The 288,358-nt window shown below is 41.0% G+C and overlaps 4 protein-coding genes and 4 long non-coding RNA genes across 28 annotated transcripts in view; 3 read left to right on the top strand and 5 right to left on the bottom strand.

Moving 5' to 3' along the window:
• Positions 1–2,794, bottom strand: part of LOC135281409 (uncharacterized) — a 9,671-nt gene extending 6,877 nt beyond the window's left edge. Inside the window, exons 1-2 of the long non-coding RNA XR_010348071.1 lie at positions 2,732–2,794; positions 1–1,798 (exon numbers count right to left, since the gene is read on the bottom strand). The exon at positions 1–1,798 is cut by the window's left edge and continues 3,507 nt beyond it. This is a non-coding gene — a long non-coding RNA (uncharacterized LOC135281409). The remainder of the gene's footprint in view (positions 1,799–2,731) is intronic.
• A 30,262-nt stretch (positions 2,795–33,056) lies between these two features.
• On the bottom strand, positions 33,057–39,216 carry LOC135289607 (uncharacterized). 2 transcript variants are annotated; one of them, XR_010352374.1, is made up of 3 exons: positions 39,061–39,216; positions 37,007–37,147; positions 33,057–36,377 (listed from the first exon to the last, which is right to left on the bottom strand). It is a non-coding gene; the product is annotated as an uncharacterized LOC135289607 (long non-coding RNA). The 2 variants fall into 2 exon arrangements; XR_010352375.1 differs by lacking the exon at positions 39,061–39,216 and adding an exon at positions 37,309–37,761.
• Positions 39,217–63,618: 24,402 nt separating this feature from the next.
• On the top strand, positions 63,619–106,367 carry PAG1 (phosphoprotein membrane anchor with glycosphingolipid microdomains 1). Of its 2 annotated transcripts, none has more exons than XM_064390199.1 (8): positions 63,619–64,028; positions 66,113–66,177; positions 90,947–91,158; positions 93,825–93,876; positions 94,403–94,499; positions 97,122–97,711; positions 102,216–102,275; positions 104,339–106,367. In XM_064390199.1, the coding sequence occupies exons 3-8, from the start codon at positions 91,034–91,036 to the stop codon at positions 104,687–104,689; spliced, it is 1,275 nt and encodes a 424-aa protein (XP_064246269.1). In that variant the 5' UTR covers positions 63,619–64,028; positions 66,113–66,177; positions 90,947–91,033; the 3' UTR covers positions 104,690–106,367. The 2 variants fall into 2 exon arrangements, with proteins under 2 accessions (XP_064246269.1, XP_064246264.1); XM_064390194.1 differs by lacking the exon at positions 63,619–64,028 and adding an exon at positions 64,132–64,288.
• Positions 105,270–127,390, bottom strand: LOC135281401 (uncharacterized). 6 transcript variants are annotated; one of them, XR_010348067.1, is made up of 3 exons: positions 127,257–127,390; positions 125,851–126,428; positions 105,270–119,246 (listed from the first exon to the last, which is right to left on the bottom strand). It is a non-coding gene; the product is annotated as an uncharacterized LOC135281401 (long non-coding RNA). The 6 variants fall into 6 exon arrangements; XR_010348064.1 differs by having other exon boundaries at positions 126,894–127,358; XR_010348069.1 differs by having other exon boundaries at positions 125,851–125,909; positions 126,894–127,358.
• A 7,483-nt stretch (positions 127,391–134,873) lies between these two features.
• Positions 134,874–237,046, top strand: ZNF704 (zinc finger protein 704). Its single transcript, XM_064390122.1, has 9 exons — positions 134,874–135,302; positions 154,091–154,338; positions 197,899–198,002; positions 202,133–202,365; positions 205,848–205,948; positions 208,288–208,549; positions 213,172–213,276; positions 218,908–219,002; positions 220,614–237,046. Exons 1-9 carry the CDS (start codon positions 135,027–135,029, stop codon positions 220,723–220,725), a joined length of 1,536 nt encoding a protein of 511 aa, XP_064246192.1. The 5' UTR covers positions 134,874–135,026; the 3' UTR covers positions 220,726–237,046.
• LOC135281355 (uncharacterized) lies at positions 231,668–255,552 on the bottom strand. 13 transcript variants are annotated; one of them, XR_010348017.1, is made up of 7 exons: positions 255,428–255,552; positions 251,885–253,202; positions 242,249–242,453; positions 242,108–242,162; positions 241,016–241,308; positions 240,734–240,880; positions 231,668–238,051 (listed from the first exon to the last, which is right to left on the bottom strand). XR_010348017.1 is itself a non-coding variant. In XM_064390133.1 (4 exons), the coding sequence occupies exons 1-4, from the start codon at positions 244,438–244,440 to the stop codon at positions 237,731–237,733; spliced, it is 537 nt and encodes a 178-aa protein (XP_064246203.1). In that variant the 5' UTR covers positions 244,441–251,862; the 3' UTR covers positions 231,668–237,730. The 13 variants fall into 13 exon arrangements, 1 of the variants encoding a protein (XP_064246203.1); XR_010348015.1 differs by having other exon boundaries at positions 240,734–240,828; XR_010348020.1 differs by having other exon boundaries at positions 240,734–240,828; positions 253,110–253,202.
• On the top strand, positions 253,095–263,945 carry LOC135281374 (uncharacterized). 2 transcript variants are annotated; one of them, XR_010348037.1, is made up of 4 exons: positions 253,095–253,218; positions 253,370–253,404; positions 256,458–256,520; positions 258,541–263,945. It is a non-coding gene; the product is annotated as an uncharacterized LOC135281374 (long non-coding RNA). The 2 variants fall into 2 exon arrangements; XR_010348035.1 differs by having other exon boundaries at positions 258,362–263,945.
• A 23,441-nt stretch (positions 263,946–287,386) lies between these two features.
• Positions 287,387–288,358, bottom strand: part of ZBTB10 (zinc finger and BTB domain containing 10) — a 23,678-nt gene continuing 22,706 nt past the window's right edge. Inside the window, exon 5 of the mRNA XM_064390110.1 lies at positions 287,387–288,320. Within this exon, the coding sequence (XP_064246180.1) occupies positions 288,015–288,320 (306 nt within the window). The 3' untranslated portion in view covers positions 287,387–288,014. The remainder of the gene's footprint in view (positions 288,321–288,358) is intronic.

Below are 288,358 nucleotides of genomic sequence, written 5' to 3'. Positions count from 1 at the left end.
CACTTGCAAAGAGCTGTGACAGTACGGTGCAGGGCAGAATGAGGGACAGAGATGGGCTGTTCCAGGCTGAGTCAGGGCAAAGCTACTACGTGTCCAGCTGCTCCCTACTGCTGCTCTCACAGAATGCTACAAGTCAAAGCTGTGATCTCTAGCAGCACGTGCTGTGCTTCAGCTGTGCCTGTGCTAGCCTTCTGCCCTTGGACAAGAGGTTAAATCGGGTGGCTTGGGATTTCCTCATTCTTGAATGGGAGAAAAAGACAGTGGAAATGGCTGAGATGGAGGGAGGGTTGCTGCTGTGTGTGTACGTGACTTGTCCATTATTTACTTTGACTGTAACCGTGACATTACAAAATGTAAAATGCAGTGGAGGCTTCCAAGGCTCCAGTTGTTCTTCCTCTACTGGTCTCATACAATATTTTGTCACACTCTTTGCTGCATTTTGGGTCATGCTAAACTGTAAGGTCCTTGTGGCAGTGAGCACGTCACTGGTGTGAGGCACAATGCCTCAGATAATGGAGCTCTAGCAGCAGTGGGGGTCTTGGGGCAGTGTCACAGAAATGACAGGAGGGAATAGTTTCACTCTTGTGGAGTGCAGAATTGGTCATATCCGAGATTGCTTGATTTTTGCCAGCCTTTTTCAAGGACTTCATCCTTGCCTGTTGCCTATGTAGCTCCTATCCCTCCATCTCCACCAGCTACCCATCACCTTTAGACCCTCCTCCTACTCCTGTTTTGATTCCATGCCTGATTCTTCCCTTTTGTCAAGAGATCACAAGCTTCTGTCCCTCATTCTCTCCATCTCTCCTTTCTGACCTCCCTGACCTTCCTGACCAGCCTGTCTGCTGACGAGGGCTCCAAATAAAGGTTAGGTAATGAGCAAACTCCACTTCCCCAGATTTAAAAGGGAAACATCCAATATTGTCTTCTTCTAAATGCAGAGGCAGATAAATTAAACCAAAAGGTATTTGGAACTGGAGGGCAAAGGGGAGATGAGAGGTGGGAGAAAAGAAAGGAAGAGGCCAGCAAAAGCCACCCCTCTCTTTTGGCACTGTCTTTGGCTTTGTTTCCATTTTAGCAGGAGGACAGGTTAAGGTGAGAGTCCAGATTGCTGTGGCAATACCCTTTTATACCACATGTAGTGACTCTTGCTCAAAAGCAAGTATATGGACTTGATTAAGCTTATGATTTTTCAAAGGTTTTTTTCAATTAATTAAATCCAAATAAACTATCTGAAGGAACCAGGAATGTCTACAGTAGGGTTAAAGAGATGGAAAGTTCCTCCGGGTTTCAATGTACTGGCATGCTTTGTGCATCCCTCGACTCAATGAAAACTGTATTTTGCTGATGACATCGAACTGTGCCAAAAGATACAGCTGAAGGGGAGTAGCTGCTAGAACATTTGTTTCCAGTCTTTTTGGACCTACAGCCTACTGTTAGCCTCCAAAATTTCCTACAAATCACCATCTCACAACTCATACTTTAAACTGAAAACACTACAGAGGCACCAAATGGCTATGACAGCCTACCATTCTTTATAGAACTTCTGCAAGGCTTGAGTAGAGGCACAAGAACCACTGGTCAAGAATGAAGGAATGCAGAGGTGGAACAAAAGTGCTGATTCAAGACTCCAGATGTGCAAATCTTCACTGACTACAGAAACCAGCTGGAGGTGAAAGAGTCTCTGGGGTAGTAGGGTTCATTGCAGAGTCACCGTGTGGGATGTGGATACAGATGTTAGGGGTTTCACAAAGTCTTCTTGATTCTAACAGAATCCTTTGATGGGCACTTTCTGCAAGAACTGTGGGTAAAAGAAACAAGAGAACACAAAGTCTGAGAAAAACATCATTAGGTCAGCTACAGTGCCAGTATAGTGGCATGTCAGGAGCAGAGAAGAAAAGCAACACTAGACTGGTAAAATGGCAACCATCAGCTGGATATTACAAAAACTGGCAGGTTACATGTTAGAATAACATGCATTTTGTTGCAGGGGCCACGTGGACAAACTGGGATGGGCTGGACTCTGCTAATCATGCACTATGTCACCCAGTGCAGACAGAAGTTGTTGGATAAGGAGCTCAAAGATGGTTAAAATTTTTTTTTTTTAAAAAAGGTTAACAAATCAACAGAGGAACCCAACAGCTGGCAATCATGAAAGGTGGGATGAGGAAAGGATCAGCTCTGAGGATTCATTGGATGGATACACATGGAGATAATACACTGAGCTGTAATCTTGCCAAAGATTAGGTGAAAATGAAAATGCTGGTGGTACTGCTGTATTTGGATTTCCAAAAAAAAACGCAAGCAACCAACCAAGCAACAAACCAGCGCTTTCCTGCACAGGCAAATCCTTGCTTGGAAAACACCAAGTGCAGATCCAGGCTCAAACCTTGAGTCAGCCACGCATCTGACAGCACTGCTACTGCAGAATGGCATATGGGGCTTAAACTTATTCTCAGGAAGAAAGAGCTCACTGGGTGTTAAGTCAGTCCTTACATATGGGTGGATACTTATAGTAATTGTGCAATTTCCCTAAAAAAATCCCCAGAGATCTCAGTTCGGTATTTTGCTTTTGCAGCCTTTCCTGCCTTTGCTGTCACAGAGCTTTTCACTTGCACTCCTTGTGCTTCCCTACATCATGTAAAAATACGATTATTTCTTTTGCTATAAGACCTTTGGTACAACATAAAAAAAGCCACCAGTTACTATGCCGAGGTTCCTTTTGCCAAAATACCTGTCTTCTTTAGTCACGCTCACTTAACGAGGGAAAAAAAAAAAAAAAAAAAAAACAAACCAAGATCAGGATGCTTCAATTCCTCCTTTTTTTCCTCCTTTTCAGGCCGGCCGCCGGAGCATCCTCCAGCCGCGCAGCGCCCTGCGCAGCAATCGGGGCGGCGGCCCCAGCATCCGCCGCCGCAGCGCCGCAGCTGCTCTCCGCTGCCGGGGGCGGCCAAGACCCGCCGGGGCCGCGGCAGTGCCGCAAGGTGGGCAGCGGAGCCAGGCGCTGCGGCGGCGGCCGAGCCCCCGCAGCCTCCGCAGGGGCGCGCCGGGCCGCGCTGCTCTGCGCTGCTGTGCTGTGCTCAGCTCTGCTCTGCTCTGCGCTGCTGTGCTGTGCTCAGCTCTGCTCTGCGCTGCTGTGCTCAGCTCTGCGCTGCGCTCGCTGCCGGCCCGCGGCGCCGCCGCCGCACGCATCGCCCCGCTGCCGGCTGCCGGCGCGCGGGGACATGCGCAGTGCCCGCGCCGCGCTCCGCGGCCGCGCTCCGGCCCCTCCGCCGCCTCCCCCGACCCTCCCGCCGGGCGGAGGAGGGGGAGGGAGAGAGGGGGAGGAGGAGGCGGGTGGGGAGAGAAAAGGAGAGGAGAGAAGAAGAGGTGAGAGACGCGCCGCAACTTGCTGCCTCTCGTCCCTCCTCTCCCTGGCCGCGCCGCTGCCCGGCCCCTGCGGGCTGCGCTCCGCGGCGGGCGGCATCCAGGGACGCTCCGCTCCGCGGGGCCGGCGCCTCCCGGTGAGTTGGGGGCGGTGCGCGAAGTTGCCGTGTCTGCGTTCCGGGGGGTGCTGGCGCAGTCGCTGCGGGGGCCGCCGCAGGGCTGCGGGGCTGCCCCTGCGTGGCCGCGCTGCGGGCGCTGCGCTGCGCTCGGGCGGAGCTGCGGGCGCCGGCAGCGGCAGCGGGAGCGCTCCCAGGTGCGGGGCACGGCCCGGCGGGGTTACCGCGCCTGCCGCTGCTGCCAGCCAGCCCCGTAACCCTATTTCCATCGAAATCCTCTTAGGCACTGACAGGCTCCGGTTTGTTTCGCTGTGGCATCTGCTCTTGGGCTTGGAAAGTCTTTAGGAGGACGGGGTCGCTGGGGCGAGCGGGGTCTGCTCCTGGAGCAGCGCAGATTGTCCCTGACGCCGCGTGTGCTGCGCGGAGCTTTCGGCTCGCGGAGCTCCGGAGAGGGAAGGGAGAAACTGGCCCACGGTCACAGCAGAAAGTTGTGCAGCTTGAGATGCGACGGACGCTAATGGGGCAGTTAGCTAAATAAACAAGCATAGTGATTTATAGGTGTCTGAACTACAGTGCTTTGAACGATAGAGCTCTTCAACCTTTCTTTCTAATCTGTCCTTCAGAGATTTGGTTATAAGGAGAGTAGCATATCATCTGTGGTGCTGAACACGCGAATTGATTACATTTGTGAAAGGAACAGCCTTTGAAATAATACTAAGCCATTAAGCAATAAATGCAGAAAAAACAGACAGAGAAAGAGCAAAGAAAAAAATACTGGCAGAAAATACTTTCCCCCTTTCTAGCAGTCTAGGAAGCCTTGCAGCTGTGCTTGATTAACTTTTATACAGAGTTCTTATTTTATGAAATTAAACTTCAAAAAAACAAACGCGCTGTGTGAAACCAGAGGCAAATCCTCCTTAGTCCTCTCAAAGTCTGTCTGTGTTGCAGATAAATGATGATTGGAGCAGCATCTGTTAAGAGAATTTGTAGGAGCAAACACTGCTAAAGATACCCAGTAGGTAAATGGAAGTACATTGTTATTGTGTTTGTTTCCCTTAGGTGATACAGAACAAGACATTTCAAGTTCCAGGGGGTTTTATTTTACATCTTTAAAAATTTTTCAGGTGCACAGCTTCATTATTGCAAAAGTGCCTCCCCTAACTGGAAAAGTGATTAATTCAGGTCTTATTTTTTTAATAAAGGCCAAATTCTGCAGCCTGTGGGGCATCTCCTGAAGGGGGTGTCTTTTGCACTCATCGCAAAAGAAAATAGTACAGCATGTGTATGTAATACCATGCAGGCCTGAAGTACTAGAGCAAATTTTATATTTAACCAACATTTCAACACAGATTTTTATTAACATAAAATCACTATTCAGGTCAGCAATTGGGATCTGCAACTTCCAAATGAGAACCTGATCTGGAGGCAATGCATTGCTTATATGAGTAAAAGTTGTGGGACATGACAGTCATCAAACTCTCCCATCTTTTGTTTGGTTCCTTTTATGAGATGTCATTTAATGAGGAAAAGAAACAGGTAATCCATTGTGTTTCAAGACAGAGTGCTGCTCATAGGCCTCATTGTCAGGCATTTGAAAGTGAATGTGGCTTTAGATCATGTATTGTGTACAAATGACTACTACTAGATAACTTAAGTTCTGAATTTATTCTACTATTAAAGTTCTATTGATCAGAAAGTGGCAACTGGATTCCAGGTCCTAAATGAGGATGATCTAAAAGTTAATTTATATTTTAGGGAGCACTGAGGAGTCCACAAGAAAAGCCATCAAGTTTTTCTTGCTGGATGTGCAGTGGCATTTAGTTTAAGGAACTCTCTCTCTTGAGGCACTGGGAACTTCCTTGACACACAAAAGAGTTAAATGAGTTTATGAGCTCATTGATGCCCATGGCGAAGTGCTGCAGAGTTCAGTGGCTGGAACAGGACAGTAATTTTACCTCCAGTAAGGATGGGGATAGAGAACTGAGGGGCTTTTTCAAAGTAGTTCCAAACCCATATAGTTTGTAACTGTAAAATATAATGCAAGAATAAGATTAAGAGACCAAGAGGACTCAAAACCATGTGACAATTAAAACAATTGATCATTCAGATAACATTACCTATGCCCCTACAGCAATGCCTCTGATTCCAGGTCTGGAGAACGGGGCAGGTTTCAGGTAGAGGATGCATGGGTAGCTCAGCCCTGGAGCAGCAGTGGGGAGGAGCAGGGGTCCTGCAGTGTGGTGGTTCTGCTGGCACTGGGAGGGAGCCCAGGCAGGGTGCAGGGGTGCAGAGGGCTGCCACTCACCCTTACTGCTAAGCTGAGATGGGGAGTGGCCCCCTCCCATGCTCGAGGGTTTGCTGAATGTGTGGTGACTGCTGGCCCAGCCCTGCATGGAGCCAGCAGGAGGGAGATGCTGGGTGAGCCACAGGTTGCACAGCCTGTAGCTTGCAGGCAGGCTGCCCTGGCTGCTTGCTGCCCATCCCAGCATCTCAAGGATGCCATCAGTAGCAAGCCTTATACTGTGTATAGTAATGCCAAAAAAGTTCTGGGGAGGGAAGAAGCTCAGTTTCTTCTATGGGAAAATGGTCCATTTGTAAATGTTCATATGATAAGGTGCTGCTTGCATGGAGTGAAAGGCAAGCAGTGTACATTCATTTGTGCAATAATACGAGAAGTAAACTCTAAATTTTGAAATCACTGTGCAGTCATGTGAGCTCATGGAGGACCTGTGAAAGCTGCAACACAGATGAGGAAGCTGAATCCTGACTTGGCTGCCAGTTTGCTGCTGGTAGTTGAGATGTCCTTGGCTGCTGTTCCCCCATCTCCAGCCTGGTACTCCTCATGTTCTGAATTGCTGTGCTGTGCCAGAGGTTCTCCATCAGTCACTCCTTCCCCCTGGTCCTTCACCTCCCAAACTCCCCATGTTCCATGCCAGCAGCGGTGCCCTGCTTGTGCACTGGGGTGAATGGCAGCCTGTAGGTGTTCAGCGACTCCTTCAAGGCTCCAAACTACAAACCCCTCTGCAGTTTCATTCTGCTTCTCTTCTGTGGTGAAGCAGTTGTTTTTTGGCAACACTGTGCCCTCAGTTACCTGGGCAGGGGTGGGCAAGGTGCAGGTGGTGGGATCTCCAAAGCTTGATCCTGAGAAGGTGCACCAAGCGCAGCTGTGAGGTGGGTGACGAGGGACAGGAGGTGTGCCTTTGCTTCATGGATGTGATATAACCCAGTTTTAATTAAAGCAGCCACAGCAGATTATTAGGGTAGATAAATACTGCCTTGTTACAGCCCTCTTGGGTCGTATGTAAGCAGTATTCGTTTTAGAAAGGATGAATGAATAGTCAGTGTGAAGGATAAAGATCAGCATTGTTAATCACTCTGGAAGTCTTCCGTGGGAAAGTGTAAACTCATGAGGAAAGATAGTGCCCATAAATGTCATTTAAATATTTAAATAACTTGAGGAAAAAAAATTATAATAAAGGCATGCAAGCACCAAGTTATGTTTGGGTTCCTGTCAAAGATTACTGGGACTTGTGCAGTTGGCTTCGATCATTGAATAGCTCTGCTTCTACTTCATACTTTGCTAGCAGTAATGAAGAGCTCATCTTCAATACCACCTGTGGGGAAAAAAAAAACCCTCATTTTTCTTGTGATAGTGCAGAGAAAAACTTTAGAAACTTGGGAGGATATGTTTGCTTAAGATCTTGAGCTTCAGGGGGAGTTAACACTTCCCTTGTGTTTGTGGGTAAGCAGTGTGCCAGGTGCCTTTACTGGGGCTTGAGTCAGGGGCACTGAGCATCCCGCTGCAGTTTGCTGCTGTTGATACAACTGCAGGGTGAGAAGAATGACGCCAGGTGGGAAAGAGTGGATTTCCACCCCCATTAATAAGCAGAAATTGTGCATCTACTGTTCCTTGATTTTGTAATTCTCACTAAAGTTTCTTTTGCCCTTTCATACCTTTCAGAATGCCTTACAACTGTTGGAAAAAAAAAATCTGTGTACTTTCATGTAAATGCGGTGAGGATGAGCCTTTGAAAGTATATCTAGCTGATGTTGATGAATAAACAAACTTGGCCAGGGTAAATCTTTTCATCTAACTTCAAGAGCCACGCTGTAATGAAGTAAATATAGATGTACTTAATGGGTTTCTTTCATCCAAATATATAGCAAACCCTTTAAAGTAATGCAAACAAGTCTAAAATGGATTTCTAAGTGGCTTTTTATTTTTTGTTTTCTTAATATTGGAACAGTTTAGTCTACCCAGGCTAGGCCAGGAGCGGAGGTTGCTCCTGGAGCTGTGCAGATGCTGAGGTGAATGCTGGCCTAAAGGGGAGAGGGCAGTGGGAATGTGAGAGACCCAGCTCTTCTCCTGGGGTACTGTGCAGTAGGGGCAGAAGTGCTCATTCCATCTGTATTATAAAATGTCCTCTTTGTGAGTGTTTGCCCAGACATTTCCCTTTGGAAGGCAGCTTGCAGACCTGGCTCCAAGAGGCAGGCGACCTGCAGGGCCTGCTGTGTGTTCCCCCTTGGCCGTGCTCAGCCCAGGCAGCACCAAGAGCTCCCCAAGCTCAGGGTGACTGTCTGCCCTCCTCTGGGGCCACCTGGGCATGGTGTGCCACTGCTTGGCCAGGTGCAAGCCTGACTGGGCCACCCACTGCAGGGTGGCTCTGCAGGACACATCCTGGAGTGCCCCAGGTGGGGTCCTGGCTCAGAGTTCCTGGGCTGGGGGTTGAAGGTGGCCTCGGGCCATCAGGACACCTGCCACAGACACAGTCACTGAAGTGTGACTGCAGTGGTGGTGGTGACTTTGGCAGCATCCTGTTGGTTGGAAGCTGTGGGAAACTGGAGCTCAAAGCATGGTTCTGCAGATCTGGGCATTCACTGTGAGCCAGTGGATTGGGTTTCATTTCAAGTCTTGCAGGATGACTGTTTTCAATGATAGCATTTGTAAACAAATTACTGACTTTTTGTGCAAAGCATGTCTTGCACATACAACTGTTTGGTTTCACTGCCCTTGCTTGTAAAGAGTGTGTAATGTTTGCCTTTCCCATATCATGGGAAGAGTTTTCAGATCTTGTCTTTAAAAAGCACAGTTGTAAAACAATTTTACTTTAAAAGGAAGTCTTTGTTTTAGAAAAGATAAACCCTGCTCTGGAGAAAAAGACCTTTACTTGGTCTTACCTTTTCTTAATAACAAAACTTCAGATCCATTTAATCCTGTTGTGGAGTAAAATCCCACTCACAGCTGGGAAATATTAGAATTTGAGTATTGGAGTATTTAGACCACTGCATCAGCATAATTACAGAAAGTCTTTAGGACGAGATTTTTCTTTGCTGAGATCTTGATGGATGGGATATACTGTAAAGAATGATTTATATGAGTCTTGGAGGACTTTTGTGAAAGATATTTAAATCTAGGAGACCATTGTACTTTGAAAAACATAATGGTGATTTACTAATGTCCAGACTGAACTCGCTGTTTGAATAATCAGACCAGTCCAGTTTAGCTCGCGTCTTGTTGTGTTGTGCCGTGTGTACAGAAGTGAAATATATTAAAAACTGCTCAGCTTTGGATGTGTTCATCTGGGGATTTACTCATAAATAATTGATAACCCTCTGAAACAAAATCTCTTCATTACTCCGTGGATTGCTCACCTCTTCCCTCCTGCGCTCATTGTTCTCGCGGGCGAGGGAAGAAGGAGGTGCTGCTTTAATGAAGGTGCACGTCAGCCTCGCTGCTCCTTCCAAAGGTCATCCAGCTTAAAACTGGCAGTGAAATCCTTGACAAAGATAAACATTTTATGGAGATATGTGGCATTACAGTGTTTTAGAGGAACCACTAAGCTGCTGTATTTAAGACTTTGCATCCTAGCATAGTAGCAGCGCGTATGTTGAATTACTAAGTCACTTAAATGTTTGCATCTCGTGTGCTGCAGGACAGGACGACAAAGTAAGGGTTGTTTTCTGTGCAGTACCAATTATAGCTGTGATATTTGATCTTTCATGATTTCTTGCTTGATCTTTCATGATTTTACTGCTAAGGATACCATTAAATATCCTTGCTCAGACTGTTTGCTGCAAATGGGACAAGTCTTGGTGAGCAGTGCTTTCTTATTGGAGCCAGAGCGAGTTCCTATTTACCAGACATTGATGCATAGTGATGAATTTCCTTTTCTGCAAAATGAGAACCATTCTGTGTCCACTGACCTAAAGTCTGAGTTGATCTAACAAAATCTTGTTTTAATAGAAAAAGTGTCTTAATGTAAGTTCAGTTCATCTTTTTGATGACTTGATTGCTTCAGAGTTATTAGCCAGATTCTCTAAGTCTTTAAAGGTGCTAATACTTGCTGGCATTTAATAGCCCTAACTATTGCTAATGTACAGGAGATGATCAAATCACATCATCGAGAGAGAGCCCTAACAAATCTTAAAGCCATTTTAATGGGAGGCTTCAGATGTTACTCTTTTTAATTGAAAGGTGAATGGTATAAAGGCTTTGTCAGACTGCTGTTTCTAGATGGCAGCACTTTCTATGGACTAACTGAAAGTCCTAGGGTGCTGATCCCAGCTTTCAGCTTCAGGATTCATAGCTCAAACTCTTCCTTTTTTACTTGGCAGAAGCATGTATCTGTGGTGGTGTCTGGATTTATGTCTTCCAAAGAAATATTGGATCAATCAGAGAAAATGAAAATGATTTTCTGAAATGGTAATCACATTCTGGCTGGTACTGGAAAGAACAGAGCCTTTGCTCCTTTTCTAAACCACAAGATTAAGCTTGCTTATAAAGGATTAACAGAGCTCTCTTCTGTTAATTCGTAGTGGTGTAGGCGAAGTGCTCGATTCTACATCAGTGGAAAATCCATTATCAATCAATGGGAGTTTTGCAGCTGAAGCCAAAGGGATTAGAGGCTCATCGTTCACAAGTGACTGAAGGAGAGAAAGCCCTGGATGTGCTTGTTGCCACACAGCTGTGAGCCACTGCTGGGGTGTGCCCACGAAAGATGACACAGGAAAGTGTTTGGTTGCCTCGGCTGGGCTGTTTCCAGACTGTGAAGGGGATCGTGCCACGGGGCAGGGCTGCAGAGGGAGCTTACCTGAGGTGCTGTTCCTCACATCCAAGCAAGGTGGTTTCCATTGGAAAAGGCAGAGAAGGGTAACCTGAAGCCGCCTTCTAGGGCTCGTGCTGTGGTTGGGGGAGAGTTAATGAGGATTCAGTGAGAGCAGGAGTTAAGAGCCATGGAAGAGGGGTTCAGGTTTGGGCGTAAGGGGTGCAGAGGAGCACTGGTGCCATGCTCTGACACCTGCCACTGCTCGGGCTCCACCCTGGCATGCTGGTTTAGGAGACTGGAGTGTGAGGGAGAGACAGGAAGACACAGCTGATGGGGTTGCTAAAGAATTTGCTACTGCTGGTGTTGTGGGTGATTTCCTAACAAACTGCTCTGTCTCCACAAGTTTGTTCCTTCAGTGAATAACAGCTACTTTTCCTTCAAGGAGTGCACAGACCAGCAGTCTGTGCCTGCAAACTAGAACTCCTGTGGTTGCAGACTTACTTTAGTTTGGAATATTAACCAAGCACATTCCAAAATATGGTTTTACTTTCTTTTGAAATGCTTTCAGAGAGCTTAGCTTAAAAATAGTTGTGATCCCAAGCCTAGCTGTGTGGAATAGCACAATCTCTGTGGCCTCTACTGCAACATTTGATAGTTGCTTTTCCGCAAATGGAAGCTAATGCTTCCAAAAAAAAGCTATTCAGAGTAAAAATTACAGAGTAAAAAATTAGTTTTTACAACAACTTGGTAAATGTACATGTATTGTTTTGATCTGTTATAATGGGCAAGGTTGTGTCATTTAGTTTGGTAATTACAGAGATTAAATTAGTTTTCCTTTACTCTTGTTAAATGCAAAATAATTGAACATGTGCCATGGAAGGTTGGGGCTCTCATGTTTGTAGCTTCATCATTTATTAATCTAACACATTAAATGAGAGGCTTTATAGATTTGCTTGCCTAAGGAAAAAAAAGAAGAAAATACAGAAAGGCCAAAGTGGACGTGTATGTATTCTGTCTCACACTTTGATGTGCTGTCAAATATTGCCTGATTTTTAGTACACTTTGTAAGAAAGAACACTGCTTCGCCCCCAGAAGGGTAAATTGTGACCTCATGTTCAAATAGTCTGAGTAAGCTCATATTTGTGTAGGCAAAGTCACTTGTGCAGTTCCCTTCACATGCTACATATAGGACTGTAATGCTGCAATCAGACTAGCAAAATAGACTACAAATGAGAACCCTGGCCATCTTAATTGACTCCCCTAGTTATAGGAGGGGCTGTCCCTTCCCCTAGCTCAGCCTTTTCAGGAGGTGGTGTCGGCAGCAGTGCAATAACAGCTCTGTGGGGGCAGATGTGCTCTTCTTTCTTACCTTCGTGTAGCTGGAGGGGATTTGAAAATTGGTTATTTCTCTCTGTCTCTGCAGCTCCAAGTAGCCCTGACACTGCCAGCCATGGATTAGTGAAATAAATCCCTCATGTTTGTACTGAAGTGGAAAGCATAAAGAGCATTTCCTGCCTTTTCCCCCCTTTTAATGTGTCATTTGCTGGCTGGCACAGTGACCTCCATTTCGTGACTTGTCAAGGGACTTGTCACAGAGCTTTTCTCTGTGGGTTAATTAGTCACTCAAGGGAGCAGCAGCATGTGACATTATGCATGTGGACCTGAGATAAACAGTTACCTATGGACCACCTATACTGAATATGTACTTCAAATATTATCTGCTAATGCACTTTGACTTTTCTAATATGATTTTCTTTCCCTTCTGTGTGATATATTTTCTTAACTATGTCCTTGGTAATAAAAAGGGATGCAAATATCTAGTCACCTTTTGGTATTTATACTTATAACTGAATTTGGAAGAAAATATTCCTGGCAATTTAGTACATGAAATTTGCCAGTTCATTGGGAAATGGTTTTATGCTAGTAATGTAGAGATACAACAGTTTGGTTTTCCAGTTTGTCAAGTCTTTTAAATTCTTCCAGTCAATTATATTGACTGAAGTGCAAGAAAGAATTATTTTTTTTCAATTCTTGAAGATTCAATTTCATACTCTTGATTTACATTTTGGTATCAATTGTATATTTTAATTTGTGTGAGTGAACCCTGAAGCTCTTACTCACTTGTGACTCCATCTTTAATTTTGCTTGACAAGTCCATCTTATTCCTAGAAGTCTAATAGACCAGGAATTGATTAGCATTAACAGTCAGGTGAACTGTAGGGGAGGAGGTGATATCTGGGTCTGGTGTGGGGCCTGACCAGCTATGCTGATTTAATGGATGCTGGTTTCCAGGTGATCCTGTTATCATTCTCCTCAGCTGGTTTGGCTAAAACCACCCCTGAAGAAGAGCTGGGGAAAGCAAACTAGAGCAGAGGATTGGAAGGAGGAAGCCATTATTATGAGGCATAATTAGGTATATTATTTACTTGGCAAAGCAGGCAGGCAGCACATAACTCAGCATTTCTGTGTTTCATGTTTACTCAGCACTCGGGCATAGCATGTACAGTCACATGCTGCTGCTGGTTCTCAACAGGCACATCAACATCTGTAGCTGGTCTGGGAAGAGCAGCCCAGGCTGTCAAATGGGTGATGGAACTTCCAAACTGCTGTAAGGATGGCCCCAGGAGCTGTTTGTAGCTACCCTGAGACATCAAAGTCCTGGAGGTTTGGACCTCAGGTTGGCAGTTTGGGAACCTGGGAACCCTTGGTTGATTTTTGTCACTTTCTGCTTCTCCCAGCTGTGGGAATTACTGAAATATTAGTTATTGGACCGTGGTGAAATGAGCACAAGTTGTTAGTTTTAATCAGCAGTAAATATTTTGTTCAAGAAACACAGTAAACAAGGAAACTTGTTTTCATTTGGTTTTCTGAGCTAGGCAGAAATTATACATTGCAGTGGTGTGAGTCCCTGAGAAGCAGTCTTTCCAAATCTTGGCAGTTTCCGTGTTCCAGCCAGCATGATGTGTGCCTTGCTCCACAGAGCAGTTATATTTCCTATATTAAGTGTTGGCTTGTATAATTAATTACACTGGTGCTTAAAAACAAGCAAGCACTTTAAACAGCAAAGGCTTTCTTTCATTTGATTCTAGAAGTGAGGAAAAAACCCAGCGAACCCCCCTCACCCAAAAAAAATTCCAAACCTCTGAAACCAACTAAAAAAGTGCACACAGAAAACCCTTGGGAATTTCTGGGCTTTAGATATCTGTCCACAGGCAATAGGAAATTGATTTTATGAGGTGTAACTCTAATGTTTTAGTGTTCATCATTTAATCAAAATTATGCTCCCTGCAGTTCATCAGCAGCTGGCACTTAAAAAGACTGAATTCAGAAAAAATAAGTGTGAAGATTGCTGTGAGTAAATGCTCAGGACAAGAGCTGTGAGATTGATACCTTCTGAACACCTGGCTACCTGGTTTTATTAACACTCCAGTACCTGTGGTGTGTGTCTGTACCAGCCTGATTGCGTGCAGAGAGGAGCAAGCTCTTGCAAAAAAATTACTGCTGTTAAGTCAGTTGTATGGTAAAGAGGGAGGTTTTGGTGTCAGGGAGGAGGGCAGTGCTGCTTTCTCTTCCTTCCTGTATCTGATGTTTCAGTTTAGCAGAAGCGGAGTGCTGGGGCTGAAACTTAAATTTGCGTTTTCTCACCCTCCTACTTGGTCTTCTCCAAAGGATTATTGTCCCTCAGCTCTGGGAGTGATGGTGTTTGGTACAGGAAGGGGTTAACTTCCAAAAGCACAGCCTGGCAATTCAGTGCCCCTGGAGCTTTAAATGAGGAGATGCTGATACAGTGCAGAGTGGGCCCTGCTGGGGCATAGAGCCAGCATGGGACCAAGGATCACAGGTCACCCCGTGCTGACCAGTCTGGCTTCCTGCTGTGGCTGGCCCCAGCTGGGCAGTGCTGCCTCCAGGGCATGGCACCCTCTGCTCTGCTGCACAGAGAGAGCAGCCAGGACTCATCCCACATCCAGAGCTGAGCTTCTGAGGGCTAGGTGCTGGGAGCAGAGGAAGGGCTGAGTCCTTCCCATGGGGTGGAACACCTTGGGCACCAATATGGGCAGGGGGATGACCATTCGGAAGGCAGAAAAGGTAGAGGGGGTTCTGGTGGACATCAAGTTGAACATGAGCCAGCAAATGAACCCTTGTGGCAAAGAAGATAAAGTGTGTCCTGGGCTGCATTAGACAAAATCTTGACAGCTAGTGGAGGGAGGTGATCCTGAACCTCTTCTAGGCACTTGTGAGGCCACACCAGTTCTGAGATCCTCAGTACGGAAGAGAAATGCACGTATTGGAGGGTGTTCCACAAAGGGCTTTGAAGATCATTAAGTGACTGGAGCATCTTTCATATGAGGAGAGGCTGAGAGAACTGGGACTGTTCAGCCTGGAGAGGAGACGGATCAGGGGAGAATGCTGTCAGTTTGTAGAAATACCTGAAGGGTGGGCACTAACAGGACAGAGCCAGGCTGTTTTCAGTGGTGAAATGGTTTTTTTCAGTTTTTGGTGCCCAGTGCCAACACAGGGGCAGTGGGCAAAACCAGAAATACAGAAGGTTCTTTCTGAACACCCAGAACACTTTTTCTGACTGTGAGGGTGGTTGAGTACTAGCACAAGTTTTCCTGGGAGTCTGTGGAACCTCCTTCCTTGGAGGTACTCAAAACCCACTTGGACATGGTCCTGGGTAATCAGCTCTGGGGGGCCCTTGTTGAGCAGGGATGTTGGATCAAGTGATCTCCAAAGGTCCCTACCCACCTCATTCTGATTCTGTGACAGCACCAACTGCACTCTTTAGAAGCTGTGCTGGATGGGTGCTAGGGACTACCTCCATACCTCCTTCTTTGCAGTCACAGTTTTTTTTAAGAGGGCCTGTTCTAAAATAACAGTTCTCTTGTTTATTTTTTAAAAATTTGCAAAAGGTTCTCCATTCTCACTTCTGATACACTTCTCAGTTTGGCCCCACTACTTCATCTTTAGTTTTAAAAATATAAAATCTTTTACATGTTCCCTGGATTGTAAAGCAGAGGTGCAGTGTCTGCTGTCTCCTGTTCCTGCAGGATGTGTGCAAAAGAGCAGTTACTTATCATTTGAATATGCAGGTGAAAAATAAGGGAAAATCTCATTCTTTGCAGAGACTTGAGCCTGTAAATGTTGGACAAATAATGCTTATTGTGCAAACTCGTTGACTTGCTTTTTTGAAGTATATCATTTTCTTTAAAGCCTGTTGATTACCAACTGTTTTCAAGCAGTTTGTAGCTGGCATCATGTCCCTTGTGCCTCCACAGCACAGCAGAGGAGGTGCTGAGCTTGGCTGTCATATTGATAGGCCTTCAGCAGTATCATACCCAAGGCTCAAGGCAGGAGACTTTTATCAACACAAGCCTACAGGCAGGGCTTTTGTAAGCCGCAATGGTTAGGAGTGCCACTGCTTGTTCCTCCTCCTGGTGAGTTAACACCCTGGAAGCAAACCCCACCAGAGGTGCTGCTTTTGATGTACAGGGGAGGAGTGGAGCTCTTATCAGGGACCTCAGCCTTCTCTCCTTGCCTTGCAAGCTGATTTTTTATTAATTACAGGCATAGCTTTAATCTTTGTCAACAGGATGGCAACTGTAGTGTAACCCTGGGACTGTTGATGTTCAAATTGTCTTTATCTCCTGATTCTCTGAAAAACTAGGACTGAAGTATTTTGCATATAAATTTACTTTGTATTCATGGTTTTTTTAAATTCGCTGAGAGCCTGATCTTAGCCATACCGGTGCTGCCTTCTCAGTGTAAATATTATTGCTCTAGTGCAATCCTTGGGGACTGTGGTAGGCTTTCCAGCTCGGGGATAGTCTTTTAAGGCAAAAGAGGAGCAGTCTTGTGATAAGTTGTGTGATTCTCCCAAAGGAGAAGGAGCCTTACTACCTTACTATTTTAGGTTAGTATGAAATCCAAGCCTTTGCATAGGTCTTCCTCAATTAAAGGCATTCACAAGAGCTCATGTGCTATTTAAGATTTTAATATGCTTGCAATAGCAAAGACTTCAAAAGAGAAACAGCTGCGTGTGTGACAGAGTGGCTGAGATCTCAGTGAGCTGCAAAATGGGGGTGACTATCAGAGCCCAGGACATCCCTCTGGGTGCCCTGGCTGGCCCGAGCCCCGGATGGGGACTGGGGAGTTCTGGCAAAAAGCCAAAGACACTTGGTGTTTCAATCATAACCCATGGAATGAATCACCAACCTTGGATGAAGAATCGCAAGTCACAGAAGTTTAAGTAGAGTGATAATTAATCGCAGAGTGAAAAGTGGAATTTTGGGGATTTTACTATAGGGGTCTAGGAGGCAAGATGGAGGGATTTGGGCGTTGTCCTGTCCTTCTTCCTTTTTCTTCCTAAGCCTTCATCTTCTGGGTGATGTTGGCAAATTTGGATTGGTTTAGAATAGAAGTAGACAGTCTAACATAGGTGATAGGTATTGGAAAATAATGATAAATAAAGTACATGTAGTTCATAGTATAAAATGTGGACACCATCCTGGGGGTGGGCAGAGGGAGTGTGCCCTTGACAGACCTGCTAGACAGAACTCTGCAGGTCCAAAAAAGAATGTTTTAGATAAGAGACAATAAACAACCTTGTGAACCAGAGCCGAAGAATTCTGACTCTTTCTTCAACCATCGGGTTGGGAAAAAAGGACTCTCGGGGTCATCCTGACCACAGGAAACCCAAGAGGTGACAACTTATTTCTACATCTGCCTAGGAAGTGGATGTAGACATAGGCAGGAACAAGTTTAGCCAAGAGAAATATCCCTTCCTCCAGAAAAGAGATTTTGTTCTTTGGCTTTGGTACCTACAGTGTGTCATATAGGAAGAAAAATGCTTGGGAGGATTGGTGTTCATATAGTATTTTAGTTGATTTAAAAATACTTAGGAATGTTCAGAAACAGACTTTTTTGTTAGCCACAAGGTTGCAAATGTTGACAGAGCAATAGCTACTGAGTAGATTTCCATGATAACTGAAAATGTAGATTTGATGTTACTTTCTAATTTGCATTTTATGCCCTGTGGTGGTTTTGGGGGGATGAACCCCTGGTGCAGAGAGGTAACTGCATGGATGAAGTGACACTTGGTGCTACATTTGCTCTTTATTGTACAATATTTAGTTTTAGTATTTATTTATACTATATTTGGTTTTGGTCATGTAAAAATGTTGCAGTCCTAAAGCTGAGAAGAAATATTTTGGTATTCGTGTCTTTTTATTGCCACCAACTGATACAAGTAACACATGCTAATATCTGTAGCTAGTAATAAAATAAATTGGGGTTTTTTTCTGTTGTATATTTTATTTACCTTATGTGGCTGCACATGTGACTCAAGCAGTGAACTCAAGAATAACACTGCTGTTGCATTTAAGGAAACCTGTAATACAAAGAAAATGCACTCCAAGTCTTTGAAGAGTTGCAGAAAAATTCTGAATTAGTGTGTAAAAATGTACCTTTTAACCTCAAGGGCTTTTTATACACTGAAGTACTTGTCCCACACACAAGTAACAGCACAGCAGATCAGTTGAAAACAGGAGAAAGTCAGAAGAGAGAAAATTAGTATCCTCAGGCTCAGCATGGGAAGCTGCTTAAACACATTGTGAAAGTCACTTAAGGCATGTGTATATAAGCAAGCAGAAACAGTGGTCTGCTGAAAGCACAAATGTTAGGAGTTACTCAGGCTACAGAAATATCCTCGAGCAGATGGGTATCTGCCCCTAATGATTCCAACAAAAAAGCAAAAAAAAACCACCAGCCAGACTGTGTCGAATTGGATGCAAGCTGAGCATGAAGATCTGAAAAAGACTTTGAAGAGTAAAGAGTTTGCAACATAAAAGAAAATTATGAACTGTGTATATATATCTGTGAAAAGGTTGGTACCTGTAAGAGCACTGGAAGGCATGCAGGGTCACCAGGCAGGACATTAGAAAAAATAACTCAGTTGAATTGGTCATTGCAGGTGGAATTTGGGCAGCTGTTGTGTTGGGTTACAAAGATGAGAAGGTGTCAAACTGCTGATGTCTCAAAGCAGAAGTGCTGAAGAAAGCTGGAGAATTGAAAATTGAATACAGAGGTGTGGCCATGTGTTGTACAGAGCAAGGCCAATGCCCTGAAGAGGCATCACTGCTGGCAGAAAACATGCCACACATGTGGATGGTGTAGCTGTGATTTGTAAGTATGAGGAATGGATTTCATTTTTAAAACCCTGAAATATTTGATGGAAATTAGGTGGTGACTTTCAACAGGCTGGCAGTGACAGTCCTGGGAGGCTGTGGCTAAGCAGGTGGACAATTCCTTTCCTCAGCCCTCTCCATCTCCCTCCTTTTGACTTCTGATGCTTCCCTTCCAGGTAGGTGAGCAGCCCTGCTGTCTTCTGTTCTTGTTGTCCTGCCTGCAAGCACTTAACTCACTCCACACTCTTAAGTCCATCCTCCCCCAAACCTAGCTCATTCTTGATAAGATATTAATCTTCAGTTTTGCTGTGATTTGTGGAAGTGGAGGAAAATAATGTGAAAAATAGGTGCTTGGCTTCTGGATATTTCATGAGAAGGCTGTATTATTTGTAAATAATTTATGACTTTGAAGCCACACATTTTCTCTCTAGGTTATATGTCTTGTATAACTGAACTGTGTGATTTACCTTAAATTGCCTATCTGCCATGCATCCTGAATCTCCTGTACAGCCTTCACCCGTGGATGAGAGATTTGCATAAAGTGATTTCTTCATGTAAATGTGATCGGGCTGCAGCTCCAGCACCTTCTTAAAATGGATGTACCAATCCCCTTGAATTGGGCTAGTGTCTATCTTGGTACTTGAATCTATTTGTTTGTTGCTATAGTTTTGGGAGTTGCATGTACTGACACACTTCTGCTGCAGCCTTCGTAGCCTTTCCTGATGCTGAGGCTTCTTGGTGAAAAAACAAGAAGCAAGCATTGGGATGGGGGTTGGTCATGCTGCAGCTCAGGCAGGGGCTGGGACAAAAGCTGGGGGCTCCCTGGGGACCCCCTGGTTATCTGTCCTGGTGCTGAGCCAGGAAGCTGCCCCCCCAACCCTGCCTGTGGGCACAACCTGCCCAGGGCCGGACAAGCAGTGTAACTGGAATGGTGCATAAGCCAGAGAGATAAGGAGCTCTGCTGCTTTGGTCATGTCATTCAGGCTATGACACGGGCTTGATGCAGCCTCTGAGGTGCCAGACTGTGTGAAGCCTCTGCCTGAGAATAAAGCAACCAAAGCAGCTCACAGATTCTTCCTGCAGTCCTCTGCTCTCCATGCAGACTGTCCCCCATTTGTTTGGTGTTTTTTACCCCTAATCACTGGTTTTGGCTGACTCCATTCATGGTCTCATGATCTTGTTTCCCTTGCCTCACTTTCCTCGCTTTGATTCCTTTCTGTTTTTCCAGCTCTTTTTGTACCAATCTTGTCCCAGCTTCTGTATTCTTCCTGGCACCCCCTCTTTCCCCTCTACCTGAAGCATGAATAACTGAGATAATGAGACACAGGCCAACTTCCCCAATTACTTTGTGTATGTATGCATATGTATGGCCTCACCCACTGCCTTGTCTCTCATCCTTCTGTCCTTTTCTGCAGCAGTCTCTTGAGGATGGGATTATCTTTGCGTGTGTATTTAGCATATTTTCACTGCCACAGTGTGAATAGCATTGAGTAATGGTATACATGTTTTGAAAACCTAGAGCTGTGTTGTAGTGTTCATTTGGGCTAGTAATGCCTGACAAGTGAGCAGGAAGCCTAGCTTGTCATCACTTCAGTGAGATGTTTTCCTGCATTCAGGTTGTCATTGCATAGTTTTATATTTTTGAAGTTGGAAGGGAGAATAAATTAATAGTCTGTATGGCCTCTAATAATTTTTTTCATACTAATGTTAATGTGTTCTGAATAATGGTTTATGGGAAGGATCTGTTAATTTAGGTAATGGGGATAGTATTTTGATCAGGTGTGTGGTAAATGCAGAAGTTGGAGGGTATTTTTTGAAGGCTTCTCCATCTTTCTATAATTACCAGTTAGATAATAGGAACTTGCCAGATTCAACGTGCTAATGATTGCCTTCCAGCTTTGAGAGAGACAGAAATTATATGCTAGCAGTATCTGAACGAGATTCTGCTTTGGTAGTGTAATAAAACATACAATACTGCACTCTCTTGCCATTGCATAAACATCCATGGATATGTCCTCGGTCTTTCAATACAGAAAGTAATGAAGATGAAGCTAAATTTACTTTGGGAGTACTCAAATGGCTATTGATGGCTTAGGAATGCTGGGTTATCAATAGTAGATGAACTGCTTTGTTGTTGTCTGTCACTTTGCAGGGCTGCCTCATGAATCATGTTTAGATAAAAGGTAAATGCTCTTACTGTCCCATTTTGCTGTTTTAAATTGCTATCTTTCCAGCCTTGTCTGCAGATTCCCTGAAGCCAGCAAGAGCTTGCTGCATCCCTGTGCCTGAGATGCAGGATTTTTTTAGTGATGCCTTTTTTCCGCTGGCTCTGGACTGTGCTGCCTGATTAAAGGCAAGTCTCCTAAGATCCCAGCATGTGACAGTGATCTGCTGTGCTGTCTGTTGCACAGGCAGCTTAGCACTGCTCTGTGCTGGGCCTTTAGCAGGACAGTAAAGAAAACTGTGTGGACACTATTCTTAAATATATCACATTCCCTTGGTTGAGTCTAGACTAATGGGGAAGAAAGCACTTTGAGTGTTTTGCCACAAGCTGTTCTATTAGTTGCCTCTTTCTGTATCTCACTTTCAAAGGAATAATTTCCAGCACACTGATCCCTTTGGGATGAAGAGAGTTCTGTCCAGTGTTTTCTTCTAAAATTCAGTCAGTATGGTGGATTATTACAGAAGACCATGGAGACCTTGTCTTTCATATTTATTACCATTGCACTGGGAGTGTGTAAGCAAAGGAGCAGTCTGAGGTAGCAGATAACCTTTTGGCAAAGGAAAAAATAACAGTAAATGGTATAAGGTGCAGCAATAGTATTACTAAATCTGCAGGAAATCATCTAATCCCCAGTTAATACAAAACATGTCTAAAATCACTGTCTCTTTTGAAGTTGGTGTCTTTGTTTCAGAAGTAAGCTGTGCAGCAGGTGGTGTGAATTTACTGGGATGTTGCTACAGAAAGGTTTCTGGAGATACGGGACAGGAACCTTGCCTGTTTGCTCAGGTCACATGATGGTGTGTGGAGCTGTGTGTACTCTGCAGGAAAGGGGGGAAATTCTGGGAGAAAGCTTTTGTAAACTTATTCTGAAAAAGCCATCAGTTAGATACTGCCGTTAATAGTGTGTTATACTGGTCAGTGTGAGGAGTAAGAGGCAAGGCTCTTTCAATAAAGAAATACATGTCACCATATTTTTTCTCCAGGGCTCTGCACATCAGTTCTATGTATTAAAATGGACAAAGACTACAGCATAAGGGGGTGGTTGTGTGCCTACCAGTTACTGTGGTAATAATTAAGGGCACACTTAAGCCAGTGGGCCAGTGAATACCAGATCTGGGTGTACAGTGTGTGTAACCCATCAGAGCGAAACTGAGGTGGGTGTGCCAGCACTTCTTGTCTCTCCATCCATTGCATCGTGGTTTCTGCAGAAACTGTGTCTGGATGAGGGGTTCCAAGGGAGCCCCCTCCACCCCTGATCTGTAGTGACAAGAACACCTCAGTATTTCTGGCAAGTTATGGGCATTTGTTTACTTAGGTGGGTGTTTTTTCTCCTTCTATCACAAGCACTAAAAAGATCTGGCCACCCATCTCATGCAGTTTGCCAGCTGTGTCCCTGTCTTGTGTAGCAGAGGCTAAGGGTCATTTTTTTCCCAGCCCTGTGGTACTTGGAAAGCATTAGCTATGCTGGAGGCACTTCAAGGATGGGAGGTATCAGTGCCCTGCTGAGCTGTAGCTGGCTCCTCACAGCCTCCTGCTGATGCTGGGTATGAGAGATCACAAGGCAGGCTAGTCTGGTTTTCAAAGGACAGTCAGACTGTCCAAAGGCCCTATGGCAGACCCTTGAGACACTGGCATATTTAAAGAAGTCAGTTTGAACAAAATCCATAGCTCATGTAGATTGGTGTCACATCCTTAAAAGGGACAGAGTGTTACCATTTCACATTTTAAAGTATCCTGTAATGTCTGTTCATTTTATTGCCCTATTGCTTTGTGCCACTGGTGCCAGCAGAGATGAGAAATTAGGTAAAGAAAAAAATATGTTCTAGCCCAGTTGTCCCTAAAGTGAATGTGTTACTGTATCTGAATTGCTGCACTCAGTCATGAACTGGCTCTGGACAGGAATATGCTTTTGTGATACAGACTCCTTTGTCTACTTCTGCCAAAAGGTGGTCTCTTCTGACCTTCTGCTTTTGACTTAGACCTGTTTCCTTTCTACTTCTGCATTGCTTGTCTTTTCCTAAGCCTTATTCTTGAATGTTTTCCTCACCCTTACATCTCTCCAAGTGTATTTCTCTCTGCAGCCGCTGTTTTCATCTCAACAATCTGTTGTATATTTTTCTTTTTGTCCCAAAGGACTTCTGTTACGTTCCTGCCATTCTCTTGATGCCCTGTTACTGCCAGTCTCCCATCCAGCCTCCCAGGTCTGTGCTGCTGCCTCCTGAGCTCTGTGTCCTGTCTCTGCTGAGCCAGTGCCAGTCTCCCCTTGTACCAGCTGCATGTTGGATGGGTCTCAGCTCACCCTGTTCTCATCCAAGTAACTCCTGATTTCACTCTCCTTTTTCACCCATTTTTTTCTCCTTGGATTTTGCCTATATTGACTGACTCTTAGCATCTTTCCTCCTTACTCCTGTACCTTCTTTCTTCCTGCTTTTCTCCCAGACTCCCCAGCCAAACTTCCTTGCCCATTCTTATCCATCATCTTGCCAACACCTCTCTCAATCCCAGTTTTCCCTCTTTGTCCTTACTTTTCTCCAATTTCCTTACTCTTGTTCCTGTTCTCAGAGGCGTACATCTATCTCATTTCAGAAGGCAGTAAAAAGCATCTCTCTGACATATGGCTTTTTCCTGGATCTTGTCAAGTCCTTTCTTCAAAGAGTAGAGATACTTGAGCTTCTCAAAGAAAAAAACCTTTCAACTTGTGCAGTGAAATGTGCTTTTCTTTGTTTTTTTTTTCAGAAACTTATACATTGTTTTAGTGGAGATACCAAAAACTTCATTTAGCATGAAGGCACATTTTTTAGCAATTGAAATTTATCATGAAAGGGGAAGATGGCCAACAGCTGTAACAGGCAGCACCAGTGCTACCCTCACCTCCTATAGTTACCATCACAAAATGCCGGTTTGAGTTTGAATGTCTTGAAAGTCCTTTTCACAATATATCGGCAAATACATAGTCTTGGAAAGAGTTAATATGATGCTGCAAATTTTCCAAGGCTCCCAGTAGAGTGAGTTGCCCAAGGAGGAGACAGCACATGAGCAGTAACTGCTGCCTGCCTTGGAAGTGTTGGCTGAGGAGTGAGAGCCCCTCTTAGGAGTTGGGCATGGTCTATGAGTCCCTTGATGCTAGAATTGCATGTGTGTGTGTATTTCCTATTCACCCTTCCTCTAAGACCAGTTCTAGAAATGTAAATTTTAAAAATAAGACACCTCACAAATTACAGCAGCCTGTATCAGCATAGTCTTACTGTTTTATAGAAGGGCTAGACTGGGATGCTGATATCTGGAAGAGGATTAGTGATATGACAGAACATACACGGCTGTTGAAATAGATATTTGAATTTTTAATAGATAAACTTGTAGAGCAGCTCTACCAGCCTTACATTGTTCAAGGTCTGTCTCTGCCTATCATGTGCTTTTTCACAGTAGAGTGAAGACATGATCCCCAGGGAGTTAATAATAATTCTTTCATCCCAGGGAAAAAAGTGAAAGGAAAAATGAGCTACATAAGATTTGCCTGTGACATTTAAAGTCCAAATTGGAGTTTGTCTGAGTAATTTATCTTTGGGTATTTGTAGGAGGGAATGTAGGAGAATATGAATGAGGGCATCTTAGTTATGTCTGAGCTTTCTGATGGTTGAAGATAATTTTTGGGGGCTCTGTGTGGCTGGAAGGTCTATCTATGTGATCTCTTCTCCAGCAGATGGAAGATAACATTAGGAGGATTACTTTAATTATCAAAGCATGGGAATTATTCCAGTTCAGTATCACCCTGAGACACCATTTTCTTTCAGAGTGACAGGTGATGTGTTTCTGGGATGTTAGAGAGAGCTCATTTCCCACTGCTGCACTGAACATGTGTACAACACATTTTCTCTGGCAGTATTAAACCTGTCCACAATCTGTATGTGTTTCTGGTGAGAAAAGAAATGAAAATACAGCATATCCTTGTAGAGAACATAACGAGTACAAAGGCACTGAAAGAAGAGGGTGTGTTTTTCATTTTGACTTCTTTCACAATCTGCTTAGATTCCTTGAGTTCCTGTGAATTACTTTTTGAAACATGTAAAAGACGATCAGACTGACACAAATTGCAAACTTCCTGCATGGAGAGATTCCTTCTCAAAGCATGTAGCAATTTCTCTTTCCAACTGCTGTTGGATTTCTGCTTGCACAGGTGTTTGTGCAACTTCACGCTTCCGTCAAAACTTCTCTTTGCAATGTGTTGTGCTGTATGTGAACCTGCCAGCAGTCCTGCATCCAGACCTTCCTTTAACTTCTAGGAATTGCATTCAGCATATTGTTGTGGGCATCAGCAGTTAACTAACAGAGGCACAGAGCCTTCTGTGAATTGCCTGCAACTTGGGCGTGTTACTTCTGAGTGTCTCTCCGCAGGCAGCTCTGAGTGTCAGCCCTTGCTTGGAGGAGGATGAGAAAGGATTGTGCAGCCACAGGAGGTGTGGTTCAGCAGGGTGTCCTGTGGTACCTGGGGAAATGTGGGCTGGGGAAGGCAGTACCTGGCCTCTTCTGGAGTGAGGCATGTCCTGGTCCATAAGAGGAGCATCCACCTGCTCCGTGGTTCTTGTGGGAGATTGCTGCGTTTCCAGAATGCAGGTCTGGAGCAGTGTCTGTTCTTCAGCCTCTGCTTGTTCCTCAGGTGCTTTTCCCTACAGTTGCATATCACAGAGTCACTTGAAATATGGCTTTGAATGCCCAGTGAGGACTTTGGGTTTGTGAGAAAAGGAGGCTTCAGGGCAACCTCACAACTCCCTACAGCTTCCTGAGCAGGGGAAGTGGAAAGGGAGTTTCTTCTACCTGGTATTCAGTTATAGGGTACATGGGAAATGGTTCAAAGTTGTGTCAAGGGGGGATCAGACTGGACAATAGGAAGCATTTCTTTACCAAGAGGGTGGTCAAAGACTGGAACAGGCTTCCTAGAGAGATGGTTGAGATTCTGAATGTCAAACCTCAAGATCCTGTTACAAAGAAGTTAAGACAGCAGATGGGTTATTCTGCAAGATATGATTAAGATGAACATGCTTATTACTTCCAAAGTAATTTATCTGTTTTATTTTAATATTTATGAAGCTTTTCCTGAATTAACTTCTGTAAACTTACTTTTCTATTAATACCTGAAGATGGCTGTGTGTAGTTGGCATGTGATTAATACATCTAATAGAGTTTCAGTCTTGAATGTGACTCCTTTTGACGTGCTTTCAGACTTTTTTGTGTGTGCTATTCATGTTGCCCACCTGAGACACTTGTTGGGTTTGGGTGGTTTTTTTTGGCATAGCATTAGTTTTTGTTTCATAGTTGATAGCATTATTATTTTATCAAATACCCTGATAAATTGGTACAGCAAGACTGCAGCACCAGCAGTCAAAGCACTGATGCTTTCTAATGGTGCACTTTACCTCTGCTCTATTATTGCTGCCCATTTCATTATTTGTGAGTTGATTACAGCTGCATTTCTCAGGGGCTATGAAATATTCAGCAGCCCAGACTAGCCATGGGAGAATTACAGTCTTTGCAGCTGAACACCTGCCCTCAAAGGCAAAGAAAACCCAAAAAGTTATTGTGTTTACAAGTGATGGGGAAAATCCTTCTTTTCTTTAGCTTTCCCACAGCACCAACTCTAGGTACACGCTAATTAAAAACTGCCACTTTAGTTATCCTTGTTATTGAATGGGGGGAAGAATGAGAATAAATATACAACTACTGCAATTCTGCCATATTTGCCTGGACACAGCAGAGAAGGAAAACAAATGTTGGTATAATTGGTTGCCTCTGTGTCAGTGTGAGGTAGTTGGTGTTCAGGGTGGGGTTGAGGGAGGAAAAAAACCCCTCTCTATTAAGGGCAAAAATGTACACTTCCAGTTTTGTTCTCACACTGTGTCTCTCTGGGGGATTTGCCAGCAATGATTGACTGAAATGTGCAATATTTTACCAAGTAGGAAACAGATAAGATTTTTATAAACAGGATACTTCATCATTAAAGTAAAGAAACAATTGCTTTGACCTTGTCACTGAATGGGTAAGGCCAGCATTGTGATAATTGAGAATGTAGCTAAGCAACAGTTCTCCAGGAGCATGCACTGCTTTATTTTTAGTTGAGTACACTAGTACAGTGGGGGGATGTGGGACACATGCACATGGGTATGAATGAGGAAAACAACTGGGTAATTATTACTAAAAAGGAAAAAAAAATCTTTTTGCACAAGGTTTTAGTTGCAATATGTTCTTATACTGATTTTAATTTGGATTTACATCAAAAGAAAGTAATTGAATCAATATATCCTTCTGTGGTCTGAACAAGCAGATAGTGTCAGGCTATCTCTGCTTTCTTAAGCTGCTTTAGTAACTTGAGTCTCCTCTGAAAATTAACGGTGTAGAAGAAATGGCATATTCCTTCAGAAATAGTCTATTTTGTATCTGTTTCCCCTTACTTTGGTGTTAATGATATTTCCTAATCTTACATGTTAGTGTTTCAGAGCCTAATTTATTTATTGCCCTAATTTTGGTTCAAACCAGTCTTAAATACCCTAGTGAGCTAGTCCCCTACAAAGTTAACAGTGTAAGACCCTTTAAATCTGAAATAAATGTTCTGGGAGGACATTTAATGTTCTAGCTAAGTCAATTTACAAACCAAGTTAGTTAATTTTTCATGTAAGCAATGGGGAAAAAACAAAGTCCAAAGTTAGTAATTTTTGTTGTGTAGGCATTGCAGGACAAATTGCCACCATATGGCCCCTCTGTTATCCTGTAAACAAAAGTATGTGTTCCAAGGCTGGTGCCAAGGGAAAATTTGCAGCCTCTTTATGTCTCTCTGCTTCTGGTAAATCTCTCATCACTGACCTGGATGCTTTTTGCTTAGATACTAAACCAGTACAATTGCTAAGTAACAGTGAGTTTCTACATATCAAACCCAAGGAGTTACACAAATCTCTCTGAAGATACTGTCGCTGCATGAGTATAAACCACCTAACTTCATATATGGGAGCCTTTAATTCTGATTTCTTCTATGAAATTTGTATTTTTGGCAACATTGCATAGGTGAGAGAATAAAAATGTCCTAATTCTCAGCCTAATTTTATCAGATCTTAAAAAGCTAAAAGATAGTTTACAGACAAAAATAATAAAAAGGAATTAAAACTTAGTATTAGTTACTCTTGGGTATTTTCAATATAGTAAGAAAATCTTTTCATAAAGTGCTTTTCTCTGGATGTGATTTTAAATTTGATAAATCAGAGAATGTAATGTATATTTTCATACTCTTAAAGTGTGTCATAATTGAATTTGGACTTGTGAAACTTTTTGATTTTATTTTTTTTTTCCTGCCTAGGAGGAATCATTTGTCAATGCTGTGTCTCACTTGAACATCGAGCCCTACAGAGACTACAAGGTAATTGTTTATATAGCTGCTTTCTCTTTCCTGTGGTGGTCAGCTTGGCTTTAACTCATCTTTTAAGACTTGTAATTTATGAAGGGGCCAGTGCTAAGCAACTAAAATGGTAGCAGCAATGGTACAGGCAGCTTTTACAGAAACTGTTGCTTACAGTTTCACCACCCTTGGTGAGCTGTGTGAGATTGCCAGTGTGTGTGTATAAAACAAAGATGTAAACACATTTTGAAAATGCATTTCTTGTATTTGTGTCTTAAGAAGGAGCAGTGTCAGTCCCAGCTGAAAGGTAAAACATGCTGAATATGGGTTTGTTTGTGTGTGGTCATTCAGAAGGTTGTTCCTTACCCCTTGGCATCCCAGTCTTTCAGCTGGTTTTCTTCCTGGAGCTGTGTGAGAGCCATCACGTGTCCTGCAGTGCTGGCACAGGCTTTCCTGCCCCAGGAAGGTGGCTTTGGTCAGTGCAAATGCTTTGGTCAAGCAAAGCCATGACCACCTCCTTGGAAATCAATCCTAGTTCACTTTGCCAAGTTGATAAAAGCTGTTTCTGCTGTTGCAGTTGTGGTAGATGCTGCAGCTCTATACATCAACTTGCTTGTCTCAAAGCCTGTTTGGAAGAGTGGCTAATGAGGTCACCATGGGTGTGGACAGCAAGTGGACGAAATAGATGCTGGGGGCTCATGTTTCATGTTCAATTTACAAAGCTCTCCCCCTGTGCTGGGTGCAGAAAAGGATATTGTGGTTAGGAAGTTGGTGTGCAGTCCACAGAGCAGAGCTGGTACCTCTGCATGGGGACCAACAACATCCAGCCTTCAGCTGGTGCTGCTTACCCTCATTTACTGGAGGAATCATGAGATTTGGGCGATACCAAATTTATGTTGGGTTGCTTCTTAAGTAATGTCTCCCAACACCTGGCAAAAGGTCAATTTCAAGGACTGAAGTTAATTTTAATTCCAAGTGTCCCAGCCTTTATTGGGTGGCTGTTACTAGTAAGTGATATGGCACCAGACTGGACTTGACTTGATTGTATGTAATGCACACAATTTGTGCCTGACTTGAGAAATACTGGGAAGATTGCAAGTCCCTTTCTTAATGAAGTAAGAGCCTTGAAACTTTATGAGAAATCAGTGCTTTGCTGCTGCACACCAAGCAGGTGGTCTTCACTTAATGCATATTGACAATATTGCAAACAAAATATTCCAGGGTAACCCCACAGTGCTAACTGACCTGCTGCACATTCCTAGCTTTTCCTAAAAGAAAGGTGGATTGTTCAGACAAACTTAACTTTTTTAACCCTAGACAGGTTTACCTTTTCCTTTGCAAAATGGAGTGCACATCCCTGGTAACATACTTGTTACCACAACTTGTCTGACCAGGTGCATCCTAAGCTACAGTGACTGGTTCTATGAGTTTGTGTGAATACTCTGAGTCCCCCTCTGTCTCTTTTTGTTACCTTCACATAGGACAAAGTTGCTTCAGTTCTAGATTCTGAGCTCATGAGAAAGGCATAAATAAATACAACATAAATATGGTTCATAGAATCATTACTTCTTGGGAATAGTTGTCTTTAAAATGAACATATAAATCCATGAGCTTGTACAGACACTTTAGAGATAAAATTAATGTAAAATCAATTTATTACCACTCATGCTTCTCATGTCTTACCTTGTGGAAGCTAGAGGTCTGTGACAGTTGCCTTTACATTTGTCAAAGATGAAGCATCTGAACTCCCATTTTCTGTGAAAGATAGTCAGATCAGGAAATGAAACACATCTGAAAGCTGAGGGTTTTCTCCCTCTCCTCTGTTTGTTACTGCAAATTCTGTTTGCAATAAAAATGTGTTGATGACTGAAGCATGTCTGACGGACCTGCATAATCTGAACTCTTGCAGAGGAAATCAGAGCTTGTGAACAGATATTATCACGCCGTGTTATCCTCCATCAGCAATAGACAGCAGCACAGTGCCATCTGAGGGCAAATGTAGGTCCAGAGCATTATCATTATTGTTGAAAGCTGGGAACCTTAGAGCTGAAAAAACCGAAAGTTTTATTTGGGTTCTAGTGTCTTTCAGAAATCTGGGTGCACTTCTCTGAGGTATAGCACGGCCCAGAAACAGCTGTTTGGCTGGAGGTTGGATGGTTGGAGGGCAGGATCTTCTCTCAACCAGCTGTGCTGGTGGTAAAACAGTGTCAGTGTTTAAGCTGGCAGATTTTGGGCTGTGTAAAAAAAAAACCAAATGATGCCTCCGTGGGTCACTTGATGGGTGTGGTTTGGAGCACCTTCAGATGGAGGTGGAGGAGGCAATTGTGAGAGGTGATTAAGGAGGTCGCTCAACCGAGGACTTCGTTCAGCCAGTCAGGAACCACATCCCAATGCACTGCACGCACAGACAGCAGGTCTGGTGTTTCACTGACAGGTTTCTCTTCCTCCCTGGGGTTCCTGAGGCTTTCAAAGGCACCATCGAGAGGTTACAGCCAATGTCAGTTTAGGAGGTTTAGTTATTCATTTAAATAGCATTGAAACGATAAGGATGTGTGACTTGAGTGGTCATGAGTCACGTGTCCAAGGTCAAGTCTGGGGGCTAGCAGAAATACATGTTGTACAGTCATTTTTTTAGGAGCACAGGAGTGGCTTCTAACACAGATACACTGTGGTGAGGGTTAAGGGACGTGTGAGGGATGAAGAGCAGGCTGGGGTCTCTTGGGTAGGTCTCCACAGCAGAGGAGTTGGCAGTCATCCCCTGTAACTTAGGTCTTGCAAAGAACATGCAGGACTGGTTTGTTCCATGTTTGTGGTGGCCGTGGCTGGGCATCACACTGGTCTGCCCATGTGCAATGTCTCTGCCCTGGGCTGTCTGGCCTGGTGTTGGCATGGCAGAGGTGCAAGGCCAGTGGCTGAAGGAAAATGTGTGAGCCAGGTGCCAGCTGGAGAGGGTTTGCTGGCATGGCAGCACTGCCAGGGACCTGGCCGTGGCCCTCACCAGAAAGGCAGTGGTGAAGGGGTGCTTCCATCAGAGTAACTTTGCACAGGATACATGGTTTGGTGCTTACAGCTGACAGCTTGCCTGTGGTGGAAATTACTGTTCTGCTTTCAGTTTTCTTTCTGGCTGTTTTGCACCAAGCACCCGGGGATGGGGGTTTGTAGGTATTTGGAATCAACAGAAATCCATACAAACGTCAGCCTCAGGCTTCTCCTTTTTGTCTGTGTAGGTTTTGAGGAGTGGGTGTGGGGCTTTTTTGTTTGTTAATGGGCTTTTTTTAGGTTGAGTTTGTTGGGAGGCTTTTGTTTGCTCCTTTTTGGTTTGTTTGTTCTTAGAAGTCCCCTCTTGTCTTTATCATTTCACTTTCTTTGAGTTGGCAAAAGCATTTTCTATCAGTGTTGATGTTAATGGGCTCCACCACGTTGGCTGGTGTGAGCCTCAGGATACCTTGTACCCCTGCCACTACCAGTGGTGGCCTCTGCACATCTGCAGGTTTCTTTGCCTGAGATGTCAGGTGTTCCCTCTGCTTTCTCCAGGTTACCCTTCCAGATGGCTGGCTCTCCTGCAGGAGTAAGCACCCCCAGGCAAGGGCACTCAGCTGCAGCTCCTCAGTCTGAAAGGGCCATAAATACACGAAGTTTGTGCTTTTCATTATCCTGAACGGAGCAGGAGGAGCCAGCCGCCTTGTCAGCAAGCTCCCATGGGGAGGATCTGCACTAAAAGGGTTGCATAACAGCAGGGGGATGAAAAAACCCCCTTGGAGAGCAGTGTCCATGAGCTGAATGTTGGTGGTTTGGAGTCAGGGATCTCAGAGGTCGTCCGTGGGTCTGACTGTAGCTTGCTAGTTTGTCTTTACCTCTCTGGTTTTGCTGTTTGTCTGGCCATGCTGCTGAACCTGGGGTGCCTGTGGCTTTCATGAGGGCTCCTAGGAGCACTTGCAGCTTGCCCCATGTCCCAGAATAACCTATCCATCTCCTCCTCGTTTTACAGCATGAGATCTATGTTTTCAAGGAGCACAGTGGGAAGGGAACATTTTTGAGGAGGTGAAGATGGGTGAGACTTCAGCCCTGCTGGCCATCAGTGAACTGGGAGGGGGAGAGATGTGCTGTCAGCAGGGGCTGTGCACTGCTGCCTGGCACAGCCCAAGCTTTCCTGGTGAGGAAGGGCTCATGGAAGCAAGGAAGGAGTGTAGGAGTCAAGCTTGGCCGCCTTCAGTAAGGGTTCTCTCTCTGTGGGAGAGCAATGGGCAGCAGTTCCTACAGTGCTGCTTCCTGTATGGTACAGTTAACATAACCAGCCCTTCTCGGGCATAATGCAAAGGAATTTAAGAACTGCCCCATGACAGGAGTTAAGCCGGTTTATTTAGACAAGCCCTGTAAAAGTGGAGGGATTCAAATATTCCTGTGACAGGTTAGCATCTGGGCATGGTGGGGGACTGAACAGCGCTGACTGCAAAAATAGGCTTATGTTGCAGGAATGACTAAGACCATTACAGAACTGCATTAATGATTAATTTACCCTGCTTTTGTTTCACTTTTGATCCTGGGTCCTCTGGAAAGAAAAAAAAAAGGTGGTTTTGGAATATGTTTTTAAAATAACAAACAAGTCAGTTGTAATAACAGCTTTACCACACAGATGTCCACCAGCACTGCTCCAAGAGGAACAGAATAAAAAATCACTTGCTAACATTTTTCTGTAGGGTGAATATTTGAAATTTATAGACAAATAATCACCAAATAATTGGATAATTCTGTTGCAATCAGAACATTTATTCACATTTTAGGAGAACAGTATTATTAATCTTCAAATAGGATACAGAGTGATATAGTAGTAGTGCTTTCTTAATAGCCTTATTTTAAGCTCGGTGTAGAAAGAATTTGTTTTGTTATTAAAATTACTCCGCATATTTGAGACAGACTTCAGCTGAACAACTGCCTAATACGTGCTAGACACATATTGATTTTTTTGTCTTAGCCCAACATTTCCCCTGGGCATCATATTATTTATTCATAAAGCAGAAATGATGTCTGACAGGCAGTTAGAGGGGTGTAAAGCTGTAGGCCAGGAACAATGTGAAAAGCTTTGCAAGGACCCCAAGAAATCAATGTGCTGATGCTAAAGAGCAGCCTTTTAATTCTGAGCACACATTCTTGCAATCATTTAGTGTGGAACAGGAAATTTAAATAACAAATAGTTACTATTAAAACTGCAGGCCTAAATTTTCATTCATCTTTATTCCAATTATCCGAGCCAAGGTGGAAGTAGGCACTGAAGGCAGCTAGCCAAGCCCAGCCACCTCTTAGCCATAACACAGGCTTGCTGCTCCAGCCCTGATTTGCACATTTGTATGTAAATTTCTGTTGGAAGTAAGATATTTCTATCAATAAAGATTTAGAACCCAAACGCTGTTCAGAGAGCCAAGACATTCCTAAAATGTGCATGATTCATCACCACTTACTCTGATTGAGTGTTAGACTGATGTCTGTACAGCAGAGTAAAATAATAAATAGCTGGTATTTTTAGAATGCAATTTGAAATATTTTGATGAGTTAGTCATTGTGATAGACCTGTTTGAAAAAAAAAAATCAGGCAAATTAGATTTGTTCTGGTTTTGTTCATTCAAAACTAGATCACAGCATACTATCAAGCAGGATTTGCTGGTGGAAGATATATTTCCAATAATGTTTTTTCTACAGAAAGAAAATCAAAGTATCAGATAATCTTAGGAAACTTTTAATCTGACCTTATACCTCTCTCAATAAGATAAATAACTACTGAATTATTATATTTGAAATGCAAGGAACATCTAAACATCTGGTCCAATCAGGCCACTATGGAATTTGTTTCTTGTTCTTTAAAGCACAGATAATGCAGTCAAAAAATAGGATGTCATCATGTAATTAAATATTTCATCTTGATGTATAAGCACAAGGGAGTTGAACTAAATTTGTTCTGGCATTTTTTGACTTTCTAGGATTTGGCTTTGAACCTTTTTCTTCTTTGATATATATTGAATTGGGAATTTCAACATTTGCTTTGCATATTTTGAGGAGAGAGGGAAAATGTAGGAAAATAATTCATTTCTACTCTATAGACGTGAAAATTACTGTGTTTCTTGTGGTTAATAAGAAGGTTGAGTTACTTTCAGTGAAACCAAGACACACATTAACCTTGTGAAGCTAAGAAGTTCACATGTACTCCTTAAACTGCTCTGCAGAACGTCTTACAGTTGTTTTCCCTTGGGAAGGTTTTGACCTCTTCAATCATGAAGAATCACAATAAATCCAATTTTAAATCACTCAACTGGGACAGCATAATCTGAGTCCATCCATAACAAGTAAGGCTGTCTGAAACATGCACACATTTGTATTTTTTCCCCGGGAAATGGTAAGGTTTTGACAAGAAGGGAAAAGTGGTATCTTCTAGGAAATCAAATGTATGAACTTTCACATGTAGTATTCTGACATATGATGGCATTGGGAAAGCATCATGTTTGACTGTTTGACTCTGCTTGTCTTTCATGGATTTGAAAACCTAATTTCAGTTGACTCAATCTGAAGAAAGTGTAGCAAACCCAGCATTTTTGTTGGCTATTGTACACATTGCAATGGGCATATTTTTAATGCCTGCTACCTGATGAGAACATGAAGTCATAAGAATACCTAATTTCCCCCAAATGGATGCATTTTTATTTGCTCTTACCAGTACTTTTGAATGCTGCCAATAAGTTTCAAGAGTTGCTGTGTATTTACAAGTAGATTTTCAACAACAAATTTACAGCATAGCATTACAGGTAACAGTGTTGTGTAGTGACTTTTAAATGTCACTTTTCCAGAATGGTAAACTACAGCTATAATGATAATTATTTTAATCTATTTGGATAGCTGATAGCCAGTCAGTTAATGAGGTTTGTTCATCAAAAACTCATCTGAATTTCTCTGCCTTTCTGAACTCTTTTCTTGATTTAGTCCTGTCCTCTCTGTTGTCAGGAACATAACTCTTGGCTTTTGACAGCAGAGGAGTACCCACCCCAGATAAGGCACTAAAACATGAATACACACACTTTCTGCTTGGCCAACCTGGAGTGCTCTTCAGGACACTCAGGCAGAGGATGTGTGCACCAGAGCTGTTTGCCCAAGGTCCAGCTCTAGTCAGTGCAGGAAGGTGGCTGCTCTTAGGACATGGTTCTTTAGCACACTTTGCAGGCTTATTTTATTGTGTAGTGAGTTATCTTATAAAAACCTTACAGGATGCTGTAGTCCGAGTGTAAGAGCCCAGTTGTGGGTTGGAGTTCAGTTTCAGGCTGACACACACACACAGAGTTCCTCTCTGAGCAGCTGTGTGTCCATGTGAGCACAGCATCTCCCTTGGAGGCAGCAGGAATGTCCTCCCTGTGCCTGTCAAGAGCCTGGAAAGCATCGCTGGCCTCCCTGAGCCAGGCTCTGCTTGGTGGAATCCCTCACAATGGGTGAAAGACTGGGCTGGACCTGACACAGTGTTGGTGTTAGCAGGATGCTGGGACCCCAGTTGGTGTGCTTTTCAAATCCCTGGTGATTTGTGACAGTGATGCATAGCTAGCTGGTATGTTACCTCCTGGCTTTTCTTCCAGTGCTGATTACTAGTTTTTAAGGGACACAGTGAAGATCACTAAGCAAAACAATCAAAGATAGTCCACATTTTAAACAGATCTTTTGTTGTTAAGGTTTGCATGAATACAGTGCAGCACAGCAGAAAGGATTTTCTGAACTTTGTGATATTGTTGTGTTCCTAAAATTGTTTTCTTCTGATGCTCTGCTGGAACCTTTGATGAAAGGTGGTTCATCTGTAAATCACTGTTAAAAAGGCCTTGTATGGGAAGATGATGTCTGCTGCTGTTTTCTATTTTTTACCTTAGTGTTTCAGTAATTTACCTAATGTGGCAATAATTTACCTAATGAGATCATATCTTTGGTAAAACGCAGCCTTACCAAACAAACAGGTGTTTTCAGAGGTGTGCTAAGAGGATGGCAAACACCAGTCCATCTCATGGTCAGCTGGATAAAAGGCTGCACTGCTGTTGAGACCATCATCTGCTGAGAGGCAAATGTGTTTTAAGACCAAGGTTTGCTACTGAGCTCAAATGGGCCCCTTCGCCACTGCTCTTTTATCTTGGTACGTGGCTGAGCTAAGGGGGTGACAGAAAAAATACTACCTTAAATATTTTCTAACAGAATTAAATAGCAAGCACATTTGTAAATCAGTTTATAAAAGACCAAATTAGTTATGGAACGCAGAAGTTTCCAGCTATTACGTACAGATATTTTAGGAGTCATTAGAAGACAGTAATGCCTTATAGCAACCAACATAGTTAATGATGTCCTGATCTTAAGAAATGAACCATGAAAGTTGTTGAATAAGGTGTTCTTTTTCCTCCAGAGATGTCTGTGACTGACACATGGTTTGGGAGCCAGCCCTAGGGATGCCTGTGGCCTTGAAGCAATGCCACAAGCAAGGTCCACATACAGCTTATGTAACTTTTACCTTGTTCAAACCTCCTGTTAAAAAAATTTTGTTTTCTTGTGAGTCTTTCTGTAATGTTAATGTATTTCTCTCATCATAATGGTAGAAAGCAGCAGTCTGATTTCCTATCCAAAGCCCTTCTGGCCAATCCATCCACACAGTCCTCCAGTCCATTTGCCATGCCAGCTTTGTCACTGACCTGCTGGGTACTCAAAACAGCATCTGCAAGCTTTATTCACTGCTACACTGAAGTTAAGGATGAGCTGTGGACAGACATCAACACACTTAACCTTATTTTCTCCTTTTAAATCCCTTCTTAGAGTCTCCTCTGCCATAATCCCTGAAAAAAAAAAAAGTGGGTTAGTGATGTGTTATAGCCACTGCCTCTTGTGTTGACTGATGTGGTCTCTTTGTTTTGTCCTACTTCCTTGTCAACAATCCATATCCACTTACTGGACCTTTTTTTAAATGTTTAAATGTGGCTCTTCAGGGGAGAATTACCTTTTTTTATTCTCACTGAGCACAGCCCGCAGTGTGCTTTTACCCTGCCTGGGACTGCTAGATGAAGTCCCCAGCACAAGGGCCACCAAGTTAATTAGGGAGATAGAGCACCTTTCCTGGGAGGAGAAGCTGAGAGAGTTGGGATTGTTCAGCCTGTAAAAGAGAAGGCTTCAGCGTGACTTAATTGAGGCCTTCCAGTACCTTAAGGGAGCCTGCAAAAAAGATGCAGAGGGATTTTTTACAAGAGCGTGTAGTGGCAGACAAGGGAGAATGGCTTCGACCTGAAAAAGAGTAGGTTTAGATGAGATATCAAGAAAAAATTCTATACTGTGGGGGTGAAACACTGAAACAGGTTGCCCAGAGAAATTGTGAATGCCCCATCCTTGAGAATGTCCAAGGCCATTTTGGATGGGGCTCTGAGCAGCCTGGTGGAGTGAAGGGTGTCTCTGCCCATGGCAGGGGGCTGGAACTAGGTAATCTTTAAGGTCCCTTCCAACCCAAGCCATTCCATCATTCCATGATTCCATATTACCAGAACACAGTGAAAAGAATGTAACTGTGATTGCTCTGTGCTTTACAACTGTCACAAACTTTTTTACAGCGCCATGTGAGGAAAACAAATATATGGTAAAGGTGAAAAATTACGGCTTATGTCCTTAATAAGGAAGCTTCTTAAAGATTTCTAATAATTATGAAATATCTGAGCTGAAATACAAATCTCTTTTTTAGGAAAAGAAGGGCTTGTGGCATTCCTTACTATTTCAGATCTCTTGGAGCTTCCATTTGCAGATGCATGTTCAGCACTGCTGTACATCAGGGGCTTGGGAAATGGAGATTTGAGTATGAATGGGACATTTACTCAGTGTTTTCCCAGTCATCCACGGGAGCTCTTTGCCAGAACCTATGTTACAAGTTTAATCCTCGCACTTTCCCAGGTCTCCTGTGGTGATGACTTTTTGCCTTGCTGATTATGGAAGAAAGGGAGCACAATCCTATGGGCTGGCAATTTAGTTAAATTTCAGTATCTTCTTTGATTTCATAAGGGTTATGTTAATTGAAATAGTATATTTAGTCAGCAAATATTTATTGAGGTTATAATAGCCTTTCTGTGTACTCGGTAGTGTGCTGTTAAAAGCATTTTCTTCCTTTTATTGAAATGTAAGGCCTACACACAATACATGCCAGTGTAGGGTCGGATAAAGTTTTGGCTACCATTTGGGATAGGAATATTGTCAGTTCATTTGCAATTGAATCAATTTTTTTAATGTCTCTCTTAGCAAATCTGGGACTTGTGCTTCTATTATACAGGGCCCCGTTCCTGAAATCATGCTAAATCTCAATATATGGCTTTTTTATGATACAAGTATACCCAGGAGAAACTAAAGTTCCTTTCCAGTGGTGTAAATCCTCTTTGTGGTATCTCTGGATGAGCTGTTTCTCTCAGTGAAGCAGGTACTGTTGGAAGCTTTTGTCTTTGGCATGGAGAGTATCTCCATTTGCATGACAGACAAGAGGAATGCATCCATGGCAACTGTCTTGGTTTGAAAAGACAGGTGTCTGCTAAGGAAGGCAGGAACCTTCCTTGAAATGGAAAATGTAAACCCCCTCCCTCTGAATTAGTATTATTTTTTAATTAAAGAGCTCTCAGGGAAAGACATGGGAATAGGAATAACAGTTCTTTACTAGGAAAATTAAAAATACAAGTGCAATAGTACAAAACAAGAAAAAACACTGACAAAATCAGAATACAACCTGACACCCTGTGGATCAGGGTGTTGGCAGCAATCTGATTAAATGGTGGCTGCAGTCCTCCTGCAGTAACAGATGTGGTTCTCTTGAAGCAGTGATCCTGTAGAAGGGTGTAGTTCTTCTCTGAAGGTCTAGTGGTGGTGTAGTTCCTCTAGGAACCCAGTGGAAAAGGCTGCCTGTGGTGCTGCAAATCTCAGATTATATCCAGGTAGGAATGCTTGGCTCCTCCCTCTGGGTGGAGCATCTCACAATGGGATGATGGAATTTTATCACCCATGCAGTGACTCAATGGCCCATTAACAGCAGATGTCTCTGCAGAGGGAGGATTCGTTGTGGAAGAGATAAAGAAAATTGCCCAACTAACAGAAGATAACTGCCCCACCTCTGACAGATGGGAAATACAATACACATCCCCAGCTACATCTTTCAACCTAAGACAGCGAGTTGACTCATTTGATGATGGTGGATTGAGGTTGCTGGCTTATGCTGCCAGGAAGACAAGTGAATGGGAGCAGTGCATAAACATTATTTTCGTGTCTTCTGTATTTATGGGGTGTTTGTCAATATGTGCACCCATACTGCATTTCTAACTGGTGCTTGAACAAACATGGAACGGGCTACACTATGATACTTTGTGCTGGTGTGAAAGGGGATGTAGAATGAAAAGTTAAAATACACAGAGCTCAGTCTTTAAAAATAGATTAAATAATACATTTCTTGCTTATTGAGGAAGTAATATAATTGGTCTGGAAATGGAAATAATGGAAATAATTTCAACCCACAAAATGAGAAGAGATCAAGCTTTCCCAAACTGAATTAAAACATATTTGAAAGGAAGACCTCTAAGATGCAACAAATGTCATTTATTTTTGTTTCTCTGGAGAGTCGGAATTGGGCATCCACGTTCAGGGTTGAAGAAGAGTTCAGTACCTGTGGGGCTCCAGCTGCAGGGACTCTCTTCCCTGCAGACTCTGTCAGCAGGGCTGCCCATCGCTATGGCACTTTCTGTAGTGCTCACACTGGGTACTCTCCGCCCTGCTCGGAGCCTCCGTTCAGTTTAAGCAAACATCAACTCACAGCAGCTTGGGTCAGCAGTGATTTGACCCCTCAGCTATGCTCAGTGCTGTGACTAAAGCCTACTGTATTCTGTTTGAGCTATTTTATACATGCCATAACTGCCACTTGGGAATCTAGACTGACTGTTACCAGTTTAATCAGTGAAATATCCACATGATAGTTACCTAGTGCTTCTAAATAAAGTATTGAGCACTTTGTCTCTGCCTTGACACCACCAGGAAGGGGTGTGGGCTTCAGCTTCCAGCCTTACCCTCTGCATGGTCTTATGTCTGCATATTAAGAGACTGTCTTGTCTGAAGCCATCCAAACCTTTTAACTTTTTAACTGTATGACCATCCGTTGAACAGAGAAAGTTGAAAACATCCATTGAATGTAAACTTTCTTCAGAGCTAACAATGGACTTTTTTCAGAGGTACTGAAGCTGTAGTCTGCAACTTGCTTTGAGGTAACAGAAAAAGAGAATAGTAAAAAGCAGACCTATCAATATGCCATTGCTGTGTTTCTATTGAGAGGCCTTGTGAGTATGCCTTAGCAAAAAATTGCCTTAAAGCTTTTAATGTTCTTGCACTGCAAGAAACTAAGCAACATTTTCAGTGTTTATTCACAGTATATACTCCTGGCAGGTATTCCTGCAGTCCACAACAGGCAGAAATCCCCCTCAAATTAAATGGGCTTTTTGCCCAATACAGTCTGTCTTTTTAACTGAATTAGCAGTAACAGACTTAACTATAAATTATTTTTTATTCTGGGCACATTCTCTAATAATTACCACTAGTAAACACTTCACTGTATGAGGGAGATACAAAAGCTTTTAATTTTTTTAATTCAGCAACTGTCTTTAACTTCAGGACTGGTTCTGTTGGAAGAGGAGTTAGGTTTGTTTTTATGGTGAGAAAGATCACTTTAAAAACAAACCTGAGGATATATTTACGACAATGCTTTATAAAATTGCTACCTTATAATATGTGAAATTTGAAGCTCTTCCCCACTGAACACCTTCTACTTTAGAGACTGGGGTGGCCAGGTCTAGGAAGGCTAGGTTTGTGGTGTTTTTTTCATGCCTTTTTTTCCCCCAGGTATACATTAGTATTGAGAAGAGGCTGATTCATGCTAGACTTCATTTTCAGTATGGATTTAATTCCTCCTGGAATCAGAGTAGTGAAATGTGCTGCATGGCAGCTGGCACATTTTTAATCAAATAATAGATTCCAGCTGGTGGGGAGTCACCTGAGTTCTAAAGCAGACATGACTTAATGCAGATCTTCCTTATTTCTGTAATAAAATGCATTACCTTTGCATATGAAATAAGTGGAAGAGGAGAAGTGAAGGAAAGCAGATTTGTAGGTTTGCTAGAAACAAAACTAGCTATAATAACCTCATAAGTTGACTTAAACAAGGGATAGCATGGGATTCTGAGGTCAGAGTGGCAAACTAACTTGGACTCTTCTCACGTACCATGAAATGATTTTTGGTTTGCAGGTGAGCTTGTGACTGCAAAGGTCGTTTTCTAGGCTCTGTCCTTGAATATTGCATTTTGTGCTCTTTAGCTACCTACTATTGTCACTGTCATGAGGAATCATCTTCACGTTAGTTGTCAGCCTCTTCCCCCTACTTACCTGGCTAGGTTACAGTGCAGTGGTGTGATCAACCCCAGCAGCTGAGTTGGGGTCTTTTTGGTGTCACTGAACTGAATATTGTTTCAGACAGACATTTTTCTCTGCTCTCTTGAGAAGGGTAAAGATTTTGATAGAATTCAGATAATGAGGATCTTATCGATACGTAGAGCTGAAACTGTAATTGTGCTGCAAAGCCGAGTGCAATGGTACTGGAAAGGTCAGTGCATGCTGGAAAATGTCAACAGATGCTGCATTTTCAATGACTTTTCTTGTTAGTTTCTATCCCACTATCTAAGCTCAGTGGTTAGCCAGGACAAGCAATTCATTCTTCACTTGATGCTTACTGGGTCTTAGTTCATGCTGTTGAAAGAAAAGTCAAATGCCACAAAATCCCCATACATTGGCCAAGGCTTTTTCTGCTGGTTTTCTCCCTGACTGAAAGCTGAGAGTGGTCAATGCTATTTGTTGGCTTTCTGTTATTTCACTGCTGGGTGTCCTTCAGAGACCCGAGGTGAAGTTGAGCAGCACCCCACCAGAGTCAGCAGGTCTCAGGGGGAGCAGGTGTCCTGCTGTCCTGCCCACAGCTGGAAGTGTGAACCTTTGAGGAGCTGGTAACTCCCATCCCAGCAGCTGCAGAGATTTGATATTTCATGCAGTCCAGCCTGGAAGTAAACAGAGTATGAAAAACATGTCTGATGTGAGGAGACTCTTTCTAAGATGGGTGATCCCCATTCCCTCAGAGTCTCCCCGAGGTCACTTGTTGCAGTCAGGAGCTCCTGTGCGATAACAAGATCAAAGCCTTTGGAAGCAATCAGACCTTTTTATGACATTTGCTGAAAATGTGCTACAAGGTAAGTTTTCCCTTTAAAAAAATAAAGTAAAAAATTTCTTTTTATTTCATTTGCTTGGTCAGAATTTTATCTTCAGTAAAAGTCCTGTGGAAGAGGAATTTTTATGTAGGTATTTTTATGTAGGTGTCTGCAATTAACATAAATCTAGTAATCCAGGCTAGCAAGAGAGAATATCGACTGCAGTGTTTTTACACTTCCTTCTGACAAGTCTGAAAAGTGATGAGAGAAAAACAAGGCCAAATTGGTCTCATAATTTCAGTTGTCTTGAAAAGAAAAATAAATATTGACATAGCTTCAGTTTATTGCCTGTATTATTTCCATGATGTTTCTGTAGTTACTGTCTGTTGATGACAACATTACAATATATTTTAGAGACCTTTTGTGTTACATTTTGGTTTTGTCTGTCTGATTCCTCATGTAGCTTATTGATGCCATAAAAAAAACCCTAAACCTATATAAAAATGTTTCTCAATGTTAAAAATGCATAGAAAAAATTAAAATAATCTATTTATGGCAGATACTAATCAGAGTTTTGATGAGATATTTAGGTAAGTTTTTTTATTAAATGTTATGAAAAGTTGATATTAAGTTTCTCTTGTGTGCTGATAGTTCAGGGGATGCACTGGAAGTCTGGTTGTCTGTACTGTGACTAGTCAAACCCCACAGTTTATTTTCGTGCAAAGTAAGTGAGCTGAAATTTGCAGGGTTTAGGTTTTTTCCATACTAAAGCAAAACTGGACCTTTTGGAAACATTAACAAAACAATATGGAGATAAACTCTTGCCAGAGCAGTCAAGTGTATTTTGGCCAGGCACTTTCCTGTAGCAACAGGACCCCAGCCTCGGGTCTCTTGTCTGACACTTCCTGAGCAAATGCTGTTTAATGCAGACTGTCAGTGGCTTTTGGTCAGGAGCCTGCATCTCCCGCTTTCTCCTGCTCTCTCTGTTCATCTGGAAATCTTAACCCACATCTGGGAAATATTTCTACATCAGCTTTCTTAGGAAGTGACATAGTAGTGCAAAACATTTCAGTCACCTTCAGTTTCAAATTGTATTTGATAAATTTGGAATCAGCTTTTAAACGAAGCAGTGTGAGCAGTGGATGTGTTCATGTTTTCAGAAGGGCCCTACGAGTTAACAGGCTTTACATTTCCTAAGGTGTCTGCTGGTGCATGTCACACAGTTGAGGTTGTGATGACCAAGATAGAGGTACTAATTTACTCTCAGCCTTTTTGTCAGCGGTAGACTGGTTTTCATTTGCATGTGTTGAGTTCCATGTGCAAAGATTTGTGCAACATTTGTTGGTTTTAGTGAAGTTGGGTCAGACTCATAGGATTCATTTCAATGAAAACTGGTAAATGGAGGTTAATAGATTACATATTGGCCATGTAGTTTAAGAAAGCAGCTATTTCAGAAGTAATCAGTCTATTTATGAAATAAACTAATAATATTGAATGATTTGTTTGATTCTTACAAATAGTTATTTGTGCTTGTAGGTGATAATTGCGTGAGTAGACCTCTGTACTTTGCATGGGCAGAGTTATGTTTTTGTTGAAGTGTTTGTTGTATTCATGCCAAAGAAACAACCAGAAAACCTCATTAAGTTCTGATCCTTCAAACGTGCCTGTGCTTAACACAACTGCTCCAGTAATGTTGCTTTGGCAGTGTTGATTTCAATACTTTGATCATGAAATACCTCGTGTAAGGTGGTGGTGGTGAGGAATTTATACAGCAGTAGTGTTGATCTGAATAAACAGTCACTAATGAGTACACGTTGCACCCTTCCCTGGAGGCAGAAAACCATGTTTCTGCTGAGATGATGAGTAAAATTAATTTGCTTACTAAAGATACTTACTGTCTTGAGATCCAGTTTGCTGCTGCTATCTCAGCCCAAACTCAGACATCAGTGCTTGTTTCTGTTCTTTGCTGGGCAGAGATTTCTCTGGCTGTTCAGGCATTTACTCCTGCCTGCTGTATGTCAGCTGCACCGCCCTCGGCTCAGTTCCCTGGGCCAGACTGGGGATAGCACAAAGACATTTATAAAGGTAAACAAGGGTATTGTTTGAGTGTCTTCACAAACAACAGAAGAAAATTTGTTTACCCACTGGAAGGGGAATGTTTACTATTTAGCAAGGAAGGAAAAGTACTATCCCTTCAGGCTTTACAGAGTAGAAAAAATTACTGCAGCTTAAAGCTGACTGGAGCCCCTGAACCTCTAATGTTAGATACCAGCAAGTCATCAGCTGAGATTTTGGGAATCCAAAGAAAAACCCGGGGATCTAGCAGGGAATGAGCTCAGGTAAGACTAAGAGAGAGACATGGGAATAAAACTATAAAGCCACATAAAATGCATAAATGAAGCCTGGGGAAAGGAGATCAACAAGGAGGTGATAAAGGTAGATTTCTGTGGTTGTTGCTCAGAAGAGTGGCTGGCAAGCATTCCACCTGACAGCATTTCATATGGATTTTGCATGGTCAAAATTTCATTTATAATTATAACTAGATATTTGAATTTCTTTACTGCTCCTGTGTGAAGTTGTTTTTGCATTGTTTTTCATATATTTTCTCAAAGGAGAATAAAATTTGCAGGCTCCCCAAATATTCTGAGAAGAAAAGCCAGCTGTTTATTTAAGCTGGCTCTCAATACACAGAAAGTTGCCTCCAGAAGAAAATGCTAATATTTGGCTTTGGACTTGCCTGGGAACACAAATAATCTGTTGTTTATTTTTTGTCTTTGGAGGTTTTGTAGGTGTTTTTATTTCTTCCTTGTTCTTTTAAGTCTTTCTACGTATCTAGCATCTTGCATAACTTTGATATTTATTTTTGCAATACAGTAATTTGCATGAAGATATGCAGAATTTTGAGAATTTTTTTTTTACCGGTAGACAGAATAGGAGGCTAAAAATCATCTGTTTTCCATTCAGTATCTATTTTGCAGTACATGTTGAAAGAGACATATGCTGCTGCATGTCTGATGAGGCTAATTCTGTCTTTGCCTTGGTGGAGTTGTTCACACTGCACTTGCATTCTGATCATTGAATGAGAAATTCAGTGTTTAGGTTCACAGTGGGCTCTCAGGAGGTTGCTTTGTTAGAGCACTGACTTTGCTCAAAGCTCTGCAAAACTCACCCAGTCTCAGGCCCCCCCAACCTTCTGCTGCCACTGTGTACTCTTTCCTGACAGGATCATCCGAGGGAAGCCAGGGGTGGTTGAAGGCTTCAGGAGGCTCCAGCATGGCTTTGGGTAAAAAATGCTGTGAAACTAAAATGGAGTCATGGTAAAGTGACAAGTTCTCTTGTAGGCAAGACTTGTAGCACTCTCTGTGCATCAGAGACTCATGAAACTAGAACACCTGCAAAGGTGAGAGTTTTTGAGTGGGAAGTTCCTCCTTGACTCCAGAGCATTTGCAGGTTATCAAAGTCAGGGATATTGCTGAGGGTGGGCTGTGGCCATGACCACATGGTCTTTCAACTCCCTGCATCTGAGCTTCAGTGAATGGCATTGAAGGATTTCCTTTTAATGGGCATGTTGAACATGGGACAAATTCAATTTTAACATTGTCATTTAAAGTAATTTCTGATACAGATGATTTGCTGGCAAATGAGACATTAGGTCTGCCATAATCTGGGGCTCGTCCAAGTTTCTGTTCCTCTAAATGCAAGTGATCTAAGTGATGGCTCAGCTGTGCACAGTGCTCTTCAGAACTTCAATGCAGATGAGCTGTTCTGACCATGATGATGAGTGCAATAGCGAAAACTCCTATGCAGTAATAACAGAATATGCCTGCCATCACCTCCTTAAAAAAAACCCTGAAATCCCAGCATGGTTGGCTGTTACTTTCATCCACTGCGAGTGGAAACTGCTTAAAACAGACACATATCTCAAAGTTTCCCATGGGCATTTTTAATTACAGAATATAGTATTGAATATCTGAAAACATCACCAAAAATTTATTTGAAAGAATAATGAAAAATTCACCCAAAAAATCAAAGATGTTATCAAAAAAAATACACTAAGTCTTGAATAAACCCTGCTATAATGAGGCATATAGTATTTTATACAGTAATCACAGTGTATAAAATATTCTGAAAAAATTTTCCAGTTCACTGTGGGCTGGTATGTTAACAAAGATACTCATCCCAGCTGTACTAAAGTAGGGATAGCAAAATTCTTGTAGAACCTAAATGTGCTGTGCATGTAGAGTAGAAATGTCTATCACGAGATTACATTGCACTTAGGTTCATGATGACCTGTCTTTTCTCTTTACTTTGATTTTCCCCTGAGTTGTAGCTACTGAAGTCCCCAAGGATTGCAGGGGCAGAATGCCTAAAAGTGCTCTTTAACGCTTGACAGCATGGCTCTGACAGTGTTAGACACACATTTTAAGCATGCTAACAGTTGAAGGATAATGCTGTACATAGTGTAGTGGGTTTACAGAACAGGCAAAGAGGGATTTTGCAGCTTATAATGGAGAGAGTCTTTGATATAACAGTTTCAAATATTAGATTAGGGTGTATATAATTTAAAACTCCTTTTCAGTTATGCTGTAAATTTAATGGCAGGATTTGGTTGAAATGAGCTCTTGTGGTCTGCAAGGAAGAAAATCAATCAGGATGCACCTTATCATTTTGCTATATCGTTGGTAGGGATGCAATTAAATTCAGTCTGAAAGGTCACAGTGTGGGGTATGCATTAACCTTACCCTAACCTGGTGCATGATGCTGCCACTGAGAATGAGTTAATAATGATATCAGCTGGAGCTGCACATTTGTTCTCTTTCTTTTTCAAATGTATCTGTGTTCACACACACTTCTAATTACGTCTTTGTGCATAATATTAGCAGATATCTGGAATATTTGCAGGGCTGTTAATTAGGTTGTAGACTAGTGTACAGTGGAATGTACAGCAGAGTTCCACAGCTGGTGGCCAAATCCACTTAAACTCACTTGTTGGAGTTCGTGTTAATGCAGGAATATGTCAGTGATAGTGCTTTGTTTCATTTCCAGACTCTGATGATATTTAAAGCAGCAGCTGCAAAAAGCGGGTTTAGTTTCAAAGTGCTGTAGAGTTTCTGAGTGCCATTTGCATTATACACATTTGCTCCAGATGACAGAAATTAAATTTCCTATTGAGAATTGGACAAGTACTTTGATGGTGTAGAGACCCTTGACCTTTTTAACCTATTAAATTAAGTTATGGGGAGCTATTTGGTTTTAGGTTTGATTTGGGAGGCCTCTGTAAAAGGAATCAGGTTTCCCATATTAGCTGTTGAAGAAAACCAGTGTAGTGCAACATTAAAACAGCACTGGAGTTTCAGGGACAAGGCAGAGAAACAATATCCATCACTTCTTTTCCAGAGGCCTGCACTGAGAGGTCATCAGATTTTACTTCTAAAAAGCATTTTTGCTCCTCTCTGGAAAGCCATTTTTTGTTACAGAAGATTGCGGACTTTCTTTTAATTAATATATTGAACACTGGGGCATGAGAATGAGAAGTATAAAATGTAAACTTCAGATTTTGAGATGGTTCCAGGGGAAGTGGATTTGGGAAAATAACAGGCTGTTAAGCCAACCGCTAAAATACATAATATTTTAGAACGAATGTTGAACAACATAATAAAGTCAGGGAAGCTAATGGAAAATGGGATAAAATAAAAAGTTTTTATAAATATTTTTGTTCCAAGGTTAGCTGTTTCTTCTTCAGTTCTGTTGCTAAATAAAATCAATAGATGTGATTCATCTCACTCTTGATAAAGAATTTGAATGTGGCACCCACATGGAGATCTATCAATACGGCAAGAGAAAAAGATTCATAGTGGAAATGTTAAATATGTAGAGAATTTAATAAAGAGGAGAGGTCAATATTCATCTTAAAATGGTGGGAGTGTTGGGCCAAAGGGAATCTGCTAATTAAATTCATCAAAGGAGATGAAACATGTTTAGTATTTTCTTATCCTTGTCACAAATAAGCAGTAGTATGCTTATGACTTGGGCAGGTGACAGAATTCTTATGAATTTATAGGTGACTCAAAGGTAAGAGTCACTGGCATTTCAGAAGAGGATTATAGCGTCATACAAGGATTATATTTTTTTTCTGAGTTTGTGTGATAGATACAGCATAAAATGTAATGGTGCAAGGCCATGCTTTTTACTCTGGGTAAAGTGAGGTCAGGCAATAAAAAACAGTCCCTGATTATCTCTGAGGTTCATTAACAGACTTTTCCAGGTGTAGCAGAGGTAAAAATAAAGAGCAGCTTTAGGATGGCGCATCATGGAGTTCACAGAAGGGACTTGTGAGTTTCCTTGCAGTCCTGTGCTCCTGTATTCGTTTGAGGTGTTTCTCTTGCGGAATGGCATGTGCATGTGCCTCTCTGTGTGTGGATGTTTTAATTAAATTGCTAGCTGCTTCCATGTGTTTGAAGCATTCCCCAGTGGTGTGTGTGTCTGTGCACTGCGAGCAGTGGGAAGGATGATGTGTTCTTGTGCACGCAGCTGCAGCACAGCAGGAAAGGGGAGGCTTAAGAGAGAGCAAACTCTGCAGCTCCTGGAGGGATGGCTGGCAGTCACATCTGCTATTCCCAGGCCCTTTGCTGCTGTAGCAGTGTGCTGAGTTTCTGCTTCTCTTTGGATGATCAGCCATCACTGCTAATAAGCACAACCTAAATACTGGCCTGCCTGCAAGAGAAATAGAAAAAAATCCCTTTTTACAGCACATAAGTTTTGCTCTTGGAAGACAAGAAGACAAGAGACAGCCGTGTCCTTATGGTGAGCTAAGTGCCACGTCCCACATTTTTGCAGTTCCCAGAGGCAGGCTGGAGCTCTTAAGTTGATTGTTTGGTGGAATTTACTTTCCATGCCAGGCACACTGTGGGCAAGTGTGATCCCTGCTTTGCCACCTTCCAGCAGCACAGGATGCCAAGGGCAGGCATATACAGGTACCCTTAAGTGCCATCACTGTGCTTTGGCCAAAGCCTTGTTTCTCTGCTGCTTGGATACTGCCATGGGGAGGGGACCTTGGTGCCCTGAGGAGGGACCTTGAGTGTCAGAGGAGGACGTGGTGGGGGTTTGCTGGGCCCCAGGATCAGCCTGTGGCTGAGCTTGTGGTTCTTGTGTTGGGTGGGAGCAGGTGCTTCTTCTTCCCCACTCTGGTGGCTGCTCATCATCCCTCCTTGCACGTGTTCCTTTGAGGTTTGTTGGGCTCTGTGATTTCAAGAGAAAGCATGTGTCACTACTTCTGTTATCACTAATCTTGAAAAAGCAGAATTTAGGATTTCACACAAAATCCAGCCATTAGCTTCATTTATTTGTATGCTAATGCTCATTTTGCCTTAACTGTCACAGAGTGGAGATGATCATTTACTCCACTTAGGGCATACTGATTTTTGGATTTAGCCATGACAATCGTTATCGGTAGTGGGATTGTATCCTGCAGCATCTACTTCTTTTTTTTTTTTTTTCTCTTTTCATATTATTCTCACCCATTTTCCATGCTTGCATTGTTTACCCTTGACATGAATGATTATTTCTTCCAAATATATTAAACACATTAATCAAGTTTCCATGGCTGAAGCAGATTTAATATGCATTTTTAGGAAAGTATTGGACAGATTTCAGTGTTGTTATTCCAAGAATTTTACTTGCTGATTTACTGTGCTTTGAGAGTAAGATTGTCTTTTGTGTCAGACGTGCAGCATGGCAAGCCAACAAACATGAGAATCAAGAGTGACTTGATGCTACAGACGAGAATGTGTGATTTTCTTTCTGTCATCTAGTTCTGTTTAATACCAACAGAAATGGCACATCTCCCACTTCCCTGTGAGTACAGCTTCTGCATTTCTGCAGTGCATCCGGAAAAGTTTGATCAGGGTTTTCCCCAAGGGGACAGAGGAAGCTGTGGCACTGCCCACTGTCCACCGCTTCTCTGAGAAAAAGCTGCTTCACAGTCCAAATGAGTGAGAGGATTTTATTTGTCATGGCTTAAAGACCTATCAGTGTGCTCAGGGACCATACATTTCACTCTATAATTTTCTACTTGATTATGCCTTAAAATTGCAGAGCAGTTGTATTATTTTTATATAGCAGTATCATGAGGGTTCAAGAAGACTTCTTAACTGGCATTGAACTTTAACCTGAACACTGAGATTCATGGGTTTATTCACTTACTATCTCTTGATAATCACTGATAATCACTCCCTGCCTTATCACTGTCTCTTCTTGAGGAAGGCAGAAAAAAATACAAGCCAGTTTGTTCAAACTCATGAGATGAAGTGATGAAGGTCCTTATAACCTTCTTATACAAAAGGAAGAAAACTGGACCAGAAGTTCACATCCTAATTATTGCTGCAGTTACAATATAGTGTGGGAACTATTCTGTTCTAGGCAATAAGGGAACACTTGCTCTTTCAGTCAGAGACCTTATTATTTTTGCATTATTACTATCAGCATCACAATTCTGCCAAATGAAAATACGTATCCAGACATTACATGGTCTTCTTGCTTTTCACAGTTCATTTTTTCTGTCTGTTGATGTGTGCAAGTTCTTTCACCATGATTTGAAACTTCTTAATGGTGTCAGCAAACAATTGTGTATTCCCACACTGTCAAACAAGAAATTTGTGGTTCTTCTTACCCTTGGGGGAGGCAAGGACCTAAGAAGATTACATTACAGAAGATTGATTTCTGTTCTTCAAGTAAAAAGCAAATCTATTTCTAATCTGGTTTGGGATGAGAATTCATAGTGACCATCTGTGTGAATATTTTATCCATAGTAATTTAATTTTTTTTAAAAAATCTGGCTCAAAATATCAATGCTTTTTTTTGTCTTTTTTTTTTCTCTCCCTGAGTAAGCTTTCCTTGTCTGGCATCTCAGGGAAGAGCACCTGCTTCAAAGATGTCTTTGGAGTTTTTGAGTTCAAAGATGTCTTTGGAGATTCTCCTTAACTTTTCAACAAATATTTCCATCATGCTGCCTCATCACAGAGACAGTAAGAAGTCTCCAGCTGTTATGGGCAAGGTCTATAGTATAAACATTCATCTCACTTCATCAGAGATACAACCAAGCTTCACTGCTTAATATGAATGTCTTGTTCATCTTATTCCTTAAAAAAAATTAATTTGACATTGTGATTTGCATTAATAATTCACAATTTTGACAGAATCTTTTTACTAAAAATGATCATGCCTCACATTTCAGCCTATTAAAAACAAAATTACAATGGATTTAGACAGAAGGTTAATAGTACTTGGGAAGTCCAGTCTGCACATGCATTTTTCCATTATGATTGACAACTTGTTTAGAAATTCTATGTTTGTAAGTTCCAGCCCAGATTTTCACTAGGTCTCAGTGAATATTTATTGGAATTCACAAATACTTCATAGTTTGGCTGCATTCTGTTCCCACAGGAACATTTTTCCACTGGACATCCAGATAGTTATCCTTTATTCACATAAATACTTCAAAAAATATTCAACATTCACATTCCATGAAATAGTGTACTTACATTCATGTAATATATTGACATTAATCTCAATACAAATGCAAAATGTTGATTGCTTGTGCTTGGATATTCTCACTGCAGCACTCTGTTGGGCTAAGGATGCTACTGGATATCGGAGAGGAACACTGTTCCCAAAACTCTTCGACCTGGTTCACTGCAAGAAAGCAATTAAAAGCCAACATGGAGATAAAAAATATCTTTCACAACTGTGACAGCACAACATGTGTTACTACTTTGTGTGAAAATGAGCAGAGACAATTTAAACTCTGCATTTGGCCGATTAGTCTTATGGTGTCTTTTCTTTGACAACAAAGATGCCGTTGGCAAAACCCATCCAGAAAGGACAGAGTGGGTATTCCTGCAGAGACTGCCTAGTAGATGGGGATGCTTCTGGCATACAGATAGTTGTAGCAGATGTTTCCAATTAACTGTAATAATTCTGAAAAATAAATGAATTTTCTTCAGGATCTCCTTGATGAATATTGATGTGGTGGCAGTTTCCTCAGCCTGGAAGTGCTCACAGTAGCAGTGCTTGGGGTGGAAAGGATAAAAAAATGGAAAGGTGATTTGCCACAAAAGCTGAATATTCAGATTCTTGTACAGGGTAGAATTAGGAAAGGACTTTTGTCTTAGTTTCTCTCTATGTTCTGGCATTTCCCCTCCAGCAAGCCCTCCCAGGCACTCAGCCCCCCGAGGCACGCCTGTCCATGGGGTCACACCCAAGGGGACATCCATTGCTACAGGACAGAGTGGATGGTTTTGTTAAGGCCCTAGGTGAGCTCAGTGCCAAAAGGATTTGTTCCTTGAGTGCTGGGATTTGTGAGGAGCACCATGCTGGTGGAGACATGTGAGCTCTTCAGGGACCCCGAGGCGCTCCAGTGGAGCTGCTTGGTTTGCTTGGAAACACTTTCCGTGATGTACAGAGAGCTGAACTTGGTGTGGCTGTGCTGTGGGATACCAGAGTGAGCATGGAGGTTTCTGGTACAGATTTTTTTCAGCACTTCAGGACTCTTGTTGTGTGCTGTCCACAAACAGATGGTGAGCTCTACTGTTTAATACAAAAAAAAAAAAAAAAAAAAGGTAAAGAATATTTCACAACTTGCACAGAATTTAATATGGCTTTATTTCAGCTCATTTCTTCTTAAGTCCATTTTGCTTTGTTTTTTTTCCTCGTAGGTGTATTTGTTTTCATACCTGTAGTTAAGTCTAGTTTTAATTTGAACTTGATGATTTATATAGTTGTGGGTTTTTTTTAATGTACCAGTATTTCTGCCAGTTCTTTTTGCTATTCTCTTCATAGCTTTGTTGCAAGACGTGCTTTTGCGGTGATTTCACATAATTCTTTCTACACTCCTAAACTCTTGTATTTATAATTTATCAGATTACATAGTAGATTCCACTTCTTGAGAGTGATGGCAAGCATTGCAAGTGTAATTTCTTTGCTTTTATTTTTGTTCCTTTCAAAAGCTAAAGCCACAAATGAGGTTATTTGAACGAGGCATGCTGTGTTATGTGTTAGCTCTCCGAAGCCTCCTCATGTGTAGCACTCACAGAGTGTCCTGTTTGTGATGCCACGGAGTCAGGGTCTGGTTTGGAGTGGTGACCAAGCTAGCCATCAGGATCAAAACTTTCTGGCTGGTGTTGCTGCCCCAAATATATGCCTCTTAGCTGTAAAACTCACTGGGAATTAACCTTCTCTTTAATTCCTGTTTATTGCTCCTGCCCTTTTATGCAGCGAGGGTATTGGTGCGGTAGTAATGCAGACCCTTTGTGTGGGGTCCTGCCTGCCTGCTGTCCTTTGACACCAGCCTTCAGTTACTCCATGCTGCTCCTTTTGGCTTCCAGAAGCTCAGCTTCACAGGCTGTAAAGGGTCTGGGTAGTGCTGCTTTAGGAAAAGCCCAACTGACTGTGTATAATCCTAAGCCACTTCATTTTCCAGTACTTTACTTAACATTATCTGCTTTCAGTAGAGAATTGCATGTTTAAGAGACTAAAACTTTAACACTATCAAGTAGTTCCTTGCAAGACCTTTTTTAAAGGGAATTGTTTGCAAAGCAAATTTCCTTGCCCATTGTCACCATTTGGGAGTGTCTCTAGTTTACTGCCAAGTCAAGAAAATGCAGAAGATGGGCTCTTAGCAGTGATAAGAATCCTTCCCTTCTCACATGTGTTGTTTTGTTTTCACACATTTATCCGCCCTTCAGACACTATTAGTGAGAAAATGAAATTATACGGAGGGCTAGGGCTGTTTCTTTTGTCTTTTTTATGTTAAGGCAAATTGAGGATAGGAGAATGATGCTGAGTCAAAATGATCATCTCTGTAAGTCTTTTAGGGCTAGGGCTAAAATAGGAATGAGATGTGACAAGAGGTCTTGAGCAAATGGAAATTGTAAAGCTGAAAACACAAATGTGAAAGACAAATGGTTCCTGTGAACTTCCATCTGTATTGAAAAAGACTATGTCAAGAGCAGGGTTTAAACTTTTTTGTCTGCATGCTTGCATGGGACAGAATGTATTTAAAAGAATTCCTGTAAAGTTTCTTCCTCAGCAGGCGTGTCTGGAGAAATAAAGCACTGATGCAGCACTGCAGGCTCACAGTGGGTGAAGAGGAGTTGTTCCTGCACACAGGATCAGGTTCTGGCCTTTTCCACCTGCAGAAAGCCAGAGCCTTCCTAATGATTTCAACAGAGCAATTGCACAAAGACTTGTATAGGAAGAAATAGGATTGGAAGTGGCAAACATGATGGGAATACAGTCTTTCAGATTATTTGCTGTGATTTTTCACCTTTGTTTTAACCACTTCCTGGCTAGAGTGCTGCAAGAACAAAACCATGGTCTTCTAAACCAATTTTGTAGGCATTTTAAAAGATGCTCTTGCGGCATAGATGAAGCATTAATGTAGCAGTGCTTTGGTGTGCCTGGGGGATTTATGTGGTGTGGATTCAGTGATGGATCAAGTAGGCAATATGAGTGCTGTGAGATGTACTGCTAATGCTGTTAGAGGAGAGAGGCTGGAGCAGTAGGCAGGGGCAGGACAGGGATGCAGCTGCAGCAAAGGGGTGGCTGAAGAACACAGAGCAGGATTCAGAGGAGATAGGTCACAGGTAACAGCAGACCTTGACTGGCCTTGTCTTTGTACCCATAAGCAGTGGCTTTGCACATAGTTTATAGTGGGTGGTAAATATGTACTTTGCCTGGAGGTGTGACTTCAGGCCCTTACCCTTTTATGCTCTCCCCTCTGTTAAATATTGTTATAAAACCCACAAACAGCATAGTGAGTGTTGTGTTTTTCTTTTTTTGCAAAGGATCTATTGGCCATTATTATTATATCAGTAAGGAGCGACATAAAAGCCAAAGCATTTTATGCCTCCCGTGCTTGCTTGACAACATTAAATTTCTGCAAAGAGTGCCCCCTGTTTAACTGATCAAATATGTAAATGACTGCTTAACTTATTCACATTTTTGCATTAAGCTCTTCTTGTGTTTTATGAGCTTATGATCAAGCAAAATAAGTTTTATTTTATCAGGATTTGGAATTAATTGAAAGACTGAACTTAAAAAAAAAAACAACTAACCAAGCAGTAAAAGCTGCTTGATGGAGAGAGGCAAGGAGATTTTTCTGTGTACAAGACCTGTAATTTTTGAAAGTGTGTCTGCTAGCCCAGTTATATCTCTGTCCTAATAGGATTGCTTGGAGAATATCTGTATATATCTGGTATTTCACATTCTTAATGTCTGCGTTTTAGTTTTGAAGTGGTTGCTCATGTGAAATGCCAGACATGTACACGTCAAATACCCTTATTTGAGTGTACTTTATTTGTGTAAAGTAAAACAATGGAGAGATCCACATTAGTTAGGATTATTGGCTGAGATGCTTCTCATGTCAGGAAGTACTGATTTGTTTCCCAGGGCATGTTCTCCAGGCTGATGTTCTTAGGAGATTTGTCCAAGCAAAGATATTCAGGCTTCGACTCATGGTGAATTCTGGTATCTAATGCAGAAAGGATGCTAATAGCCACCCAAAAATTGGATTTTAAAAATGATGGAAAAATAGAATTAATGTTTTGTCTTTCTCTTCCTCAATTATTAAAAGCAAGGGTGGGGAGGGTACAATTACCATTTGTTGAACATTATTCCTGAAACACTTCAGAGGGGGTGAGGCTTTCCTAAACATTCTGCATGATGAATTTGTTTCTTCTGCCCCACTGAATTCAAATGAAGTGCTTCTCCTTCTTGCAGTGTGTGAGGCACCCTCATCTTGTCCCTGCCTGGAATGCGAGCAGTGCTTTGCTGCCCGGATTCCCACGGCAGCAGCAAGCAATCCTGTCTGCAGTTAAGATGCTCTCCATCACCACGGGACTGTCACTGTGTCTCAGAGGCAGCACTCAGGGTCCCAGTGGGGCAGCTCACAGCTGGCTGCAGCTGCTCCCATGCTTTCTTCATGGAGCAAGGAATGTACATGAAAAAGGAGAAAATCTGTAATGAAATCCATTAACAACTGTTAGGAAGGAAGGAAGCTCGTGCAGATGAATTTTAGCAGAACAAAAGCTTTTTATACAAAGCCACCTATGTGTTGCAATAACTGATGGCTATGCCACAGGGTGACCCCTCTTCCCAAGGCCTTGCTGGATGGCAGGGTGGAGGTGGGGACCCCCAGACTTCCTCCTGCTCTGACCCAGCACAGAGCACCCCAGGAGCACTTGCTGGCTGTGGCTGAGGTGCTGGCAGGAGCACTGCCCTGGCTGCCAGGCCACTGCTTTCTCCACAGTCAAAGAAAGAGATCTCTGTGAAAAGAAGGCTCACAGTATGGGGGGGTGGGATGTATGCACTGGACTTGGGGAGAAGCACATGGGGGCTTCTTTTCTTATTCATCTCCCCTCAGGCTTAGCAGAAAATATTTTTCTCACATCCCTAGCTGTCCATCTGGCTGCTTTGGTGTGGGAGAAAACACATGCTGAAGCCCATACAATTTGCATGGATTTCATGCAAATATCAAAGCAGAATTTCAGGAGTTGGTTAAGTGTGTGGTTTTTTTTTTCTAAAAGGCTAATGTAATCTTCTGTGGTGTGTGATTACATCTTCTGGCAAAGCTTGCTTGATTAAGCAAATCCCATTTCTGAGATTAGAGTTTTATGCTAGCATCTCTCCCAGTTCAATGAGTTGGCATAGGAAATTCTGTTTACTGTCTTCTCCAGTGCATTTGGTCCAGTGTGGAGTCTGGAGGTGGTGAATATGCACACTAACACTCTGGCTGTCTCAGCCACTCATGTAAATGAAGAAGTCACATTCAAGGAGTTTAAAAAAAAATCTTATAATCCACAAGTTACTTCAGGTTTCCTTTAAACATCATATTCAGTTCTTGCTGGCAGAGTGATTTTAAAGGTCATTTTCAAAAGAGAGAGAGACATACAAATGTTCTGGGGAGTCCTCCTTGTTGGGACACTGGTCAGAGCAGTGATGCTCTGCACTTTCCGTCCACCATTCCACTGCACATGTCACCTCCCGTGCCCAGGAGGAGGGTGGTAGCTGGTGGCACCCAAAAGACAGCAATCTGCAAAACTCACCTGCTGAAATGGAAGGGAAGGCTGGCCAGTGGTGCTCTGCCTCAGCTCCTTCCTTTTGGCAGCTCCTGCTTTATTGAGCCTTGCTGTGTGACCAGGGCAAAGCCTTTATTAGCAGATACTTGAGAGCTTTTGTGGAACTCCCCTGGTGGACAGACATCTCTGACTTACTGGGCCACTTCACTCCCAGCAGTGATTGTTTAAAGTGTATTTTAAAGTCAGGGCAGGGCTCAGTTTCTCAGCACCCTTGCGTAAGGCTCACTTTATCAGACACTTGAAAGATTTGCTCTTTAAAATTCCTTTTTAATTAGTCTTTAAATTCTTTCAGTTCAATCTTGTGAACCAAGCTTGGGTGAGGCTTTGAGGTATGTGTCAATCCATCCATGACAGGTACCTCCAAGGGAGAACAAAGTATTGAAGGACAATATTAGGTACAAAATCAGGTCTGATCTCTCATAGATAGAATCCAGTCAAAAAGCATAAAATCCCCACAACAACAATAGCAGAAAGAAGGTGGAAACACCATCTCTTACTGATCTGTTGTTCACCTGGTTCAAAAGCTGTTTGAGTCTGAGGGGTCAGCAGATCCTTTAGGATTTTTTTTCCTTTTATACCAAAAACATAGATCAATTTTTGGGCAACATTGACAGATTTCAGTCTAATGTCACATGAAGCAGGTGCAGGGGCAGCCAGCTCTCTGTTCTGTCCTGCAGGTCCTTAGGAGGACAGCACAAAGAGCTTTAGTTGCATTAAGAAATGTTTGATGTAATTAACCAGCTTTTTGTTTGGATTGGGTCTAAGGTTGTCCATCTTGTTTTTCCTGATTTTTAAACCAGTTTTCACTCTGAAAGATGTAGTGATAATCAAAGAGAGCAAGAATAGTTAGCTGACAGTCTCCATCCCATCCTGTTTTTCCTGAAATTAAACTTTGAATATTAACAGTATCTCAATTCACTGTAGTTAAACAAAGGTTTCTAAGAGTGGGGGGATTTGTTTGTTTGTTTGTTTTTGTGGTTTTGCGGTGGGGTTTTTTTTGTTTTTGTATGTTCCTTCTTTTATGAATAAATAATTGCCATGGACACTTTTGTCCCTGATGCAATACTTAAATGTGCTTCCAGAGTTTCTATGTGGCAATGGCTGTGGCAAGAGGACTTGTATAGTTTGTGAAAATGCTTGCACAGAGAAAATCACATCTTAATAATTACTTTTCATGTAATGCAATTACCTGAGCACAAACAGTTTTATCTGGTATGCTTTTGCTGAGTAGGATGCCAGCACTCATGGCAGAAAAACAGGGATAATTCAAACAGGTCTGAAGGGATCAGGACTCAGGAATGCAAGGCAGCCATTGGAGGTGAGATGCAGAGCAGTCATGGGTGGTGATGAAGTAGTGGCAAAGCTTCTCGGTATCACAGCCTGTCAGCAAATGACAGGAGGGTGACATTTTTGTCTCTTGCACTTGTAATCTCAAAGTGAAACCCTTGTCAATAGATAAATTTCTTCTTGTGGCTGTTTTCCTGATTAGAGTGGTGTCACTTCCATTTCCAGAACCTCTGCTCACTAGTATCTTATAATCTGAACAATTATTTTGAGTGTACTCTTATCATATTTTATATTAAAACATAGATATACATTCCCTTGTGCATTTGAGTTAGCAATTTGATTTAGATAATCAGATCTTGTCCATGTATTTAAATAATTAATGAGATTTTCTCCTAGTTTCCTGGTTAGGTATGACAATATAGGATAATGGATTTGCACAATTTTTTAGCCAAATCTGAAAACATTTGGATGTCTTGAGTCAGAAAGATCTTTGATCTGAAATTTAATTAAGGAGTGGAAAATAGGAAGAGTGGGTGGATGCAGGAGAGGATTAAACAAACAAAAAAGTCTCTGTTTCTTCAAGATTTTGGTCCTGTTAAATGGTGTAAAAAACTCTTGTCATAGAATAGTTGGGTCTTACAAATGGCATAAATTTGAAAATTAGGAAGAGTGGAAAATGAAAACTTAGTAATTTGATTCCTTTCTTCATTTTTAACAAAAATGAGCAAGCTGCAGGGGAGAATAAAAGACAGCTGAAGTTGAAGGAAGCACATTTGTAGCCATCTATGTCCTAATGAGTAACATTAGGAAGCCATCTGTAAGAATTTAGTCTTGACTATAATACTTTTGGTCTTGTCTGAGGGAAGCAAGCCCAAATCTATCGAGTACATGGGTGAAAAAACAGTTGGAAATTCTGGTTACTACAAATGGAAACCAAAGAGCCATGCTTAAATGCTTTCACCTCAGATGAGATGAAAGTTTCAGTTCCAATATCAGTGCTTATCAGATAGATGAGAAATAAATTTGTAAATTACATCAGTTATTCTTAAACACGTTACTGGATGTGCAGTAGCTCATAACTACTGTAATGTTGCAAACCAGCTTTCATAAGATAAATTATTTAAGAAAATTATTTGCATTCTTTTAGTACAAAATGTTAGACATTATTATGTTGGTTGATTTCAGATCTCTGTAAGGCTTTGACTTGACATCTCTGAGAAGGGGCTTTGGCCACATGCAAGTTATGCCAAGCTAAGAATCCACGTGGCCAGAGTTAGTCAAGAGTTAAAGAGCTTTTAACAGAGAACAGACTGTAGACCCAAATGATCTGTGCCCAAGTAAAATAATTCAGTTTGATCAATAGCTCAAAATGAAATACAGACCTTTTAGCAGTGGGGGCAGTGTGCTGTGTATTTGTCTTCAGCATGTGTAGGAGATTTGCACTTCCCAGCTCTGCTAGGCTCCCAGCCAGAGGCAGAGGTGATGCTGGATTTGTAATTTTGTGTAATTTTGTGTTTGGTCTCCCATAGATGGAGAGAACCTGGTATGATCCAACTTTTGTTCCAGACAAGTAGAAGGACCTGATGAAGTGCAGGTACCAATGCCATGTAACACTGCAAATAAAACTGTCACAAAAGTTATGCTCTTGGAAAGAAGTGACAAGTTTGACTGGGAAAACTAATTGAGGCAAGTCTAGAATAAGCAGTGTTATCAAGTTGGTTTTCATCAACAGCTAATCCAAATTTAACTAAGATCTCTCGGGTTCAGATTTCATTATCACCTAATGCAGGCTGAACACATCTATCTCTCTTTGGAGATTTGATATAACACCTATTTAGAGAAGTAATTTACAAGTGTTAGTCTTATCTGTATGGCCAGAGATGTTCATAATTTGTTTAAAGGTGTTTGCTTTGTATTTGTAAAGATTAAATTTGCTGTCAGGGTATTAGAGTGGCAGTGACTGAGTCTTGGCATAAGTCTTTGGAGAAAGAATCTCTTGGCCTTGTGTTTTCAGAAAACTGAATGTGGAGTCCCTCGTTCTCTTAGTTGTAGATGCAAAGTGGCAGTCTGAACATGTGTGTGTTTTAAAATCCTGTAAGCAAACAAGATTTTTCAGAATAGCATCATACTAAGAAATCTCATAGTTTTTCTACATCTCCAAAGACACATATGGCACCTTCCTGTCCCTGCCAGAGGATGTGTGCAGTGTTCCTTCCTCTTGCATGATTCTCAGAAAACTTTTATTCTGTGCTTCCTAATCTGTCCCTCCATTGAATGACAGAAATCTTCTGCCACCTAGGCTGCCCTGAGTAAATCCTTGTGTTTTATAAACCTTGAGAGCTAAACAGGTGTGAGATAAAGGTGAGGGCTATCTAAGATTGATGGTGTACATCCAAAGATACTGCAAGTTAATGGAATTGTGGGGAAATTACACCAGTGAAAGTGAGGTCTTCTTCTGTACTTCTACAATACTTGTGAGAATAGTCTGAAAGTTATTCATTTTTTCACGGGGCCCTGACAAATAATATCTGGATCTTTACTTGCCATAGATGTGGGGGAAAAAGACAGCAAGGTCTTTAAAAAATGAAAATGAATTAGGATCACAAAGATTCAGAAAGAGAAGTATCTCCAAAGGATAAAAAATCAATAAACTATGTCATATAAACAACTTACATGTAAGTGATAAATCTCTCAGCATCTGTTGACCAGTGTAAAGAGTGAGTTTTGACTTTCATATTGAAGTTTATGTACACTAAGTACATGAACTCTAAAGGTACAACTTGTTAGAGATTAAGTGAGATGGCACAGGCAGGCTCCTCCACTCCAGACTGAAGATTTCCAAGAGAAATAACCATCTTTAGTGTTCTTAACTACCTCTGAGCCAAAATACACCATTTTTAGGCACCTATTTATGTTATGTTGTGGTTTCTAAGTGTTGTGCAGTAAAAGACAAAAGTGATATGAGAAGAGTAACATTGAAGATCACTGATTTATGTGGACTGGAAACTTAGGAGAAGCAGAAAAAGGAGAAGCAGAAAAAGGAGAAGAAATAAAGCTGGCCTGTTGCTCTTGGTTATACTCAACCTGTTTTAGTTGAAGTAGTTCTGCTTGCCTCTGGCCACAAGCATTTCCTACTGTATTTTACCACTAGATCTTGAGTGGTTTTTGTAGGCTGACCCTGCACAGTTCTCTTTTCAGACATCTTTTTGACTCTGAATTACCACCTTGGCACTGGTTTTTAAAGTTTTGAGATTTCTTACACAATTCTACAAAAAGAGATTCATACTGTGAAAATGCCCCTGGAACCTACTCTGAAATGTGTTCTAGATGTTTACAGTGTTCAAAGAACATCTGATTTCATTTATTGCCATGGAGCTGTGGGGCTCTGCTGAAGTAAAGCACTCTTGAACCTTCTTAAGTCCATTTGACAAGATGGTTAAGACAAATTTTATCTTATTAATAGATAAAAGGAAATCCTTAAGAATTATTATTAAATAATTAAATTATAAAATTAGAAGAGATGATTGGTCATTCACAGCTGTCCTGTATCAGCTTAATTTTGAGTGCAAGATGCAGAGTTTGACAGGTCTGTTTCTATCCAGACACTGAACTGTGCACTGCTGTTCTGTTCTCCTGAAAATTATTTTGGAGTTCAGCTTCAGTAAAATGCTTTGAAATAACATATTTTTTTAAAGTGCTTATAAATTCCCTCTAGAAGTCACCCTCTTACTTTGCTGTCTCATGTTACAAACTTGAATGTATTAATTTGGAAGAGGCTTATCTTTGATTGTTCATTACTCAAGATAACCCTTGCCAGAGTCCCCAAAAACACCAGAGCAAGAAAGAGGCCTGAGAGGTGGGGCAGCAGGATGGCTGCCTAGCCCTGATGATCATCTCAAGGCTGATCTTGTAGGACTGGCTAAAAGGGTGAGATAGAGCCCCTGGGAGATTGCCAGCAAGTCACCAATTAATACTAATTGCATGGGAAAATACTGTAAGGGTGGTTCATCAGGGACTGAATGAGTTCATAGCTGTGCTGCACCCAAGGGCTGTGTGTCTCCTGGTATTTACTTCAAGAAGAAAACACAGTGTTGCTTGCTGCTTTATTCACTTGCAATGTTTTTAGATCTAAACTACAATTAGTGTGGAGGAGCGTGAAACATCTCACATCTATCATAGAGCTTGGCTTGTGAATATTTGAGTTAAACTGTAATATTCTAATTGGTTTCAGGAGGAATCATCACTGTCTTAGCTTGAGCCAGACATTGCTTCTCATTTTCTCATAGGAAGGAAAACAAAGCTGAAGTTGCATGAACTATATGCACATGATAGTCCTTTCAAAACAAGAAAACTACGGACATCTGATTTTAAAAGGGTTTTTGGCTTTGCCTCTCTGATTTCCAAGGAAAGCTTTGTAGAAAACTGAGATTTAAGCTGCCGCTGTCTCCTCCTCTGCGTAGTGACAGCTGTAAACATCTGCTGAGGATGTCATTTATTGTCTCATCCTCTGGCTGCTCATGAGGATCGTGAAGCGTTGTGGCTCCTTGGAAATTAAACTGGTGATGCAGTGGGGCAGGAGCGAACAGCCGGCGTGCTCAGAGGCTCTGCAGTGTGTGTGTGTCCGTGCTGTCCCGGGATCGCTCCCGGCGGGAGCGGCGCTTTCCCGGCCGCTGTGGGCAGGCGGGCGGCAGCAGCCGGGCTGGGAAGGGCGCCTTGCTCCGCCAGGGCGCTGCGATTTCTCCTCCTTGTCCTCCTCTCGAAAAGGCAGACAAGGCTTCCAAGTCCTAAATTGCATTTTGTCTAACTCCTCCCCTGTTCTGGCTGCTTGCTCATGCAACCACCCACGGATCCGAAACAAAAATGTGTGAAGCGAGGCAGGGAGTGCTCTTGGCAGCGCGGATTCCATCTCCTCTCTGGGTGCCCGTCGTGCCCTGACGCTGTCTCGCTCCTGGACACAGCGGAGCTTTGGCTAACCAGAAACACACCGGCGTTTCTCTCCGTTCCTTCTCATCGCCCTGTGCTCCCAGCAGAAGCAGCAGCAGGGAGAGGTCGGTGGGTGAGCGTGCCTTTGTGGCAGCGCTGGCCGGGCGGGCTGGCGGAGGCGGCGTTGCTGGCAGGCCGTGCCCCTTGGCAGCCGGGGAAGCGGGATCCGCGCCCTGCATGCGGAATCGGGGAGCGGGGACGGGCCGAGCGCTCCGAGAGCTCCATTGATGCCCGCAGGGAGTTTCAGAGCGCTGCTCAAACAGCTTCTGGTGTCTTCTGCACAAAGCAAAGAGGGTCTAGGATGAGGACTCCTTGTTAATCAAAGGTAATATTTTTATCTTTAGAGTAGCATAAGTTAGTGGCCATTGCTGCTGTTCGGTTGTTTATTAAAATAAGAGCGATAGTGAGGAAAGTTATGAAGTCCGCAGGAGAATAAAGCTCCATGGGGGCATCGTGCTGAGGGTTATTGAAGTTCGGCTGTTCCCCTTTATGTGGGCTTAGTTTGTGTTACCAGTAATAAGAAAATCTGTATGGGTTCCCATCAGAGGAAGAAACTACTATTTTGTTTCCTTCTCCATCTTACATTTTAAGCCAAAAGTTACTATTTATATGCAATATTAAATTAATTCTGCTAATGGAAATACACTGATGTATAGGCAAGGTAAATACTTCTTATTACCAGAGACAGTTCCTCACCCCTCAGGGTACTCCCTGGAGTACAATGCGTCCTGTACAGTGGTAAAAATATTAACATTTGTTGTACATGCCTCAGCAGAAAGAAAAATCATTGTTGCATTTATTTTTCCAGCCACCTTGCAATAACTGTGATTACACAGACAGTGCCAAACAGATTTTTCATTGTTGTGCCAGTGTTTCTCATGTGCTCTTAGTACTTCAATCCTATTTTAGTGGTTTACACTGCTATTTGGGGATGATAACAAGTATGGTCTTAAAAGCACAAACCTTGTGGCTGTTGCTTATTTTTTGTGCCCAGGCTGACATGCTTTTTGGGGTGAATGGGCTCAGCTGCATTGAAGACCCCCCCCCCCCCAACTCTAAATCTGGAGCTCTTAATAACACAAGTGGTGTTTGAAATGTTTTTTTTTTCTAAGAAGAGGTTAAAATGAGGAGAGTGTGGTCTGTGTACTGAAGAACCTGACTCGGTTCTGCCAGTGCAGCACCGTTTGTTCTGTGTCATTTGGGAGAACACAGCTTGTACCTCCTGTTTGCCTGATGGCACATAGCAGCCCCAGAGGACACACGCTGCTTTTGTGCTTCTGCACAGTTTTAATCTTTAGGGAGCAACTGTTTCAAAGAATAAACACATTGCCTTGTAGGAGAAACTCCAGAAAACTTCCTGCTAGTGACAGCGGCAGCCGCTGCCCATCATCCCAGACGTTCCTCTGCCAAAAACGGCAGGGCTTTGTGAGCTGGCCTGCCAAAGGCTGGGAGCTGCAAACTCTGTATTCCCGAGGATGCCCAAAGGAAATCAGGTTTCAAAGAGCTGAATTAAAACTGAGGCTGCTAGCTGCTGGTTCAAAATGCAGAATCTATGTTTATCCTGGCCCCCTCAGCCCAGGGATTTCTGGCATCCCCTTTCTGCAGGAAAGTGTCCTGCTCACTAATCCCTACACACCCCTCAGGCTGCTTGGTGGTGGGGCTGGTTGGGCAGCAGGCAGGCAGGTAATGAGCCTGCTCACTCCCTCCATGTAGGCTTTTAGGTTAAATCAAAATTGGTTGTTTATTATTTTGAATACACTGCCTTATACTGTTGTAAAGCCTGTTACTTTTCTTCTACTGATTGGTTTTAACTAGCAAACAAAGTTTTATTTGCTGTTAGTTTAAAACAGTGGAGTAAATACACATTCCCCACAAAATAATTCCACAAAATAATATTTGTTTGCTAGATATTGCATCCCTCATTTATACAGAGGCTTTCATAACCCATTTCCTTCAGAGTATATGACACTAAGTGGGCAGGGTCAATTTAAAATAAGTAAAAGCTTTGTAAGCATTTGCTTAGGAAGTCAACTTCAGTCTATTGTATATGTTTCTGTAAACAAAAAGATGCAGCAGAGTTTGGGATGGCTATAAGCACAGGCAGGGGTTTTGAGATAATGTCTTAACCAGTGTTCCATCGGTTTTTCAGCCCAGAAGCTTTTGCTTCCTCACTGGGAGAGCCTGTATGAAGACCTGTGTGGATGATGTTATAAGGTAAGGGATGGATACACCTTAGATGCGTTCTTCAGGTTCTTAATTTTGCATTGCTACAGAGTTTCTGTGTGAGAAGTTGCTGCACTCTGTCTAATTTCTTCTCAGAGGGACTCCGTTGTTTGGTAGTAACAAATAATGGTTTACAGTGTAGATGATGTCTTAAATGATGTTGAATTTCAGTTTCTCTGCTACGAGCCTCAAACTGTCCCTTTGGGGAGAGGCTTATGCTGTGTGTCTGTCTGGAGGAACTCTTGGTGCAGAATGATAAAACATGCACAGTGTTTTATCCAGCTTGGTAATGTGACATTAAAACAGGAGTGTGTAGTGTGTTTTCTGATTCCCAGAAACATTGTCAGTTCGTGGTGTTCCCCTGCCAGTTTTAGTGTCACCTTTCCTTCTACACTCATCTCTGTCTGGGCAGCAGTCCCCATCATCTCTATTCCCCTGCAGACACGGTGCACTCGAGGCTTTTATCCACAGGCAGGCTGATGATCAATGAACAGCACCATTCTCACTTCCTCTCCCAGGGCCTCATGCACTGAGTCACCAAATAATTTGTCAATAAATGGAGAATCTATTTGAAATAAATTGATGAGGAAATGTGGAACTCCTCTGATCTGGGGTCCTAAAAAACAGGCTTTCATGCTAAGCAGTTCACAAGGCTGCATGCATATTACAAAGTCTAGCAGTGTTAGTATAGTACAGCTGTGCTGCATATTTCCTTAATCTGCTTGTTTAGAGACACCCAGAATGTTCATCTTAATCATTTCCGCTGCATAGTAGGTACAGGAGGAAATGCCAGGGAGAGCCCTGTCACTGGGAAAACGCATAATTTGAATGTGTAATGTAAATATTTTAGCTAACCAAATGTAAACACTGTTTTGCCTTTAGGATGGGGAAAGACTGTCACAGTCAGAAATGAGCTGACATAAGAGTGACCCTGTATAGATGAGATACAAAATTGTGTTCACACATTTTGGTAATCAAAACAGAGCCCTTAATGAATTGCCTAGTGTGAAAGGAATTACAAACACAAATGTGCCTGACACAAGGCATTAGGAAGTTGCTGCTGTATTAATGCTAGAATGAAGGACTTTTCAGGATTCATGGGGATCCAAGCTCTATGGGGAGGATGATGGGAGATGAGAGAGATAAGATGATGAGAGATGTGCTATGGTGAGGGCTAAACAAAGGCTGGAGACTCTCTGGAGGGAAACCTAAACTTGTTAGTATGCTCTGAATGTCCATGCTCCTCCATGCCACTGACTGTGACTTGTGTTCACTGTGCCAGGACAGTAAATTCAGACGTTTTCAAAGGTTAGAAGATGGCAGAAGCAACAAATATACTCAATTCAGTAAGAAGCACCTTATTGCAATCACAGCCATGCTGTAGCTTTTCAGCCAGTGGATTCAAAGGAAAGCAGAGTTCTTAGGGAGCTCAGAGTGGCTGCTCATCGGTTCTGCCTGAACTGGCTTCATAAGTGAGTGAAGACTTATGTTCAAGTGGTGCTTGATAGAAACCAAACACCTGGTTTAACTTTTGATACTAAAATCAGTCCTGAAAAACAGCATGATCTGGGGTCCTAAAAGACAGGCTTTCATGCTAGGCAGTTCACAAGCCTGCATGCATATTAGAAAGTCTGGAATCCTCCCAGATTCCACTTGACTTCATTGTGCAGTAAATGGTCTTTGGGCATTCATCAGATCGCTAAGCAGAAGAAACATCTGGAGATGATTTCGTTGGCTGTATGTTCTAGCCCTTGAATTCTTAATGTCAGAAGAGGAAGAAACAGCACAGAGGATTTGTCTAGACTCCGTGGATTGCAAGAAACTAGTTGGATCTTATTTCTGAAGGCACAGGTTCATGTAAATGCCCAAATGAGTAAGCTTTCATTACTGGAATAGCTGGGGATTTTTCAAGGTTGCTTTTTGCTTGTATTATCAACAGTGGGTAATATATTAATGTCTGCCTCACATTTGCTATTTCTTTGTTATAACAGCTGGAAATTTACATTTACATGTAGGCCTCAGAGCTAAAAATGTCATTCCCCAGGTTAAAAACCCATAATGATTTTTGTTGTTCTCCTTGATAGGGAAGGAGAACTGAAAACACAAGGAAAAGACAAACAGGAAGGGTAGCCCCAAACAATAAATGCTCTCAGCTGGAGCAGAGATTAATCATGTATAATGTAGCCTTAAAAATGTCATTGTCTGCCACTACTACAGCAATTTAGCTATAGCCAAATGAGCGAATCTATCTATTTAATTATCTAAAGAAAATAGAAGAAATCAAATATTAAATGTATCAGTGAAAATACAGTGGCTTTTTTTTCAAGTACAGGGGAAATTTAGAGCCCCTCTTGTGTGGATGAAAAGTGTTCAGCACAGATGAGAATAACTTTATCACAGAATTAAACTTGTGTTGCTAGAAAATCTAATCACTTTATGCAATAACTTATTTTAATTATTCTCTTGAATACAGATAATCCAAATCTCCTTTATCTCCCAGACAGATGTATCAGTTTCCAAGGGAAAGCATTAATACAGTCAAAAGTAAGAACTTAGTTTTTTTTCCTTTATGGGCAGGAAGTTCATACACTTTTGCTGAAGGGCTGCATTGTGCCTTTAAAAAAAAGGATTTAAAATTAGATGCTGTGTTTTAGCACAGGAAAAAAGGTAGGAAGAGTTTGCTCTGTAGGGCTGAATTCACAGCATCATTTTTCTAAAATAAAGTCATATTATTTGAAAGCTGAGAGAGAGGGAATTTAAGAGAAGGGAAGTGCAGTTGAAAAATTTTTGGAAGGAGATTGTAAACTTCAGGGCAGAAGGGAGTTAGATAAAAGAATCTGTGAGAGTGGGAATAATAATGTGAAGAGGAACAGACTGTGCTGGTGATATCTTTTGGCCAAGGTTTTGAAAAGAATTCAGAATATGATCTGCAATCTCTGTCTTTGAGGGGGGGAATGGGAATTTTTCCATTTACAGTAAAGTCAAGTAAGAATGTCATTGCTCCAGCTGTTAAAATATTTTGAAGTCTACTTCAAACTGATAATTTATTGCAGTGTTAAAGTATAGACTATTGTGGACAGAAGAAAAAGAGAAATTGGAATCAATCCCAAAAAGTGGGTTGGAAGTATAATTTATGCTTCCCTGAGAGGGAATGGGACTGCTTGTCCAGTTCAGCTCATTCCAACCCAGTTGTCTGAGAGACTGTTTTTTAGGAAGCTTCTTTGGATAGATACAGCTGGAGGTGAACAAATCTCAAGGTTCAAATCTGCAAGGGAAACTTGGAAGCCTCTGTCAAAGCCAGGGGTAAACAGGATGCATATTTTGAGGCTGGAAGTGCCATCTGAGGGTGACTTTACAGAGCACGTGAGGACCACGGCATCCCAGGCATCTCTGGCATACACTTGAGAACAGACTTGTGTAAGGCAGAGTTTTGCAGAAGGTGGATGGGCTACATGGGCTGCTCCTGTGCCTGCAGCTTTTTCAGAAGCCCCTCTTTCATCATGGGACAGAGCAGTCCACCATCCTTGCCTGTTCACTTATTTCTATGTAACACAGTCTTCATGTTCATATCTACATTTAACCAGCTCCAGATGAGTAGCAGTAACTTTCAGCATTAGGTAAATATGTCTGTGAAATGAATTTATCCTTCTGCTGTTTGGACTGTCAGTAGCCTTGGACAATCTGCTGTCATCAGACTGACTTGGGTTCTTAGTTTTGCTTTTGTGGCACAGCCAATTCCATTTCAGTGTATGTGAATTAAAGAGAGTATGCTCTAATAATATTTTATATTTACACGGCACATCTCATCCCAGAGGACTTTATAAATCATGTATATTCAACACCTCTGACCTTTCACAGTCCCTTCAGAGCTGGAGAACAAGCATTTTACAAAAGCAATAAAACCATAGGATTTTTTTTCCTCTGTAATACTGGGGGGAACTCATTAATTACAGAATGAATTTTATGTTCCCTAAGCTACAGCTTCAGTTTGTAAAGACCTTTATTGAAAATTCCTTCAAGATACGATGCATGATCCTACTTTTTGTGTACACCACGAACAAAGGGCTAATCCATCCTTTTAAAACTGGACCCCTGGAAATATTTCACTCTTGCATCTAAATGAACATAAAAGTGTCACTGCCTCTATACCTCTGCTTCATTTTACCAGTCAATTGTCACCTCTTCCTGAAAGATCTGCCCAAAATGCTATAGTCTGCCTTCCCCCTCAGCTGCTACGCATCCTCCCATCACAGTGTGAGAAATGCAGAAAATAGATGCATGAGAAAACCTATTTACTTGCTTTTGAGAAAGTCAAATGTGACTGATCCTCTGAGGTATCAAGCTGAAGAAATGCAGCATCTCTGTGCATTTGGTCAGCATATGCAGAGGAGGAGGGATGAACAAGGCAGAGGAGGAGGACGGCAATGAATTCATCTTCCTGGCATTCAGTGCCTCTTCCTGTGAACATTAGGAGGGTGACCCAAAGCCTGTGGGTATCAGTGTCTGTCCCTGCAGCACTGGGTCAGTGAGGGACAGGGTGGGGCCCTTTGTCTTCCCAGGGCATCCTTCTTGTGGTGCACAAAGGCTCAGCTTATGTGCAGGACTACCTCTACCTCAGTGGGATCAGATTCCCTCTACTTGGAGACAAAAACTCCAGAGGAGCTGCTTTCCTGAGTTTTAAAGAAGAGAATGGACATGCAGCCTGTCTACGTACAGTCTTTGCTAGGCCATTTTGTGGGTCGATTTGGGCCTTATTTAGTCTGTTGTTTTAAACAGAAGGACAACAACGTTTCTATTCTAGCTGTACAATTCAGCAAATGGATTACAAAACCGCAGTTAACTGTGACTGTCATGGATGGTAACTCAGTTAATAATAGATTAAAGAATCTTTACATTTTCTATGTATTGTTTTGCCATTTGTCTCTCTTTGTAGCTCATCTGGATTTAATATAGTTTATTCCATTTAGGAGCATTACTGAGACAAACCCCATTAAAGCAGGCATTTTAGTCCTTGTTTTGATTAGCACTCAAGGCCACTAGATAATGATGCTTAAAAAAAATCTCATATTTCTCTCATGGTCATTAGCACTGTGATCATTGCCAACCTTCATACAACAGTGTAAGTTGTTTTTTTTCCTAAATCTCAGAGCCAGTTGTGAATGTCTGTAATATAGTCCGTGACATTTGAACTGTAACATTTATCTCAAAAATAACAGTTCTTGCTCTTTCAGTGCTCATACTTGCAAGAAATTGGATCTTTATATATGTCAGACTGTCAAAAAATATCATTAACTAGCTAATATTTTTCAAAGCTATTTTATTGGGGTGATTTTCTGCTTTTTTTAGTTTCATGTTGTGGTGAGGGTTTCTAGACATTCAGGTATGTCTTTGTTCTTCTCAAGCAGCACCCTGACCAGAGAAAGACATTTGCACCACTCCTAACAATACCAGGCCATTTCAGCCCTGGACTAATACGGGCAATTAAAATAATTTCCACACATCATGTTTAAACCAGTGACATGTAATTCTAAGGACAAAGCCTCTCAGCACCTCTTTCCAATATTCGTCTGCACTCAGAGGATAAGCAGCTGCTATTACATGCTAATGCCTTTTGAGGGTGAATGGCCATTTTAGGGCATGTTATTAACTCTGAGCAAATCAGTGCATTTTCCATCTTAGTGTACAGAGCTGACTTCACACACTGTTCCCTTTGCAGGCTTTAGTTCTGTTAACCAAAAAGAAAAATGAGAAAAATTAGGCATTTGATGCGTTTGGGTTGGAATCTTGAAGGATGGGGCAGGTCCATCTGCAATTCCACATTCAGGGCGTGGGGACCAGACCTCTCACCTCACAGGTTTGTGAAGTTGCAGGTCTTAGGGCAAAAGGCCAGGCAGAACAATGATCATTTCTCATAACACAGCTGACTTATTTTGCTTTATTGCTGTGTTTTACCTACTGTAGGTGAACACTGGGTATGTGGAAAGAGGCACTACTCTAGTGTTTGTCCTTTATTCTTACAGACCCAAGTCAGCCTGTGCTCCTACTAACTTGCCAGATCCAGGTGCAGGAGCCCAGCAGACTCCTGAGGTGCTTTGAGCTGCTCATTGAGTCCTCAGAGCAAGCTGAATGCTTCTTTGCATGAACATACCTCTTTATTGAGATAAAAATTCCTGCTTTCCCCCCCCCTTTCTCTTTCTCCTGAAACGTAAAAAAAAAAAGAGAGTGCACACACACACACAAAAGTGGTACAGCATACAGAGCTATAGCACAGACTCGCTTTGGCTTAGGACTGGCTTGTTACTACTGAGAATGTGTTTCTTGCTGTGGCCCTGACCCCCAGCCTCTGCTCCAGCATTTAAGGGACTCATGTGGGATGAGTGGCTAGGAGTGCCAAATGTAGAAGATATTAATTTTTGTTGAACTGTTCCACGATTCTCCAAACCTTCTGAGCACAGAAACCTTTTTTATTGTATTGCAGCCCAAGCCACCTAATCTGTACTCTTCTGATTTGGGCATTTTTAAATGAATTTTGCTCACTAAGACATCCAGTTCTGTTCTATTCCTACTATTTGTTTTGTCTAGCCTTGCTCAGAGTAGATCATTAATGCAGTAGTTAAAATACCATCATCTTAATGCCCTTTACCATGGATGAAAACCTGCTTGTCTCAGAAGCTGTTATACATGAACCATGTAGAAGAATTAGCTTCAGAGTGGAATAACCCTGGATTTATTATTCAACCAGTCACCACAGTAACATGTTTTATTTTCCTGTTACTATCCTTACTTAAATAGTTGCTACAGTTGAAAGGCATCTCCCAAATTCTAAAACAGAGGAGAGAACCAGATCTCTGTAAGATCTTTTAAAAAAATCCATTAAAAAATGTAAATCCTTACTTGTGAATCCCTGATAAATGCTGAATAAATTCCCACAGTTCATAATTTCTAGTTATTTATTTAATTTATACACCATTATAACTGTGAATGAGGCTTTACAAAACCACAGGGACTCAATCTTTGCCCTAAAGAGATTGTAGCTCAAATTAGACACAACATATGACCAATTATTTCAATAGACAAAGCAGGATTACACCAAATAAAAATGGTTCTTGTTGCATATCTTGTGTACATTGTAAGCTTGTAATGATACAGTTATTTGGAAAAGACCTCTTTGTGCCCCTGAATATGGTGATTCCTAACAAAGCTCTAGAATAAAGCCATCATTAGTGTTTGCTGGTTTGAACCAGAAAACCTGAGCACTAATGACTAATTGTTGCTTTCCTACAGGCAATTTAATTAAAGAGCTGGATTTAATAGAGGATGTATTCAGTATTCATTTCTAGCTGCTGTGGCCTCCAAGGATCTTCAGTCCATTTGTAGACCAATCTTGAAGATATTGTTTGCTTGGTGCATTTTATTGCATGGTGAAGGCAGAGCCTCTTGGAGGTTCTAACAGGACACCACACTTTCTTCAGCCTGATCTTGGGCATGCAGTGAATAATAAGATTTTTCTGAATTTTAAGTAAAGAAGTGTCTTACCCCATATATATAGAGCTCTTTTCCTACTATTTAGTTACAAGTTCCAGTGTAATATTTTATTTCCAGGAATAAGCCATAATTGTGCAGTACATCATTGTTTAAGTGTTTCTCAGCAGAAGAGGCTACCATCCTCACATAAATACTGCATGTACTTCTATCAAATCCTCAGGCTTTATTTTGACATTTGAATATCTAGACCTTTTGCTTGACAGGACTTTAGCTAATGAACTGAGGTTTGTCCACTATTTCCAGAGCTCTGCCAGTATAGAGCTCATCTCATCCCTTCTCTTGGTGAGGAAAAATGCCCATGGTGGGAGCAGTGTAGGCTGGGTGAAGGGAATGGGGCTGGAAACCTCCCCAGCTTCTCATCCCCTGCAGCAGGTGAGGGTTGGGGTTTTATTCCTCAGCAATTCACTCAGATAAAAAGAGGATTAGGGTACCTGCTTGCCTACCCCACAGGATTCTGGTGTGGCTAATTAGTCAATATTTGCACAGCTCTGAGAAAATGCTTTAAAGTGCCAATTATGAATAATAATTATCTTCTGAAGATGATTGGGAGTCCACGTTTGCATGTTGATTCAGGCCACAGGAGTCAGTCTTTCAAATAACAGCTCTTATTTAAATGCCTTGCTGATTCCCTATCTCATGTTGTGTGTTGTTTTTTTAAGGGTGATGAGAAACATTAGTTTACCCTCAGGAAAGACCAGGTCTGACTGTTTTTAATAATGAGTTATGTACTTAGTCACAGTAGGTAAATTTACAAACCAAGCAGGACACACTCGGAGATCGATTCTGTCTGTTGGGCAGATGGTTTTACACAAAACGTTCAGCAGGACAAGCCTGCTGAGACTTTAAAACAAATACTGCTAAGTAACATTGCCATAAGCCTCTTAATATGGTGGCAATGCCTGATTTGCACTCTGCAGAGCTCCTGCTTTATTTATATCTCATCTATTTACTGGCATGTAATAGATTTACTCTGGGAAGAGACTCGATCTGGGCAGATTTACTTTGAAGGCTGACATTTTCAGTTGGAACTTGTTTCCAGAAAATAGTAACTAGTCCTCAGCACTAACTGCAGGACACTTAGCTATTTTATTAGTAACAGCACGCCAGTATTAAAGACAAAGCAAAACAGCCTACAAAAGAAGTCCATGACTGGACTTCACATTTTTGAGATTCCTGGAAACCTTCTGTTGCAGCAGAAATTTTTTTTTTTTTATTTTTCTTAACATCTCTGTATTTTCTTGTAGTTTCAGAAATGTTGCTGGTCTCTTTAACTGGATCGTAAGAGGCTTAATTATTTATTCTACTTTTATGTGAGTTAATTGGAGAAGTGTTGCCTGTAATTTAGTTTTAATATTTGAGTCTGTATATCTGTATGTTAATGTTGCATTAAATAAAAGGAAATCTACAGTTGTGCTTAACTCTACGGAGAGAACAAAATTCTGCCTCCAGTTACTATAGAAGAGCAATTGGGAACAAAATTGGTCCAGAAGTTCCCTGGCTTCTATCTCTTTGCAGTAACATAAAATTTTAATGGGGAAAAATTACATCAAAAAAAAGAACACTTGTTTAAAAATGTTCATAAAGAGGAAAGGAGGGTGGTTTTTTTTGCCTGAATAGAGGTCTTTTGATAGTTGTTTGCTAATTTTATGCTTATACATGTGTTCAGTAGCTGCATAGGGACATTAAACACAGTGTTGCTATGAGCCCACACATTGATGCTCCAGCAGAGGGGTCTTAAATATTCATATCATGACTGGATTTGTGTTGTTTTATTTGATTCTTTTCTATCCAAAGTCCTAAGCACCATCAGATAATTAAACATTACAGGGTCTGTGATTGTGGACATTTCTGAAAGTCTGGACATTAATTTTGTGTCCTGCCAGCTGGAAGGAGTGTGATGCTCTGGCATTGTTTTACTTGGAGAGAAGTGTTTTTCTGATATTAGACTAAAATGTTTCATCTCTGAATAAATCCTTATTGCTTTCTGAGAAAGATTTAAGTGCTAAAAGCATTCAGCTTTGTGTAGGAAATTATTTTAGAGGAAGATGTTTGTTCATGTTCAGTAGTAAAGCATAGTATTACTGGTGTGAGATTCAAGCGCAACTGAAAATTCTTAAATTTTTAGGCAAGTATCTGCAGGGCACCTTCATGCCCCATTATAGTCAGTGGCAATCAGAGTCCCCTTCAGCTGCTCATGCAGAAGCAGCTGGTGCCATTTGAGGTGCCCTGGTACATTTTTTGTAGTTTCTTAATAGCTGTTTGAGAAGTGTGAGAGTTGGCCCTGTGCCATGTCTGCTGACCTCATCCAGGTGCAGGTTCCATCTGCCTAAAGTGAGGGCAGTGAATGATGTTTGATATGCCATAAACTGTGCCCTTTGGCCTCCATCTGCCACTCCAGAAGGACACACATCTCCTGCAGTTCACATACCAAGTTGTTCTGATGCCTTGTGCAGGCTGGCCTAGAATAGAGGCTAGATAGAGTTAAAGAATAAAATAGGGATTTATTAGAAGGCCTCAATGGATCCACCTTGGGCAGCACAAGAACCCAGCCAGGGCTACACCCAAGATGAACCCAAAATGGTCACAAAATGGAGGACTGGTCAGGGGGTCTCACACTTTTATAAGTTCTAGTCCATTAGCATACTGGAGTTAATTGTTCAGTTATAGCTTTAGCTTATGAAGTCTCGTCCTTCTTGTTTTTCTCTATTCATTCTGCCATTGTTTATGCTCTTGGGCCTGAAACTTGGATCACTTGTCCTTGGTCCCCAGCGAGAGAAGGAATTGTTTTGTCTACTTACTCTGTGAAGAGAGCTTACTATTCCCTAATATGACGCTCAGAATACACTAATGCAGTACAGAATCTGAAAAATATAAAAGCTAAAACCTGAGGCATCTCTGTGGACACATCTGCATGAACATCCCAACATCGTGGATGCCTTTAGGCACCTCAGGCATTCTAGATGCCAGTGTTTGGGCAACTAAATGGCCCCCTGGGCTGTATTCTGCTTCTTTTGTGAGGCTCCATTGCCTGGTACCTCTGGAAACCCAGGAGGCTCAGACACATCAGTCACACACGGACACACTTGGGCATCTCATGCAGCTCACGATGGGCAACTGACTCCACACATCCTGTCACAAGCGTGACACCTCACTGAGCCTGCAGAGGTGCCTGGGACTTCGTGGGGAAAAAATAAACTATGGAAGGGCTGAGGAAGGAAGGAGAGAAAAATAGTTCTGCACATGTTACTGCCGTGCTGTGCTCTGTAACTCAGCTGGTGAGACGCACTGTGGGTTTGATCTGTGGTCTCCCAGTCGTCCTGCCCTCTCTGCATAGCCACAAAACGGCCACTGGGCAATCAGGCCAGGTCAGAAAGCTGCACCAGAGGGACGTCAGTGGCCCTGAGGCTTGATCACTGGGCAGCACCAGCCCAGTGGAATAAATTGTGCATCCTGAAATGGCTGAAATGCCTGTCCTGAGACAGCAGTAGGTACCCTATGGTGACTGGCTTGTTTTCTCCATCTCTTTGGGCCGACATCATTTCCCAACATCATTTTGCCTTTTCCTTTCCTTCGCTTCACCTGCATTTGCCAGCAGTGCTGTCTTTGCCTATTAGCAGTTGTGTACCAGCTGCTGTGCTTTTTCTTTTTTTGGCAGTTTCCGTGCAGATTGTGCTTGCTTTTTTTTGCCCCAAACCTTTTTGGTGCATGTCAGCATTTTATCTGTTCACATGCACTAGGGAATGATAGGAGCCATGATCTATTTGGGTCAGTGCATGCCTGTAACAATTCCAAAAGGAGAGATTTTCTAAGAATAAATTCTCCAGTGCCAATCTAGTTCTCATTCTTACCCACATAATATCTGTTAGCACCTTCTGCTATTTTTGTACTTGTGAAACTGGGGTAACATGATGAGTCTTTCTGTTGTTTTTGCTTTCTTCCAGATGAACTAAGTCTTGCAGTTCTTCTCTTGGTTGAATAACTCATGGAAACACATAGCAAAGCATGTAGTTTAGCAGCTGCCCCAAACTAACATCTGCAATCACATGTTTCAAGTCAGCTGAAAATTCAAAAAGGACTCTCTAAAAGGATGGCATGGTTGTTTTTATCTGAAAGTAGCACATAAATTTGATATTGAACCTAAGTAAATGCAGAGCTAGATGACCTTTGTTTGCCAGGCAGTTTGCCAGGTGTTCATTGCAGTCAAGAAAAATTTTCAACAAAAGGAAAAATTAATTTACTGTCACTGCCATCAAATCAACCTGTAAATGTTTCAGCTTTCAATAACTAATGGTCACTCTCTTGACTTACAAATGGTTTCTTTGAAAACTGTTTCCTTCTGCAGAATTGGATTGCTTTGCAATAAAACTATGTCCCGAAGTGATGAAAAGGGATGAAAAAGCTTTTTTTCACCATATAGCATCAGGTTATCCTTTAAATGAACCGTGTTCAGGATGTATTACAAGAGGCCTGAGCGTGGCACATTTCTCAAAGAATAAAGCAGATGAAATCCCAATTCCTTGGTTCAGGAAAATGGAACCTGAACAGGATGTTATAACAGTGGTGTAATGATAAATTGTAAAAAATAAGTAGTTGTTGAAATTACTGGGTGGGATGTGGTGTGTTGTAGCTGTACGTGTTCTTCAGCTGACTACTCATTATTGTCTGTGCTTGTTTCTGGTATAGTGCTTAAGGCTACTTAACACATTCTAGGTGAACTCTTCTACTGCCTAATTCCTGTCATTCCATTCTCTCTCTGAGAGAATGTTTTAATATATTTCCCACCATCTGCTCTTTGTATTTCTGGCATGTCCTTTCTTCACTGCTTGGGCATCCTGATACTAACAGGCCATAACCAAAGTAGTCAGTATATGTTGTTATCAGTACTGGTGGTTTTAAAAAAATTTGTGTGGGTGTTTGATCGGTACATTATTACAAAAAAATAGTCCAAAGGAGAAGTGATAAACCAAAAAGGCTGCCCAGGGTGGGAAATACTCAGTGAATTGTCAGGGGGGCTGCACTCTCTGCTAGAAGCACCGAGCCTCAAGGTGGGTGCAGAGCTGATGGCAGCTCATGGAGCTGTGGCAGCACTGGTGTGGCCTTTGGAAAGGAGGAGGGGGCAGTTGTGGAAGGAAGAACAAGGTCAGTGTGATGCAGAGGGTGGGTGAAGGTGCCAAGAGGAGGCAGGATAGCAGAGGTGGAGATTCCTGGCCATGCAGGAGCAGAGGCAGGACCTGATTTTGTGGTCCTGAGAGTGTGTGGATGTGGACCCAGGCCTCCAGTGCCTGCTGTGGTCACACCTACACAGCTGGAAGACTTCTCAGCTGCTGTGGGAATGACACGTGCTTACTGCTGATCAGTCGTACACAGGTTTTGAGCTTGTTATCTGCTCTTCCCTCGTACATCACTGGTGAAAGACTGTTCTTACCTGGTCTGTCTTGACTGTCTCTCCTGTCTCTGGAGAGCAGTCATCCTGTATCCGGACAGGCTTTCATCAAATCTCAGACTTAGTCTTCTCTTTCAAAACCTTAACAAGACTACATTCTTTGAGGAAAAAGTAATGATTTGGGTCAGCACGGCAGAGAAACCTGGCAGAAGCAAAGCCCAGCTGGTTATTGACTGCATGAAGTGATGCAACGCTCTGCTTATCCTGCCTACCAGCCATTGCTTCTCTGTCATCATGCTTTGGCAGCTCGTAACTCAAGGTAGCAGCAAAACTTTTTGCGGGAGGCATGATGTATTTATCTTTCTCTCTGCAGCGCTGCCCATATTGTAGAGCCCCTGTGAAAGTAATGCTAATGGTGACACAGGAAAGCACAGAGGCAGGGGAAGTCTTGAAGCAATAGTGATGTTTAAACTGCAGAAAAACCAATGCCAACAGGCAACAAGAAGAACAGGAGGAAGAGGGGGAAAGGGATTTTCTTTAGTCATTTGTTATTCAACAAATTTGAGTTTACAAGCTATAGGCCAAATTCTGTCTTCTGATTCTTGCTTTAATGCAAGAGGAGGGTATTTTTACTAGAGATCATGATTTATTCATGTTAAGGAAATGTTTTTTTATGCCAAGTTCAGGCTACAAAGTGCTAGTTAGTAGATGACATTCAGCTGGAGATTTCCCTTGAAACAACGTGAGAAAGTATTTGTTTTCTGAAGTCCATTTCCCGTGACAGATAGTTTCCTACCATGTAATATCCAACAGTCAGGAAAAAGAGCCCAATACTGTGACAGGCTGGATATGTAAATGCAATATTCATATAAAGCTTTGTGGAGGGTTTCTTTGCCACGGTGTGTGAACCAAACATCTCAATTAAATTGAGAAGGGAAAGACCTGGTTTTCGTTAGCTGTGAAGACTTTCAGAATTACATTAGTTGCAGTTGATTAGATCTCATAATTGCATTTGCTGTGTGTCAGGATGAAGCAGTAAGGGCTTTGGGTGTGTTGAGGGGGGTGGTACCCAGCTCGTAGATCACTCCTGCAGGACTCATGATTATTTTCTGCTGCCTGGGTCTGTTGGGGTCAAGCCTAGGGTTTTATATTTCCCTCTCCAGAGCAGGAGAGAAGGTGGATAAAATGCACCATGTGTCACAACATTGGTAGGGGGGTGCAGGACAGGATTTTGCCTCCCTGCTCCATGCTGCTGCAGGTACCAAGCAGGACCTTTCCTGTGGCTCAGTGGGGAGGTGAATCCACAGGATATTCTGGACTGTCAAAAGCAAGTGATGTTTTAGTTTACCCCACCTCTGCTTCCAATTGAAAGGGCAGAACGATGTCATTATGCTGGTCTCGGGGAGAAATTGCACTGAAATTGCGCCAGAGAGGGAGGCTGTGAAAAGGTGTGGTCTGTCAGGGCTGCTCCTGCTGCCCAGAGTCTCAGTTATCCTCATTGTCTGGTCTGATGGGTCAGCCAAGGGGGTCAGCTCAGAGGAGTGCATCTGAGGCTCTTCCCAGTGGGTCAGCACACATTAACCTCCCCTGGTTTTGTCCATGATTTATAGATATCTGCTCTCCTAGTTCTAGGTGTCTGAAAGGTCACTGGGCTGTCAGAGATGAGGAATGACCTTCAGAGCTAACTTTGAAGGTAGCCCTCTCTGCACAGGAAGAAGTGAGTCTTTACTGATCATGCAGAGCACAGAGGCAGCCACTTTAGATTATTTTTACAAGATTGAATTAAGGTGGCACCTTCCCTCAGGGAACACATAGCTGTGTTTCCAACTCAGGGAAAACAAAGATCGCGGAGAGGCGGCACTGACTGGGGACACCAGGTATCTGGATAAGTTGCAAGAACTCCTCAAAACCCACCAAATCCTTCTTTGTCTTGGACATTTTTTCATGACAATGAAGCTATTTAAACAGGGATTCTCTCATGTGCTGTCTTGGTCTTGACAAAAAGTAAACTCTTCAAAAGAGGGACCATTTCCAGCAATGAAGGCTCTGCATATATGCACCAAATGGCTAAGAAAAGCTGACATTCCTAATGAGATACAAATGCTAAAAAGGTAAAAATTATTTTATTGAATCAATTAAAGTGAAATGGAATTTGGCCTTGAAATAACTCTACACCTGTACAAAGTACATTGTAAGGTGAACTCTGTTTTCTTGAAATTGGTTTGTCACCAAGTTAAATCACAGCTGCCTCCCTTGCTTGTGGGATATCACACAGCTCAATTCCCACTAATTCCTTTTGTTTCAAGATTACTTAATCTTAAATATAACAGGCCCTTCTGATTTAATTTGTATTCTACCTCCAAGGACCATCATTTAGCTTCGCTGGAACACTCCTGTCTTCCAGACATTTATATCCATAGATTTTATGATAGCATTGGCACTCAATAATCTGAACTGTTTAGATTTAAAATTATTTTGATTAATTTTTAAAAGAATTGGGATGATCTTCATGTGCTTCACTTTGGGGGTGCATCTCACTCAAGGCACATTAAAAGGCTGTAACATGCTGACAGTTGGATACAGGGCATCTTTTTAATTTCTCAGTTTAGTTAGAGTTATTCTCACTATAAATAATAACATTTGAGCAATCTGAAAGTTTAGTATTAGTAGAAGTCATTTAATCTTCTCCTGTGATAGGAAAAGAGATGAGATCTCACAGGTGGGACCCTGCAGATAGCATCTGAGTAAACCAAAGCCTGGTTTTAGAAATGTAAACATACAGAAGTGGAATCTCATTCTAAGTAGAAGTCTCTCTCTTTTTTTCTTTTTTTTTTTTTCATTTTCTTTTTTATTTTTTAGGGGAAAAAAAGAGCAGTATTTCATTGGGGACAATCAAAGCATTGTGTTTTTCTGCTACATATTTTGCTATCTTTTGTAATTTTATACAGTTGGGGTCCTTTGGAAATTGGAAGTAGCGTCTGGAAAAGTACCATTTATTTGTTGCATTGTTTCATAGGCCTGATTCAAACAGCAGTTTGAGAACAAGTACAATTGCCATGGATTTTAGAGGTCTTTTAGGTCAGGTGACTGAGACAAACTCTGTGTGTGCCTGCTTCCCAAGCTAGGGGGAATTTCTCAGTTTCCATTATTATTACCTGAGATGGCAAAAGGGCTGTTTGAAATGTGGTTGCCCTGCAAAAACTGAAGGGGGATTTGGCATGGTAGAATTACATAAACAGCAAAGTGAAATTATAAACTGGCCTTGTTTAATATGAAAGAGCATCTAGTTCCAGGAAAAGCAAAGCTATCAGGAGTGGTTGTGTCAGAGCTGGAAAACACAAAGACAGCTTTCATTTCTATATGCTCTAAAGTATGCAGTAATTGTGGTCTAATTACCTCACTGCTGCCAGAAAGCAATATGGGATATTGTGGGGGTGTGGGAAAGAACACAATAATGCTACAATTAAGCTGTAATCTTTGGCATGGTCACTCAGCAGATAAAGCTTTTCTGCTGTCCCATTCGAGGCAGTCATTATTTGGCTGCTAAAGCCTGGGGAAAATATGTGGTGCTGTTCCTAGGAGCTGTTGCACAGAGGCTTCATTATGGGTTTCTTCCTCAGCAGCTGGCCAAGCCCAGCCAGCGCTCTGCATTTGAGAGCTGTGGCCTCAGCACTCCCCTTCTCCCTGTTTGTGCTTGGGGAGGTTTGTACTGCTGGTAGTGGAATGGGGGAGCCTTATTAGCCACTGTGGAATGAATTTGTGAGCTTCCAGTTTTTGGTTACAAACCTCTTTGCTCAGAGCCTGATTTATAATGGAAGCTGCATTTGGCAGAGATTTGTTAGTGTATGGTTTATACACAGAAAGACCTTGTGAATGTGGGAAATAAATGTGATAGCTCTGTGACAGGTTAGGTGCATAATTATGCATGCATATTAACCCCAGGATGCAGACTGTGTTTCACGGGGACATAATCACATTCACATGCAGTTATGCTCACCTTCCTTTGAAAATTTAGTTTTACAGCCTGCTATGAAACCTTGGTAGTGATATCTCTTATTTTCTGAAATCCTCCAAAATTTTAAGAAAACTGTTCCACTGTCTTGAAGCGAGCCCTTGAATTCACATGCTTAATTGTTCATACAACTTTCCTGAATCTTTCCACTTTCCCAAATTTCTTTCTTTCTGAGGAGAGGCTGCCTGCACGGCAGGCTTGTGTGCACTTACTAGAATTCTAGTAGGAATGGAAAGGAAAGAGTGGCAGGAGAAGTCAGGTCAACTTTGAATACATTGACCTTGAGGTGATGTGGTCTGACAAGGCATGAATGAGTTGCTGGGAATATGAATGCAGATTGTGGCATGGATCAGCCTTTGCTGCTGCAAGAGGCTTTTTAATTTTTCTGCAGTGCCACAGATAGATGGGTTCAGGGAGACCTGGTTTCTCTCTAGAAGATACTAAGGCTTAGAAGGGGTTAAAAGTGACCAGTGGTTTGGGACTGTTCAGTTTTTCTTAGATCTGGTTTTGCATTATAGAGCACACACATGCTTTGATAGACCAGCCATGTTTTCTGAAGAAGTAGGTACAGGTACATTAGATCAGACCCTCATTATTCTGCTGCTTCACAAAGCAGAATCATGAACTATTTTGAAGGCTTGTGGCATGCACAGTCTCTGCAAGGCTCGTCTGACAGCCTGCAAGAGCAGCTCAGTCCATGTCAGTAATTCCTTCCAGCATCAGGCTTTCAGGACCAGGCCTTAATTATGTGCACATCTGGTCTTCACAGCTTGAATAAGATGTGTCTGTCTTGAACTGTTCTCGTAAAAGGGTACTGCCAAGCCAAGCAGCTCAAAACACAACTGCACCACCAAAGAGCTTTAACCTGTTGTAGGAAAATATTTGTCCTGATTTAGTGCATAGGAACCCTCAAAGCAAAATGCACTGGGTACTGCATGAGAAAGGTGATCTTGGTCTTAAGGTTTGTGTAGTTCAGTACTGGATCTATATTTAGACAGCTAGAAGCCAAAAGAAACCATTGCAGATGCAGAAACAGCAATTGGACCAATTACAAATATGTTTTACGATGTTTTTTAAGTGCCTTTGAAGAAACTTCACAATCTTGACTCCAGTAACACTGTGGTGTTAGGAAATGTTCTGCAGGCAGCACCTCAGTCCAAACAGCAATCCTGTCACCTGCTGTCTCCAGAAGCATTTAATTGTAATTGCTCTTATTCACTTAATACCAATGTAAAGCAAGGATCACATTTGTATATTCAGGCTGTTCCACAGTAGCATCTGTTTTAGTGTGGCATCTGTTTTAATGTGGCATCTGTTTTAATGTGGCATCTGTTTTAATGCCTGAGAATTATCTGAAATGTATCTTTTTGATAAAATTTTGACATCTTTGTATTTATTTTATTACGTTCTCATGCACACTTTTTCCTATTTTGACATCTCAATGTAGTGTGTCACCTGTAGCAGAGGGTGGTTGCCTCAGGCAGCAAACAGGACTGGGAGCTGAGAGAGAAAGAGGAGAGTGGATAGAAAGCTGGACATGTCCTGTGTGGAGAAGTACTGAGAGAAGAAAAGGATCTCTAGTATGAGGGGATTAAGGTCCAAAGGACCCACTGTTACCAGAGGCTCAGCCTGAAACACAAAAGATATGGTTTTACCAAGTTAGAACAGCCTGAAGCATTTTTTGGCTGCATTCAAAAGGCTCCTTCCCAAAACCAGTCCCATGCACCACTCAGGAGTTAGCTCTGGTCAGGGACCACTCCTGGAAGATAATAAAACCCCTATTCTGTGGAGGATAGGGGAGTATGAGATTGTGGGCTTGGGCTGTACAAGATAATTATCTCCAACATGCTTCATTTACTGCAGTGGACCCAACCTTAATGTTCATTAAAGCACAATTCCCACCAGCTTCTGTAGACAGGCTCCAAAGCAGGACTTGCAGTAGGAGATACCTGTGAAGAGTTTGACCCAAATGTTTTGCCCACACAAGAACAAATGCATGAATGATGTAATAAACTACATGTGTAATGCCTTATTGGGTTATGCTGTCAGGAATCCACCAACTGTGGCAACTTTGGGCCCTCGGAGATGTACTCTGCGTGCTGGGTCTGAAATTGCAGAGGGAGTTTTCTAGAGTGGGAGTAAGGTAAATCCTCTGGTCTCCTGTAGGTTGCTATCTTCATAGAGAAAGTGTATTTTCAGGATTTGGAGGAACAGAAGATAAAAGGCTCTGACATTGAGAGTTAGTCACACGTGCAGGACAATTTCTGCTGTTGCCTGTTTGTTGCAGCCCAGGTTTCTGGTCTGGTTTTGTGGTTGAATGACAGCATTTGCCGCTGGATGTCGACAAGACATTACTTCATACTTCTCAACCCCTGTCTCAGTTTGTGGGTCCACATATCTTGTACTTCCCCATTTTCTGGTTTAATACAGTTCTCTGGGGGATTGCTACCAGAGTAATAAAAATCTCAGATAAAAATTCCAACCTTCTTTCCCACTCTCTCCACTCTTTGCCAGGCCTTCTGTGGGGTGGAGGGGATCTTCCAAACCATCTCATCTCCCTGATCTGTTTTGCAGTTTACCAGTGGATAACTGAGAGCACTGGGAGCCAGAGGGATGGCAGGGCAAAGAGAGCAGTAGGAGCTGAGCAGGTCACAAGGGAGTCCAGTAACAGAGCTCGGGGGTGAGCACATGAAGCACCTGGGCAGTGCCCCTGTTAGCCACGCACAGCCTGACAGCCCGGACAGGGAGCCGCAATCCCGCAGCCTCCCTGGATCTCTCCTGTCCTGTCGCGTTTGGCTTCTCACATTCAAAGTCGCTCACTTGTCAGAACAATTTAGTCTCTCGCCTGTGCTCCATCTATAATTCATTAAGAAACCCAGAGAGGTGAAGCTGTTGGCATTTCCCACTCTTTTCTCTTTGGAAGGCGTGGGCTCAGCGTTCTTTGCAGCAGGATGTGAATGAAACTGCTCTAAATCAAGAAGCCAAGGGGAAGGTGGTGGGAGAGGGACACGCTGCCATCTCCTGCTGGGACACCAAAGCATGGCATCTGCCTGTCACAAATACATCCTTTGCATGTGCCACCATAAACTCAGGCAGGACTTTGCTCAGAAAATCCTGGCCAGATCCTGGACCTGAAGTGCACTGGGTCTTTTGGATGCAAGTCTTCAAAGGTGTTTGGGTCTCACGCCAAACTTTTGCAGCAGCTTCCTCACCAGTTAAAATTTATCCTTCATGTGCTCCCCAGCATTGCAGCCTGTCTGTCTGCTTCACTCCAGATACAGGTTTTGTGGAACCAAAATTGCATTCTCCTCATCATCATGTCAAGCTGAACTGCCTCAGCTCTGCTTTGTCCCTGCAATAGCCGCAAGCAAAAATAACACATTATTCACCATGAAAGCGTGGGTTATGCAACAAAATATCTGTCATTTTGAAACCACAAATATAATTGGGCACTTAAGTGCAATTTTGAGGAATGGCTACAGGCATCATTTATCATAGGGATTTCAATAATGGCAAATATTGATGTCTAAAAAGCAAGAAGTTCCAACAAGAAGAAGAAATTCTATCCTATATAGTGTAAAGATTAGGTTTCTGAACTGGTAGTGACTTTGAAATGTGAATGCAGACTATTGTTTAGATTTTGCCATAGATGAAATAGACAGGTTTCTTACCCTCATTTGCCAGGCTTTTCTCTGTTACTCTCTTTAAGAATAGAGAGATTCACCAGAGGGCAGCACAATATCACTTTCTATTGTAAAAGCAGGAGTTAATCGTTTTAGCTGTCAGAAAGCTCTTAAAAATTAACTGCTTGTTGTTCCATCATTATGATTTCAAATAAGTTTCTCTTTAAAGCCAGCCTCTGGAGCATCTCCTAAATCCAAGATATTAGGAATTGATGTTTTAATGTCCAGGCATTCATGTAGAGGAAGCAGAGGGAGTTCAGGCAGTTGTGTTTTCTTTGCCAGGTTTCTATCCAGGGCTACTTGGGGCAGCTGATGGATGCTGGTCCAGCTTCAAGAGCTCTCCTGGAATATTCCCCAGCCTGGGTGAATGTTATTTCAGCCTCGTGTTTTGGGAGGCATTAAACAGAAGGAGTAAGTCCTCTGATGTCACCACATGATAAGTGTTCACAGAGAGTGAATCTAGAATCATAGAATCATAGAATGGCCTGAGTTGGAAGGGACATTAAAGGTCATCCAGTTCCAACTCACCTGCCAGGGCAGGGACACTTTTCACTAGACACTGTTGCTCAGAGCTCCATCCAAGCTGGTGTTTAACACTTCCAGGGATGGGGCATCCTCAGCTTCTCTGGGCAACCTGTTCCAGTGCCTCACCACCCTCATTGTAAAAAAATTTCCTTTGAAATCTAGTCTAAACCTACTCAGTTTAAAGCCACTCCCTCTTGTTCCATCACTTCATGCCCTTTAAAAAAAGTCCCTCACTAGTTTTCTTCTAAGTCCCCTTTAGGTGCTGGAAGGCTGAGATGTTTTTGTGTTATAATTGTATTTACTTCTGGTTGTCATGTGTGCTGGGCAGATTCTAGGTCATTTAGCACTTATGCTAAACTCCTGCTGTTCAAGGAGCTAAGAGGAATCACTTGTCACATTTTGCCTGCTCAGCTTCCTTCATTCAGGGCTTCACCTGTCATCAGTCTGTTCCTAGTTATTTCTGTGTTCTGCTTGCACAGGTGTCTGCAGCAGTCACCTCTGCTGGTTCAAGTGCCACTGTGCTATTCTGTCCTTTTTTGACCTCTTTCTCTCAGCATACAGTCAAAGCATTTCGTGCTGGTTTCCTGTAAATTAACTACATCTTCTGCCCTTGGTCATTCCCTTTGCTGCTTTGACTTCTGCCTGGTGGGATGCCTCAGTCTTGTGCTTCACTCCTGACATCACACACAGAGGTCTTCCTTCACTGACTGTTTCTGATCTCAGTCCTTTTGAAGTTCAGTCTGAGCTCCATCTGCTCTGGCTCAGACCAACACTTCCTAACTCTGTTCTGAAGCCTTCAAAGACAGAGCTTTTCCATGGGGCTGCTCCCCATGTATCCTTAACTTTCCTTAGCTTAAATATTATCTTTAAAGTCCTGGAAACTTAAGAGTATATATTTAGAATTTTTAAAAACCACCTTCCTTACAGTATTTGTTTAAGTTACATTACTTAGTCTTCTGAGAGTATAGTATCCTACTTCAGAGTAGATACAAAATTATGAACTTAGTAGTAGAAATAATTTACATATCTTTCAAGACAGGGCTGTGTCTGCTCTAAAAGAAAATAAAAATGTATTTCCGTTTTAAGAAAAAGACTTCAAATCCATCCCTCCCTCCCTCCCTCCCTCCCTCCCATCACTTCCTTCCATCTTTCTTCTTTATTTCAGTATTTGAAAAAAAAATTCCTTTTTTCATTTGCATTCTTTTTATTTCTTGGGAAAACCATGGAAAAAAGACAGCAAAAATGATGAAAAATTATTTTGTTCTGTTTCCTTTGTTTTTACATTCTATTTTAGTTTAACTTTTTTTTCAAAGAAAAAAGGAAAATGGGGGGATTTTGAAGGCAAAAGGATTGGACAAAAGAAATTAAAATATTTTAAAAGAATTTTTTCTAAGTTTTAGCAGGGCAGAAAATGTCTTTGAAAATTCACGAAAAAGAAAAGTTTAAAAGGGAAGCACTTTCGTACTTTCTATTCAACCACCTTAACAAGGGCTTGGAGCCAGTTAAGGCAGCCAGCACAGTGTGCTTTGTAATGTTTTCTAGATGAGGACATTCCATCACCTTTACAGGGATCCATACCTGAATGGTGGAATTGAATGGCATTGAATGCAGTGCCCTTGCATGACATCACAGAGGTCTTTGTGGGCATTACACCAAGTTTTCTCCTGACTAAACCTGATATGGTTTCCTTTAAGGTCTCTCTATTTCACAGTCAGTGCTATGACTGTGACTCGCAGTAGAAATAACCCAACCTGGGCTTTAAAATAGGGATGAGGCAGGGCTGTGACATCTGCTGCGTACATAATTTTTAGAGTGATCTGCCACTGCTTTTAAAGGTTTAATTTTCCAGGCTGTGCCAAGATGAGCAGAGAGGCACATTGCCTGGCAGTGGTCATCGCTGAAGAGCGCTGGCTCTTGGGTGTAAGGCTCAAGACTTAAGATGTGTGTGCTTTGCCAAGGTGTGTGGCACCTGTTCTTCCTGTCTATTTAGGGGTTTGGAGAAGTTACACAATGTCTGGCTTTCTTGTTTCTTGCCCAAACTAAAATTATTTAGCTGCACCTTGAAATTGGTCTTTTCAGGATCAGCAACTTTTCTCATCTTTTGTTTGTTTCTTCCCATTTCAGTTTATATCCAATGCCATGATTATCTAAAGGGAAAAGTTGTTTTTTTTAAAGCGTTTATCCACTGTGGGTAAATTAGTGAGGTTCTTCTTGGAAGGTGTTCAGAAGTCTGATTCTGCATGGTTGAAATGAATGAGTCCATTTTATGCAGGAAGAGAAATACTACTTGTAAGAGCTACCCAACCTACCCAGTCACCTAACTTAGTTGTTGTGTGTAACTAATGTCTTCTCTGATTCACCAGATTTACTCTGATCTGAATGGCCTTTTTCTAGAAATAAATATTCTTTTCTCATAAGATATTTAACAAAATGCTGGTATGTTTTTGTATACAAGTACGATATAGTACCTATTTGAATTTTTTTTTACAAAGGATGCTTCTGCTGCAAAGAAATAAATATAGGTACATACATATTTCCTATACAAAAAAAATTCAATGAAAATGATGCATTAAAGTAAGTCATTAGTGGCTTTAGACATTGTCAATCTTATATTTGTGCTACTTTTTCATTCCCAAAATATATCTGCTCATTTCTTGGCCATTGTATTCTATTTCAGTTGTTATCAATCTAGTCATCCTGAAAGCCTGTAAATAGGCTTTGCATAACCTGTTCTCAAATTATGGAGGAATTGATACCTTCAGCAGTGAAGAATTAATAACTTCTTTTTAATTTTGCCATGTCAACCATGTATTGCATTAAATATATGTACAGAATTTTAGAATATATTGTATACCAAAACTTGTATGTCACAAGTAAGGTTTACCCAGGAGTATTCTCCACGGGCTGCTGTGCTGTAGCAAAAGTTGTGTTTATTCAGGTTCTTAAAACCACCCTGTTTACTTTGCTCTGTTGTTTTCTCAGACTCAGGTGGGGAGAAGCTAAAAAAGAAAGTCCAATATTGTTACTCTCCAGACATACTATTAAGAAAATAAGCATGTCACACAGAAATAAGACTGGATCTTATCTGCTGTGAGAAAGGTTTTTGTGGTATTCCTTTCAAAGACTTACCTAGTTTATTTGTCACTGCACTTTAAGCCTCGAATCACATGCAGGCAGGAGAGACTGAGAGAGAGGAGGTGAATGCTTGCTGCTGCTCTCTTTTTGGCTTGTTAACTTTGCAGAAGTTGTAGCTGGTTTCAAAAGCTCACTTTTCCATGAAATTTGCAAATATAACCACAAAATAGATTACTCTGGCCCTCAAAGCAGATTTATAAATCTTTTCCTGAAGATCCACGTACAGAGATGCTGTGCTACCTTTTATTCATATTGAGATTGTAGATAGGTAACAGCTTGTGTTAATATTTGACAAATCTGTTCTATGTTACTGTCAGAAATGTAGCTGAAAATCTCTTTGGCTGGCTGGCTTGTACTTGAAACTGGTTTTCATAAGATCTGGATTTGAAAATCTCTCCTGCCAGACTTGTAGCTGTCAGATTCATTATCTTCAAAATTTCTCTTAGCCTCTGATGGTGTTTTTCTTTCCTTCTGCAGAAACAGAAGGTGCATGCGGCACAGATGTCCGTCTTCTTCAAGGAGTAACTTCTTCAACCCCAAGTGATACCAGCTCCTGCTAGTACCATGGGGCTAGAGGGTGTTTTTTTAGGCACTGGACAGATCCACATAATCCTGTGGGGAAGTTTGGCAGCCATGACAACACTCTTGTTCCTCACCTTCCTCATCTTCCTTTGCTCCAGCTGCAATGGGTAAGGCTCCAGGGCTTAATGGTTCACTATGGACATAGCTTCATGTGTAAATAGTTAGCAGGAAATACTTAGGACTGAGGTACAGAAATTAAAAAAGAAAGGTACCTTTTTCAGAGCAAACTTCAGTTTGAACAGTTCTATTCATTCTAAAATCTAAATTCTATTTTTCTTTTGCTGTGAAGGAAGTACACAATTGTACTGAATTACACAATTTGGTTTCCCCTAAGCAGAAGCCTGCAGCCCAGGCAGACACTGAGTGTTAGCAAATCACACCCCTAAGCTGAAACTGAGAACATCAGGTGGGCTAAACAGGACCAAAAAAATCTAGGCAAAAAGGAAAGGGAAGTGATGATGTACTTCAGCTTTGCTGTGGCCATTCCTGAGGCATAGGGAACATAGTTTTGATCCTGCCTTTCAAGCAAAAATGAGTAAGGATCAAACAGTGGTACTAATTAATGCCTTATGCCTTATCCTTATTTTCTTCTCCATAAGAGGATTGAATTTCACCCATAGAGCCACTTCTAGTGGCTTTGTTTATGCATGTTTGAAGGCTCCTTCATGACATGTAAACTGAGCCCTACTGGCTGCACAGGGAAGCTGCAGCCTGTCCGTGGTGCCCTTCCACAGGCAGAGCAGTCAGACCCTTCTCTATGAGGAGTGGGACTGCTGTGGTCCATATTGTTATATTTTGTCAGCACAGATGAATCAACCAAGTTATATGGGGGAAAAAATCCAGTACAGCAGCAAAATCTGCAGTTTGGATGCATATGCCTATAAGGAGCATGTGCTTTCATCCCTCCAGCTTTGAGAACAGTGAGGAAATTGTGCAGCCATAAAATGCACTGTATTGGCACAGGATGTGTCTACAGTGGTGTATTTTCACAGGGTGTATTTCAGCAGGATTTATCTAATGCCCACCATGCAAAAAACAGTTGTGGGCAAAAACAGGTCCCATAGTTGGTTGAAACCCTAAAAAGCCTAAGTTAGAACATGTAATTTCATGTGGTTCAGGTGAAACACTTTTGTAAACTGTAAGTTGACACTTCAGTATCTTCTTTTTGTCCCAGTTTGCTGTGATATCTGTGTAAAAAAAAAATAGAATTTTTTTAAATTTATTTTAAAATAGAAAACCTGTTTTAAATATTCTTTATCCCACAAGGGATGCATTTAGGGACTGTGTATCATCTTTAAGGCCTTTTCCAACCCAAATAATTCTATAAGTCTATGTTTTCTAACACACCAATCCTTGAAACATCTCTAGAAAGATGGGTCAAACCACTGAGTAATCTTTGCAATTACAGAGATACATTGCCTGAAATATTCTGGTGATGTTTTTTAATAAATTCTTGTGTTGCTAGTTTGGACATAATATCTTTTGTTTCAGGTCATTCTGTACAGCAGGTTGTTTATGCATAAATGCAATTGTGCAGAATTTCTTCCTGGCTTACACTTCAAAAATGGATGAGGACATAGAAAACTGAATGAAATTTGGTCTTTTTAAAATGTCAGAGTCAGAAAAACTTCCAGAGAGGAAATCCAGCTTTTAACTTTCTCTGCTCTTCACTGGTGCATGCTCACTTGCTGTTTTGTTATTTCCCAATTAGGAAGAATTTTAACAGTTGATAATGTGGAAGTACAGTTCACTGCAGACTTTAGAAGAAGCAAAAATTTCATATTGTCAATATTTTCTCACCTTTTTATTTGAATTTTCATCTAGGGGAAGGACTAACATTATTTTAAGCTCATACTTTATTGCAGTATTTCTGAGCAAGAGCTGCATTTCCCAAATGGTAAAACCTGGAAATGTGATCCATACTTAGACTCCTATGAAAGACCCAGGGAAATGGGATTCCTTTAAAACTGTAGTCCTCTGCTGCTGTGAAATTTGTATGCCTTTTTGAACTGCTCATGCCTATTATCATTTGAGTACCATTTTTGCTTACCTGGATTTTGTTGGCCTTTTCTAATTCCTCACAGGACACACATTTTTTTTCTGACACAGTTTAAGGGACTTCCTAAGTAGTCTATAACCAGAATATGTATCTGAGCATTTCCAATATTATTAAATTGAATAATAATATTTTTATTAACATAGAATCATAGAATGGCCTGGGTTGGAAGGGACTTGAAAGATCATCTAGTTCCCTGTCATGGGCAGGGACACGTTTCACCAGACCAGATTGCTCAGAGCCCCATCCAGTGTGGCCTTGGACACTGCCAGGGATGGGGCATCCACCAGTAGTTGCTTCTTGGAGTAATTTGTTCCAGTGTCTCACCACCCTCACAGTAAAGAACTTTTTCCTAATATTTAATCTAAACCTACTCCCTTTTGGTTTGAAGCCATTTCCCCATGTCCTGTCTCTACATAATTATTTATATTATATTATAATAACCATCAGTCATTTCTCACTGTGATCTTACATTGAGTGAGAAGAAGAGTTTTGTGTGTTTGTTGTACCACTTCAGTTATGTTTATCACCATTCTGCCTCATTGGTGTTTTTACACAGAGGTCATACAAATTCCTGTAATAATTTTCAGTTACTCCATTTTCAATATTACTGTGAATCATAGTTCTGTTCCCTGCAGGAATGCAAGGTCTGTGAATGATTGGTATTTGTATATTAGCATAATTTGTAGTAAAAATTAATGTGCCTTTTTCATTAAGGGAAAAGAAGGCCAAAAGTCAGAATGGAGATCATGAAAATCTGATGAATGTGGTGAGTATTTATTTCTGGCAGCTTGTGTCTGTCTTGTGGTTGGTTTGTACCGAGCTCCTTGCAAAATACAACAGATTAGAGAATAGCTCAGGAATTTTGAGATGGTTGAGCATGGGGAACTTCAAAAGTTGCAGAAGGGGAAGAAGAGGAAAATTTGTGTAGATGCTGATAATCTGCACTTTCTCAGTGCCCTTTCTGCCACCACTGCATTCCAGCCTTCCCCTCCATCCATTTGCAGCCCAATGCAGTGTAACCTTTGTCAGCTGCTGTCTTCTCAAGAGTTAAAGCCATGGTAATATCTATTACCATAAAGCTTGAAAAGGACATCACTCTGGACATCTTTGCACTTATTTCTTTTTAGCATCTGCAAACACAGGCACTCAAATCTTTGAATCTAGTTGGCATGGTTTGCTTCTTCTGCCAATGATACCTGTGGGTCAGAGCTCCGGAGATGACAATGAAATTGGTTGTGTGTGTGTTCATGTGAAGGTTCATTCTGACCAGCAGTAACTGGTCTGTGTTGCAGCCTTCCGAGAAGGAGGTTTTCAGCCATTCCATCACGAGCTCGGTCACGGAGCCTCCCCCAAACAGTGAACAGAATGGAGCCCTCAGCAACGGTGATGGTGAGTATGGCAGCCCCTGGGGTGGGATGAGCCAGCAGCACCATCCGGTGCTCGGGATCCCGCAGGTTTCGGGTGTTATCCATCAGCTTCCCAAGCACACAGGCAAGCCATGTGTCAGAATTCCCTGCACACCTCTGCAGGTCTGACACCAGATCACACAGAACTTACAACCAAGGTAAAAAATGCCGTGGAGTAATTTGCCTTGCTGGGAGGTCAGTGGAGATGATCATCTCATGGAGATTCAGGTGGTTTAGGGTGCATCTCCACTCCACTCCTGGGCGTGCTCTGGCACAGTCCTAGCTGCTGCTTCCAGTCCTCCACACCAGCCAGCACTGGGAGGAGGTGCTGAGGTCCCCTCCTGGGCCACCAGGTCTGGGTCACCAAGCCATACCTGCAGATTGACCAGGTGATCAGGCAGAGAATGGGACCTTCCCTAATCTTGATAAGCTATGGAACTGGGATAAAACAAGAAGATGAAGCTGCACCTTAGAGTTTCAAAAGTGCTTCAGGAGGTTGTGGACATATTGCAGGTCCTCCTCCAGGGATTACAGCTTTGGATCACAGTCCTGTGCTGTACTGTCACTTATATTTTCATATTTTAGAAAGCAGGCAACATAAATGGGCTTCCTTTTTTTTCCCCTTAGTCTTTGCTTTGCTGAACACTCAAAATGATTCACCCTGATGTATCACTGGAAAATATTTTACTCAGCTGCACCTAAAAATAAACTCACTCTCAGCTCAGAGCCACTGGGAGCCAACTGTTGTCTTCACACTAACACCAACACCAGGGGCTGCACTCCAACTTACAGCTCTCTCGTCATCTCCTGCAAGCAGAGGCTAAGCTATTCAGACTTTACCCCTTAGAGACAAGTATCCAAAGTAACTTTTAAACTTTGTTTTTGCAGCTAATTGCTGTTCCCATCCACTGGCTTGTGTATGTAGGTGTGTGGTTCCCTGAGGGACTTGATGTGCAGAGCAAAGCCCTGCAGAATGGAAGTGTTTCTCTCTGCCATGAGTCACCACATGCGCAGCTGTCAGAGCTGCTGCTAAAAGGTGTGCTGTCAACCAGCAGACAGTTTTCAGACTGTCTGATGTTACACTCAGCATAACAACCCTTCTGAATAACAGGAACCCCTGTGCTTTAATTTTTTACTTACACTTTATGCAGTTTTTGTTAATAGCTCTTTTTATTACTGTTTCTGCTAGCTTTTTGAGCAGGGGCAGGTTTATGGAAGAAGAACCAAATGCTGTGTTTTTTTTCCTTTGTCCAACCTGCCAGCATTGTCTTATCTATGCCAAACCTTCAGCTACACCAACCCCTTCTGTGCTAACACCCATAACCACAAAAATACAGAAACTTGAGCTCTCATTGCTTTTAATTATCCCCTCCAGCCTGAATGTGCTTTCTGGGTTCTGTAAGGGTGCTCAGCACAGCACAGAAATCTCTAGAATCAAGGACCAGAAAGGCAAAACTCCCATCTCCCATTCAGTGATTATCATCTCACACCTCCAGCTCTGTCCTGAGTCTTGCAGTCAGGGTATGGCACCCTGCAGGTGCTGACTATGTCTGCATGCCCTGAACAGAAGAGAAAGCAATGTCCATGGCAACCAGCAAATCAAGGGCATTGATTGCTTTGGCAACGCTTCTGTCACCATGTCAAATACACTGAAGGACACAGAAGAATGGGTTGTTTTTGTTGAGACAGTGCCTTAGGAACTGTGCTAGGAAAAGTAAAGCTGTTCAGAAGTGATTTTTTAAAGAAGTAGTGTGAGATAAAGTTATCTACCCTGCTTGAAACATGCTTGTATATGTCCATGAATGTATGCAAATGTCACACGTGTGGTGTAAGATGAGAAGCCCCATATATTTCAGTCCCTTATACCCTCTAGTGACAATGACATGTGGCCCACTTCTGGGACCTGAAACAACATGTTCTGCCTGACACTACCTCCTGAAGTCTAGTCTTCTCTCTTGTGCATATGGCCAGCTCGTTAGTAGGTTGTCAGCCAACATTATGTGCTGCGAGACTAAGAGAAGCACGGCTCAGCTCTCGGTGAGGAGCTTCTGCTGTGGCGTGCAGGGAGGGCTGAGCGAAGTGCAGTTCCAACCAGAACTGGGCCAGCATGTTAAACAAGCTGAAGGATGGTGGGGAGGAAGAAGGAATGCTTTCCTTTTGATTCCAAAGAATGGGGAAATGCAAAGAGGAAAATCTGACGAGGATTTTTTAAGGCACTTGGTTTGAGGCCTCCCACCTGTTTCCCATCTGAGACTACTGAGCACTCTGTAATCATTCAGTGAAACTGAGTACAAGGCAGCTGAATATCCATGCACAGCTAACCTCCCACCCCCTGTTCTGACAGTGAATGCTGTTGCCATATAATGTGAATTGGGGGTGTACAGACTGTTTTAGTTGTTGTAAGAAAGATATTTTACCAGTAGATTGCAGAAATGTCTGTAACTGAAACCTTTTGATAAGCAAAAAGCATGCTAATCACCAGCCATTTCCAGGCATTAGAATAATTTATCCTTTCCAGAATGTCACAAAACCAAAGTGATGTAGAGAGTACCAAATCACATCTTTTAGTTATGCCTTTGTAATACTTCTTTGTAATTTTCTTTAGTTCTTTCTGAGGACAGTACAGCTGCCTGTATCCAGCCTTATGAAGAAGTACAGACATCTGATCTACTAGATCAACAGGATAGTCTTGGAAAGTCTATAAAGTGTCACCAGAGCCGGGAACTACCCAGTATTCCCCCTAACAACCCCATGGAAACTATAATCTCATCTAGAAATGCAGAAAATGATCAAGGTCTTGGAATGGAAGGGCCTTATGAAGTCTTGAAAGACAGTTCCTCTCAGGAGAACATAGTTGAAGACTGCTTGTATGAAACTGTGAAGGAAATTAAAGATGTTGGAGCAGTAGCCAGCATGGAAGGGAACTCTAACAGCAAATCAAAGACTTCACTGACAGTTTCTGAAGGTCAGAATCAGATTCCTGAGTGCAGAATTGAGTCAGCAGAATATGCATCTGTTGACCGAAATAAGAAGAGTCGCCAAAGTGCAAATTCAGAAAGTCCTCTTGACAACATACCAGATGTGGAGGATGAACTTCCCCCTCCAGTACCCATGAAACTTCTTGATGAAAATGAAAATGTGCAAGAAAAAGAAGTGGAAGAAGAAGTGACAGAAGGAGCGAGTAAACCAGAAAAGGTAAATACTGCAAATATTTGTCCTCATCAAACAGCCAAATAATGATTGAGAACATATGGTGGGAGAGGATTTTATTTTTCAGTAACAAAAAAATAACAAGAAAAAAGCCCACTCAAGATGAAGCAAGACTGTAAATAGAAATATTATAGTATATAGTAGAATCTTTGTGTTAGGGCTATATGCTCATTCTGTTGCTGCCTGTATTTTTGATTGTTGCAGCTATGCACTACATAAGGCTTTTCCCAAATATTATCCAGGAATTGCATAGGAGGCTTCTGCTTCTTTGTTTGATGTTATTATACTTGTGGAAGCTATTACAAAGGGCATCCAGTATCTCTGTCACCATCTATATGTTGTTCTGAATACCCCTCTTCTTTTTCTTCCTAATGAAACTGCAATTTACAAAAAGGAGAGGGGGGCATCCTTGGTGGATGTCCTTACTTTAGATGTGCCTCTTTCATTGGTCCACCTTGACTTAGCTGTGCAAGTGTTAGGCACTCACTTTGTCTTTTTCTGTAGGAGAGAGGGATAGAAAGAGAGAGAGACTGCAGCTGTATGCTTTTATATTTGTCAAATTCTGTATATCACATATAAACAGAGTGTAAGGAATTTCTAAGTGCTGAAATCACAGCCAAAAATTAAGTTTTCTCAGCAGCTTATGCTTCCTCACTAGGAACGAGTTGTGATGAATTCCTTGAAATATAAAATTACGACATTTTCTGCAGTTTCTTTTCCCATTTGTAGTTTTATATCTGAAGACATTTTAAGGATGCTTTCAGACCATAGCAGAGACTTTTCATAAATTGTTGAGTTTGCATTTTTCAGAATGTTTAGATATCTTCTTATTAACGGTGAATGAAAGAACTGTAGGTTTAGCAGGTTTCTGGTGTCCAAGTCATCAAATAATATTAGGTAGGTATTGATGAAAATTTCAAAAAAGTTCTTAAGATGCAGTGTGACTTTTAAATGTAAATATTTATGTAAAAATCACAGCAGAGATGAGGTATTGTTACTTGCTTCTGGTTGTTCTCTTACTTGAAGAATTTCAGTAATCCAGGAAGAAGGCCGAAGAGTATCTTGTTAAATAAATATCTAACCATGTAACTTGTAAAGCACAATATAGCCCAAATGAATAAACTCAAGACTTCTTGCAATATAAAGATTGTTTAGCTAGACTCTTCATTGCACATTTTTACAACAATGATCTCATTAAGTAAAAAATTAAGATGTGACTGTCAACAATAATCCAGCAACATTGCCCCCTCCCACATTCCAGCCATAAGTAATTTCTAATTAGACTTTTAGATAAACAGCTTAGTGTAAAAGTGATATTTTTCCTACCAGGTGTGAAAAGACTAGCAGAAAGTAATTGTATTTCCCAGGCACCAATACAAAGGAAAAGCCTTTGCTGCTCTGTAGCTCCCCAGCACACCGTGTATGCAGCGTCAGTAACTGCCAGGAGTGGGAATTGATTAAAATCGTTCAGGTTTTGAAGGATTAATCAAGAGATGACACATGCAGTCCCCTAAGTGCCAGGAAAAAAGGTGTTTGTCTAATTAAAATTTATTCAGAGCTGAAGCCACCCCGAGTTAAATCTTGGGCAGCATCAGATCATTGCTGTGCGCTGCTGGGTACATGCATTATGCATTGAGGTGTGTGCCTGTCCTGTCCTTGAGAGCTACAGCTGCAGCAGAGCTGGAGATGGTAATTGATGGAATATATAAATGTCATTATTGTTGGCATTGTGTGGGGAGGGGGCTGTGGGATTGTTTTTCTGTTGTGATGATGATAGTTTTTCCCTGTATTTTGCTGCTTCAAGCAATTGAATCCAGAGCAACGCCTGGTTTTTTTTGATGTGGCAAGCAAAACCAAGATGTTCATGGAAATGTATGTTACACTGATAACTCTTTTAGTTAGACTCCATAGGTGTTTCTGGTTTTGCTTCCTTTCTTCTTCTACTTAGCTCTTTGTTTAGCATGACATCTGTATCCCAAACTCTTCAACCTTCTGCCCTGGCCGTGCTGAAGACAGAGGTTGTGTGTGTGTCATGCAAGTCTCCCTCACTACCATGAGGGCACACAGAAGGGACAGGCAGGGAGGCACCTGTGTAACCAAGGCTTGTACCTGCCAGCAGAGAGAACAGGCTGTGCCCAAGCTGTTTCACTCTCAGTCTAAAAGAGGGCAGCCAGGGTGACCCCCAGCCCATGCCAGTCCCTGAAGCACTCCAGTCTGGGAGAGAACTAGATGGACCAAGCCAGAGACCATTCCCGTACATAACAGCATGAAAGCTAGAAAGCATCCTTTTGAGAGCCAGATGTGAAATAATGGATGAAAACTTAACTAAACTCGTTTTTGGCTGTGACCCAGCTAAATCCTTTGGAAAGACTTGGTGAAGAAAGACACCTTTAATAGCACAAGGCCTCTTACAGGCCTCTATCACCTACAAAACCTTGAACATCATTCTTCTAATAATACTGAAAAAGCAAAATAGATTTCTTTAGTTCTATCTTTTATTTAAAAAGGGAGTATGGATCTCCTTTTTCACCCAGGTCTTTCCAGAGTGAGCACTGGTAGAAGTGCTATCTGTGTGTCCATTTGTCTGTCATCTGATTTCAGCTTTGCACAATCTGAGGATAAGCAAAACATCTCTTAAAAATGCACCAGAGAATGTTCTTATTCTTGTGCCCAAGTCAGGAGCAGCAGCTGAGCCAAAGAGCAAAATATCAAGTGCCGTCAAGGAATGAAAGGAAAGCAGAAGGCAAATAAGGACACGTGTGGTTTGCATTGTTACTGTTGAGGTTTCAGCATTATTTAAAATGTTGCTAGGTACAAAATATTCAGGGGCCAGTGGGATTTAAGTTTCCCATTTAAAATCTTAAGATTTTAAGAAAACAATATCCTCCAAACTGGATGTGTCACAAGCTTCATATTTAGAAGAAAGAATGCTGTACCAGGGGAACAGCACAGGATGGCAAACAGCCTGGGGTATTTATCAGTACTTGAGTGGGAAACTGTAGAAGGGGTCCTGACACATGGTGCTTATAGACACACTGATGACACAAAAATCACTGAAGAATTTTATGAGCACATGCTTGTTTTAATGTGTGAGGATGAAATTAGTAGCTTCCTCCTCAGCAGAAGAAGATGCAGATAGGAGAGACTAAAGGAAGTTGCTGTAGTGAAGCAGATTTAATACAAGGCCAAAATATATATTTGAATTTTTCCTTTTTCCTTTTTTTTCTTAGTTGCTTGGTTGTTTTTTTTTTTTTAAGAGTAAACAAATCACAAATTAAAGAGCACTGTTCTCCAGTCAGTGAGAAAGAAGTCAGGGAGTTTGTTGGCGTAAGGGAAGCTCTTCAGGTACAGCAAGCAGAACTTCCGTGTGCTTTTTGGGCTGGGGTCTGTCAGAAGTGCCCAGGGACCTGAAGTTTGGTATTTTACCAGAAGTAAAAACAGCAAGAAAATGGAAGGAGGAAAGAATCTATCACAATGAGCCTCTGAGAGGAAAAAAAAAAAAACCAAAACATGTTGTGTGCCTGGAAGTGGTATTTTATTGACTGTGTTAAAATAGCTCTAGTCTTCCATGTTGGCTTGCACTGGAGGTGGTATGAAGTATTTTAGTTGGAGAAGTTGTGTGAAACTCCAAAATACAGCCTCTTACAGTACTGGATGGCTTCCTCTGAATCTCTGTGGAGGAGGAGTCCAGCAAAGCCTTCTTGGTCCAGAGAGGAGGCATCCCACAGCTGCTGGGGTCTTTGTTGTTGTAATGGGTCTTTGTTGTTGTAATGGTCCAAAGGCATTTTTCACAAGAGCAAAATGCTTTTCCCCTGATGCTTCATGACCTGTTTTATACAGAACACTTTAGATGCTTGAAATTTGACTTGATACCAAACCAAGCCCTCCATCCTTCAGTGACTCTGATGTGTGACCTGGCTCCAGCTCAGGATGGCTGCAGCAGGTCTGAGTGGTTGTGAGGTCAGGCTTCTGAGCACCTCTGCACAGGAACTGCATTCCAGGGGTGGAGGACACAGCTGTCCCATGCAGCACATCCAGGATCTACAGAATGAAGGGCAGCAATCATCCAGAAGGTGTCAGCTGAGTATTGTTCTTTTGTCATCTAAAAGTGTATCTGAAAACCCTGTGAAAGGGCAACTGGTGTATCACAACAGCTGACTTCAATTGTTCAGAAGCCTCTGCAGATATTTCATAAGAGGTGTAAAGGCAGGGATACAGTGGTGCAGCATTTGTTTTAACCATTGCATTTTTTTTACCCTTTTCAGGTCAGGACAAAAGCAGATACATTAAAAAGCTTTACTAACCTCAGGGCTGTTATCTCCAGAGAAGTACTCTGAATAGTGGGGGTATTAGCTATGTATAATGGAACTTGAGAGCAAATGACCATAAAATATAATGTATTGATTATAATGGGAGGGTTTTGTTACAGATTTCACACTGTTCATGGGTAATGAGCCTTTTATTTTCTTTCTTTCTTCCTTTTTTACAGAGGCTTAGTTCAGTGTCTTACAAGTCTCGAGAGGAAGATCCATCTCTTACAGAAGATGAGGTAGGTTTCTTGCATGAAATTCAGTAACTAACTAGAGACCAATTTTTAGGCAGAAATTAGCATAAGCTCTGCGTGATTAAGCAGAATCTAAGAAAGGTGAAACTTGTGTGAAAGGAAAAGGAAAGCCCAAGGTTCTCTGCACAGAGAAGCCTTCCTAAAATCAGAAGTATTCTAACACATGGCTGTATCAGGCCCATAGGTTAAAAATGGTGTCAGAAAATAACAGGAGGCCACAGTTAGTTGATTGTTAGGGTAATTTCTTGATTTGGATGACAAGACCTTCTCAAGAAGAATAACCAGCAGTCTTTTGAAACATATGCTCCACCTTCCCCATGAAAAGTTTGGGGCTCTAGGAAGTAAACTGAAGTACAATAAAAGCACTGGAACATAAACTGTTCTTTATGGCCAACTGTCTGTTGGTCAGATAAATGGAGGAGAGTTAAACAAAGAGAAAAGTTAAACATAAATAACGCTGTTTGTGATCATCTCCAGTGCAACCATGTCATTTATAAATGTTTTCTGGACATAAAACTAAACACAAACTTGGCAATGAGCTAAGTGAGCTAATTCTGCTGGGAGAAGCATTCTCAGTCATTAATGAATAACCTGATATTGAAGTGAGTTAATGTTATCTAATACTGAGAAGAGTTGAAGTATAGATGAGCAGACAAGCAATTTTTTGTTAGCTGAAATCAGTACAAAGTAAGAAGTATTGCCATCTCCAAGATGATGTCCCTCTAAAACAAACAAATGAACAAAAACCAACCAGCTCCAAACATCCCAAACCAAACCAAAAACAAACAACAAAAAAAAAAAAAAAAAAAAAAAACCAATCCCAGCCCCACACAAACATACACAAGCACAAAATCCCAGAATTGTCAGAAGTGGTCTGGTTTGTCTGCTTCTGTCTGTGTTGCCTATTGGCAATGGACATTTTCATGCTAATCTACTCTTTTAACTGGATTGATACAAACTCAAAATGGCTTTGCATGTTTGGGAAAGACTTCAAATGTAGTAGAAGAGCTATGTTGCATTGTGATATTGGGTACCAGAGAAGCTGTGCAGGGAATTTCAGCCATCTGTCTTGTGCAAGGGCAAGTATCCATTTGGCCCAGGAGAGGGAATTAAGACTGAATCCTGTGCTTGGCAACAGCCCAGGTAATCCCTGAGCAGAGGGACATGTGTGGATGTGGGCTGCTCCTCACCTTTTCATGAAGAGCCACTTTCATGCACTTGTTGAAGTGTACCACCTCACCAGAGGAAATTTTTAGTTAGGAATGAAATGCTGGCTCCCTTTCTGCTGTTTACAGCTGAGAGGATTCAGTCTCCAATCTAAAGTTCACATACTCAGTGCCTGAGAAGCAGCTCTTCTTTGTAGGCAAAGTGTAGTCAACAGAGCAGACCTTTCATATCAGTACTGGCACTAGTTGCTATTATCTGCTGTGAGTAATTTATCTACAGATTTTTAATGTTGTCTTCACATGTGTTGGTGCCTATTTAGTCGTACCTATTAAAACAATTAACCATTCTTCCATTGCAGTGTCTCTAAAAGCAGAAAAGTAGCCACTACCATTAAAAATAGTAACAATAATAATTTTAAAAGTCCTAAGGATCAGACAGCATCCTTCTCCTACATTACAGCAGTTCAATCTGATCCTCCCTTTTATGCCTCTCTCCATATTGAGAGAGTCAAATCCAAATTGACTCCAGGACCATAATAAAACTTGCAAGAGCTCCTGCTCAAAAAGCCATTCCATTTTGCCCAATTCTAATTCCCTCACCAGGGTTTTAAATTCAAGGAAGTTTTACATTTATAAACTTACTTTATAAAGCATTCTCTTTTTTGAAAGAAAACCGATCTGTAAATGCATGCTAGAAAAGGAAGGATATGTAAGAAATAGTTGGGGTTTTTTTCCAAGGAAAAAATCATATCCTTTTAGAATGGGTATCTTTTCATCAGAAGAGCCTGTCTTTTCTTAAATAACCAACATCCTTGTAGTACAAGGGTACAGGCTGCTGCACAATGCCATGCTCCATACTCAGCAGGTATCTCCTTTTCCTAGATCTCAGCCATGTACTCATCGGTGAGTAAGCCGGGACAGGCCATCAAGGCACTGGATTCTCCTTACACCTGCATTCAAGAAATTGTATCTCAGAGGTCCCCGTCTGTTTGCAGTGGCCTCTATGCAAGTGTGAAGGACTTTGAAAACACCCTAAATTCCACCTCAGTGCCTCAGTCAGCAGACAGACCAAACGGGGAGCTGGAGCCGGACTATGAAGCCATCCAGGCAGTGAGCCAAGAGGAAGAGAGGACCTTGTCGCTGCCTACCACAAACCACACTGCTCTTTCAGGAGAGAACGACTACGAGAGCATAGGGGACTTGCAGCACCACAGGGAATTCACCAGGCTTTAACTACTCCAGCAGCACATTTCCCCACTGTTATTTTCAAAGGACAAGTGAAACGTGGAGAGGGAAGTGCTTTTCCTATGGAACGCAAGTTGTGAAGAAGCAATGTACATTTCAGCTGGGGTGTGATACCTGCTGGTTTTTCTGGGTGGCGGATCAAGGCTCATGAGAAAGGGTACGTCAGGTCAGAAAGATGACCAGGAAAATGTAAAGGTTTCTTTATAGTTATTAGCTCCAAGGCAAACGTAATTTGGGAAGGAGTGCCATGCTTGTCGTCCTGACAGGATTACGTACCAAAAAGACTACCTTTACACAAAACTAGCTTCTCATTTTAAGAGATTATTTTATGTAATTTTCTTCAAAGTGTTTTTCAAGCATAATTTTTCATTCAAGTTTTGGCATCTGCAATGTTGAGCAAACCACAGATAATTGTACCTCAACTCAGACTTACTCTGCGGGGCTGGGGAAGATGCACTCACTTCTGTGTCTTTTGGGGAGCTCTGTCCACCTTCACTGCAACTAAAGTGCAAACAACAGTAGTTCACAAGGGACTGACTCCAAATGTACTTGAATTAACTCTGCTGGCTTTTTCTTTTCTTTTTTTTTAATGTCAAGGGCTGTAGAATATGACTTGCAGTATTTGAGATGTGTACTGATATTTGTAGGGGTTTTGTTTGATTATTTGTGAAATATCCCTTTGAAATGGCAATGGTCACTCTTAGTATTCTTGCACTGTTTCCCTCAAATAGACATAAACACCTGCACATACACATCCCAGACCATTGTCATGTTGCAAAACTTGTGCAATTGAATGCACTGGCATAATGTATAATCTGACCTTAGTAGTGTTGAGTAATATTTTTTTTGCAGAATTTTGCCCTTTTAAAAGACTTAACTATTTTAATGTTTGTCTAGTTTCTTATATAGGAAAAAGTATGTACTGTGTTAAGTGGGTAATACTTTTTTTTTTTTTAAACAACATATTTCTCATCTTCAAAGTTTTTGTAGATTGACTTACTGGGGTTTGTAACAGGAGGAATCCCATTCTTTATTTGGGCTGGTTTTTGGTTTTTTTATTTTTTTCCTATTTCAAAAGTAGATAAATGAAAATTATCTACTGGGGTTGTTTTGTTGACTTTTTCTGTCTCCTTGAGCAGGGAAATGGAATATGCCTTGCTGTTTTTAAGCTAAAATAATGGAGTCTATGTAAAAGAACACTGCCACAGGGCAAAAAAGAGGCAAAAGAGACAGTGAGATTTAGTCAGGCATAGCCACTAGTCCTCCTTGTTCTTCTGCTAAAAGGAGCAGGAGGGCAACCAAGACCTACTAGGGCCTCTGACAAACAGTTTGAAAGCCACTGGCTTTTCAAAAATGCTGAGTTATTCTGTTACTGTGAAAAACAAGGTACAGTGCTTGGATGAAATAAGCAGGTACTGGATTGCTACCTTTTTTCTTCAAGAATAATACAATAAATAGTACAATGGTACAAGAATAGTCCAACAGTAAAGAACAAGCATTGTGTGACATGCATGTGCACATATCCCCATGTATATAAGCATACACTTGTAATTTGGACACAAGTATAAGTTGTAGTCCAAGCTTGGCAACATTCACGTACGTACTATCTGGCATGTGCTTGAAGAACAGTTTATTTTTAATTCAAAATAAACAGTACATGAACTGAGGTTGGCTTATTCTGTAGTAAACAAAGCAGGTTTAATTTCAGCTCAGTTGGTACTGGGTTTTGAAGGTTGAGCCCTTCTCGGATGCTTGGTCAGTTCTCAACATGACTTGGTACTATAAAGAGCAAACATAGATCTGGTTACACACATTTATTAGAAATAGCTTCATAACTGAGAGAAGTGTGCTGATTTACAGGCTTTGCCTGAAAGTAGTACAGCTCTGAGGAGCAGTGCAGTTGTGCAGTCAACCTCTGCCCACAGGGTGGTTCAAACTTCGTGGATCCTGACCTTGTGCAGCAGTGCAGCACACTCGATCTACGACTCTCTTCCCTGGAGGAGAAGCAGTTCAGACCACTCTACATCCATCCTGTTCTTGACCATGCTGCCATGTTTTGACAGCTGCAGCAAACCCTTTGCTTCCACTACAGTGCTTTTCTAGGATGACTGTGGTTCTGCTTTCTGGAGTTTTTCCTTTTATAAAAGTTTTTGTTTCTGTTTCCTTGAATGTGAATTCACCTTTGAATGTTCTCTCCTCCTACTTTACACTGTTTAAGGCCAAAGACAAGATGCACCATGTTTCAGAAGACTTGTTGTGGAGAACCGCTTCTGTCTTCAACTATGTGTTTGCTGTCTGTTCCTTGCTCAGGGGTACCAGTTTATATATGTAGTCCTCAGTCTGACTCCTGCAGCTTAGTGGCAGGCATACCTCAACTCCTGAAATTCCCAAATACATCTCAAGATGTAGTTATCCCTTTACATGGATGACTGCTTTTGGAGAATCAGTAGGAACATGGGGTTTGTCAGGTTCACTAGATTCAATTTCAAGACCAATTCAAAGATATCTTGAGACAATGTCAGTTGAAAGCAAAGAATAGCACAGAATTCTTGATTGTAAATTTTAAGGTGCAAAAGAAGAAAACCAAACATCACTCTAGAAATACCCCCATTGAGACCAGCAGGTCAGAGGATGGTGGAGGATTGTCCAGTCATTCTGTTTTTCATAGCCAGATCAGAAATGTTGCTTTGTAGGAAGGGACATAAGTCTTTCTGTCCTTTCTTTCATCTGCTCTGACAACCGCTCCTGAAACCCCCAAGACTTCCCTTTTACACAGTGAAAGAAAAATTGTCCTCCCCCTCTCTTCTTTCTTTGGTTTCTGTTTTTAACCCGTCTCATACAGCCTTGCACTGGGAGCTGGTGCCATGTCTGCAGTGCTGCAGTGGCACATTCCTTCCTCTTTAACTTACTTTCAGGCTGGTCACAACCTTTTAATGGTTCATCAGACCTCAGTCTCATGGAGAAGCTATTCACATTTTGAATTGCTGCTTTCAGGACATGTACCTGCCCTCAGTCTTGAGATCCACACACACTGGACTTAAAAGCTGCAAAAAATAATTACCCTCCTGAACAAGGATGTGTGGGGGAGTCCTGCATAATCTCCATTATGTAGTTTAATGCTAAATGAAATTGTTTTAGAATTCAGTCCAAGGTTGGCAAGTGAGTTTTTACATTTCTTGACAAAGAATCAAGGTGCTGGTTTAGTTCCCTCTTTCCATATGTAATACCTGTTCCTTTATGGCTGTTGTCAATGCTTCCTTTTCATTAATATATTTGATAGAAAGATTTTTCCAGCAGTAATCCCCAAAGAGATTAATCTGTCAAGAAAAGGGAGTCTCTTCTACTTGTCTCTTTACTGCTGTTTTTAACTCTTTCACCATATCCCTAAATAAAATGTCAGCATCCAAAATGAAGTATTTGTTATCTGGTGATATTTTCTGGGGAAACTTCACAGTCTATTTCTTTGCCTCCTTTTTTTAGCACAACTGTACAATAAAATCTCTCATCAAATTGCCACAGTAAGGCCAACCGTGCAGTAATATGTGTATAACTGCAGTAGTGAAAAGATCTTTTTGATTTCCCTCTGGGAACTGGCAGAAAACAGGAAATGCAGTTCAGACAACTTTTCCATGAATCTGTGTCTCCCATGAGAGTTGTTCTTACCATGTACCTGAACCAGTGCTAATCCAATATGTAAACCAGTCATCCAGTTCATAAGTGTAGAATAACTTTCTCAGTCAGAGAGAGAAATAAATTCTTTGCAGATACCTGTAGCATGGGCATGTATCTAATTATCAGATCAGTTATAGTGCCTTTTCTACAAAGTAGCTAGTACTTCCATACTCTTTTCCACACTGTATGTGGTTTAACTCAGAAGTACACAGGGACAAACCCAACATTTACTTGTCCCAACTTGGAAACATCTTTATAGAGACACATTTAGTGTACTGGACCTCAGTCAGCCCTACAATAGCAATAGTCACTCACAAACATCCACTAAAAAGCCCAGTAATGTAGCTATGATGACTAAGCTTTGCAATAAGAATTATCAGTCTTCTTTTGAAGAACCTAGGTTTTACAATAGTGAGCATTCAGGGAGGTGGTGTTCATGTCAGCTGTGAACAATTTGTTGCTTCAGTCTTTCTATTAATATAAATTGCAGGCTTGCTTACATGTAGCAGGATCCATGGAGTGACAGATGAGTAGGCGTGGGGATTCATATTCATGAGTAACCCAGAACTGGGTCATCCCCATAATTTCAACTGGCTGATGACCAGCTGCCTTGTTCTCCAAGCCCTCATCTATCTACCGTGCCTTCAAGGAATCCATCCTGCAGGGCTGCATGCTTCCCCATGGCTCCCTGAGCAGCTCCTGTCCGCTGTTTTGAACACAATTCCGTGTATGCGGTGCTCTCAGTTCAACCTTTCAATGGTGCTTTCACAAGATGCTGGATAAATAGTTTGCATGTGTAAGTCTGTGACACAGAGTGCTCTCTCTGGTACTGTCTGCTTTCCAGAACTGCATGTTAACTGTGCTACTCTTGACTACAAAAGGTGACAGTGCTGCCCTGTCTCTTGCTCATCTCACTCAGCCAGGGTGGAGTCACCCCATGTGACAGCCCTGCCTAGGCTGGGACACGGGTGTTCAAAAGCAGCCATTCAAGGCCAAGTGACTTGGCTTGGAAGCAGCTAGAGACAGAACTCTCATCTGTGCACTGTGGGGCTGCAAACATCGCAGCCCAGCTCAAGGACTTTTTTTTTCTGTCTCCTGTTGTGCATATACATTTGTTTGCCACATGACTGTAAGAAATCTGTTTCTGTATCAAACATTTTAATTTGAACCACACTCCAATGAGGGGCTCTTGCTCTTGGGCAAATAACCAGTTATTTCAGATGAGTTTTATTTTTTGAGGTTGAAGTATGCCTGAATAAGGCTTTTACATGCCTCACAAGTAATTTGGTGTGGCAGTCTGCTGCAAAACAGAAGAATGCAGAAAGATGCTTAGCCTGACAGGTGCTCCTTTGGTGGTGTGCTGAAGACTTTCAAGGACAGGTCTCTTCCTGGGAGCAGGGAACATAATTACTGTTAATACAATTTCATATCCTGGTGCTGAAGTTGATTTGTAGCATCTCTTTGGGAAGGTGGTGGCTGAAGTCATTGCCAGAGCAAAGTGCCTAAAAATATGGATGTTTCTGTAAAGGTAAAGATGCTCACTGTTTTTGCACAGCCACTAGATTACTGTATGTGGTGCTCTCTTGCCATACACATTCCTAAATATTGGCTTTCATTTGTGGTGTTTGTTTATTGTTATAATAGCACAGTCTGACAAGGGTTTTGTCTCTGCAAATTCATTGGCTAATTTTAACTAGCATGTGTTTGTACAGAAAATACAATTATTTTTTTTTCATTTAGAAAGCAGGTATGTCATTTCCTATACTTTATGATAATGCAACAATTGGCTCAGATTATTTATAAGGTATGTAAGTAACTTCAGAATGCTTCATTTGGGATTTCAGAACGCCTCCTGTTCACTACAAAACAATATAACCTTTTAATCTTGCTATATTGAGTAGGGGGCTGAAATACTACAAATCCTTTTACTATTAAAAAAAAAAAGGAGACAATTCTGATGTTTTCAATTCCTAATATCTAAAAATAGAACAATTTTAACTCATATTTTAACTTTCAGCATAGGTAGGATTTGGACTACCCTCTTATTTATGGAACTGCTCTTCCCCACTATGTTCACCTGTCACCACCTGAGAATCTCTTTTGTCCTTAGTGAAATATGACAGTTGTACAGAGGGCACAGAAACTGCATGACATTAACACTCCTGAACGGGACCTTTTCAATGTGCCTGTGAGACTCAGAAGCCTGGACTTCAGTCTGATGTTTTGAGGTACTCACATCCCGTCTGGAAGACATCTGTGGGGGTCTTCACTTTCTTTCCAGGCAAGAAATTCTGTAGCTTGCAAGCACTCACATGACAGTTAAAGACACACATAAGATGTGAAGTGTCACAATGTTTAAATGCATTATTAAAGAGACATCTAAGAGCACAAGAACCTGCTTTCTCACATGTCTGAGGATACTGGAATTTGCTCTTTGTATCTGAGACTGAGAAAGGTCATATAACCAGTCTCCTCAGAACATCCTACCAGCAGACAGCTCTTTGAAATGAGCCACTGTGGTGGCTCCTGAGTTTCTGCATGTACCAACTTCATGATTTCTAGCAGCGCTCATCTCATCTCATCTCATCTCATCTCATCTCATCTCATCTCATCTCATCTCATCTCATCTCATCTATCTCATCTCATCATCTATCTCATTGTCTCATCTCATCATCTCATCTCACCTCATCTCTGTGGCAATGACTATTTAGGAATGGCCCTTTGCTTCACAGTCCCAACCCCTTTAACTTAAGAAAGGGGATGTGAGCTGCTTCTCCTCAGTCTGACCAGTCTTTCTAGATGAAAGTGTGATGAGAGCCCACATTCAGAACCACAAAAGAGCATTCACTGTCAGGTACAGCCCACAGCAGCAGCTAGGAAGAAAAATAAAGTAACAATAGCTAAGTTTCATTTGCATTTCCCCCGTCCCACAGACAACCTGTTTTGAAAAGATTTTTAAGGTAGAAAAGGTTAAAGGGAGGGGGTGCTGAGTCTCACAAAAGATGGATAAATTTGTTTATTCTTCTCAGTATTCCCTATATAAAGAGAGGCAGGATCAAGCCATGACCACCCAACCATGATGCAGCTGGATTATCTTTTACCAAGCCTCCATATCAACAGAATGGAAATTAATGAATTCTAAATACATGTTTTTGTTCTGTTAGAGACCCAACATGGACAAATGTAAATGCACTAAAATAAGCACCATGTGTAGATCTGGACTTGCATGATATGGGGATTTTAGCAAGAAATAAAACCAAAACCCAAACTAATAAAAAACCCAACCCTAACTGGATTACTTTATTTAAATAGAATTCTTTGCATGAGCCAAGGCTGCAGGATTGGGCCCTAAGAGTTCAGAAGTTTGGTTTAGTGATACGTACTTTTGTTTGTATTTTCAGTGAAATGTATTTTCTTTTTTTTATATTAGTGATATGACTTCCATAAAAACAACAAAAAATAGTCAGTTATAGGTATAATTATGTCTAATAGCTAATTATTAAAATCGTGTCTCAGTGAGAGTCACTTAAAATTGGGTGCTATATGAGCTTCACTATAAAATTACTTTATATATGGAACACTGCATACTAAGAACATAGTGCATAAGAATATGTAAATACAGACATTGTTTATTTTATCCATTGTTTTATAATGGAAAAAATACGTGTTGCTGGAATATCTCCCAGCAAAGTTCTCTTACACAGTGTTCTAGCAACAAAAAGTGTTTTCTGGACAACTATTTAAGTCTCTGATCACTGACACAGAACTGCAAAACATCCTCAAAACAGTATGAGCTTGTGCAAATAGAGGCTTAGGACTGTCCTGGCTATCTTAAAGTGGATATAGTGGAATATCCTGTGAAGTTCAGCTCTGTGGGCAGTGGGAACAGCTCAGTGATTCAATGACTGTGCCATATACACAATGCATGGAGTCAATGCATGCAGACTTCTGAGATGGCAATAGCTAAGGCTTGTTTGCTACATGAAGAGTTATTTGGCTTGCTACCTGTTTGAAATCAAATGCTTTAATCAACATCACTGCAAACACTGGAATACTGTAGTTTTGCAGAATGTATGTTCTATAAATTGTAGTTTAACTGTAATTGCAGGGCTTATCCTACTGTTAGAGCAGTTCACATCCAACACTAAATTGCATTTTGTAAATTAACAAATGCCATTGAATTCCTCTCAATATTTTGTAATAGTATACACAGGTTTATGTAATTTAGTCATACCTTTGTTCCAAGAATCTTCATCAGACATTTCTATAGCCAATTCAGCTGAAAGCACAGTAGGCAATTATGGTTATTTACTGTAAATGTAGAAAGTTTTATGTAAATATTTCTGGGGGAAAAATGCTACATGAACATATGAAGCAGTTATCTAAAAGTAAGAACATAGGTGAATAATAAAAAATACAGGTTTTATTTATGTACAGTAGCATCCTAATAGTTACTTGTTTATATGCAGAAAAAAAAAAATCATATGATTCTGTACTGTATTCTCTGAAAGCATTTAAAAGAGGCTCTGCCATTTTCTCTGGTTATTATATTTGCAAATAACTCAAATTCATTGGAAATCCATGTAAATTATGTCAAATGGGAAACATGTTACATTGCAATGAAATTAATTTAATTCAAAAATCCTGGCAAAATTCATTGGATTAAAATCTATATATAAATTCAATAGACAGACAGAATAAACCACAATAAATAAGCCTTGTCTTTTGTTTTAGTGGTTGGTTGGTCAGTTTTTATCTGTGCTTCTTTTTGTTGTTTTCTTAACAAATGTATTATTCAGTCCTTGCAGTCACTTCATCCTGCAGGTCTTAAAACCTGCATTATTTTATAGAATTCTGTTTGTTCTGGGAATTTTGTGCTGATTTCATTATCTGACAAGAACTACTAAGACTTCTCTGTGATATATAGCTCCTTGCTCCTCCCAAAGCCACAGTCCTGCCAAGATTCAAGCATGCACACAACAGCACCAACTTTAAGTTGTCTCTGACTAAAGCAGGGACTGCCATGAATAGTGGCACTATGCTCTTTAATGCAGGTAAGAATATTAGGTTTGAGCCTTTCAAAGCTGTGCAGCTTTCAGCATTTTTAAACTTGCAATTACCAGCCCTATGGATTATCCTCTGAAATTGCTGTGGCATTTGATTCCTTTTCCTTTGTTATAGATGCTCTCTAGGTAATGTTCCCCATCCATTTGCTGCACTGCTCTGTCAGTAGCAAGACTCATTTGTGTAGAAATACTTTTAAGAGCATCCTGAAGCATTTCAGAGGCAGATGACTTAGGACCACTGCTGAATATGTAACACAGATTCTGCTTGTAAGTCTAACACAAAGAAATGTCATTTTTAAGCATGTCACTGGAACAAGGCTCCTTTGTACACTAGAGCATGAGGCTAATTTTAGGTTTTACCTAACCTTTTGGGTCTTGCACTCTCCATGACTTGCACCTTCCTCCTCATTATCTTTAATTACAGATAGGAAAAGGGCAGCTTTACCCACTTAGTATAATACTAAGTAGTTACTGATTAACAAGTTCCTGGAAAATTCACAGTGCAAACAGGGAGTAGTTGCACCAAGCTAGGAGATGGAAGAAATTAGACAAGTAGTATCTGTTCATTGTCAAAGTGATGGCTTTTTAATGTTTAATCTGGGTAAGTATATTTTAATAATCAAAAGATACAAGGTTTTGGGTCAAATAGAGAATTTGTAAAAATAAGGAATATTTCATGTGCAAAATCATTCAGAATCTGATAAGTGCAAAAGAAGATTGCTTTTTCCTGAACATTTGTTCATGGGCCAGGAAGCTGCAAATTATGCAATTTGATATAAATTTTGTATTAAGTAACTGTTGAATATTATCCAATACAGGCTGATCTTTTGGGGGAAAAAAAGCGCATGCAGTATTATTATCAAGAGAACTGTTTCACGGATTTTTTTTTTTTCTTAGTCTTCATTCTGAACAATTGCTATCAGCTATAAAATCGCTCTATTACTATGGTTAGCTTCATGTTTGAGGCCAACCACATAGAACCATAAATGTGGCTGGTTGAAATATTGAACAGTTTTCCCAGATTCTGGCTAATCATATAGCTGCGTGGAGACACTTGGGAACAGAAAGTGCAAGCATCTTTGTTCTCCATAAGCTTTGACATCACTTAAAAGTAAAGCTTTAACCTGACAGGAGGTTGGTGTGGAGTCAGGAGTATACTGCAGTGACACCTGGTGTTTAAAGCAGAATTAGTCCCTGTGAAGTGTGGCTGACAATTTACTTTTAATTGGGTACATATTCACTCAAAGACTCCCAGTTCATCCTGTGTTCATGGAGCATAGCATTATGTTGAACTACAAAGCATTGGAGCTAAAGAGTGGCTTGACATTGCTTCGTAGAAAATGTGTCTGACAGATTTGTTTCAAAAGCCCAAAAACTACAGTGACATGATCTTCCTAGCACTGTAGCTGGCAAGATACTTCAGCACTACTTCTTCTCAGTTGGCTATCACATAAATGAGATTGACCTTTCGTATAACTCACACGACTGGAATTTCTGTGCAGCCTTTGTGGAAGGACTGATAGGCAAGAACAGAGAACTGTCAGTTCAGGCAGAAAACAGGGATCCTGTGTGTGTCGTGGTGCTAGAAAGCATATTAGAGCTACAATAGATTCTTCTGAAACAGCTCCTGCTAAAGAGCCTATTGACCAAAGCAGTCAAGATCTGCATATTTACAGATGTGACTGAAATGGCATGTAAATCCCATTATCAGTTAATGTAATTAAGGATGATTAGGATAATGTAATATAATTCATTATCATATCATTATTATTAATTATTATTCAGGATTTCAGTTTGCCACAAGATGAAATAAAAAATAAGATCTGGTTGCAATCTCTTATTTCAACTGATGAACTATTTTTATTATGCAAAGGTTTGTGTCACCTATTTCGAAAACCACATACATGCTCCACATTTATGTAGTTAATCTTAAAATCTGGCAAGGACTAAACTCTAAGGCTAGCATTCTGGTTTTCCTTTATGCCACAAAATTCTGTTAAGGGGTCGGCTGAGCTACAAAAGTCATATTATCCTAAAAGTTACTGTTTTTTTCTTTCCTTTATTTTAAATTATGGGAGCCTATAAAAACAAGCAAATAAACATGAACCTGAACTTTCTGAGGCTGCACTAAGGCTGCATGTCAACCAGCAGAGAGCCAAGCCTTGTCCAGCAGATACTTGAAGGCTGGCACTCAAACTAGCATTCAGAGGTCTTCCTAATTTCTCACCTGCAGCTTATTTTCAGCAGCAAAGTACAAAGGGGAAAAAAAAAGGTCTGGGCAAAATGAAGTCTGGATGGGTTCTGAAGGAAGCAAACAGTTGCTGCTCTAATCAATGGAATGAATTTGCAACCCAGCACCAGAACCACCTCTGTGCTGTTTCCAGGTTAGAGGGCTGAGGCTGTCACAGACTGGAGAAGAGGGTTACCAGTAGCTTGTCATTAAAACACATAGTTCCTCGAGTACTCCTTCAGGTAATTTTGGAAGATAGGAGTGACATTTGCTTTCCCCCCAGTTTTCATGCACCTCTCCAAGTCATCATGATCATCCAAAGATAATCAAAATGCAATGACATGAGCCAGCTTCCTCAGCATTTTTGGGTGCATCCCACTGGGGTCCATGTCCAGTTTGCTTAAGTATTCTGTAACCTGAGTCTCTTCCACCTCACTTAAGTGTTCTTTCAAACTTTCCCCCTGTCTCCAGGTCCTTGGATTGCTGAGGGTAGGTTTTTCTAGTAGAGACTGAGGTGAAGAAGGCATTCAGTAGCTTGGCCTTTTCTGTGTCCTGTGTCACCAGGGCCCCTGCCACCTTCAGCAGCAGCAGGTACACATTTTCCCTAGTCCTCCTTTTGTGACTGATTTAATTACAGACAGCCTTCTTGTTGCCTTTGACACCCCTCACCAGATTTAATTCTGGTTGGTCTTTGCCTTTTCTGTGTTTTGCCCTCTTGGACAGCATCTCTATATCCTTCACAGGTCTCCTGTCCCTGCTTTCACCTTCTATATACTTCATTTTTGTGTTCTAATCTTGCCAGAAGCTCCTTGTTCATCCATGCAGGTCTCCTGGCATTTTTGCCTGACTTCCTGCTCCTTAAGATGGACCCCTGTTGACCTTGGAGGAGGTGAAGCTTAAATATCAATCAGCTTTCTTGGATCCCTCCAAAGCCTTTGGACTCTTTCAAGCAGATACCATAGAGCCACCTCATTCACCAAATAAGAGGATTTTTGTGGAAAAGTAGTATTGTGACCTTATTTGCAATGACTTTAGTTGCTGGATGAGGTGTGGGGTTTTTGCCCACAGAAACTGTCTCAGTAGGTGTAAGCATAAAAATTAGCACAAACCTGTATGGAGTATGTGAAGGTATTTGTAAATCTGAGGTTTCTTTCCCTCCAGATTTTGCAGCTTAGGTAACAGTTGAAGATTTGCTACATGATTGAAAGGTGTTGATTGCCACTTGTCTGTAACATGTCTGCAGCTGACACTGATAAGTGGAAGAATAAGATGACAAGGATCCCAACCTTTATAATTTGCAGCTAAAATACTCATTGGGCAGATGAGTGCAAAGAGATGAGTGGGAGTAAAGTCCATTCTCTGCTGTTCATTGTAATAATTTTTTTATGATGCTCTAAACAGTGAGATTACTTTTTTTCCATGGCTCCCACATTCCCACTAGGTCCTCCTGGTTTCATCTGCAGTGTTCTCCAATACACATGGTATCTGGCAAGCCTCCTAGCCCAGGCACAGCCTGCTTCTGCAGCCCAAGTTACCAGAATAAACAGTTGGCTCTGGCACATGGGTAACATCCCCTGAGCTGCCTCAGCACAGCTCCAGCCTTGGTCCTGGCAGGTCCAGCTCCAAGCCTCAGCTAAGGAGCCTGCACAGAACCACACAAGCCCATGGAGCTCGTATGTCTCTGCACCAGCACTGCAGTCTGGCCACAACCTAGGCAATTACCCCACAAAAGGGAGATAAATAGGTGGGTGTATTTCTTTATTTATGTGTATGCATGGGTGTCAAGGGGAGAGGAGAAGAAAGAGCATCATGGGTTTGAGATCACGTAACTTCCCTTGTCAAGGCTCTTCTTATGCACCTTTCCATTTAGAACTGCCTGAGCAATGGCCTATAGTGAAAATTGGCTGGAAATTCAAGACAGAAAGATTTCAGGTTGTTTGTGGTCAGTTGTGTGGTTCACAGAACAAGAGAGTTTGGAAGAGAGAACTCTCCCACTGGAAATGTGTGAGCTGGAGGCAACACACCATGTGGTGCTACAGCAAGAGGAACCCCTTCACAAAGAGAACATAGCCTGGAGGTTATTCTGTGCTTTTTCGGCCACATATATGACAAAATTAAAACCAAAATTACCATCTTGGTGCCTGGGGTGGCTGTACAGGCACATTCTTAATAAATTAAGTAATTTTAGGTTAATCTAAATAGACCCCTTCAAAATACAAATTATTCCTTTTTGGACCCAAGCTGAGCAACTTTCTGTTTGCTTTGAAAAAAAAAAAACAAAACAAAAAAAACCAACCAATCACAAAAAAACCAAACCCAAAACACTTCAACATGTATGGAGAATACTCATGAGGCTATTATAGCCGTAGATGGTTACCAAAAATTAAGAGCTGAGTATCTGGGTCCCCTGCAGCACTAAGGGAGTTAGGTAACTTCAAAGGAGTCTCTGACAGGCAATGTACTGAGAACAAACCACTTGAGGTAGTCACTGAGGAACACAGAGATGATATCAAGGGTTTGCTCACGCAATATAGGAGAGGCAGGTACTTCCTGGCAATCATCTTTCACAGAAACAAACCATTCCAGTATGTTCTGACAGCTTGTGTCTTGAAACCTGTGTGTTGGGTGAGATGATGACAACTACTATTTGCAGCATGAAAAAATTAGCCCGAAGAAATACTTAGCAAATGTTTTCTTCTGGAGAAGTGCAATATGAACTCATTCAGAGCCTAAGCAACCATGACCGCATCCGTATGGGGAGCACATGTCCTTTCAGTTAAACACAGCTCTATTTGTGCACCACTGCCCTCTTGGCAAATCTGCATAAATCCAACACTTTAATGCATATGTCATCTCCATCATAGTATGGTGGGAAATATAAAGTGCTGGGTGCACTTTAGGCTGCATTCAGAACTGATTTAGAGGAGTGCTTGAGCTCATTTGGGATTAATATCTGGTCAGGCCAGGACATCTCTCATGGATAACATTGATGTCCAGATTTTGGTATTTCAAAAATAACAGAAATAACAACACTGCATCTGGAGGGATTTGTCTCCAGTTATGCACATGCAATTTTCATACTGCAGGAAGAAGAAAGTTGCAGCACTGACAGCCACACGGTGCCATTCAAAGTGTAGTTAATTCATGATTAAGCTAATTCATTTGTTCCTCTGTAAAGTACATTTGCAACAAAGGAAAATAATAAGAATGCTATCACATCACAAGGGATTCTTGCTACTTATTCTTCACAGCCACAGAGATAGTTTAAGGTCGGTGAAAAATTACAGGAATTTTCATTAGACAGACTTTGCCAACATCTGCCACGTTACTACACCCAGCTTGTAGATTTGACACCAAAGGCCTATCAAGTAAGTGTTCCTTCATGTTTCCTTTTCCTCACCAAACAGAAAACGTTCTCTTTTTCCTAGAAAGCCTCAAGCCCTTGGCATGATTGGCTCTGAATCCATCAGTGGTCTCCACAGGATCCAGAATTTCAAATGCTCTTCTTCCTTGCATGCAGATTTTGGGGCCCTCTCCCAGCTTTTCTCAGGGCTGTTTAATTTATGAATTGTACTCCCTGTTAGGGCAGAAATAAAAACCTTGCCATTAAGTTGCCTTATTCCCTAACTCATTTCTGTCTCTGATGAACAGATTCAGTAGCAAAAGGATGTGAAGAGAGGCAATCCCCAGAATCCATGAGCTTGGACAGCTTTAGCATACTTACTGTTTATACAACATGCATCCACTTGTAGGAACAGCCACTAATGAACAACTTCTGTTTCTGCTCATTTTAATGAGTAAGATTTGTTCTGCAAGGGACGTGCCCCTCACTCCAGTGACCACAAAAGAAGGCATGTGTCCCAGAGACAATTTTGGACCAGCATGGGTATCCAGGAAGATTGCCAAGTGTTCTGTTTCTAATGGGAAGAAGGTGGGTACTGCAGGGTACAAGAAACCCGCATTGTTTGTGCCTGATGGGGTGGAAGAGCCAGAAGGGGAAGAGAAACTATGGGAGACAGAATGCAGTTGGGATAATTTTCATTTCTAAGACTGCAAAGCTGAATTTCAGTCTTGGGTTTTGGCAGATACGCAGCGCAGCAAGCACCCTCCATACAGATGTCTCAGAGTTCCGTGAGGTTTTAAGTTCAAAACAGTGACTTCAGCATTCAATAGCCCTGGCAAGCATTAAGAGGAAAATTTTGGCATGTGTTAAGGATCTCAAAGAGAGGGGGAGGGAGACTGCTGCCAAAAGCTCTCCATTTTGAACTTAGTTTTTCTCAGAAACTCAGTTTCTATTGCTGTTCATTAAAGCTGCAATTTCTATACCTGAGGGGAAAAAAGAGGCAAAGGATAGGGAGAGAAAGAGGCTCTTAATTTTGAACAACTGTTCACTTCTTGCATTCCCACCCTTAGGTTTTTGATGGTACATTCTTAATTGAAATAATTATTGACAATGCTTCCCAACTTGAGTTTGGTTTAGGCAGTAACAAAAGGCATTTTTGGCAATTAGGCTTAATCTAGAAACTGAAAACAAAGCTCAGTGTTTCTTAAAAACAAACAATGTTCGTATTGTTTGCTAAAGGAGGTTGGTTTTTTTTCCTCTGGTGCTATTTTGAGTTCTGACTTGTCTATTGTACACAGGCTGGAGTGTTCACTCTGGTTGTTTACAACAATTTTGCTGGTGTTGCCAGGCTTTTCTTCTATGAAGCATAATTTTATAGGCAATGTACAAAACAAGCTGCAGTGTAAATAAACGAAATATGTGTGAAAAGTGTTGGCTCAACACCCCTCAAACTTGTCTCTAGCCCTAAAACTGTCATGAGGGCATTAAACACTCATGACAAGTTGAAAGCACAGTAGGTAACTCCTTGGATTACATTTTAAAGGATTGTTTCACTTGTGCAAATTTGGAACTAAAAATATTTCTCTAATTTCCGTGTATTTAGGGTAGTCTTTGGTGGCTGCCCAGATTTCATTTTGGGTCTGCTGAGCTCACTTGAAAAAATTCAACAGCTGTTGTTGCTACCAACATGCCTGAGACCACTGATTTTAGCACTGGAAGGAGACTTTTTTTGTGCAATAGCTGGAAACTGTTTTTCTGGGGCAACCACATGTGGCTGACCACATCTGGGAGCTAACAGGGAACAGAAGCACTTTGTACCATTACATCTTCATGTTCTACACAAAAGGTCTATCTCCTGCACTTGATGCACACCTGGGAGAGCCACATGGTCATAGGCTGAAACCAATGTTTTTTGACTCTTATAAACCTTTGTGGGAATGAGTTAAACAGTACAACACCTCACTGTGATGTTGCTACTGTGGAGAAACAAGCAAAAGTGAAGCAATGGGGAGTGCTCTTATTGCCAGTATCCTCACCCTCAAAGATGGCTTGGTACATGGCTACAGCACAGCATCCTCCCCAGCCATGTAATCCATCACACACACATATCAGACAATTTGGCAAGTTTATATGCATAACACAAGGGAGACTCAAGAGAAAAGCTTTGCACAAAATATTGGAAAAAAATACTTAAAGCATTTGGTTATATATAAATACTTCAAGCATTCAGAATCATACAGTTATATTGCAATTTCTCCCTATTGGATTAATGATCAAAATCAGAGGTCAATAGAGAGGAGCTTGTGTCACCCTGTGCTGTGCCCCTTTTCACAACTGTCACATGCTCATTCCTGCAAGCCTGGGGACAGCCACTGAAATCCTGGCTGATAGCTATGGTGCAGACACATTTTCATTTCTTGTCATAACCAGACTGATGTAAAAGTTAGCCAAGAAACAAGCTCTTGTGAATGGGTGTCTCATCTCCTCCACATGCTACACACACCTTCCCAGCATCAGTGAAAAATCTGACTCAAATGTGCCACCACAAGTGGGCAAGAACCCTGTCACATATTTAAGAGCTAGGAAATTTGTTACAAATCATTATTAAAACAGAAAAAGAAAAAAATATGTTAACAAGGCTTATAAATTTCTCACTAGCATGGATGCCACAGGTAAGGACTGCCCCAACCTGAGCAGACTCAGACTTCTATGAGAGCAGTTTCTGAATGCCCAAAAGTAGTCATTGCTGGAATTACCTTCCTCCGGATCTGTAACAATTAGACTGGCCCCCAAAAAGGTTCACTAACTCAGAAATGGTGTTTTGTTAGACTGTATGACCACACAAGCCATCACAGAATGCAAGATCCCTTTCTATTTATCAGCTGCTTAAGACATGGTTAATAACACTATCCAGTTTTCTGATGAGCAGCTGAAAAACTGTGTTCAGGACCTCTGAGGAGTGGCAGTTGTAGATAGAGCATCTTACACTGCCTTAAGAAAGAGGTCAGCTGCACTTGTGACAACATTAGAAAGAATTAGGGCTGCTGCCTGTGGGATTTCCAAAATGGAACATGTCCATATGAGACATGGAACACAGGCAAGATACAACCAAAACTTTATGGATTACTCAAATTTTCTTAAAGGCTGCAACAGATCCTGCAGTTCCTAGAGGTGTCAGAGGCATTGTGTGTGCTGCATGGCTGATCTGCTCACGTGCTGTAGATAACTAGCAAGAGTTGTTTTGTTTAACTCAAATTGACATGGACTTTTCAGTGCATGTTTTCTCATGTTAGTCCAGATTCCTCACCAGAATTCTATTAATCTCTTCAAATGAACACCAGAATTTACTTTCAATATGCACTTTTCCTTTTCTATGGAAAGCTAAGAGGGGTGCTTTACCTCTGGAGAGGAGGAAGCTTTCCAGGAAGGAATTGCAGTGAATTGTTTGAGAAAGCCAGTGGCCTGCCAAACTGGGATTTCAAAACTGAAAGAGAAATGGATTCCTCCTCCTTTCCTTTTTCCTTACTACTAAGTCTAAAAAAGGAAGTTCAAACCATAGTGAGACATATTTTAAGCTTATTTTAAGTCTACTTTTAAGCACTAAATTATTGTATTATTTTTCAATTGTGAGAACTATTCAATTAGCAGAGACCTGGTAAACCAACTTTATTTCTCTGGGTACCACTTGGTGTGGTTAAGCAATACAGTAAAACTGAGACTAATTTGCTGTGAATGCTGGTGCACTAGACCATGAGGCTCCATGTCAGTAGAAAGCTGCATGTGACACACAGATTACAGGCTATTTTTTATTGTCAAACTCAATTCTTCATTCAAACAAATACATTGTCAGAACCCTAATTATTTCTGTTAGAAGCATTGCAGCTTGTTATAAAGGGGCATAAAGTCTTCCTCTGCAAATTTTTGATCATCACATTACAATTCCAAACCATTTGTGAAATACACCATTTAATTTACAGCCTGTTTCTCTCTATGTGGGCTCTGATTACAGAATCATCAATCATTACAGAATATTAGCCCCATGATGAACCATGCAGTGGTTGGGGTTTTTTTTTCACTTAGGTCTGAAATTAATGCCATTATTTTTTTCCTCATTATCTGCTGTTCCACATAATTGCTGACAGGCAAACTGGAAAATCTTGTCTTTTATTCAATCACCTTGCTCTTTTCAGCAGTGGGAATTGTGGGCAGATACAATAACAATACTTCTGGCTTCATCTAGTATTACAAAGTTTCATGGACAGGTTTTAAAATTCTTCATTATCTAGCAAATGTTCTGTGCATGCATTGGAAGCTGTTTCCCTGACTGTAATTGTGAATTGAATTCAAGTTTGATCAATGCAAAAATTTGAACAGGCCTAGCACCTGTTAGTACATGTCTATGTGCAAAACTTGTGGCTTATAATTATGCTTTGAGGGAAGAAAGAGGGAAAAACAGAAATATCTTTTTCCATTGCTGGCATCTTCAGGCCAGGTCAGAACACTGGAATCAAGGTGGCTGGAAGATGATTAGAACTCAAGGATTAGAGGGCCGTGGTTTTTTACCCAGAATGGAAATGCTGACAGCTGGAAGATGTTTTAACTAAATCTGCAAAGGAGAAGGGATCCCTGTGGAGCACAGCTGAAAATAGGTATGTAGAACCCCTGAGTCTGGTAAAGAAGAGCTGGAGGTAGCTACCTGAGAAGAAAAGACCACGGTCACACTGCAGCAAAATGTCTATTTGAGTACAAACACAAGAGTCAGTTTTTTAACATTTTAAAACACTACAAATCTCACCAAGCAAGATTTACTACATCCCTGGGCAAGTAATGATACAGGGTGACCTCACATTGCTGGGTGGCAGTTCAGACACCACCTTCAGTGAAACCTTGCCCTAGATTTAATAGCCTGAGGCCAGGTATCTTTCCTGTCCAACACCAACAGCAGGTGGAAGTGATCGTGGGCTCACAGCTCAAGCTGATCAGCACTTGGAGCAAGAGAAGTGACAGCAATTCTTTCAGGCAGGCTGCTGCCCCTAAACACAGTCTTTGTGCTTATTGCTGTAAGTGTAGCACAGCACTGACACAGCTTTCCTGAAAGGTTTTTATGCCACCCACTTTGGTTTTGTGTTGCTGACGTCAGAGTGTGTTATGTACAGAAGCAAAGGTCCTGGCTGATCCACTGGATTTATCAGGGTGAATTTGTAATTCAGGGGGCAGTACAGGCCTTTGGAATGCAGGTAAAGATACTGAGTAGGACAAATCTTCAAAGATTCACAGAGAAAAAGTTTCTGAAATACTATGAATAAATTATATCCTTTGGCATGCATGGATTAGGAGTACAACAGCCAAATCCTGAACTAGGAGCAACTTCACTGTAGAGAAACTACCACCAAGATAGGTCTATTTAGATTTTTTTCAGCCTTTCTTAATACTTCTCTTACCTATTTTATGTCTGCGTTGGTTGATCTGAACACTTTTGCTTTTACTTTTAAGGAAGTCAGCTTAGTAAATTTCTTTAGTTTAATAAGGAATTCACTGGGCTCATCTATTTTCTGAAACCAAACCCAGCTTTGGAGATTAATTGCTGTTTTCCTGGAACAAATAAAAGAGAAGTCCACTGCTTGATCTGGCAGCAACACAAGGCTTTTGGAATCTGTCCACTTCTGGAAAATTTAACCCAGTGTTTTTTAAAGGTTTATCACTTTCTGTCTTATATATCAAGATTAAGTAATACTCCTTGTCTTAAGAAATTTTCAGGAAAGAGAAAAAGACTGACCAACAGTCTTTGAGAAAATTTTTAATTTGTCCTTTCTGTATCCTGCTTTATCATACAAGGTTTTGTCAATGCATTGACAGAAACAATATGATAAACATCAATATAAGACATGGTTTAGCCGCAAGGTATTTCTTAGTAATATGAATGACAATAAACCCCAAATTGCAAATAAAAGCAAAGAGGTGAATGAGAGTTGTATTCAAGGATGAAAACCACAAACAAATGTGGTTATGTATCTCAAAGCAACAACACATGAGTAAAAAAAAGTTTTGAATTTAAACCCTTTTGAATGAAATGGAGAATCTAATAGCAATGGGAAGCACAACTCCTAAGGTATTATCCATTCAAAGGCAGGAACATGCATGAAAATTACTACTAAATCCATTGTCACAAATGTTTTTGAGATCAGTGAAGCAGAGATATTTAGTGACTTGGCATTGCTCAAAACCCACTAATCTCCATGAGCAGACTGAGATTCAAAGCAGACCAGAGAGCAACCCATTGTTCATCATAATAAAGAATTTGCTGTATTCAAATGAAGTCACAGCAAAGTGGATGCGTGCCAGTGCAGCACCAGTGTTCCAAGAGAAAGGCAAGCTAGGAAATTATAGACCCTTCATCTCAATGTCTGCAATTTGCAAAATAAAGGGTACAACCAAGGAGAACATTTGCAAAATGCATGTGCAAAGGAGTATCATTCTCTGTAATCTACTTGTAGATAACTAGCAAGATGGGTGGTGTCAGTTCACTAATCTCCTTTTTGAAAGAACTATGCTACACTTAGTTATTAAAATTAAAACACTTGAAATAATAGTGCATGTATCAGGCTGTTCACCTAATGCTCTGTGGCAGAAAAGGTTAGTTCTCCTCTAAAATCAGCGCTGTTATTCTATAAGAACTTGACCAAAATGGTAATCTAGGTCCCAAGTCTCCTAAATTTGGGTTTTGCACGCAGCTGAACTGAGCAGCACAAAGAGTAATGTGACCACGAAATAGAGACACAAAAGGAAAATGAGCCAAACTTTTAACAACAGCTGTATCAGGTATCTTCAGTACACTTACCTGTGTCATGTGTAATTATCCCAAGCCTCTTTTACAAGGGTGTCTAGTCCTCTTCTTCTCTGTCCCAGTAACTTGTCCATCAAGAAGAGTTGTGTTCAAGGAGAAATTGTGAGGAAATAAGTATTAGAAACAAAATTCTTGGCTTCATACATATCTCTGCTATTATCCACTGCCTTGGAGCTAGCCTCCCATTCCTACTACTTGATTCCCCTGCCCTTCCACTCTTCTACTGTCCTTCCTCTGTGACTAGAACCATCCATTCCTGTTCCTTCTTTTCTTTGTTGGGCTTCCCTGAGCTGCTTCACTCTGCCTTTGTTTTTCACTTTTGTGTTTATTCAAGTAACATGTTCCAAATTACTAACTCAGACAAGGCAGTAGATGCTTCATTAGCTCTAATGAAACTCTTTTTCTTGCCATCTACACCAAACTTGTGCATTGTGTTAGCACCTTTTGGCCAAATATCTCCAACACCAATAAGACAAAAAACCTCCAGGAAAACTTGTGCTGGCTTCTCCCTCTGCTCTGCTCCTTCCTGCTGCTCCACTCCTCCCACAATAAAGCCTGACTTGACAGTTCATCTAAATGGGAAAAAAATTATACACAAATAAGTTTGTTCTATAAACACTTGAACCCTTTGTTTTTAGTAACATGTTAGTACCCGCAAGGCCTTCTTTTTGCTTACATAAATCATAGATTAAACTACAACATACCTCTACCAAAGGAAGCCAGCAGAACAGAACAGCTGACGTGTTTTTAAACAAAGCCCAACCATTTAGAGACCAAAAAATGAATTCAAAAGACTTAGAAATTCAAGCCAAAACATTACAGTTAAAAAGATAATCACAAAAAAAACCAAAAAAACCCAAACAAAAAAACCACATCACCAAACCCCCCAAAAAAAACCCTTAAAACACCAGCACTTTAAAATTCCAAACCAAAATTTAAAAGTTTTGGTTTTACAACATCTTCCCTTTGAAAACAAAACCAAAGCTCTGATCTCCCGGAAGAGAAATGAGTGAGATTTAGTAGCTGGAACTTAAGACCTTTTCCTGTTTCCCAGGGGGTTGCTGCAGTTGAGTTGAACTCCCCACAGCTATTAGCTGCGACCTTGACTGCATTTCACATTTCGGGTATTGCACCGCATCCCAGTGCGTGTTTAGCAGCACACGCTCCCACGTGTGCTGTGCCTGTAAAGCTGCTCGAGCTCGGATCGTCCCAGCCGCGCTCATGTCAGAGGGTCCTCGGTTATCAATCATGAGGTGTGACAGATCCAAGTCTGGGTCATTTTACACATTTGCCGATTTCTGAGCTCTTGCATAAAAGTTTCTAAACTTCTTCGCCCCTCACAGAGGAAGACAACAATGGCTTTATTTGGATATTTTTTTTAAGGAAGCCGAAAGTCTTACACAACCCTCCGACGCGTAAGCAGCGGGGGCTTTACGGTGTTTATTTATAACCCGCAGCGGCACCGATTACTGCAGAGCCCGAACCGCACGGGGCCACGCAGAAGGGCAGAGCGGGGGCGGGAGCTGCTGGGAGCCGGCACCAGCGCCCGCCTCCAGCCCGGTGCAAGAACCACGCAGCAGCAGCCGCCGCCGCCGGGACGCGGCCCCTTCCTTCCCGCCGGGGCCCGGCCCTGGGGCCGCCCCTTCCGCGGGGCCGGGCGGGCAGGGCCTGGCAGGGCCGTCCCGGCGCCGCCGCCTGCCCGCGCCCCTCCCGCCGGCCGGGCGGCCCCGCCGCGCGTGTTTACGCGCCGCGCTCCGCCGGCAGGGGCAGCCGGAATCCGAGGCAAAAGCCGAACAGGATCGCGGGCGGGAGCATGGAGCGGGGGCTGCCGCTCTCGGCCGGCCCTCAGCGCCCGGGGGCGGTGCGGAGAGCGGCCCGTCAGCAGCGGCGGGACGGCCGGGGGCACGGCCCGCTTCCGTGCCAGTCCGCTTCGGCTGTGCCTGCCCAGCTCCGAGCTGTGTGCCTTGCTTGTTTACTCGGGGTTTGTCTTCATGGAGGAGAGCAGGGTGGGAGAGGCAGGAAGAGGTCGGCCGCGGTTCCACATGGAGAACGGGACAGCTTGATCCCGGAGGACGGGCGAGTAAAGCGGAACAAACAGCCTGGTGTGGTCTCGTTCCTTTCAGGGGAAAACGGGCCATCAAAACTGTCCGTATTTCTGGACACTCCCAAGGAGTTGACTGAGGAGTTACTCCAGAATAACTTAGGTTTTTTTAGAGAGCTTCCCTGAAAAAACGCCAGGACAACCAAACCAAACAAAAAACTGCACCAGCACCAAAAATCAGTTTTTATGAAGCACTGCACTCACTAGAAAACAGGGACATGTTCAACACAGAAAATATCTCCTAATTCTCCAGCTAGTGAGCTGGCTTGCAGGTGATTGATGTTGGAATCTTTGAGGTGTGGGCAATCCTCAAGTTATCTGTCTATTTGGTGTTTCCCTTAAATTTTGGTTAGTGGTGTTTACTTGGAGCCTTGTCAGTGTGGTATGCAAGTAAAAAAATGTGGAGTGCCTTTTTTCAAAGGCAAGTATTCATCTCTAAAATAAAGAATTTATGCAAATAAAACTATACTGTCTTACTATCATAGGATGATAAAAATAAAATTGTACCTATTAATTTATTGGTATAAATATTTTTATTGCTGGTGTTCACTGGCAGTTAGGTAGTCTTTTTTTTTTTCTTGCTTTCACAAGATTTATAAAGGAGTTTCCATGTAAAGAGCGAGTCTGAAAGAAGTTTTATGGGTCCTGTAATATTTATGTTTTTCTGAGTGCCCGATCTAATTTGTTCATTTTGAAAGGAAAAGCTAGTTATTTTCTTTGTAATTGCTATCTCTGCAAATTCAGCTTTGACTTTCAGAATCAATCTGAGTTCTTTGACACTTCACTGAGAAAGAGGAAGTTGACATGCTAATTTGCAGGGGAAGTTCCACCTGAGTTAAGAATTAAGACAATTAATGAATGCATTTGCTTAAAATAGCATTTCAATTATCATCTTTAATTTCCTATATCCTTCCTTTAATTCTGGTGTCATTTCAGGGATTGTTATTCACACACATTGCTGTTACCCCACATGAATGAGCACAAACACAGAAACTCCCTCAAATAGCTTTGTGTGTGCATGTGTGTCTGAGTGTATGAAAACCCCAACTATATACGGTTATTTCTGTTTTGTGCTGAAACATTTGCATTTCAGAGGCCTGTGTGTCTTGTGCGTCTGCCCTCAGTGAAGACTCTTAGGGTTTTTTGGTCCTCCACTGCTCTTGTTCAGAAAAAGCGTATTCTCTCTCTGCTTGCTTGCTTTTTCATGTTCAGTGAGCTAATTAAGTAGGAAGATGTTAGTCTTACCTTTTTCAAGTTCATCCCTTTGTTTTTCACAGTCTAGTTAATTTGTTAAAAGGGGAACCATAGTCATTGTATTAGCACTAGCATGAAACTCCAGTGAGCTGACCTCTTTTTTCAGGGGAGGAACAAAACCTTTTAAGAGACATAAACATGTAAATCACATTAAAGTACTAATGACAACAGGAAGACCTCTGGGGAGGGGTTTTTAAAAAGCCGTGCAGGTCTGGTTGGTGTTTATCCTCTCACAGTCCAAGGATGGACTGTCTGGAATTCTTTGTTTCTGTACCTGTTAGGTTACTTAGACCTGGTCAGTATTTCAGGGTGGTAACTGAAAAGTAACGTGTAATATCTGGTGAATTTTTCTACTTCATTCCAACGCATGGCTGGCACTGGGACCTCCTTCATGCAGAAGGCGCAGCCTTGTCTGCAGGGTGGCATTTTACTGCACAACAGCCAGACGCAGAAGTGACCCCGTGCTCCCCACTCAGCTGACAAGTGGGGCAGAGGCGTGTCACAGAAGCGATGATTTCGCGTACTGAGAAGGGGGTCGGAAGGTTGCCACCTCTCCTTTTCAGCAGCATCTGGTAGACAATTTTCTGCCTAATATTGTCAATCATTCCCTTGTTCTTGAAGGTGCCTGGCTGTCCTCCCAGCTGGAGTGAGAACTTCAATGATCACTAGAAAGCAAAACAAATGCAAAGTTTACAAAGGGAGTGTGGAGAAGGCAGGTCCCCGAATAAAGAAGTTGGCAGGGGCTCAAATGCCTGGGATTATGAGGAAAGTGGAACACACACACAGTTAATGCACATGCTGGTTTAAATACCAGCGCTCAAAGAAATACATTTGTTGCACATTAAAAAGTAAAAAGTGAATGACTCATTGATTAGCTTCTATTTAAAAAAAAATGTGATTAAATGTGCAGTAAATGGAGGGTTTCTTTGTTTTCTATTACTGCTAGATTTTTTAAAGGCAAGAACTGAAGCATAGCATCAGTCTGGGAGGAAGCAGGAGCAGGGGGGACCTTGCCACTAGTGATAAAAAACTGGCATTCATGGACAAGGGGAAAAATATTCAGATATTAAAGAAAATAACAAGAAATATATTCTTTCATTGAAGGCACAGGAAAAAAGAGAGTAAAATAAAAACAAAAAAAAGGAGAGCTAGCTGAGGCAGGATTTGGGGTGGTCCAATAAAACGCCTGCTGTGATGCAGCCACCTGCTCCTACGAGGCAAACTAAAGCACACTAGTGCTTATTGGCTGTGCCTAGTGCTCATCCCTGCTGGAAGCTGCATTGCTGAGCGATGGTCCCTGGTGGAAGCAGTTCTGAGACCAGTGAGCAGGGAGGTTACAGAGTAGTGCCTTCTTCAGCATTACAGAAAAATCTCTGCTTTTTGAAGTACAAGGAACTTGTTCCCTTGATGTGATGTCAGGCAAGCTTTGCCTGCAGTCGTGATCACAGTAGCAGCTGCTGAATAGAACAAAATGTCAAACAGATCAGTAAATAATTATATTAAAATTCGAGGAATACTTAACTGAACAATGGACTAAAGGAAATGTTTATGAAAAATATGTACCATAATACAACACCTGATGTTAATCAGCGCAGAGTGGTTAAGGCAGTGCTAGAGAAAACCAGATTTTTTTTCTGTGGCTGGTGCAAAGAGCTGCCGAGTGGGTATACTGAAGGAAGTTAGACAATAATTATTCAAGATGAACTGAAAAGCTGTCAGTGTAATTCAATTTCACTTGCTCCAGAAGAACTTCTAGAGGGAGATAGATATGCTTATATGTACTTATCATTCAAATTGTCTCACATGTCTTTAGAGAGAAATTTCATTTTTGGAAGTATGAACTGATTGTTAAGGTTAGAGGCAAAGAAGCATCTGAAACATTTCTGCTGTGTTGGAGAGCTGTGTACACAAAGGGAGTGTGGATGTGCACATTAACTTTTAATAAGCTTAGAAATCATTGACATGCAAACAGCTCTTATTCCAGCCAGAGCCTGTACTTGCGTTAGAGGCATATTATGCTGTGGTACAATCATGAGATATCTGTGTTGAGCTAAGTGATACCGTATTCCCCCATATATCACAAGAGTTTACTTGTTATGAGGCTGTGGCTATGGGACAGAATTGTTCAGCAGATCACCCCAAGAGTGCTGAGTCCCAGGCAAAAAATGTTGATGTGTGATAGCGGATTGTGACCTGTGTTTGACTCTTAACTGTTTGTGAATGTAAAGATATAGAAGAAGGCTGTATCTAGGACTCCCTGACTTCCTCCATAATTTAACTCCCCTGGGAAGCACTGGAAGGACAGCAAGGGTTCAGCTTCAGCTCCATACATACTGCAAGTCAGGCAGACTAGAAGAAATGGAGCAAACAGTCATTTCTATCTTTTGTTTGTATCAAATATTGTGAGAGAAGTTATTCCTACTACAGCTCCAATCTGGCTCTCCCGAGAAGTGCTAGAAATCTTTAACCAATCTGTTGCAGAGTTGTCAACACCGGCTTCTCATTGCATTTGATAACCCAACAGGAATAAAAAACATTAGCAGCTCAGATTACTAATTGAAAGTCAGTCTTCTCTAAACCCCTTCCTGGGACTGACCTGGCCATCAGCCTAGTGAACTCTGGATTGTCATTCCCTCTGGATCCCAAAACTATTTTGGCACCTTTCCTTCCATCAGAATTTGGTTACAATTTTCCTCTGTCACCCTGACCAGCTCTTGTACGGCTCACATGCTGTCCTGCTCTACTTTGAGATCTAATGGGCCATGATCTGGTAGAGTCCTGTGGGGAAGAGGCAGCATTTTGGGGCATGGAGCATCCTCCTGCAGGCAGGCTGGCAGGCCTGGGATGTTCTGTGTGTTCCTGAGAACCTGCCTGAGCCTCTCTGCCTCCTGCCACCATGCTCCCAAACCAGAGAACACTGCTAAGTAATTCTTGAAGCAATTGTTGAACTGACAACTAAAAGCCTGATAATTGGTTAACAAGCTCTGCATTTATATTCACCCACCAAACCTTGGGGCAAGAGGTGTCAAGTTAGCTGTACCTTACAGCAAATCCCAGAACAAACCTGGCAAAAAAGGCTGATTAGGGAGTTCAAAGAGAGGCTGAAGTGTGAGCTGTCATGAGAGTTAACAGATGTGCCTGTACAAGCCCAGCTATCACCACTGTTTTCTGCAGGAGATCCTTTGGTTTCTATTCTGTTATTTGTGGTGTTCATGCTAGCACATATATTCCAATTCAATGATAACACACTTGCTGCATATAGTTTCTAAATTTGTTTCTTGTTTTGCTGCAATTAAAACATACAGGACTTTGAGAAAGTTAAGGAAGTATCTTAGCATATATATACCCCTGTATAGGATTGAGACCCTTAGTTACATAATTATCATTCAGATAACTGTGAACACAGACCGCTAGGAAAGATCACAATTAGATTCAGATGGTGTTCAAATGATACAAAACATTTCAAATAATTTGAAAACTAGCATTCTATTTCCATGCCTTTAAAGTATAAGGAACTATGACTGTGATTGAAATTAATGTGGAAATTCATGTTTAAGGTAAAACCTAAGCATGATTTAATCATGTCAAATCTAAACTCTAAATCTGAACATTCAGCACAGGAATAAAACCAAAAAAAATAATTTCTCTCATGTGTTTTTTTTTTCTTCCACAGATCTCTCCTTTATGCAACATCAGCTTCAAAAAACTATGACTGATCCACTCAGCCAGGTGCCAAGAAGCTAAGTACACATGTAGTGGCAGGAAAAAAGACAACCTCTTATGGCAGTGTGTTCCAGGAGTTTTGGCTGCCGTTCTGCTGAGATGGGCTGAGTGGACATTGCAATGCAGCTGGTGGTCAAAGCACAGGCAAAACATCTGGAAAGGACACTTTTGGAGGGGTAGAGTAATACTGCTGGAAGCCCTGATATGCCAGAATTTGCCAGCAATTTTGTTGCAGATCTTGACCGAGATCTGTGGGAACCTTGAAATAATGAATGCAAACAACTGGTTTGTGGCTTGAGTTGAGAGAATTCAAACAACTTAGAGTTTGACATGAAAAGTAACTTCAGTATTTCTTTAAGAATGGGTACTTTATTATGTATAATTTCTTGCCTATAAAATGCTGTATGCTATATTCCAGAATAAAAAACACCATTACTTTTTGAAAGGAATGAATTAGCCTAGGGTGAAGCTTGGCCCCATGCTGACAATATGTGTACATTTGGCCTGTTGGCAGGTCTCTAGAACAGAATGTGCAGGGAGAAAAGTACTCAACACTGAGAAGGGAATGACTGTAATTCACTTGTAGATGGAAAAGAATATACATATGGCTCAAAAATAACATGTAAATGCAGACTTAAGACTTATGGAGGAAGAGTTTAGGAAAACATGTGACAACCTTGAGTATAATTCAATCCCAGGAGGCATTAATGAATGGCATTTGCCTGTAGCAAATTTAAATGCTGGCCACAGTAACTTCAGACTGTTTGGAAACTATTTTAATTTTTTTTTTAAAAAAGCTTTTCAGGAAGGTATTTTAAAGCTTTAAGCACATAATTTAAACCCGAAATTACATCCCTAACTGTCTCAGATAATTTTCTTCCCAACAGGGTATAGATACCACTGCTTCAGTTATTGATCTTGAAAAAACCAATTTCTTAATTTCATTTTTTTTCTTCAAAAGTTCAATTTTTCCCCATTTATCTTTTTCAGGGGGGACAAGTGAAAGAATTTTATTTTACTGAGGCCCGAGAAATCTGACAGCCTGTTCTGCAGGCGGAGGTTGTCACAGAATCCATTAGGTTGATAAAGACCTCTGAGATCATCAAATCCGATGTATGACTGAACACCACCGTGTCAACTAAATTATAGTATCAAGTGCCATTTCCAGTCTTTCCTTAAGCACCTCCAGGGACGGCGACTCCCTCCACCACCTTCCCTGGACTGCTCGTTCCCATGTCTAAACACCCTTTCTATGAAGGAATTCCTTCTGATGTCCAACTCAAACCTCCCCTGGCGTAGCTTAAGACTTTATCCTCTCGTCCTGTCACTGCTTATCCGAGGCGAAAAGCCACCCTCTACCTGGCTACAACCTCCTTTCAGGGACTTGTAGAGAACACTAAGGTCCCTCCTGAGCCTCCTTCTCTCCAGGCTAAACAACTCCCGCTCCCTCAGCCACTCCTCACAGGACTTGTGCTCCAGACCCTTCTCCAGCTTTGTTGCCCTTCTCCGGACACGCTGCAGCACCGCAATGTCGAGCCGGGCGCCCCCGGCCCGCCTGCCGTGCGAGCCCAGCCCAGGCGGCAGGGCCGGCCCGGCGCGCCGCTCCCCCGGCAGGGCGCTCCCGGGGCGAGGCGGGTGGGCGGCGGGGGCCGGCCTGCCCGGCAGCCAAATCCGCCCGCGGCGCCCGGCGAAGGCAGCGCGGCCCCAGCGCCCCGCGCCTGGCGGAGCCGCGGCCGGAGGGAATCCAGTCCGGGTTTTGGCGCCGGGGACCGGCGGCGGCGAGGAAGGGCGAGCGGGAGGGGACCGCGCGCTGCGCCCGACAGCCGGGCCGGGCCGGGCCGGGCGGGCAGCCGGCGGAGAAGGAGGGCGCCGGGAGCAGGTGGGCGAGCGGCGGGCCGGCCACGCCGGCTGCGGGCCCGCCTGGCCGCGGTCGCGGGCCCCCATGGCCGCGGCGCGCCCGCCGCACACACCCACCGCCGCCCGCCGGTGAGCGCCGCCGCCGCCCCTTGGGCAGCTCGGCGGGGCCGCTGCCCGCGGCCGGGGCTGAGCGCGGCGGGAGGCGGCCGGGCCGGGCCGGCCGGGCGGAGGCACCATGCAGGCGCGGCGCTTGGCCAAGCGCTCCAGCATGGGCAGCCGGCGGCTGAGCGCGGCGGCGCCGCAGGTGGACGCGGTCCGGCCCCCCAAGCCCGAGAGCGCCTGGAGGCCGCCCCGGCGGGAGGGCTCCGCTGCGGCGCTGGAGGAAGAGGACGAAGACGAGGACGTGGTGGTTGAGGTGGAGGAGGAAGAGGAGGAGGAGGAGGGCGGCCTGGGGAGCGCCCCCCCGGCGCTGGCCGGCCACGGCAAGGGCCCCCTCCGGGGGAGCCTTAAGGTGCGTCCCGGGAGGGAGCGGGCGGGGGCGGCTGAGGGGCCCGGGCCGGGCGCGGGGCCGGCGAGGCGGGCCGGGCCGGCGAGCGCTGGGGGCGGCCTGGGGCCGGCGGCGGGGCTGGGAGCGGGCTGGCACCGGCAGGCTGCGGGGGACTCCGGCGCCGGGCGGGCCGGCCGGCCCTCCGCGAGTCCCAGGCGAAGCGGGCGGCGGGGACGGCTGGCTAAAAGCGGGCGGGGGGCGTGGGGAGCCAGCGGGGTCTGACGGAGTTTGAGCATCGGGAGTGGAGCCTTGGCTGGGCGAAGCGCGCGGCTGGCGCGGTTGGAGGGATGTTCGCCCGGCCGGGTGCGCAGAGGTGTTGGGAGAGCTGTGCCCGCGGGGCGTGCGAGCTGCCGGGCCGGACAGGGCTCCTGCGAGCGCGGGTGGCCCTGGTCAGGAGGCCTGGGTGGGCGACCTGTGGAAAGTTTAGGAATGCAGCCCTTCTGTGCAGAGGCCCGATTCAAATCCCATCGAAGCGTGCGCGGGCAGTGCGCTGAAATCGGTGCGGTTTGGAACAACCTGATGAACACACCCACTGGCTGAGATCCTGCAGATTTAGGCTTAATGATATTATTATGAAGCGTTTTCTGTAATTATTTTTCTCTTGGGATAACCAGGGTAGTAGGATTAAATCTATGTATAGTAGTACAGAGGATTCGTGTGGTAGATGTGCACCGGTTATGAAAAATAAATGTGTATGAAAGTTTAAAGGGTACCCATTTGAATTGATTTTTATTTTTTTCCAGTCTGGGTAATAATTCTTACTTAATAAGAGTTCAGGACTGGATAGTTAGGAGCGCTCTATTACCATTGGGGTCTTTCCTGTATCCACAGATGTGGGGAAAAAGAAGGAAACTTATCCAAAACAAACAGTATAGAAAGGAAAATGGCAGCAGAAATGCATGTTATCCACATATTACTTCAGAGCAGTTTTGTTACAGCACTGAGAGAATCAGTCTGACACAGCTGGGTCATTGGACTGTAGCTTGTCACTGAGTCTATCAAATGCCATGAATTGTGGTTATGGTGTCTGGGTCAGACCATCCATGGTACTGAGGCCTGAAACAACTTTTTTGCAACAGAACCAGCACTTGGCACTTGAGTGATAGCCTTAGGATGAAGGGCACCATGTTGGGCTTCTGGTCCCGTCATTCTCCCCTTAGTAAAGAAGGTCTTAAGTGGTAGAGGAGGCTTAGAGGAACTTCCTGGGTGTACTGATAGGAAAAAAGAGTGAAATTCTCAAGTGGAGCACAATGAACTGAAACATAACTGGATTACATAGGTATAATCTGCATATAACATGGGAGTGTGCTGTCCTCTTTGTCAACCCTCAACATGCTTTCAAGTAGTAGGACTGGTAGAGGTTGCTGGTATTTCTGCCTTACACCTAGGAGTATGCATACATACAAAAATATTGTGCTTGCATGTGTTTACTTCCTTGAATAGTAAACCTACCTCATAGGTGAGATTAGTGTAGTAATGCCTGTTGGGCTACATTTAGTGTACATAATAAACTGTCAAGTCACCGTTGATAACCAGGTGCACATATTTACCCTCTTTGCAGGAATGTTTCTAACTGTCATTATCTGCTCAGTTTCTGCTTTCTCTGTTTATACTTTTGAGTATTATAAACTGGGAGGGCTTAAAATTTAACATTGTAAATAAGTTACCTTTGGTTTCTGTGTATTTCTTTAGAGATTGTGACTGTGGGAGTTCTCAAAGCTTATGGGAGGGTTCTTCCAAGTAATTTTAAAGCAACAAATTAAACTTCTCTGCCTTTGGCATTGTGTTTCTGAATGCTTTTAAGCCTGAAATGACTGAACTGCAAAGGTGCTTCCCCAAAATAGCTCTGGCTATATGGCCCTGAGTGTGTCGGAAGGTGGGTTTTCCAAGCAGGTTGTGTTTCTGTTAATGAGAGAAGCAGACATAAAATGGATACTGAGGTCCAACTGCAAAGCATTGGGAGAGTAATAGGACTGGCACGGTCTGGTTGTGGTTTGTCAGCTGGAATTCCTTGCAAATGGAGAAGTGGCACAGAGTCAGCAGCATTTGACTTCCAGACACAGACTTCTGAACTGGGGACTGGGAGCAAAGTATATTGAAAAGGTGTCCACTCCTGAGAGACGGCATAAATTGTTGTATTGACCAATACCTTCATAATAAGAGAAATCCTAAAGAGCTTCAGAATTTATTTGGACTTGAAAGCAACATGATCTGGGTTTTGCAGTGTGTGCTATCTGGATAATGTAGTTAAAAACATCACACGGTGTTCTGGTGTGTATTCACATGTACACTTGATGTCTGTGTGGAACAACATTTCAAAACTAGAGATTTTGGGGGTTCGTGACAAAGTCACTTCTATGGACTGCCCGTGATACATGGATGAAAGCATCACAGGGTCAGCAATGGAATTAATATTGTTAAAAGGTGCCTGAGAATTTGGTCCACTAGTTAAAATCAGCAAAGTACTGGCACTATCAGGTCTTACAGTCTCTGCTCCAGATCTTTCTGGAGTCCAGAGTTCAGATCTTTCTGGAGTCCACTGTGTGACTGCGCCTTTGGTAGTCTACTTTTGACCCTCACTCTTAAGCATGGGGATAGAGAGGATGAAGTATCTTATAAATCTAAATATTATTTCTCCAGTTTCTGAAGTTGTGGAAAGAGAGAAAAAATGGCAAAAAAGGGAGACTGGTGGTCATGGGGAAGATAAATTGTGTCTGTATGTTGCTGTGTATGTAGCTGTGTAGCTCTCCAGGAGGAGAACACTGGAGAACGTTTTTGTTGCTTGTTCTCCCCTGCTATGCTACCTTGCTGGAAGCAGCACAAGTATGCTCTGTGTTGCTGGTGGGTAATGGCAGAATAAGCAGAGAGTCTTGGAGAGCCTGTAAAGCCTTGTTGAGAAGTGCTGTGGTTTTTTACTTTATCAGAACTAGTTAATTAATCTCTATATGGAAACTAATTACACCAAGGTGCTGATTTATGCAGACTCATTTTGCACATGAAACCCTTTTTGTGCAGCCCATATTTGCTTTGGCTGCATTTGGATTTTCAGTCATTTAAAATGAGATGAAAAAGTATAAATAGTGTAATTGCTAGTACTTTGTCTTGAAGCGTGGGTTAATTTGCAGTCCTGTTTAATTAATCTTTTGTATGCAGCCTAGTTCAGATATCACAGCCACGTTAGTACCATGCTGGGTTGATGTAGTCTCTGGAAACTGCTGAGTTTGATGATGGGGAAAGGACTTTTGAAGTAGGGTCCACCAGCAGTCTCCAATGCTGACTTTATCAGATACTTGGAAGAAAACCCCACTGCAAGTAGCAGAATTATGCTAATTTGTCTGTAAACTATCAGAGTGCTATGATTGAGAATGTGGGCTAGTAGTGAACATGGGCTTGTGACAACATGCCAGCATGTTGCAATGTTTTCTCTGCTGGTATGAAAAGTAAAGGGGTTGGTGCTTTCTTCTGTTCAGCCCAGTTGAGTTCCCAGTTTCTGTCCCCAGGCTGAGAGTTTGGACCCAGGACATTCCTAATCCAGCTGATTATAGATGCTGCACCTATTCCTCACCCATGGAACTAACTGTTACAGATACTGGCTTGTTTGTGAGCACCTCTTCGTAGTTCAGAAGGATGAATTTCCCACAAGTGGATTTGGTCCTACAAATACATAGCTCCCCAAATTGTGGAAAATGATCATATAAAGAGTCTGAAAACTAAAGGCCCAGAGAGCTGTGCAGTGATGGTAGAGGAATACAAAAGCCCAAGCAGTGTAAACAAGACTTTGACTTCGTGCTTACACTTTACCATTGGGCTCAGTTTCACCCACCTTGTGAAGTGCAATTTATGACAGGTGCAAAGTAAGGAGCATGTACAAGTCTGATCCAGAGGTTTCAGAGTGGAGATGGCACACATTGGTAGGAGTTAATGAAAAATTATACTTTTGGACACAGCTTTTGTGGTTTGGTGTGTTTTGGGTTGATTTTTTTCTTTTTTTTTTTTTTTTTTTAAAGATAAAGACATCTGTGTGATATATGGGATGCAGAAGAATCTTTAGAGCTTGTGTGGAGGAAATCAGTTGCCTTTTAGTTGTGTTGTTCAGCTGCGTTGAATTCACTCTCTTCTCTTTTGCTCCTTCTTTCTAAAGCCAGGTGTGAATTCATTGCTGTCCTTTAGATCAGACTTTCAGCTTTGCTGTTTCAATGGGCTGTATACTCATTGTGGACAAAAAAAGTGGGTTTTCCTGCTTGATTAGCAAATGTTATTTAATTTAGCTTTCATGTGTGTGTGTAAATGTATTTTCAGAGGCAATTTGCAAAATACAAGCTTCAAATACCAGATTTGTTAGTGGAGGAGAGACCTTGCAAGACGTATTAGGAACTTAAGAGGAAAATAAAATGTTCCCTTTCAGACTAATAATGATAATGTTATTTTTATAAATATTGCTAGTTATTAGAACACCAGAACTCATGTCCTGAACATGGAGCCTGTTGGGCTAGGCTGTGTGCAAACTCAGAACAAGCATGATCCTGGTCTGTCCAATTCTACAAAGAGCAATATGAGATATGAATAGACACTTATGGACTGTGAGGAACAATTAAAGGGTGAGATGAGAGAGGCAGATAAACACCAGCAGCTTAGCCATATTTTTGTGAGTAGATAAAGTTAATTAATTTTTAAATTTCAAACTTTGTTCGGTTTCTTGTTGTTCTTAAGTGAAGAACTGTCTAGTGAAGTTGATGTGGAAAATTCATGGCTAGACTTGGGATTTTTTTTTCTTACTTTTGACAAAATTTTAAAGTTTATACATAATACAGAGTACTGGAGGCAGACCTGGGGGTGGTGAGAAAATAAGATAGTATTTTTTTTCTCCACTTTCCCCTAATAAAGAATGAATGGGACTAATTTGCTGGGGATGTTTTAGTGTAATTTTGTTGCTGTTTGAACACAGACCAAACAAAACCACTTTGCCTCTGAAAGGAATTGTATTAGAAAACTGTAACTACTAACTGTTCTGGTCTTTATTTGCTATATTATTTTTTGTCTAGAATGAGGTCAGTTGAGAGTGATCAGTTGACAGCCTTCAGGTATTCAGAAGGTACCAGTGGATAGAGATGTGCTGCTCAGTCTCTGTTACAGAATGTTTGAGTTGGGAAGGGACCTTGAGAGATCACCTGGCCCACCCCCCAGCTCCAGTAGGGTCATGTAGAGCTGATTGCCCAGGACCATGTTCAGATGGGTTTTGAATGTCTTCAAGGTGGGAGACTCCACAGCCTCTTTGGGCAACCTGTGCCACTGCTGGGTCACCCTCACAATGAAGGAGTGTTTCCTGATGGTCAGAGGGAACCTCCTGTATTTCAGTGTGCGTGACCATTGCTTCTGGTCCTGGCACTGGGCACCACTGAGAAGAGCCTGGTTCTGTGTTCCCTCCATTCAGGTGTTTCTAGGCATTTCTAGGCAAGATTCCCCTAAACCCTCTCTTCTCCTGGCTGAAGAGTCCCAGCTCTCCTCATAGGAGAGATAATCCAGTCTCTTATCACAGAACCATAGAACAGGTTGAAATGAAACGTACCATAAAGATTATTTAGTTCCAAGCTTCTTGCCATGGGCAGGGATGTCACTCACTGACTAGACCAGGTTGCTCAGAGCTCCATCCAACCTGGCCTTGAACACTTCAGGGCTGGGGCATCCACCACTTCTCTGGGCACCTATTCCAGTGCTTCACCACCCTCTGAGTAAAGAATTTCTTCCTAACAGCTACTCTAAATGTCCTCGTTTCGTTTTAAAACCATTACTCTTCATGCTGTCACTATCTGCCCATATAAAAAGTCCCTCTCCTTCCTTTGTACTTTGGAGGTACTGGAAAACTGTAATGAGGTTTCTCCAAAGCCTTTTCTTCTCCATGTTGAAATCATTCTGGTGGCCTTTTGCTGCACTTTCTTTGGTGTGTCCATGTATTTTCCTGTATTTGGGATCCCAGAACTGAACCTGTCATTCCATGTGTGGCCTCCCCAGTACCTTAGCAGAGGGGACAGGATCACCTCCCTCCACCTGCCGTCAATACTTTGTCTAATGCAGCACAGGACATGGTTCAGCTTTTTGCCACTGCTGGCTTATGTTCAGCTTCCTGTCCACTGGGAGCCCAGGACCTTTTCTGCAGAGCTGTTTTCCAGCTGGCTGGCCTCCAGTACAAACTAGTGCCTGGGATTGTCCCTCCCCAGGTCCAGGACTTCACATTTCCCTTGGTTGGGTTTCTTGAGGTTCCTGTTGGCTCATTTCTCTAATCTGTCAAGGTTTCTCTGGGTGGCAGCATGACTGTCAGGTGTATCACCCACTCCTCCCTGCCTTGTGATCCCTTCCCAGGGATCAAGGTAAGGATGACCAGCCAGCCTGTAGTTCCCTGGTTCTTCCTTGGAGATAGAAGTGACTTTTTTTTTCATCTTAAAACTAAGTATTGAGAAAGTGCTTTTCATGGGCTGGTAATTAACATTTGTAATGTGTCCTGTGACAAGTGCAGATGCACAGACCATCTGTGCCTTTGTTGATCCCATGCTCTTCCAAGCTTTCTTCAGACCCAAGGTTACAGAGAAGTCTAAGAATCCTGTAAATCAGCTTTGAACCCTCAAGTCCTACTCTGTTTTTCCAGCTGCTAGATTAGAAATTCCAGTGTTATAAGAGCACCAGAGAGCTCTTTCTAGACTGTGGGATAAATCGGTGCCTCAAAGATGAGAGTTTGGCTGCTTGGCCAGCCAAGAGCATGCTGGTCCTTTGGTGTCTGCTTTGTAAAGTAAATACTGTGTGGATTGAGCAATGATGCTGCTGGTTTTTTTTTGCTTTTTTTTTAAATTCCCTCAGAATGAGTCCACATTGGCTTTATAATACTTTCAAGTGATTTATTGAATTGCTTATTTCTAAAAATAGTGAGCAGCTTGACTAATACTGCAGCTTAAGGCCAGCCCAAAGACTACAGAAGGACAATAGGTCAAAAGAGAAACTCTTAAGTGTTTTTGTTTATTTACAGAAATTGAACAGGAAATAGAAGGTGAATGAAAAGAATGTTCATTAGCTCCTCTGGGAATCAGCTTTAATTTCATGATCTTGTGTTCATGTTTTTCACTGTAGCATGTTTCCAAGCAGAGCACACAGGAATTTAATGTTACCCAGTGCTGCTGCTGAACAATCTGCGATAGGATCACTCTCACTACTCTGGCACCTTGCCAAACTTTCCAATCTCAAATGATTATTGCAGTGACATTTGTCATATTGTATTAAAAAGTACATGTGTGGGTGGTATTTGTTGTTTGACAACAAAACTAATGAAGACAGGAAACTGAACAACTTCTGTTGCTTGGACTTTGAATGAAAATACAGATCTTTTTATTTGTGTTTTTCAAAACACACAGAGTCTAATGTCCATAAAATCCTGACCCAGCTGAAGTTGATGGAAAAATCCTGCTCCTGCTAGTTTAAGCAGAATTAGGATTTCAGCCCAATTAATTGAACGCAAATATAAATCTACTAGTAGACTAAAACCATTTCATAGTGGTCCTAATAGTTACAAAAGACTGTTATAAATCTCTAAACACAGAATCAGAGGGAAGGTAAAATGCCTCAGTGATCAGATACTGATGTGTGAAATTATATAGCTCAGTGTTTTGCCATCTTTCATGCATTATTTTACATGGTGGATGAAAGATTATTTGAACTTTAAATGGGCAGTGCTGTTAAAACAAGCAGTCAAGATTGGATGGTTACTTAAATTTTATTTTGTGCTTCAGCAGATAAGGTGGCTGATACCTACATCATACTGACATAGAGAGCAAATTGTTCAATCACCTTCTATAAACTGGACTTTGTAAAGCTGGCAAGATAAACATTTGAGCCAGCCTTATCTTTTATGTATGTATGCATATCCCTTTAAAATGGTGTAAAAAAACTCTAATTGGATCCAAAATACTTTTTACCTCGTATTTCTGAACAGTTTTCTTTCTATAATGCAGTGATGAGAAATGTGAGTACCTCCAGAGGAAAAAATCTGGTTTTTCTACTTTAAAATACTTTAAAGAGAACACTGTGATGCAGTCCTTGCTGCCTTTAGGTCTAGGTCAGTGGTGATCCATAAGGCCATGGAAAGCTGTTCATGTCTGGTTTACAGAGCCATACAGAAAAAGCAGTGAAATGAATAAGGGTGAATTGGTAGTTGCTAAGGATTTACAGTGATATTTTGCTTCAATATGTGTGACCAACACTGTTTCAGACAATTGTCCCTACTTTTTTCAGAGTGGGAGAGAAGTGCTTGGTCTTGCAGGTGTTCCTTTCTCCATGCTGGTAGGTCCATCTGCTGGAGCAGCAACATTGGTAGCATAGAGCACTTTGTGCCTGGGCACTGGATGTGCCACAAACTGGAGTTTGTGGAGTTTATGTTTAATCAGTTCCAAAAAGGGTAATGTATTCCTTTCCTCCAGCTCCCAGTTACTCACAGGCAGCCTTGTGGTTGTGCCAGAATTCATTGTGTGCTTTTGTGGGTTACTGAAACAGTGGATAACACGTGCAGCAGCGTCTGTAGACTCTGTGGTGTCCTTCAGTTATGGTGGATCAAGGAAGGGCTTGCCAAGCATCTTGATAGTGCAGAGGAAAAGATGGGATATCACAGCTGGGACAGGCATATGGAGGAAAGAGAAGGTTAGAAATGGAGCAAGCCTTCATCCTTTAGAAGACAGAAGCCATGTGGCAGTTGGACTGTGCTTTACTTTGGGCCTGATGGTCCTTCAGGTTCTTTGTGAAGGCTTTTCTCCCATGAGATATTGCTGCATCCCTGTAGTGGTTTGATAGAGGACTGTTTTCTGGAGCAGCTGGAGAAGGTGGCCTTTCGCCTCTTCATGTTTTTACTGATGTTATTCTGTTGCTTGCAGGGGTAACAAGTTGTAACTCTGTGATACTGTTTATTGTGTAGTCAGACACAAAAATAAACTTTTTTTGGCACCTCTCCTAATCTGAACAGAAAAACTGCTACATGATTTTGTCTCGAGCTGAACCCAGACTTGGGAGAATCTTCTGCTGGAGACAGTGCTTCTTGCTTGTTCTACTCCACTGAGGGATCGTGCTTTCTACTTCCAGGCTGAAGATCTGTTAGAGGAGATAAGGGCTTGTGCTTAATTTTTGTCTTGTAGTATCTGCTCCAGGCTTTCAGCATCAGGGATCAGCATTGGCTCTTTTATTCATAGCACCTGTTTCATTCAGAAGTTAAAACAGTTGCATATGTCTGTGGACTCCCTTCGTTTAATTTCACTGAAATGCCATAATTTAAACAAACAAATAAAAAAGAGCAAAGTTCCAGGATGTAAAGGCAAATGGATTGCATTTCTCTATCCTTTTAAGTGATCTAAGATCTGCAGTATCTCATTTCAGCTGGCTGCTTTCAAAGTCAGACAATAACTTTTTACCTCAAAAATCTCACATCTCTGTATCTTAATTGCAAGAGATCTTGAAAATAAAGCCAACCTGGTTTTGTTTTCACTGAAAATATCCTACTGTGTATCTCTGTCCAGGCAAGAGGAGGATGGCTTTCAAATGCAGATGTACCAATCTAGGTGTTTTTGCTGAGGAGCAGTGAAGCAGCATTCCCAAAACCTTCTGCTAAGTGTGGGGAGTTCCCCACTGCCTCTATAGTTTGATTTTTATGAGCTCTTACTTACTTGATAATTAATGAGATTATAGAAGTGGTAGTACTTCTTTAAGCTGCTGCCATTCTTATTGATCCCAAACCACCAGCAGATGAAGAGAAAAGCAAGTGGAGTGTCTAGTACATCTTCAGCAATGGTCTTGAAATAGTTTAAAATACTTTATTTGCACATGAAATTCAGCTAGTAAAGGCCATCTTGATATATCAGTAAGACAGTTCATACACAAGGCTGTATTAAGCTACATAAGCTGTTGTGTACAACTTTTTAATCTAGACAGAATCAAAACTTGGGGCAGCAAAGACAGTAGGTACTTTACCACTGGATTCTAGGACCCTTTTTGCACCTCTTACAAATAAAATCACCATTTCGTGGAAAATATGTATTCATAGGCATAATATAGAAAATACCCTGATGTGAGGTTTCAGAACTTCAGTCAGTGCAGTGGGAACACCTGGTTTGATGTTGCTCACTACTTGGAGGTTGTAAGTACATCTAGTAATGCAACAGAAATAAGAACAGAAAATATTTATTTGAGCTTCCCTGCTACCCCACATTAGCGTGCTTGGTTTTGTCTCCTATTCCAGGGCTTTCTCCTGTTCTTTTTGACCAGCCCAGGGCACACATTTCCAGGCCCTCATCTGTTCTGTGTGGCCACAGCTTGCTCTGATGACATTGGGCATTGCTTACACTGCTTTCACTGCAGGAGAGGTGAGGGAAACCTGCTGCCTGGCAGGAACCCTTCCTTCCCACTTGCAGGGTCAGGCACGTAGGTCCTTGTGAGAAAAAATATGTGATAATTGGTTTAGTTAATTTTAAATTCACTTTCGTGCAACCAGTAATTGGGGAGGCAATTATGGCTGCCCATTCCTGGGCTGTAAGTCCTGTTAAAAGTGTGGTGGAATACCAAGCACTCAGTGGTGAGCATGCTTGGTGAATATTGTAGCAACAGAATTCCTAAATAAAAAACCTGTTTTTTGCAACTGTGACCCTCCACTTTATTCCTGTTTAAGGCTTTCCAAGGTACTGTCTATGTTTTAGATGTTTAGCGGCAGCGTGTTTCTCAGGCACTTGTTTTATTTAAGAGAAGGAAAACAGGGCTGAAATAGCTCTGCTGAGATCCTGCCAGTGATGCCAATCCTGGGGGCCAATATCCAGTTGGAACCCAGGTAGCTGGGTTTGCAGGGTGGTGACTGCAGGTCACACCCCTGTGAGCACAGCATAGCCAGGACACAGAATACAGTTATTTCTTTGAGATTAAAACTCTGCAAGCAAATTTTGAACATGCACACTTTCAGTAATTGGTATTAAAATTTGGTAACTGTTACTGATTGGTGTCTGATAATGTTAAAAGTTATATCATGTACTTTTCTGTGAGGAACTTACTATGCCTGCATATGGGATGGGAAAGAAAGCTACTGTTCTTCCACATCTTCATTCATTTGTTGATGTGGTGGAGAGAAAAAGGCACAAATATCTGAATTATTTTTGTTCAGACCTGAAAATGGTGTATGGGAAGGACCATGAATTCCCAGTGTTCATTGGTGTCTCCCCTTGTAATCTTAGTAAGACCTTTCTGTCCAGCTTTAATAACATTTATGCTTCCTGTGCCAGTGAGGGTAGTGTTTCAGATGTCAGAAATACTGACAGTATTTCAGATGGTGGTGGTTTTGTTTGGGGTACAACAGGTACCTGGCTGGGTGCTGGATTTCAAATGAGAGTGAAAGTTTCTGTCATTCCTCTGGGTAGATTCTCTATAACTCAGAAACACCTAAACTGGTGCTGAGATATGTGGGTTTTGTTGATGAGCTAGGTTTAGCCAGGTAAGTGCTGACATACACGTGAGGGTGATGGGAGGGTAGAAACTTCTTGCTGACTCCAATTCTTGCTGCATAACACTGTGTTGTGAATCCAGGCAACTTAACATGCTTAAAATTGTGTTTCAATACATAGAAAATATATTCTATGTGTGGTTTTCTATGTTCAGTCAAATGAAGATAGGGACTTTGTCCTAGCCTGGTTGAAGATGAATAGTACATTACTGTACATTAATGTGTACTGTATATTGTAAAGAACACTTAAGTGACCTTAAAATGCATTGTGTTCTATATTTTTAGAGACCAACAATTTATAATTGGTTAGAGTGATTAGATAGACATGATTTATGTGTAATGAGCAACTGCTGGTGAAGCGAGTAATTAAATGCAAAGTATACTCGAAAATGTAATAATACATTGAAATTCAGGGCAGATTATTTCCAAGCATCATTATGAGAATCTGTCTTATCTCTTTGTGTTCCAGTATGAATAGAGATTTCTGGCAAAATGGAAATTTGATGCATTCTTTGCTTCCAGTAAGGACACTGTTTTTGAATGTCAAAAATTAGAGTCTTTTTACGTAAAAAAACCCTCTGTTACAGGAACCTGAACTGGAAATACTGTATGAAGCAATATGAGTGAACCAAAATCTTTGTCCTTCCAGGGATTTAATTTAAATATTTTTAACTTGCATTTAATTTTGGTAGAAGGTTTGGTATTTCTCATTTTTGCTTGTTGTGTTTTTTTGTGAACTTTTTTCCTGATTTCTTTCTTGTTGAGAAAACTGGCTTATCCCTGTCCCAAGAGCATTGCCTGGCTGTTCAGGCTGGCCTGAAAAGGGCCTTGCAGTTATTGAGCTCTTGTTTTGGCTGAACATTTTAAATGTATGTCATGTTACATATGCACATTTCATTCTTGTTTCCCATTAACATGCTAGGCTGAAATATATTGATTCCTTCTTTCACTTCCCCATTGAGTTGCCTGTTTGTTCTGTAATGGATCAAAAATATTGCTAAAGCCTTGTTTAATAAAAAAAAAATCCTGGAACTTTTGTTTTCTTACCAGTTGGGAGTTTTATTGGCCGTCCCAAACACTTAGGATGATTACATCAATTTCAGAAAATGGAAAGAGGTGGTCACAAAGCCAGAATCAAAAAACTGTTTATGAAAAGCAGCAGAGTTATACAGCAGGTTGGCTGGTGCTAAAGCATCTCATAGCTAATCTGTCTAATCTGGTGGGTTTTTTTAATTGGTGTTTAATCTAAAGAGTTTTTTGATGGAATTAGATCAACTGATTACATCGTAAATCCGATGGAAATCAAAAATCCACATCCAAAACTGTGTCTTCTTTATCAGCTATGTAGTGTTAATATTGTGCATAGGCGTAGGACTCACTGTTGAAATTATCTGTCCATTGACAATGCAAATAGGCAGAATTGGAGCAGTGAGCTGGGTGATTGCTGGTGGGGGGTTTTGATATGTGTTTTTTAATTAGCATGTTACACCCCCACACACATACCACCACCCCTCAGCCCTGCCTCCCCCACTCTGGAAAACAGCCTAGTTGGCTTCTGAGGGATCTTGGTTTTTTTGGAATGAAGTGACACTGGAGTTGAGTCCAGTTAGAGTGGCGTGTAGGTGAGGTAAAGGAAATACAGTTTTATGGGTTGAGGGAGAAAAAGAGCTTTGTACAAAAATGGATACTTGACAACGGCTTCGGGATTATTAAGAAACTGTGGGATTACTCTGAGCTAGATTCCCAAAATGTATTTCCACTAGTGTGTTTGTTTATAAGGAGCTTTGGATGCAGTCAGCTTTTCTACAGATACTTGCCTTGTAAAATAGTTTTATTGGTTTGTAGAGGTACTTATTTGCTTTTATTGTAAAATTAGCTTTGTTATCTGTATGAAGAAAACATAATGGCACAAAATAGGCCACAGTTGGAAGATTATTTACTTTACTCAGTCCTCTGAGATTCAAAGTGTGTGTGGAAGGAACATGCTCAACTTTCTCATATGTCTTAGTCCTTCCAGATCCCAACAGACATTATGAGGAGAAATAGAAGTTAGCCAGTGTCCCCCCAGCAGGTTAAGGGGGCCTGCTGGGCTCTCGCTGCTGTGCTGCTTGACAGTGAGCTGCAAGCTCTGCCGAGGCTGTGGTTGCAGGCCTGTTTCTTGTCAGGCAGATGCAGTCACGCTTGTGATAGGATCTTCTTCATCTGCTGTAAATCGGCGTGGCTTCATGGCAGGTGCTTCATCGAGTCACAGGGGTGGGAAGCAGTGCTCTGTTGAGCTGGACAGCTGCCATGTGGAAATGAACCCTTGAGATGTTTATAAAACTGTCAGAAAAGTAGGCATGGTATGTGGTGTGCCAATTCTTTCAATAGTTTGCTGTATTTCCATCTGTCTGTGTAGTCTGTTACAAAGGCTGTTAAAAATTACATTTCTATTCCTGCTGTGCCCACCTGAATCCACAGGTTCTACATAAAAAAAAAAAAAAAAAAGGAAATTTGAAAGAACATGGTTAGTAGTCAGTTTTCACATTTGAAGATACATTTCCATACAGATGAGTTACAATGCTAATATTCTTGAGAGTTCAATGCCTTCCATTGTATAGGAAACACAAACTTCTTAATGCCTGTTAAATGCTAGTGAGCTATTTGACAATAATAACTCCAGTTTTTAAGCAGCAGTGTACCATAAGCAAGGGAAGATGATAAAGTCCAGTCAGGATGTACTCAAGGGGTGACATACGTAATCTGTCAAATCTGAGTCTCTGTGTTTCCATATAAATGTGATAGGTCTACTTATTCTAGTGTTTGCTTATCCTTTGAATAGGCAATTCAGTGCCTGAGTTTTCTTTTTGATCAATATTTTTTTTGCTGTTCAAGGTAAAATGCAAGCTGAAATTTAACTGAAATTGGAGGAGACTGAGGTTTGACTGCAATGTCAGCATCTTATCAGGATGTGTTCTTGGGTAGGGCAAAAATTGACTGCACATAAGTTAAGGCCTAAACTACTGAAAAATTGCAGCCTGCACATCATTTGTAAGGAACAGTGAAATGCTTCTCTAAATTCCTCAGTTTGTGTCAGTGTCAAGCATGCTCATTTTGGACAGGACTTGCATTGCAACACGTGGTCTTGATGTGGAGTTCAGGACCAGCAATTGGGTTATGACAAAACGCCACCACATAAAACTTTCTATAGGCAGGTTAAGATAGGTTTTGCAATGAAAAATTATTAATATACTGCTGAAAATAGTAACTGCGCTAATGATTTAGCTGTCACATGGATTATTAAACTTTGCAGTTTAACAATAATGAATCAGGCTTTAAAGTAAAACCCTTAACTTAAAAGTAAAACCCTCAATCTAAATATATACTATTGTCTTGGCAGCTTTGAAACAGAAATTGAAAGGCTTTCTTAATAAAGTTTTTATTTAGAAACCAAAGCAAGAAATGGTTTTCAGTTTTTGCAGGATGATTACTGAAGGAGTAACATCAGGCCACATCAGACGTCAGCTCTGGCACTGCCCCATGCTTGAGCTCCACTGGGGAAGACTTGGGCAATATGGTTGTTTCCAAGGAACACAGTATCAAAAGTCTCCCTTGCCCGATAGTGATGGGAGGGGAAGTTGACAAAGGCAGGTAGAGGTAACTGCAGAGAGAAACAAAACTAGTTTTTTTTTAATTTACAAGTGGTTTATAGCTCCTGTTTCTGTGACTGAACTTCCAAGTGATGTTGGTTGCCTGAGGCCAGGTTGCAAAGAACTCAGTTGAAAGTAAGCTGAAGGTTGCTAATGGCTTAAGGGTGAAAATACACAGTGAATTGCATAGAAAAACAGCCTATTATCAAGTGGCTTGTATGAGTGATAATTCATCAAGTACATGAAAAGGACAGAAATTTTGCCAGTAGTTGATACTGGAGGCAATAAGATGGCAAATTTGGAGGACAAGAAAAGCTGAACCATTTGGGAATAATGTAATCATGGAATTTGAGAACAGGAGTGGATGGAGAATTTTGAAGTATTGGAAGTAAGCTGAAATAAAATAGTGGGAAAATCTTATGTTCTGCCTGTCTGTGAGACAGGTCTAGACAGGTTTGACTAAATCTTCCACAGATTTTTTGCTGAAACATTCTGGACTTGAAGAGCCACCAAAAGACTCAAGTGGGTAAAAGAATATTAAGGATCTATGAAAAAAAATATAGTAACTGATAAAACATGACAGAACAGTTAACTATCTGGAAAGATATTGGAAATTGTCTGTGTTATCTCTGAACTGTGAGTGCTGGTGAAGCCAAGCTTGAAATCTGAGGCATCTGGTCATTAGTCAGTGTTTGCCAGGAAGTGAGGAACCTGATCATTTGAATGACCATGGCCCTCAGCACTCCTCACATCAATGGTTGCTTGTGTAGGTGGTTGGATTTCCAGCAAAAGACACCACAGACTTCCAGACAGGGCAGGTGCCTCAAGGGGAAATGGCTTCCATAGACATGGATGAATTACAATAGAAAAACTGCATGTGGAGTAGGAGAAAGCTACTGGAGAAAGCCCATCAAGGAAAATTCTTGGCTTTCACTCATGATCACCTATATCTAAAGCAGAAAAGATTCTTTACATGCAGTCACTCTCAAGGGAAAGTTTGGAAAGGAGTTAGTATTTCCAAGCATCTGTTGAAAACTGAACGTGAGGAAGAGAATTAGTCTAAGCATTGGATTTGGTCTTCTGCTTTTTCTGACCATTGGCTGAAGAACCTGAGCTGCTTCTGCATCCTGAGCATTTGCTCTGTGATTTTTGTCTTTCCTCGCTTCCATATAGATGCATGGGACTGACTGTTAATCGTGGCATATTGACATATGAAATGTGTTTGAACTGGATGTGGATAAATTTTATATATAAGAATAGATTATCTTGTATCACAGTAAAAGTATTCTGCTGTTTTTGATTTTGGCTTTATGTTACAGCTGTAGTCTGAGCCTGCAACCTTCTGTTGTCACTGCTTAGGTCTGTAAAGAAAACTCAGCAATGTGTGGCACAATATATTTTCTGAAACTGAGTAAAATCCTAAAATTTCATAAATAGAAGACAAAAATACCTTTTTTTCCTTTGGTACAGTTATGCGCTTAGTGCATTAAAAGATTAATTAAAACCATTCTGATGAAAACTTGAGTTCAGTCTGGCATTGGAGAGTAGGAAATGAGGGAGGCTGTCCCTCTCCTCTCCGTGCTCTGGGTGTTTTCCACACTGAGGGTTGTAGAGGGTAAGGAGGGAGCTGCTGGTGCTGCCCAGTGCTTGTGCACATCAGCCCCTGCCATGCACAGCACAGAGAGCTGCTCCTGCCCCGCACTGGAGCCTCCTCTGCAGTGGATGAGGTGGGAATCCAGGGGAATGAGGAAGGGAGGTGTGGTCATGCAAGGGAAGACCATGCAGCAGTGGAGGGGATGGAAATCAAGCCTTATGTAAACCCTTGTTTGATGTTACATAATTTCTAGGGGCTGGATATTGGAACTTGGGTATTTTCAGGCTTTTTTTGTTATTTCAGTGCATTACTTATAAGTCAGTTTTAATGAAAATTGAAGGCAACTCAGCATTTCAGTGATTCTCAGGCACTCAAAAAAAGGCTAATTTTGAATCCAAGTAGTTTTTAAAAAAATCATTAAATCAGAATTCAATTTGTGTTGTTTATATGTCTTCTTCTAATTCTGTGTGATCACATGCTGACTGTTTTGTCTTCCAGGCAGATTTTCTTGTAATGTGTCATCTGTTTGTGTGTGAAGAAGTGTAAAGTGTCCAATTCTTTCTACTGTTTACGTTCATAGAATAATAACTCTTGTTTTCATCTTGAAGCAACTGCTAAAAGCCCCTCAGTGGAAGCACTAGAAACAATTAAATCAACAGTCCTAAACAGTTATGCATTAATGATGTGATACACTTTACAGAATACAGCAAAATTAATTACCGTGGCAAGTATCTTTCCTGTGAACTTAAAATTGCTTGCACCATTTTTGTAACTGCCAAAGTTTGAAATCTACGAACAGAGATCTGTGGAGAGAGGAATATATTTTACTACATAAATATATACACAAATACATTCATTAATTTTTTGGATGATGAAAAGGAGGAATAAGTTGGAAGAGTTGACATAGGAATTTCTGTTTATTGATGCTGTTTCTGTCTGAGGACAGTACAGCTTGGATATCTCCAATGTGAAGAGCAGCAATAATTTACAAATATTTTAAAATCCAGTTTGCCACCTCTATAAGGCACCTGGATTTCTCTGAGCAATGAGGTGTGGAAGTACCTCTGCTCAAGGCAGGAGAAGCTGCCACTCAAGCTGTATTTTGCTTGGTTGTTTGGGCTGGTTGGAGGGGTCACCTCATAGATGGGTCTGCCCCTGTGAAACTCTAGCTGGCCAGGGAAGTGTAACTGGCCAGGGAATGGATTTCACAAAAAAAAATCTAGGTCCTGTGCTTTGTTTTGCTTGCTGGGAAGGTGGAGTGGCTTGGTTCTGATGAGTTTTCAGGGTCTTCCCTGCACCCCTGCAATAATTTGCTTTATAAACACCAGCATATTGTATTCCAGAGTGGTAGTGTATTTGTATTTGCTTGGGAAGTCTTTGCCTGTGGGAAGTGGCAGACCAGATCTGGGAAGTGCTGGCAAAGGGACAACCTGGAGTTGGTCCTGGGTGTGTGTCCCTGCTCTGTGATGGCTCCTCACAGAGATCCTGCTGCTATCACTTGCTCCCCTTTGCCTTCTGGCAGATGAGTTGGATCATAGCAAATTATTTTACTGCTCCTGGAAAACCCCTTATTTACAAATACATCTTCTAAAGTATCCAGTATGTGTCTGTAGGAAGCACTTTAATTTTTTTGTTATGTTTAATCTGGAAAAATTCTGAATTTTTTCCCTTCAATTTTAGGAGAAAGGCAGCTAGGATTTCTTTTGCATAGCTATGCAGCACAGATGTGTGTGCATTAAAGATATGTTGTTTATAATCTGGTTTCTGACATTCTAGTACAAATACCTTTTTGATTTAACATAAAGAGGTTGATAGCTTTATCAAATGGACAAAAATTGTTTATTTTCCTGGCTAGTCTTCAACATCTTGAGAAATTAATGGCCGTTTCAGAATTTATGAAGGACAAAGAAATGGTATTCACTAATTCAAATAATTATTTAGAAGCAAATGTCTGTGGGTAGTGAGTTGTTTCCCATTTTAGGCAAATTAAAGGAAAATTTAATAATTGCTTTCAATTTTTCAGGCAGCCAACATCAAGCGTGAAATGACCTTCCATGCATTTCAACAGGAGGATGTAAAAAGTGACATCAGTCGAAAACTGCCAGAACAACAGTTTCTCCTGTTTACCACAAAGGAGGAAGATTTAAAAACAGCAGAGACCAAAAAACTTAACAGAGCTCATGAGTGTGAAAAGGAAAACACACGTTCTGTTTGTCTTCTGGAGCAGAAGCGCAAGGTTGTTTCTTCAAATATTGATGTGCCTCCAGCAAGGTGAGTTTGATTTTTTTTTTGTTGTGTTTTGTTTTAAGATTTATTCCTTTTTCTTCTCTGTCATTTTTTAAATGGGACATTAGATACAAATTTGGTAAACAGAACTAAGAGTAGTGTTTGTTGCCTAGGCAGTCTGAAGTCAATCACAACTTTCCTATTTGAGAGAACTGCTGGGAAATTAAAAACACCTGTAGCAGAAAATGAGAGCATCTGTAGAGTAGGACTTGCTATTGCTTTTGCATTGTTTTTGCTTTTAGAATGTGCTGTAGCTGAGGTACTTGGAGGAGAGGATGTGTCTTAAGAAGAAGAGATTGTTGACTCAGCTTCACCCTGAGAAGTAATCTTCTAAATTAGACACAGAATCATCTTACCTGCTAGCAATTCATTTTTCAAATTTTTTACTTGTCATACTTGGAGACACTTTCTACTCATTGGGTATTCTGTGTTGCAAGATGACAAGTGCTTTTTCTTGTTCATGTTAGCATCACTGTGTCTGTAAAGATTTCTGCTTAATCTGCCTGGTAAATTTACTTGCACATAATTCAGTAAAAGGCCTTTCAAGTTTATGATGCTACTTTAAAAATTTGTAGTCAAAACAAATGTTTAGTTTTTCAGTTTGTTTGCTTTCTGAAAACCAACATAACCAGCAGGTTCTATCACATCATCCAGAACAGGATCACTTGATGTTTTTCTGTGGCTGTCAAAGATGTCCATGCACTGAGTCCATGAGCATTTTTACAGGATTTCCCCCCCATATATATGTAGTAAAAAGCTATGTATTACAACCTTGAAAATGTTAGGGTACTTATTTGAGATTTTCAATAGTAATCAACTTTGTGATGTCTAAGTGCCCTTCTCATTCATCCTGTGTGTCTCAAAGCAAATAGGATCACAAGAACATGTAGGTCAGGAGGGACCTCAGGAAGTCACCTAGGCTTACCTTCTGCTCAAACCATATGTTAGCATTTCTATTTAACAACTCAGGCTGCTAAGGTACAGGGTTTAAGTGCATTTTTGTGTGACTTCATGTAGATAATCTACTTGAAGTAGTAGTCAAGCCCTCATTTTCTGTAGCTACAAGATCATCCTTCCTTGGAGGGATGGATATTTTTTCCCCAATGAGCTGGAAAAGAGGATGAATAAACATCTTTAATGCCTTCTTAAGGCTAATTGTGACTCCAGTTGTGAGCACAGAATACTTAAGATGATAGGAAGTAAGTTCACTTACAAAGGTGTCTTCTAAAGTTGTTTTTTCCATCTGCATGTATTTTTTTGGGGGCATAAAAATTACTGTGTTATGTTGTGTCTTTTCAGACATGCAGGTTGAGCTCCAGCATTAGCAAAATTAATGAAGTAGGAAAGAAACCTGGAATTTATGCTGAATTGCATAATAAACATTTTGGTCATTCTTGCTACATATTTCCAGTCAAGCTCAAGTTTTGCTTTGAAGCTGAGGTGTTATTGGGCCATTTGTCCACAACTGATTGGAAAAACACTTAAACCTTTGTTTGGACATCTTCCTAAATATTTGCTGTTGTAATGAAGGGGAGCACCCAGTCCCTCTTCCTTGGCAGCACAGTTTGATCTCTAAGTCACGTTCTCCAAGAAGCCTCCATCCATTTCTTGCCTCTTTCTAGGCCCCTTCCAGTCTTCTGTCTAGGACTGTGCTGAGAGAGTTGTGTGTTCCCCAGAGGTGAATTCCTTGTTCCTTTGCCTGCTGCAGGACTCGTTGAGTAGACTGTTCTCTCTTCTGATGAGACAATCCACCTGCCTTTGCAGATTTGTTATACCCAGTTCTGTAAGATCATCTTGAATTAATCAGATAATGTTTACAATTATGTGGGACAAATAAGGGTTTTAATAGGGCCTTAATTTCTTATTGCTACATATACCCTCTTTACAAAACAAACCCCAAATTTTTTATTTTGTAAAGAGGGTGTATGTAGTAATAAGTGAAAGTGAAGCTTGTTTTAAAACCTTATTTTGTTTTAAAACTTTAGTTTGTTTAAAACCTTTTTTTGTTTTAAAACCTTAGTGGAACTGAGTGGAACCCATTTCACTTCAGATGCCAAAGTGAAAGATAACATAACATTTTGCAGTATCCAACTAAACCCATGACAATATTTAAGTGATTTTGAGACAGAAGTTTATCAAAGCTTTGGATTCATTATTAGCAGGGGCATATGAGTATGTCCAAAAGAACTCTGAAAAAGTGTTTGCAAAAGAGCTGCTAAAGAGGTGGATAAATTTACTTCACTTTTCCCACAAAATGAAACAAAGGCCATCTTTTCTTAGCTGTTTTAAGGATCTCAATGAATAAGAATGGAAATCTTTGTGACACACTGTATCTAAAATAACTAACAGCTCAGCAAAACACCAGCATAATGTTTCTTGGAGGCATTCAGCTTCAGAGCTTTCATTATTGCTTATGGACTCTGACATTTTAGAAATGTTAAAATATCTTTGTATGCCAGGTAGTCAGGTCCATGGAAATGATAGTAAAATAAATATTTCATTGGATGCAGAATTTTTAAGTTGGTTGTTTGCATTTTTATTTCATCTTGTGGAGATACTACAGATGTTTATCTCTATGTTATGTCCTGTACTGGAAGTGTATTTTGGATTAAGACAGGAGGAGATCATGACTTTTTCATAATGATTTTTATTTTTGGAGTGCAAGAAATGAAATGACAGTTAACAGCATTAATTCTTCCCTTTTCAGATTTCTTCAGTTGGTCATTTTAAACAAAATTTATCTGATCTAAATCATGTTCCTTCTTCTGAAATGCAGATAAGCATAAATGGAACTGGTCAGCTTGAGCAAATGAATTGTTTGATATAATGAGGAAACTTGAATTTTTTATTTTTCCTTTAAATATTGAATTTATTGTCAGTTTTGATGCATAAAGAACTGCAGTCTTGGAAAAAGTGGTCTGGCTTTGAACTGCAGTTATCTCTGAGAATCGAGATGTTATCTGTAGAAGAGAGAAAAATACACTTTTGGTTGATCTCGAGTTCAAGCAGCAGCAATCAAACACAGCCAGATCCATGGATCTGAGTAGTGAAAGGCCATTTTGTAAAAAGAGAGTGGTATCATTGTGGGACTAATCACCTTGTCTGGTGGGCAGAAGCAGGCCCAGGTTTGCCAGTATTTCAGACAGCTATGTCTGTAGAGGTCAGGTGTAATCTGAGAGGATCCCAGCAGGCAGAGGTGTGGAAGTTAACAGGACCTTCTTGCTCATTTATGTTTTCTTCAGTTACTTACCATCATGGACACATAGTTCCAAATCATGTCAAAAAGAAAAACATGAGAGAGCCTGGACTGCTGATACAGTGGGTGTGAGGATGTGAGGTGGGACCCAGTACAGGGAATGGCTTCTTCCTCCTGGAAGAAGGAGGATAGAAGGGTGGGTGGTGCAGAGCAAGGGATGAAGTTTCCTTTTTTTGAGTAAAATGTGAGAATAAATGTTGGAAAAATGGTGGTGGTGTTAAAGGCCTCTTGAGACTGAAGTGTTTTGACCAGTGGTAACTAGAAGCCTTTCAGAACTGAAATGCAGTAGTGTCAGAGGGGGTCCTTTCAGGTGTTCCCAAAGGCAGTAGGCATGCATCACTTCTACCCCTCTGATGGGTAGGTGCATTTGAATAAATCAACAGGTTTTCTTTTATTAGTCTTCTACTGGATGACCTCAAAATATTGTGAAATTTGTATTGTCTTCTTGATACATCATCCTCATTTTCCCCAGCCCTCCTGTACTCTGTTTTCTCTGAAGAAAAGAACAAGATAAATTTTCTAACTGCCTAACTTTTTCTACATAGTTTGTGCTGCTAAAGGACAAGCCACAGCTAAACATCTGTTGCTTAAACACTTCCTTAGAGTTAAAATAGTTTTTGTGCAATAAACCCTCGCTGCTGTGCTCTTCATTTTCACTGCTGTTAAGCAGTGACATTTGCCATGACAATGATATATTGCATTTTACTGTCTTTAGAAGCTTTTATATTAAAAAAGCTGCTCTATTACTGTGAAATTAATTTTTATTCCTGTACCTATATTTTATCTACTAATTAGTTTCTAATTTAATGGAAAAACATATTAAATAATTGAAATAAAGTAAATTAAATACCTCTAAGAATTCTCTCCAACATTGTCTCTTTAGGTCTTCGTAGAATAGCTACAGAAAGCTGGGGCAAAATGAATTTCAGTCATGTTTCCTGACCATCATTATAAAGAAATAGTACAGATGGTGATGTATTTACATCCCTAAATTATTTTCTTGCCTGGTCTCTCCAGGAACATAGCTCTGGGCAGCCTTCTGATTAGAGTGTGTTGTTGATCTGTAAGGCCTGCTGGGCATGATTGATTATGCACCATGCATTCCAATGGAAACATTTGCATATTTTCATAGCCAAAACTCTCCAGGAGCTTGACTTCAAGATCAAAAGCAGTATCTGCTTAACTATGATAACCTCACTGGAAGGACTTCCCAATCTGCTTGTAGAGGAAAAAACCTGCTGATCAAGTTGTGCTTTTCTGTTTACCCAGAGGTGGTGTTTATTCAGGGATTGTCTTCCATTATTTTTCTCCATCTGTTTTAGACTAGTCCCCAGTTTTCTTGGAGAAGCTTCTTTCCTGTACCTCTCAATTTTTGCTGAGGGGATTGATGGGGCAGTTTCAGAGGGCATCCACTATTTGCTGGCTGCTGAGGATTTTCAGCTTAATTGAGTTAAAACAAAAGGCCAAGAAATTAGGCTTGCTTCAGAGTCACTGACTGTAGCTCTGTGAGCTTCTGAGCCCTCTAAATTTCCCTGGTAGACCAATAGCTTTTCATGGAGGTGTGACATTTTCTCCTATTTTTTCACAATCCTCTTTCTTAAGTTTCATTTTCTGTACTCATGTTACCTAGAAACTTTGATAACAGTTGTTTTTATAGAACAGAAACTAGTCCCAGTGTCATTCCTCTATTTCAGAGTTTCTGTAAAAAATCTGATAGTTGGTAATACCATGCATTTAAAAGTAGCTTCTCCAAACATATACCAGTGAGTTATTGAAGTAGTAAATTGTTGCTTTGTTTACTACACTTGTTTAGTTAAATGTGTGCAGCTTGATTGATTTTTACCAAAAAAGTCAGTAAAGCTTGATTATATTTGATATTGAGGTAGTAAACTCATGTCTGGTCTGGTACAAAATGGTGTGTGGTACCTTCTAGGATCAAACTGATGACAGAGAAAAAAAGTCTTAACCAAAGAGCAATCAGAGAATGGGTCTGTGGGCTTATTTTGAAGTAAAAACCCTATGTATTCTTGATGCTATTTTCTAGTGCTGCATTTCCTTTGCATTCTAAAAGGACTGTAATTATCTTTGGAGCTCTGGATACCTTTCATTTGCCTGCAGTATGCAAAAGCAGTGTAGCAGAAACTGCTTTGAAAATGGTAGATTAAATTGCTATTAAAACTTTGTCATAGTTTCTGCAGAGCCAAACCACAACTCCAGAAGTCACCTTGCACATCTGGAAGGCCATCTTCAGGTTAGCTGCCTAGGTGTGCATAGTGTTTGTTGCCATGATAGCTGAACCAGCTTCCATGATGTCAGCATTCCTGACAGCTTGCAAACTGTTGGAAACTCACCTTTCAAGAGGTGAGATGCATCAAGTCTCAAACATGCTGGGGAGCAAAGCAGGCCTGCCCTATTTTAGGTTGACCACTGGGAGGGTTAATCTTGCTATAAATAAGCTTGTATTTCCTAGCTGGTGGTATGGACTCAGGCATTAGCGTTCACAAATCCCCACTGCCAGAGCACCACAGCAATATGCTGGATAGGATTGTTTATTGAAAGAAGTATGGCATTCCCAGCTCTAGAAAAATGTGTTCTGAAATTGTGCATAATATATCTTTATTTTTCAGTGGACATTTTGTCAGTTCCCCCATTTCTCTCCTTTGTGCTGTGCTGTGTGCAGATTTGACACTTGCAAGACATTTCATACTTGACTGTGTTACTGGTGTCCCCACGACCATCATGGTCAATCAATTGCAGCTTCTAGAGGAACCAGTTATCTCACCAATACAATTTATTTTCATCACTTGGCTTGGATATGCTGGATGGCCTATCCAGCAGGATTCTGCCAGCATAATTTTCTTTTTAAAGCACAAATTTTGGATTAGTTGACATTTCTCTTGAGGTATTTTTCCCAGTAATGTTTAAAGCAGAAGGAGTATTAATCTCCTGAATAAAGGAACATGCTCTTGCTCTTCTTTACTTGTTATGTTTCATATTTGATAATGATTCTCACACAATGAGGCATAATTTCAACTATGTGTGATCATGGCTTTTGAGCCTGGTTTACCATAATTTATTCTGTGAGAGCAGATTGTGATTTAACAGGTACAGAGCTAACAAGGATAGAGCTGAGGCTTACTTCTCATGAAAAAGTGACTCTCTCTTTGGTGGGACCTTTTGTAGAACCTGGTCATAATTTCTGAGTTCATTGTTCCCAGGTTTCCATAGTATTAATGTTAGAAGAGGGAACTTTAACACCCGCTGGTTACTTTGGCCATCTGGATTTTTATACAGTGTTAGTTTCCATTTTTTAACTGTGGACTTGCTATGCAGTGAAAAATACATTTTGTGAAAAATTCATGGTTCAATTAATTGTGGTAAAGCTAAGTTGTTCTACAGCCTGACATTGGAGTCCGTATTATTATCTTCAGATGGAGGCTTTGCTTGTGCATGTGTATATATATACATGCATAAATAAGTTTCCTATTTCTCTAGGAAATCCTGTATTTAAAGGACTTCTTTGAAGAACTGTCTTCATCTGTTGAAATACACCTACTAAAAATCTTCTTCCACTGGTAGCCAGTACAAAAGGCTACATAATTTTGTCTGTGTGGTGGAAGTTGCCAACAGACAGTGATCTCATTACGAAGCAAATTTCAATGAATTCCTCAAAAGTGGCACAGAGGAAAAACATGTCCCTAATCTGCAGCGACCATTAGGCATGGGTTGGTGAAGAGCTGCATTCAGTCAGCAGTGCTGCTCTCTGTGTTGGCCATTGATGTGAATGCACGGCTTGTTCTCAGCTCTTCAGTTCCCTTAAAAAATGGAGTGTAATTTCAAAACACTTCTCAACAGCAGGCAATATTCAATAAGAGTAATTTCTTTGTGGTTTGTGTTAGCTGTGGCACAAAAAAATTCCTCTTGAAATGCCATCTGTGCTGAGAAAAAGAAAAAAGTCAATGAGTACATGGCTTGTAACTTGTGTATCTGTGAAAAACGTGCAAGAATGGGCTACTTTATATATGATTGCGCAGATTACACACATCATAGCTAGGTTCATAGCTATAATTTTATTTAAATGCTGTAAAATTAAAATGTTATAGTTTCTTCAGTGGTATTTGATGTTGTATCACTGAGGTCATCAAAAACACAAAACCTCTCTTTCTGAAAGAAGTCATATCACTGACAGTTATTTGTCAAATATATTTAGAAGTTTTTGTCTTAACTTAGTTAGCATCGTATGCATGAAAACGTTCATTTCACACATTTTGAAAAAAGGAGATAGGTAGTGTAGCTTATCTCTTTTCTTAGTAATATGCTTGCATTGTGTGTATGGGGAGTTATAAATATTTTTTTATATCCCTAAGAAAACTACACTACAGTGAAACTCCTATGACTCTTATTCATGTGGTGTGATAGCTGTATAAGTGGTTTGTATAGAAGAAAGGTTATTTTAAGATGTCTTTCATTAATAACTATAATAAATATGTATATGATTATTTGTACACATCAGATACCTGTTTTGCCTATTACTACTTCAGGTTTTTGACAATTATGGTGTTGTCAAAGAAGAGAGCACTTAATCACTTAAAAATATCAGTATCTAGATTTTTCTGAAGGACTGTTTTTATTTGAAGCAGAACCCCATCTTCTTGTGGTTTTACTAATCTGCAACGTTTAATATAGTCTATAACTCTTTCCTCTCAAATCTCTGATCATTTTGAGAACATGGTGAAACAGGAGTGATGATAAATACACAAGGTGTGCATAAAGCCTCTACAAGTTTTTGTCAGCTGTTAGTCTTTCAAAAAAGATGCCATCTGATCTTATTACTGAAGCAGCACTCAGTAATATGGTATTGCACCACACCTGTACTACATGTGGAAAGCCTAGCTCCATACCTGGATACACAGCTGCTCTTTGGAAGCTTGCAAAAGTTTAACTTGATCACAGTTTTCTCGAACCAACAATAAAAAATAGTTTCTGTTCTTCAAGTATGATAGTCAAGCTCAATACATAAACAGCTTTGCAATTTTGCATGGGTCTCTATTTTAAATTCTGCCATAAGAATTCCTGCAGTGGTCTGATGCTGTGACATCAGCCCATCTGTGCTTGGTACCCAGTGACCAGAACAGAGGTAGTGGCATCTTCAGAGGACTGGGGGACACTGTGCTTAGAATCTGAATTTCTACTACTAATTGTCCCAGCAGAAAAGGTTCATCCCAAAGTACTTTGCTTCTTTGCTCTTCCATCAAATGAGTAAAATGAAATTAGATTAGAAATTTTTCTAAAAATATTTAACATTCCCAAGCAAATGTATTTTTACACTCTGCATAAAACTAACTTTTAGAAACATTTGTTTGTTCTCATTTTGGGATAAAACATTCTCTCTTAGTGGCTGCATGTGTGATAGCCTCCTTGGGGAACTGAGCGGAAAAGTAAAGAATAAAATTGCCAAAATACAGTAGCAGAGTTTCCTTAATTATACATTATACTAAATTCTAGGTATCTGGGTGTTGTCCTTCCTTCTCTCCAGGGGCCTACCAGAAGCCCACAAATGCTGGACAACTGAGCTGTGTTATCCTATGGAAATAGTTGTCCTCTGCAGCATCAACACCAGCATACTACACTGAGGCTGCTGCTTTGTTGACATATGTATTTTTTTATAGTAATGGCAATATTCCAGATGGCAAATGGAGTCAACAGCCAATTGATGCTTTTAGTAAATTATTCTTATATTGTAAGTTGTTGTAACTGCTGTTCCTAATTTGATTTGGTTTGTTACCCAAAACTTAATGGCATGGCTGTTTGTTTGAAGAAGAACAGAGGGTGATATTTCCATGAGTAGCAGATGTACTGTCATTATCATCAGCTTTATAATGCAGTGTAGAGCATGTGTTTAGGTAATGCTTTCCCCAGGAAAACCTCTGTTAAATACTTTGTAGTCTTAATCTTGTATGTGAAGGACGTTTTTCATCCCATCCTGTGTTTCCAAGCTTATGCTCCCTGCTGTGTATGTTAATTTGGATCGTGTCTTTTGTTTTCATTGTGTATGTCCAATTGGTTCCTCCGTTGAAGGCAGGCAGTGACATAAGGTGTTAAAAAGGCACTTAGGACTTTCCTATACACAGACACAGTGCCACGTACTGTGCTGTCACCTGATGGCTTCATGTGAGGAGATTCCTCACTTGGCTGGATGAGGAGGGAGAAGATGATGAAGAGGGTGTGCTGGGCTTATTTTGAAATTTCTTTGTAATGAAACGTGTCTGAAAAAAAGGTTTGATGTCACTTCCTTATAAGTCTGTGTTGACACTTCAAAAAGAATGTTTTGGCTGCTCCTTCCTAGCTTAACTCCTCACGACTGCATGCTGAAGTCACGGACTGTTCTCAGTGCCCTCTTGGACTAAATTATTTGTTTTTTCTCTCTAATAGAAAGGCTATTAGTATGGGGAATGTTTATGTTATCTCTTTCTTCTCAGTGTTGCTTAATTTATTTTATATAATGGTAGTTGCTTTTATGGGGTTCACTGGGCCCTTGGCTCCAAGATTACAGATGAGTAGTTCTCACAGTAAGTGAAGAGTAGCTATTAAATAATATGTTTATGGATGTGTATACACACACACACACACACACACTTTTTTTTTTTAAATTTGGGGTAAGCATTTGTTTGGTGACATACTTGAGTGCTCATCTCTAGTATCTAGAGAAATGTCTTCCTGATATTTAATCTTTCTAAATTAATGTTTCTACTTCAAGTACCTATCTAGAGTACTTTAGATCACAAGAATAATAACAGTAGTAGTAGAGATCTAATCAATGTTGAAAGCCCTTTAAAATATGTCATATAAAAAGGCTTGTGGTTACACGTATTGTATTTTGTGGTATATATTTGATGATGATGTTGACAGAAATCCAGGGTATTACTAAGGAAGATACATTACTCTCTTACTAATCTCTGAATAAATTATTTGCAGGGGAATGCACAATTTTGTGATTTTATTATGTTCTGATCTCAGTAAGAAGCTTGAAGAGAAAATCTGCATTGAATGTATAGGATGTGTCTTACCAAACTAGATACTAGCCTCTAGTATTGCATGTATAATAAATCATTAACATTAAAGCAGTTCAAAACCAAGCTTTCACATCTTGATTTAAGACATAATAAACATGTCTTTTATTGGTCCTACAGATAGAAGCTTTGAATTACATTATGCAACAAATGCTCTTAGTTATCTTTGGTTGGGTTTTTTTCCCCTTGGGATTGGATTTTTTTTTGGCAACCTGTTGTGCAGACATCCAAACTGCTCACAGTGTTAATTGAGTTTGCCTGTCATTATTATGGCAGAAGAATATGAGAGACAGCACTTCTGCAGTGAGGAGTTGGATTTGAGAGCCAGGGAAAAATGCAGTTGTTGTGAAAGAAACCATGCCGACTCAGTAGATGTCCCACCTAGCAGTGCTACCCATCCGTCTGTGGATTCCTTCTGTGGGACAAGGGTGGAGGTCTCAGCAGCTGCTGCCCTCAGTCATGGTTGCAGCTAAGCCTCCAGAGCAGTTGGAGATTCTGGCCTCATTTCACCCCCCCAAGATGGAGCGGCTGCCTGGGTACAGCTGAGGAGACTCTGGCTCCCAGGTAGTTTTTATTGTATATGCCCGATAAAATACAGCCCTTACAACAGGCTGCAATTCATGGAGTACTTCAGTGTCATTAGTACCTTTTAAGTACTGTTGTCCCTTGTTACTTGCCTCTCAGTGATCTTAGAAACATGGCTTGCTTACTTGCTACAAATGTGTCAGAAACAGGAAATATGGAAGATAAAATCTTCAGTTGGACTTCAAAACTGAAAGCACACTGTCTTTCAGTTCATTCCTATATTGAGGGCAATTTTCTGTGCCATTTCTGTGTTTCTGCCTTTCTTACCTACTTTTTAAAATTAAAGCTTGTCTGAGCTAAATGTATCCCTTGAAATCATGAGCATTCAAAAAGCATCTGGACTAGAGTGCCCTCCCGCTTTGTAAGATCCGGCTCACTGTGCTCTGCAGCTTGCCACCTTTCACTGTGTATTCCTCCCACTTGTTTTGCCCAGGTTCCTTCTGGGGGTATGCTTCTTCTCTAGCAATCCCTTAAGACCACCACTGACTCTCCAAACCTCACCTTCTTTGAAATACTTGCCTTTTTTCATGGTCACTCTTCTAAAGCATTCCCTTTAGTTCCAGTGAGGAAAATTTATTTCTTATGCTTCTGTGATGTATTCTATAAACTGTGTATAGAATATGTTGTATTTTGCTTAATTAAGGGATAACATAGTTCACATATTGGGTACTAACTGTATTTGTGTGCCTGGAAAAATATCCAAGCAACCTTTCCCTGCCCTGCCACATTGTGAAGGAAGGCTTTTGAGAGCTGTGCAAGCTCATAGAGGGAAGGAAGTAGCTGGGAGAATATCTGGCTAACTACATGCATGAACCCAGTCATATTTTTTTTGCTACTATTTTCATGAAATAATTAACATTTGGTATGTGATTATACCCATTTTTTATTTGGGAGAGAGCAGTGAACAACAGACAAAAGTTCAAAATCTGCTTTGGTTAGCGGGAAGTATCTTCATGTCTGTGAGCTAGCCAAAACTAACAGATTTTAATAAGCAAGGGCAGATGTGTATACATGCTAGGATATGTTTTTACACAACATTAAATCACCAACAGGATAATTAAAATTTGCTGAGTAACACCTGTGGTGAGGCCACAAACAACATGCACATTATTTTCTTTATGTAAGCAGTGAGGGACAAATTGTTTCCTATTTCTGTAAACAGTACAACCTAAAGAAACCACTTGACTTTGAAGAAGCTTATCTTTCTAACTACAAACAAACACAACAAATATAAAAAAACCAACAAACTAAAAAATGCCAAACACAAAATCCCAAACCAAGCCCCACAAGCCAAGTGAAGGATAGACAGCCAAAAGCCTGGAGAACAACCATTATGAACACATGGCTAATTTCCTCTGTTCCTAAACCAGTTTTGTTAGTATATATTGCTAAGTCTAATGAGTTGGGTTTGTTCACACTACACTTAAAACACACACACACATTATCTCTAGACAGTGACAGGAACCTGCCACTCTGCCAGTTCTGCCCAAATGCAAGTGGGTATCTGTTATGGAAATTATGTTTTATGGGCGTAAGAGTACCTTGCTTCCTCCCAGAACCCAAAACCAGGCCCTTTTTGGACTGCTGGGAAGTGTCATTCATTGTGACACAGTAGGGCAGCTACCTGTGGAAGAAGGGCTGGAGATGGGAGTGAGCAGTGCCATGGTGTACATGAAGTGGGCTGCTCTTGCTCTGCTGAAGCAAAAGGACTCTGCTGCTGTGCAGCCTCCCTAGCTGATTTCAGTGAAAGCAAGGTGTGACCATCATCTGCAGTACCCAACTTGCAGAGAAAGATTATGGAATCAATAAAAGACTTTACAAAAATCTAGGCAGTAATTGATAAAGATTTCCCTTGGAACATATCTATGTGTATGTGCATAAACTCTATATGCTAGAGTTTTTCTTGGTGGCAAAATGGGTATTCTGTTGTTGCTACAGAGCCTTGCCCTGTTGATGGAGAGAATTGATGTTGTTTTAATGGAAAATATTTGAACAGATTTTAACAACCTTAAACTCATACCATGTTCTGTTTAAAAAATATGCCCAAACTCTATCGTTTAGGATATGCATGACTGCATATTTTATTTCTGGTATATTGCCATATTTCCTGTATCATCAGCCAAATAATTGCTCACTTACTACACTGGTAGCTTAAATACTGTTGCCTCAGAGATGTGTTTAGAAGATATGATAGATACTGACATAATACGATTTATAGCATTGGAATGAATAACCATAGGTTAAAAATCCTCCATGGGGCATATAGATAATGTAAGATAAGTAGTATTTACCCCTTTTGATAACTGTTTGTCTAATCTATTATTCAAAGCCTGTACCTGTTGGCATGTCATCATTTGGAAGGGCAGTCTGTTCCAGGATTTAAATATTTTTTTCTGCTGTAATTTTTTTTCCAATTACATCTAAAACCTTCATTGTTTTTGCATGCATTGCCTCTTCCCCATGCCCCAGTGGGCATGGAAACAATATAACCTTATTTATTTATTTATTTTCTCTGCCATAGTTTCACATATTGGAAGTGACACCATATATCCAATTGCTATTTAATATAGGTTGCATGAATAAAGTTGAAAATGAGCATCCCATGGGTAATCATCCCATTTCATTGTGTCATAGATGTTCAGGCTGTGGCCTTCTGCCAAGGGTAAGGGATTGAAGCACCCTCTGGGAAGCTGGGGTAAGTTGGGATGGGTTGGAATGGGGATGAGATTGACACCAGTCAGCACAGACACACAGTGGCAGAAACCCTTGAGCACAAGCAGGAACCAAAGATGCCTGTGGTTTTTGTGTTGCTCATGAGGAATTTTGTTTGTCATGCTTTTTAAGCATCTGTATTTTTTCTGGTTTTATTATTCTTTTTCCCCCTCTGCCACTTTTCTCCAGTTTTAACACAGAAGGTAAAATAGTGGTGGAGAGGATTAGAGGAGCTCCAGTGCTGGTTGAGTACCTGTGTGAGGTTAGTGGTAGAATAACCAGGTGAGATTGATGGCATTTTAGTGTGCTGATACAAGTAACCTGTTCTGAAAAGTGAATCCAGCCCTTGTTTTTCCACATTGATGCGTTGTATGGGCACAGCTTGGACTTGACCCAGTCTGCTATAGTTCATGTATGGTTGGAAGCCAAGAAAAGCACTTCTACCACCAAAGAATGGCACAAGAACTTGTTCACTTGCAAAGCAGTAGTCTTATCACCACTGCCAGCTCTGCAATTTAAACTGAGTACTCTTTCTTTATAATGCTTAATATGCTTCAGCTGTGGTTTCTGCCCCCACCTCCTTGCTTCTGTGCCCCCAAAATGTATGTAGGCTCCCAACAGCAGTGTGCTGCTGCAGTGAAGGAGGCTTGCTTTGAGGATTCAGTGCTTTGAACACAGTTTGTTTACAGCAGGTATAAAGCAGAAGCATTATTTTACTCTCTGGAGGAACAGGGAAGTTGGCAACCATCCATCTGTGCAGCTTTGAAACTTGATTACTATTTGTTTGAATAGTGGTGCACTAGATGGGTTTTGACAAACTCCAGATTGCAAACAGTGTTGATGAAGCTTACGTTTATGTAAGTATGTATATGTGTGTATAGAATAGATCAATATGTATGCATACCTGTAAAGCCTTCTGAACATGAATTCAAAAAGTCTCTGGTTTAGATGAGTCTCAAGGGTCACTTCTGTTTTCCCTCCTGTGATTGTCTTCTGTGGGAATTGCATTGAAGTTAGACCTGGGAATGGTTGGGCAGATGACCCAGTGTTAAAAGTGAAGGACCATTACCCATGTATTTTCAGGTGCATCATGCAGTTGACACTCATGTTCTCCAGGAATTAATTGTTTTAAGAATGACTGTTTTACTAACTACATTTGCTGCAAATAGTTTCCCATTTATTTTCCCTTGTCCGTGTCTGTGCAGAGTTATGTACTTATGTATTGCAGCACAGCTAATTAATGTCCTGTGCAATTTAGGAGAGATGGTTTTTTGCTTTTTAACTGAACTTCAGACATGCACACAGAGATGACTGTTTTAGGGGAAAAGATCTGCTTCGGTGTGTATAGCATAGCAGCTGTGCTGACAGCAAAAGTAATAGCTCTTTGTGCAGCATTTTTATGATCCAGTGCTGTACAGACACTAACATGCTGTAAACTGGGAACACTAAGCAAAACCACTTTAAAGATGTTCAAGAAGCAATGCAGCAGGAGGAAGTGGCTGGCCAGCAAGGCAGGGGATGTACTGGGATTAGAAGTGCAGACTTCCTGACGGCCAGCCCTGCTCTCCTCCTTCTTTTAATTCCCAACAGCCAGCTCCTCTTTCTGACTTTCATGCCCCATTTACATTTCCCATTTAAAGTCATTGTTCAAAATTCTGCCTCAAAGTTGTCTTGGAAAATGGGGAAAAAGCTCTGATCCAAACACAAAGCGAAATACCTTCTACTCCATATGAGGTCTTACATTGTTATTAAAAAAATCTATGCCATTCCTGCCTTTGTGCCAAATGAGCTTGGAAAATTCCTCGGTTTCTCTTACATGTTAAATTAATTTTTATTTTCTTGTATTTGGATTCAAATGATGGTCAAAAGCATGTATTCCGAAAATGTCATTTATTTATTTAAAACCTTTTATCTTCGGGTGTTTAACACAAATTATGTAAAGTGTGGTTTTAAAGCAGCTGAACATCCAGACTTGCAGTTGTCCCAGGTATTTTGTGGTGAGACTTGGACATGAGTTTATCAAACTGAATCATCCACTTTCTGAAAATGATGGGCTAAGTGAATTGTCTAGGTTGACACAAGGGAGTTGCTAGCCGTGGCAGTACATTGTGACTCTCTGTCCTGCTGCACCATAGAAATTTTAGGTTACTGCCAGTCTCTCTGATCAGTCCAGACAAGGTGTTAAATAGCAAATTTCATTGTAGCTTACTTTATGAAGAGCTTAGCATCTGTGACACCAACCCTTGCACCTCATCCAAATATAAAAGTAAATAGCAGAGTTTACATTTTTTGGGGAAGAAAATACATGTTCATGCATTTAATATTCTCCACTACTCAAGCCACAGGAATGAGCTGGATAATTCCTCTGGCTCTATGAGATGGGGGGGTTCAAGGCACGTGTACTGTTCTCAGCAATCATGCACTTATTAACCTAAGCTACATGAAGAATTACTAGAAATGGGAAAGTTAAAGTGGGATCTAGAGCATGTGTGCATATTTTAAAAGTATATATTTATATATACTTCCTATATAAATAAACAGTACTACAGAAGAACACATGTCAGTCACAGTCACAGTGGTAGAAGTGGCTCTGTTACAGCATCTGTGCTTCCTACACTGTATGTTGCTGGTGTCTTGTAGTGCTTTGCTTTTGTTCAGCAAGACTCTTCAAATTAAGCATCCCATCATAAGGATTAACTAGCATGAAAATACTTAAAATACTCTAATCTCATTAGATAAACTCATCATTTTTAGTCCACATAATGGAAGCTTCTGAGACAAAGAAAACAAAATTGTGTTTGAAATATGACTGTCTGCTGTTAGACAAAAAAAAACAGGAACAAATCAGCTGAAGAAAACGTGATAAATGACTGATGTGATGGTCTGAAGCAGTGTATTAGTGTCCTGCAGTTGTTTATCGACCAGCAGATATTAGATTAAGTTTGGAGTAATGGTGATCCCCCAAACAGAGTATTCCTTATCTTATTGAAACTGGAAAAGCTGCATTTAACTAATATGAACCTGCTCTTACAGCTGTTAGGGACATGCAGAGCTTAGAAGAGCAGAGAAAACCTTCTCCTGATAATGGTGGTGCTATTTAACGGGAGAGTAAGCATATTTAGAACCAAGAGTAACTTGATTGTGTTTTACATTGAGTAGAGCTGTGCTTTGGCTAACTGGTGATTTTCCCTGTTGAATCAGGCCAGCACAAGAACTGAGATGATTTTTTTCTTTCCTCTTTTATTAGCAATATTTAATAGTGCTTCACTAGCACATCAAAGAGAAACTGTGAAGGCAGAAAAATGAAATGTTTAGTGAGAAGGTGCAATTTTGTCTTTTCTGACAGTTTCTGAAATCCTGCACTAGCCAGGGAGCTCTTCTGCTCTGCCCATTGGCATTTCAGCACCTCTGCTGGAGCTTCCATGTCTGTTAGACCTTTGTTCTACAGATTGCATGTTTTGTTTCTTGGGGATCTGTTCATTCCCTTTTTCACATCCCTAGTCCACTGGAACCTACACTGGAGTGAAAATTCTGTTCTCAGCCATGAATTTACTTCACCTGGCACATAGCCCTTTCTTTGCTCATTATCCTTCTTTGTTGTCCACTTCTGTTTACATCTAACCATCATAGCTCTTGAAGTATTTCTGTTTATTTCATCCAAAAATCCTTTTCTTGCATATTCTGTATATATTTAATTTCCCTTGTACCCAGCTGTGTGTTTTCAATGGCTTGCACAACCAGATCTTTCCAGAGATCTTTAGATATTCCTTGAAGTGCCACTTCTGCCTGATGTTACACCACAGCTTTCCCTCTTCTGCTTTTGGGCATGCCTCTTTTTTGCAGCTGGTATTGATGCACCTGCCCGTCTTGCATCTTATGGATTAGATCCCTGCCTGCGAGAAACTGGCAGCAGTCCTTGGTTCTGAGCTTGTGTTATGCAGATCAAAGAAATGTAAATTAACACATCCCATTATTTTAAAAGCCACATAAGCAAGGTTTGCATGCAACTTCTGGAAGGTTTTTTTTAAACCATCCTTTAAACCATTGTAAGTTGCATTTATCTGTACACAGTCCCCGGAAGAGATGTTTTATATTCCACAGATTTTCAAAATAACTTTTACAGAATTAGATTATTTTTAAAAGATTAATAACAAGTAATGAAAATGCAGCCATCATTTTGATGTCCAAGTGGATGTCATTCTGTATATCCTTTGAAAGCCACAGAAATAACAAGTCTTCTATGTCAATAGAATTTTTCCATATTGTAATTCTTCCTGTATATATTTTCTACTTGAAGAGGCTTATCAAGCACTAAGGGCTAAAACTTTTTGCCATTAGTCCCTAGATTGCATTAAATACTTGCTTTGTACTTGCAGATGGAAACAAAATGCGGAAGAGCTTAGGTTAAATTTTTTTTTTTCTTAATTACAAATCTAAAATTTCTTTTTTTAACCAGAGGCATTGCTGGCACATTTTGTTACTATCTTCTGGGGCAAAGTGATAGCACAGAGAAATCAAACAATCTGTTGTTTCATCTAAACTTTCTAAAGTTTCTTGTTAGACTTTGTCCAGGTTCCAAGCATCCACATGGGAGCTGGGGGCAGGGGGAAAGCTTGGAGAAGGGAGAGGTACAAGCTGTTTGACATTATGAGTAAATATGGAAGGATAAGTATGTTTCCTCAAAATGAGGTAGAATAAAGCTATAGAATTTGGATCTGGGGGCTAATTGCCAAAGACTTTGATGCTAGCATGGGAGATTTCCAATTCTTCATAATACAGAGTCTGTTTACAAGATTCAAAATCTGTGCTTGGATCAGAAGGGATGTTTTGGCTTTTTTTTCTCTGCTGAAATCTCATTTTCTGAAATCTTGAGCATATCAATGTGCAGCTGTTTACATATGAATGCTAGGCAGGATTCTTTGGAATAGAGAGGGAAGGAAGATCCTAAGCATTTGTGCGGGTGCTGTTTTATGGCATTCCAAAGTCTATAGCTAAAGTATGGGTTCATTAATGCATTTATTATTTTCTGGGTGTATGTATTTTAGGTTTCTTAATCTCATATCTGAAAATGTAATTGGAACTTGTATTAGTTTGGAATAACAAGGTGTCCTGTTTGTTAATGGAAGAATTAGTTCACAGTTTATTGAGCAAAAGAACCTCTTCAGTTTTGTTTCTCTGTTGGTATCTGAAAAAGGTCCTAATCCAGAATGCCACCACTGTATTATGCTATGCAAAATTGTAGTACTGAAGTTCTCTAAGCTAAAAAGTCCTCTAACCTTAGAGTTGGAGCTTTTTGCTTCTCTGCTTTCACACCAGGCAGGTTGTGTCAAGCTGTAATGGTCCCTCTGCAACTCCTCTCCAACCCTCCTCTAACCAATTCCTTCTCTTTTTTTCAAGTACTTCTCAAGCATTTCTATCACTTTGGAAATACCTCAGTTGTGTTCCCTGGGGAGCAGCCACGATTCCTGCATGGCTGGGAGACCTCTTGTGTTGTGGCACATCTTTTATCTTGGCACAGGCCATGTGGTAATGACCTCTGGGTGCATCCTGCTGCCTTGCATCCTTCATCACTGTCGAGTGTGCTGCTTCTGCAGTTTGTCTGTGGTTGATTTCTTCTCATTTTCTATTTTTTCTGTGCATTTAAGAAGTTATACTCTTTTCCTTCAGAGACCTGTTTCAATTTTCCTCTGTATTCCTGTCTGCAAAACTCTTCAGACATCACTGAGAATCACTGTGTGCCTGGTTTCTTTCCTCAAACTATGGATATTAGAGAGCATAGTTCAACAGGCAACATGAGGCACAGAAAATGCAGGAGTTCAGAAATATAATTAGCAAACCTGTAAACCTCCTGCAGCCACATTCTGTCATTCTCACAGGAAGAGAAACTTGGTTTTGGTCTGGACTAAAAGGTGATCCTGCTTGTTAAAACTAAATTACATAGCTTTGGGTATATTGATTTCAATTGTTTCTTACAAGGACTTTTGTAAAGGAAAAAAAAAGTAAGATATCAAAATTGCAGAAAGCATACTTTTTATGTGTTTTTTGAGGAATATGTGATGATAGGGTTTAAAAATTTCCCTAGATTATATTTCTTCCCCATTATATTCTCATATGGGAGTTTATGTAGTATCTCCTTAGTGAGAAGGAAGAAACCTGATCTTAGCATGGGCTGTTTACCAGACCAGTGGATGCTATGAGACTGAGAGGTGTTCCCAATTTAGTTTCATTGAGTGGTATGCTGGCTGCATCAGACAGCTGAGCTGGGCTTTCTACTGCAATTAGTAATTTTATAAACTTCTCCAGTAAATAATAACTTTAATTATTGAAGAGCATGAAATAGACCTAAATGAGCTTGTTAATATTAATGCTTTTTGTACTTTCTGAAGTTACTAAGCTTGTTATGGACCTCGGCTAACATATTCATAAAAGTAAACAAATGCAGCTGGCCTTTCTGTTCATGGACAAATAGGAAAACACCTTGGATTTCTGCAGGTTTGTATCAAAATTGTTCCTGGACCATTTCTTTCCCATGCATTATTTTGGTGGGCTTTTTGTTAACTGTTCAGTTTATCTGTTACCCACTATTAATAGGTTCTGATTATTCGTCTGTGTTGCATATTTTTATATCTGTGCCTTAAGTGTCTGACAACTAATTGAAATGGGGTTAGAGAAATGAGAGATTCCAACAGCATGGCTGTATGAACATTTTCTTTTAGAAATACATCTCTTTGAGACCTAGTTTTGAGAGTGTTTTTGTGATCCAAAGGTCATCTAATTGCATGCTCTATAAGAAAGCAAGTAGAAGTGGTACTCTGTGAAGTACTGGTAGATCTTATTCAAAGGCATGTCTCTAATGTTTTTAAAGTGTTTTATCAGCGGGACTGATAAATACACAGTTTCATTCTTCTCTAAATAGAAAGATGTATCTTTCTTGTCTGTGCTGGACCTGGGACAGATATAAGAGAACAAACCCCAGGATTTTAATGCAGGTCCTCCAGCTTCTGTTCCTTCTACCTACTTATATCACTATAATGATCTTTCGGGGGAAAAACGCTGCGTGAAAAAGTAGGAGAAATCCTGTGCGGGGAGGAGGAGACAGGGAGCAGTGTGAGAGCACCCGCGGCTTGCAAGCATGATGTCATTCTAATTTGCACTGCTAGGGGATGAGCTCATCGGGGAGGGGCCTTGCACATTTACAGCTGTGCCAATTCATCTCTGGTTTGATTAACATTCTCCAGGCTCCCTCCTTGAACTGAACAACAGGCACTGCGTTATGAATTATTTAAAGACCTAGGAGAGCTTCTACTAAATAAAAACAAGCATCAGTGCAAAACAAAAGAGTGAAAACTCTATTTTGCTTCCACAATGTTGTCAGAGAATGGCATGTCTGCCATTCCCAAAAGGATAAGCAGGGGTTTTTTTTTTTCTCCCCCCATTCCTGCACTACTTGTTTTCAGCAGGAATCTGAGTTACCTTTTTGTGGAAGGTGGGTATGTGGACCTAATGTGTGTATATATGTATGTTTCTTGTTTAGATGCAGTGTAGCTCTGGCAAAACTGTATTATTCCCCTCAATAACTGGTTTTAATTTCTAATAGGAGTTTAAATCTAAAACTTGGGCTGTTAGAAAAGAACAGGTATTTTCTATTTCTGCAGTCCATGTTAAGACTACTTATTTATTTTTTTTAAATAACCCAGAAGAAAGTACCGGAGAGCTAAATAGATTTGCCTTTCACTATCTTAAGGAATTTGGTGGTGTTTAATGTAAGATAGGATAAGCTTTTCTGTACATAAATTTATTTAAAATAAAAATTCTAAATACTAAAATATCTCACAGTCCAGTCTGGGTGTTTGTCAGAAACCATGCCATTTTGGAAATGGGTCAGAGGAGCTATTTGAACATCAGTTAAAGTACCTGGGAACTGCATCAGCTGTACTCTGCCTCCTGCCTGGCTGCAGGCTAGAGTTGTTACTGCATTTGTATACTTAGAGTAGTGAAATTCTCCTCAGAAATGTTTTAACAGATATTTCTAAAGATTAAGATGCTAGGTTTAGGTGTCATTTTCAAAGGGTAAATTGTGCCTAGCATCTGAAAGTACTTCAGGACACCTCTAAGAAATAAGATGAATCTTCAGCGTTATTTCGGTTTCTTCTAGGTACCTTGTACCTTCTCCCTTAATGCAATACCTGCCTTCTGAGTTGAGGATAGGGGTGAACTGCTGTACTTCTAAACTCTAATTATTGCTGCTGTCTGTAACAGCTTTATAGGATTATTCATTACTCATGATGTAAGGTGCTTTAGCCACTTCTTATAGATGCATCCATCTTGGTAGCTGTAGAACAGTAAACAATACAAATACAGAGAAATCTGAAATAAAATAGAGGTAAGCAGTGGGTTTGCTCTAAAAGCACTGTGTCCCCCTTTCAGATTTGCGTTCGGGTTCTGGGGAGAGACTGAATATCCTGGAAGTGAAGAAAAAGATGAATTATTTGCTGGGCAGTAATACTGAAACTTGGGGAAAATAACTCAGTCCAAAGGCCAAGCTGGTTTGTCAGTCAGTTCACCAAAAAGTGGCCCAGTAAGAAAATCATTGTTTCCTAAACATTACTGCAGCCTGTTAGAGTATGGCAATTCTGCAATGGCTGTCCTCTTCTCTGAAGGGAAAAGAATACTTTTTGTACATAAAACAGGTATTTCTACCTGCAGGTAGGTTTTTAAAAGAATTCTGCTTCTGAAGTAGTGGAAGGACTTGGTGTAATTCTTTTAGACTCTATAACTTGAACAGATGAAGATATAGGATACATTTCAATTTCATGAAAATATTCTAGAAGCATGGGCAGCAGGTAACAGCTCTTCAGCACCTATAAAAGGTTTCAGCTGGGAGTCTGCTAGTGCTTCCTTTCCTTCTCCCACTTCAGGAGCATTAGGAAAGTCTGGAGAATAACAAACAGACTTGCAGTTTAAGTGCTGGCTTCCTTGTAGTCAGCTTTGTCTGTGACAGACAAATTGTATATTATGCCAGCTTGTATATTTTCAAAATAGTAATCTTTTAATTTCACACCATGAATGGGAGCAGTGCCAAAATACACTTATTCAGAAGTGAACTCAGAATGACTTCAGGACTAACAACCCAGCATGTCCCTTTGTAAAAAAAACCATAATCTTCAATAAACACTTTTTAGTTTCCAGTATTTTACAGCATGTTTTGTACAGCTGTGCTCAAGGACGAACTTAATCCTCGCATTCAGAGACAAAAGCAAAAATAAGCCTGCTACACAGATGTAGAAGTTTTGAGACAAGCCCACACCTTGATTTGTGGAAATAAAGTTTAATTAATTGTTTTGCTATGAAATGCTGTTGGTTCCAGAAGTAACAAAGGAGGAGGATCTGCTCTGGGTTTCACAACTGAATTGGTAGCACCAGCTGATTGTGGTGGTGTAGCTGATGCTGAGCAAACTCCTTTGCTCTTTTGTCTTTCCATAAGTAAAATTAGGACTATTTTGCTATACTGAAAAAACTAATTAAGAATGGGATCTTCCTTTCAGAGGATTGAATATGAGTCTCGTGTAAGCTGTTGTGGTCAGGATATCTCCTCAATGCAGAGGCCAGTTGACTTTGAGATCAGTTTGTCTTACATTAAGGAAACAAGAAGTGGGAGGTGGAGCTGGCCAGCACAAACATGCAGTGCCATGTTAGGGCCATCAGGTGTTTGAGATGCCCATGTGGAGCTCTGTCTGTGCCTCATGCAGCAGCTAATGACTGGGGCAGACAGAGGAGAATATACTAGAGCATTTCAAAGATGCTGAATACTTAGATTTAGGCAAGCTCAAGCTTAACACTGCTGGTAGCACCTAGTCTTGTGTTTTGCTAATTATTGTGACCAGGTTTCTGTTGACAGTAGCAGGAGTGCAGGCGTACAGCACCTGAATCCCACCCTGTGTCAGACAGCATTGCATGTATTTCTAACACATCCTTTAACTGAAGCTCCATGTTGTATATCCCATGTATTTTGGTTGTAAAAATCCTCAAAAGGACTATTTTAAAAACATACTTTGCTTATGGCAATAGATTCTAAAACACACTGATGCATTAAAGACATTTTGTTTCCAAGTGTGAAAAGGTTTCTTTGAGAGAAGAATTTCTTGAAAGAAACCAAGACTTGCAGTGCAGATCCTACAGCTGGAGGAGCCTTGGGTGCTGCACCAAAAAGTGTACAGTTCTAAACACTGAGAATAAAATGTGGAGCTTTCAGCAGGAGGGTGCAGAGGGATGCTGCTTTCCTGCTAGCCTTGATAGAGATACAAATTGGTTTCAGAACTGTATCTAAAAAGCATCCTTCAATTACAGTAGTTAAGCATATGGAAACTACAAATCAAGTGTCATTGCATGTGGCTTGCAGGAGAATGAGAATACTCAGTGCTTTCAACCATACACTTTTTGTACCCAGGAAGCTAAATAATCGAGCTGGAGGCAATATTTTACTGTGTTTAAAAGCTTAAACACAGGCATGGGTGTCCTAGATTTGTTACTAAAGCCATCTGAATATTTTTTCTGGATTTTGCTGTATTTTTTAAGATACTGCTGAGTATAGGTGTAATGGGAGAAGATGGGTTTGAGGGTGGAAGGAGGGAAACCACCACTTGGTTTCATCTATTAACAAACTCAGCAGGGTGCAGTTTTTTTAATTCGGGGCTGGATTTTGATTTCCTGAGATGCAGCTGAGATTTCTAGATTCCTGCAGTTGTAAGATCTTTGTCTGGAAGCTAGGGGGTGCAAGTTTGAACTTTATCTGCTGGCATTGTGCCCAGTGGTCCCTTGCCTGGGCCTAATCCTGAGTTGTCTTATTAATGGAAAGCAGCGGTGTTATGCTGCCTTCTCCACAGCACCAAACATCTTACTTAGGGGGACTTCAGCTTGTCAGCTTGGAGCTGACTTGTGTGTCTGTGTGTGTATAAATAAATACATACTGTTGTGCAGCTGCATTTTAATTTGTGTTCCTATTTAGTTATTCTTTCAGGAGCTCACATTTTGAAAACGACCGTTTCAGAGTGACCTGACATACCCATTTGCATCTGGCCATTTCTAGTACTCTGTTTGCAGAATGGTGTTTTAAATTAATTGGAGCATTTTCTCCTGGTTTAGAAATGCATGGCAATTTATCCACTCAGCTGTTGTTTAATTCCACATTTCATTTACATAAATAGATAAATAAAGAAATAAATTAGAAGTAGTTCATCAAACTCCCTTTTATAGGGCTTAAGTCATAATACTGATACATTTTAATCCTATAATAAATGCCAAACAGGCATTTTCTAGGTTGGTGGAGGTTCTGGTTTAGAGGGGAAAAAAGATTAATTTTTGTAGAATTTCTGGTGTGAACTAAATTTTACAGGATTAGATCCTTGATATTTATGACAACTTGAAGAAAATACATTGTTTTCATTAGCTGACTATTTGATTTTTTAATTTGGGAACTTCTTGAAGCATTTCGTGCAGTGCACTGCTGGTACCCTGTGTTTTGGTTGTTTCCACAAGGCTTGGAATAGCCAGTCGTGCAAAAACATTGATTTTAGCACATTTAGCTTAAAAGCAGCACAGGAAAAAGGATTGCTTGGGTAAAGGAGCCAAATATTTGTAGAAACATCTTGTTGAATCTTTTGTGTTCCCTGCTGGGAGTTTCTCCAGTGGGAAAATTAATGACAATTCAATCAAGTAGCAGGTCACCAGGGCTGTCAGCTGATTTCTGAGTGGAGCAGGTATTTATTTGCACTTTCCACCGATAACTACATTATTGTTCCCACTATAAATGGATTCTAAAAAGCATTATGCAATCAATTTCCATTCCACATTAGCAAGCTGAGGTTCACCTTGTTAAGCTTCCCTTGTCAAATTACATTCTAAGAGAAGAAAAAGGCAACATATAACTTAATTAAATTTCTTGAGTGCAAGTATGGGGGCCAAAAAGAGTGTCCTTTTCATCATGTGTGGTTTTAATTCAGTATGGAGGACTGTAGGCTACTGAAACTAAATTTCAGCTACTGATTTCTCACAGCAGTCTAATGTGGAAGAATGCAATCAGTAAATGTGCTGAAATCCTCTGGACTATGCGTGTAACTATTGAGTGTCATCTTCTAAGATGCATGATTCTCATCTGACAAAAACTTCCATGGGAAAAAAAGTTGGGAAAATGGATACTCCAGAGCTGAATTTTAAAGTACGGTAAAAATTCTGGCTGCAAAAAAGCTTCTCTAAATGTTTATTTTTTACAGATTTCTGTTCATACAAGTTGAAGCTGAAGTGAGGCTCAAGTTAACAAAAATAAATATTGACCCCACAGATTTTGTCCCTGTGATTTAGCTTTGGGAACAGACGTTATGCAGATCCTTGCCAGAAATAATTAGATAAAGTCTCTTTCTTTAATAGCAGTTTCTCTTCTACCACTTTTTGAAGCAAATGTTGTTTTTTCTTGACTGATATTGTAATAACCCCCAACCCACTCATAACAACTCAGAAATACTGGATATTACTTTTGAAAACATTTTGCAGTGTTAGAGAAGGTATTGCACACATTAAAGAAGTATGGTTCCATGTTATATATAGAAGTGTATTCTCACTCACATTCCATGTGAGTGAGAATACAGCCTTTACTTGCTTTATTTTACTCTCAACTTAAGTTACTTGTGAATGTTTATGTGAAGGCAACTTCTAAAGTCGCATATTCTTTGGTTCTAGTGAATCTTCTTTGATTCTTTCAATAATGGTATTTTTTTAAAAAATCAACTGAGTAAGAAACTACCTATTCTTGAGGAATAAAATATTAGGAGATTAGTCAAAAAATGAAGGCTGTGATTACTTTTTTGATTACTTCACTCAATTGATCTGAAATCTTGGCTGTTCACCATGACAATAATGCCACAGCAGAATTGTGCAAGACATTTGGGCTTCCCTGAATACCTCAGATAGGCTGAAAGGTGAAGCCAGCTTTACTTCTGCACTTCTCTGATTTAAGAGTGATGCATGAAGCTGTGTTGATCACATTGATTGCAACAACTGATTGCAGTGGTGTTTTGGTTTTGCTTTTAACTTTTTTTGGGAAAGTATTCACCTAAAGACTTTTCTGAAAAACTGGTCCTTACAATGTTGTGCTGGGTTGTGTGTCCCAAATTACTGGTTATTCTAGATAAAGCATGAGTGTGGGGACACATGCAACAGCACAGTTCTATTTTACTTTAGATTTTGATTAGGTATTTTGAAAAGATAACATTTTTGATAAAACATCCACCATAAAGTGATTAAGGTAGTTCCGACATGGTCCTCTTGAATGGATACCAAAATAACATTTGTCTGCTGATGTTGACATCACAGGAATATATTTAAACGGCCCAACACATGTAGCTTTATGATGCACTTGTGTCTTCTCACATTTTAGATGTTTAAATTTGTCTCAGGTATGTTGCTTGGGAATGAGGTGTGCTGAAGGAAGGTATGAATTACGGAAGTTGGCCAAAGCTTTTTTCTTCCTTTGTTTATTTTTTATTTGACTATGTGTTTGCACCCAGCACTATCCAGCTGAAAATATTTGGTTTTTAATTATTCACCTTTGGCTAAAGTGTAGGTGTTACTTGGGAGTGTGTTTATCTAAACACCACTACGTTGGAGAGAAATCTTTGCAGTTACCAGCAGTTCTGTTATCTGGGCAGAAATACAAAAACCAGACCAGTTCAAATGAGTGGGAGTCCTACCCATTCCCATGCTGGCATGCTTGGGTCACTGACAGACCAGTGGGAGCAGGAGGGAGCAGCTTTCTCTTTCTCTTCCTGGTCTGAATCTGTGCTCAGCCAGAAACATGCTTGGACATCAGATGTCAGTCTGGATGAAGAGTCAGGTAAAATAAAATGCTCAGGGATGAAGCTGTTGCATTTTCTCCTCCTGTTCTGTTGGGTGTTGTGGGTTTTTTGCTGGGTTTCTGTTTTGGAAAAGCAGGATTTTCCCAGTTCCCAGTACTGCAGTCCCAGGGGCAATGTAGTTGGTGTTGTACTGCCAGGACTCCATGCACTGCTCTTCATGAGCCAGGTATGGCAGCGAGGACTCACACAAACGTCATCCTTGGCGTTATTTACAGAACAAGGAGAGTCTTTACAAAGCAAGGCTGCTGACTCTCTTGGCTTTCCTGAGGCGAGCAGTCAATGCCAGCAGAGGAACCACAGATGGGCGCGTTGCATAACAGCCTTGCTGGTCGGCTGGTTGATGTATCCCTTGTGACAGAGCATCCCTTCAGCGCAGCAGTGGGCAGGGAGGGCGGGCAGCAGAGCGGGCGTACGGAAACTGTCACAAGCTGAATCTGCCCTTGAGTTTATCTTCACATCTTCAAAACAAGTCTCTGGTTGCAAACTGAGACCAAGAGAAATCAGTCTGAAAGCATGTGTTATTGTTTTAATAATACTTTTGCTTGTGAAATGTTCTTTGGAGGCTGTGTTATTACAGATGCTTGCTTCTAAGTGATTTATCATGCTCTGCATATTGCTGTTTATAGCTGAATATCTTTTGTTAGGAAATCCATTTCTGGATCGTGTACAGATACAAACACGTGACTATGATTCTTCTTCCAGCTTTGTAAATCAGTGCTTATCTTTTTAAGATATTCTTTTAAAGTGGACAAATATACATTGGATGCATAATTCTTTATCTTATTTTATATGTAATCAGTGAACAAAAAATTCAACTGTAAGGTCTTAGACAAGAGATGGAATATGAAATGTAAAACAACAACAACAACAAAAATTTGAGTCATAAAATTGTACTTTTTTAAAGTTTTGTGTGCATATGTGCTCTATTTTTTTGTTCCCATTTTGCCCCAGTTTGATCATGTATCATTATCTTGTACATTATCACAACATGAGTAAAAATGTCCAGCTGTTGTAGTCAATGGCTCTGCCGTGTATTTCTTCATGGTTAGCAGTCATCCCCGAAGCACAGAAATGCCGCTTTTTTTTTTTTCCGAATTTGTTTGTCACAAATATGGTTTTAATTTGATTTTGTTGGCCAAGTTGTAAGACCCATGGTTCTCAAAGTTCCAAGTCAAGCAGTTTTAATAGTTTTGTCTGTATGGAGTAGTGCCTGAAGCATACAGATACTCTGGGAAGGGATCTGTGTGTGCTGCCCAAGATTAATACCTTTGTGGCAATGCAGACCAAGGGATGAGTTGAACCTACTACTGAAGCTGCAGCCACAATGATCAGGGCTGTAAGACTATCATCATCTTTGTTTGCAAACAGGAAACAACCTACTAAGATGCACTTGGTATCACTTGGGCTTCCTTACTCCCAGCATGCTCTAAAGAAAGATGCTGGCCTAAATTTCCTCATCTGTTCAGATCTGCAGAGCAAACAGCAAAATCCTGTCACATAAAGGATAGAGGGCAATTCCCACTGCCCAGGGGAGTAGTTCTTTGTTGTGCAAGTTGTCAGACACTTCTCTATAGTGACTCGTGTCAGGTGGTTCATACTGGGGATCCAGGAGTACTTTCCTGCTACGTCTTTTCCTTAATGGCAGGTTATATGAGGACTTAGTGCTGGAGATGAAATAACGCAAGAATTACTTAAGCTAGGCAAGGGAATTAGTGACCTGCCAAGTTGTGCTTGATAGGGGAAGAGTCAAGGTTGTGTGTGGACAAGAAAAGATTGTTGAAGGGAAGTAAGAGAGAAATAATATAGTTTTTCTATTTTTAAAAGCCAAAGCGTGATGGTAGAGATGAGACTGCTGTCAGCTCCACTGGAGAGTTGCAGCTGTGTTGCAGTTTTTGCATCTGTATTGAGATGTGTAATGGAGAGAGCATAAATTCAGTCACCTTTATTTTTCTGTGGGGAAAAACAATCAGAAATTGTGGACATTCTCAAGATAGCTTATTCTTTAAATAAAACTGGTAGATTTTCAAAATGCCATAGTGTTCAGCAAAGATAGTGTATAGCTGCACTGCTCCCGCTTGCCCAAAATACAGCGTATCTGCAGGATAGTAAAGTAATCCCCCTGTGGAAGTGCTCATGTTTGTATTGTATTAAAACCTGCTGTCAGGTGAATGCTGTTTTCAGTGACTCATGAAGAAGTAACTCTCCATGATGGGTGTGTCTCTTTTGTTCAAAGCAGCTAACACACTGATTGGGGGCTCCCCAGAGAGCAGCAAGGAGGGGGCTGTGGCTGTCCAGGACTGAGAGAGGACTTGATAAAAGCAGATGTTAAGCAGGCACCTGGCAGCTGCTCACAGGCTAAAGCTTCTACTTTTCATCTGTTTTATGAAAAGATTTATTTATTTATTGGTTAATGTCTTTATTTGCCTTAACCGTAGAATTTTAATTAAATCTTGGGGGCTTTTTTCTCTTTGAAATTCTTTGATAGTTGTTGGAAAAGACAGACATACTAGGGGAAGTCTGGTGTCAGGAAGTACATGGAGTGTAGAAAGACTGGAGCAGGGGGACTAAGATGAGGGGCAAGGATGTTTGAATTTAGGAAAACTGTAGACAGTCTTCCTGAGAGTGTGCAGAGTGGGGTGTGATTGCATTTACTGTTCTCTCAGCTTTCCAAGCCTGTGTTTCTAGTGGGTATAATTTTAAGACTAAACTATTAACAGTGCTCCTCTGAGACTATTCTGAAGAAAGAGGTGCTGTTGTTGCATATGGACAGCATGCCTTAAATAATTTTAGCTAAATGTTTAAATGTCAATGCCTTTCTGACTATAAATACTCTAAATTCATTAGTGTGGAACATTCCACATGCTTAGCCACTTCTGCAGTTGTGATCTGAAGACAAAGAAACTAGACCATTAGGCCATTGCAAATTGTATGAAAATACAAAATAAAAGATGGAAAATGTTGTACTTTGTTGACTAATAGTGGAAAAGAGTCCAGTTCTTTTCTGTGAGGAAGAAGAGAATTGAGTTCTGTAATGGGAAACGATGCCTTCTTGTCATTAAAATCTGTGTTGTCTTTGATGGAAACAGAAATAGGGTTTGTAGTGTTCAGTGTAACATGGACATTTCAGTAAGACTTTGGAAGATTTTTACAACATGCATCTGTGGTTTAATACAGAACACTGCTTGCATAGCACAGTATGGAAAGTGGTGAAAATGTTAATGAAGATCATGTTTTGTGTGATTTCTTTTGGTGACTGTTACGACTGTTGTACTTCCCTCAGCAGCAGAAGTAACTTTATGGAAGTCTGATAATGGATAACATGAGCATCATGCCAGACCCACAATAAGTGACTGGCTGTTTTATGTCATGGTAATTATCACTTGTAATATTTGTGAGAGCAGTGTTTTCCTAGACAAAAATAATAATGAAAAGTAAAGGTGGTGAGCAGGTTTGCTGCCTGATTTGAAAACTCAGCAACTGAGTCTGTGTAACATTGTTGTATTTTGGCTTTCTAAGCAGCTTCTAACACAAATACATACATTACCGAGGAAGTGCTTCTGTCTAGCAGACCAAACTGGGGAACAAGATGGACCTAGTACTAACCAGAGGCTGGGTGGTGTATTCTCAATTTCCCTTTGATACCTGCAGGCCACTGTTTTGGTAGTTTCTTTTAATGAAAAAAAAAAGTGAATTCAGAGCAAGAACACTAAAAGATGACATCAGAGTTAAGCCAGATGCATTCTTCAGCTACCACATATTATGTCAATGGTTTCATTATTTTCAATACAAAGTATTCAAGTAATTAAAAAACAAATAGAAACACAACAAAAAGCCCTGGACTCATAGAGCAAATATATTTCATAGCACAATGAATGTTTAATGATAAAAGCATCTTGGAAAAGCATCCAGATCAAGAGTACTTAGAAATATTTCTGAAACCTCCCTTCAGTTTTATTCCATCTAAATTGACCATCTTGTACGTTTACAATGCTTTATAAAAATAATTTTCATAGGACTTCTTACTCTATGTTTATTTTCATATCTCCAGATTGTTTATGAAGCTATGCCTTTATTTCACTCTAAATGTAAATATATATTTTGGTTATTTCCTATAATGGTATTACAGATCATAGGTCAATTGCTTGGAAACAAATGACAGGGAAGGCAATAATTTGCAGACTAATTTTGCCCAAATCTCCTACTATGCCCATAGAACCATACGTGGTAACTGCTGCCTCCAGCTTTTTCTGCATCCTCTACTGCTTTGAAAGGTGTTTTGTATATTGCACGTTATTGAATATCAGCCTTCCTCTGGTCTCACATTGTGTGTTGTCCACCCTCTGCTTGACTATGCAACCTTTAATTGTTGATGATTTGGTATTGTTGTGTTGCAGTCGTCTCAGTTACAGGGTCAGATTCTAACTTCAGGTCCAATTTGTTCCATCAGGATTGTGGCATCTGATTTGAAAACATAACCAACATAGCTCTGAGCAGCCTGGTCTAGCTAAAGATGTCCCTGACCATGCCAAGGGAGCTGATGATCTTTAGGGTCCTTTCCAACCCAGGCCATTCTATGATAAACTTTTTGATTGGTTGGTTGGTTGGTTGGTTTTTGTTTTGTTTTTCATTGACATCTTTCTAAAAGGGCAATGTTTTCACTTCCCTCAAAGAAGGGAATCAAAAGTGAGAAAGCAGAGCTCAGAAATTTCATGAGGGACTAAGTGACTTTTCAGTAGCTTTAAAGAGAAACCACTGTGTGTCCATAATTGTCACAAATCATCACTCATACTACTGGTTTTTGGGTGCTAGAAGTGTTTATAAGTGAATAAGTCTACTCTAAATGGTGGTGGTGGGATAAAAGGTGAATGCTAATTCAACTTAAGGTAGATCTGAAGGTCTGGTATAGATACTATAATGTCACATAGTTTAAGTGGACTGTGGCATCTTGCTCGATGGCCTTAGTGCAGTATAATGCAAAGTAGAGGTGCATGGTACTGTTTTTCCTGCCATGGCAAACGTTTTCAGTTCATGCTATTACAGCAAGAATGATCATTCCCAGCTGCAGCGTCACCAGATCTATGTGCGAAACATCCCTTTTCACATTGGGACTTGTACCCATGGTATCGTTTAAATCAAAGCTTTAGGTCTGGTGTTGGGGTTTTTAACTTTCATTATTGGGATGCTGGACACTTAACAATACTACATGAATGAAAAAAAAAATATTACTAATATGCCACCACTTCTCCTTGCAAACATCTGTCAGTTAGAAAATTGTACCCTAGGAGAACATCCTCAGCTGGGAAATACAGAACAATTTTAATTGTTTACGGACTCAGGAAGGGCCTTGTACCTCAGATTATTTTAAACTCATCTTCAGTGGGGTTATTAAGGAGGAACATCTTCAATGAAGTACTTAGTGTTGAGTGGTGAAGAAATATATATGGTCACAGAGTCTAATACCTGCTATCAGTGAACACTGGCTGCTGTCTAGGATAGATAGTCTAGATGGTCCATACTTTCTCATTTTCTTGTTGATATTATTTTGCTGTACATAAATACATAAATTCTGGTGCAGTTATTCTTACCTGGGATTTCTTTGGCAGTCACATGCACATGCTGTACAGTGTACATGCAGGGGACAGTGATCTTGGAAAGCCCCAAATTCTCCACACACCAGCTGTGCAGATGGCTTGCTCAGCCAAAAAGAAAAAAGAAAGCTGGCAACCATAGTGATGCTTTAACATGGATGTGTAGGTAGTGTCAAGCACCTTTGGCTCATGCCTGAGAGGTTCTACTCTGCCCAGAAGCTTCAGTGGCATTTCCTTACTGTCCATTCATCTACTCAGATCTTGTTGTTTTGAGGTGTGTCTTTTCATATCCATCATTTTTAAACATATTTTTAGTTCTTACCTGTTCAGCAGAAGTTTAACTCATGGGATGAGGAGATGGCTGTCTAAGAGGTTGTATTTGACTCCTTTGGAAGAAATTAAGTTGTTTTGGACCTTTGAAAAGTTATGAAGAGTTGTTTAAAAAGCAAGAAGAAAGATGGATGTTTGATTTAATGTATTTCTTCTTTATAAGAGATGGTTCAGTGAAGAGGTGGTTTTGTGCCCTAATTGTTTCGAAGTCGTTGCCCTTGTTAAAAACACTGTGTTGGTTAGGTTTAGAGATTATCTGGTGGCGATACTTCACAGTTCAAAATATCCAGTTGAAATTTCAAGTGCTAAGGAAACAACAGAAACCTCTCATCTGTAATTGTGAGATTTTTTTTTTTAAAGCAACCTATCTGAAAGACCTAGTGGTAAACAATGTGTCACCCAAAACAAGTTTGTTTCGTGTAGAGTGTGTACAAGATGGTGATGCTTATCACACAATGTATTTTTAATGTGGTGGGATTTATTTCAGTCTGTAATCTGGCACTCTATTTCCTAAAACAGAAGGACTCAGGTCTCCTCTAGCTCTTCAACACATTACAGTGTGTTGTCAGAGCATCAGTTTGTCTCTGGAGTCGTCATGGCATAAAATTGGTGAGGGCAGTGTCTTGACACTGGAATAGCCTCAGGGGCTTCACTTTGTATCTCTCGTGTATAATTTGGAGAAACTTTGGTTTGCTACAAAGTACATAATTCACGTCTCTGGCTGACTGAGCCATTTTCATTCCAAAACTCCTTCACATGTCAGCATTAGTTCAGGTGTGTCCTGAACTGTGGCTTGATGAACATGGAAGGAGCTTGATGTAAAGAAATGCTGAAGTTACTGGATATGCCCACATCAAAAAGGCAATTGATAGGAGATGATGTCATAACAAATAAAGCAATGATGAACTTGGAGCCTCTGTTCTCTATGTCTGTTGAAAACAACAGAACAGTTGCAGAAGTAACTAAACCATACCTGCTACAAGGCACTGTTTGTCTCCTGAATAATTTCAGATTTCTCTGCTCCCTGCCCTGGAATGTGACTGAAGCCCAGACATGAGGACAATGTATGGAGGAGGGAGAAAATGAGGATGAGTATAGCTGATAAAAGAAGAACCACAGCTGATAGAAGATGTACTGAAATATCTAAAACGTTCTTTTTGTGCTTTTTTAATCTGGTCATAGAATGTAAGGAAGTTTGTAGATCATGGGGATGGGATGATACATCAGTTGTGGGAATGTCCCTATTGCATCTTCCTTTGACACAGTCCATGCTGGCTGCAGAGTACTGCAAGTGGTCTGTAGAGTCCCACATATAAGGTATGAGAGTTTATGTGTTATTGGTATTTGTACCATGCACCCTACTGCTCTACATGAAAAGTATCTGGAAGTGCTGCTCTCTCAATAATGATCTTCCCTGAGAAAATGAAAACCAAGAAAGGAAAAGCATTAAAATCTGGCCTGTAATTAGACTGGGTGTAAAGATAAATGTCAGTTGTGTATTTTACTGTATTTAGAAGGAAACATTTTTATCACCTGTTCAAAACAAAAAGTTTATTAGCACCAAATAATTCCAACTTCATTAGTTGTAAACAAGTGATGAAGAGAGCAGCAGTGGGGTTCTGCTGTTCCTTACAGGTGACTGAGCTATCCTTGTGAGTCAAATCATATATTTCAACAGGAACAGGAAAATAACAGTGTTCTTGTTGACACAACCACATTAACAGCACTTGGAGCACCTTTGCTCATGATGGATGTACTCTCATTAACAAGAAATGAACACAGACTTGTAGGATGCTCAGGGAAATAGAAAGAGAACCCATCAGAGAGGTGTACCTGGATGCTCTCCATGAATGTGTGCACAGACAATATAGCTTTGAGTCAGCTATCATCGGTACTGTAGTCCGTGTAGCCCTACAGAGCTGGCCCAAGGACAGGAGGTGAAGAGAAGCTGGGACTGGAGAGGGCAGGATGAGCTAACTCTGTGCCTTCCCTGTTCTGGAGCAGATTTCTAATGGATGGAGAGAAGGACAGAAATACAGCCAGTTGTGAGGTGGACTATAGTGTGTATCTCCTGAATGCCTGCAGTAGCAAGGAAGCCCCTGGAAGATAGTTTACCGTGCTGTGACGATTTGGCTTGTGTGTGCCACAGAAACAAGGGCTTAGTGGCTCTGCTCTTTGGGAGGTACAATCTCACTTCAGCAGAAAGCAGAAGATCCTCTCAGAGGTTTTTCTTGCCTGGAGTCTCCAGATCTCTTGCAGCAGTGTTGGCAGCTCTATCCAGAGTCAGTGGCTTTTTATTTACAATTCTCTTTGCTTCTTGCTTGGAAAAAAAAAAAAATTCCAAATAATTGGAAAGCGCAGAAAGAATGACATGTAAATATTAACAATAAACAGAAACTGACCCTTGGGTCATTTTTTAGACTGGCTTGATTTCAGGAAATTGTTCACATTAGTAACAGAACAACATGCCTATAGCTCTTCGATTTGGTGAGATGAGGACTTGCAGGTTTTATCAAGTGTTTCATCAACATTTATATTTTATTAGAAAAAAATTATACTTTAATGTGGGCAGAAAAAAAGTTAAATATTATTTTAAACTTGACTTACAGCAACTGTTTAGAGACAAATTGTGCTAGGCAAATTACCCATGCGTGTGTATTAGGACTGTACATATGCAGTAATATTATAAAACATATTTTGGGAATATTCATACAGAGTAGGAATCACATTGCTTGCAATAGATAAGGGGGGAAGAAGGAAAAGCAAAACATTTCTGATCTTGCATTTTCTATTACTTTGGGAAAGACAAAGTTCCTGTAGCATCTGCTGTGAGGATATCTTCAGCTAATCATTCTTCTCAAAAATTAAGGAAGATTTATGGACTTTTTGTTTTGTTTCTTTTCCATCTTTTTTCATGTTCAGCGTGGTAATTTGTATTGCATTGAGCAAGTGGTCCAGCCCTTTTCCCTGAGGAAAGCATGAGAAGTGTGAAGTTTTCTTTCTGTAAACAGTACCCTGTCAAAGTGATCTCATTTATGAGTGGGGATGTACCTGTGAACAAACTAGAACAGTAGCATAAGGCACAGGCAGGAAAGAGATGAAACATGAATATTTTGGATAAATTTGGAATAACTGGTCTGTTGCTTCAGGGCACTATTGAAGCTTGATTTGCAGACAGAGTTATTTGTTGCATCAGCAAGTGGCCTTTAAAGTAGAAAAAATGGAACAGAAAATCTTCCCCAAAAATCCTCAAGATTTAAGGATGACCATAAGGGATAACCGTTCTCTGTTATTCCTTTCTTAATTTAATTTTTGCTTTGCACTCATAATCTATCAAGAGATTACCCTTTATTTGATTGCTCTGTTTTGAAGCAATTTCTGTGTCGTACTTCTACCTCATCTTCAGTCATTGCCCCAAGGGCTCTTCACCAGATAAGTTTTCCTGATAGGTTGCAGCTGTTTGAAAAGTAAAAATTATTCATTGGATTGATCTTTTCAATATATAGAATAAATTGTTCCTGTAAACTGCAGCTTATCTCCCACTGTGGAATTTGGCTTGCCTCACTGTTCCTGTTTATGCAGAGCATTTAAAACTGGAGATCTTATCACCAGCCAATAATGAGAGCAGTGTTTTGCTACCCATCCTCTCCCTCCCTACTCCCAGTGTGCTGTATCCCATATTTTGTAAATCAGATAGTAAGATCTAGAGTTCAGTCCTGTTTCCATATGGATAGGTTTGAAATTTCAGTTATCTTTAAGGAAGTCAGACAAGTTGCTCAAAAAGCAGTAATAAAAGGGTTTCTATGAAAAAGTCCTTTTCCATCTGTTTTGCAAAACTTAAGCAAACTTTTCTGGGGAGCCTTAAGAGGGGGCAAAGCAGCTATTCCTGCCAGTGGACTGCAGAGGGGGCAGCATGAGCATGTCCATGGGATGTGTTTACATCAGAAATCACAGTAAATCTGGCATCCTTTTTATTTCTGATACAGCTCTGCCAGCACTCATGGAGAGGCCTGGTGTGGTGGTAGTCTCCACGGCAGCCTGGGTACCATCACTGGATTGTACCTCCTCAGGGGGGAGGGGGCACTGGGAAAGGGTGCTCCAGGTGCTCCTGGGGACACACCTGGCTTGGGAAGCCATCTAGCTTGAGGAGGTGGCTGGAGCAGCAGAGGGGAGATGAGGGAGAGCCCTGTGTGTGGGAGACTACATCAGCCAACCTTTGGAACCAAGTACTGCAATTTCTTGGATATCTGCATCTAGAAATTGGTAGTAAAAATGAATGGATTCTCTTCTGTCAATTTTTAGTGGTTTTCGTGAAAAGGGAGACAATGGAGAACTAAGTACGTGTAAAAACAGGCCTGTTCTTTGTGGAGCAGTGCTAGATGCAAGTTCAAATAAAACACTTTGAGAAACCTGCCTGTGTTACACACCAGTTTCTCTTCAGTTCTCTTAAACTGTATTTTCTACTCCAGGATGCTGAGAACGACTCTCTGAATGTCTCCCATCTCTTAGGACTGATGTGCAGAGACTTTTTATTGCAGTCCAAATAGAAAGTCAATGTCTCAGTTACTGAGGATTCTGTCAAGTGCTGTCAGGCTCTAACATAGCAGCCAGACTTCCAAAGGCCCTTTGGATAACTGAACCAGAAAATTCATTAGCTTGGACAGGAGAAGGTGGAGGACTCTGAGGTGGTCTTTGATGCATTTTTCTTTTTTATCTTGAGAAGTTCAGGTATATATGTTTTTTCAGAAGAAAAGTTCTTATATTTGTATTTTAATCTGAATTAATTCTAGTCACTGTCAGTATTAAAAAAAAAAATTTGCTTGTGTTTAACAAGTACAGCAGAAACAAAGAAAAGACTTTCATTTTGCATATGAATTAGTCTGCAAATATAAAGTTAGCGTGGAAAATGTTAATTTTATGTTTGACCACAATGAGCAAAGGCAGAAATTCCTAACTTCTAATTAGTGCATTATTAGTGTATCTCTCTTTTAAATATCAAACACAAGTTCTCTTTTTAAATGTGTAAACAGTAACGCTCTCAATGTTCTGACATATATCATTCTAGTACTATGCTGATTTAATACAATATTTGGAAATATTTTCCTTTGCATTTTGTTTTATTGTGAAAGTTATGGCTTTTACTAAAGACTGCTGAAAATCTTGGACTATTTGTATGGATCATTTTCTCTGTAATTTTTGGTTTTGTGTTTGGCAGTTGAGTAGTTTTTAAGCTCCATAATCAGCAACCAAACACAAGAGCAAAAAGTAATATAATTTATCTGTACTGTCAGTATTTTGAGTTGTTACATGGTAAACAAGTATTATGGTAAATGCAAAGTATTGTGTGGAGTAAGAATATTTTGTAGCATGATGTAGATCTTTATAGAAAAGTGGTTATAGTTACTTTAGATACATGGAGTCACAGCCATGTACATGGATTTTCTTGCTGTTTTTTTGTTAGTGTTGGGTTTTTCCTTTAATGATGAACTGAAGAAAATGAAAATATTTTTATTTTACCTGTAAAATGTACTTTAGGATTTTTACTTCAGAAGTGCTTCTGTTATTACTAGTATACTAATTACAATAATTCATTATATGATGAACCATATTTTTGGTGTCGAAAGCTTCTAACAACATGTTTATCAGTATGGATGCAGTGCTCAGTATGGCATTATCAGTGGCTGTAGTGATGTGGCTGTAGTCAAGTGATCGGCCTCAGGTTTCAGAGGTTTCTTTATGAGAATTTAGGACGTGTAAGTATGGGAGGGAAACAGCAATTTAAATATAGTGTTATTTTGCCCCAATTGTAGCTTATTAATGCACACATTTATATGGTACTTGTTACAAAAGGTCCAGGTGTTACGCGAACCACTGTCATAAGCTGAATTTTGGGTGGAGGACAGTAGACAGTTAACATGGACAGTTACCGTGCTTTACTGCTTCTCTTCTTATCAATCATAATTAATGATTTTTTTTCTTTGCTTCAAGTAAACATGGTTGTGTTCTTCAAAAGGGTCAATTTTATAAAAAGCACCCGATACCACTACCACTTTCTTTGCTCTGAGAATATTCTCCAGTACCCTTAAAATATGCTAGGGTAGAGTACTGACTTAAAATGCAGTCTTTCCAAGAGGAAGGACTGCAGGCTTTTTGATCTAAGCCAGGCAAGTAATAAAGAGTAGTCTAAAGACTGAAAACCTAGAATAAAGTTTGTATTTCTAAAGATTTATTTGAGAGCAAGCTTGAAGATTAGGAAAAGATAGAACTGTCGTATAGGTGTGTCCAGATGGGAATAATACTTAGTAGGGAGTTTGAAGGTTACAGTGGCCAGGAGCTGGCAGAAGAAGTGGGACAGCAGGAGATTGGACATTGCATTGATTTGGAACACTTGCATAGCCTCAGACTTGTCTGGGACCTCATTTTCTAGTCTCTCGGAGCTTAAAGCCAGCCTTTCCTTGTAGATAGCTTTGACTGTGGAAACTGATGGTTGGTTCACATTGATAAATTATTATCAAAAAACTAATAAATTCATCAGCAAAATCAAAGAAAAGATTGATCAAAAGTGTAGTAACCAAGTTTGATTGGCCTTGACTGTTAAAGAAAAGGACACTTAATTGCCAGGCTGGCTAGATCAGGGTATTGCAGGGATCCAGTGAAACCATTCCCCCTGCTGAGGAAGCAGGGAGACATGAAACGAAGAGACCTGGGGTGATGGAAAAAGGTCTACCTCCAAGGACCTGTAACTAGTACTGCTAATATCTCAGCTGATTCATTGTAATTCGGCTATTTAATGTGTTTGGATTTACAAACACTTGGAAGGAAAGGATCCAAAACTGGTTAGTTCTCAAATGCAGACTGGGCTGACACAAATACATCCATCCAGAAGTTGGGAGATGGAATTTGGAGGCTGGGATGTGAGGTTAGAGAAAAGAAGAAATCTTCATAGTTGACGTAGTAGATGCTCTTAAAATTGATTTAAATTTCATTGCACCTAATAACAGTAACATCAGGGCTTATGATTTCAGTCCACAGAAAATTGCCTTAGCAATGGTGAGATAAATGTTTTGGGAACAATTGATGCATAACAAACAAGTTATTCTCCCCTTTGAGTCCAAATAGTGTTGAACAGCTGTGTGCAGGTTCAGTTTTCCAGTAGAGAAAGCTGGAAAATATTGGGGAAATCTTAAGGCATGAACTCACATGTGATGCTGACTAAATGCAGATGGCTTTAGTGGTTGCTGTCTTCAGTTTTATGCTTTGCCTGTATCTCAAAGGCTGCTGCTGCTGCAGTACTGGCTGAATGATATATGAAATATGTGTGTTTACATTTATGAGCCAAACTGTAAAAATGGAACAGAGTCACATAGCCAACACTTGTAGCTGTTAAAATTCTTGTGGCTGGGAAATATGAGTGGAAGTTCTTCCTTGCTGGATGCAGTTGAGGAGCAGTAAATAGTAAAAATGGCTGTCATTCAGAATGGGCAGAGAGAAAGTCCAAAGTTTGTTTTATTTGGGCTGTTATCCTGGTAAATTGGATCAGGAAGAAAAAAGGATTCCAGTAATTGCAAGAGTTTGGTTTAGCATAGGTAGAAATTGCAGGGATTTTCATGACTATTCCTATTCTTTGCCTGCTTGTGAAAACTTCCACCTTAAGCACAGATGCCAGTGCTGACAATTTTGGGACATTGTAAAATTATCTGGAGCAAGGGCTAGATTTCCAGAACAGCAGTGCTTATCACTGTAGAGGGGAGAAAACAAAATAACTAGAAGTTAGTTACAAACTGCTTGGGGAAACTTTGTGATTAGCTCCGGGTCTGTACTCTGACATCTTGACACCAACTTGGCAAATACTTGCAACAACTGCTGTAGTGAGGTTTTGCAATTCTGGAGAGGCCTGGATGGGAACATGTTAGTCCTGTTGCCACACAGACAGAAGAGCTTTGTTGGAAGGCTGATTGCAAACACTAGGGATCAGCTTCTCCATCTTATCAGGAACTTTTGCTCATTTTGTCCTCATATGTTCCAGAAATGCAGATAGTAATGGTTCGCTCACAACTGGATAGTCACAGGGACAGTTGGTGTAGTGTGGTAGGAATGGGCTACAGAGCAGGCGAAGCCTTCTCAGATACTAGATTTTCATATTGGGATATTAGGTAATTGGAAAATCATCTGGCAGTGTTGGTCTTGAGAAAGTGTAGCATCTCCGTGTCAACCCCGAGGAAGGGTCTTCTGAGCCCAGAGGAATTTGGCATTCTGAGTGAAACGCTCCTCTGCAGGCACAAGGAGCTAATGGGTGACAGATTAAGAATTCATCTGATTATAGCAGACATCCAAGACCTTTCCAATACTTGATGATGACCATATGGCTGCTGTGCTCTTTGCAGAAGCCTTGGCTGGAGGAAAGAAGGATTTCTACAGATATAATGAGAATGCAGCAGGAACCATCATCAGTGTTTCAGTTCCAGGCACTAATGTGTTGCAAAAGACAGTTGTGAGAGTTAAGCTGTTGTGTGGCGTGGGAGAGTGTTCATCAGCATCTGTGTGGGTCCTTGCATCAGCCAGAAAGCAGCTGTGAACCTTTTCATGGGCAAGTTCAAGGTTTGCTCACTAAAATATCAAGAGCCTTTGACTGTAGTGTAGTTTGCAGTTAATGAACCTTCCACCTGATGTGTGAGATAGGATTCCAGAAAAGGGAGTGCACCCAGCACATCCTGTTCCTCTTAGAGACTTACTGACCAGCAGTTGATGGGAAACAGCAGGTAGCTGACCACTTACTATCTTGGGCTTTAAATTAGACTCAACCCGATCTGTTCAGTTGAGCTCCTGACAAGGCACAGAGATATCTCCAGAGACCCAGAAAGCAGAATACGGGGTGGGGGAGAAGTGCCCTTTTGTAAGAATGAAATTAACTTGATCTGTAGGAATTGAGAAGATGATTTTGGATGATCAGTCATATGTTTGAAAGCAAACGTTTTCAAAAAATTGTCTTGTTTTGATTCCACCCACAAGGCGGAAATCCCACAAGGATTTCCAGCCCACAAGGGTGGAAAGCAAAAGTCTGCTAAATGTAGTGGGTTTGGTAGTTTTATTTTGGTGCATTGACTTCTCAGAAATTTTACCTTGTGAGAGAGTTACTCTTGGGTAGAAAAGACAGAATATAATTGTTACAGACAAAAAAAAATTCCTTCCTTGCCTAAAAAACCCCCCACAACTCCTTGAGCAATGGATCACTGAATCCTGGTTCCTGGTGGCATTTGCCATTGTCCAAATCTTCTGTTCCTTTCCCTGAAAAAGGAACTTTTTCCTTTTTTTTTTCCTTTCTCCTTTCCCTTATTACCCCTTCTCCTCTCCTCTGATGTACACAGGTTCCCATGGAGGAAGGAGGCAGCAGTGGGCCCCTGTGCCGTCATGCTGGTTCAAGCATCCAGCACACCTGCAAAACAACTCCTCTCCTTCCCTTCCTCTCTCCCTTTCTCTCCCCTACCATCCTACCCCTCTGCACCATTTTTATGCCAGTTTCCTAATTACTTAAAATATTTAGTTTTTAATCTGACCAGGAAAAATTTAGGATCAGTCTTTTGGAGAGAGTATGGGAATGTTAATAGTGTTAAGCAGAAACAATGAACTCACATCCCTTAGTTCCAGTTCACAGTTTTTCTTTACCCTACAGAAGCTAATATATATTGATAATGTTGCTAATCTCAACCCAGTTTTGCATCTCTGTCTTCATCCAAGAAAACCACCCTAAGAACACACTTCATTCTAAGAATATGAATAGTTGAAATTCTGAAAAATAAAAAGGAACAAAGTCAAAGTTAAACAGAATCACAGCAATCCTGAAAATTTTATGCAAAGATGTATTCTCTTTTCCCACTTCTTTTCCTACTAACACTGAGTTAGTTTTCTTACAGAAGCCTCTTGATATTCTCAGGTTGCCAGAAGACCAATACTTGGAGAACTCTGTGAAGTGGCTTGTTTTTGTTACTGTGCTGTGCTTAGGATTTGGGCTGGTATTTAAAAAACAAAAATAAAACCACACTGAAAAAAAGTTAAATTTTTGTTGATGTGTTTCCTGCCTCCCACTCACTGTGTTTCAGGAAATCTTCAGAAGAACTGGACATGGATAAAGTAACAGCAGCCATGGTACTCACCAGTTTATCCACCAGCCCTTTGGTCCGCAGCCCTCCTGTCCGACCCAACGGTAAGCCTTTGCAGCCAGGGGCTGAGGGGAGGGGTGCCAGGGCCCTTTATTGGGGGGCTTGTTTCCAGGAGTTGTGGCCGTGGTGGAGAACAAATGGTGAGTGGCTGTCTTCTGGTCTGTTGGGGATCATACTGAGCTTTGCTCCAACCTATCCTTTGCCAAAGGCTTTGGTGCAGCACTGGCAGAAATGGAAAGAAACATTATCTTTAACTGTAGAGCAGCTGTAGTTTATTAAATGGGAGAAGCCCATTCCATAAATGGGATATGAGCACTTCAAAAAGTCTCTTGACATCACTGAAACACTTAATTTTCCAAAGCATTTGTTTGCATTTGCACACATACAGTCCTAGAATTGCAGAATGGTTAGGATTGGGAAAGACCTCTAAGATCACCAAGTCCAGCCATCAACCTGGCACCACCACCATGTTCACCTCTAAACCATGTCCTGAGTGCCATATCCAGGAAACATGATAGCAGCTGTTCTTGTCATCCACTCCATGGAAATGAGATCAGATTTTACCCAAAGCCACGATAAGGCAAAGCACTTCCAGATCACAGCCCATGGCTGACAGGCCATGCAGTAGCAATCTGCACAGCAAGCAGTCTGCTTCTCTCTGCACCTCCAGTTCCTGTGCTGTGTGTAACTCTCTGGTGGTCTTCCATCAATTCCATAAACTGTTTAAAGACTACTTCATTCATAGTATAGCAGAAAACACGCAAATGAAAATACATATTAAAAGTTTCAGGTAATGAAGAGATCAATTATGAAATATAATTATCATCTACACAAGATTGACTAGAGTTACAATAAATTTTTAGGAGTGTTTTATTTTAAGGCATAATTTAAATTAGGATACCCTTTTTAGGGTACCTCAGCATTGTTTGTATGACTGACTTTTCTTACTCACTTGTAACTGCTAAAATTACCACTAAATGCTCTCCTACTGTCAGTAATTGGAACATTGAGAAGTACTTGCTTTTCTTCATGGAAACAGGCATGATCCACTATATGATGTTCTTAAAGGAATTCATAGCAAATGTCAATGCTGTGCTTTTTCCATTTATTTTCAGAAAATGTAAGTTTTATCCATTTAGTTGGAATTCTGGCCATGAACACCCATGGCCTTTGTTCATGTGCTTTCCAGTGTTGAAAGCCAGAAGTGTTTATTGGAGTGCCACTGCTCTGAGGAGCCCTGGGAAACCTCAGACAGTGACATCCCTGGTGACTGTCACACCTCAGGACAGGATGTTGCCAGTCCCTGGGAAAGGCCAGCAGAAGGGTAAAAGCACACCAAGCACACCTGCTCTTCAGCTGCTCAGCTCACAGACAAAACCACAGCTGCAGATGGATCTGTGCTTGATGTGGCGGGCAGGCATTTGGTGTGGCCAAGGCATACACGTGTCCCCTGCTGCATCCCTGTCCTGGTGAGCTGCTCTGCTGTGGGTGAAGCAGTGTCTGCCACCTAAGACAGTCTGAGCAGGTGACACTTGTCAGGAGCAGCAGTGTGCATTAGCTGCAGCTGTCAATTGGAAGGATCTTCCAAACAAGCCCTTTTGAATTGCTAATAGGCAAATGGTGGCTGTTTAACTGCCTTTGATATTTCTCAGCACAGTCTAAGTGCCCTTTGATATTTCTTCATATAGCTTGTCTGCTTGTTTCCCAAAATCTGGGAAGACTAGCCTGAAAATGTAACTCACATGTTTTCAATAGTCACAGACAAGATTCTGAAGCTGGTTTTGGGCACTTTCTCCCTGAATATCTTAGTTTTGCCTTAGTCAAGGCTTACTAAAGACTTGAATAGAAGTGTAAAGACTGGATAATTTAAAGCTTATTTGGTATTGCAAGGCTAGGCTCTGATCCTAGTAATACAAGCAACATATGTATTAGTGAATAGTTTTTTCTACATGCTTTTCCAAAAAAGGGCAATAAGTAGCAGTATAATTAAAGGACCATTTGTTAAAACAAATGGAATTTTGCCTAGAAGTAAAAAAAAAAATAATAACATTAGCATTAATATTAAAGTCAGATCTGTGCTGGAATTCCTGGGAATGATCACCCATGTAAACTGGATCAGAGTTTGGCCCTTGTTTCTCTGCAGTTGAATAATATTTGGTCTGGTTCTCTTTCACGCAACTCCAGCAGTGTGAAAAGACTTACCCAAAATAAGAGTAAGTTGCATTTATTTATATATTAAACTTCTTTACATTAACAGATTTGTTAGTATGAATGAGAACCAGTCTTTGGTTTTTCTCTGTCGTTAACCTCATTCAGTCTTTTCCATGCTACTTTAAAAATGCTCTTGATTTGCATCTCTTTTTCAGCAAGGTGAGGAGAAGCTGTACATACTGAGAATACAAATAGCATCATAACTGTTTCAGAAAGTAGTAGCTGGAAGAGTATTCCTTTGTTTTTCTAAAGACATGAAAATTTTAAGCTATGCTAAGGTCACAAGTTGATACCAGATGTAATTTTTGGCTTTGGCACAAGACTGAAGTACCAAATATATAAAAGAAACAAAACCCACCTTTATTACAGTCACATGAAGGTTGTAATCATGAGACAAAGCATGACATTTTCACATGTTAACTTCAGAGCTGCCAGAATGTGTATGTTTGTCCATCTCCAAAGAGGAACTGGGCAGGCTGGAGGGAGAGGATGAATTCCATTTATGCTGTGTGGGGCTGATCAGTAAATCAGTACTACTGGAGCAGCTGCCTACTCAAGGGGGCACTGCATTCTGTTTTTTTGAGCAGCTGATGTTAGTCATTAAGGATTTTGTCCAAAACCAACTCAATTAGAAGAAAAAACCAAAAAAATTCGCTCGTTTGGGGTAAGCTTTTGATAGCTCACTTTCTTGCCATTATCATTAGTTAAACTTATCTGTAAGAAATTCAGAAGGAATGAAGGAGTGACTTCTGCAGATCTTTTCAAGACAGGCACTGGCTTGAAAGGACTTGTCTCACACTTAAATAATGTTTCATTAACAGATAAGATGTTATTTACTTGCCAGTTCCAAAGTTGCACAATACTCAGGCACCTACAGTGTCATTGGGAAAAGCTTCCAATGCCTGAGTTAGGGAGAAGCTGCACCTAAACCGTCCCTGCACATTTGCCCCAGCCCTGTGAGAACCTGCGGGCTCAGGCAGAGCTGCCTGTGGCTGCTCCTGGATGTGCTCAGCCGTGCCTCCACTGAGCTGATGACCTGCATGCTCCTGTCCTGCCAGCAGCCCTTTAGGGACAGCGAGAGTGACATGCAGGTGTCTAAAGCCTGAGGACCTCTGCATGTGACGTGTGGCTCAAGCTGTGCCTCAGACTGAACAGGCAGTGCTGTTATGTTAGTTCCAGTGTCTTCTTCCCATGTAATAGAAGGGGAACTGTGGCACTGAGGAGGCAGTTCCTCCAGCGAGTGGCTGTGGGGGTGATCCATTGTCTGTGTGTTCCCCTTGTGAAACCAGATGCCTGCACAGCTGTATATCCCAAGGGATACATACCACCTCATGTAGAGGTTCAGATTAGGCAGAGGTGTGTCTGTTGAGAGATTGTGAGAACACAGAGTGTAACTATGGTTTTCTTTGGTGTTTTAATACTGGGAAGATAGTCATGTTTTTCTGGATCTGCTTAGTGTTTTGGGGCTCAGAGTGTGTGTCCCTTTCCCAGGGGATTTCCCGTTGGCTGTACAGTGGCTTGGAGCTTGCTTTGGTGCCGCACCAGAGTCATGTGTTCTTGTTGAAAGTTGAGGATGTATTTAGAATCATAGAATAGTTTGGGTTTGCAGGGACCTGTAAAGGTCAATTTAAATATTTTCCTTAAATCATGCATGCAGTATATGACAGTTTATTGCTGTTTATGCTTCAGAACAGGTTATCTTTTCAAATGCAGCATTTCTTTTTAGAGAAATACTTTGCTGCTTTTGTTTGTTTGTTTTAAATAAAATAAAAATCAAATCTGTAATATGTAATTTGTGTGCAGTGGGTTAGATATGGTTGTCCTCTCTACATCCAATGCTTTCACATTCCTTTACTGAATGTGCATTTAATTACCAACATGGCATCTAAACCTTAGAAAAAATAGCTCCTTAGCTCTCTCACGATGATACTGTTGTAATAATACCTTTTGTTGTTCTTGACAGAATCCCTGAATGGATCTTGGAAAGAAGGAGGATTTGTGCCTTCTAGTACCAGCAGCAGTGGATACTGGAGCTGGAACGCTCCCAGTGACCAGTCCAACCCATCCACCCCATCTCCACCTCTGTCAGCTGATAGCTTCAAAGCTTTTCGGACACCTTCCCAGCCAGATGATGGTATTGATGAAGGTGAAACAAGCAACCTTCTCTTCGATGAACCCATTCCTAGGAAGAGAAAGGTTAGCATTGTGTTAAATTCCACATCCACGGGTAGACAGGATGTTGATAGGCTTATTTTGTTGTGAGAAAGGAACAGGTCACCCAAATAGCTCTGGGTATTTGTCACGTAGTCACTGTGTCTCATTCAACGTGGTCACCTCCTGCACATACATGCTGCCATCAGTACCACATATTTCCTGCCAGATGGTGAGGTGCTACAGAACCTCCTGCTCAGAAAACACTAGAGGGATTTCCAGAAGGTGTTGCCTCTGGCCATTCAAGGGTTTTCTATCCTACTTTGACAAATTCTCTGTGTGCAGGATGCAACAGGCAGCCTTTACATGTCATCACAAAAACTGACTATGGCCTTAATACTCCTTGTTCCCTGTAAGTGCTGTTTGTCTGACAGCATGTCAGATACCTTAATACTGTGAAGGTTTCTCTGCACAAACATATGGAGTGAAAATGGAGAGAGAGAGCTCAAACCTCATGGCTTTTGATACAGTATTAGCATTAGCCAAATGTATCCTCAATTGGAGTGCATAAGCAGGCTAAATAAAACATGCCATTAAAAAAAGGTCCAGAACTAACCCCAAAAAAGCACCATTGCTACTCAGCAAGCTTCTCTGGAAGAAAAAGAAAACAAAGAGATGGCACTAGTCCAATTTTTCTTCCCTCCCAACACAAGAGGACAGATTTTACATAGCAAGATGTAAAAGGGCTTTTTGTAAGGAGAAAAAACAGAGAATTTATTCTCTTAGTGAATTTGTTTCTGGCTCCGTCTGAGACAGTTAATTGCTTCATCACCAGCAGGAAGAAATTTCAATGATTGTTTAAACTTCTTCAGATTTATCCTCTTGCTCCAGAAGCTGTTTATTTGCTGACCCATGCAATTGTTCCCTTGTTCATGGGAAAGGGGTGGAAATGTTTGTGCATCTTACTGAAAAGGAAAAAAGTATTTTGGAGGACACCTTTGTTATAATAAATTAGATGGTGGAGCTGAGTATTGCACGAAACAGAGAGACAATTTGGGGGGGTGTGGGGCAGGAGGAGTGCAGAAGTGTCCTGGTTTGCCTTTTACTTCTCAGGTAACCTTCATCTTATTAGCACCACTCTTACTGCTCAGCTGTGATGGGACAGATGGGTTTGCAGCTGCCATCTTTATTGTTTTCTAAGCTGCTTTCAAATATTTCTCTTTATGTACTCACCATAGGTTTATTACACTATCTGTTCTGGTTCACAAGGATTTAGCTTTGTATGGCAAATGTTTTATTTGGATAAACAGTAACATTCCATGCCAAACTTCTTTTATAAATTAACTTGCTTTCCTGCAGGTTTTTTCTTTATTTTGGTTCCAGCATGGTATTTGATCTGAGTACAAGTTAGGACCTTTAGAAGCTGAAACAAAAATGTTCAGGTTATTTCTTCTTCAGGACTGCAAAAGTCAGGAGGAGTAAACCTGGAAATAGAGTGATTGGTAACCTTACTATTTGCTTAAAAGTTTCCTCTAAGGTAGTTATTCCTCACCAAACCATTTATGTTCCATTATTTTCTTAAATAAAACATTAAACCTGAATAGGTAATTTTTGGAAAGGAAATGGAAGAAGTGTAATCGTATTCTTTATTTCTACTGAGTGAACTTTGTTAAAAGTGCATGGGTTTTTGCAAACTCCTACCAGTGACAATAAATCCAAAACCACAGTGGAGCTAAGGAGACTGATTTTACCATCAAACTGGGAATGCATGTTAAACTATTCTATTATGATGGCATATTGGAATTCCTAGGATGTCAGTTATAAACATGGCCTTCATCTTGTTGACATAGTTGGTGGTTGGTTGTGTAGTTTTGAGCTGATAATACTATTAAGTATTATATCATGGAAGTAAGAAAAGTATTAATTAGAATTGCTAGCTAGATTATATTTAATTTGAGAAAAGAAAGAGTTTTGTATCTGCTTGATCGATAGTTGCATTATCAAATAAAAACCAGGCAATTTCTGTCCAATTTATAACAAACAGAAGTTTTACAAACAACCAGTATGATCAGGTACCTCAAATCTCAAAGCCCTAAGCATTCAAACTTTAAAACAGGAGATGTTAGACTGCAGTGAACTATGAGAACATGCTGCTACAATCAACTTATATTTTAAAAAGCCCATCCACTGAGATTCTTCTTAAAGTTATATTATGATCATCATCTTTCTAGCAAATGCTGAAACCATCTACTGGCATGCAGTTCCAACAGGTCCAAATTGAAGAAAGCACCAAGTCAGCTTTTGTTCAAGGCACAGTGAAATGTACTTAACCCTAAGGATGTGCTTGTCCCCCCCACTTTTTTTTTAAATTGAGTTTTATATTAATATATTAATTTAATCTTATATGTAACAGAAATTATAGAACAACAATACAGTATTCTGATGCTCTTCCTCATGTTAATAATGTGTTCTGTAATAATAGAGAAAATTATTTTTAAGAATTACAAGCTATTTAAAATTATTTTTTATTTAAATTGTACAAAATCAGTTTCATTTTGGGGTAAAATTAGCTTTTAAATATCTCTAGAGTTTATAACATCTGTGTTGTTTTATGACCGCTTTTCTCCAGAGTCTTCAAAATGTTGGAAGATTGGCCTTGTAACAGCTTTGTTGGCTGTGCTCTAAATCAATGATATCTCATTGGGGATCAATGAAATTATAGTAAAGAATATAAAAAGAATATTTGAATGAGATTATACCTGTATTTTAAAATATTGAACACAGACTGTTAACTTCTCATTCTCTTATCTGAGTAAGGTCCACAGCAGCTTCTGAGTGAAACAAAAGCAGATTGTGCCAGCTCATGGAGAATGTGAACATAACAGAAGCTGTGTTTATCTGGCACAGTATTTTTTTATGCTGCACATATCATGAACAGAAACATTCATAAGAGCTTGCTTTGGAAAGATCTTAATTTAAGAAGGTGCCTTGGATTAAGTAAGTCCTCATCAGGGTTTTTTTGAAAGAAGTATAGGAAGGTTTTATATCATTTACCTCCCTTAGTGGAGGAACTGAAACTTAAAAATGGAAAAGTTGCCAATAAACAGAGGGAAGTAAAGTTTTGTCACAAGCTGCTTCTGCAGCTTTTCACTGGATTCTCTTGAATTCAGTAGGGTGACGCATTTGACAAGAGATGATTAGATCATTATGAATTTGGAGTCAAAGGCTCTGAATCTTCACAGTGTTTTGTAACTGTTTATCTGGTTTGGGTAGTTTGGAGTTTTTTCTACCTTCATAGAATTACAGTCACTGAATTTTCAGCCCTTAACCCGGCACTGCCAAGTCAGCATTAAACCATGTCCCCAGGCATCACATCTACAAGTCCTTAAATACCTCCAGGTACTGGTGACTCAGCCATTTCTCTGGGCAACCTGTTCCAATGCTTGACAACCCTTTCAGGGAAGAAATTTTTCTTAATATCCCTACAACTTCCATACAGCTAATGTTGCTTTACTCATAATTTTCAGAACTCCATGAAGGTGATGTTCAAATGCCTGTGGAAGAACTGTGGGAAGGTGCTGAGCACAGCTGCAGGGATTCAGAAACACATACGGACCATTCACCTTGGGTAAGAGACCAGTCTTTTTGGGAGTCTAAAGGATTTGGTGTAGAAGAGGAGCAGTTGCCCTTGGCTGGACACATATAGTGGATTGTCCTTGGCTTCTCTGTCTCATATCCCTCTGTTTCTGAGAAAATTGCAGAATAATGCATCAAGGTGAATGAGCATTTATTCCAACAGCGAGGCACTTTCTTTCCTGAAATTCTGTCAGCTTTGCTAGAAGGTCAAATAGAGCTTGAGGTTACACTGCACTTCCCTGTCAGCTGTACAGCTCAGTGCCATTACATCATATGTGCTGTCTGCACATCATGTCTGAGGTGATACTCTGTGGTAGACAGGTTCAGGGTCTTGCATGAATACTTTTCAGCTTTGTTTCACATCAGTCAGGTGCTTGTGCTGGTTCTGAGTTGAATTAATGCTAAAAAATTATTAATGCCAAAAACCCCACCAAAACCACAAACCACAGAAGAAACCTGAAAATAAAAGGAAACAGAGCTGTATGTTGTCATGGTTTAAAGTACCACAAAGCTTTCGCTCACTATCCCCTCCCTTTCCTGGAAGAATCAAAGGAATAAAGAATAAATCTCAGGGGTTGAGACAAGAATAGTTTAATGGCTTAAAAAAAATAAAACATTGGTGATAATAATAACAGTGATACTAATGACTCTAATACTTCTGAGGAAAGGGGAGAGAGAGAGAAACAAAACTGAAGAGAAACGAGTGATGCACATTACAGTTTCTCACCACCTGCTGACCAATGCCCAGCCTGTCCCCAAGGAGTGATCAGCACCTCCCAGCTAGCTCCCTCCAGTGTATTTACTGAACATGACATCCTATGGTATGGAATATCCCTTTGCCCTGGATGTGCTTCCTCCCAGCCTCTGGTGCCCCTGTTCACTGGCAGAGCATGGGAAACAGAAAAGTTCTTGAGGTAGAGTAAGCACTGCTCAGCATCAACTAAAACATCAGTGTGTTATCAGCACTCTTCTCATCCTAAATCCAAAAGACATCTCTAGGTCAGCTACTTGGAAGAAAATTAACTCCAGGCCAGACAAAACCAGGACACACATGTATGTTACTTGGACTAGAAGCAAAAGCAAGTTGATCTTTTAGGAGACAAGTTTGTTTCAGAGCCTTAGTTTGCAACTGAACTCTCCCATGTAATTCACTGAGTGATGTACCTGTCTTATTTATAATTACAGTTGGGACCCACGGTCTGTACCTGTTAGGTGAAAATACATCTCTGTTCTGTAGGTCTGTGTTACCCACAGCTTAAAAATTAAAGCCACCACAAGTAAGATCTGGAGCTCAGGATGGTCTTGAAGAGGTCAACAGTTACCGTTGGGCTTAAGAGTAAGGCTGTGGGAAACAGAAAATCCCTCTCAAAATGCAGTTAGGAATGTTGATTTGTGCTTTATGTTACGGGGACATCCTCTTTGTGGTGTGGGAGAGGCAGAAATAAACAGCAGAACCTTTCTGGAATTTGCTGGAGCTAGAAACTTTTCTGGAAAAAGTAGTTTTGGTGAATGACTGGCTACATTCTGATGGATGGTACTTCTGGTGGAGCCTTTCAAACCTGCTGGACCTGTGTTCTCTCAACGAGTTCTGGTTTGGACTTCAAGATAGCATGTAGTCTGCTGGGAGCTACTGCTTTGACTGGGTTGCTTCACTGTTAGCACTTGTGCTCAAATGCACATCAGGTGAAACTTTAAGGCAATTAAACCTCCTACATGCCCTCCTTCAATAAATCTGCCTCTGGAGAGCAGGACCAGAAAGTCCTGGCCATGGCAAGCCAGCCCATATGAGTGCTTCCTCTGTGTCAGAGTGAGTTGCACAGTGAGACTGTTTTCTAGCAAATTCTTCCATTATGTTACAGAAAGTTACAGTGAATGGCAGCTGTAAGTATATTTGATATAATTAAGTAACTTCTGATAAGATTGCATGTTGTTTGCTGTAACATGAGTGAAGTATATCTTGCCTGTGTCTGTTATCTTTGCTGTGACCTTGAAAGACAGAGTGCATTGAGATTCTTGTTAGTTTTACAATAGTTACAAATGAGAACCTGATACTTGATCTCAGAGAGTCAAACATCTACTCCAAAGTGAAAGAGTTGGTCAAGAATAACACAGAGAGGGGAAAAAAGTAATTCCTACTTCTTTTCCCTTCAGATTAGATGATTTTCCTCTTCCCCTTACCTGCAGTCAGAATGCAGATAGAGTAGGAAGGGTTGAAAACTGCAAATATTAATTTATTGGCAATATTAATATATTCACTCATGCATCTAGAACTTAAGATTTACCTCGGGGCTCTTGCTTTCAATGAATTCTTACTTCTTTCTCTTGATACAGACGTGTAGGAGAGTCTGACTACAGTGATGGAGAGGAGGATTTTTACTATACAGAAATCAGGCTCAACACGGACTCAGTAGCTGATGGCTTAAGCAGTCTTTCCCCAGTGTCTCCATCTTTAGCATCTCCTCCTTCCTTTCCCACCCAAGACGCAATCCGTCCTGAAACTTCCTGTGCCAAAACCGAGACTAAAGTGATGACACCTCTGAGCCGCTCAGCTCCTACCAACCTCTACCTCGTACACACGGACCATGCTTACCAGGTAACACCAGTGGTGTGAGCTCCAGTGGTTACACTCATCTCACTAATGTGTAAAGAAATGTCACATCACAGTGTTTGGGTTTTAATGGGCTGAAAGGTGTCAGAACAGGCAAAGGCATTTTTTTTAATTTAAATTGAGATGTATTCTTCATTGTTTGTTTGTTTATGTGTCTGCCATAGCCGATGGATTTTGGGGTGCTGTTTATCCAGCCACATATAGGTGCATACTTCAGGTTGAGAAGAGTTGATCTGTGTATCCCACTGCCTACATCAGTTCAATTTTCACTGACCATAAGGAGAACCCTAGGTGATATGCTCAGATGGCGTTTCCTGCATTGTAAAAATTCCAATCCAATCAGCTGAATCCCACCCAGAGTCTTCATTAAAGCTTTGTTTTTATTGAACAAGTACAAGTTCTGCTTGAAGTGTCAACAAGTACCCAAAGAATGCCAGGAACAATTAATTTCCTGTTTTTGTACAGTGTGAGATGTCAGTTTGCAGTTGTAAAGTAGAGCAGGAAGAATGAAAAAGCAAATATGGTACCTTCCTATTTTTGGAGGTGATGCTTTTCAAATGGCAAAAACTGCTGTCCTAGAACATTCCAGCTATGTTTTGACAGAAAGCATTAATTACAAAACTGCACTAAAACTTGACATGTTTTGGTCTGAATACCATAAGATAAAAGAGGATTAGAGGCTTTGAAGTAGTGTGGTCCATGACCTGCGTATGCACTGGAGAACTGAACTTTGTTAAATTTATCAGATTCAATAAGTATCATATGTAGCATTGTGCAGATAAAACTTTTGTGGTGTGTTTGGAGCACACCTACGAAAAGGTCAGAAGGAGCTGTAGAGAATTCACAGGCTTGTTTTAGGCTTCTGTGCTTGTTGAAAAGCATGGGTGGAAGCTTGACATTGCAGGTGGAAGCTGCATCAGGTAGCGTGCCAGCCTGGGGACTGATGAAACCAGCTAAAAGAAGACTTCTTCTCAGTGTAGCTTAAGCCCTGTCTCTGAGTGTGAGGCAACAAATCCAGGCTGATGACATGTTTTGCTTCATTTGGGATTTGCAGTCATGACAGTCTGCCCTGCTGTTGGAGACCCGCTCATTTCTTTTTTACAAGCAGCCTCTGAGTAAAGCACTTGGCTAAGGAAATCCTAATTCAAGTGTTTAAAGTCCTTGAATTGGATTTGAATTGATGTATTGCATGACACAAGACTACAAGTGCCTGAGCCCCGTGGGCTTTTCAGGTTGCTCTGGTTTCAATGCTTAATTTCATCAGTGAGTGACACAGTCCACACTGTTCACAGCGTGCTAATTGGAACCAGGAAGCAAGGTCCCTGCTCCAGCATTCAGGCTGTCCTGGCAAAGGAAGTGGCTTCTGTAGAGAAGGTCATTGGCATCCTCTGCCAAGATCCCTTCTGCCCTGAAAGAAGGGCCAGGAGGCAGGGTGGAGATTCAGATCTCACCACCCAGAGGAGAAAGTGGAGATTACTTCATTAGGAGCAGCTCAAGGAACTTGCCTAAGGGAGGCTGAATATTGTTCATCACAGGATTCCTGTTAAAAAAAAAAAAGGGGAAAAAATACAGAACTCAAAGTTTGGCCACAAGAATCCTAAAGAGATCTGTTAATTGCCATTTCCTCTATGACTGGAAAACATCAAATAGACTACTTGTAGTGAAAAAGATATGAGGAAACTGAGGAAAGTCCTGATGCTCTTCCCTGACTCCATCCTATGGGTGAGAAATTATTTAGAAAAATAATAGAAGAAATTCTGGAAAGTACAGCAGTTGAGGCAAACTGCACTGGGGGAACCCCAGAGAAAGATGGTGCTAGAACAATACAGGAAGCAAAAGAACAAATCCCTCTGGATTCAAGGACAGCATTTGATCTTAAAACATATAGGCAGTATTTGTTAAGCAGGAGATTAAATTTAGTGTAGGAGAAGGAGCTGGAAAGTCACAGAGAACAGCAGTGAGTTATTTTGAAAGGGCCTTTGAATGTCATTAGTGGAGTTAAATGAAAAGCTGTTCTTGGCCCTGATCTCACTTTCATTAAATCATTTTGGTAATACACAAATACTGTAATAAACTTCACTGATAACAAATTTGGGAGACATCAGCAGTAAGGAAGTTATAGATCAGGCTTACGTGACTGGATGGTCTTAAGAATAATAGGTTTTGGATGCAGTTTAATGTCAGAACATGCAAAGTCCTACATCTAAGGAACTAATGAGATTTTTCTGCTATAAACTGGGGTAGTTAGAAAATTATGTAAGAAGGAAGCCTATGTTCATTAATCAAGCACAGAATGACTTTGAGCCAACAATAACAGAGCTGTGAAGGGGGAAAACAATAGTTGTCAGCTCTCTTGGATAAGAAATACCTAGGAGAGAGAGGGGTTTTTGATGCCATTATACAAGACCCCCATATAACTTCAGCTGAAATCCTGAGTTAGAATTCTGGTCAGCCAAATTTGATGTGATGGGGTCCAACCAGAAGAAGTAGAAAGAGGACATAGAGGACATGGGTGGCCTCTCCAGTTCTAGGACTGATACCTCAGGCAAAGCAAGGGACAAGAAGAGGATGGAATTGCTGCCTGGGAAGAAAGTGAAAGGACAGACATAAGAGGGGAAGAGGATGAGCATGGGCTATTTCAGATACAAGGGTAATGTTGGCACAAATAAATGCAAATTATTCATTAGTATATCTTGATTGGCAATTAGATGGAGGTCTCTAAGCAAATTAAAGTTGGGGTATAGAAATTTTTCAGTTGGTTGTAATGTTGTAGTTGCTTACTTTATGAAAGAGACTGACTAAAATGTTAGCCTGAAAAAGCAGACTGGGCTTGATAAGCAAAGATGCACATCTGGGAAACAAGTGAACAAGGTGATTGACTATCTCAGTCTGATCATGTCTGAGATAGATATTCAGGCACCAAGAAAAAGGAATTGAGCACTATGGTATTTTAAGCAGCTGCCAATTGTGTCAGTTTTAAACTTCATGTTTCTTTACAAAACTATTGCCTGTACCAGTTAAATTTAACTAGAGGAGCTACAGGCAGGCTCTTTCAGCACCTAGGATTTCCTTTCCAGGTCTTTCTCAAATACCTGAGGAAGTTACTGAGCTGACCCTGGGTCTGAGCTGCCGTCCTTGTGGGATACTGAGCAGAGGCAGTGCTGCCTCAGTGTTCATCCAGCTCTCTCCAGTTCTTTCTGTCTGGAGCTCTATGGTCATTCACTCCTTCACATTTGAACAACTACTGGTACAATTTGAAGTTGCCAAATTGTTCTTGACACCTTTCAGAGAGGTTTTTATATTTTATGGAGCTCAGTGGATGTTTGCTCTTCATGTCTGTGGATTTTCTTGGAGCTGTCAGCAGCTTGGCAGCCCACAGAGCATCGCTGTCATACACAGAGGCATCTGGTGGTCTCACCTTCCTTTTCCTGGAAAGTCTGTAGGGGATTGCTTCAGCCTTTGTTTACTTGTAAGATTATCTTTAATGGGGACTATCAGGTTGTAGTTTGTCATCACTCCTCTCTGCCTGGTGGCTCAAGGAAGCACTCTCTTCCTGAACCAGTGAGACAATTTCAGCAGCCCCAAACACAAACACTGCTTAAATGAGTGTATTGTGTTATTGTCAAGTACCATCAACTGAAAGGCAGAAGTGAGGACTCATTTTAGCAAATTCTTTGTGAGTTTAAACCAAGGAGGGTTCTTTTTTGTGGTGACAGCTTGAAATTCAAGGGTCAAAATAAGCCTTTGTTCATGCTGGCTGCTCACGCTCCTGCTAGGCAGGGTAGCTACACAACTATGAATTTCATGATTCTGAAAATTAAATGGGATTAAAAAAGAGACAGGGAAAAATTCATGGAAATTCATAATCCAGTGAGAAAACCAAAGGAAAGGCACAAGATGAAAAATGCTCAACAGTCTATGCTCAGGCTATCACCCTTGTACCCCAGGGCAGCACTGGGTATTACAGCCCAGTTGGGAAGAACATAGGAGTTCAATGAGCCCAAATACTTGCTTCAGTTTAGTATTTCAAGAGCTGTTTTTTGAATCCAAAGGATGATTTACAGATCCTTGTTCTTAATAGGAAAAGCTTTTAATTGGGATGACTCTGAACATTTTTATGATAAATGAGAAATGGCCAACACTTACTGTTAATCTCTTCCATCCAAGAAGCCTTGCCATCCACACTAAAATTGTGTAAAACAACTGCCATGAGTTTAAGTATAGCCTTGTTTATCACTGTGGAACAAGTGGTCATCTGTGAAGTAGTTTTTGCTTCTTGCTGCCATTATTTTAAGTTGCTTGTATGTGACGTTTGATTTTGTCTGGTTTTTTAACAGATCTAGCTCTTAAAAGTTTTCTATGGATTCTTTTGAGAGCAATCATCTTTCTCTAAACAAGGTTCAGGAACAGTGGTGTATATATATAGCTCTGTCCCTTCCTTACTAGCTTATCCATGATTATCCCTCTCACAAGGGTAAAATGCTTGTCACCATGGAGTTTTTTTATGCCTTGGAAAATCTCTCACATATTTACCATTTTAAGGAATGAAAGATCCTTTGGAAGAGGAATGGTTCTTCTTGCTGGAATAATACTTTCTTTTCCCACAGGCCACTCCTCCGGTGAACATTCCAGGGTCAGCAAAGTTCACTCCCAATGGCAGTAGCTTTAGCATCTCTTGGCAGTCGCCTCCAGTTACCTTCACCGGCATTCCAGTAAGTGCACATCAAAAAAGGAAAGAAGGAGAGAAAAAATATTTTTTAGATCTTTTTTGTTTGCTTCACAGTGTGTAATAATGGAATTAAATGTGACACAGTAGATACCAAAAAAACCAAATTAAACATGTGCCTGAGTTTTCCAGCATGGCTGTTTTTAACACCTTTGTAACTCTGTCAGTGCAGTTAGGTTCTTTTTGCATCAATGTCTAGAAGCAGACCATTGAATCTATAGTATCTATAGTATTTATATATTTTTTAAACTGTATGCTTACAGAAGAACATTCTGGTAGGTGCAGAGCTTGGCACTATGTGCTTCTTTTTTTTTGTGCCACTAAGAGATTTCTTAAAAAAGTAGATGGAAAATCAGCCTGGTGATGGTTATGCTAACAGGCCAGTTGGATTCAGGCAGTGGGGCTGTTACCTAAATGAACTCTGAAGATGAAGCATTTTTGAAAGGCAGCTGAAAGAAACAATTAAATGAAATGCAAAGTCCTATTTGAGGAGGCTACAAGTATGTAGCCCCTACTAATAGCAGGAAAATGATGTTTTATACAGAAAATATGTATCTACTGCAATTTGTTTTTAATAAATATTGCAGTTTGATAGCTTTTTAATGAGGATGTATTCGATGGAAATTCAACACTGACCTTTCTTCAGAAAAGCTGGCATACAAGGCCTAGTTCTATGAACAGTGATGCTAAAATCCTAAGGCATCAACAGGACTGCAGAAATGTGATATTTGCTTAAACACAGAATTGCAATGATTCTAAACGTGTAGTACACCACAGTGTAGGTGTGGTACTGTGGGGGGAGTGAAAAACCTTCATTAAGAGTTGCAAGGGATTCAGCTTGTAGTGTCTGGTGTGGGGACTGCTGAAAGTAAATGCAAATCACTGTTTATGAGTAGTGGGAAATCTTCTCTCTGATTAATAGAAATAAATATTAATGTAAAGTATCTTCATTTATTGGAAAGCACTGTTTTTGTGATAAATTCCTATTCTCTAATCATAAACCTTTTTGATATCATAACATCATTTAATATTACACTTTATGAATTTATGAATCTTTAAAGTGTGTTATATAAGGCACATTGCTCATCCAAAGAACCATGTAGCGTTTCTTCTCCTGACAGTGAATATTAGACAAGGCGATAAGAGATACTATTTCCCTCCCTTCTCTTCACCAAGTGAATCTCCAAAGCTTCTTACTGTCAACCTTTGGCAAATCTTGGAGATTTTCTGCAGAGGCTGTGGCATCCTGCAGAGCTGATAAAAATGAAAGTGACTGAATCAATTACACTGCACTCTGCCAATGAATATTTATTAAATTCCATCAAGGAACAACTAACAGTGAAAGACATCATGCTGGCAGCAATTTCAACAAGAGTGCCTTGACAGAGCGTGCTATCCGCAGAGTTCCCTGAGAATTTGATTTCCCAACAATGGGGTTGATACGGAGTAATTATGAAACTGGCTCCTTTTGTGAAGTAGCAAAAACTGGTGCCAGGAGTGTTGGGAATCTAAAAATGCAATTAGTCACATTGTAAATCAGACACTTAAGAGGGCAGGATTAGACACGTATGTGCCAAGTTTACTTGTTCAGGCAACAACGCTGATCTGTGCCTGTAAAGTGGAGAGTTCTCAATAGAATTTAAGAAATGCTAAATCACTTTCAGAGAATTTGATGGAGATGGCAATGATTTAAGTACAATATGAAAGTAATCCCAATACAAAAACCGGGGGAAGCAGTGATGCAGAATTATAAACTGCTCAGGGAACTGTTTGAACTGCCATTATAGCTCTAACAACATTTATAAGACTGTTTAACAAAGAAAAAAATAAGAAGAAAAAATTTTCCAGGTGTGCACACATTTGACTACTTTGTCATCAATGTGATAATTTATGAATTAAAAGATTTGCCTGCAGTGAAAAATTTTGTGCAATAAGTGATGGTACAAATGCAAATTTATGTTAAATATCTCGATATTAAATTAAAGTTTTATATCTCTTTCAAAATAAATTAGATATTGCTTTATAAAATCAGGGGTCTGGCAATTCCCACCCTTACACTGAGTGTAGGTACTTCACTTACTTTCAGACTTCCTTCTTCTCTAATGGGGTTTATTTAAGGCCAGACTATGTGAGAGAGCCAGGATAACAAACTCACACAGTTGTGATATACATGGTCCCTGAGATAGGACACAAATCTCTAGAACCCAAGGGAATCTCAGAGAGTAAGTCCAAACCATTACTTTTTGCCTGACCCTTGATACTGAAGCAAGTGATGTTCTAAAATGGCTTTGGAATACTTTTCTGGCCTGGACTAACCACTGAACAGGAAAAGATTAGGTACAGATTTGAAAAAGCGCATTGGTCTACATATTTTAATATAGTCTCCTTTCATATTTATTTTTTGACACATACTGTTTCCCCCTTTCATTCCTGTGGACATTGAATTTCAATGACATTGAGCACTTCCTGCTTTCTCTCCTGGGAACTGGGGTGTTCAAACACCAGGAGTTGCATTAAGTCCTTGTTTTCAGAAAGTCTTTAGCAGAGCAGCACTGAAAGACCTTTGTGAATATGGGTGTACTTATCAGCAAGTAACTGAGCACTTCAAGAGCAGCCATACGTGCTGCTGGATCAGTTGGGCTCAGTATGTGGCTGCTCTAGGTTCAGGAGTGTTCACAACATCTAAACACAGGCATTTATTGAAATGTCTTGTAGTCATAAAGGAGGAGAAGTGGCCAAGGTCGCTTGGTCTGTTCAGCCTGAAGAAGAGGAGACAGAGGGGAGACCTTATTTCAGTTTAGAGCTTCACTGTGAGGGAAAGAGAAGGGGCAGGTACTGATCTCTACTCCATGGTGACCAGGGACAGGACCCGAGGGAATGGCCTGAAGTTCTGTCAGAGGAGGTTTAGGTTGGATATTAGGAAATGGTTCTTCACCCAGAGTGGGTGAAGTGTTTGGGCAGTGGAACAGGCTCCCCAGGGAAGTGGTCACAGCACCAGCCTGGCAGAGTTCAAGAAGTGTTTGGACAGTGCTGTCAGGTACATGGTGTGACTCTTGGGGATGTTCTGTGCAGAGCCAGGAGTTGAACTCGATGATCTTTGTGGGTCCCTTCCAACTGAGGTTATTCTGTGGTTCTGTAATTAGGGGAACCTCCCAACGCCTTTGTGCTGTGAATCATGCATAGGTTAAATTCCAAGGCAGATGGGAAATACCCTTTTTCATACCATTTTTCTAAGGTAACTTTGCAGGTGAAAGGTTGAATGTTGGAACAGTTATGAGCATTGCGAGGTGTTGTTCTTTGCATGAAGCAAAAAGGACAGACTGATTGTTCTACTCAGCCACACTCTAGGGATGCATGAGGAGAGTGAATTAAATTATGCAAATGGAATGAGCCATGGTGAAGTCCATATGTCTTGGTACTGGAGGACTTAACATAATGACTATGTACTGCCACTTCTGTGTAATGTATGGTAAAAGTCTTCCTGAATGTCAGTTTGATCTCCAGCATCTGATACTTACATCTGCCTGCTATACAACTCAAAAAGGTTGAACAGGCAAGATCTTTGATAATCTGATGTTTAAAGATCAGAAATCTTCTCTCAAACCACAGCTTCCCCCCAGGAGTTGTAACTGGAAACTCCAGGTCCTTGCTTCAAACAAACAGCGTTATTTCACTCTGCATTAGACAGTGCTTCGTACATGAAAAGCCTCCAAGGGCAAGGATTGCCTTCTCAGGGCTTGCTCTTAATCTGCTCTTAGTGTTCCCTATAAAGAGCAGCTGACTGCTATTGTTTAGACCTGCAGCAAAGCCTATCAAAATACACTAAAGCTCAGCTTTAGTGCTGTGTAGCTGCCTTGGCGTGCCAGTCTGTGGAACCATTGTGCAGAGACCCTCTCAGGAGAGTGCAAGGGAGGAGTCTGCGTGCTGTAGTTACTGCTCCAGCCTGATCTCTGTTTGGAAGTAAGCAAGATAATTGCTTATAACATTGGAGGCCATCCAAGTACTCTTCTGTTCAATGACAAGTGGCTAATATATTGAGTGTCAGTGAGGAGTGGTAGACATAGAATAATGTTTGGTTTTTTAAATGTTTCTGAACCCTAGCACAATGACTGGAGATCTCTGGTTACTGGTAATGACTGGAAGGAAGACTATACCATACCTGACTGACCAGAATGTGTCTGGTGAATGCCAAATACTACAAAAGTGCTATTGCTTTGCATTTTATCTTCAGTGTTTCAATGATTATTAGGTAAAACATGGAAAGTGGTTGATAAAAATTTGGAAAAAAGTAGCAAAGAATAAGCTGCCTTTAGTATTCTGGAGGGATAGAACAAAAGGAGCTAATGTGGTCTTTGGATGTACAAAACATGATAAGCTGGCAGAGAGATCAGAAATTTCTTCCGAGTTTTGCAGATATATTTTGTATATCAGTAACGGTCTAAGTTTGTTCAGAGTGTGAGCCATGTACGCAGTTAAATCAAAAATTTCTCTTGCTACTAGCCAAGAGTAAAAGTTGAAAGAGTGTCTGCACTCAATTACAAGCATTAGTTTTTTGCTGATATTGAGTAGCTTTAAAACAGACTTTGTATCAAAAATCAAAGCACACACAGTAATTCTCTTCAATTGAGGTGAGTGAGTTCCCTCTCTTCCAGATGTTGTAGAACTTGAAAAGGGCAGGAGGGAAAAGTCATAGCAGTGCAGAGAACTATGACCATATCTGCAGTTCCTGGCAGCAGGAGGCCAACTGTGCACTAGATGCTACATTCAATATAGAACAAAAAAATGAGCACTCAGAATTTTTTCTGGTATTTTAGATGTAAAGTGGTTGTGGACTTCACACAGGAGCAAAATAAGTCCATAGTAAAATAATTTAGGTATTATTTAAGGCCAAGCTTTATGCCATGTGATCACTTGAATGATGTTGCCCAGCCCCCTGCTCATGTAGGAGACTTCTTTGGAAAGCCTCAGAAGACCAAACTACACCTTCCCTTGGAAACATTCACAAAGAGGACACCCGCTGGGAAGGTTTACTGTGCAGGGTAAGGAGATACATCTTGTTAGCAGCTTTGGTCAGAAGGGCTGCATTGTGCTCCCTGCCTGTTAAACCTCTAGGGGCCCCACTGTAAGTGCTCTTCAACAAACCCTCTTCTCCAAGGGTGTCTCTCCACAAAGAGTACCAAGTGACAGACAGGAGCAACAAGTGAAATCCCTTTATTTCATAGGAGATTAGTGGTATTGATCTCACCACAGGACAGAGTTTATTTTTCCATTTATTTTCTTTGCTTAAATTGGAGAAGGTTTTCATAGGAGCTATTCAGAGTTTTTAAATAAGAATGAATGTGTTTCTTGTCTTTTCCAAAACCTTCAGTGATGCTAATCTGTATTTTGGATTGCTCTAGGAGAATGACTGGAAATACAGGGAAACAAAGAGAAGCTAATATAATGTACCTAATGCTAAATTAACTTTTCACTTAATTATGTTTGTATGTTATGTAGTCACCTTTCCTGGGTATCCTTGCCACCATGCAGCATAATTTGCATTTTCTTGGAAAAAGTATTTATACTGCATTCACATGTGTATGTTCTTTGTAAGCAGCTTTTTTGTCTGTATTGACAGGTCTCACCAACCCATAATCGTCCTGCAGGGAGTGGAGAGCAGAAACAGTCCCACACAGTTCTTTCATCACCGCCTAGAGTAGCATTTGGCTTGAGGTACGGGACCATTAGCTCCTGCTGACACTACAGCCTCACAACCTGGAGGGTATTCAGTAAATAAGTTGTCAGTGGCCAGAGAATCAGAAAAAAGCCCACCACCAACCCTGATTGCACTTGTCAGGCAGGTTCTTGCTAGAGGTCTTCAAAGTAAGCATTCAGAACCTATTTTCTTTTTGCTACCGTCAAAGGTAAAGTTCAGCTGCACTGTCTGGCTTTGCACTTTTCCCTGAAAGTCTGGACTGATGTGTTTATCACCATGCAGTCAGAATGGCATTTGGCTTTGAATGAACTATAAGAAGCCCTGTCTTACAATAAATTAGATTAAGGCAAAGATTTTTATGCCTTGTCTTTCTAGACATAAGCTGCATTCATTACCGCTAAATTTAACTGATATTTGACCAGAATCTACTTTTAAAGTGTTCAAAAAGTTAGGTTAAAAAATCAGACTGTAATGCTAAATTTCTTGCAGTAAAGAAACTCCTTACTTTTCATAGTCCTAAAGGTCACTGTACCCTAAAATGAGGCAAAAAGAAAATTTCATGCTTTTCATTTTCTTCATGACTCTCAGATCATTGCATATGCTACAAACCAAACTTGGGATTTTCCCAATTAATGGATTGTGCCCATTAATTAATATTCAGTAATCAGAAAATATGTGGATATGCAAGAAAGGAATCCCATGTGTGCCATGCAACATGTAAAACAGGTATTAAACAGTTCTGTTGGTACAGTTACTTTAAAAAAAGATTCTGAGACAGGTGGCATTGCAGTAGTGAATGTTGGATTGCTTGGTGAAGCATTGCTCCTCAGGTTTGCTGCCTTGCTGTGTGTTGAATTAAAAAATTCATTTTAGCAGTTACTTGGATCATTTTCTAAACTTGTGATCTTTCAAGTGTGGTTGTAAGTTGGAAAACAGGACAATTGTTACAGCTTTAAAAGCAGGTGCTGCCCACCTTGCTGGCTTTGGGGACCACAGAGAAGGTGCACACAAGAATGTGCTGTGAGTGAGAGCAAGGGTTAAAACTTCCCACTCACTTTGTTGTTTTTCAGTCAATGAGCTCAGAGCAAACTGCAGGAAGGACCAGCAATGTTAGGAGCTGGTAGCTTTTCTCTGCTTTGGCATAGCTGATACCTGTTGATGGTCGAGGTCTGCTGCTCTGAGCTGTTCCAGATATTTTACCACAGCTCTGCAGCACTTCAGCCTGACATGGCCCAGCCTGTATTGTGGAACAGCTATGACTGCCCATTACAGCTTGGCACTTCATGTGGCTAAAGTATGATTTACTAAGTCCAGGTTTAGTTGCTGGCTAAAGTCAGGGCAGTATGTTCCTGGGATCATCCCAGGAGCAGAGGAGCAGGCTCAGCAGCTGCTGCAGAAGCTGTGGAAGGCAGGCAAGGAGAAGGCCTGGTCCTGGGAGTGATGGAGTCATGGCCATACATGTGTCTGTCACTTCATCAGCTCCCAGCTGGAATGAAACCAGCCCAAACCCCTGAAAGGCCATGGGTTCTCCACCTCCTGCACTCCATTGAGTTTGCTGTCCTGGTCTTAGGGTGAAAAGCAAAACTACTAAAGCATCTCGTTAACGAGCTTCCCTTTCTCTCTGACAGGAAGCCTAGAGGGGAGGGGAAAAAGTGTCGGAAGGTCTATGGGATGGAGAACAGAGATATGTGGTGCACTGCCTGCCGATGGAAGAAGGCCTGCCAAAGGTTCATCGACTAATGATTGAAATTATGCAGAGGATTTGGGGAGGGGGAGGACAACAGCAGAAGCAGATTGCTGCAGCTGCACTGATCACTTCCCATTTTCCCCTCCAGTGATGTGGTGTTGGGGGTTTTGGTTTTTTGGGGTGGGTTTTTTTTTCTTTGGTTTTTTTTGTTTGTTGGTGTTTTTTTTTAAAGAGCTTTGTATTTCTAAATGAAGCACTTGTAGCCAAGGAGAAGCACTAATTAAAACCTGTGTGGAGCAATAGAGCGGAAAAAAAAGAAAAGCAAAACCAAGACCACACAACAAAATCTGTCTCAGTAAGTGTGGAAACCAGAGCAGCTATTAGTGTTCTTCTGTAAAAGAAAGGAAAATGTTAATTATTTTGCTAACTCTGTGAGCTGCTTGCTCCCTAGGATCATTTTTAACCATTTCAGTCTTTCTGCTGTGAACATCTGTATTTGCTAAACTGAACAATTTTTCTTTTCCTGAAATGAAGATCTCTTTTTGAAAGCTTTCTAATAAACACTTCAGAGTCATATAAGCTACAGTTTTCTCAACAAAAGCTGTACTAAGACTGGAGACTGCTAAATAATTCTCCTGATACAAATGATCATGATTATATTTTTGAAAAGGGCATGTGGGGAAGAGTTGGGATTTTCATTTGATTGTTTATAGGAGAAAAGTAAAGCTGATTTTGCAAGAAGGACAAGCAGCACTCCTGGAACTTTTTTAAAAGAGGCACAGACCAGTGGAGTGGAACAAAGTAATTTAAGTACCAAATTGGATTTTGATCCTCTAGAGGAAGAAAAGCAGCAATGGCAAGTCACCAGCAGATACTGTCACGAGAAGTCTGAGGGAAGAAATACAGTGATGCTTGATTGAAACCCACAAGGATATAAGGGGGCTCCAGTAGCTTTTCTTATTACTCTCCCCTTTCTGAGGGGGGAGGAACAGTTGGACCAGCACAGCTGTTGCTGCAGGAGGCCTGTGAAGGACTGGTAAATGCAGCCATGAGGATTATATGTAATAACTAATTCAGGGAAATGATCCAGCCCAGCAGTTCTGCTTTTGCTTCCTTTTCTCTTATTTCAGAGATTGTTGTTAAGATAATGGTTTGTTCAGCTTTTTCTTTTAAAGTTTTACTTTATACTAAGATTTATTTGATGCAAAAAATTGGTAGAGAAAAGAAAATACCCTCTTTCCACAACATCATCTCAGAAAAAGAAGTACAACAGCAAAGGAGCAACATATTTGTGGTAAAAGAGCATTTCTTAACTCATTTTGATAGATGAATTTCTCTATTTGCAGTGCTTGGATTGCTTTGGGTATTTCAGTTTCTCTGTCCATTAGGAAGTATACACTGGAATGAGGCAACCTGGTGTTCTGTGTCCACTTGTATCAAATTACTGTTAATTAATGATTATTTCAGTGCAAAAAATAAAGGAAGGATTTACTAGGAAGTGAATGTACATGGTGAAATAATACTTGTCTGTTAAAGAAAACCAGACATCTTAAAAAAAATCAAAGACACAGAAGCAAAACTTTGCCTATTAATAGAGACTGAAGGGCCACAAATGCCTGGGTTATTTTTTTTTCGTAACGTTTGAACCAATTGAAATTAGACCAAATATTTTTCTATTTTTTTTAAATTGTCTAAGCTGGCTTATTCTCATAAGAGGACTTCTAAGTATCTAAACAACTTTCTAAAATCTGGTCCAAAGTTCACTTGATAGCTTTATTAAGTGTGCAGCGCTGCTTGTGTCTGTGTAAAAGCACAAAATAACAATGCAGTTGTTTGGAATATACACTGTGGATTCCACAGGGTAGCAGTGAAAAGAAGAATCTATAATAGGAGCTACTGAAGGTTATCATCTGATTTTCTGTGAACAAGTTAATTGGGCAATCAGGCACCTAATTTGAGCATGCTATTTCTGCAGTTATTTACAAATTGTGTAATTTACATGCACAAGTGGCAAGATACGCTTGCATGCATGCAATTACTTGATTTTTTGCCCAATTGTGTTCTCTAAGTCACAAAAAAAAAAGAAAAACAGTCTCTGAAATCCAGTAAGACCCTGAGATATATGCACATATGAGTGTATATGAGTATTTTTGCATGTGTGTGTGTATATACATGTAAAACTATATATATTATATAGTTTTATATGTGTATATAAAATCTGAAATTAACAGGGAAGAGAAAGATTGTTTTCTTTACAAATAGCAACAAAAAAAAGACACTAAAGGTCAGCAGATATACATAGACACTGTATTATCTTCTTTCCTCTTAGTATACATGGATTTTCCTTACATGTTGTATTTTTTCAATTTCCATGGTTAAATACCTCATAGTAATTCATAGACATTTCATCTTCAAACACTGGGCTTGCTGATGGTGTACTTGCTTTGATAAAACTCAAAAAAATTGTGACTTTCCTAAGATATTCCTGCCAATTTGTTCCCTGCCTCCCATTTTAAAGGCACTTCAAAAGTATAAAGTGTTCCATAATTCGACTGTTATTGGACTAACAGTATTTGCCAATATATTTGTTGTTCACCTCCTTTTTGCTTTGGAGGATTCTTGAAAATAATGTATCAGATTGTATATTGTTTCTATAATGTCATGGCATTGTGAGCAACTTTCCCGAGGGCACTTTAGGAATTATTGTAATAAGATTATTCTTTATAAATTTCTGCACAGAAGAATGGTTTTGTTGCCAGACCACATTGCCCTCTGGTACAAATTGAATATGGATTACATAAAGGACTAAAGCCACAAACCATCAAAACTGGAGAGAAAGTTGGTGTTGATGAGTCAGAAGGTATTGATAAATCCTGCAGGACAAAGCTAAATTACCAGTATTTTTACTCAACCTTTAATCAGTGGTTTATATTAAATCAGTTTTGGATCCTGTGGCTGTGGCATTTTGATTCACAAGTAGGCACCTGTTGAGGTACCGTGTCTGAGGCAAGGCCGTGCAGAGCTTCTGCAGTCACTTTGTGCTTTGAGCTCAGTTAACTCATGTTGCACGAGCAGTTCAGCGCCTGCCGAGATCCCCTGTGTGATCCTCATGCAGCCAGCAAGGACAGAAGTGTCAGCTGAGCCTTCCTTCTGCTGGCAGTACTGATCATAATCTGGAGTAATCGTGTCCATTTTTCAGTCTCTTGTTTCTGTGTTGCTTTGGGCTGTGTCGCTGTCCTCCTAACACCTAATTTATCTCACACTTTGTACTGACCAAAATAAGCAGATTTCTTTGTTCTCCTGAGGAGGAGCTAGCCTGAGTGCTGAGGTCATTTATTGTCATCACTACATGTGATGACAGTTCCAGTTTTTGGTTTCTCTGTGGGAGGTAGGTCATTGTCTCTGACCCCCAAGAGAAGTCAGAGGGAATGTCTTAAACACATCATGCAATGTCTATGTGCTACAGGGAACTGGATGGTGGTTTATCTATGTCAAGAACCAGAACCTGATATAAAAATTTAAGGATCTGTTTTATTGACATTGGTAACAGAAATTGCCAGCATCAGTATCAGAGTGGAGATCAACCATACTCATCCCAAATATTTTTCTTTAGGGGTTTCATTGTTAAAACAAAGCTATTTCCCAATTCCCCATTCACCCCATTTCCCAAAAGATTTGGAAAACGAGATAATTTTAGAAGTGGGAAATTTTAATGGCAATTTTTAATACTGACTGTGCTCCAGCTGCTCCTCTGTGAAGTTATTGAACATTAAAACTCAGATCATCTTAGTCATAAAAGGGTTTCCACACAAAACAATGTGCCTGATTCTCTAGTGCCTTGCACAAACGCTACAGGATATACAAGATGCAAAGTGAGTAAAATTTCTTCTGTTCCAATTTGCAGGTTTACACTTTTAACCAATACCAGTCATCACCTAGCATGTACCTGTTTGCAGGTCAGCCCTGCTTGTGTGAGTAAGCTGAGCAGAATGCCTGTCTGTCAGATTACTTTTTCCAAATCCTTAGCCTGGTATGAATGTTAGCTGTCTAATTATCTACAGGTTCCTTGCAGTCATTGGCTATCTTTATTCCTTGTCCCTTTTGTTTTTCACAATAATGGCTAGATAGGCACCACAACAGGAGGTAAAGCTTTAGCCAAAAGCTCTTGTAGAACCTGCACCATAGATCCAGCACCATGCAATGTCCCAGGTGTTTTGGCACTAATTTCATTTTGTCATTCATTCTGATCCAGTACATTGGTGTGGTTCTCTATTGCCTGCTGTGGCCTGGGACCAGCTAAAATGGCCTTGTTGAGAATCCAGGACAATCGCTGTGCGTGTCACACTGCAAAGTGATTTCTTTCTTCTGCTGCCTGTAAATGTGTTGGAACGTGATCTTGGAAGCAGGACATGGAATTAGAGGCTTGCTAGCCTCTTGCAGAGATGTTGGAGATTGCCAGTGAGGCTTCCTTCTATTGGTTCAAATTTAGAGTCATCTGCTGGAGAAAGTTGTGCTGCTCCTTTTCTTACAAATATTTTGATATGGAAACATTTGTAAAGCCTCATCTTGATCTTATATTTTATTCAATCTTCCTGTGAGTGGTAGCACTGGAACTGAGAGCATGGAGTTTGGGCTTTAATCTGCATTTGTCAGGTTTTTCTAGTACATAACCAGGCAGGTATGAGGTATCATAGTGTAGATTTTATTCTAATACAAGTTCAGCAGAGTTTTATGGCACTTTTGGAAAATACCTAGAAGGAAGTCATGGACAGAAATCAGGCTGAACATTTAAAAACACTCTCTGTCTCCTAGATGGGAGCAGCCTTTCTTTGCATCCATATGGAGCTGGAAAATCTTGGAAAACAGCCAATGTACACCTACACTTGAGAGTGCCCACTTGAACTGCTCTTTCTGTCTTGGACCACAGTGCTTTTACTCCGACCATGCTCTCAGTTCTGTCCAAATGTGGGATTTAAGGATGTGTGTGTCTCCACTTGAAACTTTTTGAGCTTGTTCCTCAATACAGAAAGCACTCATCACATTCTTTGTGCTTCACGCAGACCATTTGTAACAGCAATGCAGAAAGACTCTGGGAACAGGGAAATCAGCCTGTTTCTGATGGCACCAGCCAGAAGAAAGTACAAGTTGCTCTGGTGTGTTTCCTCACATTCACAGCAAGAATTTTTTCAGCTGATGAAATAGAAGAGAATAGATAAATTTAGTAACAAGCTGGTGTTCTGCTGTTTTTTGACACATCTTAACACCTAGCATTTTCTCCTTCTGTATTTGAATCTGAAAGTGAGATCTCTCATATACCCTTGAGGGAAATAAACTTAGCAATATAAATGCTCTTTCAGCATTAAATCTGAATTCTTTAATTAATTTAATTAATTTAATTAATTCAGAATTAATTTTAATTCTGTAATTAACATCTAAACATGGGCTTGAACATTCTAAAGAGTTAGAGTGATGGTATTTGCTGCTTGCCAATCCTCTTAAAGATTCAGGATTGATTCTGGAGTCCTTAACATAGTATGTGATACCCAGCATCAATGAATATAGGATGTTTAATGGCAATAGCCAGATAAACAAAAGTTACTAAAGTGTTTGTAAAAAGCTGTCTCTGGAAGACAGGAAAAAAAAAAAACAGTTGAAACAGATTTCCTCAGGGAACGTGAGAGGGCTGTAAAGGCAGAGGATGCGAGTTTGTTTGAATGGAAGATGTCTAAGAGAATGATTTTTTTTTCTATTTTAGGCAAAATGAAAAAAGCAATATGTCACTACTTGAATTATTAACATTAGAATGAAGCACTAGTTGATGAACATGATCTTACTTAGTGCTGTAGCTTAGGAAGTTCCAAATAAAATAAAAAAATACATAAAAATACAAAAATTAGCTTAAACCATAATTTTAATGTAAATCTATACATTTATGTAAATCTTTCCAGGGTCTAGTGTAAATATAAGGGCTTCTTGTCTACAAAGTTGCTTGGTCAAAACATGCTTTTTCTGTAATTGAATTACTTCTTACCAAATGACTTCAGCAAGCAAATGCAAAAAAGCAGTATGTCAGCATGGTATCCTGGAGAGTTGTGTACTGCACTTTGCAAAGGGCTACTTCTACATGAAATTAAAAGAAAATATGTCATCACATATTTTTTTGTCATATCTGCAAAGGTATCAGCTTCAGTAAACCCAAGGTTTTGAATTGGGCTGTCTAGGATTTTGAAATTCCACAAGTTTTGCAAATTCTCAATTTTGCTTTATTTTTACACAGAAGAATCCTATTTGATCCATAATCTTTTCCTATCTATTCTTTTTCTTGTGTCCAGGCACTCTGTTTTGCAACTTCCCAAATGTGTATAATGAAGTGAATAAAAATCAGCATTCTCAGTATTAAGAGCTACAAATGTAAATAGCATTTACATGGTATCAGAATTTTTAGTATCAGTTTTTAACTGTAGTAATTAATTCTTCAATTGATGCCAACAAATCTTTCAGGGAAGGGCAGCACATAGTCTGTAAATTACAAAGTACAGCTGCACAGACATAGAACTGCTGGTGTTACAAGAATAAAACATAGGCTTAGGTCCATCAGAGCACTGGAGTACGTGTTTACCTCCACTTGTGGAGTTTGTTGATGAGGCTCCTCGTGCTCCTGAAGTTTGGCACTGATTTTTGAGCTCTTCTGAAATCAGGTCTTGGCAAGAGCAGATATTCCTATAGCTTTGTCTGAAATATGCACTTTGTGGGACAATCTACCTTTTCCTGGATTTATGCAATTTATCTTTTAGAAGAACAGACAAATTTATAGAATTTTTTATTATGCTTTTTTGCATTGCAGAAGGGAAGGTGAGAAAGAGACAAGTTCAGCTGTACATTTCACCATGTGAAAGCATTGGTTAAGTTTGTAAAAGGTGTGTATTTGACATCAAGCTCAAAGAAACCTACTTGAGCTCCCTGAAAAAAAATACATGATAAGCAAGTCACATTAAATAAATTTCTCTTGTTCCATCTGTATACCCTGTACACTCAACACTCCTCCAGGCAACTGGAGGCATAGGAGCTCTGAGTATGCAAGGAAATAAATTAGTTTACCTAAAAACTTTAGGAATACTGTGTTTTTAAGCCACAAATGATGTTGCCTATGTGTAAATTTTAGAAGAAAATAGACAGTAGCCTTATTAACCAGGTGCAATACTTACAAAGGGCTAAATTAGGGAAACAAGTGATGTGTGTTTGTACATCACTGCAAGCATGCACTCTCTGAAAATGAACTTTTCTAGCACTGGGATCTTAATACCTCTCTGAAATTATAATGTTGGTATAATTTTGTAACTGCGTATTATACATTATGAAACAGGATTTGGGAATTTCGAAGAACAAAAGGAAGAGGGAGAAATTGTAAATCACATAGACTAGTGGTATGTTATTTTCCATGATAAAAGTAAACTAAAACACCTTTACAAAGCCAAACAAATTTGGGATTATTGAAAGAAAAAATCTACTTCCCTTGGTTACAGAGACAGTTTAGTTGAAATTTCCCTTGATTGGTCGCTTGCATTTTCTCAAAGTTTTGGGATTTTTGTGTGTTCTGATGGTGAAAACATTCCTAAATTACCAGTGTTTGGCTTGAATGGTATCATTTTGAAAAAAACTTCTAAAATTGAGTTCTTCATGATACTGTATAGTCTGAATGAGATCATGCAACATGATCTGCTCCAGCTTAAGCAGAGAGTTCATACAAGCAGAAGATTACAGGAAAAGATTGCACTGAGCATTCATTGTTCAGTCATGAGAAAGATCTGAACAATCAAACTAAAGCTCCACTCACATATTTCTTCTCTCCATCTGCACTGCAGGGTTGATGGAATACAGGCTGCCATGTACAGTGCATTTGGCTATCTCACCCCTGTTCGGGGATTTTTTTGCTGATAAATAATGAAATAGAAATCATCTTCCTATCTCTCTTACTGTTTTTGTCTTGTGCTCCGAGTCCAGAATTCACTGAAAGACAGAAATAATCAGGTCTGTTGCACAGAGACTGGTTCTTTCCCTGTTTGACAGACTTGTAACAAAGGGCCAAAGTACCAATGCAGAGACATTAGTCAAAAAGGGCTTGAGTCAGTCAGACTTAAGCTGAAAAAAATTGCTCAGAATTAGATCCCAGTAGGAGGAAACTAGTCTTAAGCAGTCAATTACAGAAGTTCTGGGGTTGATTTTTGGTGTTTTGGGGGTTTTTTTTTTCGTAAATTACAAGTCTGATTAAAAGTCTTATTACACAATTAAGAGCAGAATGCAGCTCACATTGTAACAAGCTGAGCCCTCACAGCAGTGCAGGTTTTCTCAGGAGAGTTCAGTTATTCCCATGAATAACTTCATTGACCAGGGCTGTTCACACAGGTAATGGTTGTAGAACAAAGGCACGTGGGTTTTCCTCTGTGTGCTTTCCACTGGGATTGGGATTGTGAAACTGTGAATCTCCCTTTCTGAGGGCTTGATTGTGCATTCAGCTTTGTGAGAGGGATGGATACAGTGGATACCTCTGCTCATGTGCCGGGCTCTTGGAAGGGTTTCTAGCAATACCAAAGTGGCAGTACTCTGGATGTGTTACCTAGTGACAGATTTAAGAGCTGTTAGGCTGGTGGGATTCAGCCTGTAATCTACCCTACTGATACCAGCCCCAGGGAAAAGGGGGTTTCTCAGTATGGGATCCAGGAGAGCCAGCCCAGTTTGAAAGGAGTCCACACCACCACAGTCCCTGTGCCCTTGGCTCAAGTGGGGCCTTTGCTGTGTCGAGCTTGAGGGAGGTTGGTTATCCATGTGCATTCATGACATGTTCATAGTACAGAACACTCTTTTGGAGAGAAAGAACCTCTTTTTTAGCTATTAAAATAAAACTGTGGGATAGCTTTTAAGTTACAGAAAGTCACTGAATGAGTCTCAGCATTGTCAGACTTGGAATCAGACATGGTTGTGTCCCTCCTTCCAGAGCCGTGCTGCAGCTCCCCTGGGGCCCTCACAGAGCCCTGGAACCTTAACCAAGTTTTCCCCAAACATTTGCTGGAACCCAGCACTGAGCCCTAAACCAAGTTGGACCCCCAGGAAAAGGAGGCTCTTTCCAGCTCTTTCCCAACTCTTAGACTACCTAAGTCAGTGTTTCATTAGTAGATCTTTCTAAAGGGGACATTGTCCCACCGCTTGCCTCCGGCATTTCTAACACAGCACCATCCACTGCTGCATTTGCAAGGAGCCAGACATCATCTTGGTCAGTCATGGAGTTTGGGGATATTATTTTAGATTTAGACCTCTGCATCCTGTGTCAGGCTGCAGTTCCACAGCCAGTTAAGGTGACATAAGCTTGTGCTGCTGTTGAAAAAGCTCTTACCCTCAGCAGAGGCATTTCTAGAGAGAAGTTTCCTGAGTTATGCTGGCTTGATCCAGTCCTGTAAGTGTAGGTCTGTATAAAATGGTGTGGCCTGCTGGGTCTGTGCCCCTGCTCTTTCATGGGACAGGCATGGTAATACTGCCTTTATCCCACTCTGTCTTGTCTGGAGTCTCATTGAGGACCTGAACTCGGACATACAGCATTAAACTCAGGAGTTCCACCTATGGCTGGTGGCATTGATTTTGGTATGAAACTAAATATATGGGGGAAAAGAGAGGAATTAGATCAATAATTGTACATCCAATGTGTCTTAAGACTGCATCTTAGCGGTGCCGTGATTTTGCTAAGCAGATGTTGGAGGAGTTAAGGGATGTGACAAACATTACTGGATCCGTGACCTCTGTAAATCTCTACAGAGGGCTGTATTCTTACCAGGGTATACTTCTTACCCAGACGTGGTAACAACTAGGAATGATCCTCAGCTGCTTTGCTAGTGCAGAGTTTTAGCATCTTTTTATTACAGCTTCAGTTCAATAGTTATAGGAATGCTGGGCAAGAGGGAAAGGATCATCAGGTAACTGAAGAAAGAGGACCATCAGCATCAATTGCACTGTGGGTTTCTTTAACTCTCTGAAACAGCAAGCATGTTCTCTTATCACTTGCTAGTCATGTTGTCTCATGTAAGAAAAGTATTTCCATCCTAGAAGGGGGTGAATTTAGCAGAGGGTAAGCAGCTGTAGGAAACCAAAACCCCAATTTCCCAGATTTTATGAGTAAGGGATTTCTAAAACATTCAGCTTGCAGAAGACTGCAGTATTTATATCCACACATCCTTTTTTGTTGCTTCAGTCACAAAAGGGAAATACTTGCCTGCATACATTGTTCTTCCTTTGTTTCCTATCAAATCTTGTTTCAGAGAGTATAAATTAAGTTCAAGTTCTTTTTTAAAAAACATTTTTTCTGAATTATTATTTTTAGAACCCTCTTTCACTTCAGTGTAAAATTACAGAGCTTTAATTTGCTCTGTATTGCACTTTATATATATTTTTCACTTTTTGGGCCATGTATTTTTATACACAGAACAATAAAGGTTTTATTAATCTAGTTTTAACTTGAAATTAACCATGAAACTAAGATGTTTTTATAAAAATGCAAGTTCCCTAAAATACAGTAAATAAATCTGTTTGGGTCAGTGACATTTTTAATGATACATTGAGAAATATTATAGCTTCTGAAATTATTTTCCATTTGATAAATTCAATACATTAATGGATGTCATGGTTTAAAGTGGAATGTGAATGAGAAGTTCACAAAGTTCTAGACGGTAGATTTCCTTATATGCAAAACCTGCTTAGTTTAATTGATAAGGGTTTAAAAAATAGCCTAATCTAGTTCAAAGAAGAGTGAAACCGTTTAATAGGCAAGTTTAAAATGCCAGGAGCTCACAGAAATTTGGAAATGAGATTAAGTTAAGCACCCAGGAGCTGTTTCTCCCCCTGCTGTGCCGTGGGCAGCCTGTGGAGCCCCTGGGCTCTGCAGGCAGTGAGCTCATGATGGTACAAGGCAGCAGCAGAAGCCACAGGAGAGTTCAGATTCTCCTCTTTAAACAGCTGCTCTCCCAACTTGCAGGGCCACTGCCAGGCTGGCAGTAGTATTTCCATTTGGTTTTTCCCGGCTTCATCCCCACTGATTTTGGGAACTAGTGTCCTAAAGACAATCCTTTTATTCCTAAGTGAATTAATGAACTCATCTTCCCTCTGGTTCTGGTGTTAAGCTTACAGCAGTCACACTATTGTACATAGTTTGTCTTAATTTGTAGATGCCAGTTTCAGCATTTTAAACAAAGAAAAGCTACTCTGCCCCAGCACAGAATCCTTTTAAATCTTATGGAGCATGCTGAAAAATAAAGACCTTTTTGACTTTTACTTTGTCCAAATTCTTTATTCCAAATCACACAAAGAAAAGTGGGGAAAACAAGGCACATGAAGAGGGGAGAGACAGCGATGCTCATTTCCTCTCCAGGGTGAATCATTCCTGGGCTCCCCTCTCCCAGGCTGAGTGTGTGTGTGCGCAGACCATGCACAGCTTGGGAGTCATGTAAAATCCATCCTTGCAAAAGCTCTTAGCTGGCCACCTCCCAGATACCCCAGCTCCTTTTCAGAGGCTTCCAAACATTCTGCTCATTTCTGCATCCATAGGTAAAAGTAAAAGCTACCCGCTGCTCCAATAGCCTCAGTATAGTTTCCCCTTGGACTGCAAATGTATCATTTTGCCATTTTTAATCAAGCTGCAGTTCTCCCTGCAAAAGATGGGCCTGATCCAGCTGTTGAGTCCTTCCAGGGACCGCTGGGAGTCCCTGGAGCGAGGCAAGCACCCTGCCAGTGGTGTGCAAGCCTTGTGCTTATCAGTGGAACCTGTGCTGATGTGGGCTGATGTCACCTGTCCAGGCTGCACAGCATGGCTCAGCTCTTGCAGTTATGGGGCAAATTAAGCTTAAAACCTTTACAGTGAGCATAGGGTGTCTGGAAACTCAGCCTGCGCTCGGCTGAGGAGCAAGAGCAGTGACAGGCCCGTCCAAGGTCGTGCTCTGTCAGGCAGCACAAATAACAGCTCTGTGGCCCAGTTGGTTGCTGTATTTCCATGTGTGTTTGAAAGAAGCCTTAGAAAAGAAGATTTGCAGATGCTATTCCTTCACAATTTGCTTTGATTCTGTGCTCTGGGGCAGCCTATGGGCTGGCACAGCACATTTAGATAAGGGGCTTCCACTAACAGTGACTTAGACATAGCAGAAAACTTTCTTGTAAGAAGCAGGTGCTTCTCTCATTCTTACAACATTAAAAACACACAACAAAATGCCACTATACAGACCTTTGTCAAATTCTCACAGTCCCCTGTAGCACCAGCAGCTGGGAGAAGTCAAGAATTCAGAGGACCTTGGCCATAACTCACCAAAAAGCCTCTGCAGTCTGTTGCCACTGAAAATGATTTAGTGCTGGATCAAAGCCACCCAGAATTGGGCCCTGAAAAATTCCTCTGAGAATTTTGCTGTTATTTCATATGAAAAAAAGTGTTAAAATCTTTGTGTCAGCATATGAGTCTATTCTGCCTGCTGAACCAAGAGCACTTCCAATGGATTACAGATATCTTGGGAATCATTCTCAGTACAAGTCAGGACACCCCAAACATTACAGTTGTTTTTCTTAAATTAGAAACATTTACAAAATTAGCAATATGCATATTAATGCCTAAAAGTTGATAAAAAATAATTAAGGTACTGAGAAGTATTTGCTTGCACCTGAAACTTTAAAAGAATGACTACTGAATTTGTGATGTGCTAAGCACGCGCTCTTGAGTTTCATCAACGCAGTAAACCAGCTTTGTACAGAGTAATTTTATAAAAATTGAGAAGGTTTGTTTTTTTCTCAAGTTACTCAAGTAGTTCAGGTAATGAATAATTTGTTTCTGATCAATGCATTTTAGAATGAGCAAATCTTATCCTCTTGCACTTCTAGTATTCATTGTTTGTATGGAAAAAAAAAATCTACTTTTCCATTTCCCAGTGAATGACCAGTTCACTACGCAACAGGCAATGTTTCTTGACTTTAGATTGCAAAATATGCTTAGATGATTTTACTCTCCTCCATGTGAATGGTTATATGAGATTCTTACCTTTTTCTAGCTTCAAAAATGCTTTTTGCATTTCCATAGATACGGTTGAATAAAAATTGCAAGGAAGAATCTAAGCCAAATGCTAAGAAAAATCAAGTACATGAAACAAACATGAAGATAAAGTCTCATGAGAAAAGTCAATCCATTGCTGAATTAAATATTTATAGAACACATTGATTAGCAGAGAGCACTGATCTTTGTTAAAATTACATTTAGAGGCAGACCACTGTATTTTAGTGTCACAAGTGACAAAGGAATTTTTCTTCAGAAAAAGTCAAAACATTAAAATAGATCCTTTGGACCAAGATTTTCTCAATTTAAGCCCATCCTGCCTGTTACATTACTGTTGTATGTTCAGGAATGCTCAGGACAACAGACATTCCTCACAGGAAGCAGCTAAGTTCCAAAGTGTCAACTAAATAAAAAGAAAGTGAGCAAACTCATAGAATTTTCTTACTACTAGCTCAGCTATTGCAAAAAAAGGACCAAAACCAAAACAGCAAAAAAGCACTACTTACTACTGAACTAGAATTTCAGCAGTTTAAAAGGACCATGTTTTGATCTAGTTCACACACCATAGCTAAACCCAGGTTCTGTTGGTTTGCTTGTTTGTCTTTTGGGATTTTTACTTCTTAACAGCCTTCAAAGCAGGGTCTGTCATTGCTGAGATGACCACAGCTGAATAGGAATCTCTTGAAATCCTAAAACACATGATTAGAGAAACAACAGACTTCAAATGAAAAACTACTTAAAAATTATCTCAAAAAATCAAAAAGAAAAGTTAGTTCTCTATTTGGGAAATGCCATTCAGCTACCATTAACTCCCAGGTTGTGTGTTTAACTGACATCCTGTAGCTTTGTCAGCTCACATTTTTGTTAAAAGCAGATGGTGATTAATCTACATAGCAAAGGACCTTCCTTTGGTCTTTGTAAATGAATGTATACATACAAACTATGCATTTTCACACAGCTGCATACCGTATCTTGAATCACTTCAACCTTTCCCCTAGCTTAGAAACCCCTGAACTTCAGGAGCAGAAGGGATTCCCACCTCCTTTGGCAGATATTTGTCTCCTGACTTGTTTCTGCTCTCCAAACCCCTTAGATGCAGACAGAGCAATACTGAGCTGCACAGCACAAGGAGCAGAGGGGCTGGGGGCCTGGGGCCAAGTCGAGGACCTGGCATGGCCAGAGGGGTGGTGTCTGTGCTCCCTCTGCCAGTGCTCTCCTGCCCAGCACCTCTTGCACTCTGCTCAGCCCCCTGGGCGCTGGGGTGGCTGAGAGGGGCCAGCAGCTGCTCTCACCCGGGCTCAGGAGGAGTTTAAAGCCACACTGGGCCCAGCTGTGCCAAGGAGAGGGAGGCCACTGCCCCAGGGCTTGCAGATGCCATCCTCCTCCTTGGGACAGCCTTTCCAGCCATCCCAGCAGCCCGGGTTCCTTCTGAGCATCCCTTCCCCAGGGCCCTGCAGCACGTGGGAGGCAGGGATGGCTCCTCAGGGGTTTGGTCTCACTGCTGAGACCTGCCCCAGGTGGTGCAGAGCCCAAAGAGCTCAGCCCTTCATCCTAATCACTGGGGGAATTCAGGGCTGGGGTGTGCAAGGGACAAAGGATCAGAGCCTGGCTTTAGTGCACCTTCTGTTGGAAGGGAGCAGGAAAGACGGAAAATGGATGTCATGTTCTTGTAGCTGGTGTAATTAAATATGAGAAAAAGATACTGCATGCAACATTTCTTACTTAAATGTTGGGTTGTCTCTGTAATATACATCAGCCCAGTCTGCTCAATGAAGTGTGTTTCTTATGCTTTATCCTACAGGAAGAAAGACCAAAAAAGTAGAAGTAATAATATCCTTGCTTTAGACTAAAGCAAGCATGGACTCAACAACAAAGAAAGATTTTGTTTATATGCAAACTGTTTAAATATTTGATACCAGTATGAAGGCAGTCATATTCTTATGTATCCAGAGATTTGCACTCATCTAGGTTATGTTAATTAAAAATATTTTTGCGGTCTGTATTTGTATTTGAGGGGCCAAGTCTTTAATTTTATATTCTTTACAAGAGTTAGTGTGGCAATTACATTTTTCCATTTATTGAGCTACCTGCCCACCCATGCTAGTTGCTCATTTGCATAAAGAATATTTCCATTACTTCAAAGGTTTTTGGGTGGATGTTTTCGAAGGGAACCTGCCCCAGAGAGTTCCACAGGATTGTCCAGCACGAATGGGAGGCTCTCTGGAGCAGCAGGTCACCCTTGCCAGGACGTGGCCTGTCACTGCAACAGACACACGTGGATCCATTTCCCTGCAATCTGCAACTGCATGTGGGCCTGGGGTAGCTCCAGCTGCAGTCCCTCAAATCAAAGCTCTGACTGACCCTGTCAGTCCTTTGCTGTCACTTACTATCACAAAGTTAACTTTTTACAACGAGGAAGAGCTTCCAACTCTGGCACTGATGGAAATACTGAATACTTTTAATATATATATATATATATTTGGAAAGTATTTGAACAGTGTTTTGTCTTTTTTTATACAACTTTTAGCCAAATAGAAAAATTCCGATTATTACTTCTGTGGATACCTGTCCACCTGTAAATAGACTCATATATTCAGGTACATGAACCTGAAGAAAAAAATAATAAAGACTGTTCAGGGGCTATGCGCTTTGCTAGCTCCTGCTTCCTTTGTACATAAGAGGTAACTGTTTAAATGTTGGGTGGGGTTTTTTTAATTTACCTGTTGTTCCTCTAAAAAAGAAGAAGAAAAAAAAACTTTTGACTTTGTTTTCTCTTTTCTGAGTTAATACAAAGATTTTCTAACTTTTTACTGCAGAAATGGATAAATACCTGGTGCTAAGTGAATGTGAGTCAAACTGGCCATAGCAGATACACCAGTTAGAATGCACTTTTCCTGAGGCACACAATGTATTTTCTCAGAAGGGACCTTCAAAGGACTGTCAGATGTTTACATTTCTTCTTGTTGCCCCAAATAGTTTTGAATATTCAAATAACTTCCAAAAATAAAGTCATGGTCCATTACTGATGTGACAAATCCTTACATTTAAGTATCTACAACAGCTTTGTACAAATACCATTTTAGAGATAGTTGAAATATTGGGCTTTCATACTTTGTAATGCTTTGATGTGACAATAAATATGCTGTTGCTATCTAGTCTAACCTCATTGTAGACCTGTAACTCCCTGTTTCTGGTTATGTCATGAATTGCACTGGCTTGAATTCAGCCAAATACTGACTGTTCAGCTGAAATATTCCGACTGTTATGATGTCCACAAAACATTAATTAAATGCACTTGTATCTGACTACCATGGAGTATGTCAAATTATTCATATAATAAATCCCTTGTGTATAACTTTTGTTAGTTGTTTATGTGAACCTCAATTCTTTCACAGCCTTGAATGCCTGTGCCTCACCCAAGGACCAGCTGGAGTCAGTCAGTGATAACCTTTGCATCGACTTTGTTATGAACAACAGGGCTGATTCCCTTGCCTTTCATCAGAGGGCTGATGTTTACACACTGTGAGCTAAGACACAGGATGTTGAATTCTAAGTTTTGCCCCTGTCAATTTGAATTTCAGCCTTTAGCTGGTGACTGTGGTTTCCCACTTCCAGGCTCATGCTGCTCCTCCTGATGCATTCTGCAAGCAAGCCTTCCCCTGTCCTGCTCCTGCCTGCAGCCTCCCTGTGCACAGCAAGGAGCAATCCTATAGCAAAGGATCGTTTGGCCAGGATATGCCTCTGCCCTGGTAAAGCTGATGAAGCTACTGCTTGAAGCTTGCAAGCTGGAGAGGCATCCCTGAAAAAAGGAGTAGTTTCTTGGGGGGAAAAAAAAAGTATAAACTAATACCATTTCTGTCCAAATTCTTGACTCCCCTTCCAGCTGTGTTAGGTCATATTTAGATTTTCCTTTGGCTAATGTGTTCCTGCCTACTGCTGCAATGCCAAGTCCAATATAAATAGCAAGGCTATTAAACTTAATGAGTGGTTTAATCACCCTTCTCGTGCTCGCATTTTCCTCCCTTCAAGCAGCACCTCCCCACCACAGACGTGCGCACTCGGTCACCTCTCCAGCAAAGGAAATCCGTGAACAAGCCTGTTCTCTGAGCCAGGAGCGGCTCTGGCCCAAAGACCCCACCCTGCTGCCCAACAAGAGGTCCCGGTCCCTGTCCCGGTCCCGGCAGCCGGGCGTGTCCCAGCACCGAGCAGCAGATCCGGCACTGCTCCGTGGAGCTGCTGCTGGAACAGCCGCAGGGACTCTTGAGCTGTCTGACTTGGACCAGCAGAATGGGAAATCCTATGGCTGATTCCTGTAGATATGGAAAGGAAGGGATTTGAAGTCGTATAATTACCAAAGAAGCGTTTAAGTGATATTTCAGACTAAATTCCACTAATTAAATGCCACTTTAAGAGATAATAATCTCTGCTGTAATTGATGTTTCTGAAGACAGATGGGCTGTCTTCAGAATTCTCATCATGTTTTCTACATTAAAGGGATTCCATTTTAGACCAAAATTCAATACTTGTGCTTCCCTCCCTCCACTTCTGCACAGGCTTTGTCTCTTTTTGATCCAGTTCTGCACTAAGACATGACTAGCTTAGGTGCATTTGGTTCAGAAATACTTCACAACCTCATGTACTTCCCAGAGAAAATTTTGAGACAGAATGATTCAGTCTCTACCTGCATCAGTAACTTCCTCTAACCTCATTCCTTGCAGTAAAATAATTCACTAGATTCAAATTAAGACGTCACATAATCTTAGCTGCAAGAAAACAATTTCTGTTTCAATGACCTGTGCATTTTGTACTGTGCATGCTGCCATCATCTGCTTTATGCTATTTGAGACCTGTTCTCCAAATGTGGCCTTACAGAATCATTATGTTATAATATTACTTCTGATGTGAGGTCCTCATGGAAATCTGCTGCACCAGAAGCAAATTTTTAGCAATGCAAATATCACTTAGAGAACAATAATATTATGTTGGTGCCTTTAACCGAACATATTATTTTCCAGTTTATTTGCTTAAACTGCCAGCTTTTTTCTCCCTCTCCCACACACTCATCTCTATGATGCCAAGAAAAATATTTGTGTTATAAAAATTGTTTGAAGACTAAGATACACTTCTCTTTCTGGCTTACAAAATAAAAAGCAAAGACTATGCTAAGATTTATGTTCTAAAATTAACTTTGGAGAGGAAAAAGAATTTGCACCTTCCTGAATTATATTTTGCCTGTTTATCCCCAGAAGATACCACTGTGAACAGACACAGCTCTTCTTTTTTTTTTTTTTTTTCTTTTATAATTTCTGGGGAAGGAGAAGAGTTTTCAAACACATTTATTTCAATGCAAGGCAAATGACAAGTAAATTTCTTATTACACTGTCTCAGCTTTGCCTTGTGATACCTATTGTAAAGTCTTGCTCCAAGACAAGACTTCATTGGATTTTTTCCCAAGTTGTAAAAAGCCAGAAGTTACGGGTGGTGAGAAAGGGAGGAACCAAGGATTGGATTAAACCACCAAGGTTGTTTTTAACCAAGCAATGGCCACAGCTCCAAGTGTCTTGTCTGACTCTGACAATCACTAGTCCACCAACCATTAATTTCAGTATTTTTCAGCAATATATGAACGCTCCCCTTTGGCTATTGGCTAGAAGCAAACTTACCCATCCTTCCCAGGCTTTCAAACTGTTAGCTTTGCAGGCTTTTTAGCTTTCCTTCTAGATACTATAAGAAGTATGTGTATATATATATATATATAAAAGATACATGTGATAATATGTGTGTGTATATATATTTCAGAGATGCTCTTCACAAAATTAGTTTTCATAGTGACAACATCCAGAAAAAGGGGGGGAAAACGATAAACTAGCCCTTCTTAGAAAAGATGAGACTAAAAATATGCACAGCCTACAGCTATATTACATGCAACTGATACCCAAAGCAACACCACACTTGTTGAAGCAGGTGGGAACTGCACAGTCTCGAGATCGAGACACATTTTTTCCACGCATTCAGTGGAAGTAAAAACTTATCCCGTGCTGACCTCCTGTGGTACGTAAGGAATCTGCAGTCGCCAAAAATAGTAGCCATAAGTCAAGAGCACGGCGAGGCCGGAGAAATACCGAGAGGCTGCTCCTCCAGCCCCAGGATGGGAACGCGATGAGCGCATCCCAGAGCACACACAGCCCACACCCCTTTAAACTTTGGTGTTTAACTCTCATGCACACAAAATCCTACATCTTACCCACTACTTAAATATGATAAATTAATCAGGTAAAAACAGTTCCTAAATGTGAGAAGGGTTGATCTAAATTCCTTGCTAAGAAATCCAAGTAGCTTTAGCTGGGAATCTTGTCCTTCATCCTTGCAGGTCAGAGCTGTGTTTGTGTCATCTCTAACACTGAGTTATCTCACTGTGTCCAAGGCATGGAGCATCCCTCTCTCACTACTTGTGGCTGAGAACATTTGACTAATTAACCTGTGGAAGGCCAAGTCTTTTGTCTCACTTCTGATACCTCTGCTGTTGTTCCATTCCCCACCAGCACGCTGCACACCACAGCTGTCCAAGGGAGGTGACACATGCTCTGCATCTGAATATTCACTCCTCTAAGGGCTTGCTCACATCATTCAAATCACTCATTCTATTTAGGCTCCAGAGGATCAGAAAGTGAGTCAGTAAGTGGGAACCCAAATATATTTCACACCATCCCTCAGTAGTGAGCCCATTTAAGGTCACAGGAAGCAGACACTACTAGCTCTGCCAGGAGTGAGCTGTCAGAGCCTGAGGGCTGGGACAAGACCAGGATTATCATATTTGTACCCTTTCATTTTGGTACACCTATACCTGTCCCACTAGGCCTGCTTCCCTGACCCTGGGATACACCTCACATACTCTCCAGATGATGCAGGGCATTCCCTACCCTCACACACACAAGGCTCTGACCAACAGTGCCCATACAAGTGCTCAGGAAAAAGGGAGCTCTGAGTCCTACCTCAGAAGAGGGAACAAATTTATTCCTGCAGCCTCGCTCTTTTGTCACTGGCAGAAGCAGCACCGTGTACAAAGCAGGCCTTCCCAGGGCACCCTCTGAAACCAGAGCACACCAAGGATGCCTTCATCCTACCACACACTGGAACTGCTACTCAAACACAAACACAAAATCCTTCTAGCTGCAGATCCTGTGCTTTCAAGTCCCACCCCCGCACAGTGAGCAAGCCACCCCCAGAAATCACTGCCAGATATGCTTTTAAGTCTTTTTTAGGCATCAACACACCTTCTAGCCATCGCAGAGGAGAAACTGGCACATTATTTTTGCTTCTCATTATTTGTCCCTCTTCTAAGCTCTGGTGTCTATCAGCATCACCGCCGCTGCTTCCCGTCGTGCCTGTGGTATGAAGTCAGTGAAGTGGTGACTCAGGAACCAAGTTTAGCCTGAGTTTTCAGCCAGGGCTGACCAGGATTTCTACAGTGCTGCAGGGCAGAGATTTCTGTTTGGAGACTTAAATGACATCCTCTTAGAAAAGGCTGGTTCCTTCCTTCTGGTCACAGACCTCTTGACCTATGAAACTAAACAGGATACAGAAAAAGGGAAGGAAGGAGGAAGGAAAATGTTTTTTACTTCCGCAGCTTTGTTAAAAAACAGAAATTTTCAAAAATATTTGTGAAATCCCACTCCCAGGCTGCTTCTTTCTTGGGTTCTTTTTTCTTTAAATATTTGTGTTTTCCCCCAGAACGGTGGTGAGGGGTTTTGGCATTTCAGGCTGAACTTAGACCATTTGGCTCACTACATGTGCTCATTTTCTGCATTCCTCCCCCTGCCAGCTTTGTTGCTTCCCAAAGTCAGCAGCAAAATGAGAAGTACAATCCCTCACTGAAGATGTTTCGTATTTAGAGCCGGCACTTTACAATAAAGACCTATCCTGCACTGCACTGCTACCAGACGTGGAGAGAGGCAGGGTGGGTATGGTGTCAGGGCAGGGGAACTAGAAAGCTATCAGAGGAAAGCAAGATGAAAGTGGAAGGGAAATGAAGTAAGTGGGTGATAAAATAATTCTGTTATTTAGGAGCAAGCCAGAAGGATCAAAGGATCTCTTATATTTGCATTTTATCCTCATTTCTGTTCCTTACCATTTCCTTCCTCTGCTGTATATTATTATCACCTCTATTATAAAACTTTCTGGTTGCTTGCAATTATCCCCCCTTTAATCTCATGCTAGGCTCTTCCTCTTTGATCCATGCCTTCTTGCCATATGAGTGACTGTGTGACTCTTGCATATATATGTAAAAACATACACTGATTTCAACTTCATTTCCCCATTGTGTCTCCAGTTAAGTTGCATGTCCTTCCACAATCCTTTCTGCTTACCTCAGTTAGGCTTGATTCAGCTCCTGATGCCTAAAGAGGCTGCCTAGAACAGAGGCTAGGCACAGTTAAAGGAATAAAGCAGGTATTTATTAAAGGAATAAAGTAGGTTTATAAATACGAATAAAAGGTTTCAAAGGATACACCTTGGACAATACAAGAGCCTGGCCATGGCTCCACCCAAGATGGACTTGAGATGTGAGTTTTCACACTTTTATAAGTTTTGGTCCATTTATATATTGGGGTTAATTGTCTAATTTCAGCTTCAGTTATGAAGTCCTATCTTCCTAGATTGCTCTTGACAATTCTCCTTGGGCCTGAAGCTGCAACGGTGTCCTTGGTTCTCAGGCTGGAAAAGGATTGCTTTGTCTCACTAAACTGTGAAGAGAACTTGCCAACACTTTCTATGAAGTTTAGCGTTACATACTAATGCAGTACAGGATCTGAAAAACATGAAAGCTAAAACTTAAGGCATGACTCCCAGTAAAAATGTAGCAAATGGAAAGGTCCTTCTAATGTCTTCATTTTATTTTTGCATAAGTTGCAGTTACAATTTTATACAATAAAAGAACTCAATCTACAGAGAAGAAAGCTTAAGTATGCTCTTCATTGCAAGGCTAAGCAGAAAAAATAAAGAAACAAACCTGTGACTGGCAGCCCCTTGATTCTTTCTCTTTTTTCAACTTCTGAAAAAAGCCCACCTCTTTTTTCTGTTCATCCCCTTGCCTCCCTTCTACCATCCTCTCCTGGGACCCCTGCTTTCCCTGTCCCTGCAGAACAGACTTGGTGGCAGGGCTAAAGCATTCCCTGAGCTGAATAGTTGAGCAGAATAGGTGGAAATGTCAGAATAGAGCAGAGTCAGCTGGAGAGTCCATAGGGAAGATGCTCCTTCTCCCAAGGACAAGCTGGGGCTGCCTTCTCTGGTGGGAAGCAGGAGACAAAGCAGAGCTGCCCAGCCCGGGCTGGCCCCATCCCTCTGCAGGGGTAGGGCAGCTCCCACACCCCAGAGCAGCCTCTCCCTAGCAGGGCTGACACCAGGCAAGAACACCTGAAGCCCTGTGCACATTTTCTCTCCTTCTCACTGGTTTTAAGTAATATTATTTTTAGCTGTGGTAAACCCTTTTGAGTGTATGAAACACACTGGCCCTGGATGGCAAGAAAATCCTGTCTTCATTCTTCTCTAAAAGAAACATTAAAGGAATGGCCTGGATAGCCTGAAGTAAGCAACTGCATGTATGTGTTCTATACTTATGAATGTGATAAGGAGTGTCAAAAACTACCAAACTCCACAAAATATTTAAGAAGCTTGTAGCATGAATATTGTTAATTAAACACGTTGATTTAAAAAGAAACATAGAACATGATGGAAAAATTCTTCTTTCCCTTGATCACTGAATTTCTGACAAGCACCTACAAATAAGCACCCAAGAGCTCAGGGGAAAAAAGAGCCACAGAAAGGAACTAGGAGAGCACCTAAACTGTAATTTTCATCCTGACCTACATTAATCTTCTATGAAGCAACACATCTTCTAGAAAAATCAAGCTTGTATTCTCTGTGGCTTCATGTCCTCCAGAGTACCAGACCCATGCTGTCCTCACTATGCCCTTCCTTGGGAAGAGAGTTATTTGGGATTCCAGAAGAGCAACAAGTGATTTCATTTTGTTTTCCTTCACAGTGAGTTTTGTGCTAACAAGCACTGAACAAAGCATCTGCAGAGATAAGAGTGAAAAATGCATTTAAGTTTTTTAGCTTTAAGCTCTTGCACATGCAGCACTGCCTCTCTGGAATTAAATGGGACCGTGACTGTTTTTTATACTGCTCTGTCTTCAAATGAATCCATTAATAAGATAGATTTATTTGAATACAGAGCATTATAAGATGCAGCACCTCATTGTTTTGTCTTCTTAGATCACAACGTGACCTTGAACATGTTTCCACTGCCACCCTTACAGGCTACACTGCAGACACACAAATGATTTGCATGTTATTGCATTAGAAAAGAGACCTCAGGATGTTGCTACTTCACCTGCACTACTCTCCTCAACACACATCTCATGTATGCAGCTCAGCCTTCTTTCTCTCTTCTAAAATCTTTAACAGTGACTTAATTGATGCCCCCTGTGTTCCCTGCTGATCAATTACAATTAATCACAAAACCTCCACTCTCCAGCCCCAGTGATTAATTATATTTTCCTCTCAGGAATATACTTCATATATTGCTGAAGATTCTAAGATTGAGAGCAAGAAACTGGATCTTGCTCTGAAGAACTGAAAAGCCCTGCACTAAAACACCTTTTGCAGCTGTGAGTATCAACACCCACTCACCACATTGCATTTTCAACCTTCTCTTTAGTAAGGTGCATTAGTCAGACTCCTGAAAGAAGCACCTTCAGGGCTTATTTTCTGTTCTTGTGGTTCTTCTTTGAACTCAAGCCAGTCAGTGCCTTCTCAAAACATTAACAACTGTGGTAATAAATACATCTGATAAGAGTTCACAGAGCATTAGCATCAGCAAGCCAACAAATGGCTACCAAGTGTTGGAGAGCGTTATATGCTGGGGATGCATCACAGACTGGGGAGGCTCTTTGAGACCTCCAAAGGGCAGCTGCCCTCCTGGGGGGTGTGGATGGGCACAGCTGACATGAATTGACTCAAAAGGCTGCATGGCCCAGCCTCAAAGACTTCAAAAGCTTCTAGTTTGAGAGAGGAATATATTGTTTGTCTTGGTGATTCAGGTTTCTTATGATTCACCAGAGAGAAAGAGAAAGAAAGCCTGCCTGACTCTGATTTGGAGTTTTTTAATTTGGTTTTTTTTGGTGCTTTTTTTTTTTCCTTCTGTGTAGTGGTGTTCTTATTTCCTAGGCATTAAGAGGGAAATGGTGTTTTATGTGTATGGCTACTGAAATAACAGTGGTAACAGTTATCTCAGTGGGCTGCTGAGAGATGTGTTGAGCAGTCAGTCTGCTAGTTCAAGCATGAACAAGAAGATGTGGACAGATGGTGGAGCTGGACCCAGAATTTGCAAAGCACTGATGAAATGTGTGTGCAAATGTGCTCTTTGTCTGATGTGGTGATGTGCTTGAGGAGAGGCAGATGGGTTAGGGGTAACTTTCTGCTTTTGTTCCTGAGATGTGGGCTCTGGGGTTCTCTGCTTAGCCTGCTCTGTGTTACCAGTACAAAGCAGAAGGGCTCTGTCTCTCAAGCCATCCTGGCAGCTTGAATTTCCTGGGGTGTCAGAACTTCCTGAGCAGCCTCCTGCCACCAGGAGCCCCAAGTTGTGAACCATTAGCTGCAGAGGTCTGACTTGGGTTTTGATGTTTTCCTCCTCTGATCTTAAGGTGTGATCCAGAGTGTGGGGTGCATGTTTCACCAGGAATCAGGTTTCAGGAGCAGATGTAAGGGCTTTTCTTTTTTCATAGACTAAAGGCTCAAGACTATTCTCAGTCTGTTCAGATGCTGTTTATTTTTCAACAGATACACAAAGTTATCCACTATCTTCTTGCTGAACTGTATCTCAATCACCCAAGAAACTACATGGCAAGCTCTAGCAGGAAGTGAATTGTGCACTGTGTCTAGTTAAATCTGCAGAGGGGATACAGACAAATCTAGTGTAATTAGATTAGATTCCAAAGTGGAAACTGGACAGAGCTCGAGTCCATGACTCCTCCTTGTTACTCCAGGTTTCATCAGGGGGAAGGGGAGAGTGTGCAGGTAACAGCAATCCCTCAGTCCAGAAAGGAGGCTCTGCAGTGTGTATTGTTCACTTGCTGACTTCAAACACTGTGTCAGAGCACAGGCACAAAGGCTATGGGGGAGAAGGATGCACGTGGACTTCAGAGGAAACACTTCACTACCACAGCTCTTCAGACGGACAGATGGGAAGGATTTTTGAATTCTCATTGTAGGGATCTTAACTGCAGGTGTCACTGGGAAATTCAAAGCAGCTGTCTTAAGGCACAGGCAAAGACAAATCAAACTAGAAAAGCGATACCTCCAACTGAGGTACAGTCAGTGAGGTTCTCTGAACAAGAACTGACATTTCCAATGACTTGTGACACAAAATGAAAATGCAGATTTTATGTAGTGAAAGCCACAGCATTGAGGACTTCTGCTTCAATTTCACCCAGTATTTCCCTGCCATTTGGTCTATTTTTGACTAATTTGGCTTCTTGCGTCTTCTGAATGGTGTCCTTCAACCTCAGCCCTTCTTCTGGGACTATATTTTTATTCTGACCTGACAATTTGTGGCCAAGCTGATTTTGTTCTTTCACAACAGAGCTCTTTTGGTTGTACTGCAGGCAGTACTCACTGACTAGAGGGGATTATCAACACTGGGGGAGAATCAAGTTGGAAGTGACATTTCCGTCTAGGAAAAATATGGTAGAGATTAATCCAATTTATAGTAGTACTGTTCAGTAAACATCAGAACACATTCTTTCCTAACCAAAACTTTGAAGAGTTGAATCTGGGTTTCTTTAGTCTACATTAAGGTCCACAAATAAGAGGATAATTGTCAAATATATCACATTTTACAGCTGCTTTAAAACTTGCACCAAAACAAATTTTTATAGGAAAATGCAACTGAGAAGAAGTTGACTTCTTTTTTTCCTAGAAGAATGAACTATTTGATCAATGACTCTGTCAACTTAATTCAAACATGTCTCGTTGGAACATACAAGAAACAAGTTTGGTATGGTGGTTCTTATCAAGGTGGGGTTTTTTCCCCTCACTGCATTCTATTTTCTGGCTGGAGTGGAGCATAAGGAGAACTGTGACAGTGTTGAGTGGATATAGATCCCAAGGACTGAAAAGCAGTAAAACCACCTGTAAGGATACATCTCCATGTGAAACAAAGCCAAAATGAACTAGTTTGAATTGGAAGATTTCAAAATGAAACTTTCCACATGAGAGCATTTCTACATATTTCACTGAGGGGTGGGGGTCTTTTTTTTTTTCTTCAGTTTTCATCCTGAACATGAGACAAAACCATTGTGTTGAAACACTAGAACTGAAAGTGTTCCAGTTACTTGTTCAGCACAGCAAAGGCCAGCATGCATGTAAACCATTTCTGAGGATAACAGAATCCTGGCCTGGCAGGTTCCAGCAAGCAGAGAATTTTGTGTTTTAAACTGAGCAAACTACTCTCCCTGAGGACAAGCCACCAGACATTTTAAGTTTCTGTTTCTAAATAAAAAACTAGGTCTTTCTAAAATCTGTCAAAGATGTCTGGTGGCAACTTCTTTGATCTGTCCCTGATCAAACACAATTCAAGGTGTTGAATTAAATCTAGATGGGAGGCAATGTATGGTGTTAGGGAGAAAGTGGTGATGCAGATAAAGAGGGCTAGGGCTACATGTCCAAGGTGCCTATCTTGTTTGTTCAGATAATCACAATTATTACTCTGAGAGCACTTCTCTTCATTATTCATACCATTCATATGAATGTAATTCACATATTCAAATGTACAATTTACAATTCTCAGTTTGCTTAGGAGGAGCAGGAGGCACCCTTTTGTTGGCCCTGCTTTTTGAAAGGCTGGTGCTTGTTGGCCTGCTGTAAAGATAAACTTCTGAGTCCTAATGCACTTCATTATACCTTAATAGCTGGATCCTGTTTTTGGCACAAGATGAGGAAGAAAATTGAAAAATGGGCTTGTAGTGACAGCAGCCACAGGAAGGAACAGAAAAATGATAGGACAGTCTGTGCTCATCAAGAGCTGTGCTTAGATGCAGAGGAGACGTTTTAAACTGGCAACAATTTCTCCTTTGATCTGCCAATGTACAGTTGAGGGAAATGTAGGAAGAGAGGCTTCAAAACTGAAGGCATTTTAACGCAGTAGTTTCTAAAATATTTTAAAAGTATCTGAGAGATATGGTCAGACTCAGAAGGGTAAGGGGCTAAGAGGTAGTGGACAGCAAACAAGCATGATGTGTGGAGTAAAGGGAAGAGAGAGGAGGAACTTTCCAAGGGAGTGCAGGTGAAGAAGGGAAAGACAGTGAAATCTTTGGCTTAGCTGGCAATGTCAGTGAGTAGGGTAGAAGCCAGGATTTTTTAAGGCTCTGGCTGACAAACTCCGTAAAGCACTGTCACAAAAGCCGGCATTGTAAAGTAGGCACACGAGTGCTTTTGCTGAAAAGGTCTTAAAATAGTTTTCTGTTGGTTAGGTTTTTCTTTCTTCAGCCATTCTGTACCATCTTTAGCCATTTTCTATATATGTTGACTACGAAGTGCACTGTACTTTTTCCCTTCACCATGTTCAGGCCTCATGTCCTTGCCACTCCCTTTCACATGTCATGAGACTCCACAGAAAAAGTTTAACAAGTTTAGTCCACTGGCCTTTTAAAAGAGCGATGGGAGAGGTTGCTACTGCCAAAAATGTGGGCTGCTCCAAGGGGCTGGTGGCTTGGCCCCACAATGTAAAGGAGTGTTATTTCTGTAAAGGACAGAAGGAATTGACTCATGTCTGAAAGAAGTCAGCAAATAAACAAGAAAAACAAAGCACAAGTATCATTTAGTTTATTTCAATTCAGTGCCTAATACACTAATTTCACTACACAAAACACAAGCTGTTGCAATTACCCCAGGAATTAAGAAAAAGGAGAAACAGGGGTGTTTTCTTTTAGAAGTAGTTTTCATGTGAAGTTACAAAGATGAAGCGCATTTCTAGCTACTGATTAGCTTCAAAACTATGCTATTCAAAAATCCACTTGAATTTTCTGTAAGATATTCTTTAACTTCATAGACAGATTTTTCTACTGTTTTCATATTTGATTACTAGAACTGCTTGGGGAAATTGAACCCTATTTCAGTACTCTGAGGTTCTGAGAAAAGACTGAAATAAAAAGGGGAACAGAGAGTTATGTGGCTGTAGACTTTAGGCTGGAGGTTTTTGACACTTAGAAAGCCAGGCACAGAAAACATTCCACTTAAGAGCAGTGCAAAATCAGTGACAACTCATTTCTGAAGCACTGAAAGTTTTTTTGGGTCAAGCCAAGGATGGCCCTGCTTTTAAGATAAAGAGTAGTATCAACAAATATTTCAGGGTGCTTTTCCTTCCCCATGCTGATAAAAGCCTAGTACCTTTAAATCCAATTTACAGCACAGTGACTGGAATTGTTCAAGAATCATAGAAGGGACCTCAAAGACTATTTAATTCCAACCCCACTGCTGTGCATGGACACCTTCCAGTAGACCAGGTTGCTCAACATCCCATCCAAACTGGCCTAGAACACTCCCAGGGATGTGGCATTACACCACTCTCGCTGAAATGCTGGACAGCTATGGAGCTGGGACCACACACTGCCATTTCTTTGAGTCATAGAATTATTACTCAGAATCTCTGAGCTCTTCTCTTTGTGCCTTAACAGTAAATCGGTACTTCTAATTACGGCTTTTAAGCACCCTGGTACCACTTCAGATTTAATACCTAAATCCAAGAGGCACCTTCACCCATTTGAAACTCCAAGAAAAAGGTGTATATGAATTCAGCACATTATCTGTGCAAATCTGGACTGATACATCCTGATTCCACACACATCCAACTTTGTGCTGGAAGCTCTCCTTCACTATTGTGTCAATGGAGTCACAGAGTATCCTCAGTTGGAAGGGATTCATAGGGATCATCAAGCCAAATTCCTGGCCCTGCACAGAACCATCCTCAAGAGTCACACCAGGTGCCTGACAGCATTGTCCAAACACTTCTTGAATTCTGCCAGGCTTGGTGCTGTGACCACTTCCCTGGGGAGCCTGTTCCACTGCCCAAACACCCTCTGGGTGAAGAATCTTTTTCTAATATCCAATCTAAACTGCCCCTGGCACAGCTTCAGGCCATTCTTTGGGTCCTGTCCCTGGTAACCACAGAGAACAGATCAGTGTCCATTCCTTCTCTTCCCCTCACAGTGAAGCTCTAAACTGAAATGAGGTCTCCCCTCAGCCTCCTTTTCTCCAGGCTGAACAGACCAAGTGTCCTCAGCTGCTCATGGCCCTCAAGGCCCTTCACCATCATCACAGCTCTTTTCTGGATGCTCTGGAACAGCTTCTTTATATTGTAGTGCCCCAAACTGCACACAATACTTCATGCGTATTACTTTTTCTTTAACATTTGTATTTTTCCTGCCTTAAAAAAGACCTATCTTAAGTATGTAGCAGGTGAGGTTGTTACTTGATTTTTAAGGCTTGTCAACTGCATGACCCACCTGGTCTTCTACAGACAGCTGCTGCAGGGTATAAGGATAGTGCTCTGATGAAGCCTCAGGTCATCAATACACTTATCCAGGGAAATTCTGTGATTTAAAGTCCCCAGGTATTCATACAGCCTAACAGGAGGAGCGAGGAGCAAAACCTCAGGGATTTTAAGGCACAACTATTTTACAAGTGAGAGCTTGCATTCATCATCTTGTTTTTAAGGAAGGCAGTTTTAAAGGTGCACACAGGTCCTCATGTTCTGTTTCCCAGTTCAACTGGACTTTACTGTTTTCAAATGTGACAACCCACGAATCAGACTAACTAAATGTCTTGAATTTAACTGCATGGGCAGACTTTATGCCTGAACAAACATATTCAACCCTAAATGTGGTCTTAGCCCTGTGAAAATGTCAGTAATTGCTTTCAGTCTTAAGTGATGTGATAGCTCAGGATGAAGTACTGCCTGGCTTTTCCCTGACACTCTGCTCAGGCTGCTTAGTAAAAAGGGCAGCTCTAGGTGAGGCCTCTGCTCTCCTCTGCTCTTTTTTTCCATTCCCTATTTCTATTCTTATTATCACAAAGCACTGAAGGAACACAGTCATTCCTACGAAATTACTGCGGTAAGTGGAAACTTTGCAAATAACCTAAATGGGTGACCACAGACATTATTTAGGGAGAACCCAGGGGGCTTGGGGAGGGACAGGAAGGGAAGCTGGAATTTATTTTGTTGTTTTACAGCTAAATCCCTAAGTTTAGTGGCTGAACAGCTGAAGTGACATGCTGAAGGAGATAGGTTCCTGACATCTCCTTTCTCCTTCCAATTGGTCACTCACAGAGAAATGCTGGAAGGCTTAGCAGTAATGTCTGAGGCATGAAAGTGCCCAGCTGACATGACACTCACTGCCAGAGGTTACAGACTTGTAGTAGGAGAAGAAAACACAAATTACATCCATCTTATTTCTCCCTTCACCTTGTAGTTTACATTTCACAGCCTAGAAGAAACACACATTTTTTTAATAAAGACTCCTCAGATATATCTGGTGCTGCTGAAATCTGTATTTTTTAACTTAAATCACTATATACTCTATAAAGAATCTGAGCAAGCAGCTCCATGCACCCTACATGTTCTACCAGCTTGAGACCCTTCTAGCAGATTCTGCAGAGGACCAGGATCATTACACAGGACAGCTAAGTCCTTAATGAAGCTGAAATTCCTGTTGGTTTCTCTTCTAGTTACCTGATCACAGTTACATCTGTATTACACTGAACAGGTTTAGTGCCTGTCCTCTGACTCTAAAGGCCAGTGGCACTGCCCAGCTTGTGTCCATGTGGCAGTATTTTCCTTGTCTCCTAAAACAAGTCTCCATGATGTCTCCTGGGAACAGTTTCTGGCTTGTGTCTGGGCACTGACTGAGAAGTATGGGCTGCATGGACCAAAGCCATCCCAAGAAGCATGCTGTCGGCATGAACTCATCAGTCACCACTTGTGCCCTGTTTAGCTCATTATTTTTATATTGTAGTTATTAAAAAAGGGAAGTGCTCTTCAGAAGAGAACAAAGTAGTTATGAAAGCAATTCATCTGAATACAGACTTACAGGCAACTGTGCAACAGGGAAGCAGAGTATGGGGTGCTATGGGGACACAATGACCCAGTCCTTCCAAAACCATGCAGCAGTTCAAATCTGCATTTTAGGAGTTTTTAGACCATGATTTTGGGAGCAACTGGGAAAAAAAAAAAGAAAGAAAGAAAGAAAGAAAGAAAGAAAGAAAGAAAGAAAGAAAGAAAGAAAGAAAGAAAGAAAGAAAGAAAGAAAGAAAGAAAGAAAGAAAGAAAGAAAGAAAGAAAGAAAGAAAGAAAGAAAGAAAGAAAGAAAGAAAGAAAGAAAGAAAGAAAGAAAGAAAGAAAGAGAAAGAAAAGAAAGAAAAAAACCCCAAAACAAAGTAATCATGCCTGGCAGCCTAACTCTTACTTATTGTGAACTGTAAAATAAACTCTGGAGGCAATGTTATGTTCTAAAGGAGTCACTGTCAAATTAAAAACAATAGAAAACACGCTTCCATTTCAAATCTATTTGTCTCCTTGTATTGTATGTCACACAAACTTCAAAACAGATGCTATTAGTAGTATTTTATTCTTTCGCCTGGTGTGTTGGCAGTCTTCAGAGCTATTTTGGTGGATCTTCCAACCAGCAACAGGAATGAGAAAACATTTTTGAAAGTGTGATTGTAAAACCACAAAATACTGACTTGGGAACTTGGTCACTTGTCCCTGAAGCTGCCCTTATTCCAAACCAAAAGGAACCCAACAGACATGCACTAAACTCTCTAGATTCCCCACCCTTACTAGTCACCATTTCCTCAGCTCTACACAAACTTAAAACAGTCTGGTTTAAAACTGCCACTGCTGGATGGGCTGTGCTACTCTGTAAATAAGGAGGTTTTCCCCTTCTCTATATCCAGAATCCTTAAGCCTATTTGCTTGTCTATTTTTTCCACAAGACAAACAGAACAAAGGAAACTTCTGGCTTTGCCAGCGCCTGCTCCCTGGTTTGCTGAAGCATATTGATCTCTGGCTGGGCAAGCCATCCTCCCACAGGGCCCAGCTGCCCTGCTCTCTCACTGCCCTCCAGCAAGAGCCTCCCCCAGCAAATCAATAGCGTATCCCAGAGCCTGCCTTTTCCCGGGGAACGCAGCCTGCCTCTCCCCACCCGTGCAGCTCAGGGGAAGGACACGAAGGCAGCAGTCGGGGCTGGCTGAAGCGATGGGCTGGGCTGGGTTGCCCCAGCAACAGGTAGGACTTGGAATGCCAAATCAGCTCACTGTCACTCCTCGGGCTCCAGGATGCTTCTCACAGCCTGCAGCACCCTCCCAGGTGCCTCACTTCCGCTGAAATGGAAAAACAGCCGACCACGCCTAAATGGGAAGAGAGGTATTTTTGGATAAACAGAATATCTCAAAGGATATTACTATTTTAGTCAAATGCTGGTTTAGAACTGTGCCTCTTGCACAACTATGTGAAGATGCAGTCTGTAATTACATGAGATGTTCTAAGGTGTTTTTTTTTTCCTGTGGGATTCTAGCATCATTGGTGAGCAGAACAGCCAGTGACCACTTGGTGAGTGCCTGCTCAGTAATTTGATTTCTCTTCTCCTCTGCCTGTGTTTGTGCATCTTCCTAAACCAAATGTTGTCCCAACTGTGTTCTGCACAGAGGATTATTTATTGGTGTTCCTCAGGGGCTCAGAGAGCACAGTCCCTTGCCAACACTAGTGTAGATGTTGTTAGACACCTTCAGGAGCAGAGGGGCAAGTTTTCACACCAGGTTTACTACTTGAGTGATGATGGACTCATGATGTTGTTACAGGAAAATTTCCCCCCACAGCAAAAGCAGATGAAGACATCCTCTGTTTCTTGGTCCCTCTCTCCAGCTTCCCATTTCCACTCTGGCAGCACAGTTTGCTGCCTCCATAGTAGCACTGACAATAACTTACAAGGCTGGCCTGTAAATCATCTGCACCACAAGCCCACAGAGAGTTTCACTAGTGCATTTGTGGAGCTGGTAGCTGCCACACAGAGCAGGGAACAGCGTAAGGGCAGATGTGACATGAAGGAACTGAACTTTCACAGAAAATCTTCATTTAACTAAACCTTATGGCTGATAGAGAACATGAACAAAGGACATGGTACTTTGGATTCTCAGTCTAAGACACCTCCAACTTTTTTTTTTCCTTGCTTTTTCAAAGTATTTAGCTTTTTTTGAGGGGGGGGACTAGAAGTCTGGTGATCTCAGCTGTAGCCGTGACAATGCAGGCTGGATATCTGAAAATGGAGCACATACCTGCAGCGGCCAGCAAGCTGGAGTTTAAGCTGCTGCCCAGAGTTGTGTAAGCAGCTCTGTCATGCATGCTAAGTGGCATTTAACTGTCTTGCCCCTGAGACCATCCCATCTCCACCATGCCTCCCCCACATCACTCACTGTACATGGTCCAGTTTTTGCAAAACAAGAGCGGGAGCTACCCAAATAACATCCCTCTAAGCGCCCAGCTACAATTCATCCCCAGAACACCATCCACCTCAAGCACTGAGGAACAGAGGCACCCTGCGGAAAACGCACAATCTACCATTACAACCTGCAACATGCTGAATATATGCAGGAGGAGGATAAATTAAGAACAAGGCCTGCAACATAATTTTTCAGATCATATTTAAAGCAAAGAGAGAACACCCATCATCAGAATTCATGTATGTCACCACAAGATCATTAGCAGGCTTGATGAATGCTGTAACTCCACAACATGGCCTTCTGCCATTTGAGCTGGAGGATTAACCTCTGTCAGTGGCAAATTGCCATCTTTTACACAGATGAGCAGTGCAAGAGCTTGATGGTTTCTCACTGTATTTGTTGACAGCCGGAGGAATAGCAAATTGTGGGCGCAGCTCCACGTTTCCAGCCCAGCTGTTCCACCAGCAGAGGAGACCCCAGGGCCCTCAGCTCTGCAGCAGCGATGAACCCCTGCACCCCCTGCTTCCTTGCCCTGGCGTGGGCAGGATGAGCAGAGGGCAGTGGCATGGAGGCAGAGGTGTGCGCTGCAGGGTCCCTGGGGCCACAGCGGCTGTGGTCAGTGGGCCCCCGAGGGGTAATGGGCCCCAAGCTCGGGAGGAACTGATGAAGAGTACTCCTGCTGCCTTTGTACTTCCCAGGCACATTTTAGATCCCTCCCTTTCAACCCACTGGGTATGTCTGCCTTGCTCAGAAACCCTGTTTTTACATTCCGGCCGCCGCACTCGGCTCTCGCCCCTCAGACCGCGGAGGAGGAGACTTCCCACCCGTCCGCCTCCATAGGCTCCCGTCCGCCCCTTCCAGCCGCCCTGTCCCGCCTCACGCCCTCTCCAGCCCTGTCACCTCCCCGCCGCTCAATTCCTCCTCTTTCACCCACGGGGAAAAAGCCCGCCAGCTCGGCCCGCTGCCGCTTTCCTATGTTAATTAAGTTCAGTAAATATAACAAATGGTGACTAAATGCTGACCACTTTTGGACCCCGAAAAAAAACCTATCCCCCCCCCCGAAAAAAAAAAAAAAAAAAAAAAACACCCTCAAAACAAACAAAAATAGCCCCGACGAAACAACAGGAAAATCCCACCAAGCACAAAGCCCCGCAGACACGCCAGCACTGCGTGGCGCTGCTTTCTTTCAGTTTGGTTCTCCCCGCTAAGTTCTGCCGGTTCTGCAGCCGCGGGCCGGGCCGGCTGTGCAGCCGCCGGGCGGGATCGCGTTTCCATGGCGGCGGCGGCCGCTGGGCCGGCCCGGCGCCTCCCGCCGCTGCTGGGCGGGAGAGGCGGCCGCGGCCCGGCCCTGACATCCCCCCGGAGGCCTCTCCGGCGAGCCGGGAGGGAAAACATAAGAGAAACGGAGAGATTATAGGCGTAAATCTTTGTTTTTCACCCCAGAGGGTTAGGCGAGTTCAGGGAATGGCCTGTGAGAGGGGCTGAGCGCCTCAGTGCAGCCCTTTCCAAGCCAGCAGTTTTCCCCATCCCTGGTGGACTAGCAACAGCAGCTTGTTTTTTCCAGGGGGAGGCTGGTTTTCCCCAGGATAATTCTGTGTCCCTGTGGAAAGCACACTGGTGGCTTCCCGGGGCCAGAAGTGGAAAGTCGTGGCTGGCACGCCATGCCAGGGAAAGGGTCTGTGGCCTGTCCCTGAGCCGCTGGGAATGGGAATGTGCGTTTCCAGGACAGCTCTTCTCCAGGTGCAGTTCAATACTCCACTCTCAGCCGTGCAGGATTTTGCTAAAGTGACATATTCAATGGAAAACTCAGCGATGAGTATCTCCTCGAAGGTCCCACTGCTGATCAGTGGGGGGGATGAGGTTGCAGTCAAATTGGTCTGAAACAAAAATCATTGTTCATTCAAGGATATCTCCATTTTTCTACACATAAGCAACGTTTCAGTCACAAGAAAGACCAGATATCACAGCAGCACAGTTATTTCTCTTCATTTTGTTCGCAATTTTGATACTGAAATCTTCCATGAAAGTGGAGAACAAAATGTTTTTACGAACACCAGGGTTATTGAAATAATTTAACTTTAAAAAACTAAGAGCATTAAATATAACCATCAACAGTGCCTTGTTAGTGCTGTGTAACTGCATGCATTATGTCATGTCTTATTCTAGGAAACTCAAGGAAATCCATTGCTTCCAAATTATTCACTCCTCCAACCTGGCACCCGGTTTCAAGTGAGTAGCACAGAAGAGTAACACATCCTACACATTCCCTGCAAACTTTGTTTAAAAGTCAACTTCAGGAATCTGGGATGGGCAATGCTCTGCCACAGCCAAGCTCTCTACAGATATTGCCTTGTTCAGAAGCCTACTTGGCTATGTAACTGTATAAACTTGTTTGATATTTTGATTATTATATTGCTGCTAAGAACTCTCACCCAAATTAAATAGCTTCAGAGAGTTGCTTTCCAAGCACATGTGAAGATTAGAAGCCCCTTAAGGTTCCATTTATGGGCTATTAATTATTATTATTATTTATGTAATTCTCTTCTGTGCTAAGTACTTGTGACTCCCTGTGCTTAAGGAGCTTACTGGAGGGATTCCAAAGCAAGGATGTTGCAAAGGAAGAGAGGGAGGAAAAAAGCCTGCTGCTTCTTAGAGGAAAGCAGCATGTTGTGTAGGCCTCATGGAAGAAATTGTTGTATTGAAGTGCATTGAAGGAGGAAAACATAAGAAGAAAGGACAGTAGAAGGGTTTCAGATGTGTGCAAAGAGTAAAAATGAGAAGGTAAATTCACACTGGGGATTTAAAAGATGCCAGCACCCCTTTGAATCACCTTAGCTTTTAACATATAGCAACCACAGATTTGAAATGAACCCTGTTCCCTACTGAAATGCCAAATGTCAGCAAATTGAACAGGGATCTCTCCAAAATAGCTGTAGGAAATGCTAAGGAGAGAGCCACAAGTTAACCCCAAGGGGCTAAGGGGCTTAGGTTCAGATTCTTAAAGGTAATTAGGTACCTTTAAATACAAGTTAGACATCTAAATCTTTGAGGCTCAGGATCTTACTTAACTAACTCTGGACTGGAGGAAGTCTCCTTAATGGATTCACAGGCATGAACCCTTTCCTGGATTTGGATCTTGTTTTGTCTTGCAGAAACTGAACAGGGCATAGTTTTATGATGACAGCTAGGCCAGCGTGGTGGGACAAATACTCTCCAGAAAACAAGAGATAGAAATGTAGGGCGGTTAGAAAATGTATAATCACTGGTCTCTTGTGGAGGAAAAAAAACCTACATGGCTTTTGGTCAGCAGTGAGATTTTCTTACTATAAGAAAGGCAGTAAAAATAAGGAGAAAAAGCCCTAATTCATCATGCCATGGAGCAGAATCTCAGAATTCTCACAGCCCGTTTATTATGATGGACGTTGCTCATTTCACAGTTACATTCATATATTCTGGGAACACAGCAACCTTGCTTTTATTCATCTCAGGCATAAGAGCCTTGAAATTGCAGTAACAATAATTTACACTACACACAGGAATCTTATAGTATTTATAATTAATTCCTTGAAGTATTTGTATGCGTTCTTTGGTTTGGGCCTCTGGCATATATTGCATTCCACACACACGTCTTAAGGGATTCAAAAGGATTCTGAGAGCTACATTAGAAACATAGTCATATTTGCTTCTGTATAATGTTCAGCTTTTAATAAATTACCTTCTCTCTTTGTCTCTCTCTTCTGTCCCTGTTGTCTACTGTCATAAACCTACAGTTTTTCTCTTTAGGAATCTCATTGTTTTGACATTATTTGTGGTGTAATAATCAGTATTTATGACCCCTTTCCTGCTATTATGAGGTAAATAAAGAAGAGCTAAATTTAAAAGCATCAGAGCTCGTTTTTGTACCATGTGAGAAATTCATAGTAATAGAAAGGTTTCTGTGATTTAAAATCCAATGGAAATAGTTTTCTTTCAAGTTCCCTGAAGCATTTACAGCCCAAACATTACTGTGTTGCAACATTAAATTACACACCTGCTAGAAATAGAATGTGAAAATATTTGTTTCCTTTCAGCCGCTGATGGAGTGAGTCTGGAAAATTGATTTCGTTTTTCGTATTTCCATTTTTAATAAGTTGGAATACAGCAAATGGAACAAGTCGTCTCCTGAATAACAATGCATTGAACCAATTCACGCCTTTTTCCACAAAAAAAAGATGTCAAGGAGCATGAAGAACACTCCTGTTTCTTGCAGAGCTTCCTGTGCAACATCTCCTCCCAAAGGACTGCAGCCTCTTGCAGCTCCTTTCCTGATCTCCACACAGCTAGACAGCTCACTTCTTCCTGCCCCTTCTGCCAGCTTCTTTCTGCCTTACAAGCCTTTGCAAGCTCCACTCCTGATTGCAGTAGAGCTTTGTCCTCATGCTCTGCACCAGGGAACAGCATAGGAGCCCTGTCAGTGACTAAGGATTGCATCAAGGCCAGGCCACAGCAGCTGAAGAATTGTGAAGGATCACAGCGGGAGCAGAGAACTGTCACATCCTGAGTGCTGTAAGGCACAGTCATAAACACTCCCCCACCTATAGCTGTTGTGCAGGGAGTGTTCACTGTGGTGACTCTTGTGTACTATTGGGGCTGCTGGAATGAATCAAAGGAATTCAAGGGCTGCTGAAACACATTCAGTTCTTGATGTGTGCTGATGCCCTAGAACCAAAGTAGAAAAAGAGCTGCCTTGGTTCATTAAGCCACTTCTGCATCCCATCCCCCATCTGTGCCTTTGAGAGATGATACAGCTCAGCATTTGGTGTTTCGTTATCCAAGCCAGCAGATGTGGTATAAATCTAAAAGGTTTTCATGGCAGGAAGTGGTAGGTGGAGATATCCTAAGGGCTGGAGCAAGGCTAAGACACAGCTGCCAGGGAAACTCGGGTGGGTGAGTGGGTGGGAGGAGGCAAGAACATCCTGGCAGTAGAGAGCCTTCCCAGGGAAGAACACAGCTGAGAGAAAGTTATTGAGAGAGCTGAACTGTGCAGCAAGGATGGGCTTTGTCCAGTGCTCGCTTTAAGACCAGATGTGGAACACAACTCCCTCCACTGCCTGGTAGTGAAGTGAAACAGAAGTATCAATGTCCTGATTTACTTCTCCACCTTTCTGCTCTCTCCAAGTAGAAGAGGAAACCTTATGGAATGAGGGCATTATTTCCTTAAAACAAAAACCAACCTTTTCACTCCTGCCAGTATTCCTTTGGCATTGTTAGTCAGTTGTGCTGTTGTTACCAGCAAAAAAAAGTCTGAGGAACTCCAGTCTCTACTGGAGCTGAAAAATGTTCTGAACTGAGACCTAGCCCTCAACTTTAGAAATGGAAAGTGAGTGTCAGATGACATTCATGGAAATTCCAGCTGTGTTGCCTTCTTTATAGAGCCTAACTGTGTTTGTTTTTGAAGGCAACTCTGAGGAAGCATGACTAGGAGGCTGCTGGCATCTTCCAAGAACTGAGTGGGCTGAAACACCTAGAAGCCACTGATGTCTTCGATGTTTAAGGAGGATGTTTAAGATGTAGGCTGGTCAGAGGCCATGCTCCGACTAAATCTGATTGCTTACCAACTTTTCCAAGGGAAAAAAATTACTAATAATTTGGTCCTGATTTTATTGGGAGATCTTGCAACAGTAATTGAGAGGTCTGCCTGTGGGCTAAAACAGCTCTCAGAAAGTTGCAAGTAAGAACATGATACAAAGCACTTCTATAGGAGAAAAATCCTAACTCTAGGTGGGAACCGTAGACTGGCACATTTTCATCTGTGTCCAGGTGCTTCCAAGCTGGCATTACAAGTAACATAGAGATAGAGATGTCTCTGCTGGAACTGGAGTGCAAGATCATGTCAGCTATGGGGTCTAAAGCAGTTTTTCACATTCATGTGAGTGTAACACTCTTTGACCTTGGTTGTAGGTTCATAAAGCCTGTTACTCAGCAAAAGGCTAATACAGCAAAAGCAGATTACACAGTGGTTAAGACTTTTTTCCCCCCTTTCCTAAATGAGTTGTACACATCTGGGTTTGGTCCCTTTGTTCTGGGAGCAGTAGCAAATATTTGCCATGTGAACATGCTCTCTACAAACTTCAGGCAGTTTGTATTTTTTAAAAACTGCTTTTCAGCTTGTTGCTGCAGACAAACGGGTTCTCCCAAATCAATTGTGGCAGACAATACAAAGAAGCTAGAGAAACAAGCCTGCCTACTGGGACTTGAGATTTTGTTTCCATATCCTTTTGCAAAAACAAAACTGAAAGCGCAGGTCTTTCAAAATGCTGAAGTGAATGTGTTCATCTAGGAAAGTATAGTTAAGTCTCTTCTAGTGGAAAAATGATTCATTTGACTTACAGTAGGAAAAGCAGATGATTTCCTTTGTTTAAGACTCAGTGGAGAATTCCTTATTTGGGAACTGTGCAGTTCCCCATATTTGGGAGAATCTGATTGCTGTTTCCTAAGGGTGTGTTTCTAACTGTGAGAACAGCCTAGATTTAAAAAGCAGAGGACTTTCTTCCTGCTAGGAATGCAGGCTACCAAGCTGCTTCAGCTGCTTCTCTGTCCTACTGAACAGTTGTCTTTCATCTGAAAATTTAATTTAGTTATCTGTTTGGAGAATACAGATTGAATGACCATCTTGTTACTGTGTCTTCTTTGGACTGTAAACTTTAAACAGATAGTAATTTTAGCCATTTATCTGAAACAACAGGTGGTTTCATTAGGAAAGTACAGGACGTAGAAATAGACAAGAGATTATGCAGCTGGAATAAATTACATGTCTCCATGTAAAAGTCTGTATTTACCATGGCTCCAAGAGTGTTTTGCATTCATTCACTAAAGCAACAGCATGGGATTTTGTAGAATGGTGTTTTTATGCATGGCAGAAAACTAGTAAATGTCAGTGTGACTGGGAAAATTCCTTAGGATTTATGTTTTGACTTAATGCTTAATCAGACTTTGCAAAAGTCAACCAGTCTGATAGAGTGGTGAGATGGGAGTCAGGTCAGACACAAAATCCCTATTATAACATCAGTAATAACATTATAGCACCATAACTAGTAGCTTTGTTTTCAAAGTGTGCTGTAAAATGTGCTCTGAGTTGAAATATAGTGTATGTAATTAGATTTTCCTGCAAAACGTGTTTCTGGAGGGCTAATATTCCCAACTGCTCTGAGTCAAAAAAAAAAGAAAGAAATTCTGAGAAAAGCTATAGAAAACACATCAGAGCTCCACGCAGAAGGCAAAAAACCTTTTTGCAAAGTTTGCAATCTTCATGATCTAATTAACCTGTAGGTACTTCTGATTTCTCCATTTCTGCACTGTCAGAGTACAGTTGCATCTCCAAAAATTTGCTGGGATCAAATATAAAACAACTGTTTGACTTTGTCAGAATTGCATTGAATATGTGCCTGTTACTGCTTTGATCACTATATTTTCTCCTTGTGTGGCTGTGGCATTCCTTGGACGGGATCTACAAGCCCAGGAGCTGGGTGATGTGACCTGGGCAAATGCTGCAGGTTGCAAGATTAGAGGGAACTCATTCAGGTAGGTAGATAAGCACAGGGCTTCTCTTTCTTGTACGACAGTCATGGTCAGATGTCTTCTCCAATTTTAAAGAGCTTGTGGGACAGAAGAAGTTACTGGTCTTCATCCTATTATGGAACCATTTTGCCTGGTAAAAGGTAGCCATAGACCTTATTTTCATGTTCTCTGTGTGGCTGGTAGCTGCATTTAAGAAAGACACAGTATGGAGACTGCACATGGGCTGCACATTCTGCTTCCAGAGAAGTTTCTCCTTGCAAAATGAAGAGCTATTCCTGAAACAGCTGGGGGTCATGCTGTATTGTCAGTCCCCCCTGAGGACTGATGGGGAAATTAGTCATCTACCATGGAGCAATAGGAACAAAAAGATGATAAACAAAAGCAAAGTCACATGAATTTTTGTTTGTTTTTATTTCTAAACCTGTACTTTCTTCTGTTAAGAGAGTCAGGAGCCAAGGATTTTGAAGGGAGGTGAGGTACAAAATCATCCTGTTTAATGTCTTTATTGATGGCCTAGAGGAGGGGATTGAGTGCAGCCTTAGTAAGTTGGCAGAGGACTCCAAGTTGGTTGGGAGTGTTGATCTGCTGGAGGGCAGGAAAGCTCTGCACAGGGATCTGGACAGGCTGGATCTATGGGCTGAGCCCACCTGTACAAGGTTCTACAAGGCCAAGTGCTGGGTCCTGCACTTGGATCATGACAACCTCAGGCAGTGCTACAGGCTTGGGAAAGAGTGGCTGGAAGGCAGCCCAGTGGAAAGGGACATGGGGGTGCTTATTGAGAGCCCAACAGAACATGAATCACTGTGTGCCCAGGTCGCCAAGAAGGCCAGTGGCATCCTGGCTTGTGTCAGCAAAGGTGTGGCCAGCAGGATCAGGGCAGCGATCATCCCCCTGTACTCAGCACTGGTGAGGCTGCACTGAACTGTGTCCAGTTTTGGGCCACTCACTACAAGAAGGACATTGAGAGTGTTTCCAGAGAAGGGCAATGGAGCTGGGGAAGGGTCTGGAACACAAGTCCTAAGGGGATCAGCTGAGGAAATGGGGATTGTTTAGCTTGAAGAAAAGGAGGTTCAGGGGAGACCTTATTACCCTGTACAGCTGCCTGAAAGGAGGGTGTAGCCAGGTGGGGGTTGGTCTCTTCTCTGAGACAACCAGCAACAGGGCAAGAGGGCATAACCTCAGTCATAACCAGAGAGGTTCAGGTTTGCCATCAGGAGGAATTTCTTCACTGATAGAGTGGTTTAAGCACTGGATCAGGCAGCCCAGGGAATTGGTGGAGTCACCATCCCTGGGAATGTTTTAAAAAAAGGCTCACTTAGTGCCATGGTTTAGTTGGCATGGTGGTGTTTGGTGAAAGTTTGGACTCAATTGATTTGGAGGACTTCTCCAAACATTTTCAGATAAATGGCTAAAATTACTATCTGATTCTGTAATTCTATGAAAATTGTAGGTGTCCTTTGCTCTTTCTGCTCTCCTCTCCAGTAGAGTATTGCAATTTCTTTTTTCCTTTCTGCACATCAGATCAAGTGAACTAGAGTGTCTGTACTGCTGCAGAGAAATGTGAAAAATATACTACAGCCTCACATTACCTGGCACCCACAGGCTTCCCTCATCACTTGGCAGCCAGGCAGAGCAGGGCTGTACCCACCCATGCTAGGGGCACAGTTTTGCCTTTAGAACTCTGTAGTTAAAGTGTAAATATGTTTCCTAGATTCCTCCTTATGATAGCATGAAGATACCTGAAACTTTGCAGTATCTAACTGATACTGAAGTATTCTGCTGCTTACACTTGGCAAGTCCCTTCATTACTAGTTCTTCCAATATTTCGTGCTTCCACAGAGATTTGGCCCTCTAATCACTTTTGTGTTCCTGCTAGTTTTTCATTACAGCTATTATTTTCCTTTCAAAGGAATTGTGTAAACTACTTCAGTGCAAAGATCTCTCAATGTAAATCAGTCTCCTTGTTTTTTATGAGTTTGCAGTTTTGGCAGTATTGGTGATTTTCTAAGAGATCAGAGACTTTCAAGTCTTTAATATACAACTGTTAATTAGATTCTGCTGTCATTAAATCTAAATAAAGATTTTCTAAGATATTTAGCTCTGTTAAGACTGTTCAGGCATCAAATAAATGTACTTTGTTCTTATACCCAAACAGCACAGGTCACGAAGATTCAAAAAAGCCTCTAGGACTGTTGTTTCAGCTTCACACCTAAGCAAGAAATGTAAAGTTGCACTATTCATTGAGTTCTGATCAAACCCATGTGGGCCTGAACAAACAGTACTTCTCACAAAATAAGGGCTTTAGGTTTTGTGGCAAGTTTTTAGTTGCAAGGAGGCTACAGGGGTGGCTTCTATGAGAAGAGCCCAGAAGGTTCCCCTTGTCCAGCTGAGCCAATGCCAGCTGGCTCCAAGATGGACCCACCACAGGCCCAAGGCTGAGCCCATCAGCAATGGTGGTAGCACCTCTGGGGTAATGTATTTTAGAAAGCGAAAAAAAGCCAAATATCAGGTTTGGTTGAGTGAGAATATGTGAGATGAGCATCTCTGCAGACATCAAGGTCAGCACAGAAGGAGGGGCAGGAGATGCTCCAGCCTCTGGAGCTGGGATTCCTTTGCAGCCCGTGGTGAAGCAGCTGTGCCCCTGCAGCTGGAGGACCATGGGGATGCAGAGATGCACCCACAGCCCACGGAGGGCCCCAAGCCAGAGCTGGCAGATGCCCAAAGGAGGCTGTGACCCCATGGGCTGTGACCCCATGACCTGCACTGGAGTGGGCTCCTGGCAGGACCTGTGGTCCCATGGAGAGAGGAGCCCATGCTAGAGCAGGTTTCCTTGAAGGGCTTGAGGCCCTGAGGGGCACCCATGCTGGAGCAGCTCATGAAAAACTGCAGTCCATGGGAAGGACCCATAATATTGAAGAAGCTGGTGGAAGACTGTTTCCCATAGGAGGGCAGGGGAAGAATGAGAGGAGTCTTCTCCCTGAGGAGTAAGTGGCAGAGACAATGTTTAATGGACTGACCTCAACCCCCATTCCCATCCCTCTGCACTTCTGGGAGAGGAGGGAGAGGAAACTGGGAGTAAAGTTAAGCCGAAGAATTGGGATGTGAGTGTGTGTGGGCAGTTCAAGGTGTGTTAAGATTTAGTTTTTATTTCCCATTATCCTACTTTGATTTGATTGACAATAATTTAAACAAACGTCCCCAAGGTGGGTCTGTTCTGCCCATGATGGTAACTGGTGAGTGATATCCCCCTGTCCTTCTCTCAACCCACGAGGCTTTTGTTATGCTTTTTTCTTCCCTGTCCAGCTGAGGAGTGGAGTATTGGAGCAGCCTTGGTGGGCAACTGGCATCCAGCCAGGGTCAACCCACCACATTGTTTTCTGAGTTTATCAGCACTTTAGCCAGAAGTAATTTTTTCAGACAGTTGTAATCTGAAGTGAGAAATGGGAGGTGATGATTAAGGCTGGCTGAACTGTAAGAGCAAACTTACTGTCGTAGTGTTCCTCAAGCCCTCCGGAAATAGCCCCCGCTCAGTTATTTTCAGAGCACATATTTGTGTCTCTATTAGGTCGACCCATTTGGTCTAAGTTAGGAGTGTTAATCTTTTGTTGGTTTGAGCCAGTCATTCTGACAGCTACTTAACAGTTTGCTTAGTGTTCATATGATCACCTTCTTTAGCCTAATGTACTGTCTTGATACTGAAATGTTACAAGACAGCACTAACCCATGGAACGAATATAAAGAAATAATATGACATTTCCTGACAAATTTTGGCAAAGTTGCTCAAGCAGTTGCTGTGAGTATGAAAGCATTTAGAAGATGAGCCCATTTACTTGTTACCAGCTGTCATTGTTTTATCCTTAGTCTTGCACCATGAGTGGGTTTTTTTCCCCATAAAACCACAAACTCCATCATTGGAGCTAAGATTATGCTGGAATTTAGCCTTTTATTTTCTTTGCCGTTGATAATTCTAATGGCTGCAAAGAAAAATAATTGTATTCCATAAACATTGGAGTTTCAAAAGAAAAAAGCAGTGCTTAAAGTTTTCATGGCTTCTGATTTAGGGAGGCCTGACGTACTGTGACTGGGTACTGCACATGGCTGCACAGGTGCTACAATGGCAGGGAAGCTGTGGAAGAAGTTTACTAATTATTTTATAAGAGTTTGAAGTGCTTATATTTCTCTATATGAATTTTTTCTAGTACCTGTAGCTAATTCTTAGATTAAAATAAAGTGGCTGGATAAACAGATTCCCAGGATTTCAGTAGAAGGTTTGTTTGGCATTTCAAGTCCCTTCTTTGAGGAGCACTCACCTGTGACAGATTACCATGACTACTAATTTATGTCTCAGCCTGTTTTACATTAGTTGTCCCTTCCTGACTCCAATAACAATTTGTTTGTTTAGTTTGTGGCACATGTGCCAAGCTTGAGGATTTAAAAAAAATGAATAACTTCTCCTCCACACGTCCCCCAGTTAGGTGCCTCCACACTGTGGTTATTTATTTTGGGCAACATTGTTAGGTTCTTTTATTTGCTTTCTGGTTTCTGAGCTTGAGAGTGGACCTGACTCACATTTTCCAAGCTCTGTGCAAGTGCTAGGAGGGATTGTTTGGGGTTTTTTTTTTTTTTTTCTTTAGCAAAGTTCTGTTCTACTGCAGTCTCCCTATTCCTGCAACCCAAATCTTGAGAAAGAAAAGCTATTATAAAATGAGGTGCAGCAAACCCCCAGAAGCTGGCATCTTACTGTTGAGCATTGCTTAAACAAGACAGAGAGCTCAGAAACAGTGCATGGTGGTCTGTTTGTTGCAAGATGAGAACAGTAGTTATCCATATTATTTGCTGTGTCAAAATATTATGTTCTAGGCAGAAGTAAGAAAATTACAGCTGGTACGTGATTCCAGTTATCACGTGATCTTTGTTAAAAACAAACCCATACTGCTTTATGGACAATTCCTAAACAGTAATTTATAATGAAAGCAGGCCAGAAAGGCTACCAGCACCCAGCCAAGACCCACCACTCATGCAGAACAAGACTTGCAGAAGATGAAGGTAATTTTTTAATTCTAAGTACTTGTTGTATTAAATACCCTGTTGTATTAAATCTCTGAAGTGTGACTCCACAGCTCACTGATGGGGGCCCCTTTCTCCTCGAGATGTTGGTTCTCTGATGTCTGTCCCTGCTGCACTGCACCCTCCTCCCCATCCACTTTGACAAGGCTGTACAGTCACCCAGTCACCTCCAGTCCCTCCAGCCTGACCGGCCTCATTTATTCAGGGAACTGTTACAGTTCTGGCTACAAAGCTATTATTCTGCAAAAAATCTGGGAGTAAAAACTTTCATCCAAGTGTACACAGTGAATTTCCACTCCCTCAGATGAAACAGCCTAGTAGAATTCATTCCTTCCCTTTTCCTGAGATGAAAGTAGGAAAAATATATTGCAATCTATCACATTAAGAAAAATTGCTGGAGGATGTAGAGATTTTCCCTCAGTCTGGTCCCAGTTACATTTATTTTCTACTTTAAATGTGACCTAGTGTGTTTATAGCAGTTTCAATGCTAGAGTGCTCTGCTGTGGTCCCAAACAGAGCTTTGTGTGTCCCAACTCCATTTTGTGATTCTGTCAGTCACGTATATTTTTTCCAGTTTTTTCTTCATATTGGACACTGAGAGCCTAAAAGCCTGAAACCAAAGCATTAAACAATTACAAACCCATTAGAAGGGAAAGTCTGGAGATGTAACTGTCATTGATGAATCAGTTCTTGCTTACAATTTGCTACATAGCTCACAATTTGTTACATTGGTCTAATTCCAGGTAATTTCAGATGTCATTTGTCCTCCTCCTGCATAAAGCCACCTTAAAGGAAGAAAAAAACCTATATGGACTGGTCTGCATGTAGTATACTTATGCTATAGAGCTGTGGCATTAGGCATATGAGCCCATATGTTTATTTGAATTTAAAGCTGGATTGTAATTCCCTATACTTGACAAAAGTAAATATGTCTGTGTCTGCATGCAAAAACACAAAAACCAGAAATAAAACACTGAAAATCTGACTGCAAAAAACCCCTAGCCTTGATTTGGCCAACCTTCTAGAGCCTCGCAATACTAAAATCTTATTGCAAATCAGCAGTCACAAGCAACATGCTGTATTTACTTTGCAATGGGGGCAGAGAATGTGCTAGAAATGGCTCGTGAGGAGGAAATGAGTGTGCTCAGGAGTCCCATAAATTCGTTGCAGGAGGCGCCAGGCTGGTGCTGCATTTGGGTCTCAGTGCCATTCTGCAGAGTTAACTAAAACCAGCATGCCTGATTCCCTCCTTCCTGTGGGGTGTCAGTGGGCCCATACACAGAAAATCACAGAATCTCTGAATTGTTTGGATTGCAAGAGACCTTAAAGATCATCTCATTCCAAACCCCCTGTCATGGGAGGGGACACCTTGCACTAGACCGGGTTGCTGTTTTAACTACCTCTGGTGAGTGAATTGAAACAGAGAAAAGAAGTGTTAGCAAAGACACAGGCAAGGGCTTGGATCTCCAAATGTGCTTTTGGATCCCTTGCTGAGAGTTTGGTATTTGTTCTGCAGAGCAGGCCAGTACCAGTGTCAAAGTACATGATAAACCTCTTTCCTTGATGTACATGATAAAGTTCTTTCCTTCCAGCAGCTACAGCAAATCTATTCCATCACTAGGAGATGGAAGCTGGTAGGCAAACAATTCCAGTTCTGGCTACTTAAAAGCTGAAGTATCAAGACATAAACGTTAAGGCAATTTATGACTTCTCTTGCCTATAATGGCACTGTTTTCCAAATCTCTTCACATCTTCTTTTGACAAAAGACAATCTAAACCTTCTTAAAACCAAATTTTTAGCTTTTCAGCAGAACATATACTGTCTTTGGGGATGGGGACAACAGGGTTAACAAACAATGGAGGTGCATGCAAAGGGCAGAGTGTTTTAAACTCACTGTTGTGTTGTCTAATTTAGAGAATGAGTTATAAAATTGAAACTGGATTTCTGATGGAGTTTGCAGTGGAACTACTATGACCAGTCCTTTTTAAAGAATTATACATTGGAAGCTCCAATAACTGTACATACCTTTATGCAAATGGAAACCTGTGCACTGGGGAAACTGTGACCTTCATCCAGATTTGGTGATGACCACAGCCCCTTATCACTGTTGAAATATCTTTATAACAACACAGTTAGGAAGGTAAAAACATTTCAGATACCAGTATTTCAGCTTATTTTGCTTTTTTAATGGTAATCTACCTAAAATTTAAAGAGAAAAGCATGCTAGTGAGGTTCAAGCTTTGCTCCAATAATTAAAAAGCCTTGTGAAATGCTGAGAGAGCAAGCCCTGGCTTTTCTTTTACAAGCACTTGGCAGGTCATAAATAAAGCATGAGAGAAACAAAGGAAGTAAAATTGTGCCAGCCCCCAGAGCACCTTAAGGTTCATTTAATTGCCAGAAGTATTTTCCCAGTGAAGGGAAACTGCTTGTGTAAAGCAAGATGCAAAGCAATCGATATTGGCAGCATTCAGTTTGCCTGTGTCTCACCCATTTTGTTTCATTTATCTGGGTTTTTTTGGGTGTTAGCAGCTGCAAACAGGATAAGTTCAGGTTGGATTAGTAATGAACATGCCCTTAGAAATTCTACAGGTTTTAGTGCTGTGAGCAGTCAAATGCATTGTGATCAAACATTGGATAGTTAAGCACTTTTAATAGACCAAGCACGTGGCTGCAGCAACCTACATCTTTGTGAAAGGGTCTGACTGTTGCAGTATGGACTGTTCAGCAACAGTCTTAACCCCCCAAAAAAGCCCACAACTAGAATTGAGGAAATTTTCATATCAGTCAGTTTTTTGCATCCATGATTTGTCAGTTTGTTTTAATGCAGTTTAGTTTTACATGAATTCCTCAATTTAGTGTATTCAGTGTTGGAAGGAAACACCCAGCACAAAAGATGTCCACGATAGATTTCTGTCTGTTCTGTATAGCTTGTGGTGCCTGATTCTGTGAAAAATGTCAGTCTATTGAAACTAAAAGTAGTGTGCAAAGAACCCCTCACCATTAGTCCCTGAAAAAATGCAGAAAGCTTTTTTGCAAGTTAGTTTGCATATTTTTAAGAGAAACTGAATCCACTGGACAAATTATTAAAAATTCAGATATACAGAACCAAAACTAGTCTTCAAGCTACAGCAACAAAGTTTCATTGACTTCTAAGTACAACTGAGAGTTTAACTGACATCCTAGGTTTAAGCCTCTTCTATAGGCTTTTATTCTGATTATTTTTTACTATGAATCTGCTGTTGTGCCTGCATTCATCCTCAGCTCCTCCATGTCTGTCATGAGCTGCCTTTATATTGTGTACAATACTTGGACCTACAAGACCCAGAAAAAAAGACCCTGTGCTGTTTCAAATAACATCTCTTTCCCTGTGAAGTCTTAGGATTTATTTTCTGGCAATGGAACAGTAACCAGCAGCTTCAGTTCTCAGTCTAGAGAACCTGCTTAAAAAGCTTGACATTTTTGCACAATTTCAGCCAAGTCAGTGGGACTGGCTTCTGGTGGGACTTAAGTGCTCTCCTGCCTTTACAAGATTAAAGCTGTAATAACATCTTCAATTTGAAAAGAATGAAGAGAAAAAAGTTATATATTTACTATTGTACTTCGGTATTCTAGGGCTGCACTGTTACATACTTCAGTTTCTAGAAGAAATGCATGAGACTGTGCATGTTTAAGCTTCTTTACTAGACATTTTATGAGAAAGTATGACAGATTTGACAAGAAATTAATGGCTAAATATAGCTTTACATCTATCTTTACAGCTTCCTGAAAGCTAAAGTTTGTACAGACTTGCTTTAATTACCTAATTATAAAACAATACATAATGCCAAAAAGCTATCAGTTGACATTATCTGTGTATGTCAGCACCAGTTTGTATCACTAAGCTTTTGCTTAACTCCTGACTCCCTTTAATTTTCATACTCTATCAAAGGTAAATAATACAGCTTTGCCCACAATAAGATACTATGATATTTTCTGCACATCAGTGTTAAGAATCTTATCATAAGCACCAGCCACTTCTAAAGAAGTTCTGATCTAAAGAATTGGATTCCAATCTGAGGATTTCCTTGGCAGATGCAGCATTGGCTGATTTTTGGTGGCACTAATTCATACACACCCAGGAGCTGTTATACCACATTGTTTTGTGAAATGAAGAATAAGGATAAAGGGCTTACTCTTTGGCCCATGTAGCTAAAAACCCCTGGAGTTCTCTGGATTTGTGAAGGCAGCAGTGGAATGGCTTTTCCATGCACGTATACTAACAAACCCTGATTGCCTCAGCAGAGAGCATGAAGGAGCACCACTGTACATACCAGCACTTAGCTGGCAAAAACCTTTTCTAGGCCTTTCTCAGGGTCCTGTTGCTGTGAGTTCCTGGCCATCCAAGCTCCATCCTATGTAATCAATTAACTATTTCAGTTCTTCAGACACCCAGATGGGCCTGGCTGGGAGCATGCGGGAGCTGTAAGTCACCCACCCACCCGACCAGCAGATGAAGGCCAAGGGAGGTGCCCTCAAACATCTGAAATCAAGCATCTGGTTGAGCCCTAGCTCCCTTCTTGTGAAAGGGGTGTCCTTTGCAAGGATTAAGAAAGCACAATCGGCTCCTGGGTTAAGTTTATCAAGTTTTAAAGCAGACGTGCGAAGTGAACCTGGCTGAGATGCAATCCAGTACTGACATAAATCTTGCCCGTGCCTTTGATTGCATGGAAAAGCATGCCTCTGTTAGGGGGAGAGATTGTGAATGCTTCATATACATCATCATAAATTAAGAGTAGCAGCCACATTCTCCAAAGCTAATTAAATGTAACTCCTTCAGTCTTCCCAGCACACGCAAACAGATTCTTTTTCCTTCAGCTAAAAAATGTTGCCTGCATGCTTTCTCTTTCTTCTTTTTACTTAAGTTTATTGTTTGTTAGAACGTCTGGCCTCTTTCCAGAAGGAAGAAGCTTTGATGACTCTCCTGCTGGCACAACTCAGAGAAACACATGGAATTTTTTTCATTTCCATCTTAGCAGCAGCAGTCAGAAATAAGTGTCCGGCTAACACTTAGAAAGAATGACAGCCATACAAAGGTTTTAGGGACAGAAAAATCAAACTGTGTTAAAATGTCTGTCAAAGATATAAACACCATTCTAGAGACAAACCTGGGGACACCAAAAATGTGTTTTGTTTATCAGAGGATCACTTTTATTTAAGAATATGAATGTGCATATTAAGTAAGATAATTAAATACAGAGAAGAGACACTGAACTAGCTGTGATTTTCAAGAAGCTGCAGTAAAGCCAGCTGATGACACGTCTAAATGAAGAGACCAGCAAGAGCCGAGTCCTTGTCCTTCACCTTTTAGTAAAGGACCACGTTGATGGATTACAAAGAGAGGGAGCACATTGGATCTGCACTTTCTTGGACGCAAAGCAGCTAGGGATTGGAGTTTGAGAAGCACCCCAGCATTGTGGAATCCCACTGTTGTGATGGGATTCCACAATGTGGGGAGCTTTAAAATCAATACTAGCATTTGGTAAAAAGTGAAGATAAATGGACTTTTTTGTAATTTCACCGTGGTCATTTATAAAAGGTGAAGGACAAAGGACTGGCTCTTGCTGGTTCTTCATTTAGACGTGTATAGCTGGGTTTATGCAGATTCCTGAAAATCAAAGCTACTGTTCCTACTTCAGTTCTTGATGAGGTTCTTGATACTCTCCAGTCTCCTTCAGCTCTGAGGAGATGCTTTAAGGGAATAGAGTGGATTTCAGGAAGATATTTATCTCTGAAAAAAGAACTAATTGTTAAATTAAAATTAACTCTAAAAGTGACTTAAAAGAAGGTTCTCTATAATTCTTAACACATTCTAGTTTAATTGCAAACACTGGGTTTTTTTCCCTCCATCTCATTTTCCAAAAGGCTATCCAATGCAGCAATTTAATGAAAATTTAATTTGAGAATTTTTTGCGCCAATCTAAACAACATAGATTAGAATCTATGCAAAAGCTGTCTGAATGACTGAATATTTTGCACAAACAGACAAGCTCTTTCTAATGAAAGGTGCTACATGGCTGATGATGGTTGGAATTTCCATTCAAGACATTTCACAAATAAAGAAAATACCTGCAAGAACTACACAAAACTGTCAACTATCAAAGAAAAACTAAAGAACATGGCATAAGTTAGATAATTTCTTCACCACAATTCCTAAATTAATTTTCATGGATTGTTATGAGCTGGAAATAGGATGCTGAATCTGAGATCTACCAGCCAGCCTAGTTAGAAAGCATTTGGAGATCAAAGGTCTTCCCTGCATCCTTTGACTGATTCCTATAACTATCTTTTAGACTAGATTTTTTTTTTCTCTGTACTGTATTCAAGTGTTTGCAAACTCTTAGGACCATCAAGCAGTTCCCCAAGACTCTGTGTGACTTGAGGTAGTAAATATTTCAATAGGAGTTCAGCATTTAAGGCTATGCAGTAAATTTCTTTCAGACTGGCCACTGTCTTAGCATCCTCAGTGGTCAGTATCACTCTCCAGCCCCTCAGATATGTGCATAAATTAAGACCTGGATGTTTGAAGACACTTAAGGTAAAACTCAAGTGCTTTGAAAAATCAGGGCCTATAAACTTCTCAGATTTAATGAAACATTTTGCTAAGCCTCTTCAAATTAAAGAACTTGCATTTTAAGAAGCTGAAATTAATGATTCATAATTAAATATTTGCTTTGGACTTGCCAATTATCAAGAGCAACTGATAAGAACAGTAAATCTGTGTGAGACTGTGCATAACCAGACAAACTGGAGTGTTCCAATTCCATTACGAAGTGAAGCCTCTCAAAACTGGGGTGATTGTCTGCAGAATGTTTTTTTGTACATGCTGCTCTGGCTGCTGCTGCTTTACAGTGACAGCCACCCTTCACCAGCTTGCATAGGAATCACAGAACAACTTATATAGGTTCAAAAAGATGGTGACAACTGAAATTATTTTTCATGCAGGCATAAAGATCCACCACTGTCACATCCAGAGCTGTGTAACTAAACGAAGCCACTGAGGCTTAACTGGGTGTGCCTCTTTTACTGGAGTAGGCTGAAGGGCAGGGGCTATGACATAGGAACTCAGAACCTAAAAAAAAACCCAGACCACTCTTCCCTGAAAATAAAGCAGCAGGAGGACACTCACCAACTGCCACAATTAAATATGGAATTGAAATTCATCACCTGTATTTGCATCAGATCCATTTGAGAGAAACAAAAATACTGTTTGTCCTGCTTAATCCAAGTTTCACCCTCGCCCAGCATCTTTGGAGTGCAAACACTTTTAAGCCTGGTGGGTAACAGACACTTCCACAATTAATTCAACATCTGTTCACCACTCTGAGTCACACCTAACAGATGGGCCACATCAGCTGGGAAAAAAAAAAAACTAAATGGAAAGGGCACCTCATCAGTTGCCTGACTGAAACACTTTGTGACATATTGCAAATGGTTATTAAAAAGGAAGGAAGACAGCTGTAGGGGAGGATGTTATCTTTTAATTGTATCCATCAATACTGTGCAGGTAGGACCAAACCCAGACTCTGTTTTGAATCCTGCACCACAAAGCCATCCCTTTCCCCCTGCTCCATGCCAGCGTCACTGTCTTTGCCTGGCAAAGGTGGCAACGTGCTCCCTAGAGCTGTAGGCATTCCACCCTCCATCAGGGAGGTGTGATTGCTGCCTGCTGGCATTATCACAGGACAATCAGTCTGATCTCTGGAAGGTGCCCAACTTGTTTGAAATACGTCTATGAAACCTGCTTGATGAAGTTTCCCAATTTGCATGATCAATGAGAGTTTGATTAGTGATGTTTGTGACATCAGAATAATTAGATGGCTGGTTTCCAAGCTAACCCTTGTTATGAGTACACACAATTGTACTTTGAGCAACTGGGCACAAGAACAATCAAGTACAGCTTAGCTTCTCACATTACCAGTCATCTTTTTCATTCTCAACATGCTTCATAAACATTAATGACTGCCTGTCAAAATGTAGCTTCTACAAATGTGGTGAAGATTTAATCAGACTGAAGAAAGATTACAATCAGTGTTATTGTGAGCACTTAATGTGACAGAGAGACAGTAGAAGGTTTCTGAAGAAATTCTGCACTGTATAAATGCACTCCCTTGTACTAAGTGATAATTTGTCAAAACATCTTGAGTAATTTGTTGTCCTTTCTAGGACCCAACCTTGCAACTCCCAGAATAAGAAGGAAATTACTTCATTTTAGATATGGTACTTTAGCCAAGGGACAGGACATAAAAGCCAATGGCTTTTCTTCAAGAGATTTATTTTAAAAAATAAAGGATTCTAAGCAGGTCCAGTCAGGTGCCTAAAGAGCTGCGGAGTCTCATCAGCTTTAGTTCTGTGCTTGCAAATAATTTTGCAATTGTTTCTGTCCACGTTCCCCAAACTGGTCTGTTACAGACAGAACACAGAACAGGCACTCAGGCAGCTCCTTGTGCGTGTGTGACTCACCTGGACATGGCTAGAGCTGCTCTCTGTCAATGAAAATCACAATGAAGGGCACAAGGAAGTTTCACTATTGGATCCCATGTTCAGTCAGTGCAAGTCCAAGAAGCATTCACCATACAGGCACAGAAAAGGGCTAAGTGAGGGTTTCCATTGTGGCAATAGTCATTGCCCAGACAGCCTTCTTCTGCAATATGCTCAGCAAACAACGCATAAGCAAACAATTTATCCCTCAAGTTTTTCAGAGGGATATTGGCAGTCCTTATGAGAGCAGAGGCATTACAACAGCCCATGAATTGTTTCCTGAAAAGCTCTACAACAGAGTGGTTGTGAGTTCTTCCCCTGCACCATGTTAGAAGCAGGCCACAAAAAAAACGCATCCACAACTTAGAACTAATCCTGCTAACACCACTGTGACTTCCCCCACCTTAGTCACTACTTCCAGTAAAGACACTGTGCTGCACCAGAACAGCTCTGAAATGAAATGTAAAGATTACAACATTTCAAGACATTTTGTTGGTTTCAGCTTCATTAAAAAAAAAAACCAAAAAACTCTAAGCCACAGCAGGATACTGAAGCAAGACAAAATAAGTAAGGACGTGCAAGATTGCAGGTACTGCTTCCTCAGCAGGAAGAGAAATACTTGTCTCACTCCCAGCCTGTGCAGCATCACACTGCTAACAAACTTGGGTAGGAAAATCTGCCAGTAGTTATCATGGTTTGAAAATTGCTTTTTTTTTTTCCTGGAATTATTTTGGAAGTTAAGAAATTCTATGTCCTCATTTTGGTCTTTGGTAGAGTCAATGTAAGCAAAAGCAGCACAGCTCTAGGGTAGCACCATTTGCCTATGCCTGTTAGTTCTGCAATCCCATAAAAGCAGACATGTCAACAGTTGTCCAGTCTATGCACATTTTAATGAAATTTTCCTTTAATTAGCTTTAATTTAGTCCTACAGACAGGGAAGCATTTGTGGTTGGAGCATATCAGGAACACTCCTGAAGTATGTCTTCATTTAGTTTTGTCCAAAAGGAATTCAATGAAGTGTTCAGGGAGCTCTGCAATAAAAACTGCAGGTGGGTAAGTGGGGGTGATGGAGAGCTTCAGGAGTGACCTCCTGATCCAAACTAACTCAAGACCTGGATGCAGTTACTTTGGCTTTGACTGGAAAGCAGCACCTTTTCTTTGTCCAAACATACACTGAACAGGTTGAAATGTCTGCACCTTGACCCTGCAAGAGCTACAGCACAGTTCAAGTCCTTTGGTCTGTCATTCCAGAAAACACCCAGGGAAATGACAATAAGTACTGGGGCTGTGTGAAGTTCTAATTGGATGTGGCTGGAAAATCCTCATTGTATCTCCTAACACCAGTTTTAGACACTCAAGTTTTCTTCAGTTGCAGAAATGACCGGGAAAATAATCTTCTTTGCCTCCTCATCCCTTTGGATAGGAACTATTAACAGGCAGATTGTGCCCAAGATATTCAAGAACATGAGCAAAAATTCCCAACTGTAGGGTGTGGTTGTTGTGTTGTGGGTGTTTTTGTTGTTGGTTGTTGGGTTTTTTTTTTTTAAACTGAGCAATTATTTGCAGTTCCCTTTTGCAAGGTGAAAAAATTAGATTCAAATGTCAGTTTTCAAGTTCAGTGAGGATGTGGTTCAAGCAGTATTTCAGAACAATACATAATTTGAATTTATACACCAAGTAAGGAAGCCAAAAAAGTTCTGAAAAAAGGTCAAAGAAAATAAGGGGGTGGAAAAAGAAGACTAGAAAAAGTGGTTGTAATTGTTTTACAGTTTGTTGGAAACAAACAAAAAAATGGTTACAACTGCACAAGAAACTTGGCATAGATAAATTTTCAGCAAACAATTTTTGTTATTCTGAAAATAGAAGTCTGAGTACAGTAACTTCTAAACAAGCTAGACACAAGTAACAGCAGAGTTGCCTTTTTTACAGTATCTGTGCCAACTCCAGTATTTGTTTTACATCATAATGATATGACAAGGCTGATTTGTACTTTCCTTGGCTTTAACAACAATAGTAGCAAACTGATAAAGCTTAAGAGTAAAGTAGCTTATTAGCACTGGCGGCTTAGCCAGCAAACATCATAAAAAGGACTTAAATCAGAAATTGCATCTGTACCTCTTGCTTTTGGCTGATAACAGCAAAATAAAGGATACCAACAAATACCCAAATCAATCACCAACTGCTAAAACTGTCGAGGAGCAAGATTAATGCAGACCTGACACAAAATCTGTCAATACTGAGCCTATAATCCCTATCACCCATGTAAGGGGTCATCTCTATTAAAAGGCAAGGGAGAGCTTGGTGTCAAATTTGAAAAGCTGAACATAAACTACTACTCATGACAGAGTCTACTAAATATCTAAGCCTCAGCTCTGTCATACCTGCCCCACAATAGTCAAAGAAAGGTGCAAACCAAATAACAGCAAGCTCAAATAACCATTTTCCCTGGGGAGAACACTGGATGCCTGGTGCACTTGCCTTTTGTCCCTCAGGATGATGCCCAGGAGAAAGCCACACACTACAGAGGAGGAGGAGTGTTGCTTCTGGGCAGAGAGCAAACACAGACCTGACCAAGCTTTCAGAAAAGCTTTCCATGTCACAAGGCTGGTGGTGTTTGTGTCCCAGCAGCCCAAGCTTTAGCAACACCTCAATTTCTCCCACTTCACTTGCCCAAAAAATCTGCTGCACTTTTTAAATACAGCTGCATTCTGTACCACATTTTATTCATAACTACAGCTGTGCCTGAGGGCACACACCTCAGCATGGAACAACAGGACAGTACTTTAAGGCAAAGTTGGTATTAAATTAATATTATATGCATTAAAAAGATATTCCTTTGGCCACCCTGAACACAGAGAGATCAAATGTTCAGGAACAATCTCTATTTTAGCACCTGAAAAAAAACACACAGCTTGCTTTTTTCTTTTCTTGACAGAAGCTATGTAGAGTGTAAAAAATACCAAGTTTCAAACTGTGTGCTTGCCAAATAAAGCTAAACACGGCATGAGAAGTTTGATGTTTGATTTGGTACAGGAAAAGCAGCTGAGAGAGGTGGAGAGCAGCTGCATTTCAAAGGGAAATTCTGATCTAGGGTCCTCAAAGGAACAAAGAGACAATCTGAGTTCCAGCTTGCTTATCTAATAACTGCAAGATGAAAAACAAAGCCCTGTTGCATGTGAAAATGTACTGCATGTATCATCTTTTATGTATCAATTTCATTCAATACTGAATACATACAGAGTATTAAACAGTGGATTCTGAAATGCTCAATTAAAAACACCATTAGAAAAAAAATAATTAACCTTTAAATTGGAAATTGAAGTCACACTAAACCCAAAATCTGGCCTGCAGATAGCAACAACAGGTTGCAGACTAATTGCCCCAATGCACTAAGCTCTTGTATACTGTTTAAAGGGATGCAGTAAGCTCAGAGTTGGAATCATCGAAGCGCCCGAGCACAAAAGTTCAAATTCCAACTGGACTGACTCAGTCCTTCCGCCTTCCAAAGTACATAAATCTAATTCCATGTAGTTTTACTGTGAAAGGAACTCTAAAAAGCAGGGGTCCTCCTCCCTGCTGTGTCCAAGCTGAGGATTCCCTCTCCTGTATTTTCAACTGTTGCCTGCCATTCTTCATGCCAGAACTGACTGGCAGGCTCCATGTCGGATCCAGCAATCAGGAGGTTTCTTGTTGATATTAAACACGCTGCTTTGCGAGCCCAGTATCCAGTTACAGAAATACAAATGAGCTGGTGCAGTAATTTACAGTTAGTGCAACATAGCTCCAAACCAGAAACCATAACTGCATTTTAAGATGCAGAACCTAAAACATTGTGGCACCAAATGTGGTGGCACCAAATTCAAAATTAAAAACTTACTGTTTGTTTTCTTACAAATACTTCACTTACAAAGAAATGTTCTAGAATGCTAGCAATATTCAGGACACTCCAAATTTGCAGACAATTTACAGGCAGAATTGTTTGGCCAATGTCCATGATGCAGTCACTAAGGATTTACTGCAACTGTTCTACCTCCTGTAGGAGGTGTGGGGAAAGCCAGTGGTCCTCAACATCAGTAAAAGCAAGGCAGCACCACAACAAAATGCAGAAAAGATACTTATGTTAAATATCTTCATTATTCTTGTTCCATCCAGTAGGTTTTGCAGCTATGAGCACTGAACAGACCCAGATCTCCCTAACTCCACTGAGGTTCTTCCCTACAGAAACTCATTTCCAGCATTTTTGCATCACCAGCAAGGAAAAAGGCAATAAATCTAGAGAGACAATCACTTAAAAGCCAGCTGGTAGAAATGCAGAAAAGATAAGTATGTGCTTAATTGAAGCAATCCAGCAAGAGAGGAGAGGAAAAAAAGTATCTGGTACAAGACAAACAGGTAGAAGTGTGTCTGAGAGAAGAGTTGTTTGAGATGTTATCCTGTGATGATAAAGAAATGAGTCATCATCCATCACTATGAATAAACTCTAAAGTTAAATCATTTGATGTGGTAACTTAAAACCACATTCAGTTTTAGATTCTTTTCTAAAGCTACATCAAAGAACAGGAACTTCCAATAATTCTCATTAAACACCACAGATTTACACAGGTACTCCAGTACTTTGGCTCTTGAAAAACAATTTTCTCAGTGCTTCAGGACAGCTTTATGAAATATCTCAGAGAAAAGACAATTATCTACTTTGGGAAATGACACACACAGGGCGAAATAACCCCTCCACAGATTACCTAGCATGCCACAGCACAAAAGGCAATAAAACAGCTTTAAGAGTCCTGTCAGATGCTGCAATCACCAATACACCATTTCAATAGCCATGGTTATTAAAGCAGCACAAATAGTGACAACTGCACTTAAGAGTTCAGCATTATCACATCATACTTTTATTCATTTAAACGGTGCATGAGCATCAACAATTACATGATCAGACTGACTAGTGGCTTCTTCACAATACTGTGCTGGTTTCAAAACTAAAATGCTTCAGAGCAATGTGTAAGAAATTCCAAGGGAAGTTTGCTTCCAGTATGAAAATATATACACACACCTTTTTTGTAGATTGCAAGGGGTTTTTTAGCCCTATCCAGTTTATAGTGGTCACCATGCTGCTTTCCACATCTTCCAGACAAAAACCACCATTCAAGGAGGAACCCAAAGCAGCATAATTATCAACAGAAAGCTATTGACAACTCCTTTGTAAACATAGGAAAACCATATCTTACTGTTTCTAGGAAATGAATAGATCCTACATAGTTGCAAATTATCTTAGAGCTATCACAGGAAAGATTACTTAGAGATAAATCCAATAGTTCTGAAAAAACTATGACTGAAAATGGCAATGGTAATTGTTGCAAATTTAGCCAGAGTAATATATCCTATGCAGTTTATAAATATCTTGGCATATCAAGTCTCAGTAATGTTTAAAAGCAAGCATTTCCCTGAATTCCAGTTACTCAAAGGTAAGAGATAAACCTTCCCACTCCCCCTCTTTCAATTATCTCAATTTCTGAAAAAGATGAAAATAATTTATGGACATATTAATATTATATCCTATGACCTCAGTAGTGTGATCTCCAAGTGAATGCAGAGGATAACTTGCAGAAAGATGGCATGACAACATCTAAAGAGCACATGCAGGTCACTCACTAAAGCAGCATTTCTTAAGGAAAATAGTTACTTAGAGAATGCTTCAATTAAAGCAATGCTTCAGAAATTTATTTCCCACATTTCAGCAATGTGAAACAAGAAAAATATTCCCAGGTAAGATTTATTTTGTGACACTTCTTCACTGATGTTTTGCAACCTAAACCCAGGAGGAGGAACTTAAGGCTAGTTTGAACAAGATGTAGCCCATGCAGACAGTATCTCAGGAGAATGCAGCACACACTGACTCATAAAAGCAACCTTTCCAAGCCAGAGGCATCTTAGGTTTATAGAAGTGGGATGCAGCTACCATTTCTTCTCAAGCTGACAGTTTTGGCAACCAATATCAATAAAATCTCTGAAGGAACTGGACTAATACACTATGCTTCTACTGCATGAATTTTTGGAAATAAATGCATTGAAATTATATAATCACATGCTCACAATCCCCTCTTCATTTGATCTGAAAGTAATTTGGCACTATTGGAAATCTGTATGCATTTCCAAGCTAAAGGGCTAAAGGGAGGCTGACTACTTCAAAGTTTGATGTTAGGTCTACCCTTTAAAGGCCAGCATTTCAAGGGTCTTCCAGCAACGCCAGCTGAGCCCTGCTGCAAGATAAGCACCTTTTCCTTGCTGAATGCACCCAGACTTCAGGCCCATTAACAAAGCTGCTACATTCACGCAGCACTGGCTTTTCCACCACCCTCCCTCCAACTTTGCAGTTCAACTTCTAGAGCTCCTTGCTGTCCCAGTGTTAATTCTTACCTAATTAGATTGAATTAGCTGAATTTTAACAAACATACTTTTTCTGCAGCTGCTTCTTTCTAGCTCCACAGTTAACACTGTTCTGTGGACTCTGAAACTTTCCTAACATATTTAGACAAAATATAATCATTCATATACATTTAACAAAAAAGAAATCACATTACTGTATCACAATTAACAATCTTACAATATATTCAAGTCTAAAGACAATTTTCTGAGAAACACCATTCAGATAATTAAAAATAATGCTGAAGATTGTTCAATGGCCTAGAAGTTACTTTCCAGGCTCTTCCCAAACTGGAGCTATAGTCCCCCACCAGACCATTTCCTCACATGCTCTAGATACAATTAGATGTGCAGTGTGCAGATCCAGGGAATAGGAAAATCTAATTGGACAGAGGCCTTTGGTCTTCAGTAACCCCTGGTATTCAAGACACACAGGCACACTTGCCTGTCCAGGATATCAAACCTAAATCTTTCTCTATAGGGCAAGCAGAAAATTTCAAAGTATTCAAACCCTTCAAGGACCCAAAGGGATGATATCTCACTGAAGAAACCCACTTGTGTACAATCTACCAAAAATAACCCACCTTTCAAAGGTAACAGAAGCCCAAGCATCAGTTTAGACACATATCCAGCATTGTTCAGACAAGAAGCTTTTGACAAACCCAGCTGAAAGCACTTGCTTCAAAATTTTTAGGTTGGTGGAGCTGGAGGGAGGGAACAAAACAGCAAGAGAAAGCCTTTGGGAACACACATAATTACTGCATTTCTGAGGGGATCCAAACCTTCTGCTAACACTAGACTGGGGCTGAAATACCCCATCTGTGACCTGCTCAGCTTTGCATTAGTTTGTCTAAAATCCAGTTTTAGGTATAACCACCTTATCTGGATTCTGCTTTTTGGAAACTAGTCATCTTTAAGTTGGCATAATAATGTATGTCTAAATCTGCCTTATTATGAGAGAAGTTTAAAAATACAGCTCAAAATAACATCTATTTTCTACAAACTCTATTCTATGTCAGAAGCAGAAATTATTTGCAGCAAGTTGTTGGGGTTTTTTTAGTATTAAATATTAACACTATCCACCCAAAGAAATCTCTTATTATCTACTTGTGGAGGGTGAGGAGGCAAGGCACAGAAAAATAAATAGAATAAGATGCTTATTTTTTCATTTATTTGCAGCATGGTAAGTTAAAAACTGGTGCACAGAGTATTAGAAGTCTTAAAGTTATGTTTACACACCAAAATGTTAGTGAGAAGTTACTTTTATCTGTATCCTGAAGTGGCTAACCCAATTGATTCAGGTAAGAAACATGTATAACTTATTTAAAACATTCACTTCAAATTGCAATAATGCCAAATACAAAGTACTTGATAAGCCAATTTTATTTTCAAGTTTAAGTCATAGGATCTTTCTAGTGTAGTTTTAAGGTTTTTTCCCACATAAAATTATTTTCACAACCCATGGTGAATTATACATGGAATCTTTAATGTTAAAGGGTTCTGCTCAGCAACACTCCTTCCCCTGGATTTCAAACCTGTATTTTATTTATTACATAGGAATAATTTTATTACAGGTTTGTTAAAAGATACTAGATGAAAACCAACTTATTTCTCTTTATCCAATGTGTCAATATTTAACCTTTACCATACTGTTCAGCAATGCACAGAAACATGCTATTAAAATGTATAAAAAGGCAAAGGAGCAAACATTTATCAAATAAAAAATGGGTAACAGATCACACAGTGAAGAGGGATGCTAACAGAAGGATCTACAGTAAAATATCTACAGAAAGCTACTCAGTGCTACTACCTCTGCAGAGCCTGAACCACATTCTGAAGACACTAATAAACTCAAAACTGGGCTTGCATAGCTTCTTCATCAGAAGGTTGTCACCAACTAGTGCTAGAGAAAAATACAGTGAATTGTCCAAAACATTCAAGTAACAAACCAGAGGAGTTGTAACAATGCAAACTCAACAGCCTTTTTCTTATCACATTGCACTCCACATTTTGCTCCTTTTTCACTCTCTTTTGGCACAAGTTTTTTAGGCTGGTGGTGGCATCAATTGTCTTGCCTTCATTTCAATTTCTAAAGCCATTTAAATATAACAAAGTAAAAAAGGAACAGCAAACAAGGTACAGTACTTCCAAGAGTGAATGTTGCATCTATGTGAAATCAGCAGACTACAAAAATATTTTTGAACAGGTGGGAGACCTGTGTTGCTGGGTGGCAAGAGCAAGAAAAATCAAGTGAAACAAAACTTAAAAGCAAGCTAACAACTGAGATTGGCCTCATTAAAGCAAATCCTATTAAAAGCCTTATCAACTTAAAGCTAGGCAAGGAAAACATCATCTGCTAACAGCATTACTGCTGTGACCCACAACTAGGAGCATACTTCATGCCAGGTGTCCTCGCCCCCAACTTTTCTTCACTTGATAATGCTTATTCTTGTCAGAAGAAAGAGTAGTGACACGTAGTGATACCTGAAAACTGCATTTGCAGAAGGCTACACATCTCAAAAACCAGGTGTGCACTATGGGAACAAGTAATTGCAACTCATACTTCTTAGGATGCATACTGACAAATAAATACAACTTCTGGTTTTCAAAACTGGTTTCATGGCCAAAATTACTTTACTAGAGGATTGTTTGGAAGCTGAACAACAAAATTTATCTGAGTAATTGGAAAATCCTATTTTCCCTGCAAGATGCATCTGTCCTTGCAATTGAAAAATGCTTTCTAATGCAGTGTAGTAACACTGACATAAGACAAACACATTTTATGTTGTGTCTTCCTTACATCATTTGACCTACTTTGACCAGAACTTCTACTTGTGAATCTAAAGTGAATTTACTTACTAATTCTAAATTTTGTCCTGCATCACAGTATCCTGCCAGAAACTGTTCTGTATGATTACATCTAAAAGATGCCCACTACTGCTTGAAGAGAGCAGAAAGCAAACAAAAACCCTCGGAGAAAGCGGGAATCCCAACATCAGACAAACTTTGTTTGTTTTAATAACAGACATGATTCTTTTAATAAAACTACTTGTGTGGCATTGCCCAAACACACAAATTGCAGACATTTGGGTTGAGAATTATTTCATCAGAAGACAAAATGAAAGACTGAATGTCTTTTCGTTTGATAAATATGACATTTTAAGGGCATCAGTCTTCTTTTAATACAGAAAAAAAATCTCAACAGGCAAAATCCATTGCTGTGTTACTGCAGCACAACTTCAGCATTTCTTGAGGGAAAGAATTTCTTACACAAAGAGAAATCTCTTCCTAATTCTTATACTAGTGAAGAAACTTGAGCTGTCTGGCAAGAAGTAGTTCTGACTTCAGAAGTTTTGTTTTATTAATTTAGAACTATACCAAATCAAGCTAACATGTTTTAAATAACTTCTAAATAAAACAACTCAGAAAAGCCAGACTGGAGATAGCACCTGAATTCTTAAGGTCCTCCAAGACAAGAACAGTGGCCCTTGATTGAAGTATTTCACACCATTTGCTAGAGACAGTCACCCTCGCTCTCCAGCCTACCATGGGCACTTACATGCAACTTCTGAAAGCAAGCAGTTAAGCTTTACCAAGGAAATTATGATTGTCACAATGCAACAGAATATTAAGGCCAGTGAATAATAACTGAATAGTTATAAATAACACAAATGTCTACTAAGGCCTGCTTTTCCAAACAGAACCAGAACAAAAGCACAACGATTCTGTAGTGTACCAAGTGTATATTTCAATTTACTGTAATGCAGTCTAACAACAAATTTGGTCATAATTTACCAGATATACATAAATGATTTAAGTAGTAAAAGAAGATTCAGTTCCAAGAGAATAAGTTCATACCTTGAGGAAAAAAATCCCAAGAAAACAAAAGGGGGGGAAAAAAAAAGGAAAATACATTAAGAATGTAGAGCCAGGTCCAGTTTCTAAGCATTAAGTGAGCAGTATTCTAATAAAGCAGATTTAGGTGAATTTCAGATATATATATATTTATATATATAGACAGATCTACCAATTGTAAACTATGGTTTTAAAAGGGATAAATGGGATGGAAAAATCTTTATGCTATACTTACATATTCACAAAGCAGAACATTAACGTTTAAAATACTTTTTCATTCATATCATCTTTGCCTAACTAATTTCTACTTTGGACCCCACCAGAATTACACATTACTCAATTCAGTCTAGAACAATGAGAATAAAATGTAATCTTCAGTGTAAAAAAACGTACCCCACCCACCCCACCCTCCCCAAAAAACTATTCATGTCAGGTTTACAATGATGTGGAAACTACCAATGAAACAAGTGGATGATAAAAAAAAAGCATTTTAATTCCCATATAACTGTAGTTCAAACTTATCATCTCAGTTTCAATCAGCAAAAACAATGTCTTAACATTATGTTACTGTTCTATGGACAACATAAAGCTTGTCTCTTTAAATACATACCAACTTTGATCAGATGGAGCACCAGTAAGATTTTGTCCATCAAAGCATAATTCAAAGTTATCCACATAACTACCATAATTTAGTTACCTGACATAAAATAGGAAAAAATATACTCATTTTATAATTAAACAAAATTGAAAAATATGGTGACCCTCAATTGTTTTTTATACAGTACTGTCACACTGGCCTAGCTATGTGTCATGACAAATGCTCTGCATATTTACTCACTGTGACATAACAGTACATCAGACTTATTGTTCCAATGATTGCCTGAATTAACTTGCCTTAGGCTAGACAACATAGAGGAGTTTAAGGTGAAGGTGTAATGCCCTTGCCTCCCTATGAAGGGGCCTGAAATCATTGGTACAATATTACAAGCTTAGGAAAAAAAAAAAAAAAAAAACCAAAAAAAAAAAACCACCAAAAAAAAAAAACAAACCTACGTGGCTATGAAAATTCAAGTTTCAATGCCTCCTAGAAAATCTGAAACAAAGAGCATAGGGAGCATATCCTCCTGAAAAGTAGACAACTCAAGGAGCACTATTTTGCTTTGGACTTATTTTCTTTAAAAAAAATCCAGCAAATGAGCAAGTTAAATGTAGTTTGTTTATATTAAATACTAACAACAACCCATGAAGTACAAAAGAATAAAAAAGAGTTTCTGTTCAATGATGAACGATGGGCACAATAGCTTAGTGTCCAATTCACATCACATAAATTAGCCAAAAAACGGACAAGTAAGAAATTATTGACCAAAAAGTTGTTTTAATATGACACTTTCTCCATTTCTTGTATTTTTATTCTGTGGGACTGAGGTATACACCAGGGAAACAAAAAAATTTTGAGAGAAGGGGGGGCCTTAGAAGAAAGAAGAAACATTATTACATCAGATATCTTTTAAAAAGCATGACTGTCTCTTTTGACTAAGTGGCACAAGAGTTACCCATGCTCTGATCAGTCTATTATTTTCATTACTGGTCATTTCTTCTGCATTATCGTTTTAAAACTGATGAATCAACAACAACCTTCTTTAAAAACAGACACTAAATTAATGCCATTAAAAACTTCTCCAGTGCTTATCACCCATAGCACCTGCCAGCATAGAGCCAAAAGTTTTCAACCCAAATTTCAATACGGTGTTGGCAATATCTGTGACACATATTTAAATGATTGGCTTTCACCTATCAGATTACAGGAGAGGTAAGGTTTGTATGGCAAAGACATGCTTGTGGAAAATGAGCCACTAGCCCAAATTAGCTTCACTGATTCGCTGACAAAAGTACGAGTGGATTTGGGAAAGCTGTCTTTGTGTTTCCATACCAAATTGCAATTTTCTTCATTCATGTAAACAGGTACATGAATGTGTAACATAATTACAGTTACTACTATGTCTGAATAGGACCCAAGTAGCTATAGCCTATAAATAATAAAAAATACATTTTTATTTTGATAACTGACTGTAGATGTGAGGACTCTGTATAATTCAACCAAACGGTTGTATGCTGTACAGTCCTGTGCAAATATCATAAAAAAATTAATAATCCTTTTTTTGCTATAAGGCTTTGACCCTACATTTTCACAGCAACATAACTACCATCCAGCCTGTACCATATTTTGCAAGCCTTCAGTCCAAAAATTCAAACAGTCAATCCATACAGTGTCCATTTGCAGCACCCTGAAGTCTCATGCTCTGTCAGTCATCTAAAGGCATACAAACTTCCCCGCCTTCATCCCACCGAGATTGGTCATTCTGTTCTTCTACATCATCACCAAGCTCCTCGTCGCCTTCTCCCACTTCATTTTCTTCGTATTCTTCATCCCTAGGGAAATCTGTGTCCTGCCCCTGGTCTGCTCCCTCTTGCCCTCCAGGCTGGGATTTATCTGCACAGTCTACACAAACTCCGTAACGCCGTGATCCATGTCTTATTCCAACGCTGGCTGCTAGCATGAAAATCTTCTTACACACCATACACTTATACTTTTTATCCTTTTTATGTACCTATGGAAGAGAAATATGGAAGCTGAATATAGGCATTC

The sequence above is a fragment of the Passer domesticus genome, chromosome 1, assembly GCF_036417665.1.
Source record: "Passer domesticus isolate bPasDom1 chromosome 1, bPasDom1.hap1, whole genome shotgun sequence".
Taxonomy (NCBI): domain Eukaryota; kingdom Metazoa; phylum Chordata; class Aves; order Passeriformes; family Passeridae; genus Passer; species Passer domesticus.
This window is presented reverse-complemented; position numbering and strand designations above follow the sequence as displayed.

Bases quoted from the DNA above. Each gene is read 5' to 3' on its own strand.
- PAG1 (XM_064390199.1), top strand. From the start codon at position 91,034: ATGGGGCTAGAGGGTGTTTTTTTAGGCACTGGACAGATCCACATAATC. The intron at 93,877-94,402 runs GTGAGTATTTAT...TCTGTGTTGCAG, and splicing joins ATGAAAATCTGATGAATGTG to CCTTCCGAGAAGGAGGTTTT. The intron at 94,500-97,121 runs GTGAGTATGGCA...AATTTTCTTTAG, and splicing joins AGCCCTCAGCAACGGTGATG to TTCTTTCTGAGGACAGTACA.
- LOC135281355 (XM_064390133.1), bottom strand. The intron at 240,829-241,015 runs GTGTGTTGATGC...CTCTGGTTTCAG, and splicing joins TCCTCTGCGATGGCTAGAAG to AGGGTGCCCTGGGAAGGCCT. The intron at 238,052-240,733 runs GTAGGACTCAGA...CCATATCTACAG, and splicing joins AATTTGTTCCCTCTTCTGAG to GAATCAGCCATAGGATTTCC.
- ZNF704 (XM_064390122.1), top strand. From the start codon at position 135,027: ATGCAGGCGCGGCGCTTGGCCAAGCGCTCCAGCATGGGCAGCCGGCGG. The intron at 135,303-154,090 runs GTGCGTCCCGGG...TCAATTTTTCAG, and splicing joins CCCTCCGGGGGAGCCTTAAG to GCAGCCAACATCAAGCGTGA. The intron at 205,949-208,287 runs GTAAGAGACCAG...CTCTTGATACAG, and splicing joins ATACGGACCATTCACCTTGG to ACGTGTAGGAGAGTCTGACT.